The 217,367-nt window shown below is 40.6% G+C and overlaps 9 protein-coding genes and 1 long non-coding RNA gene across 14 annotated transcripts; 5 read left to right on the top strand and 5 right to left on the bottom strand.

The window, feature by feature from the left end:
• Nucleotides 1-14,667: 14,667 nt before the first annotated feature.
• On the bottom strand, nt 14,668-16,978 carry LOC101163808 (nuclear factor 7, brain-like). Its single transcript, XM_004069017.4, has 2 exons — nt 16,519-16,978; nt 14,668-16,436 (listed from the first exon to the last, which is right to left on the bottom strand). The coding sequence occupies exon 2, from the start codon at nt 16,419-16,421 to the stop codon at nt 15,027-15,029; it is 1,395 nt and encodes a 464-aa protein (XP_004069065.1). The 5' UTR covers nt 16,422-16,436; nt 16,519-16,978; the 3' UTR covers nt 14,668-15,026.
• Nucleotides 16,979-23,322: 6,344 nt separating this feature from the next.
• LOC105354112 (tripartite motif-containing protein 35-like) lies at nt 23,323-25,550 on the top strand. Its single transcript, XM_011475240.3, has 2 exons — nt 23,323-23,418; nt 23,795-25,550. The coding sequence occupies exon 2, from the start codon at nt 23,813-23,815 to the stop codon at nt 24,665-24,667; it is 855 nt and encodes a 284-aa protein (XP_011473542.1). The 5' UTR covers nt 23,323-23,418; nt 23,795-23,812; the 3' UTR covers nt 24,668-25,550.
• Nucleotides 25,551-42,534: 16,984 nt separating this feature from the next.
• On the top strand, nt 42,535-44,814 carry LOC111947426 (golgin subfamily A member 6-like protein 22). The gene has a single exon (XM_023954668.1). The coding sequence runs from the start codon at nt 42,535-42,537 to the stop codon at nt 44,659-44,661; it is 2,127 nt and encodes a 708-aa protein (XP_023810436.1). The 3' UTR covers nt 44,662-44,814.
• A 5,189-nt stretch (nt 44,815-50,003) lies between these two features.
• Nucleotides 50,004-145,272, bottom strand: rnf123 (ring finger protein 123). Of its 3 annotated transcripts, XM_020703375.2 has the most exons (41): nt 145,079-145,272; nt 144,886-145,001; nt 143,514-143,625; nt 143,282-143,366; nt 140,503-140,582; nt 139,620-139,717; nt 139,484-139,538; nt 138,175-138,260; nt 137,926-138,012; nt 137,777-137,844; nt 137,048-137,173; nt 136,528-136,642; nt 136,346-136,450; nt 135,397-135,522; nt 134,832-134,924; nt 134,690-134,763; nt 134,488-134,605; nt 133,426-133,525; nt 133,257-133,318; nt 133,035-133,106; nt 132,838-132,958; nt 132,187-132,288; nt 129,101-129,201; nt 126,760-126,952; nt 125,091-125,236; nt 123,869-123,952; nt 122,409-122,516; nt 122,151-122,328; nt 121,270-121,344; nt 119,585-119,672; nt 119,254-119,341; nt 117,898-117,982; nt 113,833-113,972; nt 108,417-108,473; nt 108,202-108,333; nt 107,626-107,701; nt 105,819-105,903; nt 76,355-76,560; nt 60,863-60,957; nt 53,111-53,196; nt 50,004-51,337 (listed from the first exon to the last, which is right to left on the bottom strand). In XM_020703375.2, the coding sequence occupies exons 3-41, from the start codon at nt 143,593-143,595 to the stop codon at nt 51,238-51,240; spliced, it is 3,978 nt and encodes a 1,325-aa protein (XP_020559034.1). In that variant the 5' UTR covers nt 143,596-143,625; nt 144,886-145,001; nt 145,079-145,272; the 3' UTR covers nt 50,004-51,237. The 3 variants fall into 3 exon arrangements, with proteins under 3 accessions (XP_020559034.1, XP_011473541.1, XP_023810858.1); XM_011475239.3 differs by lacking the exon at nt 144,886-145,001; XM_023955090.1 differs by lacking the exon at nt 144,886-145,001 and having other exon boundaries at nt 145,142-145,271.
• On the top strand, nt 86,154-97,501 carry amigo3 (adhesion molecule with Ig like domain 3). Its single transcript, XM_020703377.2, has 2 exons — nt 86,154-88,434; nt 96,848-97,501. Exons 1-2 carry the CDS (start codon nt 87,037-87,039, stop codon nt 96,917-96,919), a joined length of 1,470 nt encoding a protein of 489 aa, XP_020559036.1. The 5' UTR covers nt 86,154-87,036; the 3' UTR covers nt 96,920-97,501.
• Nucleotides 145,273-145,814: 542 nt separating the features above from the next.
• On the bottom strand, nt 145,815-153,663 carry aldh4a1 (aldehyde dehydrogenase 4 family member A1). Its single transcript, XM_020703376.2, has 15 exons — nt 153,521-153,663; nt 151,247-151,340; nt 151,085-151,177; nt 150,964-151,011; nt 150,702-150,857; nt 150,411-150,560; nt 149,674-149,748; nt 149,017-149,204; nt 148,870-148,943; nt 148,597-148,793; nt 148,403-148,450; nt 148,169-148,321; nt 147,551-147,672; nt 147,271-147,389; nt 145,815-146,525 (listed from the first exon to the last, which is right to left on the bottom strand). The coding sequence occupies exons 1-15, from the start codon at nt 153,559-153,561 to the stop codon at nt 146,413-146,415; spliced, it is 1,671 nt and encodes a 556-aa protein (XP_020559035.1). The 5' UTR covers nt 153,562-153,663; the 3' UTR covers nt 145,815-146,412.
• Nucleotides 153,664-159,757: 6,094 nt separating this feature from the next.
• Nucleotides 159,758-161,218, top strand: LOC101163317 (achaete-scute homolog 5). Its single transcript, XM_020702990.1, has one exon. It carries the CDS (start codon nt 160,052-160,054, stop codon nt 160,604-160,606), a length of 555 nt encoding a protein of 184 aa, XP_020558649.1. The 5' UTR covers nt 159,758-160,051; the 3' UTR covers nt 160,607-161,218.
• A 2,481-nt stretch (nt 161,219-163,699) lies between these two features.
• Nucleotides 163,700-170,716, bottom strand: LOC101163073 (protein phosphatase 1 regulatory subunit 15B). Its single transcript, XM_011475237.3, has 2 exons — nt 168,309-170,716; nt 163,700-164,728 (listed from the first exon to the last, which is right to left on the bottom strand). The coding sequence occupies exons 1-2, from the start codon at nt 170,064-170,066 to the stop codon at nt 164,528-164,530; spliced, it is 1,959 nt and encodes a 652-aa protein (XP_011473539.1). The 5' UTR covers nt 170,067-170,716; the 3' UTR covers nt 163,700-164,527.
• Nucleotides 170,717-172,803: 2,087 nt separating this feature from the next.
• On the bottom strand, nt 172,804-216,742 carry pik3c2b (phosphatidylinositol-4-phosphate 3-kinase catalytic subunit type 2 beta). Of its 3 annotated transcripts, none has more exons than XM_011475234.3 (33): nt 216,448-216,742; nt 210,296-211,195; nt 197,841-197,941; nt 197,602-197,762; nt 189,633-189,753; nt 187,626-187,737; nt 187,032-187,111; nt 186,872-186,935; nt 186,470-186,616; nt 186,358-186,391; nt 185,980-186,175; nt 185,507-185,629; nt 185,243-185,410; nt 184,357-184,471; nt 183,002-183,144; nt 182,657-182,845; nt 181,989-182,082; nt 181,349-181,443; nt 180,664-180,844; nt 180,439-180,546; nt 180,257-180,349; nt 180,055-180,184; nt 179,848-179,984; nt 179,464-179,633; nt 179,152-179,308; nt 177,958-178,067; nt 177,350-177,551; nt 177,137-177,258; nt 176,940-177,057; nt 175,401-175,476; nt 175,082-175,188; nt 173,959-174,087; nt 172,804-173,882 (listed from the first exon to the last, which is right to left on the bottom strand). In XM_011475234.3, the coding sequence occupies exons 2-33, from the start codon at nt 211,130-211,132 to the stop codon at nt 173,691-173,693; spliced, it is 4,812 nt and encodes a 1,603-aa protein (XP_011473536.1). In that variant the 5' UTR covers nt 211,133-211,195; nt 216,448-216,742; the 3' UTR covers nt 172,804-173,690. The 3 variants fall into 3 exon arrangements, with proteins under 3 accessions (XP_011473536.1, XP_011473537.1, XP_011473538.1); XM_011475235.3 differs by lacking the exon at nt 216,448-216,742 and adding an exon at nt 216,211-216,400; XM_011475236.3 differs by lacking the exon at nt 216,448-216,742 and adding an exon at nt 211,456-211,559.
• LOC111947455 lies at nt 203,498-203,966 on the top strand. Its single transcript, XR_002873297.1, has 3 exons — nt 203,498-203,537; nt 203,667-203,761; nt 203,919-203,966. It is a non-coding gene; the product is annotated as an uncharacterized LOC111947455 (long non-coding RNA).
• Nucleotides 216,743-217,367: the final 625 nt, after the last annotated feature.

The raw sequence follows: 217,367 nt of genomic DNA, 5'->3' as shown, positions 1-217,367 counted from the left end.
CGATCGATCGATCGATCGATCGATCGATCGATCGATCGATAGATGACTTTATTAATCCCACAATGGGGAAATTTCATTTATCTGTGGCAGCAGATGATGGGAAATAGATTCAAATATTCATGCACAGACGCAACAGTTGAAGAATGTACTTGTACAGCATAATTGTATAGTGTCAGAGCAAAGTTCACAGCAGTTTTGCCTAATGTGAACCAAACTGTTACATCCATGGGACAGGTGTGTGTTAAGAAAAGTCGATATTCCTAGCTGTTTATCTGCCTCAGACCTGAAGTGTTACAGTCCGACATCCCTCAGCTTCATACCCCGAATATGGACTAAGCACAGAGAAAGTGCAAAATGTGCATCATTCATTCAGAACATGTTAAAAAATCCTAAACCAAAACTGATTTTAAAAACACCAACTAAACAAAGTTATTGTGTTTGACCTTTTTCCAAACAGTACATGCCTCAGTTAATTAATTACATTAATAAAGCTTATTTATCTTAAAAAAAAAAAAAAGTTAAAAACATTTTAAAGTTGGTTCAAAGTTTTTTTTTTATTGCTTTTTAAAAATCATTAAACAGCCCATCCCTAAAATTATATTTTATGTGTCTATTTAATGAGCCTATTCTGACTTCCTTGGAAATTCAAACTCTTCTGCCAAATCACTTTGATGAAAAGGAAGCAAACAGATGAGAAAACGTACCAAACAGGTTGAACCTGTTGATAGTTTGAGCAACAAAATTGTGGTTAGTAAATCCTACCTTCTTTGACCCAAAATTTGACCTCTTTATCCCTTGTGCTATCCTAGGCACTTTAACGTTGGGAGTTGGGTCACCTAGACCCACTAGACAGTGTGTTGAACCTTTTCTCTTCAGTGATTTGTGATCTTCACTGGTGTCCATGAATTACATGAAATCTTTCCACTTTTATCCACCTTTGTCATGGAAGGAATAACACGTCAGTGTAAGGGTGGTGTCATCTAAGATAGCACAAGGGTTAAATCTGACCTAGATCTTTTCAATTTAGTTGAGTCAAGTTTGTACACAAACATGATAAACTGGTTTTAAGAACCTCATAACGTCCCTGAAGTTGTATCTGTTGCAGGATTACAAAAGGAAAAGAAATAGTAGGCATTTCACGGATGATTATTTGCATCCTGGTTGTTCTCATTGGTGTTAATGAATCACAAATTTGCTGTGAGCATGTTAGATTGACCAGTTCTTTACTGTGGAACATGAGGCGTCTTTCAGAGCTCAGCAGGAAACCTGGTGAGGAAAAGCTGACACCACAAGTGAGTACACGCTGCTAACAGGATGGATCCCACACAGTTGACTGGTGGATCCTGAGGACAATAAAAGCTGCACAGTCACGCAAAAAGACATTGTGTCCCTAAAAATAAAGACACTTTAGTTCATTCCAACATCTGAACATGCAGTACTTAAAAAAATATGAGTTGCACCTTCGACCTTACAAGCATCAGCATGTGGAAAAATGAAACCAATAGGCTTTGTTCTGAGTGAAAAGACATATACTGTATATTCTTTTCAAGAGGAAGCAAAAAGCTAAGATTTTCAACCTTGATGATGGAGGGCTGTTGATTTGGGCCTGATCTGTAGAGACAGGATGTACCTATACCTTTACCTCTGTAGTTCATATTCAAGTTTTCTATTTCACCCACAATTTGGAGCTTACACAATTCTCTTTCTTTGCTTTGTAACCTTTAACACTCGCCAAACCAAAAGGATTAGCAAATGTTAATTTCAAGCAGATGACTAGCATCCGTCATGACACTTGTGAACTCTGGGAAATATCTTAGTCCTTACGAAACTGAATGAATTGATTCTAGTTAGTCCACTTTTTTTTCCAAATTTCAGATCTGTAGGATTCTGTAGAGGGAAGAACTATTCATGGCTAATAGCAATGCAGCTTTTTTTTAAACTAAGATTTCCAAATATAGATATATATATATATAGAATAACCATTCTTGCTCTTGCTAATCCTGTTTTGTTTCATATTTTTTCTTCACTGCAAGGTAATTAATTTATAAACAGACCAACTACATGCTTCAATAAAAGCATATGGTGCCCGAAAAGTCTAAGATCACAAACTTTAAGTCTCCGAGCAATTACATTTACCCACAATCTTGATTCCTCTCTGCCCTCTCAGTCAGAAGCATGTGACCACAGACCATTCTCTTCCATCACCCTTTCCATGCTGCTCTTCCTAACATGAACAATCCCCCTCCCCTCCTTTTCTCATCGAGGTGCATCCATCCCTGCCAGACCACCACCTTCTTCATCCCCCTACCCCCCTACTGCACACATCATCTGTTTCAGGCTGCAGGGCGATACATCAGTGTGGCGAGGCAGAGAAAAGCTCTTTAAGCTGCATAAACACAACGTCGCACAGGCAGCCACCGGCGACTGTGATGGATGGGGGCCGCACACGGAACAGAGGGGGGATTCTTCCAAGAGCAGATGACCGCGCAGCGTCAGAACAAATCATCACTTCTGCTCAGCAAAAACCAAGGAGAAGATCATTCTGTAAGTTTATTCTGCAGACACACACCTGCAGCTTTTTGTTTTTTCTTTCAGTGTTATGAAGACATCTAAACTGAAACAAACACTGGAAAAGTTTCATTTTTCTTATGATACAGACAGGAAAGTCATTCAAGTTCTGCTCATCTTAAAAAGACTAAAGTTTAGACTGTGTTTTTCAATTATATTTATCTCAATTAGTTTACGTACAGTCACACTAATACGCACAATAAGTTAGGGATATGGTGAAAAAATCAGAGGATTTTGTGCCAACAATTAAAAAAAATAAAAACCTTTTGAAAATCCCAACATTCTTTTGGTATAAAAAGCCGATACTGCCAGTAAGTCAATCCAAGTTTATCATTCACATGGTCACAAATACACAATATCACTTAACAGATGAGCGGCACCGCCTGGTCATAGTGTGGGTTGGTAGTAGGCAGTCAGATGTTGCAAGTGAACTTGGTTTGTCTCAAAGTGTCATCAGCAGACGTGCATTAACCCTTGTGCTATCTTAGATGGCCCCACCCTTACATTGACGTGTTCTCCCTACCATGACAAAGGTGGATAAAGGTGGAAAGATTTCATGTAATCCATGGACACCAGATAAGATCACAAATCATTGAAGAAAAAAGGTTCAGAGCACTGTCTAGTGGGTCTAGATGACCCAACTCCCAATGTTAAAGTGCCTAGGATAGCACAAGGGTTAAGACACAGAACTACTGTCAGAGTTTGTGAAAGACCCAGCATTGAAGCTTTGCAAGTGATAGACAGCAACCATGACCAGTACCCAAGGACCAATGCACTGAGACAATGTTTAGCAAATGCTAACATAGCTGCAGGCCCCTCTACCAGATGTGAGGGAAACTAGGGTTTCTAGGCAAACCATTTACAACCAACTCCAACACTTTCACTTGAATGCCAGATGAGCGTTGCAGGTGACTCCAGTGACATCACGATACCACCATAAACGTTTGCAGTGGACACGAGACAGTGGACATGCAGCAGTGGTCAACTGCACTGTTCACTAATGAGTGTCGGGTCACCAAAAATAATGGTCATCAGCATTGGTGGAGAAGGATAGGTGAGCAATGTGCTAAGGGAAACGTGGTTCCCTGGGTTCACTTTGGTGGAGGGGGTGCAACAGTCTAGGCAGGTATGACCAGTCAGTGCAAAACCGATTTGGTTAGTGTACGTGGTCCAGTCAATGCACTTTGTTACCTCAGAGACATGGAACCCATCATCATCCCCCAATTCCACCAGCATTCCCCCAACTTTTAGTTCATGGATGATAATGCTCCACCACATCCTGCCAGAATTCTCACAGCTCAACTTCAGGAAGTGGGAGTGGCTCATATGGTACGGCCAGCACTGACCCCTGACCTAAACCACATAAAGCACGTCTGGGACCAGCTGAAGCAGGGACTGGTTGATGTTAACCCACCTGAAAGAGACCCCGCAGAACTGCATGCAGCACTTGTGGAAGAGTGGAAAGTATTGCTTTAGAACAATAGATTGAGACTAGTGAGAAGCACAAGACGTTGTCAAACTGTCCTTTCTGGAAATACCCACTTTTGACATGGTCAATTGTTGGTCATGGTCTTTATTATTGTCTTAATTTTTTTGGTAACAAATATCAAACTAATGAAAATTGTGTTTCTTTTCATCCATTTTTAATAATATCAAAGGGAACTTTTATGTATTTTAAGAAAATTCTGACCAAAAAGGAGAAACACTCACATAAATAACAGTAACCCATATTATGAGTAGAGTTAATGTGTAAATTGTGAGGTTAATTTCACATACATTCTTATGTGTTTGGTGTAAAACTGAGGTGTTTCTTGTTAAGTTGGAATGTTAACAAACATAACACATAAATCCCACAGATACAATATTTTTAACAAACTCCACTCAGGAGTCATATAGAGTTTAAACATGACCAAAGATTTTTCACACAAACCAACAAACAAGAGTTTTTTTTTGCTTGTCCCTCACACAAATAACTGTTGTATTTTGTAATAATTTCCATCTTTTTTTGCAACATTGCTACTAGAACTCACCTTTCATCTTTGCCCAGGAATGTTAATTTAATGAATCATGAAATTAATGAATGAGCACAGCCTTGAATAATCTTTTACACTTTTTTTAATCTTTTCCACTATTAAGGTTGTATTAGGTTAAATTTTTACTGAATGCTTTTTGTATTGAAACCAACAAAAATTGAGTCAGTGAAGTTAAATAGGCTTTAAATGAAGGACTTTTAATTTTCAGAGCTCTTTTTTCCACAACCTAAAGAAGAGTAATTGGATTTTAACAACAACATTCATGTTCAACACTAGATGACAAAAATGTCACATTCTTTTGAATAAAAACTATTACAGTCATTACACCAAAAGTATTCCCCATCTCTGTAGCTTATACTGGAATTGACCTAAGAGACCTAAAATACGGCTTGATATGATTCTATAAACCAGTGGTCCTTCTGGGATGAAATGGGTTCCTTTTCCTCCCTTTTCACCGCTTCCCATATATGTGTAACGTAGAAAGGCGTTGGGATCCATTGGCAACAGTGTTTGGTAGCTAACACACAAGGCACGAGAGGATGCTCAAGGAGCAAAATGGGCCTGTTGGCAGGATATACAGGACAAGAGTGGGGCAAAACATAATCAATCAGGCAGAGGTCAAAACATATGAAAGAGGGTAAAGAATACACTGCTATGACTATTGACAAGGACACAAAAAAGACATTGCAAAGAGCAAGGCTCAATTCCAGATTAAATACATTTATTTTGATTAATAAATGAGGCTCAGCTGGTGGAAAGTCCAGGCACCATGAGCGGTAGCTGATTGGAGATGTAGTGTGGGAAACAAAAATCTGATGAATGTTAATACTAAGGAGACTGCTTCCTCTGGTAGTCGGAAGGGGAGACAGAGACTTGATCCCTGACAAGATGCATTTGACTGTGCTGTTGTTTCTTATCGAGCAGCAGATGTTTTGTTTTTGGCTCTTACCTGTTCAGGGCAAACCTTCATCAAATCTTTTTCTCCTTGAAACTTTTATTCTGTTTGAGAAGTATTTATGTGCTGGAAAATTCTGCATAATCAATTAGAATCCTGCCCAGCAGAATATTTACTTTTAGTACGTGAGAAAACAAATGACGAGAGAAGCAATAAAACATGACGGAGTTTAAGGGCCACCCAAAAAAAATTTTTTTAAGTCGTAGATTTATGAGAAAAGAAATTCGTAATTTACGAGAAAAAAATCTCTTTGTTTTTTAAATCTATCCGGGAATAAAGCTTCACAAAATATTTTCAAGCTAGGTTCCGATAAACGGACGACGTTGGTATTTTTTCCTCGTTAATCTATTCCTTTTTTTCTCGTAAATTTGCGAGATAAAAACTCATAAATTTACAAGATAAAATGAGAAAATTAACGACTTAAAATCTCGTAATTTAACATTTATGACTTTTTTTCTCGTAAATTTACGACTTAATTGTCGTAATTCTAAAAGAAATTTATGTTTTTTAAACTGGCCCTAAAACTCCGTCGTAATAAAAAATATTAAAATATTTAACCCTTGTGCTATCCTAGGCACTTTAACATTGGGAGTTGGGTCATCTAGACCCACTAGACAGTGCGCTGAACCTTTTTTCTTTAATGATTTGTGATCTTCACTGGTGTCCATGGATCACATGAAATCTTTCCACCTCTATCTACCTTTGGGTTGGGTGGGGTGGGGTCATCTAAGATAGCACAAGGGTTAAAAAAAATGAAGCTGCTTTTGTGAAATTTCAGCTCAGCAGTATGAGCCAGGTACCGCAGATTTTTTCACCTGCAGCTGGTCTGCTTTGTTTGAACAGAGGAGGCTTACTTAGAGGAAAAATAACTGAGTCACACACACCTGTTATTTTATCACGTTGGCATCTAAGTGGAATTTTAGATGTGAAAGAGTTTCATTTTCAGTATACCCCTTTGGGGCATAGAATCTTTGTTTTTGCTTCTTGAGAAGGGCACTTCTGTAATTGTTCTGCCTTCTGACTTTTCATTGGAAGTGTTCTGAAGAAAAGATTATCTTAAGCAAGAAATCTATATGTGTATTACATCTGAAGTGCAGATTTATAGTGTTTTATTTTAGCCTAAAGTTGGTTTAAACATTTAAAGGGTTTTGTGTTGCATGGAAAAGTCTGACGTGAAGCTGTGGGGAGTCACTACACAACTTTTGTGCTCTTTTGTACACATATTTTAAATCTAATTCTGTTTACTTTCCAAAAAAGTTGTAACCGCTCATGTGACTGGGAGTTGCAGTGTGAGTTTCAGTTTGGGGCTGCAATGGAAAGCGTGCAGCCGTGCTCCTCTCTGCCTCTCGAGGACTGACACCTCGAGGACACGACCCCTCTTCTGAACACTTTGTGCCTCCGTTCTGTCTGCATGGCTCGTTTCTCTGCACTCAAAGTGGATTCAGAGCATTTAGCAATAATGCTTTACTGTAATTCGCCTCCAGCTTGAATGAGGCGAAACATCAGGGTCTGTCAGGCTTTTAGCTACTGACAGGAAGCACAGATTCAGATTTGAACTGTGAAAGCACATGCTGAATCTTTTTGGAAATAATCACAAGAACTGTTCTAACAAATACTATGGTTTTTTGTTTGCCTGTTTTAGAAAAATGGTTTTCCTTATCGGCTGTTCACCTGCTCGTCTAAAGTTACGTGTCTTCATGTGTGTCAGTGTTACATGAGGGCTGAATTGCAATTGAGTAATAACAGTCTTCCTCAGAAAAACGTCTCCAACAAAAGCAACTGCAAATCACAGCTAACATGAAAAGATATAAAACTATTTTCAAAGATCTTTAATATTTGGTGGAACGCAGCTGCAAAGACTCATGGCGAGGTTGTGATGTGGCAACCAAGCTAAGACAGCTGGATTTATTGTTTAACATTTCCATAACTTTAGAGGCTTGAATAAAAAAAAGGTAAAATAAGATTACATAAATCCAAGTCCTAGATCGGTCAAAGTTTGACCTGGATTAACTTTCAATGTGCGTACAAAGGCAGTGCCTAAAAACTGTCTTAAAAATGCACGTAGCTAAGTGTGAACGCAAGATTTGAACCAGGAAGCCCGATTGCGCATAAATGTGTGTTTACATAGACTTTTTATCCAAAATGGCCGCTTGAACAAGCATTGCAGAGGGTGGACTTCAGAGTTGTCAGGAATGGAAGACTTGGTTGGCTCAGTGGACTCACAAAATGCTGTAAATGTGCATAAACTGACCCTTAAGGGGAGACACTAAAGCCAGTAGACATGGGTTAGCAGCTGAAGAAAATAAGCTTAATTAGTCAGGAGGAGGAAATGGAGAAACACGAGGGACAAAGAAGGGTTAGTGAATGCTGCTTGGTGAAAGGACGATGACAAATTGGAATAAAACTACACTGATAGTCTCAGTCAGACCCAAGCCATGACTTGGAGGGTAAAACAGAAATCTAACGTGTTATATCACTCATCTTTCTTCTATTGAAAGACTTAAAAACTGGTTACGTTTTCTGTAAGATCCTTTAAATTATATTTTAAAGAATTAAATTTAAAGATTTAAAAAGAAACTTTTGGGTTCTTTTGACTCATGTCTAACACCAATAAAACTGTTTCAGTCTCTTTGAAGAGCCACATCTTTTCAAAAGCAAGACTTCTGTTAATTTCCATCCATGCAATAGAGAAGCCTTTACCTTACACAACCCAGAAAATGAAAGTGTACACAAGAACAAGTTCTTTGTATAATTAATTAGAGTGGGTCCACAACACTGTTAGCTGGGAGGCTGCTGAAGGCAATGGATAAATGAGTAACTGTGTTAGGGGTTAGAAAGAGGTCAACGGGTTTGCTGGCGTATGATGTTCCAGTCAACAACAGTCAGGTAAAAAGTGACCCAAAAAACATGTTGTGACAGAGAGCAGAAAAGCATGTTAGAAAAAGAGGACAGTAAGATAAAAAAAAGATAAAATAACAAAAGATCAATAACCAAAATTTGCTAAAGGATGTTCATAACTTTACAAATAAACAACATGTTCAGATAACTGAATTGAGTTTGCTGATTGAGTCATGGAAATATTAAATGAGATATTACAATTAATTTATGTTAGCATAAATATACATTTAACGTTGAAAATGACATCCATGTTGAGCATCAACTCTTGATAAAAAGTTTCTAAACGAATTCCTTCCTAGCATTTTTGCAATAAGAATTCAGTTAACAAAGATTTGAGGCAGTCATTCAGACAGAGCACACCACCGGTGCAACAAAAACGGCTTGCAATTTTAAAGCTATCCAGCTGTATAGTTTGCCAGATATTCGCTGAGACCAGGAAAACAAAGATGTACATGGGTCTAGTCGTACACAAGTAGATGCAATCGAATGGAGCGGAGCAGGGAGCTCGTGGCCTGCTTCTACGTCATAAATACGCTTTTCTCATACTGCATTTTTTTCGTCTACTCGAGATTCACAATGATTTAAATGAAAAATTCCTCAGAAATGCAATTTTCTTTATGATGTCCTCCATCATCAGAAAAAATGTAACTAGAAGATGTTAAACATGCAAAAAAAAGGATTTTCATCTGAGAGGGTCTTTTAGAGGTTTTTGCATCGGCCTTTCTCAGTTTACATAAGATTTTACAGACAATCTGTTTACATTTGAGTTTATATTTTAGGAAAATAAAAGTCATTGTGACAAAGTTTTTGATTTAAAAAAAGGCCTAAGCATGTCTTATTTGCTCCACCCTTAAAGAGCTCTTTGCAAATACACATGTATGATCAGCATTTACTCTTGTCTAGAACCTCTCTTCTGAGGCATTTTTTTCAGGCTAAATGCTATCAAATGTCTGTGTCTCTTCTCTTTGCAACAACATAATGGAAAACATCTGATTATTAAAAAAAGATTCCAATCAAAGATAGTCTTTGTACGGTGGTGAGAATGGAACAACTGTGGCTTTTTTTGCCTTTCAGGTACCACTAATCTTTGTGAAATGAAAACTGAACTACCAGCCAGTCGGTGAATAAGCAGGCTTTGAGTAATGGCCTCAAGTCTACCAGCTAAGATCAGCGGCAGCAGCAGCAGCAGAAATATCTGAAAAAACTTGAGGAAAACTCTGCGTTGTGTACTCACCCCCAGGACTCCACTAACAAAAGCTGCTGACACACAATTCTGCTCTTTTAAGACAACAATACAGAACATAAATGAGTTTACCGGGTCGGGCCTCTTCCCGACACTTTCCATTTCTTTCACAAACAGAGCCTATCTCCTGCTGGTAATAAAAGACCTCCATCAGATTTTTCCTTTTTCCCATTTTCACCAGAAGGCTGAGTCTGACACAAAGATGATGAAACTCAGGAGAAGAGAAAAAAAAAAACCTTGAGACTCACTTTAAAGCAGAAGGATGATGAAGAAGAGAGAGATTCATTTACAGGAGGTCACTTCAGTTGTAGTCATCACTGCAAGAAAAAGTGAAAAACGATTGAAGACACGACAAACCCGCCGCTAAATCAAGCCTCCTTCGCCCGAACACAAAGTCCTTCACAAACAGACTGTCAGATAAGCATCCAGATGACCTCAGTCCCACACAGATGCTCTTCAGGAACTGCGAGCCAAACAAACTCCTTCTTTAGTAAGAGTGATCCGAGCTGAAGTATCATCCTGGCTGCTGGTCTGAGCATCTGAGAGGATGAATTCACATCTACAATAACGAAGACTGACTAAGACATGAACATTTTGCAGATACAAAGCACAAGAATCTAGATCCAGATTAAATGAAAGTCAACACATAGAAGCTGATAACGGATGAGGAAGCAGGGCCAGCCTGAGGGGATTGACGCCACAGTAGAAGAGAGGAGGGCCACTTTCAATAAAAGGCTATGTTAATGCGTGCATGCGTGTTTCAGGTTTCTGCGTTCAAAACTCTGCTATTCACGTGTCGCCACACATTTTTAAGACTGTTTACGGGGACTGTAAGCGGCGCCATGGAACACACGGAACCATGTCAAACTCTGACCAATCAGGGACTCAAATTTGGTAGTGACGTATGGATGGCATCCCTTTTAATCCACGGAAGTGACAACCGTTTCAAAATTTACTATGAAAGAGGAATTAATAAATGTGGTTTGTGCCCAGCCAGAGTTATGTAACACCAAATCTTTCATTTATGAATGTGTCACATGCCTGGTGTGTTTGTAGCTCCTCATCTTTCCTCCTTGACCATGTGTGTGATCAACGTGACACTAAGAAAAGCGGCTTTCCGTAAAAACTTTGCACTGATATGCAACACATTACAAACCTAAAGTGTCGCATATCAGAGCAAGGGTGCTATTGTGGTAGTGTAAGCAATAGAGCTAAAGATCTGCTGTTTAAGGGTTGAATCTGCAAACAAAGGTTTGTGTTGTTTTCCAACACATTCTCATCCCAACCCATGATATGAAAAACGAGTTGGGCTCACCCAAAGTGACAATATGTGACGTGGAAGAGGGTCCCTACCCATGCAATTATATATGACAAAATGGGGTGAGAACGTGTTGGATTTTTTTGATCAGGCTAATAGAGTATCCATCAAATGATTGCATGTATCTAATTTAGTGCATTAAATGGAAACATTTATTTTCAAAGCTGTTTGGTCTTAGCATTAATAATACATTTTTAGCAGTTAACAAGATGATAATTGAACTTTGAGAATCCTGCTTATTGGGTCTAGATGACCCAACTCCCAATGTTAAAGTGCCTAAGATAGCACAAGGGGTAAAAAAAGAAGTTTTCAAATTTTTCCCCCAACTTCTAAAATTAAATGTATTCAAGTTTAATTACTGGAAAAAAAAAAAAAACATTAAAGATAAAATATTTAACCTGTTATTCCTTCATTACATGAAAAACGACATGTTTATTTATGAAAGTAACACTCATCATTATACCATTAATCACTTTGCTGCTTTGTGCCTCAGAGCGTGATGGAACGATCATATTAGCTGCAGCAGGGCATCGGCTTATGAATAATAACAGTTATTATATTATTCCAGCGGAGATAATGTCTGTTTGCTCGCAAGTCATTCATTACCGAAACTGCCAAATGATGTAATGGAATGGCAGCCGTTCACCCACATGATAGGGTTACCATGGTTACGGTCACTAATGTACAGTTATGGAAGATTTAGAATGATTAAAGCTTTTTACAATCATTTCCTTTTGTAGAAGTTGTAGAAAGCATGAATGTGGGTATGCATCCATGTTTCTGAGCTTGGAGGACTTCAGCTGCGAAGGTGCTGATGTTCCAACGGATCCAGTTTACTGATAAATGTGACTGATAAAATTTTCATTTTCTACTTTTTTTATTTGATTAATCTATTTTTATTCAGATTCAGAGGTCGAAAAGTAAGACTTTCACCTTTTTTACTGTAACAGAGTAGCATCAGTTCATGTTTGAAGGCTCTAAAGTGAAAATCACAGTTACATTAAAAAAAAGTAAATGACTTCTTCATCTTTTTTCTTCTCCCAAGTGCCATTGTGAGCATTAGTTTTAGTCCATTCACTTTTTATAAAGGCAGAAAATTAAAATTAAAATTAACCTCAGTTAACCCAAGTCCTTGAAAATTACTTTAATGACAAAAATTATTAAAATATTAAAAAAAATATATATACATCGTAAAAATCTGAGAAGATTACAAATAAGACATAAAAATGCTTTTAAATTTTGACCAATTGTACAAGATAAAACTCAAAAGATAATAAAGCACAAAAAATTATATTATCTTAGAATATTAGGCCTGCAAGTAATAAGAGCTAAATCTTCTATTGGTTTTTAAAAGGTTGTATTGCACAGATGTAATGTCTGAACATGAAAGATATTCTTGTGTCTCATTAACAAAGTGCTAAATTGTTTTTAAATATCAGACAACTATTCAACTTTGGTTGTTTAAACTAGTTTTTGGCTCAAAAAAGTAACAGAAAGGTTTTCCCATCATCTCAACATGAACAGGATGGAGTTCACGGTTCACCCGTCTTTCTCAGCGGGACAGCAGCTGCTAAAACCTCAGAGTTATTTTGAAGAACAGCCTCAGGTCAGAAAGTCTGGGTTGCAGTCACGATGTTTTCCCATCTTTAAAAATGGGACAGTTCCTTTTCAGAAATTGCTTCACAACAGTTTAATCTGCATCTGTCCGAACGACTGAACCTCCCTCTGGCTCTCATAAAAGAATAATAAGAACCAGTATTATCTTAAAATGACATTTTAGTACCACAATATTAATTTAAAGGAAATGAAAATCTTTTTTTTTTCTTTGAATAAACGGAAAAGTTGTGAGTTCTCCGACTTTGAGGACTGCCTGCTTTCTTTCTATTAAAATATTCCTCCCCAAATGTGTTCTCACTTAACTTATTAATGTTTTTCCAGATGGTCTCTTGTTTGTTGTAGTGTTTTCAGTCAATTGACTGGAAGGCTTGGGACATGACTGGGTCTCTGTTGAGCTGCTGACTCAGCTTCGAGGCTGTCAGTCTTACCTACCCATCATTTTGACAGTTCAGGCTGAAGTTGCAGGAACTTGTTTTTCTCTTACATTTGAGAAGTGTCTAAATATAGGTGTCAGAGTTTCCATGGAGTCACCTAAACTGACAAATCTTATTTCAAAGCTCAAATTTCTGTTAGAACGGCGGTTTTGTTCAGAGCCACAGCTACAAGACACTTTGAAGTTTCTAGACCCTCCCGTTAGTCTTTGATAGCTCACTTTTTCTGCACATTCAGCAATGATTATTTAATTTCTGCTGTATTCAAGTTGTTTGTATGTGCATGTCTTTATATGTGTCTTTGTATGTGTGTGTCTTTTTGTGCTAAAAAGAGTTCTTTCTTGTCTTTTACATATTTTTGTTGCCAATTTGTTCTTAACTTGGACTTGATATGTTAAGTGCGCCAGTTGTCTTTTTTTCCACTTCTCATTGTCTAAAAGTAGATTTTTTTTTTAAAATTACATCAACAAATCTACAAATTTTACTTTAACTGCATTTTTAAAAGAGTAAGCATTCGTCTTGCTAATAGACAATCTTTGTGTCATAACTGCTATATTTTTCTTTATGACAATGATCTTTTTCTTATTTTAGGAGGTTATTGTCTGTTGTTTTTAAACACTCTGCTGCCGTCTGTTGTGATTTTACCAGTGAGAGTAGCTTCATAACACCTAACAGCACAGTGAACAGTAAGGTGAACTACATTACATTGATTTGAATAAATAAAAAAAGTTTGTTTTAGTTAGCAAACAGACTTTGCATCTGTTTTTATTGCAAACTCTTCATTTATTTGAAATCTATTGTCCTCAATGTCATTTACTGAGGGGATCCATATTTGCACCATTTCAAAACCAACATGTTAAAATCCTATTTCTCCTTTACCATGACTTCATTGTAGTATAAAACATGCAATCTTTAATGTTCATATCTGATTTGAGGGAATAGTGGTTATGACTATTATTTCTGCTGTTAATTGTCAGATTAAATTCAATTCCATTGTTGACAAATCAGTTTATTATTTCTTGCCTTTTTTTCAACTTTTCACACAAATGCATGACTTGTGATGATCCTGGATGTTTAAATGTTTTGTGCCATTTTTTTTCTTCCAAATTGTGCACAAAAGCTTATGAAATCAAGAAATTAAACGTTTGTAAAAAAGAAACGTAATAAAAAGAACTGAGGCACGACGTCTTACTAGCTCATCATTGTAAATGAGAATTTGTTCTCAACTGATTCTCCTGGTAAAATAAAAGTTAAAATAAAAGTTAAAAAAAGATTTAAAAGCATGGTTTCAAAAATGTGTGTAAAACTTTTGTTCTGTTTTTTTTTACAAGTGCAGATGTGTTAAAGAGTGTTAAAGAAAACAAGTTTTTTTTTTAAAGCCTTTGCTTCAAATGCCAGAAAAATTATATATTTTCTACCTAGGCTATATATTTACTTCTTCACACCTGTACTTTTAATCGTTTTTACATAGTGTTTTACCTATGCACACATGTTTGGTACTCTTGTTGTAATCGCCTCATGGTAATCTGAGCATTTGATTAAATTCTGCAGAGTTAATAAAAACTAGATATCTGTAAGAACATTGAATAAAAATCACTTCAACATGTTTTCCATTCATTCTTTAATGTCTTTCAGAGAGAATGTCCAAAAGCAGTGTTAACCGCTTAACTGAAGAAACTGAAGGACAGCAAACATCAAAGGGTTCACTGGTTTCCTTACAGCAGAAATAAAATCAGAGGAAATAGAAATACATATGTAGGCAATGTAAACACATTGTCATCTGTTTCCATCTGATGAAGAAGTGCTAGAGTAGATGTGTCTCATGGTGTTCTATTTTGGCTCAATTGTCTGCTGCAACAAACTCCCAAATTACATAAATTATAATTTCTTTCACTGCAAAAAAAACCGACTGCATAAATAAAATGAATCACATTGAAAGGGTTCAAATGAGCTGTTTTTGAAATTACAAGTACACTCCCGGCTGTTTTACAGAGGCTGAGACGCTCCATGGTAACACCTCCAGTTTTCCGTCGACGTTGAAACATGGAAACAACTTTTCCGTGAAGGTGTGTGTAAAGGTGTGAATGTGTGTGTTGGTGTTAGGGTCAAAGAATGACACCTTCCCACTGTCCCAGTCCAGTGTCACCCTGATCCTCTGCAGCTTCTTTTGCACCTCCAAGTTGAAGTGGAGAGCAGCTGGTGACCATGCAGAGTACTTATTCTCATAGGATCCCAGAATCCACAGCCCAGACTGGACGTTCCCCTTCCTGCAATCGGATTCTGCCAAAACGCCCAGTTCCCAGTCAGAATCCTCTTTGACAAGGACGTCCCAGCTGTGAACGCCTGAGCTGAAGCCCTCAGAACTCAGGACGTAGCTGAAGTAGTCAAATCTCTCCGGGTTGTTGGGGAGCTGCTTCCCTCCGTCTCTCACGCTGGTCAGGTCTTCTGACAGGATGAGAGCCGGATGAGCTGTGTTTGGATCCAGAATGACAGGACAGTAAGAGACGATTTTCTTCATGCTGCTCCAGATGCTGAAGGCCAGGTTGCCTAGATGTTTGGCCTGGTCGATCAGAGCTCCAGAGTGCAGCTGAGGATCCTCCAGCAGGGGGCATCGCTGCACTCTCTCCACTGTACCCTTGTAGTTGTTCAGGAATGAGACATCTTCATCCTTCAGCTGCTCCTCTGCAACTCTGACAGTTTCTGACAGACTTTCTATCTGTTTGTTCAGAGCCTTCATCTTCTCCTTCATCCTACCACTTTTCTGCTCTTCCTCCTCCCTCAGAGCTGTCAGCCTGGTCTCCTCTTCCTCCTCCAGAAACTGGTGAAGTTTCTTGAACTGTTTCTTGATTTCCATCTCTGTGCGTTTGGACTGGACTTTTATGTGTTTTGCTGTTTCATCAAAATTCTCTTTAATTTTCTTCTTGAGCTCCAGTTTTTCCTTCAGAGGCTTTAGACTTCTCTGTAGGTTCTCTCTGTGTTCCTGCGCAGCTTCATTAATAGGAATAAAGCTGTGGTCCACGTGTTTTCCTGAGTCTCTGTAGATGATGCTCAACGGCTGCTGATGATCCAAACAAAAGAGCTTGAGTTTCTCAGAGAGCAGACTGCAGAGAGCCTCTGAAGCTCGCTGGTCCTGGTCTTGCAGGAAGGACTCACACAGGTTCTTCAGAGCCAGGTTAGAAGGTGGATTATCATTCTGAGAGATCGTTTTGCAGAGTGGACACATGAGGTTTGGTTTCTGTGTCCACCAGGTCCTCATGCAGTCCCTGCAGAAGCTGTGGCTGCAGGACAGAAGAACGGGGTCTTTGAAGATGTCCCGACACACAGGACAGCACAAATCTTCCTCAAATCTGGAAGCCATCTAGTCTGAGTAAAGCTGAAAACACAGCAGACACAATTTAATCAGACATGACTGAATTCCTTCACATCATCAGACAGCTTCTTCGCGTAAAACTCACCGTCAGGTCTGAAGCAGCTCCAGGCTCGTAGGTTTCTGCTCGTGTGTTCTAAGTCAAAATACAGCTGTGTTAATATAGGAGTGAGCAGGAATAATTCTTGCTAATTTCAGGTGAGTGAGCAGGGAGGCGGAGCTCCACCACACCTGCTAGAATAGCCGCAGTGTCCCCAGTTTATTCAACAGAGGCTTCAGTTCCAAGAAATGTATCAGTTTTTTAAAAACCGGTTCTGCAGTCAACAGATGACTGTGGCTGCTTTTCTTCTGAGGAACTATGAGCTCAGCGTTAAAACAAAAGTAAAGATAGCTATTATTACACCATGGCTCTAAAGACACCTCCACCACCTACCAGGGCAGATGGACACGTCACTTGCTTAGAGGAAATATCTGATAACAAAACAAGGAAATGTCTTGATAAAAAGTCATTGTGACTGATAAGAGGAAACTCAAGTAATGAGAAAACGATATGACTTTGAATGGGAGGGCACTTAAGAGGTAGAGTTTAACGTGTCTGCGTTTGTGGAAGAATTTACAATCAGGCAAGAAAAGCTCCAAGAGTTTGATCTACTGATCCAAAAAAATATATTTTTTTCAATAAAGTCTGATAACCATCATCTCTAACTGCAATTTTTTAGCATACAAGTCCCCGCCCCCATCACACACACACACACACACACACACACACTATTGAGGAAGAGAAGGTACCAAATGGAAAATCCAGAGAAGACTGAGTTGGGACACGCAGGTTTGTTGTATTTAATGAGAAAGTTTCCATGTGGGTTAAAGTTAACATCACCAACTGCTTTTTCCACTCAGTTTCCCAGCAGAAAGTCCAAAAAATCCAGTGCCCTGCAAATCTCCCATGAGTGTCTGTAAAAAAAAAAACCTGTGTTCATTACTGGTCACTGGATTGGCAAATATGTACCACAATGCATTGCGTTATAAGAATTTTTCATTCGAAAAAAATTTTTTTTAATTTATTTTTTTATGTATTTTCCCAAATGTAATCTTTAGGAAACAGTGGATTCATAAATACTATTCATAAAATGTTTGTATTTATTAGGTTTTACTTCAGGAAATCTGTGATGTCATGTTTGACATTAAAAAAAAAAATATATATATATATAATAGTGAGAATGATGTCTGAATTGCTGTTGAAATCTAGGGCACTAGATGATCCTGCACTACATAGTTTTTCAGTAGTGAGGAGTAGGAAAGGAATTCAGACATGGCCACTGAAGTTCCTCTGAAGGTTTATTCCTCTTCTCCTTCCTTTATGCAGGGACTTTCCTCCCCACTGCGACCCATTGCTTTCTCATTATTGCTATCAAGGAAGTAAATTAACACCTTAACCCTTGTGCTATTCTATGACCCCACCCTCACATTGACGTGTTATTCTTACCATGAAAAAGGTGGAAAAAGGTGGAGAGGATTTCATGTAATCCATGGACACCAGTGAAGATCACAAATCATTGAAGAAAAAAGGTTCTGCGCACTGTCAGGTGGGTCTAGATGACCCAACTCCCAATGTCAAAGTACCTAGGATAGCAAAAGGGTGAAAAGTGTGTTTAATGTAAGGTGATTATCTGCTATTATCTGTACATAAATAAAATGCATTTGTATTAGACAGGTCTGTATGTAAACTCTCAGGAAATGATGTGCTTTTTTTTCTGTTTTAGCACCATCGCCATCATTTTTTATTTTTAATTAGTACTCCAATGAAACACTTTCTGGGACTACCAGGTGCCGTAAGTTATTACAACCACACGGGGGCACTCTTCACTGTTTTGATGCACTTGTCCCAAGTCCGGCTAAAGGTTGAGGGTTGGATCAGGAAGGCCATGACTGAAACCAAAGGGGAATCATAGGTTGTTTTGCTAAAGTATGTTTTGGTGTCCATCGTGGCTTTTTTGTGACACTGATTAACCTCATAGATCTACTTCAAACAAATGACACAATAGATTGAAGAAGCAGAGGGAAAGAGTTGTTGTTCCTTCTTAAGGAAGTTGTAAAATTAGTAGACGAAAACTCAATTGTCTGAAATACTGTACCTAGTCGGCAAAATCAGAAAAAATACTGATTTGATGCAGAATGTGTCACAAAATATGTCCAGATTAACAAATAAAAATAGCAGGTTTCCAAAGAAATGCAGAAGAATATGCTATTTTAGATATACTATCTTTCCTAAAGAATCACGCTAAAGCAGCAGCTGTGCTGAGGAAGAAAACTCTTCTGGAGAGCAAAAGATTACAAGAACCAGAGCCAATGTGAAATAAATGGAAAACAACAAAAATAGGAACTTAACCCTTGTGCTGTCCTAGGCACTTTAACATTGGGAGTTGGGTCATCTAGACCCACTAGACAGTGCGCTGAACCATTTTTCTTCAATGATTTGTGATCTTCACTGGTGTCCATGGATTACATGAAATCTTTCCACCTTTATCCACCTTTGCCAGGGTAGGAATAACACGTCAATGTAAGGGTGGGGTCTTCTAAGATAGCACAAGAGTTAATTAAAACAAACAAATACACTTAAAAAAAGAAATATGCTAATAATATGAAAACAACACGAATTCTAAGAAAAAAAATCACTAAAAGCCAAAGGAGGAAGCCAAAGTCCCTGGAGAAAATCCACACATGCACGGAAACAACATTATCCACATTTACTTCCAAAACAAGGAGAATGACCGCCAGTCTAACTGATCAACATTTGTTGAACTTTAAAATGACTAAAAAACATTTCAGTCAGACAACTCATGCAGTATAGAATGATTTATTTTCCATATTTCTTTTAGTTTGGCATAAGGCTCCGTTCAGATGCAATAAAACTAGATCTCCATAGAAAACTTTGGATATAAAACTACCCCTAATGGGGCTCACAGGGGGAAGCCGGGGGGGAGGGTGGGGCGACAAACTCGGCGCTCGCGGAAATGGATGAAGAGGGCATAGAGCGCATACCTGGTTCTTAAGGTGAGTTAATTGGGGTTGTTTTTTTTGTCTTAAATCATGTTTTTCTACTGTCAATGCATGGAGTATGGAGTAGAAGGATTTTGATTCATTTTAATATAATAATCTCCTTGAAACAAAAAAGTCTTGACTGTACTGATTCTGACAAACGTTTGGAAAGGGCAAAGAGCAAAGAGAAGTTAAACCAATTTAAAACCTGTTCAAATAACTTAAATGTCTAAAAGCAATGCTTTAAATCTTTGCAACAATCAAACAGTTTGCAATGCAGTTTTACCAAAAAAAATAAGTCCCAAACAAATATAATTTTTGCCAGACAGAGAAATATTTTATCCAAAATACATTTGTATTAGTCATTTTCCTAAGATTTAAGATTTCAACACAGTTATTGTCAGAGTTCCTCTGCTCCAGGAAGGGAAATCTTTGTCACATTTTGAGCCAATTGTATTATTATCTGTAAAACATGACACAATGTTTGATTTTATGAGCTACAGTAAATTATATTAACGCTGTAATATGTCCCCAGACATCAGGTCTGCAGTGCTCCTACGTCCTCACAGAACCACTTCCAGATTAAATCCGGGTTTAGTCTTTTTTTTTCCTAATGACACTGAGCACCTGTGAGCTTTCAGAGTTTATCTGTTCCTATTATGCTAGTCCTCATAAAAGTAAATACATTTTAGATGTTTTTGCTTTTAACCCTGTTAATCTGCTTTCCAGAAAAAACAACTTTGTTGAAGTAAAACTGAGTGGAAATTTTTTTTTTACTTTTTTTGTTGGGCCTTAAAAAACTCCTCAGCTTTTCAGAAAAACTCCCAAGCTGGGTTTTTATTCCAACCTCAGCTTAGAAACTTCCAGCTGATAAGACATACTGAAGAAACTTGAACATTTGTTGAATGAAAAAAACTTTCAGGCTTTTCTAGGACTTAGAGGGGATTTTCTAAAGTTAGAAAGGAACCAAATCTGCAGTTTCTTTACTTTTTTTAAAAAAAAAAATCTTTTTTTTACCTAAGCAGAACAACACACACAGCTTTAGTTTCACTGATTAAATCGCAGGATAAAATCCCAGATGTGTCCAGACTAAATTTGGGCTCAATCTAAAAAAAAAAAACATGGTTGAACCACAGATGTTCAATCCCAACTCAGAAAAGGCTTTGTTTTTGCAAGCATGCATAGTGTTACATTGTGATTCCAGCTAATCCTGTAAATCTGCACTGACATGTTTTCTCCTCTGGGATCAGATTAATCACCTTTTATGAGTTTTCTGCAGTTCAACCCCGACCGACAAATTTCTGTAAGATTTTGAAGCAAGCAGTAAGCAGAGCTTTTCCAGCAGGGTTTTTTTGAATATAGACTTTGGTATATCTGTAGACTTATTGCAACCCTGATAAAGACAAGACAAAGCTGTTAAACTTTAAATCAATAAATCAAAATTTCATTTTGTGGCCCAAAAGACTAGCAAGCATTTAGGAAAGGATCATTAAGCTCAACTCACAAGACTATATGGATGAAAATATATTGGTTGGTACTGAGTTGATCAGCCCACATGGTTATCTTCAATTTGTGAGCTTATAACAGTAGGTCTGATAGGTTTGCCTTGCAAAAACTGAACCATTATAAAAAAATGTTTTATGAGTCAGTGCCATCTTGTTTGCTGTGATGCACTGTGCAACCCACAGTCTGCCACCCCAGCATAAACTGATCTCCAAGGCCATCACTGACCTTAGAAAAGAATGCTTAAAAAACTGCTAACCATCCTGGATAACTCCATCCATCCCCTCTACCTGGACCAATACAGGAGCACATGGACAGCAAGACTAAGAGCCCCATTAAATAGAACTGAGCACCACAGAAGGTCTTTCCTCCCTGTGGCAATAAAATTGTATAACTAAGAAAACCTGTAAACTTCACAAAACCACCGGACAGCATTTAGTATTCATTTTACAAACTGCTAATATGCACTGAACTATATTTGTATCATAACTTTGTCTTTGTTTGTTGCATGTTAAAATGTGTTGGTAGGAGCTCTATCTTACTCTCTGTCTTGCAATAAATATAATCTTATGAAGAACATTTTTCAATAGAAAAATAAACTTTGAGGAATCTTGTCTAAGGGTGTATTCAGACTTGACATATATGGTTCATGTAACCCTTGTGCTATCTTAGATGACCCCACCCTTACATTGACGTGTTCTCCTTACCATGACAAAGGTGGATAAAGGTAGAAAGATTTCATGGACACCAGTGAGGTTCACAAATCATTGAAGAAAAAATGGTTCAGCGCACTGTGTGGTGGGGTCTAGATGACCCAACTCCCAATGGTCTAGTGCCTAGGATAGCACAAGGGTTGAAGTAAAGCAGAATTTGTTTCCCCTCGATAATCCACTGCAAATTTTCAGTCTGAATGCAGCGGACCCTGGTCCAGGAACAGGAACCGCTCTCTTACCCAGCTTTCAAGGTGGTCTTGGTTTGTTTCCAATTGGACTGTGTTTCTGTTCGCTCCGAGTTTCCTCCGTCTGAATAGGCTCCGTGCTCAGAGCAGAACAACTGGACCAAAGCGGCCACCGTAATCAGTGTTTACGGGATGTAAAAAGAGAGCCACGGACAAACGCAAAGCAACGATGCAACAGCAACTCATTCAAATATAGTCGGAAGAATGCAGGCTCATTAAAACAATTTTTAACGAGATGCAGGTTACAAGATGACATGGATTGTTTTCCCAACAATCTATAAGTGATAAACAATTATGAGCATACCTTCCTAGCTATCATCTCCTTAGTAACCGCCTAGCAGCACGCCTCTGCCGGACCAAAGTAGCAAATAAAAAGTGTTGTACCTGACATTAGTACAGATTTTCCAAAACTGGTCAGCGAAATATAAAGTTTGGATAAGTGAATAATCCCAACAAGGATTGCAAATTGCAGGACTTCCATTTCTCTTCCTCTCATTGCTTTGGCCTGCCTGTGTAATTCTGGCCAATGACTAAAGAGAACTTCAGTCATCTTCAGTCTTCAAACTTCAGACTTTCTTAGGGAAAGTTGATTGAAGACAGTCAGAATACAGACCAAATGCAAAGTTCAGGACCCGATCTGGACCAAATTAAGCAGACTTGGTCTGTGCAGGCAGACTTTTCGAGTCAGAATTCACCCCTGGTGACTAAAACTTATTTTGTAACTAAAGAATTTTTGGTAAGACTATTTTTCTTACCCCACTGGCTGCATTTCTTTATGAAAATCGGCCAATGGGATGAGAATCTTTAACTTATTTCTACGGGCCTGTTTTTGTATGAAGGACTCCTTTTACGTTTTAACAGTGTAGTGTCTTGATAGAATGTATTGGTACGTTCTTTTCTGTCACAGACTGTTGACTGCTCTAAAAAATGTCAAAAACAACAAAATCTAGCAAAAGGGCAGAAGAGAATGAAAAGGGATTTTTTTTTCGAATTAAGAGGAATTCCAAGCCTTTCTTTGGATATGTGGCCACCTCGAGTACGGGTAGGGGAAACGCAATATCCAGAATGTTATAGTATTGCAGGTCATGCACAATCTGAGCAGACAACAAATGTGCTTTAACACAGATTAGGTGAAAACCTCTTCAAACCAAAGGTGACTTCATAAAATACATTTATGTAACTCAAACCTGAAACCGGACCTCTTTTACATAACAACTATAGGTTTCTTGCTGTGTATCAGTAGCGTTCATGTCATTTGCAAAACTATTTTAAGGTTGAACAGTTCAGAGGTTAACAGAAATATTTGATCAGGCTCCACCCCTTATGAGGCTTACCTGACTAAACTTCCTTCTTCCTTATTTCTACAGAAACTCACAGATGAAAAGGTAATTTTGCACCAAACCTCTTCATTCTGGAGACCTTTTTTCTGATCCAAACGCAGACTTCAGTCTTCATCCCAGAGCAGTCCTTCAAACAGCTCTGCCACACGTGAGTCACGCTTCTGCTGTTTGATCAATAGAAGAGTGGAATTTTCCTTTCATCTCATGTTTTTTCCCAACCAAGCCGCACTTTTGATTAATAAAATATTAAGATTGACTAAACTGCAGAGTTCATCAGTTATAATACTAAGTTCGAATAAGAGCTTAATAGGTGATTTATGACAAAAAGCTCAACTCTAAACCGCTCAGATTAGGTCCAGCTATTCTTTCAGTTCAGTTTTTTGGGGTTTCTGAGTAGAATTTTAGAACAAAATGAAGTTATGCGATCAAATATTATTTTCAAGTTTTAAATTCTCTTCACGTCTCTTTAAAGAACAGGTTATTCACCATTCATCTGCTGCTCTGTGCTCCGACTGCTCTTTCAGTTTCACTCAGAGAAGAAAATGGCCTCCAGTTCAAAGGATTACTGCTGTTCGGTCTGCTACGACGTCTTCAAAGACCCTGTTCTTCTGTCCTGCAGCCACAGCTTCTGCCGACTCTGCCTGACCACCTGGTGGACACAGAAACCAAATGAGTGTCCACTGTGTAAAACAATCTCACAGAACAATAATCCACCTTCTAATCTGGCTCTGAAGAACCTGTGTGAGTCCTTTCTGCAAGACCAGGACCAGCGCGCTTCAGAGGTCGTTTGCAATCCACACTCCAAGAAACTTGAGCTCTTCTGTTTGGATCATAAGCAGCCAGTGTGCATCATCTGCAGAGACTCAAGAAATCATGTGGGCCACAGCTTTATTCCCATTGATGAAGCTGCACAGGAACACAGAGAGAAGCTGCAAAAGAGCCTGGACAGCTTGAGAGATAATGTGAATAAGGATAATGATTTAATAGAGACAATTGAATGCGTATTAATAGGTAATCAATTATCTCTGAGTGAAGGAGAGGAAAAGATCAAGAGGCATTTTAAAGAGCTACACCAACTTCTAAATGATGAAGAGGAGGCTGGCCTAGCAGCTCTGAGAGAGGAGGAGGACCTTAAGAGACAAGTACTAAACGCTAAAATGACAGATCTAAACAATGACATAGAAACTCTTAAAGATATCGTGGAGGAAACAGAGAACGCACTGAGAGCCGACGATGTCTCATTCCTGAACACCTACAAAGCTGCAGAGGACAGATTGCAGTTCTGCCTCCTGCTGGAAGATCATCAGCTTCCAGAAGAACTAGTAGTAGACTTGAGCAAACATCTGGACAACCTGCCTTTAACGAGTGTGAGCAGCAGGTTAAATATAACGTCATAAGGAAATCAAGCAAATATGACCAACAATTGTTTTATTTGTACGAAAGAAAAAAAAACACTGTCTTCATTTTGCAATGCTACGTTCACACCAGGCGCAGAAATGTGTGTTCTAGACACTACTTCTAATATAGAGTCTATGAAGACGCTGGTGTGCGCCATTCGGGCATCTCCTTTCAAAAATGTCACAATTACACATCACTATATACATTTTTATAACAGTTTTAGGCTCTAAGTGCAAAACACACAACCTTTGAATGCAGGCTAAAAGTTCCACCTGTTGAACTTTGACATATCAGGGACTCGGATTTGGTAGTGACGTATGGATGTTTTTATCTGTGTTTTTTTTAAATTGATCATGATCATGGAGGAGAAATTAATCATTCTGGTTTGTGCCCGATAGTCCATAGTCTTGCACTGGCATCACATGCCTGGTGTGTACGTAGCATAATGCTACATTTGTCAAAATCGTTCAACATCTGTTATTTTTTTTTTTTTTTGTGTTTATATGAGTTTACTTACACAACTATAGTTTCTTAATAACTGAAATTAGGGTTTTTGTATGTCTCTGTATTTTTCTGTTCTGTATTTTAATGGTTTTGTAGAATTTGTTTATCTCATCACTGTTGGACTTTTCCTGTGCTTGTGGTGGGTTTTTTAACCCCAAAAATGAGCATTCACTGTTTGACTTGGAGAATCTTCCATTTGTTTTACCAATGTGTGTGTTCATCTTCTGTGTTCGTGGATCATCTGAATCTTTTAGAAACACTGCAACACTGTAATTTATGATGGGGGGGGGGATAGAATAAAACTAAAAGCTAAAAAAAATTAACTAACTTGTGTTTTTCTTCTGTAAATTATAAAGTCAAACATGGATCGGGATACTCATTCTGAGTTTTGAAGAGATAATTAACCCGTGTTAAGGCCCGTACACACCGGGACGAATATTCGCCAGGCGTTATTCGCCACGTTTTTTGTGTTCTCACCCAGACGATTTTCACTGACGATGAGCCGAGCGAACATGCAATTTCATTCCCTGACATTAGATGGCGCTTAATGTAAACAGAAATACTCCTGTACACAAGGTGGCGCTGCGCAACTTTACGCTTCTTAAAGTCGCTTTTCCCTCAGAAGAAGAGAGCAAGTATTTACGCGCTTGTCAGAATCATACAAAGAAAACATGAATATTTCAAGCACCAGTTGCTCCAACTGGTGCTTGGTTCGGGGATATTTTAGAATGTCCCTCATTATTTCTTCGCTGCTGTGTAGACGCTACTCGGCGTCCATCTTCTTCGCTGGTATGTGTGTTCAGCAAGGCAGTTTTGTGTTTGAGCGCCCCCAAGTTGTGTTTTACTGTAACTTCAGAAGCTCCAGACACGTGTGCAAAAGCGCCATTCTCATTGGTCGAATAGATTTCGACGCGACGCGTCGAAAAAAAAAAACGAACCCGAGGCGTTTTTTTTTTTGGACGCTTTGACGCGTGGCGTTTTTTCGCGTCGGTGTGCACACTCTCATTGGTGCCCTTTGTTTAGTCACGAGGCGTTAAACTTCGCCGGCGAAATTCGTCCCGGTGTGAACGGGCCTTTATGGTGTTGACAATTTGTCAGAGAGATAAAACAAGTGTTCATGCAACATAGAGTTTTGTGTCTGAAATGCCTCAGTCACAACAGCCCTTAAGGCTGGATGCGGGCTGTCTTCGGGTGAAAAATGGGCAAATCTGTACAGGGCACACAGGTGGCTTGTACAAAACTCTAAGATACAAAACAAAAATAATCATGCGCATGTTTTTCTACAGCGATGCTGTGGGTGACAGGTTGTGGCAAACACTTGAACAACACGTGGTGAATTAGATGAGAAGTGGGCGTATCATGCAGATTTTTCACTTTTTTTAACCTTCCCCGAAATCTATGCGGGTGTGCATACTAGCTCCTTACTAACTGCATGCAAGTGCTGAACGCACAGGGTGTGTATGAGATACATAGGTGCACATAGAATGCCCACACAAATCTCTTGAAGTCCCTGCCTCTGTTCCTGTGGGTTTCTCTTGCTCCACCCCTTTCTCAGCTGGAGCCACTTCCCTCATCTGGACAACTGCATAAAACCCAGTTTTCCCAGCCACTCTGTGCCAAACTGTTGTTTCTGCCTTCCTGCCTACCTGCCTTTCTGCCCTCCTGCCCTCCTGCCCTCCTGCCCTCCTGCCCTCCTGCCCTCCTGCCTGCCGGCCTAGCTCTCCTCCTGACTCCAAGCTCTCAAGAAATTGTCATCCACCAATCTGCTGTCTATTTTTTGATCCATCCAGCCTGCTCCTTAAAAAACAATTCACTTTGTCAAATTTCCAAATGTCTCCAACTGTCAGGCACAAGCACTTATCACTTGAACAACACTAATGACAAGAGTGCAGCTTTAGGGCACCGTACAAAAGGATTAACATATGTTATAAGTCTCTGCAGTCCAGGCAGTATGGAGCATGGGCAGTTGCACCCTTGCTACCTCATCGATTAGGATGTGGTGAGGCTGTTTTTAAGGGTGTATTCATACTGGAAAAATATTTTTTTTCTGGAGTGAGTTGGCTTCCTTTGTTTCTGATCGAGTCCCGAACCTTTAGTTTGGTCTGTATTCAGACTGTCATCAAGCGGCCCGTTCTGTTACAGACCAAAGCTTGTGAACAAAACCCTGTTACTGAGCATCTCTGCAGTCATTGGCCAGGAACTATGAGGGTGGGGAAAAACAACAAGAGAAGGACGAGCTGCACTTTACAATTCTTATCTGGACAATTAACCCTTGTGCTAGCCTAGGCACTTTATAACTGGGAGTTGGGTCATCTAGACCCACTAGACAGTGCGCTGAACCTTTTTTCTTCAATGATTTGTTATCTTCACTGGTGTCCATGGATTACATGAAATCCTCTTCACCTTTATCCACCTTTGTCATTTTAGGAATAACACGTCAATGTAAGGGTGGGGTCACAGGATAGCACAAAGGTTAACGTATTAAAACTTTATATTTCGGTTATCGGTTTTGAACGTCTGGAACACTTTACTTCTTACTTTGTTACGGTGGAGACATGTTGCAAGGCGGTTACTGGCAAGGAGACGTGCCGTGTGTGCTTTTACTCAGAGGATGGTAGCAACTGCAGTGCTGAGGAGACAATGGGTGAAGGTACGCTGCTGAGTACTCATGACATATAGATTGTTAGGAAAACACGTAACAAGAGACAGAAAAGCATGTAAGAAGCATTTTCAGCTTGGTTAAAGTCAACGCCCTAACAAATAAAAGGTTGGACTCTTTTTTTTTCTGTTTGATAACACAGCAGTTGTTGCTTTACATTTGTTCACGGCTCATCGGTTCCTTCATTCCTGCTCTGTTTATGTCACCTCAAAAGATGGGTCTGAGAGCGGTACCCCGTCCCAGACCAGGGTCCGCTTGAGTGCGTTCAGACTGAAATGTTGTTCTGGATTATCGGGGGAAATGAACTCTGATTCATTTTAACCCTTGTGCTATCTTAGATGACACCAGCCTTGCATTGACGTGTTCTCCCTACCATGACAAAGGTGGATAAAGGTGGAAAGATTTCCTGTAATCCACGGACACCAGTGAAGATCACAAATCATTGAAGAAAAAAGGTTCAGCGCACTGTCTAGTGGGTCTAGATGACCCAACTCCCAATGTTAAAGTGCCTAGGATAGCACAAGATTTACAACATGCTTTTGCATGTTGGGGGCAATGTCTCTGGACTCACATGACAAGGTGGTGACCCCACTGTTCAAGAAAATGGTTCTTTCAACTTTAGGGGGATTCACACTTAGCAGCTTTCCCAGGACAGTCTAGCGGGGCAGAGGACAGGACTTTTTTTCCAGAACCTTTTTCTAAATCAAGAGGAGCGGTGTAGTTTTTGTCCCAATTGTGGAACAGTTGATCAACTTGGATAGGCTCCAGCAACCTTGCACAACCTAAACAGGTTTGGGGGGTAGATCAAAAAAGCACACATAAAAAAAGAAAAGTATGAGATCTGCTGGGGGTTTTTTTTCCAACTAAACTGAAGTCAAAACTTTTACATTTGACAAAAGCTAACACAATGCTGAAAGTGCTTTCTTCTGAGAATCTCTGCTAGAAGAGTTCAATCTCTGCTAGTGTTTTCTTCCAGCTTGGTGGGTGAAGATGAAGCACCGAATAAAATCTACCCTCACACTCGCTCTGATTGCCGCCAAGGCTGTTTCCCTTTATCCTCCTCTTCTTCACAGACAGGCTTTTTCTTCCATAATGAACTGTGTTTGTGTGTGTGTGTGTGTGTGTGTGTGTGTGTGTGTGTGTGTGTGTGTGTGTGTGTGTGTGTGTGTGTGTGTGTGTGTGTGTGTGTGTGTGTGTGTGTGTGTGTGTGTAAGTATGGGAGAAGGTGAGATGAGTTGTTTGCACCATCCTCCTTTAAATCAAAAGTAGAGGGTAAGGCTGCACTTTAATCACGTTTCACACCGACCTCACTCATCTTCCTCTGCTCTTGTTTAAGGTCCATCCGTGCAGATCCATCAGCCTCCAGCAGACTGCTCCATGCCAGGTCTGAGGGCGCACACACGTTATGTAAAGTGACAAACAGAAGAGGTAGGAGCTCCTGTGGAGCTGAACATGTTTCTATCGCCGCTCGCACACACCACAGCTCTGGACGTTGGATCCAAAGATCTAAAGAACGACTCAGTCGTTGATTTAAATCACAGCTGAAGTCAATTTAGTCTCAACTTTAGATTTAATAAACCTGTGTTGCAAGTCCTTCTCCTTGGTAAGCAACATTAGGATTTATGTTTGTCCCGCCCATTTAAATAAAAATTCAAAAAGATAAAAGCCTTTTTAAGCAGAGCCGGCAGCTCGGGAGTTCACCTCAGTTTTCTCTGGAGCTGTGTGAAAACATTTGAAGTGGTGCAGCACAGATTACAACAGAGCAACAAAGAACATTTATTTTTAAATAAAGGCTTGTCATTATTTAAAAGTTCTTGGTAGAAGAAGTCCTGCAGAATTAAATTCTTTGATGTTTGAGATTTAGTTCTCCTTAAGTCTAGACCCTTTAGATAGACATACATTATTGTCTGTTTAATAAACATAAAATTCATCTGTCAACACAGCAGAACATATTCAAATTGGATTAAATGAACAAAATTATTAAAATGTAAATAACTTGAAAATATAATAAATACATAATATTTATTATTACACATCAAAGACTGCACTGCAGAGTTTTTGCGCTCCTAGCTTGTGATGCGCGTTTACCTCATTTTCAGTTCTAAGGAGGGATACATTATTTGTTTTTTGAAACCAACAATTTAGAATAACCTTTTCCTGTTTGCTGTCAGTGTCCAACACGAATTCAAGTCAAATCTGAACTAATTATGTCAGATTGCAGATCATTGTGCAGATATACACCCAGGTCTGGAGAATGGAGATCAAACTCACCTCATCAACACTCCACCACTCTGCCTTATGGCTGAAATCAGACTGAAATTTCTCTGTTTCAGTCTGAAGTCATCATATATTCAAAAAAAACGTTACTACAACAATCAGGATGATTTGTGTCTTAAAATAAAAATTTTAGGTAAAACAAATAGAATTTTTGACTTTTTTATGGGGCACCTGTTTTTGAAAAGTGAATAGTAAATGATTAGTTTAGTAGTAGTTTAGTAGAGCATATCTTAGGTTTTCTGAGATCAGTGTTTACTGGCCATCCCACGTAGCTATTGCACGTTTTGGGATGAGACTGGGTTGCTCTAACATTAAAGAAAAAAATACCAGAAAGGCCTATAAATGAGGAGAATTTGAACCTTTTTTCTGGTGTTATTAATCTAAAAGTTCAAGATAAAACAAATTTATTGCCGAAAACAACAGGTTTTTTCCCCCCTAATCTGAGTTTAGAAATGTTTGACCAGCATCAGCTTTAGTCACACACTCCCCTGCATTTTACTGGTTTGCTGATGAAGCCTCTCTGTTCTTCCTCCGGTTTCACTTCCTTCCTCTTCTAATTCCTCTTCCTTCTTTTCCACAAACACAGATGAGTCCCGGGGCGCGGGCAGTCCATCACAGTGCTGCACCTGCGCTGCTCCACCATCTTGTCTTTATGACTTATTGAGCAGGCCGGTCAGCTGTATTTCCTTTGTTGCTGGTAACGGCAGTGGAAGCCATTTGTCACTACAGCGTCACCTTGGCTGGAGGAGAAAGCTGCGGAAAAGAGGATGTCAGAAAATAAATGATTGCCACCTTGATCCCAGCTGCCCACCAATCTTCCCCTCACCTCTTTCAGAAAAGCGGCGGGGCCGTACGCCCTGGAATTCCATACATTTCAAATGAAACACTCATTGTTCCCTAAAATTAATACATCCTGCTTGTAGTAATACAGGAGAGCTTGATGTACCTGTCAGAAAAATAAACGACAGAGAAAAGAAACACAAGTTTGGGAATTATCTTTGAGTGCAGACGACCTGCAGGAGAATTAATGCTCGTATGTGCACGTCTGTGCTGTTCACTCTGAGAAATTCAAACACCATTTCTCTGATAAGGACGCTTTCGTTCAGCAGTGGAGGCAGCAAACACTGCCTCATATCAACAGCTGCACATGCAAATTACAAATCAAGCCCTTAACCAAACTCATCAGCAGAGCAGCTAATCTGTTTTAGGTGTTTGTTCTGTTTTTTTCCTTCCGTCTGTCTCATTTTTTCATGAAGCAACAGAAGATTTTAAAATGCTTCATTTTTAGACCATCTCTGTTGTGTGTTTTCATTTTAAACTTCATTTTCAAACTATTTATCCTTGATGATCACCTGAATGTTCACGAGCAAAGATTCCTCATTCAGCGAAAAGGGTGGTGAAAGAAGAGCTGAACAGGATTGCAGATGAAGAGAAGGAAGTGATGCTCAAAGGGAGGTCTGTCTTCTTGTGATGAACATTTATGAACATGAACATGTTTGAAAATCTTTACTGAAAGTCTTCAATTTGTCTTCACTGGGATGCAAACTAAAACATGTCTGCTGTACTTTCTGACATAGAGAAAAAAAAAACTTTTTTTACAGGTAAAAGTTCAGGGGTTATGTTTAGTCTAAGTAAACTCGTAATAAAATCAATAATTTTTAATAAATGGAATCAACATTCCCTAAAACAAACACAGCTCCGTTAACTTATTGAATCATCATCTCGAGGTACAGCAAAAGACAGAAGTTTCTGGATCAGGATGATTGTGTATTTTGCCGCTCTGCATAGCTCAGGTCTTTAAAGTGCACTTTAATTACTCCTTATCCCATAATCTGTATGGAGATTAACTTGTTGGCAGAAACTCAAAACCTGTAATAAATTATGTCTCAGATGTAAAAAAAAACTAATCAATAAAAAAATGTGAAATAAGAGGATGGGAAAACAGATTTTAGCAAATGGAACTCAAACTAGACTCTTTTCTAACACTGAGAGTTGAGAGAAAAAAAGAAAGAAGCTGTAATGATTAAAAACTGACACCTGGTGCGATGTTGCAGGGGTACAAAAAAAACACAAAAAAAGGAAAATAACAGAGAATTAAACATGACAAAAAGGAAGAAAAGAATCTAAAAAGGCTTTAACCCTCAAATAGGATTCAGGCTGAAATGTCAAATTTCAGAAATGACATATTTTGTCTGTTTTGTATGAAACACTGTATCTGCAAAATGACTTCAAATGGATCAAACAAATGAAATCTGTCTTTTATATTGACAAAAAAGTGCATTCAAATTACAGAAACAGAAGTGAAACAAACAGCTGCGCCAACATTTTGAAAAAAAGAGTCAATCACTCCTAAAGAGGTCTTCCTCAGTGAAGAAGTTAGGAGAGAAAAAGTGTGGGACAGCTCCATCTGTGACCAGAATGACAGATTCTTCACTGAGAGGAAATAGGCAGATGTTGAATTTCAAGGCTATCCTGAGGGGAAGAGGAAGAACAGTTGTGTCTGATCTGGTTTTTCCACACAGGAACAGCCATGTTTTTATGATAGGTAATCTGTTCAGTTCTTTGTGGATACTCTGGAGTTGGAACCACAGACTTTCATCCTCGTGCATTTGGAGCTGGCCTCATTTGTTGTGTAGTTAACTCTGATTATGCGGGTCCGCCTCCTCTTCCTCTGCAGAACAACCCACAGCTCTAAGCCTCGTCTTTGTTCTTCCTCTGAAGTCGAGGAGAAGTGGGCGACTCTGACGTCTTCTTTATTCCAACTAAAACCTCCTCATTCCCAGCGAAGATCTCTGCAAGGATAAATTCCATGCAGCTTCTGTGCAGGAACTGATTTCATGGTGCCTGCTGATGCTCAAAGGCCAAAAGCAGAACTGTCAGACTGGAAAGAAAGGAAAAGAGAGCCGGGTTTGCTCTGGGCGGATTCATCAGATCTGTGATGCCGTTTATCTGAGTGTTTCAGTGGGCTGTGATCTGAGGCCCACACTGACAACTCACAGACATTTCGACAAAACAAGGAGTTTGGTTCCAAACACAAGCAACCATGAATCAAAGTTAAGACTGAAAAAAGGTCACCCGAGTCTTTAACTTAAAACTGAGTCAAGTCAAAGTTAGCCATTCCAACCACAGATTTGTTATTTACCAAATATTTTTCAGAGTATGAGTCATGTTGGGTCATGAGGACCCAACATGGATAGAAACCAGCACCTTCTTTCTGTGAGGCAAGAGCTCTAACCACTGCACCACCATGCAGGAGATTTCGTCATAGTTGGTAAAAAAAAAAAAAAAAAGCAGTTCTTTGGACTTAGTTTTACTTTAGAAGCAGTTTCACCTTATCAGCTAAACTATCTCGTCTCTAAAATACAGCAGAAAGAGAGCTGGATTTTAATGCTTCAAGGAAAAAGTAAGTCATGGCCCATATTTCTATAGGTTATAGGAGAACAACAGATTGAGTTCAAGTCTGAGAGGTTTTAGGATGTTGAAAATCATTTGTACTTGTTTATTTAGCCACTAAAAACCCCATCCAGAAATATATACTTTCCTCCCTAAATGTGTCCTGGCAACAAAAACATAAACGAGTCTATTATGAGGAAATTACAGAAAAAGGCATAAAATACACAATATAAGATGAAGGTTTAGTCAGTTAAAGCTTCAAAGTCATGTGCAGTCATATTCTTGAAATCAGAAGACAGCAGCTCCCTGATCCTCCATCTGCCTGTTTGTTTCAAGCAGCAAATTTGAAAGCTTTTCTGGAAGTTATGTGTGCATCAAAACAAATTCCACTTGTCTTTATTCTGCAAATCCGATTATCTTTATGAAAAATAATAATAAGCTTCAGCAGTACAAAAAGTTCTAAAGACATAAAATGTGTAACAATCCAGGACAGCAAGTCTATATTTTACCTTAAGAGGAGCAGGTTGGTCTGGTTGGACACTCACATGCAACAAAGGAAAATATGTTAACGACAAGGTTATTGTGCTCCAACATGTCTGACATCCTTTTACAGCTCTTCCCTTACTTGGAACCTTCTTCAGAAAATTTCAGATTGGTTATGTGCTGCTTATCTAATACAGAAAGTAATCTAGTTTGACCTGTCAATAAAAGCTTGAATTGTTCACATTTCAGAGTTTAGAGGCTGAAAAAGTGAAGAAAAAATCAACTTTTCTCATCATGATGAAGAATAGACTGAAAAACCTTCCAAAACATCCAAAATTGATTGATATAGAGCATCCCTGTCATAAAGTTGAACTTTAAGTTCATGTGTTTGACGACAACACAAGTACAGTTTGGACTTTCAGCAAAGCAGCCAACAACTGTGTCAACAGTCAACAGCTGTCTTTTTCAAAGATGCAAATCTAGACTGAACAAAGGGGCGGGGCCTCCTATTTAATGCACTTTTGGACAGCCGTGGATTCACCAGATTGTGTGTAATCTTTGTTGGTTTTGCAACATTCCTCATAAAATGCAGAATGGTGAGTGTTTAAAAAGTGTAAGCCACAAAAAGTGGTTACAACATGCACGTTCATCGTGCACGTTTGCCTGCAGGAGGCCTGAGGTTGTGAGGCTCACAGACCTTAAAGGCAGGACTCTGCAACCCCCTCCCTCCCTCGCTGTGGATCAGGACCAGCAGGTAACGGTAACACCTGAGGTTGTTCTGTCAGGCAGAAAACGTGCACGTAGACAAAAATGATCAAACATTCACTATGTGATCAATGAGAAGAGAAGCAATTAAAAACCAAAAGTTAGATCTTTCTATTTCAAAGGATTAATGATGCATTGACTTCAAAGGTTGACAGTTGTCCAATAAACCAAAATCAAACAGTTGTTACCCTTGTGCTATCCTAGGCACTTTACCATTGGGAGTTGGGTCATCTAGACCCACTAGACAGTGCTCTGAACCTTTTTTCTTCAATGATTTGTGATCTTCACTGGTGTCCATGGATTACATGAAATCTTTCCACCTTTATCCACCTTTGTCATGGTAGGGAGAACACGTCAATGCAAGGGTGGGGTTATCTAAGATAGCTCAAGGGTTACGAAGGAGATCTGGACCTTCGTTTGGTTTCTGCTCTCTTTCATAATGGAGTTATGTTTTTGTTTGTTTGTTTTTTTCCTCTTACATGTCACATTTTCTTCTTCTATGTGGATGTTTTCCCAGGTTCAGTTTCAAGACTTTTAGGACTGGGATGACGGAGTGGTAGCGAGGGTGGGTAGCCTATCTGGGCCATACAACAACACTCGCAGCTTTACTTTCTGGAATATATCCACGTACACATACAGATTGTTTAGACTCATAAAATCTGCCTCGTCTCTCCTGATGTGGTTTTTATTGAAACATTTTTTAAAGCACGGAAAGCTGCTGCAGCATCTGTTCTCTGAGAAATGAGCAATCTGGAGCTGAAAGAACGATGTCATGATGAAGGCTTAGCAGCCTATGACAGCTACCGGGCAGCATGAAAAATAAAAAAAAATAAAAGGATGGACCAATGAAGCATTTTGAAAGAGATTCTGAACTTTTCTCCACGCCTACACACAGTGATTATTAAAGAGGCTGTGGGAGAAATCTGCTGACCGGAGCAGATGGGATCTTCCTGAAATCATTCAGCACTTTAGGAGACAAATCAGAAACAGAGTTTGAGCTGCTCACTCAGTAAAAATGGTAACAGCTTTAGGAGAAGGCAAGAAACCCAAACTCTAATAATCAATCAGTTCTTGAACTTAATAGAGTGATTAAAAAAGTGTGACCTTATTTGGTTGTAATCAGTTTTCTTCAGTGAGAATGAAGCATAAGAGGTTTTCTGGAAAACATGCCCACATCACCCATCCTCCACCACCATGCTTTGGTTGAGATGACTTGATGACCCAAATCTGGGGCGGTGCATCGTAGCATCTCTGATCGGTTCTCATCAGTCTTCTAAGCTGTCATGGACCTCAACATTAAACATGCTAAATGAGGCTGATGGCATCTGCTGAAAAATGAAGCTTTTTCTCCAGTAGAAGGAAGCATTCTCAGCATCTGGTGTGGTCTCAGAACATGTATCAAGTCAGAAATCTGAGCTAAGAAAACATTTTAAGACCAATAAAATAAATTTGAGCCATTTCCCGCAGAGGGAACCGAAAAATACAACGATCTCCTTTCAGAAGGTCTTGAAACATGTGGAGGTTGTGTGTGACATGAAGGCACTTTGTGGCTGTGACTGATCAGCTGCAGCTCCTCTCAGCCTCATGATGAGTCCCCGTCTGCGATCGATGCTCACACTCTCGAGCCTGAGAAGAAGCTCCGCAGGGGAACAGCTCCATTCGAGGAAACCGATCAATGAATCCATCAGTTCCAGTTTGGGACTCAGCAGCAGACGTTTAACTCTTTGTTCATTCACACCAAATTAACTGTTAATCTGAGAACAGTTAAAGCATGTTACAATAAAAGATAAGAAGTGACTGTTGATCATAGATCCCAGTGCAAGGGATGGATGGATGGATGGATGGATGGATGGATGGATGGATGGATGGATGGATGGATGGATGGATGGATGGATGGATGGATGGATGGATGGATGGATGGATGGATGGATGGATGGATGGATGGATGGATGGATGGTCAGAGAAACTTGTCGTTTTACAAAGACGGAAATGCCAACGACCATCTCTATGATGATCATCTCTAGATCCATGTGAAATGAGGACTTGGCACCTCCCTCCTTAACGAGATCATCTTCTCACCTTCTTCATTTTAAGGTGAAACTTCTCTGAGGGTTCACTTGTTTCTGTGTCTGCACTGTTTCTGTCTGACCAGAAGCAGCTTGTTTTTGTACATCAGACTGCACCAAGTTTTCTCATCACCCTGTTTCACTCAACAGACGCAAACTCGTAGACGAGTCCTTCGGGATCGTGTCTTTAGGAAAAGCCTGCAGCAGATTCATAAATGACTCAATCCTTTAGTGATTTATTGATCCTTCATCAGATAATGATCTGACTGTTATCTTAATCAGCTGTGTCTTACGTGAAAGGCGCTGTTTTTCTCACGTCTCTTTAATTTGCCAAATTTATTTAATGTCAACTCAGTTTTCTCTGCGTTCTGCTCTGCTTGTGATGCTTTTGTAACACATTTGTAACACATCTGTAACACATGCACACAAACAGACTGCACACTGTGACTCGTGTGCAGAAAACAGACTCTTTGTTGATGAGTTCCCAGACAGCCAGCCAATCGTTTTGCAACAGGCTTTCATGCATCTCTGTCTCCCTCGTTACCTTTACAGGCTTCGTGCTCGTGGTCATAATAAAGCAGACAGATGCACAAACTCACAGAGTATAAGGGCTTTTTTGCAATACGGCCGAAACGAGTCGTCAATGTATGGTTTTAGGAAGCTCAGAGGAGAATAGCGAGGGACACAGAGGACATAAAGCTCACACACGCTTGCAGGCACTCGTGTACATACATGCAAATGAGGGCAGCTCAGGATCTGCAGATTGAACTTTGCTTTATGTCTACACATGCATTCTTGGCATGCTGAGGTATGCACAGACACACAGATGAATCATTTCTACTCAAACAAAAGCTGCTTCAGTGAAGTTCAACACTCCCACCTGCTGGCAACACTGCAGAACAGTAGAAACAAACAGGACACGTTATGAACCCATTAGTACAGCAGTGAAAGGGTTCAGCGTTTGACCTCTGCGATTTTATACGGGTGTTAGTTTTGGGAGGAGTAAACTGTTTGTAAACCTGAAGGCACTTTTGTATTCAATCCTCTCAGGGGAAACATCCCACTCTGGGTATCTGACTTTTACCTAAATACTACATTCTAAAAATCCTCCACCGCAAATTCCACCTCACACAAATCACACACATGGCTTGTTTATTACTCTGTAACATCTCATATTTAAACATTGGACAAGCCATCCATCCACCTTTTGAAGCCACTGTATCTCTTGCAGGGCAATGGGGTAGCTGGAGCCTATCCAAGCAACTAGTTGGCGAAGGTGAGGCACAAATTTGACAAATCACCAGTATATCGCTGCAAAAAATATAAATGTGTAGATGTTTGTGCTGTGTGTGTGGAGTTTCTGCATTTGTTGAGATAAATTGAATTGTGTTTCCTCTTTCTACTTTTCCAATTCATCGGTTTTTAACCCATCAAACCGGTTCTTGCAGGTTGGATGGCTATATCTTTGCTCTTCCACTATACATGTATATTTTAACAATCTCTGACTATTAAAAAGTGGAGACCCTCAAGACCTGCTCAAAGTTATGATATGGACATTTTACTTCATAAGGTTGCTTTTTTATAGATTTCAGGTTTTACAGATGAAGATTCTGTTACTTTTTTGAAATTGAAATCATGTTTAACCAAATTTATACTAAATAATATATAGTTATAACAATTTGTCTTCTATTATTAATTTCTTTCTTGCCTTTTATTGTATCATTTCATGAAGATGATGAGCTGTTTATTTAGAGAGAAATGCTGCTGAACTGACTCTTTGTGGAAGGAAGAAAGAAAACACATTGTTGACTTATACAACTACTTACAAAACTATTTGAACTATAAAGTGAAACATTAAAAAGTCTTAGCGGGTCTGTCCCACAGACACAGACCTTCACAGGTAAATTAACTGCCTTGTCTTCAGTTCTGATGAAGAGGAACATCAAGTTAGTGAAGGTATGCGTGCGTAAAGGTGTGGAGGAGTGTCCACACCAAAAAATGACATGTTAAGGTCTAGGTTCTGCCCTTGCTGGAGAAAATTATAGACTCTTGAGAACATGCTGAGTATGTGTTGACTGTTTGACTTGGTTTTAAAAGAGTGCCAACATTCTCTGTTCACACACAGTCCTGTCTCTGACCTGGATGTTCCAGCTGTGAACACCTGAGCTGAAGCTCTCAAAACCCAGGATGCAGATGAAATGTTCAAACCTCTCCTCGTTTTTGGGAAGCTGCTTTCCTTCCTTTCTCGCTGGTCAGATCTGGACAGGATGAGGACAGGATGATCCATTTGGATCCGGAATGATGGGTCTGTAGGAGGTCATCTTCTTCATGCTGCTCCAGATGCTGAGAATCATCCAGCAGGGGGCGTTCCTGCTCTCTCTCTACTGCATTCTTGTAGTTGTTCAGGAATGAGACATATTTGTCTTTCAGCGGCTCCTCTGCAGCTCTGACGGTGTTTGACAGAGTTTTGTTCCGTTTGCTTTGATAAATCTTACCATCTTCCTCTAGCAGTAGCAGAATAAACAGATTTGAACTGCACCCTATTTAACTTAAAACAATGTGAGCCATGGGGCAGAGAATTAATGTACCTGACATTCTTCCTAAAGGATACAAACGTTGATCCATCAAGCTTCACTGAGAGATAAAATTAGAGTTTTGCCTCCACAAAACCAGAAAATGTAAATGTTCTTTCTTTTGGATCACTCACTTTTATCTTGCACCTGATTGCCTATAATTAAACGCAGTCAGATATGTTGGGGGAAGTTTCAACCAAACTTTTCATCTGTTATTGTTACAGCCAAACTAAAACTTGAGCTGCACTGGCAACTTTTTAGAAATGATTGAAATTTATTACAATAAAAGTTCAACATATTTTCCTGACAAACTATGTTCAGGTGATGCTGGCAGCTGTAAATCACACTCACCCCTTTTTATTATAAAATCTGCATTAAAAACATGTTTTTATTTAAACCCTCCAATGTTTTCCTTACTGTTAGATCTTTCTAATACACTAAAACCACCTAAGTGGACGTTTTTGTTTTTAATTTCTTCTCCAACACCCATTTTAGGAAGGGTGTCATAATATTGTTTTCATTGCGTCTTGCTTTCTTGTTCGCTACTCCACTTTAGTTGAGTGATTCTGAAAAAAACCTGCAGGCGTGGTCTTGTCAGCAGGAGCTTTGCACGCTTTCTGAAAGCGAGCATGCTTCAGTTCATATTTCCATATCTGTTACACTTTTTCTTGAAGAAGAAAAAAGTTCAGAGGTTTGTTTTTGGCTTTTAACCTCACCAGCTCACAAGTAAGAATGCTTCAAATCTCTTTTAACCCTTGTGCTATCCTAAGCACTTTGGGAGTTGGGTCATGTAGACCCACTAGACAGTGCTCTGAACCTTTTTTCTTCAATGATTTGTGATCTTCACTGGTGTCCATGGATTACATGAAATCTTTCCACCTTTATCCACCTTTGTCATGGTAGGGAGAACTCGTCAATGTAAGGGTGGGGTCATCTAAGACAGCACAAGGGTTAAAAAAAAGTAGAAATATCAAATGCTATTCTAAGTACGACTGTTGTTGACCAGTTCATATAAAACTCGAAACTCTCCAAGTGAAAGATTAGGAAGAATCCTGCAACAGAACCAATTTCAGTAAGGACAACTCTAATTTGGCTGGTTGGGATCATAACGGACAGGAAAGAAAATGATTAGCAAGTAACTACAGCAAGAAGAAGCAGAAAGACACAGACAGAATCTCTGGAACATCTTTTCTACAAACAAAAGAAACAAGTTAGGTGCTGGTATGGGATGTTCATGATATCACTAAACATCAGTAACAAAACAAGAAACCTATGTGGGGAACTGTAACAAAGACAAGCAGGATCTAGACAAACCCCTGAAACACTGGAACATATGTGAGAAGACTGCAAAAAAGATAAGTTCATGAGAAAACAGTGACAAGGTTAAAGGAAAGGTCTCCAGCAATAAGAGTGTGAAAAATGCCCCACACCTCCTACAATTATCCCTGCAGTCTTGTCTTTAGCAGCATAACTAACCACATAGCAAAGATGCAAATTTTTAATCTTGATGTGTTTGTGCCCCATTCCAACACCAGAGGGAAACAGAGGTTCACTCAAAAATGATCTGTTTGGTTTACCATTGTAATGTGCAGAAGAAATTATGACACCGGTGTTTGTCATGTTTTTCATTTGAAAGTTGGAAGCATCTGCCTTGACTACATTTGTTTATCTATAAAAAGTTTAACAGAAATAACTTAAAGGAAACAACGAATGAAAATTTTATCATGATTATTCTTTTATCAAACTCAAAATTCCTGCTTTTGTAAGTGTTTACATTAAAAAGTCAAAATAATTCAAGCCAGAAAAAGTAATTGACAAATTTAGTTCAAAATAAAATGCTTCTTTTTTTTTTGCTTCACCTTGATTAAGTAAATGAAATGTATAGTGTGATTGTCCTGCAGCACGTAAAAAGAAACATGTAAAAAAGAGGAAAAATGTAAATGTATCCCACTGAAATGTCATATTCCTCAGTTTCAAAAATCGTTTTTCATTGTTTTAAATTGTATTTGAAACAGAAATTCTAGTAGTTCATATTTTTTCTCTTACAGTGAGTGAACATGCCATTTGTACTGCATGTTCTGCTCCAAGCTTTAAACCAGGGGTGTCAAACTCATTTTGGTTCGGGGGCCATATTCAACCCGTCTGTTCTCAAGTGGGCCGGACCACAAACATAAAAGCAGAATAAAGCAGCTTTGTTTTTGTTTTTTTTACACAGTTGAAAAAAATGCCTCAACCAACATGGAAGCCTTATAACTAGTTATTAAACATTCATTCAAAGAGACCAATGGATTTCAAATAAAATGTATTTCACTTTTTAAAAAAATTGTTGGTTTGTTCAATTTTATGCAGAATGAATATTTTACATCTGACACTGAAGCAATCCCGATAGTAAACTCAAGAGGAGGCTACAGAAAAAAATGAAACACCCTGCCTAAAATGTAAATGTGCAAATCAATGAAAACTTAAACTAAATTAAACTTGAAATATTTGTGAACATAACAAGAATTTGGAGTTAACCTCCCTTTCTCTCCTGAAACTTCACCTGGCCAGGATTTAGATCCATTTTAGGTTGATTGTGTAGTTTGCAAAGGTGTGTTTTTGTGTGTCTGCGTGTGCTTCTTTACCCCTAAAAATTGATTTTTGGTAAAAACAACAACTACCCCCCCCCCCCCCCCCCCCAATAAAAAAACTCCCCCATTTCAGAGCTGATTGCATCACTAAGCATCACACCACCAATGACGTAATTGATACATCAGTTTAAAACATTTGATGTCATGTGATGTCATATGACTTCAAATGAAAACATTTGATATCAAATGATGTCATATGATGTAACATAATCTGTGTTAAAAGTTTATAAATAGGAGCAAAAACTTTAGATTGTGATCCATTGTTGCACGCAGGTTTGGTTATCGCAAAGAACAGAGTTTAAGTTTAAGAAGTAACTTCGTTTACAAAGAACCTTTGCTGTCAAACTGTTAGTAGAAACCTCAATAAATCATACCATGGAAACATCAAGGCGCCGTCCTTTTCCTGTCCGAAAAACCCAAAAGAATTTTCAACTCAGCAATTTGGAATTTGTGGAGAATGAGTCCACTTTTGAATTTTGGTTTGATTCTACCAGTCCTAAAAAACTAGACACTTTCATGGACTGGGATGACATTGACGAAGACAATGATTACTCTCCCCCTTCTGATGATGAGGAGGAATTTCCTGAGACTCCAGAAACTCCTCACTATGATTATTCTCCCCTTTATAAAAGTGAGGATGAAGAATTTCCTGAGATGCTAGAAACTCCAGAACCAAAAAGACATCAGGATTGGGAAAACGCCAAGCCTAAAACCTGCCCGCAAAACCAAACTTTAGGGTTAAAACCCTTAAGTTTTGCTCCACCCGTCTCCTTTCGCCCAGCTGCATTCTTTCCTGTGAAGCCGGTGTCTGTCCCTGAAAAAACTCAGCCTAAAGAAATCAAACCTTTGGGAAAGGGAAAACAAAGCGCAACTGCTTTGGATGAGCCGACTTCAACCTCTGAGTCGACCTCAGTGGAGAACGCAGAAGAACTTCAAGTAGAGAACACTATGAAAAGTGAAGTAGAGCGTCTGAAGGAGCTTCTCCAGCAGAAAGATCAGAAGCTGGCGGACGCTGCACTGAAAGCTGATCACTTTAAAGAACAGATGAGCCACAAGACAGAACTTTTAGCAAAAGCTGAAACCTCTTTGAGCCACCTGACAGAAACACAAAATCAGCTGGCTAAAGAAAGAGAAGAAAACACCTCCCTCAAGCAAGAAATGGCTGAACTAAGGAAAGCTCATGAGGAGGATAAGGCCGCAACTGAAAAGAACTTTTTGGAATCGCTCTCCAATAATGAGAAGACCATGGAACAGTTAAGAGAAACCATCACAGAGAAAGAGACCATCATGAGCAAATTTGAAAAGGTCTCCAGGACAAGGATTGTAAAACTACTAGGTCAGATTGACGACCTAAAAATGGAGCAACGGAAGAAAGATTACATGCTGGCGGAAGCTGCTGGGAAAGCTGAACACCTTGAAGAACAGAAGAACCAAGAAAGACAGCAATGGCAGGAAGAAAAGTCCTCTGTCTTACAAGAAATCACTCAGCTAAAGACAGCTCTGAAGGACAAGGAGACTGAGGTGACCAAATCTAAAAAAGTCTCCAAGAAAAAGAATGTCCAACTACTCCGTCAGATGCACAACCTAAAAGTGCAGCATGAGCAGGAACACTTGGACTTCACCAGCAAATTGGAAATGGAGAAAAAGCATCTTCTAAAGGACCATCAGCTGGCATTAACAAAAGTACAAAATCAGCTGGCTGAAGAAAGAGAACGCTGGCTGGGTGAATACGTCTCCCTCAAGCAAGAAATGTTTGAATTAAGAATAACTCATGAGGAGGAAAAGGCCGCAATAAAAAAATCGAATGCGGACTCAAGCGGTGAGATCTTCAAGCTACAATATCACATTGAGGACCTAAAACGGAGGCACGAGGAGAAATTTAAGATCATTATGGACAATTTTGAAAAGGAGAGAATGCATCTTAAAGAAGACCATAATATGAGGTTGAGTTCACAAATGGAGATGACGAACGAAGAAATACAAAGATGTGAGGACGAAAAAGACTCCCTGCTGAAAGAAATGGATAAATTGGAAAGAAATTGTGAGAAGCATAAGGCAGCATGTTACCGAGCTCAAAAGAAAATTTCGGAATTGCTTTCCACTGGCGAGATGGAAAAATTAAAAAGAACCATCAGAGAAAAAGATGCGATCACAGACATTTTGAAGAAAAAGCTGGAGAAAAGTGACCAACGGCTTGAGACAATAACGGAGGCCGCTTTCAGGATTGAAACCAACCTCGACAGGGAAATACAGCTGTTGAAAGAAAAGATTGAACAAGAGAGGATCAAAACCAATCAAGCCAAACTCAGCTTTGACCTGGAGGTAAAGGAGTCAACCAAGTTAAGAGCTGCTTTGGTCCAGAAAGAACTGGAAGGACAGCAGCAGCTGGAAGAAGAAAGACAACAGCTGGAAGAAGAAAGACAACAGCTGGAAGAAGAAAAGTCCACCCTTTCACAACAAATCGCTCACCTAAAGAAAGTTGTCAAGAAGAAAAAGTCCATCATCAGAAAAACTCAGGAGGATTTCCAGGTCCAAATTCATCAACTACAGCAGCAGGTGGATGAGCTGAAAGAGAAGACTCCAAAGAAAAGTGTTGGTCGGAGGTTCCTGAACCTGTTTAGAAGGTCTAGAAAAAAAGACTAAGTGGACCCCCGACCACAGTCCTGCACCCCCCCCCCCCAAAACAACAACCCTGGGGCGGCTGTGGTGCAGGGGGAGGGCGGTCAAACCCTGATCGTAAAATTGCAGGTTCAATTCCCGCCCTGAATGCCCTTGTGTCAAAGTGTCCTTGGGCAAGACACTAAACTCCACCTTGCCTCTGGTGGAAGGTTGGCGCCAGTGTTCAGCAGTGGAGCTGCCACCAGTGTGTGAATGTGTGTGTGTGGATGTGTGTGTGTGAATGGGTCAGTGACTGTAAAGCGCTTTGGGCCTTCGAAAAGGTACAAAAGCGCTTTATACGTATACGCCATTGACCTCACACACACCAAGCCCTCACACACACCAAGCCCCCCCACATGCCAAGCCACCCCCCAACACCCACACACATTTAGGCTTTAATTCTTTAACAGATTAGATGGAGTTATGACCGTCCAAGAACGGCCAAACTGTAGGAAAAGCTCCAGTGTTAAAGAGTTAAACATTTAAGTATTATTGTGTGGGTAAAAACTACTGTGGCTTTTTCTCTTTTTCTATTCTAAATGTGTATCATGTAAATGTGTATCTTCTAGTCTATTTTTTATTTTATTGTTTTAAAAGTAACTTTCCACGACACCCCTTTTACGTCTTAGCTAGGTTTTCTTTAACTACTTTGTTTTTTTTAAACTTTTTATCTGAGTTTTCTATTTTGTTTGATTATAAAAAAAAATGTATTTTAGTGACAGAACAGTTATATTTTTCTCATAGGTTAGGCAATTGTGCTCCCCCCCCTGCCCCCTTCAATCTAAACAGGGTTTTCTCCAGGTGCTCTGGTTTCTCCCTCTGTCCAAAAAAAACCCCCCAAACTCTAGTCCCCTAATGCTTAGGATAAAGAAATACATAAAATGAAATAAAATAAATAGCAAATAAAAACGTCTTTTAACTACAGGGTTTTCTCCAGGTGCTCTGGTTTCTCCCTCTGTCCAACCCCCCCCCCCCAAACTCTAGTCCCCTAATGCTTAGGATAAAGAAATACATAAAATAAAATAAAATAAATAGCAAATAAAAGTGTATTTTAACTACAGGGTTTTCTCCAGGTGATCTGGTTTCTCCCTCTGTCCAACCCCCCCCCCCCCCCCCCCCCCCCCCAGACTCTAGTCCCCTAATGCTTAGGATAAAGAAATACATAAAATAAAATAAAATAAATAGCAAATAAAAGCGTATTTTAACTACAGGGTTTTCTCCAGGTGCTCTGGTTTCTCCCTCTCTCCAACCCCCCCCCCCCCCCCCCCAAGCTCTAGTCCCCTAAAGCTTAGAATAAAGAAAATGAAAGCCAAAAGTAGCTAAAGTGTTATGTATCTTAAAAGTAAAATTACAAAGTAATAAAACAAACCAAAAAAATCCCCCCTCCTTGAATTGCCACCTTATCGCGGTGGAGGGGTTTGCGTGCCCCAGAAAATCCCCATTTGATAGCCCCTGCCGGGGCCTATTGATGCCAGGGGATGGGCCAGACTAAGAGCAATTCACACAAAAAAAGAACAATGAAGTGAGTCATTATCAAGGTTGAAGTTTACTCTGTCTAAAGAGTTCCCAAAGCCTTACTCTAAAACAGGGGTGGGCAATTCTGGTCCTCAAGGGCCGCTGTCCTGCAGGTTTTAGAGATAAACTTGAAGATATATTAAATCACTTTTCAGCTGATTTAATAAAGAAACTGCATTCATTTTATGTCTGATAATTTTAAGCAGCACAGCTTCACCCACCCTGCACCCACATAAAATCTCTGAATGCTTAAACTTTGTTAAATTTTAATAATGAACTGCAGTCTTCTGTTATCTATAAGTTGGTGTTCTCTGTCATATGTTTCTGTGTTTTAGTGGCTGAAGCTGGCTCACTTTAGAACGACAAACACATCTGCTTGATGACTAACTGAGGGTTTCATGGTTTATGCCCGTTTTAAATCATTCATACGATGTCGGCTAAGAGAACTTGCCAATCACAGGCTGTTTGTTTGTTTATCAACCCAAATATAGACGTAAAATGGGAAAGATTTCTGCTGGACAGTAGTCCCAAAAATCTATTAATCTGAGCCCCGTCAGTCTGAACTGAAGTACATTTTTAAGATCTCAGTCTTCTTAAGTGGAGATGTTTAAAGAACGTTTAATGGGAACTAAAAGTCCCACTCTAATAAGTTTTTGATGTTCCCCTTTCTGCATATCCCTTCAGGGGTCACCACAGTGAATCAGCTTTTATTGGTGTAGATTTTTGCACCAGATGCCATTCATAACACAACTCTGTATATTATCCAGGGTGGGGAATGGCACAGGGAGACCCCTTTGTAGCTACATAGTGAGAGGTCTTACCCACTGGATGAAGCTCATTGCACCCCCTGGGAATCAAACTCTGATTTCCCATGTGCCATTCCTGCACTTAACTAACGGAGCTATCCAGCCACTGGATGTCCAAACTAAATCCGGCCATTGAAATCGCTTCAGCCAGCGTGTCAACTAATGCAAACCCAAAAGACGACGAGCTCAAAAGAAAACCTTACAGCACCTCAGAGGTCTGCAAACCTCTTTTGGACAGATGAGGCCAAAGTTAAGAGCCTTGCTTTCATTGAACAGCAGTCAACAAAATTACTTAACATTAACAGTTACGATGGTGGACCTATGATTGTCAGGGCTTGTTTGTTTGAACATTTATTTGTTATTTTTAAAGCAACTATTCATCTTGTAAAGTTCCTTAGTTAAATTTGGAAATTTAATTTTATGTTTTCTTGTAAGCTTTAAAAATAAGTAAAAGTGTTTTTGTACTAAAACCATTATTTTAAAATACAGGTCGCACATCATCTACAATGAAGTTATCTAAAAAAATCTACTTGGGTTTGACATTTTTAGATTTTGAAGGGGTCCTGTTGGTCTGTCTGTCCTCTGCACAGCTATGCAGACATAAACTCAAGCCTCATTTTTCTTTCACACCTCTCCATTAGTTCACTCCATCATCTCAATACACATCACTGCTCGGCTTGCGCTCCCATTGGCTGCATTGCCTCCAAAATAACCCAGATCACCGGGATGGGGGAGCAGAGGCTTCACAATGCAGACAATTTAAACTGTCGACAACTAAAACTTTTCCCCGTTTGTCATTGACCCACTTATTTAGTGTTGCACACACACTCAGACACGCACACACACACAAACTTGGGGCAGGCTTCCATTTGTGGATGGGTCGTGAACTGCTTTCTTCATCGATCAGGGAAAAAGGAAGGCTTCTGTTCCTCTATAAATACGCTCTGTGGCAACAGCGTCCTTGTGCTGTCCTCCTCCTCTTCATCTCCATATCTCTCAGGAGGAACTATTTCTGTCTTGATCTATAAAGCGGGTCCACTCGGCTTGGTGTCAGGTAGCCGGATGGATCAGCGCACACAGAGGAGGCACAGATGAAGTTCTCTCGTCCCTCCTGGGATCTTCAGTCTGTTTTATCACTGGGACCAGTTTGGACCTCCACATCTGCTCCAGTTCTTCTCCACCTCTCATCTTCCTCTCTATGTTACTGTTTGCCAGATCTGTCACACTTACCGCCTCCTCTATACATGCACACACTGTGTGTGTGCAACACAAAACCAAGAAAGGTCTAAAGGATTTTACCCCCTAAATGTCTGTTATTCCACTGATTCTGAATTAGTGAACACACCAGAACCAGCAGCAAACTGGGCAGGGATAAAGAAGTTAGAACCTGAGGACTGGGCCCTCCATCCTGATCTAAAGCAAACCTCTCAACACCAAGCTACAAAAGCTCCAGCTAAAGAGAAGAAATCTGCGATGCCACCTAGTATTTTCTGCTGTTATGACATAGAAATGAAAAACAAATAAATCTCAATGTTTCTCAAATCTATTGTTCTTTTGTCATCACTCATTTTCAGGATTTCTTTCAGGACCAGATTTTAAAATGATGTCCACATGTTGATTCCACACAAACATTAACTTAGCACGACCAACTAAATGTGATTTATTCACCGATTGTCTGTTTAACCCAGTGGTTGGTTCTGGGTTTGACTCTGTTAGGTTTCTATTTCTTGCTAGAATATGGCACAAAAGGTTTTTACCATGAGGATGGTGGTGAATTACTTGGGATTCAGAATGACAAAGATCATCAGCCTGAAACCCTAAAAGTGAAGCTTGGCGCATCAGATGAAGCGTCTGACTCCATGGGGCAGGTCATCTGTGGGTTCCATGACAACAAGGGCAACATCAAAGAGGGGATAGGCTTAATCAAGACTGCCCAACCATGGCCCTCTACCACAATTCCTGTTTTCCAGGTCTCCCTGCATTTGTTGCTTCTGAATTTCTGGATCAGGTGTGTTCATTAAACCTTTAAAACATTAAACCACAAATTGAAAAGGAAGGGAAGCAAACTTTTCAACAGTGTATGGAAAGACTTCTAAACTGTAATACAGGGATGCCCAAATCCAGGCCTCAAGGGCCAGTCTTCAAGGGCCAGTCTTCTGCTAGTTTTCCAAAAACCCTGCTTTATCTGATGCGGATTAACTGGGTCAGGTGTGTTTAGCCAATAAGGAACTTCAATGGCAGGATGGTTGAAAAACATGTAGGACACCGGCCCTCCAGGCCAGGATTTGGGCACCCCTGCTGTAATACATCACTGTTCAACTGTTACTACTGGTTAGCAGTGTATACTTATATAGAGCTTTACTAGCTGCTTAGAAGACCCAAAGCACTTTACAGTCACAGTCCTATTCACCCATGCAAAGACATTTTCACACACTGATGGCCAAACATTGGCACCAACCAATAACCACCAAGAGCTTTCATTTGATCTGAATTTGACCCCATACAATCCAGTCTGTTCAAAGTTTGGTTGATATAAAGTGATTTTTAGACAATATGTACAAGTGACTTCAGACTATTTCTTTTAGAAATGGCTGTATATTAAGACTTTTACAAAATGCAGCCTTTTCCTTTGTGTAATAAAGTTCAATTTAGCAACAGTACAGATGATTTCTAAAAGACTAATGATTTCTAAAAATGATTTTGTAAGTCCCTACCCTGCTTTGTTTTATATTTTAACGAAAAATTAGATCTAAAATCAAGCACTTTATTTTATATAGGTGATGCTCGTCTGTCCTTTTATCTATGCAGTCGTGCTTCAGATCTGGTCTATCCTGAAACGTGAAGGTTCTTACCCAACCTTCAGCTCAGGTTTGGCTTTGCTTTATTCTTCATTTCGGCTCAAACATATGCTTCTCCTAATGCAGGATCTTGTTCTGGACTGCTTCATCCAGACTTACAGAGTCAGGTCCTTCAGAGAAGATCAGGTCCATCAGAGAAGATCAGGAGTTTCAGTGACTGTCAGTGATTTTATTTCAGCGTTCATGAAGGATCAGATCATTCCAGTGTTGCGCTAAAGTGAATCAGAGTATCATCACTGAATAAACTCAGACAAACCTTGTTAGGCTGAATGTGTGTTCTGACTTGACAAGGTTACATGCATAACCTATGCAGAAATACAGAGGTCTGGATGATTGTGTCAATCAGTGCCAGCGCTAAAACAAAAATAAAAACCTGCAGCAGCACATAAAACAGTGAGACAGACAGAAACTGTGAAACAAAAAAAGCCTCAAAAGGTCTAAACAAATAATTTAATGCAGTTTCATGTGGACATGTTTGTGTCTCATGAAAGAAACCTGTAAACCTGCAGTCCTCACTTCCAGTGCAGATCACACAAACACAGTCAGAGAAGGCCAGCAGTGGAGCAGCTTCAGCGGTAACATTCCTGCACTGGCCCAGGATCAGCAGTGACGCAGAAATCCTGAAACTGAGCAGAATCTCTGGATCTGAGCCGATGACACGGACCTGTCCTCCCGTTGGATTCAGAAAGGGACATTTTCCTCCAGCGGACCTGATGTTCGAGAGCCAACTGTCCCTGAAACTGCTGGAGGAATGCTTCTCTTCGTGTTTTGTCTGAGAGAAAAGTTCTTACACATCAACACAAAGTCCCAGCGTTGCACAAACCCGGTTCAGAAAATCAAAAGTGTTTCCAAAGTGTTTGTGAGTGTCCAGCACTTTGTGATGAATAGGTTGTTTTGTTTTTTTCCCAGGAGCCCCTGTTTCTGCAGCCTCTGTATTCAGGCATGCATGTATGTACGTATGTGTGCATGTGTCTACGTGATGTTTATTTACTTGTAAAAACTGGTTTCTTTCTTGGATCAGAACACCAAACCAGATCCTCTCAATTATCTACATCTAGAGTTTCACAACAAAAACACACAACAGACTCACACAAGCGCAAGTCTGATTAGCTTCCTGTCACGGAACTGCACGTTTCCTCGTCACACGGCAGTCTGGAGGACAGTTGTGCGTCGTGTGGTTCAGGTGTTGCTGTGATGAGCACTCGCACACAACCTTCTGTGTGTGCGCTTCATAAAAAAAAAGGTGCGTGTTACAGGGAGCTTTATTGACAAAACGCATAACACAAATAAAGAATAAAAGTCAAACGTAACTCATCTTTGGATTGACTGATGTGAGAAGTGTTGTCATTGCTTCTCTGCCTAATGTTTGTGTGTCTGTTGTGTTAGGAGGAGGCTGGCTTGTTATAGTCTTCCACCCCAGTGATGGTGGCTTTGCAGAAGAAGCAGTCCTTCTTGTTCATCAGATGCTGGTTGATACAGGCTCTGCAGAGGACAGAAGGATGACGGACATTTGATCACATCTACATCTGAACTTTCTAAGTGATCTAACCTAGTTATATAAGTTTAAACTATCTGTGTGGTTTCTAGTTCTTCTTAGGTGGTTCCAAGTTGTTTCCTTTTTTATAAACCTACATAAGGATCGTTTTAACCAAACCGATTAAAATGAACTTTTAACTACTGAACTGAAACTGGGACAAGCTGCAGTAAATCAAGGGAAAACCTCATTCAGATGAATATTTTAAAAAAGATTTTACATTTAAACTGATCTCATTCAACAGGATTCAGTAATGACTCAAAGATTGGTTCCTCTTTCATGTTATTTCTTTTGTTTCTGAAGAATAACGTTTTGGTTCAGTTTTATTGCAAGAATTAACTTTGTTAATGACGCAAGTTCAACCTTTGCTGAGTTTGAAATGCTGATAAAAAATGAAAACCCTCTTTCATAACGAAACAAACTCAGAAATTTAAACAATAAATCAGTTTGAAGTGTAGCATTGTAAGTTTGAAGCAAATTGGTTCAGAGTTTTATCAGCTCTGGCCCAGACTGTAGTTCTAAAGCATGAGGATCCCTTTTTGTTCATGCATACATAATCACTAAAGATTATGCTTTTATGTGTCACCAATGACTTCATTTAATTCCTCTTTATATAATATTAGTGGCTGGTTTTATGTCCTTTGACGGAAAGTCTGCATTTAAGAATTTGTTTTTCAAAAAAGAGGTAATTTCTTTAGTTTTAATTGAAGCAGATGGACAGATTTGAGGACTGCTACGCCTCCTGAGTTTTTGGTGTTTTTCGTGTCTGAGTGCGGAGCTTCCCTCTGCTTCACTTCAGGATGCAAACACCCTCTCACCATCTGAAGTTAATAGTAAAACAGCCACTCCAATCCTCTTTTGAAGCGTTCTCAGTGGTTGGTTAATTAGGATTATGGTGTTTTTAGTGGAAATAAAAAACTGTCTTTTTCTAGGACATTCAGCAGAGCAGTTGGTCATTAAAATTTGCATCTGAGTTGTGGATGGGACCATAGGCATGGATCAACCCCTCGCCTCCTTACCCTCGATGAGAGCATTTTGTTTATACGCATTCATGCTAACACACAGCCCCTCAAACCCCCAACCGAACAATACTGGTGCACCAAAATTGTGGTGCAATATTGGAGCTATCTAACCATACAGCTTTGAGCCAGATGAGGAAAACATAAATGGATCTATTTGCCTCCTAATGGATGGATAAGAACAGAGCGGAGCTGAGATTCCACGTCACAAGTATAAGCTTTTTCCAACTGCATTTTGTCGTCTTCTCCTGATTCACAACAATTTGAATAAAGAAATATTCAAAGATGCATATTTTAATCCTAATTTAATTTTTATTAACCTGGTTGGTTGGGGGTTGCAGACCATTATTCTGTTCCATTCATGTAGGTGTTTTCATCCCCCAACAGGCAGACGAGTCTGATTCTATTTCATGTTCTTTTTCCTATTAGAAGAGTTTTTCTTTTACATTTTCCTAATTTCACTTACAGTTCAGGCTATAACACCAAAAAATATTCTTTAAAATTGATTGGTCACTTTTTATTGCCATTTGTAAAAAGTAATAAAGATCATGTGATTTTTTTCTAAGGATTTAGACTAAACATAACCACAACAGAAAAGGTGAAGCTTTTTTTTTGTGCCTGCTTTGCATCTTTTCTTTCATTTTTAGAGATAACTGTTTTTGAATTGGTGCTTTGGCAGAGAACAGGAATGGAAAGACTCACTTGCAGGACTTGTGCGAGCACGGCTTGAAGATGGCAGAGATGGAGTGGGCGTAGCAGATGGGGCAGAGGTCCTCCTCGCTGGTCGGCTGCAGACAGAAAGGCGTTTTCAGAGCCGGCAGCAGCAGAAGAGCTCAGGTGTAACATTCAATTCAAATTCATTTGATTTCTATAGCCAAATATTCCAACAATAGTCGTCTCAATGGGCTTCATACTGGTAATGTGTAATAAACATTAAACCATAAAGAACATGAAGTTATAAAACTTAATATGTAATGGCTAAACTAAACAGACTAGGCTAAACTGGGCATCCTTGACCTTTGACCCTCCTTCTAGGTAAGGAGAAACTCCTAAAAAAAAGAAGAAAAAAAGAAACCCTTCCGGTCAAACTTCATCAGCACGAGCAATCAGTGTCTTCACCCCGCCCTAACACACACACACACACACGTTTCTGATTTATATTTGAGTGACAGCTGAACATGTCTGAAAATGAAGCTGCTGAAGCTCCTCTGATGTTTAGACCAAAGCGGATCATGCATCCTTCACTAAAAGTTCATAAGCTAGATCAGATGGTCACTTTCTCCATTCCTTGGTAGAAGATCAAACATGACCTTTCTTCTCCTTCTTCTGTCCCGGCCGCACACATCACGAAATGTCAAATCTATCAACACCTGGACCACCCTCCCCCCCAACCTGGTCTGTCATGTCTCCCTTATGTCCTCCTCCACGCAGCTCCCGTTCCTCCCGTCACTTCTCACCTCCCACAGGGATGCCGATTCCTGTGCATGTCTGAGCTGAAAGCCTCGCTCTGTTTTTTTCAGGGAAAAGCAGGTGAAACTGCTAATTTACACAAATGTGCTAAATGTAAATACACGCTTTAATGGAGAAAGAAAAAAGAAAAAACACCGGGAGAGGGGGAGACAACTAACGTCTGTAAGCAAGTGGGCTGCCCCAAGAAAAACTGAGAAATGTGTCAGAACGACAGAAACTGGGGGACAATGAGGGCAATCATGAGCTGCTGTCTGCCAGCCCGCACCTGACGATACTTAACCGGTGGGTGGGGGTTCCAGCTCAACGATTATGGTTAAAAAAAAAAAAGCAGTAAGAACATTGTTGCGGATAAAAGGACAAAGTTCCTACTTCAAGATCAGGCATCTCTTTTTTTTATGTAAAGCAGCAAATCAGTGTAGAAAAAAGGGAATAAATCCGCTCAATTCGAATCTGCTGGAAAAAAAAAGACAGATGAGCCCCAGTAGAGGTTAAACTCCATGTTCACATTCCTGTGAAAGATGTAAGCAGGTTATATGATGGGATTTGGTTCCAGGGTTGTTGTGACTGCTGAAGCTCAGAGCAGATTCTAAATTCTTTAAAGACCTATTTTAATCATCTTTTGATTTATTTTCAAAGTGCTCCCAGTGGTCTATTAATAATGATTGTGCCACTTTTAGGCAAAATAAAAAGAAACCTGTTGTTTCCAGAAGAGAGTTTCTGCAGAGCGGCAGTAGTTCATGATGTTAATAATATGGCCAATAACAATTCTTCTCAATGAATGATTACCTGTACTTTCTTATAAAGTCTGTGTTGTAGCATAACTATGATGATGAATTTTTAAGACTAGCTTATATCTATGGAACCAACTTTTTTATTTAGGTATTTGAGAGATTACGGATTTTATTAATTTTACGGATCGCTTTTCCCGGAGCTTCCACTCTGTAGATGGTCTCTATAAGCCGTCTCATGACCGTCTCTCTGTTGGGGGCATGGAGAGAGCCGTTTTCATTAAAAAGAAACAAAAACCCTATCTTTTTTTATTAAATGCTTTACTAGGTAATTGTTTCAAGAGAGAATGCACAAGAGACTTGCTGTCAGTTTTAAACGTTTGTTAACAGAGTTTTTAAGCCCAGAAGTCTGACTTTTTAATTGTCTCAGCAACTTTACTGCACTATTTGTGATATACAGCGCTGTTCATAATAATGAGCATAAAATAAATATCTGGTCCCTGATTGGGATAAAACATCCAATTCCAATCTACTGCACGATCAGGCTGGACATTAAATCACGTGATCGGATCAGAACATCTCTTCGGCAGCCAGTGACAGATCTTCAGCTGGTCAGAGTAAATAGAGCAGGGGTGTCCAAATCCAGGCCCTCGAGGTCTGGATTTCGACACCCCTGAAATAGAGCATGGCTGAGTGTGGCTGTTTTTCTCTAAACCGAAGGGACTAAAACCCCCTTTTCTTCTATCTCTCATATCAGTTGGTGCTCGCCATCTTCTTGTCAGGTAATTCATCTTCTGCGCTGCTGCTGGTATTCACTCTCATTCCAGCATCTGCTGCGGTTTTGATAACTCCATGTGGAAAAAAAAAGGATCAGCGTTCTCCTTCCTTTGAAGACTTTTTACTTCTCCTTGCTCTGGTCTTAAAGCTCATTTTTCTGTCACATCATCCCTATTATTTTTTTTCTTTACAGTTCATCTTCATGCACTGCCTTTCCTTCGTCTCAGGTATGGATGCGTCCACCAGGAAAGGATTGCTCTGAAAAGCTGTGTCACATGCAAACTTTTAAACTCCAAATACCCATTTAAGGCAGATTCTAATCTTTGGTTGAATTTCCCATAGAACAAGTCCAATCAAACCATGCAGATAAGAGAAGATCCAGACCTCCATTGTTTTTCAAATGGCAGAAAGTTTTAATTTAGCCATAAAGCCTGGTGATATTACTGTGATATTGTCAAATTTTGAAGAAGAAAAATAAATAAATCACATTTTGATATAAAGAACTACTAATTGAGCTTGTTTTTCAAAATAAAAGTATGCCTGATTACTGAGAAAAGACATTTCCTGTTGGCCTGAGGAACTGAACTAACACTTTGGTCAAGTAACTACCAGTTCCTTCCAGGACATCACAGCAGGAACTCTGTGTGCTGAGCTGATCATCCTCACGCTTACGTATTTATGTTTGACAGGATCCACACTGTGAACTTTTCTGCAGACAATAAAGTTGCTCCTCCTTTTCTTTTGTCTGAGAGTTGAGTCAGATCCTGAAAGTGAGTTTTTTTGGATGTGTAAAAGTTAAATCTGGAAAGACAGAGTGAGCTGCGTTCACGCCTGCAGCAGCCTAATTTAAAAAATCGGAGTGCGCACCCAGATGATGATGAGTCCCCATTAATGCAGATTGGAGAGGAGCTGATAGTCATGTGATGAAGGAATGAATGCTAATGAAACACTTAAACTGCACTCTAAAGTCAGATGTTAAGGAAAAGTGGGGTTCATCCCAGTGGGAAAAGTAAGGAGCCATCATGTCTTTAGTTATATTGATCGCAAGTCTCTTCTGCCCAAAAAAAAAAAACATGATGTCGACCACGGAGTGCTGAAGTTGAGGATTCAGCACTCCGTGGAGCAGTGGCTCGTGTCGTGGCGGTTACATCCATCTTTGGGAGATGCTGACTGTGCATGAACTCTGCGTCTTCACTTCAGCCTTGTAGTTTCCAGTGAATGCGTACAGAGTCACAAACCTTCGATGCCACGACCCCAAGCTGCCAAAGACCTAATCGGACGTCTGTCAGAAGAATGAGGTCTTTACATGTTTAGCCCCTGCTGGGATACCGTATCTTCCGGACTATAAGTCGCCCTTTTTTTCATAGTTTGGCAAGGGGTGAGACTTATACTCCGCAGCGACTTATATTAGAAATAAATTGAAATAAATACATTGTTAACCCTCCTGTTATGTTCATTTGTGAGGAACAGAGATGATGTTCCTGGGTCAATTTGATGTATGAGGTATGTTAAGTGACTCAGAGAATCAGCAAACTTTTTTTACAGTAAGATCTTGAAGGCTAACAACATAATATTCTATTTTCCAATGATATCATAGATTCAGAAATGCAATAAAAATGACAACTGTTTCTACAAATACAGGATGAAAACAGAGTATTAGTTGGCCAATGATGCTTCATGAAAGGAATAAATAAATAAGTATGAGACAGAATTACGGTGAAATTATGAGATAAACAATCTGCTATGATTGTGTCATATGAGGTCGTGGACCTTAGTTCTTGGTCTCAGATTTTGTCAAATAAATTTCCCGTCAAAATGCGACTTATAGTCCAGTGCAACTTATCTGTGTTTTTTTCTACTTTATAATGCATTTTTGGGCCGGTGCGACTCATACTCCGGAGCGACTTATAGTCCGGAAAATACGGTTGTAGTTGTTGATCAGGAGTTGTCCCTTCTTTTAGTGTGAAATAAATAAATTGCTTCGTCACATCTTCTTGAAGAGCAAAACACTCACACAAAGGTAGTCAGAAACCTAAAAGTTCAAAAGCAGAAAATAAAAGCCTTGTGAAAAAACTGACTGAAACTGGTAGAATAGTATCCTAATCCACTGAAGATCTTGTGCTGTCCAACCATGAGCTGAAAGGACATTACTGGAGAAGAAAATAATTCATTCAAAACTTTTATAAAAGCCAGCCTACAGTTTGGAAATGGAGATGAGACCAAAAGAATAACCTCTGGAAACGTCCTGCCCTCCGACAAAACTGAAATTGAACTATTCAGCTGTAATGATAAACGGAAAAGGGCGAAGCCTTACAGTTCCAGAGAAACGGTCCCCAACTTTTTTCAGGCCACGGACTGGTTTAGTGTCAGACAATACTTTCATGGACTGCTATTTTATTATATATATACTTTTTTAGCCTTTAGTGTCCCTTAACCTTTAAAGTTAAAGTTTGTCTTCATTCTCTGTAAAATATCTGCACCTGGTTTAAATGTTATTTGTACAGTAGATTTCACAAAGAGACCATTAAAATGTGATCTAGATTTTCCCTTAAACCATAATTGTTGAATTGGAAGCTAGGTATTGTGGCCATCACAAAGCTCTCATCTTAGTCTAAAAAGTATATTTCTGAATAGGTAAGTACAAGAAAGGAGGTGTGGACACCCGACCTATCAATGTCTGAGCCGCTTTTAAGAAGAGCAGGTCAAAATTCCGGGAGACCGTGTTGCAGAAAACCTGTGGAAAGCTGACCAAGATGCCTGACCCAAAACTGCTTCTCTGTAAGTCTAACGAATGACAACTGAAAACATAGGTTCATATTAAGATCAGAAGTTTGCTGTGGATTCATCTATGTTTCTGTAAGTGGTGATCAATTCCTGAAGCAAAAACTTGGTTAAGGAAACTGGGAAATAGTGTTAAGATCTTAAATGTCGTAAAATTAATCGTTTAGGTGTCTTCAGAAAGTAAACAAATTTAATGCTTCAGACCTAAAAATCCGCAAAGAGGCAGAGGTGTGGAAAGACATTGTGACGTTAATGGAGCCTAAACACTTTAAATGTTTGAGTTTCTCTGAATGCAAAGAAAACTAAGACGGTTTCCTGCGTTTCTGCAGGGATGCTCGTCTGATAAAGCAAGAAGGTTGGTATCGGCGGCAGAGGCCTGTCAGCTCCTGATAAGTAACCTTTGTGTGAGTCTGAGCCTGTGGGAATGTCTAATTTGAAAGTGTGCGTGTTTGTGCATGCGGCCGTGTTGTGAGGCCATAAATCTGCTCACAGTCTCACTGAGCAGACCGGGCCTCTGGGAAGAAGGAAGGCAAGAACTCATTATGTAAATCATCTGACGTTCTTTCTACACACAGTATGTATGCGAGTCAACAAATGTTTCTTCTAAAGGGATGGAAATGAGGAGGAGGAGGTAGACAAGTGCAGGATGGACCGACTGTGGACCAGTATGGTGTCCAGCGTGGAGCTAAAAACCTTGGAAGTTGTTTAAATAGATTTTTACAAATATGACTATTATATAACATCGACACACAATCATGTTTAAATAAAATAATTTTTACCAATAAAAGACAAATATTAACAAATTAACCTAATTTATATGTGATGCTGCTGCAAGTTGACGTTTAGGCCGCATTTACACTGCATGGTTCAAGAGACCCAATTCTGATTTTTTCCTCTCATGTGGCACAGATCGGATATGACCGGTGAACGTGTAAGCAGGAAAAAAAATGCATGGATTCCCTTTTTCTCAGATCGGATTCAGGCCTCACTCATATGTGGAAATAAATCGGATATGAATCGGATAAGAATCATTTGCGTGTGCCATGTAAGCAGACAAATCGGATATTCCCCAGTAAATGCAATTCGTACATCAGTGCCGTCAACTCAGGTGGACACCACCAACTGAGATCACATGACTTATTAAGGTGCTTTTGTGCGCTGATTTTGCTGTTGGAGGACAGCTGGAGCCCCATCAGCGTGTTACCTTTCAGCCTCAGGCTTCAGACCGTAGTCGGAAACCGCTGTTATTTCCGTCCGGTCCCGGTCGGGACGCAAACGGTAACTAACGAAGCGGGACACTGTTGCTCTGGAACAGGCTAATAGCCGTTTATTCCTTTGCTTGGAGGATCAAACTGTTAGGACAGCACAACGTCTGCAAACACTTCCTCATTCAAAACTCAGCGAGAGCACATAAGCCGGCCGAGCAGCCATCCTTTTTCCTCTCCCGTGCATGATCCCCTCAGGAGCGCCCAAGGCAACGCCTCCTTCTATCGCTGCGTTGCCTCCATGACAACCGCAGTCAAAAACAAAAGTCCAAAGGAGGTCCACGGAAGGCGAAAAAGCTGCTACATAGTCCTCAGAACGTCTACGTTTGATAGTTTCAGCATTGTTTAGTGTAAATGCAAAAATCGGATACGGGTCACTTTTGAAAGATGATGTAAGCGGGCAGTCAAAAAAAATCGAATATAGTCAGAAAATCGGATTTGGGCATCAAGACCTGCGGTGTAAATGCAGCCTTTGATTCAATATCGGAATGTGTGACGACTACCTGTGTTGATTCTTTAAGAGTGTCATCATCTTTATCTCATTCTATCCCAGCTACTGTTGGGTGAAGACGGGGTCCACCCTGAATAGGTGGCCAGTGTGTTGCAGGGGCACACACTCACAAACACACATTTTCACACACACACCTAGAGACGTCTTCTGCAAGAAGTAGTTTGCCTAAGTTTACCACAAGTTAAATATACTTGGTCTATACTAAAAATGAGGCAGTACACTTGAAGTTTACTTTTTACACTCTATTTATTGTAAACTTCAAATGTTCCAATTTAGTCTGAAGAATTCAGTTAATGTACTTCCTTCCTACACTATGCATAAATGGTTTATAGTAAACCTGCCATATTAAAACTCAAGTATATTTTATAGAATAAAATTTAGTTTACTTTTTGCTAAGGGCATTCTTACTGTAAAGCGAGGCAGACCTGTGGATATATTAATCTTTTTTTTTTTTAAACAACAAAAACAGTTGTTTGTTTAAAAGAGAGCGAATGTTTAAAAAAAGAAAAAAAAGGTAACAACCATGCACTACTGTTGTTTTTTTTCCTCATAACAAATAATTTTCTAAGGGAATGGAAACAGTTGACGTGTTGTTATGCATCCTCCACCCATAATCAATAATACACCCTTCTTTTGGGGCAGAGTCCACTCTGAAGCTTCAGGAAAGCCAGGATCGGGTTTCCTCTTTGAGAGAAGAAGCATTGAAGAAGTCTGTCCTGACCACACCCAACAATTAGCCTGTGATGAGTCAGGACTTTACTCTTCAGGGTCAATGTCTGACCCAATTATGGGGGGGTTCTGACCTACTTCAGAGTACAGCCTGTTCTGGCTAGAAAGAAATCACTTCACTTCAGAAACTGACTAAACAGCTGCAACATGGACATTGCTGGGGAGCTGTGGTGTGTGAGTGTGGGGCACCTACAGCAGTGGAAGCTGCCGCCTGCTTGGACTCCTCGGTGAGAAACGTCAGCATGTGCTCCACCTTCTGCCGTTCCTCCTCACTGATGTAGTCTGTGTCTGTCGGCAGGAAAACAAGAGGTTCAGAAGATCGGATCTAAAGTTTAGACCTTTTCCTGAACACAAAACATATATCATGATCGTTGGTGTGACCGTTTCATCTTTGCAAACATACAACCTGAACATTTCCTGTTTGACAAGTGTTCATTATCCGATGTTCCTCTGTTTTTTTTTTTACTTTTTTTTTCTAAGAAGAAAACTATTTTCCATGTTAGTTGGAAAAGCTAATAGATGCTGATTTTTTTTCTATTCCTCTTAGTTGAAAAAAACAAATGCTTAGAAGGAAAGTTTACCAGAAGGAAATCCCTCTGATGGACAATTACAGAGGCGCTCAAACCTCAGAGTGGTTCTGCTAAATGGATCCACAACAATCAGGCTACGTCTCGGTGATGAGTTCAGATATCAACCTCAGACTGAAGTAAAAGGCCTAGCTTGTGTCCACAACAGCAGTGGACGAATAGTATACACTTCAATGCTGTGATAAGATGCTTAGAATTGCGCATGATATCAGACCTCAGCAGTTTTAAATGTCAACTAAAAACGTACCGTTTCAGAATGGCTTTTAATACTCAGTAGTTGGTGGTGGCATTTTTATTTTCTTTTATTTTTTTAATGCATTCTTATTTGCCTTTCATGTATTTTATTGCTTTTTGTAGTTTTATGCTGTTTTTGACCTTTTGTTCTTAATTTTTCTAGCTATCTTTTGTCGTTCTTTTACTGCAAAGCACTTTGGTACCCTAAAGAAGATGTTAAGCGCTACATATATAAAGTTTCATTCATTCAAGCTCGGAAATCTGACAACAAAAAAACGACTGGATCTAGTCAACTGGACAGTTTATGAATCACTGAGAGATAAAAAAATCAATCTGGGTGTAGATCTGCTTCTTTACAGAAACGCCCCCCTTCAGATCATCTGCAGAGCAACTGTTTCGATGGAAATGTTCAGTGAAAAGCCACAAAAGCATTTAATCTAAAAAAAGATGAACTCATATTCAGAAACCGATTCTGAAAACAATGTTAGTCTCAATAACATAATTTGTGTGAACAATGTGGCATGTTTAGATAGTGTCGTTCTTCTTTTACAATACAGATTCTCTGTAAATCTTTATCCAAATTCTCCTGAACAGAAAGAAAAGGTTTTAGGAGGAGGTTAATACCAGCCTGAAGCATGTTGGAGTCCGTTCAGTTTTTATTAACTAAACAGTTTCAGAGTGTGTTGCTAAATCATTTTTTTCCTCTTTTATCGCCAAAGTCATTCACAAAGTGTTGCATGGGGTCAAATCAGGATCGTTTTAAAATGAAAGAATAGGAAGATTGTAAAGTTGAAAAAAAGAACACTGCAAATTAAAAGAAAATTTTGAAAATTTGAAATCAGATCTAAACTTAAAGCTACACATTTTAAACTTGAAGGAAATATTGAAAATAAAAAAAAATAAAAACCTCTTTACCTAAATACATTTAGTTTTTAATTTTCATTGGCAAGTTTTAAAATTTACAGTCTGGTTTTTCATTCACTTTAATCTGATTTGACTGAGCTCATAGTGTTTCACTTTCCTTATACTAAAAGTAAAATGTATTCCATAAGACTTTATTATTAAGCTCTGTGGCTGCAATTATAGTTTCAAAGAATCCATAGTAGGTTGTGATGCTGTTTTAAGACATGTTGTTGTATACTATATTTTTCATTTTTCTGTATTGTGTTATTGACAGAATACTATTTAAAACATGGGACTCACTAAATATCAGTTTCTGTCCATTAGGAGCTTTTTTTGGAGAGAGAAAGTCACCTGTCCTTGTTCCCCCTGTTTACAGGAATACTGAGCGGTCACCCTCTAAACAGAGAGTCTGAGAATCGTTTCCATGGTAGCAAGGTAAAACTTCCTCTCTGCTGAGACCTTGAAACCTTGAGATAAAACTGTGTTGATGCAGCAATCCTCGAATTAGGCCTTTGTGTACCAGACGTTTTTTTATCTGACATAAAAAATACAAACATCAAATCAAGCTAACCAAGAAAAGAACCACAGAAAATGAGAAGATGAAGGCAAGAAGGGAGATAAAAATTCTTATCAACATCTGATTCACTTTTCTAAAGCTTTTTCTGATGGTCTTTGACCTCCCTTGGGCCCTCCCCTTTGTCCCTCCTCATCCTTGACTTTAGTGGCAGCAGTGAGGAATGATCAGATTGAATCGTCGGGCATCCTGACATTCTCCTGTGTGTGCTCTCCTTTGGAGCAAGATGACAGATGAAGAGCAGGATGTGAGTAAGCACAGCTGCTGCGTGAGCTGACTGTGATCCAGCAGCAGTTTGATCCCTTTGATGGAGTCCAGCATGATGCAAAGCTCCTGCAACCAGCCTTCAGCTCAGACACTCATTTCCACAGCTTCTATAGTCTGTAAACTTCTCTGTTTGTTGTGGGTCCAACACTTCATTTGAAACTGATTGATGCTTTGATTAAAAAACAAACATCAGACTGAATGGGGGTGATAAGGTTTTACAGAAGAAGTCTTATCAGTCCAGATACCGATGCAAATCCTGGTTTGTACTAATCAGCAGCCTAAATTGTTGTCTCAGCCTCTGAAAGAACCTGCTGAGATCTAACACACAGAATGGAAAAATGGAAAACTGTCCATACCCACCCCCCAACACAGACTACATTTACACTTTGTTACTCCAATTACAGACATGTTTTAGTCTTTCTACAAGTGAAGGCATCGAGCATTTTATCGGAATAGTTATGTCGGAATCTCCAGAACTCAAAATAACATACAGAGAAGACAATTTTGGTCATAGGCTGTCAGCTGATGGACAGAAACCTACAGATAAACAGGAGACTAATCATCTCCCTCCTTATAGCTAGTTCATATAAAGTGTATGCTTAAAAATGTCTTTAATGTGGAGTTCAGTTGACCTTCCTGCTGGCATTATTATAAAAAAGAATGATTGTAAGTGGGAGGAAGAAGAAGATTTGATAAACGTACCAAACAGAAATTGTAATAATCAGCCTTGAGTTACAATATTCATTTAAGTCCTATAAAAAATGCTCCATCCACACATCCATGTTCTTGAGCTCATCTGGGAATGGGTTAGCAGTGTAAGCAAAGATGCCCATTTTCTTCTCCCGGGCAACTAACTCCAGTTTCTTTTAGGTAGAGGGAAAGTCTTCTCTGAGGTCTCCGTCTAGTAGGTCATGCCCTGAACCCCTCTTGTGGCATCTGTCCAGGAGGCATTCGGAGCATATGCCCGGACCACCTCAACTGACCCCTCTGGATGAGGAGGAGCAGCAGCTCTATGACTGCTAAGGGAGTGCCCAGCCACCGTGTGTGTGTGTGTGGGATGCTCATACTCTCCTTTCACAACCCAGAATTTATGACCACAGGCAAGTATTGGAAAAACATATCAGCCAGTAAATTCAGAACATGGCCAAAATAGAACAATTCTACAAACTTCTACACTGCCTATGATTCTGTAAACCATGGGCAGTGCAACACGACAATATTACTCCTGGAGATCATGTTGTTGCCAGTGTTTGACAGTGGAGCCAGCATCAGTGTGTGAATAGGACTGTAAAGCCCTTTGGGTCTTGAAAGAAGGTAGTAAAGTGCTAGTAAAGTATATACCATTTAAGTAAGTATATGCCACCCAATCAATTTTCTTCTCCCTTATTTCCATCAAAGTCCATCCACCCTTCAGGGACTATACAAATCCTCCTCCTTTGCATTCTGCCCATGGGAGGCACCATGACCATCACTGACGACTAGACTTGGGGCGCCATGACCATCACTGGTCTTGGGGATATCTTCACCTAATGCAAGGGTGTCCAAATCCAGGCCTCGAGGGCCGTCCTCCTGCTGGTTTTCCAGAAATCCTGCCTTATCTGCTGCTGATTACCTGGATCAGGTGTGTTTAGCCAATAAAGAGCTCCAATGGCAGGTTGGTTGGAAAACATGTGGGACACCAGCCCTTGTGGCCTAGAATTGGACACCCCTGACTAATGGTTCTGTGCCCAAACCCCAAGCATGCCAGATTGTGTTCTAGAATCAAATCTCAAAAAGGTTCAGAATATAATTACAGTTTAAATTCCATTTTTCAAAACTATTGGACATGTTTAACATCTCAATGAACATATCAAATCAGTGTCTTTAGTGTTTGCCATTATTTATGATTTGCGCATTGTTCGTCCAAAAGATCTTTCTCTTTGAAAAGCTGGGTAGCTCGTTTGGTAAGGATTTAAGGGTTCGATTCCCGGATGGGAATAAACAATGGTACTGGGGGCAATTACCATATCAGTGGCATCACACAGTCACTCAGTGGGGGCCCTTGGGCAAGACCTTTAACGCTACTGCCTACCAGCATGAATGTGCATGAATGATCCCGGTGATGGTCAGAGGGACCATAGGTGTGCCACGCCTCTACCATCACCAAGTATGAATGAAGAGTGAATGAGTAATGGACACAATGGAAGCGCTTTGAGTGTCTGGAACAGCGCAGATAGATCCAATCCATTGTTATTATCATTACTGTTATTATTAGTCAATAAAAACGCAGAGAGAAAATAAAATTTGTTCAAAAATAAATGATAAAAGAAAGCGGCGTGGCCACTTTTTTACTTTCAGACAGATTTCAGGAGCTCCTCCTCCGCTGGTTAGGAAACTCTTCTCCACCTCGTGATTAAAAATATCCGCCATTGACCTCCCCAGACACAGAACAGGTATTTCAATGATGTCATATCTGCCTGAGACGGCCTTTGCGTAAATGAGTCTGTAGCCCTGAAGCTCGCACGAGGCTCCCCAGGAGAAATAACCACGAGTGGCTTTGCTGAATATCCTCTGCAGAGGGAGGCTGTGTGTCTGGTGTAAATGGTTCAGCATAAAGGTTTGAGAGGACGTCTGTTGGGAAATTCCTCACTACATCAATGTTTGAATTTTAATTTCAGAACGCTGCATTACCAACATGTTTTTCAGCAAACATGCTGTCACTATTACTTTACCCCCTCCCCTCTTCTCATTCTCCAAACATTCACTTTACCTCTTTATGGCTTTCGATTTATCTTTCCCCCCCCCCCCCCCCCCCCCCCCGTGCAATCAGCCGATCCTGTTTCCACTGAGCGGCGGCAGCGCCCGCTCTGAGCTGAGATATTGACTCGTTGGATTGCTGCCATGGTGGTGCGCAGTTAGGAGATGAGGATCTCTTCACGAGCCTGGACAAGTGGAGGGGGGCAGACAGGCCGATGTGCCGGTGCATAAAAACAGACGATTGATGCGGTTAAACGGAAAGGTTCTGCAGCAAAAAACCTGACTGAATAAGAGATCCATTGACAAAAAACTAAGACTTGCTATCATCCCTGTAATCCTCCACCTATCCATCACCTATTCATCCATTACTTATCCATTCATCCCCCCATCTATTACCCATTCATGTATAAAACCAATCATTTCTGTTATCCATCCATCCATCCATCCATCAAATCAACCTATATGCAATCCATCAACATTTTCATCAATACATAATTTTTTATCCGTTCATACTACTTTCATCCATCCATCCATCCATTAACTCTCCAACAGTGTTACTTATACAACTCTGGAAACTTGTAATTCAAATTCTGCTTTTTTTCCACACCAATAGATTTGGCTTTGTCACTTCTTCCTGCCTGCTCTGCTGGAATTGGAGCTCGTCAAGGAGCATGTAAACATGTTAGAGAATAAAAGCCAAAAGTCTAAAGCAGAGCGTGGACATCCAATCACAAAAAAAAAAAACGAAATCAACTGCAAAACGACTTCTTTGAAAAACTGTCCACAATTGTGCCAACAGCTTTACAAACTTAGTATGAATGGTGCAGGTTTGGACATTTCTCAAAAAATATATAGATCTTGCTAAATGCATTTCTCTCATTCAGGTTTAGTGGTCTAATAAAGTCATTTAAAATCATATAATTGAATTTCCTCCTTTTTAAATGACAAGGTGAAGCACCCAAAAGGTGCCGAACAAAAGAACACACACTCCAGACGGTTTGGCCCGACCACATGGGGTTTAAGATTAATGAGAGTCATGGCCCGTCTCTGGCATTCGCCGTCATATTGAACCTCAATTCAGTTTAAAAAGTGGCTCACTCCAAACAATAGTCCAACAATAGGCGCTTCATCACACAAAACCTGTTGAAATCATTCTTACATGTTAACTCTTGGCGCCAACATCTACTGTCCCTTGTAATGGGGTCCAATATGATGCAAAGAGTTGAGGTCAAGAATCCTCCTTAAAGTAAAAACGTTTTAACTTTTAAAGTTAAAGTTTCTATGCCTAAATATTATTAGAAAATATTAAAACAGGCTAACTGTAAGCAGCTAGTAGTCTAATAAACTGTGACCGAAGAGTCAGTGGAGAAAAACAAAACAAACATCTTAGCAATCATTTAACATTTATCTGAAAATAACTGACTATAAACTTCCACTTGCAGCAGCTTTGATATTAAGAGCACATGTTTTCTTTTTTATTAATCTCTGTTGAGTGACCATGAAAGTAAGCTGATCACCATAACATGGGGGCAATCAGTCCATAAACATTTATCTATTTAGCACTTAGCACATATGGAAATAGGCCAAAGTGCTTCACACTTAAAAGAATCTGTGAAACATAAAAACTGCAAGAACACTAAGACAACAGTTGACTAAAATGAAAAAAATGAAGACAAAATAAAACCAATATTTACAACAAGCACAGGAAATGTGTCAGCTACTTGGAAGTAAAAAGCCCTGAAGTCCTGGAAGGAGCAAAGTGTTTGCATCTGGACCATGGCAATTAAAATGAGAGGTGGAAGAGGATATAAGCGCTCTACCAGAGTTATGAGGAGGCAAAGTTAATTTACTTATGATGAGGTATTACCAAGGAGAATTTTAAAAACAAACATTAATTATTTAGAAATCCAACTTATAGTGCACTGACAGCTAGTGGAGAGTGCAGAAGATGGAAGTTATGGGTTGATGGAAGTTATGCGTTGATGCATTGAGGTGCTGGTCAGTAGGAGATTCTGAACAAAAGTGATGGGCAGGACAAAGAGGACTGCTTCACATGGATGTAAAGTTCATCCTAATAATCTTAATTAGAACTAAAAAAAAAAAGGCATAAATCCATTTCTCATTTGTTGAGGAACATTTTTTAAGGTTGAACTAACGCCAAAGGGTCAGATCTAAACAAGCAGTTAAGACAACAGAGTAAATCTGTTTCTTGAACTGTTCCTGTCAATTGTCTCGGCAAGGTTTTTGACAACTGCTTTAACCCTTGTGCTATCTTAGATGACCCCACCCTTACATTGACGTGTTCTCCCTACCATGACAAAGGTGGATAAAGGTGAAAAGGATTTCATGTAATCCATGGACACCAGTGAAGATCACAAACCATTGAAGAAAAAAGGTTCAGCGCACTGTCTAGTGGGTCTAGATGACCCAACTGCACACGTTAAAGTTGGGTTGTTAGTATTTTAGACTTTAGCGACAGATGCATATGTAGACCATCTGCATAACAAGTAAGTGTTTGACTGCTCAACTATTCACCTCAGTGAAAGCAGGTATAGCTTAAACAGAAAAAAACAAAGAAAAGAACCCTTGTGGTACCGTACGGGTTAGATACACATTGGAAGTTGATAGCTGACCAATTATGGGAGCGAAGCCTTTTCTAGTCAAATACAAATTAAAACAACCTTTGGCCTTATTAATGTCATGGGTTGGTCTCTGAATGACTCAGTGTCTACATCAGGGGTGTCGAACTCCAAGGCCTGTAGAGTCGCCACCCTGCTGGATGTTCAATAACTTGGCCCTGCTTGCTGTTGATTACCTGGATTAGGTGGGTTTTGGCAATGAGAAGCTACAGTGGCAGGTTAGTTGGAAAAAATGTAGGACACCTGCCCCTCACGGCCTGGAGTTTGACACCGGTGGCCTACATGCTGCTTTGAAATTACATACAAAAGCTATACAGATGACTCAGTGGTTTCAACAAATGTTTTTGTTTTCCTAGAAACAATTGGCTGCAAAAGAAGATCTTCGGATGAAGATTGAAGGAATCACATCTAAGACAAGAATGTTAGTGTCCAACTCGATTTCCAAGCTATCGGGACAAAGCCTAACGTTAAAATTGATACTGTTTCACCGGAGGGAGATATACAGTGACTTTTGGCAGCTGCAATACGTCAGATACCTAATCTGATGTTTTCATGTCTCAAACATATACAAGCCAGATAGCTTATATCCAAGGTGAGAAGGTCTTTGCTGTCAGTCTCCAACAGTTTACTGTTAGAGCCTTTAGATCCTCCAACTAACTTGTATCAGGAAAACCAACTCCTTCCTGTTAAGATATCTTCCCAGCTAAGAACTACCGGTTACAAGGAGACCTTAGAGAGTTCCTGATAGTTTATTAAAAACTTTAGAGTTGTTCACATGTTGACTTTATTCTTTCACTTTAAAATCAAAGCTCCTTTGGGCCCTTCATGCCTCTGCGATTGGAATATGCTATAGAAATTCAGATCCTTCATCGCGCACTTGTTTGGAAACAGAACGTGTGCATACAGCCGAGAAGCAGCTGGTTATTATCCGCTGACGATGTGTCATCATGGATGTTTTATGACCAAGGCCGTAGATTCCTCACAGACTGCGTTGTGTCTTTGGGGCTGAGTTTGTGACAATGTGCAGGCAGATGGTGAGGTTTAATAACACTCTCAAACAACATAATTTGCTCTGTGAGAGTCGGATCAGACACGCAGGGATCATCCTCAGTAAATCCACCTTTGAAAGTGGAATTGAAACCGTGAAAGAATTATTGCTGCAGAACAGGAGCGGGACATTAATGAGCTGCTGGAGAGGATTGTGCTTCAATAAAGGAGGCCTTTGCAAAGCGTGAGTGTGTTCCAGCTTGGTCACTGATATGACTGCCTTCAAATTTCTGCCAGAAAACACTGGTGCACACGCCCCAAAGGATTTCGAACTGTCAAGTGAAGTTAATCTAAATAGCATTTGTTTTTTAACAGCGTAAATCCAATATGTCTTCACCAGTTGGTAAGTTTGGTTTAAATATTCTTCAAATTAAGAAAATGGAGGGTTAAAACAGTGAAAACAACAGAAACTGTGTCATTCATGTTCGCATGCCTAGATAGAGATTCTCTGTGGGAAAATAATGGGCAAACCTGTACAAGGTGGCCAGCACAAAACAGCAAGGTCATAAAACGCAAGGTGAGCCCTTATTACAGAAGTGTTCAAACACCATTTTCTATGGACATGCTGCAAGCAACAGGTCAAAGCAAACACTGGGTGAGAAGGTTTGTCATACGAACTTTTCTTTTTTTTTTTCTTTTTTACTTCCCCAAATCCTGCGGACTGTGCAAGAGGTCTGTTAGTGCTGTTCAAGTGATAAGTGTGTGCTCATTGCGTACCCACGTGAAGGTTGATTAATGCTTTACAAATAACTATGGCGTAAGAACACCGTACAACAGCGTCATCTTCAACTGTACGTTTCATTTTCAATGAGCGTCAAAGGAACTGCAAGTCACACCTGCGTTCCTCTTAAGATGCACCTTGAACTGCTCCCTCCTCTCTATGACCCTCCGTGGGCCCAGACACCCAAAAACCAGCAGAATTCATACAAGTCAACACCTTAAGAAGAGCGTGAAACTATACCTTAAAGCAGGGGTGTCAAACCCCAAGCCTCAACAGCCAGCCTCCTTCAGGTTTTCCGGAAATACTGTCTCATCTGGTGCCGATTACCTGGATCAGGTGTTTCTTGCCCACCTCATTATCTTCTTTTATGAAGTGCAGGGAATGTAGACTTGACTCCAATTTATACCGAATTTCAGAAGACAACCGCAATGATGGAAAAACTCAACTCAAACTCTTACCAAGTTTGTTTATTGGTGAGATCCATCGCTTCACTGGTTTGAAGATTGCATTTCACTGTTTCGATGCTCTGCTTTTAGCCAGCTAACCTTCCTCCCAGTATTTACTGAACACACAAGATGTGGTTCTTCACTCTGGCAATCTAACCCTTTGTTAAAAGACCAAAAGGAGATTCATAAGACATGAGTTCACACCAAAACATCTTCTACCATGAAGAAAAAAGAAACAAAAAAAGATTGCACCACCTCCACTGGGCTACAGTAACGTGAGGGGCATTGAAGATTACTTAAGCTGCCATTTGTAGCTTTGTGATTTTCCAACTATATAACAAAACCAGGTTACACTTGAAGGCTGTGATTACAGTGCGGTTTGCCAGCTTTCTTCTGAAAGGCATTTTCCAACAGTGTAAATGAACTTCCCTGTGCACGTTTGCTGCCAGGGGCTTCACTCTGAAGGGCCAATAAAGTGCTCTAAATTGAACCGAACATTATTTTACACAGAGCTTATTAAACCCCTGCAGCAGCTGCTTGAGGCAGGCGGCCACACAGGTAACAGCATCAGAGGACAGGAGCAGAGCCTTGCTGGTGCTGCTGCTTATTAACAGCAGCGTACAGCATGTTCTGCTCTTCAGTAAAAGGTCTGTAACCTGCAGATTCACTTGGTGATGAATCCTTGCTTCCTCCGAAGGAAGCAGCAGGAGCCGCGGGATGATAATGAGACACATACGTCAGGGCTCATCCATAAAACATCCAGCACGGAGGATGTGGCAGCCTCCAACAACACACACTGCAGTCCTGATGCACAACAGAAACACACTAAGTGCTTTCTGCTGGACTCCATGGAGCTGACAGGAATCAGGTATGAGACTAACATTCTAGATGCTGTTTTTACATGTTTTTGTGAGGGACGGACGCTGTTTCAACACAAGAATTCACCGCAACATTTAACAGTGACTCATAACTGATCAGAGCCTGCTTCGATCAAAAGGAGGAAAGAGAATCTCAAGCTATCACGGCACACAGTCAAAGGATTTAGACTGTTAGCTTCATTTTTATTAATTCAACTCAAACACAACTGGATGGAAAAGAGGAGCCAGACTGAAACAAAAGAATCAACTCTGGACTTTCAGAAAAGCTTACCAGAAAGTGAGAAGAACTTTCATTGAAATTTTTTTTTAAAATGAAATTAAACGTGATTAAAAAAAAAAAAAAAAGCTAAAAAACAACACAAATGAGTTAGCAAAACTTTGAAAGTTGTTCAAGTTGTTCGACGTTAAACCGGCATGAAAGCTAAACTAAATAAAAGGTTTAAAGTTTGCTTGAATGACACTTAGAAACTAGAGTTTAGCCCGTTTCCGATGCACTGTCTGTGGTCTTAAAGTCATTCAATTTCGGCTGCAGCGATTGGGCTCAGGGTTCAGGCAAAGACTAACTTTACTGAAAATAAATCATCACTAAAGCAGTAACTCTCAGCCTTTTTGACCCACCAAAAAGTACATGGCTACAGGTCAAGACCCCATTATCCTACTGTAGCTAAAGAGAACTGCTGTTTTTTTTGTTAGTTTTTTCTTTCATTAAATTGATTTGCCAGCAGTTTCACCCAAACTTCCAATTAATTGAACCATTTTTTCCCCATGTTTCACTGCTTTTTTTGTACTCCTTGTGCAGCACGCTGAGACATCTTCAGATCTTAATGCTTTAAAAAGATTAACTGACCTGAATAAAACTTGTGAAATGTGCTGTATTTCGCTGCTTAGAGTGTCCGTCACATCTTTAGGACTAAAATTAGAGCAGAGAAGAAGAAAACGAAGAGGCAGCTGCTCTTGGGACAACAAAAGAAAAGGACAAAGACCAAGAGAAGAAGCAGAGGACTGGTGCCTGAGGGATGACAAATGGCCTCAACAGAACAAATAGACCCAGAAGCCAAACTTTTGCAGTCTCACCAGAAACTGCAGCCAAAAAGGCAAGATGTTTCACAGGAGGCTCAGCTGCAGAACTGAGAGCGACGCCTGCAGATGGAGATCTTACACTCTATAAATATACCAGTGTCAGACAATACAATGTGACGCCCTTCTCTATTTTCACTGCAACTTTTTCATCAAAGTCGTCTGAAAACAGGAATAAAAACCTTTGTTTTGGAGAGTATTTTGGAATTTTAGAAAGTTGAGTGTCTCACACTTGTCAGCATAACGTCCAGAGTGACCTGAGGGTGATCCTGTTTCTGAGGTAAATTCAAGAGAAATGTAGCAAGATGCATGAGAGCAAACCGTTCCTTTCAGGTTCTGACTGAACTACAGATGGAGACGATGAGGAAGAGGGGATCTCTACTTATTCTTTTTAACAAAAGTACCACAAGGCTCTGGGCCAAGACCTGTTCCTTTTCTATGGAGCTTTGGACTACCAAACTATAAACTGTAAACTATAAGGACAAATATACTGTTTGCATCAGAGCAGAAAATGTGTCCATCTATAAATTAAAATTTGCAAGTGCACATTTTTTTGGGTCTTTTTTACAGCACCAATTTGTACTTGTGTTAAAAAGAGGAATTGTGGCAGCTGAAAACATATGTTCTTCTGTAAAAAGATAATTGAAAACTGTAGAAGATTGCACACTAGCACACAAAAACAATTTTTGTCTTCAGATTTAACTTTCAGATCCTCAAGCAAGCAAGCACAGGTAAAGGCATTCTTAGGTAGGTGAGGGACTTCCAACAAGCTCACTCTTGATTGGTGAGAGTGGTTGCCATAGAAATGCTGACTCCGACTGACTCAGATCAGTCACTGCAGCGTCTGTGTTGTAAAAAACAATGGCTTCTGAACTGACTTCATTTCGTTGGAAACTGAAGAAAGTCCTTTTTTTATGAGCGACTTCTCCCTCGTTCGGTCCAGTTCTCATTTTCAGTCAATTTAAAAACAAAACGACCTGCATGTGATTTACTAGCCCCTTTGAGTCTTTCAAATGGACAAAGCAATATGTTCCAAGTGGTCCATTTTCCACATTTGTCTTTGATGGATAAGAAATATGAGTTTCTGACAGAATGCCATAAAAGTAGGAGTAGATAAAACAGATGAAAGGGGCACAGGCTGAAAGATTCATTGACCATGAAGCAGAATATTGGCAGTTGTGCATCTACAGCTCTATGCAAAGAGGGATAGGGAGCCCTCACTCCTTAGTGATCCTTTAGTGGGCTATATGTGACAACCTTGGTTGTGCACTAAATATAAAAAAAGAAAAACTGAACTGGCTCTGATAACAACAAATCCTTCTGGTCTCCAGAGAACATCTCTGGGTTTTCCTTCATACCAACTAGTGTGTAGCAATGTGACACTACATGTAACTATTCCTGTAGTGTTTCTGCTTTTCCCTGACATTCATATGAATGAAGCGTCTCGCTCGCCTCATGGCTCTCAATAATTTTCCAGGTGACGGCACCAGAAGCTCTTGTGTTTCCATGGCAACAGAGCTGAATGTCAATTTTAAGGCACTACTACTTCACACGACAAACCCATGCAGCTGATTAACACCTGTGTCAGCTGATGCTCCGCCTCTCTCCACCGGGCGTCAGGGCGTCAGGCAAAAAGAGGGCGAATCACCGTGGAGTCATTTTAGAATGAAAGCTGCTTTTAAAAACCGAGGCGGCGGAAAGGACAGATGCCTTCTCACGACTGAAAGACACAAAGCAGACAGTCATATGTGAGCGCAGACAGACGGCTGACCCGAGGTCAAAAGAAAGAATGACAAAAACCCACAGAGCAGAAGCTGCAGCAGACTCGGAGGCAAACAGAAGAGGCTGAACAAAGAGCGAGGCAGGAACAAAGACGAAGGATTGGACCTTCCTGACAAACACACGACCACCTGAGGCACCAAAAGTGAGGCCAAGCTCAAACTCTGAGAAACAACTGAGCTCCAGATTTCAACGGCACACACCTCCAACCTGTCACACAAACCCCTTTGGCGCCGCATCCAACACACAACCCCGCAGGTGTTTTAATACCTGATTCCAACACAATCCAATCCTGACTGTGGAAAGGCAACAATGGTGATGACGCAGGAAGCTAAACCGATAAAGAGCTTGTGTGTGACTGAAAACACTAACAGGAATGAGAGCAGCAGGAACACAATTTGCATTCCGTCTGTTCATTTCTTTTCAAAACAATAACATAGACATGGACCTGCTGGGTGTAACTGTGATTTTCTTAATGACAGAAAACCCAGCTCCTGCTGTTTTGCATTGCGTCTGAAAAAAGCTCAGATGTTTTTCATTGCGAGCCTCCAGAGGAACGGTATTGAGAGCTTTTACTGCACATTTGTTCAAATAATGTTCTCTTAAAATTCAGCCAGACAAGGCGTTTATCTGCCCTCAGGCATGTGCACAAAAGTGTGCATGTGAGTGTTTCAATTCCTTCTCAGGTCACAGTGATCTCTGTTAGGCCAGCAGCCTCAGTTAAGACGATTTCACTGTTTTTTTTTTCTTTCTTTAAGCGTGGTCGTGTCTGCACAGAGATGTGAAGTCGCTGTGATCTCTCACAAAGGGTACTCCCTGTTCTAAGCCTCGTGCATGCCACATGCACGCCACACGCACGCCACACGCGCGGCAACAGCCCCCAACTACGACAACGTAGAAGATCAGAACAGTGTGTTTATGGACCACGCTGGTGTCTGAACGGGTCCGACATGAAACCAAGCTGAAGGTCAAACAGAAACCAGGAGGTCCAGAAGCAACACATACATATTCATTTTTTGAGATTATGTTTATTACAGTTTGTAATTTGTTTTTGCGGCAAGTAGAATCCCCCCCAACACCTGCTGTTTTTCTCAAAAAGGATAAAAATGATGTGTATTTGAAAAAATGTCCTTGTAGCAGAATTTTAGATGGGAATGTACAATATTAAAAGACAAAAAAGCTGTTATTCACATATGCCTGATGGAAACATAGAGACCCACCCCACTCATATTTTTTTAATCTATTTTAGAAGCTCTTTTGCTAATGGCTTTTTTTTGTCTGCTCCTGCTTTACAATGATATGAATACAAAAATGCTTGTAAATGCAATTTTAAGCTTAATGTTCTTTATGTATGTCCCCCATCATCAGAAAAACGCTACAAAAAAATGCTAAAAAAAAAAAGTGTTTCCTCTTGATTTTTTACGTTTCTGGAATTGTCATATTTGTTGTTTCGTAAACCAAGAACTTTGGTTTTCATGTGCATGAAACAACGGTCGAGAACTTATAAAATTCCATATCTTTGATCCTCCTGTGAGGATCCATGAAGTTATTGTTACATTTCATTAGTTTGACCTAAAAAACTAACCGTCCTCCTGATGACCAATCAGCAGCTGTTGAATGAATTAAGTCATTTAGATGTTCCAGTTCATTATTATGATTTTAATACCTGGTAAAAATACATTTCTAAGGTGGAAAAACTATCACAACACAGTTGCAGTTTCTTTGAGACACAGCCCTACCCACAATGCACTAGGACTTGACGGATTAAAGCTGTTGCGGAACAGCTCTGATACTCACATGCATGCAGGGTGAAGTGTTTGCGTTCCGAGGGCCCGGAGCTTCCAGCGGCTGAGGGAGGGGCCACAGAGGAGCCCAAGGCAGTCAGGGTGGGGGCAGCCCCTGTTGATGAGGTGGAGGACTCTCCTGCTTCTCCCAGGAGGTGCTGGATGGAGTGCAGCTGGAAGCAGGGGTCAGCGAGGAGAACAGAGGCGGCTCGGGATGTCCTGGAAACGGAGGAGGAGAGAAAGGAAAGGAAATCTCATTGGGTTTAGCAGGAAAGGACAGAATCAAACATGAGGAAAACAGATCTGAAGTTACACTCACACACAGACAGAATTTTTAACGTTCCAGCCTGGGAGAGGAGCACAGCACCCCTAACAGGAACACTAACCCAGAGAAGATGAGCTCAGTGTCACATTCTGTCAGCAGCAGCATGCCTTGTCTTGTTCTGCTGAGCTCCCACCACCCACCTGAGGTCACAGCTAACACCTCTGCAGAGCAGCAGAGTAACCCCCCACACACACTCAGTGTAAAAGCTGTTCAGCCAGGCTCAAAGCCTCCGCTGCCTAAATGTTCCCTTCTATGAAACGTCTCTGACGTGATTTGGACAAATCCCACACAGAGGCCATAACAATTTACAGGAGAGGGGAGAGGAGACGGCTGCTGCTGTCAAGCTGATGAAAGCCACGTCTGGATCCCTGTTCTACCATAGCATGAGGATGCTGGGAGGGAGAGGAACCGCAAAGGAACCAGCTCTTTTGGGGACTCAATTGCTGGGTTTTTTTTTCCCAGCGGAACAATTAAAAGAAGCCAAACAGATCATTTCTTGAGCCGCACATCCACACACATCCATGTATAAAATAATCATTGTGCCTCTTCCCTCCAAACTCCTCTAATATGAAACTTGCTACATGACAAGATCATTGCCACAGCAAGGTTACTTCCCTTGACACCCCTGTCTGAAGCAATGCTTGGACCATAACTCTATTCTGACAGGAATTAATTTTGAGTCTCGGTCCAGAACCAGCCCACATCAAAAACCTCCACCACTGTGCTTTGCATTTAGTGCTTTTTTTTCTGAAGGTTTTTTTCTTGGTTTTCCTACTTTTTTTTGCTTGCAAGCCTCAACCTTTGGTCTAAACAATAATAATTGGCAAATAAAATCTGCCAATAAATCAACAAATGAAAAGAGAATCTATGTATGCACAATATTTATACCAAAAAAAGTCTAAAGTTATAGTCCCTGCAAATCTTTGTCATCAAGTGTTAAAAATACAGATCGTATTGATATTTTTTAGTGAATATTTTCTGAAATGCTTTTATTACCAACATTAAGAGGATTTTTCTCTAATTGTGTGAACATATCGTTGGATCTTGAGGTTTTTTTTTTCTCTTTAGAATCCAAGAGATTTGGGTTTCTGATAACATTTAAGATGAGGATTTATCATGAACCCATGGTTGACAGAGCTCCAGATTAACTGGACTTTCTAAATCTGTCTCATCAATCTTGTGTCAGGTCTGCAGTCTCCCTTGAAAACCTTTCTGTTTGGTCAATCCGTCTTTCCAGATGACCATCCAGTAAATGAGATGTGGGACGCATAAAGGAGATCTGCTCTTGATCGCTGCTCCTCCCTCTAATGACCTCTATTCCCTTCCTCCTCCCTCCAGTCTTAGTTCTCAAACCATCACTCAGTTATCATGTCATCATCTATCTTTCCCAGAGAGGCTTTCACGGCCGCCTCCTAAAGCAATTGGCTCAAACTTATTCTCATTCCTGGATTAAATCTACCCTACTCAACTCCCCACTCAAATAACGGAACAAACACTCAATGATTTATTTGAATTCTTTTGCTTGTCTCACTCTTATCTGTGTTTTTGGATTTGTATTTCAGACTCAGATGAAAATAGGGTTTTTGGTGCTGCTCAGCACCAACGGTTCCGTCTACAACTAAGAGGCAAATTTCCAATGAACTACTGCAGCTCTACAGAAATTATGTCCTAGAAAAGGATACAGGTTTTTTTTTAATTTGCCTGAAAACAACATAATCATGATTTAAAAAAATAAAAATAAAACTACTGGAAACGCTTTGAAAATAAATCAAAAGATCATCGCAGTGGGACTTTAATGTATTTAGGGAGTGTGAAACTGAGCAGGTGATGGTTTCACATAAGGGGAATCCCACTACAGCAAAATGTACTTTAGACTCATTTAAAGTCACTGCAAAGCAGAATGGGAATAAGATTTGGAATAATGTTGATCCGTTTAAAGCATAATATCAGGAAGTCAAAAGAACATCTTAGTCTTAACTAAGAGGAAGCGCGTTCAATGAGAACCAAGTTTCTTTTTACGTGACAAAAAGAAAAGCATTTCATTAGAGACTTAAAAAAAATGTCTAAATATAAGCATGCTCCGTGACTCTGGAGCAGAGTCCAGGCGTGGAGATGTGGCGGGGTCGCCTGATAGGTCAGCTGCATTCTGCAGAAATTAACTCTGAGCAAGACAAACAATGACCTTTCCTGCTGAATCCGCTCTGACATTCAAGCGGCCCAACAGCTCACACAGAGCGACCTTCAGCTGCTCTGCTCTGTTAGACAACCCAGGAGGCAAAAAAACCCACTATCCTGACACCATAATCATGCTGGTTCTGTGGATAAATTCAGGTTTTCTCATCTGATCCTCTAGAAATTAACAAATATGTAAATTCTATCTAAAAATGAACTCATTTTTTTTTTAACTACATCGTTTGACAAAATAACACAAAAACTCTATGATTGCAATGACTTCGGGAGAATATAAATAAAACGTTGCTATTGTCATTGATTACATTTGTCTCAGACGTTTTTGCAGAATTTGCTTGGACCATAAATGCTTCAGCAGCCCAGAAACAAGTTACAGGTGACAGACAACAAATCTGCTTCTTGTTCAAGATTAAAGAGATTCTTTGTCATCATAAAAAATGATTACATGTTTTTTAAAAGGTCTTCAGTTTAGGTTCATTTAAAATATATAAAACGAATAAACAAACAGGCTAGAGGGACATGTTAGTCGATAGAATATTTAAAATTATGTCTCAATTTGAAAATTGTAAAGAAAACAAAGGTATAAATGTCAAATATCTGTAACAGACATCAGCCAACATGTGATGGGAGCTTTCTGCAAACACTTAAACTTGTGCATCCTGGACAAAAACTAAAAGCCATCCTTTAATTTGAAACAAACAAAACATGAAAAATATGTGTTATAATTTGCATTTAAATTGCTTTTTGCTGCATAATCGTGTTGGGATAATATAAAAACATTTCCAGCATTAACATCATTTGTCATTGTTAGCAGATGTGCAGTAAATTTCAGGAAGGTTAGAGCTTTACTCTGACTTTTTTTGTTTATTATAGACAACATAAGCAAAAAAACAACAAGTTTTTGTTGTCTTTCTGCAGACTCAGCAACTAAGTGACCTGCTTGCTGCTCATGTTTAGAAAAATCCTTTGATAAAGGGAGGAAGTTTTCTTCCACAGTTCACACACAACTCTCCTAAATTGAGTTTGTTTTGTGTGTGTTTCCTTTCATGTTCGGAAATTGTTAGCATTTGAAAAGCATTTTCTCTGAGCAGACAGCAGTTGTCTGCCTCAGATGCAGCGGAGATGAGGAGGAGGAGGAGGATGAAGAGAAAATGGAAACGCCTGAAGTGAGTCACATCACTCCGTTTGGAAAATGTCACCGCCTGTGCTCCACATCAACACACCAGTGCATTGTGTTTCCTTTAATTACAAACCAACAGAAGTGCAGACTGACAGGGCTAATTACACAAAGACCACACGAGTTCCAGCGAGCGCACAACTGCTGATCCGCGTACTCACAATACAATCACAAAAGAGAAACCGCCTGCTGCTCCTTTATGGTTTCATTTTCTATTCTGAATCCAAAAGAGCGTCCTATGTTTATCTCTTTTTGTATTAGGTTTAGAAACAAATAATGTAGAGATGAGAAAAACATTTCAGACAATTGTTCATTAACGTTCTCAGAAATCTCAAAACAAAACAATTCACTATCTTGGATTCTGGTTTGAATTTCTAGAAGTATAGATTCTCCACTTCATCTGTACCTCATCTGTTAAAAGAACCTGCAGGGTTCTGTGACATCACAGACCCAGATCAAAATCATTCGATCTCTCTTAGATTCCATCACGCTGCATTTCCATGACCCGGAGGTCTAGAAGTCAAACCTATTTGGGTTTTACTTCAGCAGCAAATTCACAGCACAAGATTTAAAATAATTCAAGCACCTTGAATTATTTTGTGTACGAATTGTGCTATACAAATAAACTTGTCTTGCCTTAAAAATAACCCTACTAAAGTTTTATCTTAAAATCCGTATTCCAAATTGTTTTCTTTTTTTCTCCATTTTGAAGGTAAGAGTCAGGATTAGATGGATGGAGGTGGGGGTCACGTCATGTTTCTGGACTGCAGTCAATTTGTGCCTTTGTGACATGCACCCATATGAAGGGTTGACCCTCATGGGTTTTTAGGTTGTCCAGGCCCGTGGAGGGTTGCAGAGAGTAGCAGCCTTGGGTTCTGTCCAAATTCCATCACTACTCACTACATAGTGCACTATATATCGCACCACTCAAAATCGAGTGCCCTACAAATTTCCCCAGAGGTCTCTGCAAAAAACCAGTGTGCACCGATGCTCACTAGATTAGCGAATATAGACCACAATGCATTGCGTTTAAAGATTTTTTGTGAAAAAATGTATTTTACTCAATTTTTTTCAAAAGAACTTAGTGGATTCATAAATAGTATTCATAAAATGTTTATATGTAATAGGTTTTTACTTCAAGAAATCAGTGACCTCACATTTGCCATAAAAAAAAAGTAGTGAGTACGGTTTCCAAACTACTTTTAAAATACGAGGCACTAGATAGTCTGGCACTATATAGTTTTTTTAGTAGTTTGGTAGTAAGGAGGGAAATCGGACATATCCTTGTAGATGTCATAAAAATGGAACGTACCATTGTCGTGGTAAGTGTAACGTGAAGTATTTGTAAGGATAATTAATATAAGTTACACACACTTGTGACATATGGGTGATGCTGTCATATGGTGCCCTAACGCTGTGCTCTAGTCTAGTCCCAAATGCTGAACGCATGAGGTGTGTGTATGTATTGCTTGAATATCACAAGCAAGCCCCTTGTGGGCCTCTTGCGCAGTGCACAGGGTTTGCCTGTGTCTGCATCCCTTACTTCACCCTTCTGTGTTGTTTTAGTGTTCACTATGGCCTGTCACTCACAGCATCCCTGTAGAAAAAAATGTACACGAAGATTTTTACTCTAAAGTCTCACCGAGCGTTCTGCAAACTTGATGTTTCATGCTGACTACCTGCGAGCCCCACACAGGTATGCATATTGTGACCCGCAGTATCCACCCGTATGGGCAGTTGAGACTAAGGCATTAGGCAGTTGTCAAAAGGATTGAACGTCCAGATAAAAAAAAAAAACAAAAAAAACGTTCGCTTCCTCACACTTCATCGAACAGCAATTGTCAGTTAATTAACGTGATATTCAGTAAAAGTTCCCTTTTTTTTATTTTAAATATGAGGGAACTGTTGACAAAACCTGTGTGCAAAACCTTCCAACAAACCCTAATTTAGTATCACTTTGGTCAATTTCAGTGACCATTGTGGGTTTTTCCTCTATTGTAACAGAGAAGTCTTAACAATTTTTCTTCGCATCTGTATACCACATAATTTTTTTTTCAACAGAAACACTAGAAGTTGTTTGTCATAGAAAGTCTGTGCACACAAAACATTAGTAAACAGCGATAAAAAAAATACTGACTTCTTATAGGTTAAACAGACTTCAAAACTAACTTTTAGGATCTCCTTTTGGGCGCTTGTGCATCAGGCTCTGCTCTTTTTTTACTTCTAATAACTAAAAGCTTCACTGTCAGACGCATAGCTCCATGTGTGTGCATGTTTTTGTGTGATCTTAATCCTCTGTGACAGAAGCTCAGCATTAACCAATACACAAGCGTGTGCTGCTATCCCAACGGGGACACTGCTGACGTGCACTAAAGCCCAACTAACCTGCACAAGCAAATCACGCCGCTCTTTCATTGATTATTTAGAGCTGTGTGTACAGTTAACTACATCTTGATCCGTACATATGTCTTTGAAAAAAGGGGGGGAAAAAGGGAAAAGAAATGAAAAATCTTATATTAATACAGTGGGTCAGACATTACTGAAGGGTTTGTCTATGAGCTATGCAAGTTTGAAGTTGTCCTGTCAGGTTACTTCAGCACCGTGTGTGCAGCTTTAAAATCGAACACCAGCAACACCGTCGCTCCGACTTGTTTCAAAGGCGAGACATTCGTCACAAACCAACGTGTCGTACTATAAATATTCTGGAATGTAACAGATAAGTGAAGCTGCAGCCGCAGCAATAGCCTGTAATCACTTGGCTGGCCAGCATCATTAACATGATAAATGAGATATCTGTGAGTGCGGCAGAGCTTGGCCACAGACTCTGTTCCAGGTATAACCACACATCGGGGGAGGGGGTCTACAGGGGGGGGGGAAAGCACTCACAACAGCTCACCAAAAACCCCTACAGGACACACTGCCCTGATTTGTAATTGGTCAAGTTCATTAACCCACAGTACCGTGCAAGGGGCAAACACAGCTCAAAGATGTCTGACTATGGCAGTCACGCCGAACTAACTGCAGAAAGATTCTGAACATTTAGGACTCGTTAGCACCAGCAGTTTAAGTCTTTGTTTCCTGTGGTTCAGGTGCTTGTTAATAAATAATTGTCAGAGGACTAGTCAAACTAGCCAGTAGGAAAGCCTTAGTCACATGCACCCAAACGGGGATTGACCCGTACAGGTGTTGTTGGGTTACTTGGACCCGTAGAGGGTCGTAGACAGGAACAGCCGCATCTTAAGGGAAGCTTAGGTGCGTCTTGCAGTTCCCTTAAGGCCCATAAGTTCACCTCAAGGGATGCCATGGTAGTGGACCATACGATTGTCATCCTGGAAGTTGCACGCATCGCCGTACGGTGCTCTTACGCTGCACTCTATTCATTAATAAGGAAATTGCCACTTACTGTCTGCATGCATTGGTGCATGCACAGGGTGTCCATATAATACACAAGTGCCCGTAAAACACCCACACAAACTACTGATCCGGCTGCACGCAAGGAGCACGCACTTGTGACTTGAACAGCAGTTATGGGCTCCTTGTGCAGTGCGTAGGCCTTGGGGGGTGGGGTTGAAAAAATGAAAAATCTGTACATGCCTGCGCCTCACCGACTTCACCTTTACTTACTTCAAGTGTTAGCTATGCATGTCTGTAGAAAAAATGTGCACTAACATTTTTTCAGTCAACGGACTCACTATGAACTTTATTGCATTAATACGAGAAAGTTTCGGACAACTATGCTTAAGAGAGCTTCGCCAGCTGGAAAAATTGCAGCTGAAACGGGCTAGTCAGAGAAACCATCTGCGATTCAACCACTGCTGCCGGGATGAGGGGATTATCCCAACTAGCCTCAACATGAAAAACCCGATCAGAGCCAACAACTCAGAACCTATGATTAAAAGATTGTGGAGGGCTTCTCAAAGGGTTGAAGACAAATTCCTTTTTTTTTCTCTGATAACAAAAGAACCAAGAAGGCAGACTCACTGAGTCGTCTACAACCTTGACAGTTCGTGCCTGCCACCTGCGACTCTCGTACAGGTTTACCCATTTTACACCTATAGACAGGCCGCATCCATCGTAAGGGAGGTTGTGACTAAGGCTTATGCTCACCAAAATAATTAAACAGTGAAACAAACTTTCTGATCATTTTAGGGAGCCCAATTTTCACGCCTGACCACGGATTTGGGTGCATGCGCCTTCTACGTGGAAGTACCTACATCTCCGCCTCATTTTCTGAGGATCCTGCATGAAGATTTTGAGTGGCGTGGTGGGGTCATGCACATTTGAAGTTAAGTTAATGTCTTCTATGAAGACGATATTTATAATCCTGTATATAATAATGTAAATTGTCAGTAATAAACTGTTAGCATTAGATACAAATAACTACGTAAAGTGAAACTGAACCGACATTAATGCTCCAATTTATATCCGAGTTGTGTTACTAAGATTAAATTCAAAAAGCTGCTTGGAATAGTCAGTCTATGGTTCATTTCTGTACATTTGTGTTTGATCGTCTGCCTGCTTGTTTCAAAGGCTCTTGGTAAATTTTTCTTTAAAGGCTATTCTGGGAACGCTTCCACTCTAGCTATGCTTTTTTATTACCCGAGGGAGCTAAGGCCACTCTGCCCTCCATTCTTCTAACCCCTTCCCTCTTTCCCCTGCCAGAAATGAAGAAAAAAAAGTAGTTAAATTAACAGACTCTGTGATGTGTTGAAGAAACTAGATGGTCTTAAAGCAGCTTTGAAGAACTTAGGAAACTACATTTTAATGTCCTCCTGCTTGCAAGCAAGCTGCTCAGTTACAATTTTTATGTGTTTAATAATTACTTGCCACATGTGTTTTATGGCTTAAAATGTTAAAAGGATTTTGGATCCTCTTGAACATTTCCTTTGTAAATCAATGGATGGAAAATAACTTGACAGGTCCAGGGGAAAAGATTTCAGATTTAAAGGGAAAGCTCTTGAGCTGCACTCTGTTGAAAGAAAAACAAAAGTTTTTTTATTTTCAAGGTTACAAGAAGACTGCAAGAAAGACTCAAAATGAGGAAAAGAATGATGAGGGCGAGGATAGTGGGAGTAATGAAGAATCACGCAAAGGGAGCAGGTGTCACATCAGCCGATGTTTGCTTCGGGATCAGATTTCAGCTGCCGTCATCAGGTCAGCGGGATTTTATTACCCGTACAACCGGCTCACTTCAGCCACAGGGACAAAGTCCACCCCTTACCTCCAGTCTTCAGGTTGCATTGTGTCAACCCTAAATAATAAAAAAGAACCGTCTATTTCCTCCCAGGTACGTCTACATTGAAGCAGGATCAGTGTGTCCACAGACCTGTGGCTTAAGGTTCAACACTTCTGTACCAGGAAGCTCTCGCTTCTAACTGAAGTGTGTCACCCTGGCAACTGAAGCTACCATGAGAGATGAAAACAACAAGTCCCGCCTCCTGAATATTCAGCTCTCTCAGAGCGATCCAGTAACGAGACATGAGGATGGTCGGAGTTTCCTCTGAGGGTTATGCCAGACTTGGATCAGAAATACCACGGTCCACATGAACTGCGAGGATTTCCTCCACAGATGGATGGAGCTCCTAGAACCCAGAATCACTCATTTCAGTCTGCTCTGGGAGACAGCTCCATCCATTTTAAGGGAACAAGTACAGATCCAGAAAACACGGTTAATTCTTCTGGTTACTTAGCCAGATGAATTTTGATACTGTCAAAATAAAGCACACACGTGTTTTAATTAGTTCCAGCTTTTCAAACAAAAATGAACTAACAATAGAAGCCATATAGTATGTTTTTTTTTTTTTGTCTGAAAGATGCTCATAGATGCCAGATTTCTTTATAGCAGTTGTATAAATGACTCAGTAACATGTCAGATCAGATATGTACTGTCACACGGTGTGCAGAACAACCAGTCTAAGTCCAGTCCACAAGTGAGCTGAGGAGGAGGAGGTGGACAGAGGAAAATCTGCCCCACAGATCTTCTTCTGTGGCGACATAAGCCATCAGAGAGGAAGAAAACTAGTGGGAAGGAAACCGAATTAGACAGAAAGTGAGCAGAGCAGTAAAAAAAAAAAAAGAAAAGAAGAGAGGAGGAGGGTCTGAGGGAGGGGGGAAGCCACGGGGAGGTGGGTTAAAGCCAAACGGAGGAGAGGAAGAGGAGAGGTGGAGCTGGGAAAGCACCAGAAGCGGCAGACGGAGCGTACAAACGTGCTGCGAATAGACGGAGGCAGAATCGACAGCAAGCAGCTTCAACACACACAGACGTTCATGGGCATTCACTCCAGTACACATTCCTGACATCTAGGCTGGACTAAGAACAAGTTTGCATTCTGCCTTGTCGAGGGTTAGAGGAGACGATGAAGAGCAGGGGAGACGGCGCTCGCCAGCGTGCCTTCTGTTAGGGATTTCACTCAGAAGAACGCCCTCACCCCGCTGCTGCGCAGAGAGGTGCGGCGGGAGCAGCAAAGCGTGGAACCACTGAGTGAATCAAGCCAAGTGGACAGGATGATCCTGATACTCTGTGTGGAAAAAGGGGTGATGCTCAAACTCAGAGGAGGAGGGGAGAGTCTGCAGATGGGACAATAAGAACCTCTTGGGATGAAGAAGGTGAGAGGAATTCTGTTTCCATAACCAGGAAAATAATCAGGGGAAGATGCTGGAATATTGTAACGGACCTGAACATCCTCTTCGCAAACTTCTGCCAGGACTTCTGTAGCAACTCTGAACTGAACGTGTCTGCTGGATAACTGTGATTCTTTCATTTCTTCTTCTTGTTTGCTGCACCTGGGCTGCCCCCATCCAAACAAGTAAAGGGGCAGGTCTCACAGTTCGGGCTGAAAATAGAAAATGAAAAAGCTGCGGTGTTTTGTGTTTGTGGGAGGGGGGGTGCTATCTTTGTGTCTTCATGAAATGAATCGTTAAACCCAGAGGATGTGACAGGAAGAACTGCAGCAGCTCCTCAGAAGTAACAGACCTTCACTGGAGATCGGGTGCTGGCGGCGCCATGCTGCACGTTGATGGTCACGCAGGGTTTCTTCAGGAGGTGCAGGCACCGTCATGGTGGTCCACTGCTTTGCTGATGGTTTGTCTGCAGCTGCCCTGCCTGAACCTTGTACGGGCTGACGCTAACCTGTCTCAAGGAGGATGTCTGAGAGCCTCGGACATCCTGAGCTGCACCGCTTTGGGTCTGAACCAGGTTCCCTTGGAGCTACCGGTCTCAACCGTCACTCTGGATCTGAGTCACAATAAGATAGAGGAGCTGAAAAGTGGTGACTTTGAGGGACTCCTTCAGTTAGAGACCTTACGTTTAGCGCACAACCAGCTGACTACCATCCAGCCATGGGCATTCAGGAACTCCTCTGGGGCTCTGCTCCAACACCTGGACCTATCGTCCAATCAGCTTCGTGTTTTGGAGCAGCACTTTTTTCAGGAGCTCTCTGGACTTCGGGAACTTCTGCTTTTCAACAATCGGATGGTGCGCGTGGAGACTGCAGCCCTGGATGGACTCAGAAATCTCCACAAGGCCTACCTCAGCCATAACCGCCTCACGGACTTCCCCTTCTTCACTATTCAAAAGCACAGCCACCCTCACCTGTCCATGTTGGACTTGTCCTCCAATCGGCTCTTCAAACTGCCGCTGGAGGACATAAAGAACCTGCCAGAGCTGGTCCAGAAGGGACTATACCTGCACAACAACTCGCTGCTGTGCGAGTGCTCTATGTTCACACTGATGAGGTTTTATGAGCAGAGGGGCTTTGCCTCTATTAAACATTTCCGGGAGGAATACATCTGTATGATCAACGGGATCCAGAGGGGCATTCTGCGCTTCCTCCTGCACAGTCACTACTTTGACAAATGCAACCTGACAGTGAAGATCCCGGCGCTGATGGAGCAGGAGAGCAATGTCTTGGTGAAAGAAGGGGCGGCCCTGCTGCTTCATTGCATAACCACCCTGTCCAGCCACAGCATCACCTTCTTCTGGGTCACACCAAACTTAGAATATGTGGCCCTACCAGGAAACAATGGGTCTTTAAAAATGTTCCCTAATGGCAGTCTGGAGATCGTGGAGGCACGGGAAAGGGACTCTGGCATTTTCTTGTGTGTGGCTCAGGACCGGCAGCAGAACGAAACCTGGGAGGTCAACGTGACCGTGGTGGGGCACCATGGCGAGGACCATGAGCCATTCAACACAGGCTTCACCACCCTACTGGGCTGCGTGGTGAGCCTGGTTCTGGTACTCATGTACCTTTATCTGACACCCTGCCGCTGTCCACCATGCTGCAGGGCCCGCCCAGCAACCACCGCCACTCCAAGTCAGGCCAACGAAGGTGTGGCTGGAAGTGCTCAGTCCTCTATTCTTACCCCAACCCCACCAACCACTACCGAGGGCCCAGGTCGAAAGGTTAGTAATAACAAGCATGTGGTTTTTTTGGAGCCAATCAAAGAGCAGCAGAACGGCAGACTGAGGGCGGGGCTGGGTTTGCTGCTGGGCATGGATCAGCCAAAGCAGAGGGGCGGGGAGACAGACTCCTTTATGTGCGTCTTCTCAGACAAGTCATGCTGCCACAGGGACACGACCTGCTGAGAGGCACACTGGATGGCACTTTACCCTTTCCTCCTTCACCTTCCCATTACCCCCCACCCATCCACACAAAAAAACACCCCCAACCCCTTGCAACCAACAGACCCGAGCATGAGAGTACTCCTTTAAGACTGAAAGCAGTACCGCCTGCTGTTTGAGCCGTCTAAATCATCCAAGTGCAATTTCTAGAGATCTGACACTGTTACCCAAACGTTAGCGCTGCCCTGAGTCGGCCTGCCAAGCCCAAAGACAGAACCACGTTGAAGGGCTAAGGCAGGGGAACCCTCCATGACAGCAGAAAGAGGTGGCTGTACCAAGCCGTAACCAAAGAAAGAGAGCGGGGAGGGGTTGTCAGAACCGACCGAGGAGAGGATGCGCCACCATGAGCATGACCTGCTGCTAGAAAACATCCCTTTAAGCACGGCTTGTACCTTTAAGAAATATTTGCTACAGATGCCTTCTTTACTAAAACAGCGGAGGGGAAAACGAATAACTTTTCCGTTTTGTGTGATCAGAGGAACAAACCCCAGCGTACGGCTCCATCACAGCACCAGACGAGAAGAGGAGCTTTTAGCAGCTAAAGTTAGAAAGCCTTTTTGACAGCATCTTGCCGTCTCAATTCCTGTCACTAAGAATCAGACACGAACAGGAAATGAATAAATGAAAGATCAGCTGTCATCTACCATAAGGGATTTTTTTTTAAGCTGTATTAATGTGTGTTCTTCTTTTTTAAGCTTGTTTAAGTCAAATTATGTCAAACTGTGGTGGGTTAGTGGGGTATTTCTATTAGACTGTTGTTTTTGCACTGACCGCCCCACCCCCCACTCATCTGTCGTCCTGTTTGTCTGTTAATAAACCTGCCTGTCTGCTTGTCCACCTTGAGTCTTGCTCATTGATTCAGCCATATGTGAATGTGCACAGCCACAACGTCCGACAGAAAACCATGCAGCAACCTCAGTGCCCCGGCTCAGAGGGAGAGGAGTTGTAAGTAAGGTTGAGACAACTGGAGTGAAGATAAAAGCAGTCAAATCACAAGAAATCAGATCAACTTAATCTTAATGTTGGGTTTTGACAGAAGAGTTGATCCCAATCTTCTGTGATGAATTTACACTGCTGCTCATTAAGACTGTTTACGTGACCATGCAAACCTGATGTCTGGAATTACTCAGATGATTGTAATAATCACAATTGACTCATGAATGTGCACTTCAGAAAATCTGACCATTTAAAAGCCTGGTTAACAGGCTCCAGAGCAATATTTATATATTATTTTAGTTTGTATACGTAGAAATTTGGATCAGAATTTCCGTTTTGTTTATGAATTCTGGTCTCAGAACTACAGCTTATAGATCTGCAAAATAGGCACCAACCTTCTGCTGCCCTTCAGGTACGCCACCACTGTCAAAGAAGTCAGATCATTGGCAACAAATTTATGTCTATACTAAAGATTTCGCAACATAGTCGCTCATGTTGAACAATTGTTTTTATTTTTTTGTATTTTGTCTTAAGTTTCGATTGCTCAACACACCCAACGGGGTGCTACATAATTGAGGTCACAGCTTTGGAGGATCTCAGCCCGTCAAATTTAGCAATAACACCTGATCGATGCCACACCAGAATCTACTGAGCTGTGCTCTGAAATGTTTCTGCAAGTCGACCTCGGCATTGCTCACCTAATTGTGTTTAAGCAGGAATTGAGCAGATAACAGAAGCAAAAACCAATCAGACCCAGGGGGATTCAAACACACTCAAATACCTGTAGACCATTAAGGTTTGTATCCCTCTGGTTATTGATTTATGCTTAAATCCATGTTTGACAACTGACAAACCAAAAACGAAGAAAAAACTTTAGTGCAAAACATTGATGTTCTGATACAGCAAAGTACTTTGCTTTTTAAAACTAGTATTTAAAAGTTTAGTAAATTCCTGTTTTGATATTAAAAACTAGATCACATAGAAATAACTAATTGATTTGGCTGTTTATTTAAATGAAGATTTAAAGAATGTCCCATCCATCCAACACTTAGCAGCAGTTTCTGCATTTTATCAGGTGTGGTGGCCTTTCACAACTGCCTTCATGCATAAATATAACATAAAACAAGACAAATAGTTAAAGCTTTGTTTCAAAAGCAGTCGTAGAGGCAGCTAAACCAGATCTTAACGTCAGAGCTGCAAGTTTGGAATAAAAACAGGATTCTCTATGTGAACACCTCTGTTAAAGTAAACCAGTAATCGATCTAAAGATTCTTCAGTGCACATTCTGCTGATAAAATCTATTTAATAGATACCAAACAAAATACCTACACTGAGCAAAGACCTCCAGCCAGAAACAAGCTGAAAGTTGCAGGCAGATTATAGTCTCTGCTCACATGACATCAGCTCTTCTTATGCCCCTGAAATAAACAGCTTCTTCAGAACAGATCCTTCTCAGGTTCTGTTTATTGGAAAGACCGATTTGGAGGAAAATTTTGAAAACAATATATGGCTTCTATTGTTGGTTCAACAATTGTCCTTTAGCTGTGCAGAAAACATGCAATCGTGTGAAAACTTTAAAGATACCTAAGATTCTCTCTAGATAGTATTTTTTGCTTTCCCCAGTTGTCTCTGAAACACCTCCTCAAATCACCATCCAGCCTCAAACCTATCCTCCTTTTTGGTCTTAATCCAAAAACTGTGTTTTCTTAAGACTCTACAGCCCGTTAACAAAGCATTTAAACTTATAAAAGCTCTTCTTTCTTCAAACTGTTCACACACATTTAAATTACAGCCTGAGAGAACAAGCATCTTTGTAGCTCACCCAGATGGGCAGAGCGTTTATATCAAAGTGGACTTTAGGAGATTAAAATAACACTGAGAACCTGCACAGTTCCTTTCTGTGTCTTACTTACAGCTCATGTTTTAGACTTGGATCCAACTCTGATGAACAGGACTGTCAATCACAGCCTTGTTTCTGCCTCCTCAGCAGATTCTTAAAGCCTGACATAGAGAGTTGCAGAGGAGGAGGAGTGTTGGCAGGAAGAAGGAACAAACACATGAGGGGAGGCTGATGAAAGGATGGAGAAAATGAGGCAAGATAATAATGATGAGGAGAGTGGAATGCTGTAGAGTTCAGATCCATCTGTGTGATTTCCTATGTCCTGTTGAGTCGCATTACACAAACATTCGGTAGCACCGTGATGGCCATCATCATCATCCTAGTGCTGCTGAGTACCTAGAAGGAAGTGGGAGCAGATTCATGGGCAGAGTCACATCCATCACCTCACTCTAACAGCCCCTCAGAGGTCAGATGGATTTACCGCCTGCAGCTTCAGCACCAGGTTGAGTTGGCGTCAAGAGAAATGCGATCCACGGATTTTATCGATCTATACCTACACTAGCAGGTTAAAATACATTGATAAAATTGGCGTCTGTAAGGCCTATGTCACATGCGCCCCACGGGGGGGACGACAACAACTACAGGTGCTGCAGGTTTTTGTGGTCTGGGCCTGTGGGGTTTTTTTAAGAGAGAGGAGCGGCTGTATCTTAGGGGAGCACAGGAGCGTCTTCCAGGTGTTAGCTTAGGTGTTAGCTCCTCCCACATGGGTCTGGAGCATCAAATTTATTAACATATTAACACATTTTTGGACATGCATCGAGCAGCAAATTTGATGCGTGTTGAAATACAGGCATCCAACGTGAATTTGATGCACAAATCGCATTTGGTCTGATCGCAGCATAGTTGTTAATAAGATGTGCGTACTAGCCTGTACTGACTGCACATGAACGCCGCATGCAGGGGGTATGGACGTGATACGTAAGTGACTGTAGGACGCCTGTATAAAAACGATGCTCTAATGGTCTACTTTCCTACTTATCACTTGAACGGCATTAATGGGCCCCTTTTGCAGTGTTCAGGTTTTGGGGTAGAAACTAACTTCACACGTACATGGTATGTAAGTGTTTTCTAAGACCTGTCACCCACAGCATATCCATAGAAAGAAATATGCCTAAAAGATTTTTGCTTGGCATTATTCATCCTATAGGAAATTGTATTATACATTAACATCAAGCTAGCGGACTTTGGCTTTACTGTTTTTATGTATTAATTAGGTTAACAGAAAAGGAAAGGCATAAAAGATCTATCTATACTCTTATGGATCGATTATTGATTTATTAAACTTGAATTGATTCATTTCGATTAATAGATTTCATCAACCAAGCCCTAAAGTCAAACTTTAAATGTTCAGGTATAGCATTTTTCTGCCTATGACCGGCATTTTGCAAATGTTTCTCTTCATTGCAGTCACACATCTTGATTGTAAGTTTGTAGATTAAGACTCTAAACACAAAACACTTCACACTAAAGCTCTCTATTAACTCATGTAATTAGTTCTACAAGAATTTGTTCCATTTTCAGTTCTAATGTTGGGTTTCCGCCAATGCCAGTTTAATAGAAATACCTTGAGTTTTCAGAGACAAACCAGAGGTCCAAAAGATGTTCAAGCTCTCAAGCTGAGATCATCAGCACCTGCAGACATTAAGGTCTCTGCAGGGGGGGAGGGGAGATATAAAGTTCTGCTGGAAATAATTTTGATAGAGGAATCAGCAGCGTCACTGGGAAGTTATGAGCCAGTGGCAGCAGTCCAGGATTCATCTTGCTAATCTGACAATTCACAGACAGCAAAGGTTCTCCAAAGCAGAACACAGAAACTGCTGTGAGCACCGTCATCGGCTCTTCTCAAACACGGATTCTCCTGGATTCCCTCCTAAAATGCTGGCAGAACAGCCACGTTGTCATGGCAACTCATCTGGGTCAACTTCAACGCAGACAGATTGGCATGCAGAGTTTAAAAAGCCTGTTCTCAGGAAATCCATCAAGTAAATGTAGTTATGGAGTCATAGAGGGGGTTCAGGCGTCTGCTCGGGACGGATCTATGTTCCATGAGGGCTAAAGATCGATGCCAATGACTGCCTGTTGGATCTCTGAGAAAGGCTGCTGGCAGGGGCCTTGTGAGAGCAGTGTGGGGTCCACCTGTCAGGAGGCCCGACACAGCTCTGTCTGTTTATTCTAAGGCCATGTTTGCTTCAGATAAAGCGCATAAACCCAGTTTGAGGAGGAGTCGCGTCATGGTTAAACCGCATGAGGAGCGCTTCCTGCTCCTCCTCACATGAACAGGTGCTTGTTCTAAGCTGTGTAAACAGTTATTGTTGGTTGAAAGCTGAAGTCAAACAGCAGTTGGATTAAGCACAGAGATGAAGAACACGACAGCTCAAAGGAGATGAAGAACACGACAGCTCAAAGGAGATGAAGAACACGAAAGCGACAAAGGGTCTGTGATGGCAGACTTCTGCTTCAAATCTTTGAATCACATCTTTTTTTTTTTAAACCCTTATGTCAAGCGGGCAGAAATAAAGTAAAAAAATTAAAATAGCAATCAATTGAACTCAGTTATGGGCCACAAGATGATCTGACAAATCTTTCTTGATCCCATTTTGCATCAAATCAAATTGTAGATGAATATGTTCATGACCTTTAAAGTCTAAATCAAACTAAAAGAGGTTTGTGATGACGCCCAATGCAGCATTCCTCTGGATTTACAGCATCTGAGGATCAATCCAACTCCTCCTCCTCCTCGATCTAAGAACCAAGACTAAGATCTTTCAAAGTCTTCCTCCTCCCCAAACTCTGCTTAGCTAAACCGCCATTCTGGCTTGTTTCAGACTCCTCAAACACACTCCGTTCATCCACCTGTAACTCTACTATTATTATTACTCTACTATTCTGTTAAACTAAGTGCATAGAAGACCAGATTTTTTAAAGAAACTTGATGATTGCGTTAAAAAAAGGTTCCTTTAAGGATTTAAGTGTAATTGAGTTCTTTGTCACAGTCAGCTGCCAATCTACGTTTGTTTTTTTAATTCTGGTTTTTGACTCTTCTGACAGACTGTAGTCTTATAGAGAATGAATGAAAGTGCATAATGAGCTGCACAGACGTATTTATTCAGGGGATTGAGTCCATCTACTGACTGTTAGTAATGAGTTCAGCTAAAGAAATCATATCAAATTAACCACCTTCTTTTTAAGATGATAAAAGAAGTGCACTAAAGAGTTTTAATGATGCCGTTTTACAGCATTGGATCCATTTGTAATAAAACATTGCATCTACACTAATAAATATTTTACTTTCACCTCAGAATTTAAACTTTACCTTTAAATGTTTTTATTAAACTAAAAACATGTGAAGCAGAGGAAGTAAAGTAATAAGCCCACCAGTTATTCTTTATTTAATTGAATTTGCTGTCTTTTCAGCACGTACAAGTTCAATGAAACCTTTCCTTAGAAGGTAAAGGTGGAACAAAAACAAAAAAAAACATCATACATTTGCACAATGCTCAATCCTCCACTGAGGTATCTACATCCATCCATCTATCTATTCAAGCTATGGCTTCTTTTTTCCAAAATAAAGTCATCCTTTCTTTCATTAACTCAGTAGGCCATTATCTTTTTCCTCTTTTCATCCATCCATCAATTTATTAATCCAGTGCTCCATTTATCCATCTATCAGTACACCATCCACTTTTTTATCTACACACTCACATTTTCTGATGAGTGCTAAGCTGTATGGGTTCGTCCACAGAGCGTCCCCACGTGTCTAAGTGTGTTTATGTTTTGCTGGGGGTCGCGCCTGAATGAACATGAGTAAACTCTCTTCTCATCCATCAGGAAGGAATCCCCATTTGAAGCTGGTCTCGCTGCAGCGCTCCACTAAAAGACTATGAATCAAACATTCATGAGCGCAGAGAGAAAATGAAAGTCAATGCAGAAGAAGAAGCCATCACTATGCTGTCCTCCATGAATCATTAATTGTCCTAAAAGATAGGAATTCTACAGAAGAGAGAAAAAAAATGTTTACAAGCATGAACTAGGACATCACTTGGGTTAAAGCAGGAACACAAGTTTCAACATCAGTTATAAAAACCATCTGAGGCCTTGTTTCCTTGGTGATACAATAATAGTAATGATGGTTAAGGTCAATCCTCATTCATCCAGCTATTTTATTAGAAGTTATACAGCAAAGCTGAGTAGTCTTAGCTTGGGGGGACTCGAGACTCACCTCATTCAAAACTGAAAATGTGTATTTTCTGCACAAATAATTGATGACAACACACGCTTTTTCCTGTATGTGCAGTCAAGCGGCTGTATGGGAAATGACAGTGTCTAAGTTCACTAGTAACCAACAATGTGCGTGGGCGGGTGTGGTACAGAAGTCCAGCAGTAGATCAGAAGGTTGCAGGTTCAGTTCCTGCCGCTCGTGTGTAAAAGTGTTCTTAGGCAAGACAAAAGGTTAAAGGTTGGCACTGTGTATGGCAGCCATCAGTGTGTGAATGTGAGTGTACATGGCTGAATGGGGATGTGTAGTGCTTTGGAACTTAACCCTTTAACACGGAGCTTCAGGTCTGGTGTTTACATTCTTTTAGCCACCTTAACTCTTGAATTGCTTTTGCAATTTATGGAATTTCTAATGAATTCTGTCCCACAGAAAAGCGATTTTGCGCCAAATGTTATGAAACACTTTATGTTAGGAGCACTTTAAGTCATTTGTTTACATTAGTAATGTGTTGCATATTGGTGCAAAGCCGAAAGGAAAAGCCACTGCATAAAAAGTAGAAATGTTGGGGTAAGTCACAGAGGTACAGTATTTCTAAGAGTGTGTGTTATTTGGGAGGCACTAGCAACATCTGGGTGTCAAAGGGTTAATAAAAGCATTTTTAAGAATACGCCATTTACAATAAGTGCTAAAAATGCTTTGATAAGTGATCCAATTGCCAAACAGATTTTGTTTTAAAAGTCTAATACGATAAATAAACTAAACTCATTAAATGCATAAATACAGTTACTAAGAAAATGGCCTTAAAATACTTTGAAAATGAGAAAATGGTGAGATAGAAGCCACTAAATGCACCAAAAATGTGCGTTTTTTTTTAAATCATTCCTAAATTTTGTAAGCCTGAATGATTCTTTCAGATTAAAAAGGGGCTAAAGTTCTAAACACTCAAAATACATTTGTTTTACAGGAGTAGATCTATTATCAAGACAGGGATGGTTGATTGTAAAATGTCTCTTTTTTGAGAGAAACACTAATTAGTGACTGTTCACTGACTGGTTATTATTCCTGACAGTCAACCTTCTTTTGTGTTTTTCTTTTTCATGCCTCTTCCCCCCCCCCGACCCTGCCTGCCTCCTCTTCCTCAGGTCTATTCCTCAAATCTCTACTCTGTTCTTCCACCTTACATCTCTCCTCCATCTGAATCTCTATCCCTGTAACGTCTCTCTGTCTTGAGCCTTGCCCAGCCTCTTTTCCTGAACGCCTGCATCGTCTCCACAGCGACGGACAGCCAGGAGCAGGACAGGCAGACCGGCCCACCTGTGTGCCGGCATCTTCTCACATGAACACAGACTCACTTTGCATCTTTTGAGAAACATGTTACTTCACACATACAACCATCACAAAGCAGTGCATGCTGGGAAATGTAATCCTGACTGATCAGGACTCATTTTTATGAACAACATTGTGAAGAGAAGGAGCTGAGGAGCAGCCCTAGTGGTCCTGTGATGATGAGGACTTTCAGTAAACCTTATAAAAGCATGCGTCTGTACTCAAGCCTCTAAGTCACAAATCACAAAACATCTGAACATTCCTCATAGTCTGCAAAAACATTGTTGCTGTCCAGTAGGATGGCATCATTCTGCCATAACCAAGTGCATAAATACATGTTAGGATAAGCAACCCCTCAGAAACAGCAGCTGGGTCACCACAGTGAAGGTTACACATGTCTCACAGGATTCTGTTCTGGTTCTGATTAGTTTTTTTTCCCCCGTTTATTTTAATAAAAAGGATAAAAGCCATTTCCTCCAACAGAACTTTAAAGAATAAAGGTAATATTTGGTCCACCATCCGCTGCGCCTTTTTAATGCTTTTTAATTAAGGTTCTTGTATAAAACGCAGCAGGACCGTGACAGACGTCAGCCTGGTGGGGGAGGGGGGTTCGATGCTGCAGCCTTCGAGATAAAACATCTAATTAGTGCTGCACCTCTGCTTTTTGTTAATTAATCTGTCTAAAAATGAAAAGGGCAAGCAGCTTGATTCACAAAAGACACTGATGAGCCGAGCAACATTTGTTCTCCCTTGATGAGCAAAACTCATCAAAGAATGTTAAACCACCACCTGATGGCGCTGTGATGAGTTCTGATTGGTGACTAGCCGACTGACTAAACTCACACCTGCACAGAAAAATCTCCAACTTCCCTTTTAGTTAAACAGAAAATATTAATATTTCAGTACTAAATAACAATAAATTAATATGTTCTGGACAAATATCTCTCTGCAAACGGTATCAATTTCTCATGGCCACAAATATAAGACTATATGAGAACTGGACTGAGGGACTCCCCCCCCCCCTCATGTATTGAACTGAGACACCTGCTGGTTCCAAGATACAATATTCTCACAGACTTTTGAAAAATAAACTCAGTCATTCTATTTGTCAGAATTACCATTCTTGCCCTGCTATCTTTTTTTAAAGGGCCTATATAATCTTTTTTGAGCTTTTAAGTGTATTATAATGTTAAGTCCTCACGTAAACGATCCCCAAGCAGTATTTTAATCCATTAATGTTTCTCTGAGTATTCCTCTGAAAAACATGCGATCTGAGTATCAGCCCCTCCCAATCCAGGAAAACGGGTGGGTGTGACGTAGATAAGTGGGGAAGAGCCCCTTCCAAGAAGAGTCTGCTCTGCCAGCACCGCCCCCAGGCTAACACACGCACACTTGTTGCAGTGTTTGTCAAATACGCTTTCATTTTATATGCAGAATATGTACATCAATCCTTGAAAATGCTTAATCCTGAGCAAAAATATTACGTACAATTTGTAAAAATAAATTTAAAAAGAGTAAATCTAAAGTCAAATTTTAAAAAAGTTATGATTTTCTGTAAAGATTGACACACATATTTGAATCATACTAAAATGTGAAAACAGTTACTGAACATCAAATCAGAACCTTAAAGTTAAAAAGATGTTTCAACAACTTCTTTCTTCTGAAAAAAAATAAATAACTAAATAAAAAACCTGCTGGTGAAACATCACTAAAGACAAATGTTTCTCAAAATTTCACATCAAAGTCAAAGAGTCAGCCAGGAAATCCTCCCGTGACCCCTCCCAGCCTCAGCGGGACATGGCTACATCCTGAAACACAATCCCTTCATTCAGCTGATGGGCGGAGGAGGCAGTGAGTCCACGCGGCAATAAAACCTCCAACGGACTGAGAGGGTGGAAAAAGTCTAATGCTTCGGTGCTGCTGAGCCAATTATCCGCGCTCTCAATCTAATCTGTGGAAGGCTGCGAGCTGCCTCGCTGTCTTTGAGCCCAGATAATGGACCGTAATTAGTGGCATCAATCCCTTCACCATGGAGGAGGGGCGTGGAGAGCTGATGGACAGATGAAAGCTCAGAGTGAACGTCCGAGGAGGAGCAGGAATGAAGGCTGTCAGAGAAGTGATGAAGGAGGAAGAAGAGTAAGCCGCAACTGGAGATTTTCATGATTTAAATAATCGACACAGATAGCAAATCTCTAAATCTGATCAGAGGAAGGCGAGAGCGGGACGAGGAGGAGAGGGAAGAGTGTCAGGTTCACCGTTGATCTACCGAAGAGGAGTAAGAAACTTCCTCTCACTGAAACTCCAGAGGAAGACGTTCTGATGTTAGAAGCGAACAGCATTAATCTGTCAGATTACATCCTCGCTTAGACACACAGTTAAACTTCTTTGACCATTTCAATGTTTTGATGATTATTTTCAGGTCTCCACTCTGAAAGTCCCAAAGCAAAATCAAATTAAACCCCTTAACGTCTGAATTCCTTTCCACCTGTAAAAAATATTTCACTTATCTTTTTGCTTTCGAATAGAAGCTACATTCGGTATATTTGGATCAGAATTGATTAGATGCATATTTGCATCAAAAGGGGTCAAAGGGTTAAGATAAATAAGAAAAGGAGGAAAAGAAACCCAAAACACTTTGTCTTCTGGTTTAAGCAAATGACCTCTGCCAAACTGTATAGAACAATTTAACTATAATCGCAGAAAGAAACTTTCCAACGCAGAAACACGTTTCCAACCAGAGACTCTCAATTGCTGCTAGACAGAATACATATGATATCAAAGAAAAATGGGAATTAGAACCCAACTGTAGAATAGATGACGAAGAATGGGATAATTGTGTGAGGACAGCCATAAAGGAATTAAAAGCCAACTATGGAAAGAATTTGAGTGGAAAATCAAAATGAGATTCTTTCTCACCCCTCTGTCGATCTCTAATTCTATCAGGGGTTCAAGTACAGCCATATGCTGGAGGCAATGTGGAAAGCTGTTCAAAAAAAATAAAAAAAAATATCTGTTCGAATTGTTCATGGAGTGGACTATGGGTCACATACAAACGCTCTATTTTTTAAGTCGGGTTTATTGAAAATATGAGATCTAGTGAAACTGAAAACAGCTCTCGTCATGTACAAAGCCAGATACAACTTACTTCCAATAAACTTACAGCAAATGTTCAAAGACAGAGACAGGAGTTACAATCTAAAAAAAAAACTGAATTTCAAAAAGCAGTGCATTCGAACAACAAAAAAGAAAATGTGTCTATCTACTCGTGATGTAGATTTATTGAATGGATTGGATGAAGGTTTAAAACAAATCAAAAGTTTACATGTATTCAAAAAAACCTACAAGAAGTCACCAATAGTACCGTATAAGGCCTGAAACGATTAATTAAACAAAAAATGTCACTTTAGCACAGTTGCCATGCAGAATTGTACCGTGAATGTTTTGTACACATCTGTAAATAGCAATACGCGTATTGAATACGCACATCATCAGGTTTTGTAAAAAGGGGTGGGAGCAGACAAGATTTTCTCTTCAAGCCACTCCTTTTCCAGCACACTGTATTGTTTTATGTCTTTTAAACCACTGTGTTGATTTTTCATTTGTTTTGTGTTTGAAATAAAAAACTAAACTGAAACTGAATATTTTCTTTGACTGCTATTAATGAATTTTGGAAAAATATTAAGAGGGAGATTGAAACGATGGTAAAACATGACATTCCTTTGAGTGCCCTGTCGTGTTTGCTTGGTGTCTTCCCAGGAGACTTTGGTTCTGATCATAAACTTTTTATTTTATATATATAAATGATATTTGTGATATTTCTAAGTTGTTACAGTTTGTTTTATTTGTTGATGATACTAACTTTTTCTCTTCTGGGGATAATCTGAAAACCTTAGCTAAAAGTGTTGAAATGGAAATGATAAAACTCAAAATGTGGTTTGACTACAATAAACATTGAATATAACAAAAACCAAGTTTATGGCGTTTGGTAATAAAGAAAAAACAGAAGTGACTTTGTCCATTGACAACAGAAACATAGAACAGGTGTCTGAATTTAAATTTTTAGGGATTATGTTGGATGACAAATTAACATGGAAATCTCATATATTTTATGTAAAAAATAAAGTAGCCAAGAGCCTTTTTGTTATGAACAAATCCAAATATATTTTACCATGTGATATTATGCATCTGTTATATTGCTCTTTGGTTTTACCTTATTTTACATATTGTATTGAAGTGTGGGGAAATACATATGAAACTAATATAAGGCCCTTAATTCTATTACAGAAGAGAGCTATTCGAATTATTCATAAAGCAAATTTTAGAAATCACACAAATGAACTTTTCATTAAGTCAGGTTTATTAAAACTTAAAAATGTAATTGAATTGCAGACCTTATTAGTTATGTTTAGAGCCAGAAAGAGATTTACCTGCAGACATAAAAAAGCTTTTTATTTTTACCTCAGGAGATGAAAATCATAGGAGAAAATTTGATTTCAAACAACAGATTGCTCGAACAACACTAAAGCAAAAGTGTTTGTCTATAGCAGGGGTAAAAATGTGGAATTCCCCGGAAAATCAGTTAAAAAGTTGTCAAAATATTATTCAATTTAAACGGATGTATAAAACTAAACAAATTAGTTTGTACAAACTTGACTGTTGAATGGAATTTTTGGATTGCATGTACTAAATGAATGGAATGTATTTACTGTTTATTTGAACTGCATGTGGTGAAATCTGAGCACAGGTGATGGTGTGAGAAATGTAAATATGATGCAATGTTTAAAAGGGAGCAGACAATTATAAGAATTGTATTCTTCAATTCTGCTCCCTTCCAATCATGAAAATGTTTAATAGGTAAAACAAACATGTAAACATTTGGGCATAAATAATTTTCATGAAAGGAGTAAATAAATAAATGAATGAAAAATAATAAGAAGAAAAGAAATTGGTTTCTCTTGTTCTTAAACTCAAAATCTACCTGTAGTGACTAAAATGTTCCTGCAGGGGTTCCATAATAACGTACAATTTTTCTGTGTTTCTTTTGTAGAATATTTAAAAAAAAAAGAAAAAAACATTCATTTTTCAAGGGTTAGATTTCTGCTTCAATTAATTAATACATAAATGTCTCTGCATCCATGAGGCTGTCAATGAACATTTGTGGAGTTTGAAGTTGTTGTTTTTTTACTAAATTAAAAATCATGCTGTGTCATGGAGCAGCTGGGTTCACGATAGCGACTGCAGATTCATTAAAGGGGAGAAACTGCAGCTCAGCACAGACCAGCATCTGTAGCCCGTAGAACCCGTACAGCACCAGCTTCAGCTTATTCTAGGATTTATTTAAAGCTAAAGGAGCTCATTTATGTTTCATCTCCTGACATTCAGGGTTTCTTTGGCAAAATGCTACCTCAAATTGAAGGAAACAGATCTGTGAATCAGTCTATGTCAGTGTTTTGGCCTCCAGATGTGGGGAAACTGTCCAACAGGAGCATATAAGAGCACGAGCTTTCAGGTTGGTGATGAGCCTCATGATGGGTGTGAAGCAAAAGCCTCTTTTCTACTAAATTCTAGGTCTTTTTAGGAGCTGCCGGCATTCACCAGACTGAAATGATGACTGAGGTCATTTTCGGATGAAAATAGCTGAAAGAACCAGAATAAAACCTGCATGTCTACTTAGTAGAGTTCTACCTGCAGTTGATTACAAAATATATTTGAAAAGAGGCAGAAAATAAATACCGTATATCTTTTATTCAGGCCTCTGGAAATAGAATAAAAGACGAAGAAAAAATATTTGATTAAAAATTTCAACAGATGTTTCTTGATAAAATATGACTAAGAAACCACCGAAACAAAATCAATGCGAAACAGAGAATACATTCAAAAAAATGATGAAGGGATTTATTCAATTCATTAAATTGTTCAAGTTGCCATAAGATTATTTTAGCACATTAAAAGTTTACCATTTATTGCGATTTTCGTTGATTTTTGCGATATGGATAATGCACAGCTTGAAATCAGGATAACGATAAATTCGCGATTAATCGTGCAGGCCTAAAATAAACATATATATATATACTTAAACACACACACAAACATATATATATATATACTTAAACACACACACACACACATATATATATATATATATATATATATATATATATATATATATATATATATATATATATATATATATATATATATATATATATATATATATATATATATATATATATATATATATATATCTTTTTAATGGAGAATTTAAGTTACGAATTTAGAAAGAGTGAGAGCTTTTAGGTCAGATGGAATCCAAGAGAAACTGCACCACAGCAAGCAAGATGATTACTCTTATGATTGCTCTTGTAGCTGCATCTATGTCTGATGAAGAGACAGAGGTTCTGTCAGGGATCTGTAGAACCAGGAGCTGCTGAGCTGTACGTAAACCAGACTATCAATCAGCTCGCAGCAGCCACAGAGTCCCCTCAGGAATATTAAAGAGTCAGCAGAACCAAACCATGTTGTTGTCACAATAACAGTTTGTTAGGAACAGAACTGTGGCCAGCTGGCTGCAGGATCGCATCAGCTCTGCGATGCCTTCACTGAACGCCAGAAAAAATACAAAGAGCTTAAGTCAGGTTTTTTTTCTTTAAGAATTAGGTTTTAAAAAAACGCTACAAACAACAATACCCTCTCAATAAAACAAAAATGCAGAGATATATCTAGAATTTTTCTGTCACACCCACACAATTATTTCCAATGCTAAGACAACACACATCCAAAAGTTAAGAGGCATTGCCCTTAGGCGCTTAAGTGAAGATTTCAAACAGCAAAATCATAAAATACAAAAACAACAGATCAGAAACTGGATTCTTCTATCTGAAGGATAAATAAAAACTTTAATTTCAGACCGTTTTCAATTATTATATTGTTGCTTGTTTTAATTCATACAAGAAGGCTTCTAAAAAAAAAATGCAATTTCTGTTAAATGCAGAAGAGTTTATCCTGATATAAAGTGCATAAAAGTCTCAAGCAGGTCTCTTTTCTCTTCATTGGATGCTTAATGAACGAAGAAGCTTTAGACTGTTTCGGTGAAAGGAGGAGAAAATCTGTTTTCTTAAGAATCAGCAGAACTGTGCGTAGTGATGTTAAGAGATGGCCTTTCTCAGTTAATCTCTCTGAAATAACAAAAAAATCATTTATTCCTTGCCTCCACCTGTCCATCTGTCCGTTTATTGATTCTCGTTTCCTTCCCTTCCTGTGTCTGTGCGGTCTGTTTTCCTCTCATCCATCAATTTATCCGGGCATGGATTAATGCCTGGCTACTCCCGCCTGAGCACTCTGATCAGCTCGTTCTCTCCAATTCTGTTTGTTCCTGTTTTTCTGTCCGTGTTCAAGTGAAGTGCGAGTTCATGAGAGGACGCCTCGTCATCCTCGTCCCGTCAACAAATTGAAAACAGTAGAACCAAAGATGGATGCCTGCTTTGGAGTCCTACAAGTTTATGACATAATCATTTACTGTATATATGAGAAATGGTCCCATAAAATTTTATATTTGCCCTCAAAATAAAAAAATATATAAAAATGGAAAAGAGTCTAAAATGGGACGCGAGTTTGCTCCGCCCACCTCCACAATGAGCCTGGAAAGAGTAAAAAAACACCTGTCGAGTCCACCCACCTTCCAATCATTATAAAAACCCACACTTTGCTAAAAATGCCCAACTTGAGCTTTACTAAAATGATTATAGCTTATTCAAAGAAGTTGTACCCCCTAATGGTTTTCCCAAATTCAAAATAAAGAAACAAACATTAAAAAAAGTGTTTACTGTTTTTGTGAAGTTTTTACATGAGAGTTAATGAAAAGCAGCTCCTTTTTACAACCTGCCTATGAGAAACTGCAACATTAATTAACAAAGGGTTCATTAAGGTTCAATTAGGCAATGATGAAGAGACTGCATGAGTCACTTTCAAACAGATCAGCCTGTCAGATCTGCAACTGAAACCTGCAGATCTTAATGAGCTGAGGTCAGATCTAGAGATGCAAACATTCAGGACCAACAACACCACAGAGCTGCCGCTCATCATCTGAAACAATTCAAAGTCAGAAAGGAAGTGAGCTCGAGGAGGATCAGATCCTGACCTAAAACTCCAACGTGTCCTCAAGCCCAAACCCAAGCACAGCAACTCTGTCAGCTAGAATATTTCAGAAAATCAGAACGAATCAAAGAAGAACTGGTTTTAGTGCAGCATCCAAACTTCAGATAGAAACCCAGCAGACAAAGCGTCTCCTCATCATTTCTGTGAGCTTGAAAGTTTGATCCTTCTCCTTCGAGACTGCAGCTGTAAAAGTCCACAGCTGAATCAGAAGTTAAAACTTCAGACGCAGCATAAGCTTTGTTCACAACAACATTATGTATCCATTTAGATTAAAAAGTTGCTTTGTGGCTTAATTTACTCATCTTTTTGTGTGATTTTTTTTTAAAGACGCTGCAGTTACTGAAAGAAACTACTAATATTTTTACAGCAGCGACATTTAAAAGCTGCAGCCTGTGGCTGACTAAGACAATCTTCCTTTATTTAGAAATTTAAAATCAATTTTATTTTGAAAATGTGGTGGCATCCAAAATGTTGCAGCACAAATGAAAGCTCTGTATCATGGCCTATTTTCAATTATGTTTTCCCATCATTTATGTCTAAACAGAAAAAGAAAGAGCGGTTTTCTGTTGGTCAAAGTTCTTAATATATCTCACGCGGCCTGGGAACAAGAATTAAAGAGAAGACTCATCTTACCCCTGCCGATTTCCATCCACCAGAATCCGGACAAGGATGCCTGTAACAGCCACCAGGATGGGGTAGTGGTCCACACTCTCCAGACCTGTAAACGGATACAGAAGAATGAGGCTCTCCTGCTGCTCCTCTGCCAACATCCCAAAATCTCTAGGAGAATTCATCAACATCTGAACTAGGGGTGTAAGAAAAAAATCGATTTGGCAAAATATTACGAGTTCATTATATTAATATTACCGGTAGTTCATTTGGCAATACTTGTATCGATTCTTACTTGTATACTTGTATCGAGGACGATATTTATTTAATTATTTATAAGCATCCTTCAGCGTCTGACTCTTGTTTTCCACTTCACCCTCCGACCACTAGTTGGCAGCAGAGCACACGGAGCCTTTTTGAGCAGCTCTACACCACACAAGACAACAGGAAGACCGCAGCCATAGGCAACTTGTTTCGTTGTTATGAGACATGAACTACTTAGTTTTTACTTAGGATGGGTATCAAACAGAAACTTTGTGCCATGTTGCTGCCAGTAACACACAAATATGCGGATTGTGGTGCTTTCTAGCGGCTCAGATAAAAACCAGTGAGGCACAGCAGCCTCAGCGGCTAATAGGCTAATTCACTTAGCATCGGCTAAAATGCTATCGGCAAAGCGGGCCAAAGTTCTGCAGAACCTCCTAGCAATAGATTCTTGCTTAGTGGCCCGATCAATCAGAGGGATGTGTACAACGCTCTGAAAAAAGGCCGACATCGTGGCGATCAGCGTTACTAGTTTACTGAAAGAGAAAGCGTGTGAGAAAGCTGAAGTGCAGACTGATATGTAAAAACTCTTTGTCACATTAAAGCAACTTTCCTTCATTCTGTCATGCTACCTCATCATCACACTTTATTGTTTCTGGAAAGAATCAGTGCCCCCCCCCCCTCCCCCTTTATTTTTTAAGCACCATTCAGGCTCCTGAACTGTTTAAAAGGACTGGAGAAGCTACATTTAGCAATGTTGAAAATAAACTTAATTTTATTTCCCCAATACAAACTTATTGGTAAGGCACATTCATTTTTTGTTTTGTTTTTTTCTTTTACTGAAAAACATTTTTGTTGTGGAAATTAGACAATGTTGACTGTTCCCTTTCTATAGTTATAGTTAACAAAATAAAAGCACTATGAATTTGCTTTGGTAAAAGCAACTTATTTATGAGATACAGTTGCAGTGCTTAACATTGTGATCATTAAATAAACTGAATTTGACCATTTTATTACAATGGAAGACATATTGAAATTAAGGTCGTTTTTTCAAAGTCATATTTTTTTTTTAAAAAGAAAGAAAATATGTTTCGGTAAAATATCAGGATACGTATCGTATCGCCAGCCTCTTGCCAATACACACCCCTAGTTGGGACTACAATCATTCCAGTTTATAATAGTTCTACATAAAAACTTTTGATTAACCTAACAATCTAGTTTTGAATAGTTTTTATATCTAAAATATGAATGTGTTCAATAACTAAATCTATAATTTAAACAAAGATTGTATTCATTAGATTAAGGTAAAATATATGTACAAAAAATGTATTTTTTTAACAAATATTATCAGGTGATGTCCCACTGTTGATGTCAGTAAAATATCGGGATACGTATCGTATCGCGGGGTGCGTATCGGGATACGTATCGTATCGCCAGCCTCTTGCCAATACACACCCCTAATCTGGATCACAGATGTGAGAAATGGTGTCCAGCAGAACCACAAGAGAAGTGAAGCTGGAGCTGGAGTTCAGACAGAACGACTGGGAGTGGGTGGATGAATTCTTACCTGGCAGTCTGAGGTTCACGACTCGGTCGAACAAGTTCTTCTCAGCCGTCACTCTGTTCAGCACCTGGTTCAGCAGCTGCACAGAAGAAGAGCACATGAGTCAAGTCTGTGACATGACAGAAGGTTTTATTTTTTAACAACTTTCAAGATTTTACTCTTCTTTCTTTAGATTTGTCCAGTTATTCATTTCTATTTGCTTGTTTCCCCTTTTAATCCTTTCATCAACTTTACCTAAAATAACAGAAACTCTTTCTAGTTAGTCAGAATTTGGTTAGTAGCTCACTGTTAACTTCTACTCAGTCGTGGACAGGAGAGTCCTAACCTCTTAAACTAAATCTTACAGATTTCTTTTCACTTTAACTTTCTTATAAAATGCAGTTTGAAAAAAGAAACAATAAAAATATGTGTCAGATCACAGATTTTAACTTGTAATACAAATTAGCTACTGCAAATAAAAAGTGCATTTCAAGGGAAAATTCAACAAATGTAAAATGTTCTAAAGACTCAATTCATTGCATTTCGAGTAAATGTAAACTGTTATGCCACCCTAGCCTCCTCCAGGTAGGAGAGTCTCACCTGAGCTAGTCGCCGTAGCAGTAGCTCTGCAGAAGGACGCGACCAGTCCAGAAATATCTCTGGGACCAGCGTGACAGTCATCTCCAGAACCCGCAGCAGGCTGACAGACAGGTCAAAGCAGGTTGCACACACCTGCATCCAGGGTGTATTTCCTGTTAGTGCACTGATAGTTGCAGAGTGGGGATTAACAAGCTTCCACAGAGTGATTAAGTTACCTTCAGCTGGCGAGTGTCGACAAAGTTCCTCTCTGGACGTTCTGCTGCCTGCTGGATCTTAGACAGAAGAGGAGGAGGATGGCAAAATGAGGGGGATGTCACATCGACAAGTCTCCAAAGAGTTTTAATTATTTTTTTATTTTGTTTTTGTGTTTTTGAAAAACGAAAACAGATCGGTATTACAATTTCTTTTTTAAACAAACTTTTAAATGCAAAACCATCAATGACCACTGGAGGGCTTCCTAAAAGTTATTTTCTGAAAATCTCGTTTTAAGGACAAACTTGTTTCATTTAATGTTGGTTTGAGAACCAGGCTGTTAGTTATATTGGTAACGCTTCCTTTTACAGTACAGTACTTACAGTGTACTTAAGTGGTATTTACATGGTACTTATAGTGTAACTACTGGGTACTTTCAGGGTACTTACATGGTACCTTTTTATGGAATTTACTGGGTACTTACAGTGTGTTTACATGGTACTTTCTATGGGACTTTACTAGGTACTTACATGGTACTTTTTGTGTCTACTCTGTACTTACATGGTACATACTGTGTATTTATATGGTACTATTTGGTTCATACCTATGTGGTACATACTGGGTATTTATAATATTCTTACTGGGTATTTACATGTTGTGCAAAGGTGTCTTTTATGGTACTTACCACATGTAAGAACAAGGTAAGTACAAATAAAGTACTTTGACCTTTAGGTCTGCACTCGCTGCATGTTTCATGGTATTTACCATGAATTTACCACAGAAACTACCCCTTAAGTACACTGAAACTGTAACTGTAAAAGAAAGTCAGCCCTATTTCCACTCAGCTACATGGTACTTTCATTACTAAATACCGGGTATGTTCACTTGAATATTACTTGGTACTTACCCCTTAAGTACACTGAAACTGTAACTGTAAAAGAAAGTCAGCCCTATTTCCACTCAACTACATGGTACTTTCAGTAGTAAGTGCTGGGTATGTTCACTTGAATATTACTTGGTACTTACCCCTTAAGTACAATGAAACTGTAACTGTAAAAGAAAGTCAGCCCTATTTCCACTCTATTACATGGTACTTTCAGTAGTAAATGCTGGGTATGTTCACTTGAATATTACTTGGTACTTACCCCTTAAGTACAATGAAACTGTAACTGTAAAAGAAAGTCAGCCCTATTTCCACTCTATTACATGGTACTTTCAGTAGTAAATGCTGGGTATGTTCACTTGAATATTACTTGGTACTTACCCCTTAAGTACAATGAAACTGTAACTGTAAAAGAAAGTCAGCCCTATTTCCACTCTATTACATGGTACTTTCAGTAGTAAATGCTGGGTATGTACACGTATTACCTTCCCGTACAGTGTACATACACACTTGGTCTTCTGACCTCACCACATGAGACAATGCTAACCTGTTGGTAAGGGTAAAGTAACTACATTGTAAAAACATATTCTGGCCTGATTACTTCTTGTAACATGAGGCAAGTTTAAAGAGAAACAAGACAGCAGTGAAAACAACAATCTTTAATATGATACATGTCTGCAGCATACAAAGTGTCATCACAATAAAATAGGTTTTAAGTACAAAACAGTGCAAAGGAGAATTCTAAAAAAACACATTATTGGCCTGAGGGTCGTGCTTTTTGTCCATCAAAATTCTTTCAGCAGAGTTTGGTAACGGTGCAGGACTTCTTCAGGGTTTGTAACTGCAAGAAAATTCACAATATGAGCTCAAGTGAACATAAAAAGCAGAACGACTTTGATGAAGTACAAAATATATTTTACTTATTTAATCATTTCTGTAATGAGTTTGATAAATCTCTATGATTTTTTTATCGCTTTGACTGTAATGCTTGAAATTAATCAATTATCCTCATTTAAAAACATGATAATAAATTATTCAAAACTTAACTTTTTTTAAATATTGTTCTAAAAATGAACTTGTTTTAATATATATTATATAATGTCAGGAAAATATGTAAAACAACAAGGCTAAATATTTACTTTTAATACTAAAAACACCCCGAGTGTGTGTTTTTGTTAACTAGGTCGGGGCAAGTAACGTTGCAAATTCCCAGCGCACTTGAATGCAGCACAACTACCCCCAAAGTGAACGTGCAGATTAATCCGGAGAGCCTCGAGGCGCGCGCAACAGTTTGAATTTCTCTTCATCTGGCAGGTAAGCCAGTGTTTTTGTTTTTTTAAAATATTGGATAAATTACATGTAAATATTTAAACTGATCAAACTTTATAAAGAAGCTAACCTCGTGATTTCAAGCCACTATCTCTGTGTTTGAAACGTGACGTAAGAGCATGTCTACCTTACTCCAATAATTTCAGTTATTTCATGTATACATTTTCAAAGTTTGTAATGAAAATCTACAAACATTGTTGTTACTTACCAGGAGAGAGGCACCTGTAAAACAAGCACGTAGCCTAAATGATAAAGTCTGTTGTTCTGTGCTCGTTGACTGAGCGCACGTCTTTCTGGGAAAATCAAAGAAAGGCGTTTATTTAAAATAATGATGACGTACTTCCGTCTTTTTACCGCTTTAGATCAGCTGTGGTGAAGAAGACATTCCAGACGAATCCACAGGAGAGTAAGCTAAAGTAAGTTAAATCCACCAAGTGGACATATTATTTACATTAATGAAGAGTTTAACTGCATTTTCCCCATTTTCTTTTCTTTCGCCGTTTTTATTTTATTTTTATTTATTTATTTTCAAATATGATAGAGACAACAATACCACCCAACACAGTGAATGTAACTGTTTGAAAATTAAAACATATTTTTGTGAATAACTGTGTTGAATTTGAAATTGCCTATTTATTTCTTTTTTCCTTTTCTTTTACACTGCAATGTTTTTCATGCTAATGCAAATTGTAGGTGCGAATAATATTTATAAAGAATAAATACACACAGCAATTGGCAATTAAAACATTGCTTTTGTCATTCTTTGTCTAAACAAATTAGATTTTTTTATGGCAATTTTGATTTTTTTTCTTTAATTTCTAATTTGTTGTTCTTGTTTATGTAACTAAAATATAAAGTTGTGAATAATTTATTGTCATGTTCATAAATGAGGATAATTGATTAATTTCAAGCATTACAGTCAAAGCGAAAAATAATTCACAGAAATTTATCAAACTCATTACAGAAATGATTAAATAAGTAAAATATATTTTGTACTTCATCAAAGTCGTTCTGCTTTTTATGTTCACTTCAGCTCATATTGTGAATTTTCTTGCAGTTACAAACCCTGAAGAAGTCCTGCACCGTTACCAAACTCTGCTGAAAGAATTTTGATGGACAAAAAGCACGACCCTCAGGCCAATAATGTGTTTTTTAGAATTCTCCTTTGCACTGTTTTGTACTTAAAACCTATTTTATTGTGATGACACTTTGTATGCTGCAGACATGTATCATATTAAAGATTGTTGTTTTCACTGCTGTCTTGTTTCTCTTTAAACTTGCCTCATGTAACAAGAAGTAATCAGGCCAGAATATGTTTTTACAATGTAGTTACTTTACCCTTACCAACAGGTTAGCATTGTCTCATGTGGTGAGGTCAGAAGACCAAGTGTGTATGTACACTGTACGGGATGGTAATACGTGTACATACCCAGCATTTACTACTGAAAGTACCATGTAATAGAGTGGAAATAGGGCTGACTTTCTTTTACAGTTACAGTTTCATTGTACTTAAGGGGTATGTACCAAGTAATATTCAAGTGAACATACCCAGTATTTACTACTGAAAGTACCATGTAATAGAGTGGAAATAGGGCTGACTTTCTTTTACAGTTACAGTTTCATTGTACTTAAGGGGTAAGTACCAAGTAATATTCAAGTGAACATACCCAGTATTTAGGAATGAAAGTACCATGTAGTTGAGTGGAAATAGGGCTGACTTTCTTTTACAGTTACAGTTTCAGTGTACTTAAGGGGTAGTTTCTGTGGTAAATTCATGGTAAATACCATGAAACATGCAGCGAGTGCAGACCTAAAGGTCAAAGTACTTTATTTGTACTTACCTTCTTCTTACATGTGGTAAGTACCATAAAAGACACCTTTGCACAACATGTAAATACCCAGTAAGAATATTATAAATACCCAGTATGTACCACATAGGTATGAACCAAATTGTACCATATAAATACACAGTAAGTACCATGTAAGTACAGAGTAGACACAAAAAGTACCATGTAAGTACCCAGTAAAGTCCCATAGAAAGTACCATGTAAACACACTGTAAGTACCCAGTAAATTCCATAAAAAGTACCATGTAAGTACCCTGAAAGTACCCAGTAGTTACACTATAAGTACCATGTAAATACCACTTAAGTACACTGTAAGTACTGTACTGTAAAAGGAAGCGTTACCGTTATATTCACTTCAGAGCCTTGAACAACTTTGTGAAGCTAATTATTTCAGTTGGGCTGCACGATATGAGGAATTTAATTAACAATATTGAAATGACAATAATAAGTTGCTTTACATGAACAAATAGCAGAACAACCAAAAACATCATTTCCATTTCACTGCAACAGTTTAATTTAAATAAAAACAAAAATACCTTAAATTACACTCCAAATGACCCTAGTCTACATAGGAGACGAGCATCTAACATAAAAGGGGTCCATCCGATTGGTCAACAACATGAAGGGTTCTATCCGAATGCATAGATTGTTTCACACATTTAAAGTTACTATTCATCGCAATTTACACCGTCTTTTGCGATATGCATATTGCATAGCTTGAGATCCCGATTACATTTGCAATTTATTGTGAAAGCCTAATTTCAGTGGATAAACGTTGTGCTTCAGGTTTGCAGATTTTTGTTCAAGTTTCCTGTTGCAGGTGTGAACCTTATCTGCAGGCAGATTACACTCAAGATGTCAAAGCAGATGAAAGAAAATCTGTGTGTCTCAGTCTCTTTTTTATTCCCTTTTTTATCCCAACTAGGGGTGTGTATTGGCAAAAGGCTGGCGTTACGATACGTATCCTGATACGCACCCCGCAATACGATACGTATCCCGATATTTTACCGAAACATATTTTCTTTCTTTTTTTTTTTTAAATATGACTTTGAAAAAACTACCTTCATTTCAATATGTCTTCCATTGTTATAAAATGGTCAAATTCAGTTTATTTAATGATCACAAATGTTAAGCACTGCAACTGTATCTCATAAATAAGTTGCTTTTACCAAAGCAAATTCATAGTGCTTTTATTTTGTTAACTAAAACTATAGAAAGGGAACAGTCAACTTTTCCAGCTTTAAAGCTTTTCCAGTTTTGTTGGCTTTGAAAAAAGCTTCTAACAGGAAGTAAAAGTCCAGATTGGTTAAAGGGAATTTTAAATTAAAACCAAGAGGTTTTATATGGTGTTGGTTAGTCCAGGGCGCTGCAGCCTCTTACCTCTTGGATCATCCCAATGAACTCTGAGAAGGCCCAGTTCAACTGGTTCAAGACACTGTTGAGAAACGAGGCAGCCATATCTTTGTCCAGACTCAGCAGCTCCGCCATGTGTCTTTGGAGCAGCAACGACGGACATGGCTCTGAAAAAAAGAAAAATCAGACAGCAGGACAGGTCATGAGAGATAAGGATATGCATCACACCTCTGCCTGCCTTAGCTGAATCTCAGGAGAATTACAATTAAATTAGTCATACTCTGTGCTAGGCTTAAACACAACCTGTGATTAAATAAAAAACTAAAATCAACACTTAAATCCTATCAATCACTTAAAATTCTGCTACAAACTCACATCAAGGATCACAACCGTTTTTGTTCATATTATATCATCAGAGGCTTTCTGTGTGAAGCTGCCTCCCAACCAGAGCTCTTAAAGGAGGGAAAAACCAGAAACGCCACAAGGAATCCCGATGCTCTCCGGCTCGGTCGACTTCAATCGGGGTTTTGGCTCTGTTTAACTTTGAGGAACCACAAAAATCCAAACAGATTTCTGAACCCAAAGAACTAAACACAGGAGAGGTCTGCTTTCATTGTCATTGCCTCCGTCCTGTTGTCTTCTATACCCATGAGTGGAGTTGGGGAGGATGAAGGTGGTGAAGCTTCATCCTTTTCTGACCCATACACAGATCTGGCAATTAAGAGGGTGCCTAACAAACTTCAGAGGCCGTTTGAGTGCCATGTGCTGGGGTCGTGTTGTGTTAAATGTGAATCGGACTGGCTGCGGCAGGTCAGCGTGAATTGACGATGACATTATTGATCACCGATTCCCTGACCTGAGCTCTCAAGAGGACTCTGAAAGTGCACGACAAGCACAAATCACTGGGGAGCGAGGGGGAAGGAATTTACTACTGATGGCACAAGTTCAATAAAACCAGGGGACAGGAGGAAGGTGAGAGGTGGAGAACACAACTTACTTTGGAAACTAGCAATGGACAGATCTCCTGTATGGCATGCCAATGAGAAGCACACAGATGAAGGTCAGTCAGCATGCAGGAGAGCAGAAACTCAAAAAAGGAAGCAGAAAAAAGCTGGAAGCACACAACAATGCCACGCAAACAAATCAAATCAGAAAATTTACATGAGCTTTTTTTGAGTCAATGACCAACTTTTCTCATGCAGGAAGGCAAACTAAAAAGAATACAAGAAAAAAACAAACAGAAATAAAAATGTTAATCGGAAAACATGTAAATCATGCAAGTGGAAATAGGGAAAAGACTGAAACGGAAAGAAACTGGCTGCTGTGTGGTGGATCCGGCCATTGGAATGGCTTAATTTTATTTTAAAGGTCTGGATGACCTCAGCTTTCCACAAGTCTGTCACTTTAAAAGCTTCAAATGAATATTTAATACCTTTACCCACATTTTAAAACAAACATTAAAGGGTCTTTAGGCAAGCAACAGTGTTCTCAAGCATCTGATGAGTCAGTCTCACTAGATTTCAGAGCAAAGCAGGAGTGAAGCCTTCAGCTGCTCAAAGAAAACAAATACACAACTATATATTAGCTGCACAAAGTTCTATAGTGCATCTAAAATCTAAAAAATGCTGAAGTAAGCCAAAAGAAGAATTTACACGATCAAATATCATGTAAGTGTCATATCTGCAAACTCTGCACGTCAACGAGGATTCTTATTCATGAATAAAGATGTTTTGAAGTTGAGTCAAAGGATTTGGACTATTTGTCTTTTGGTGCAAAATAAAAAAGTTTGGTGAAATGCTAACTAAACGCTAAAACATAAAATAGTATACTAAACTTTTTCAAACTTGTTATTAATGCTGAGTAACTAAAAATGCAAGATAATGAAAAGAAGTGTGAAGCTAATGCTTAAATGCTAAAGTTGCTCTAATGAACGCAAATAAAAAATGGCTCCGGCATCCCTCAAAACCAGAATAAGTGGGAATAGAAAATGGATGCAAGGATGGATAATCCCCTGTCAACTTTCCCCCAACAGAGAGCACAATTTAACAAATACAATTTATTTAATTACAGTGCCATATTTAACTTGCATGAATTTTGATATTCCAACAAAAACATTTCAGTTTATTTGTAGGACAGATGGAGTGCACTCGCATTCACTCTTTGGAAATTCAGACATGGTAAGCACGGTGCAGGATTTAAAAGATAGGAATAGGGGATTCCAACACAGTCATTAACTACTGTTTAGGCTGAAATTCACACAAACTAGGCAATGCTAGCCCAGTTGCCTGCGTGTAGGACTGGCGCATGGGAATCCAGGGTTTGTTTCCCAAGGAGAGCAAAGAGCTTCATCCAGTGTGCAGTGTGCTGTCCAGTCTTCCTGTGCCGGTCCCCAGCCCGGATAAAATACAGGGTTGTGTAAGGAAGGAAGGAAGGGCAACCAGTGTAAAAACTCTGCATAACCAACTGTGCAAATCAGTGATTCGCTGTGGTGACCCCTGAGGGGATATGCTGAAAGATGAACGACAACCAATGCCAGCTCATAATTTGAATTTTAAGATCATCATCATAATAATTTTAAACTCAATGCTAAAGAAAGAAATGATCAGTAATGTCATGTTATACATTTTTTAGAACAATTAGTGACCTGCAATTCTGTAATCTATTTTACTCTAGCCAAATATTTGCTGTGATAAACCTCAATTTGAGGTATTTAAATGTGCGACATTGTGGTAAAGTTTACTTTTGTTGATGTAGCGATTGAGGCAGAAAATAAAAGTTTTTTTCTTTTCTACTTTTTTTTATTTATTAACTGTTATAAATTTATTTTGTTTTGTATTAATGTTATGTATCATTTTTAAATGAAATAAATGTAAAAACAAAAAACAACTCAAAAAGTGGATTTCAGAAGTTTTTCTAACAGACTTCCACCCTTCAGTTTTACACCACCAAAAGTTTGTTTTTTTTCCAATCTTGAACGATAAAGGAAAAAATAAAACAGAAGCAAAACATCCAGGCCAGGATGCTTTAATTTAACACATCAAGAAACAGATGGAATGCTTTCTGGGCAACCCACAGATTATACATAAAAAAGAAATTTGTAAGTGTTGAAAAAGCATCAAACCCTTTGTTTTAGTAGGGAACGGATAATAATGTGATGTAATTTGTCTAATTAATTATTTAGGATTAACATTTTTGTTTGACACCCCTAAAAAGATCTGCTAAAATTAATCAAATGCATAGTAAAATAGATATGAGCTGCAACACTTCAGGGAAAGAAATTGCTAACACTGATGATGGATTTGCCTTTATTAAAAATGAAAAATGTTGAAACTATGTTTACCTTTGGGTAAACATATGGGTGACTGAAACACAGTTTCAATCTAAGAATCTTCAATGATAAACTGAGCTTATTGAGAAATAACTTTTTTAACTCATCCTGATTTTACAACATTTAATTGTATGTGCTGATTTGACAATGCTCTCAATTTATTATTTATCAATTTATTTATTGCTTTTAACTTGTAACCAAGAACAAAAAGTATATTCTTCTAACTGAATCCTTTTCTCTGGTTTGATTCCTTATAGCCTGATTTTGGGATATATATTTCTTTAAACATCTATTTTCTCACTTTAACCAATCATCTCCAGAACTTTAACAGATATTTGGGCAGTAGACTAAAACTGCTCAGGTTTGAATGTATGGTTTATGTTTTTAGACGACAGATTGTCAGCAGCCCCAGAACATCTGCAGTCGCCGCTCAGATCTGAACAGAATCCTGAAATAACACTTTTCTTTGACTCTACAATTAGCAGAAATATCCACAACTTCACAGACTCTTATTTTCCATGGCAAAGGCGCACCACACATGCTCATATACACACACGCATAAATTCACACACACAGATTCACACGGAGCGCAGTAAAAATAAACCTGCAGCAGACAGGCGTCACACTTCTAAAGCTGCGACTCCGAAACAAACAGCAGGAGAAGCAGGCGGGCGGACACACAGCGTGAACGCAACAACAGCACACAGGCTCACACTGACAGAGCACCCACACAGGCTGGCACAGGAAACACTGACAGCACGTACTCTGCAGGCTGGGCAGGTTGGCGTCCTCAGGTTTGGTCTTCAGCAGGTGAGGCAGGCGCGTGTATCTGTAGCCGAACCCACAGCCCTGACAGACAGGAGGACAGGCAGATGTTAGAGGAGGAGGAGGAGGAAGAGAGTCGAGTGTCATCTTAAGAATGTTGAGCTTTATTTTCTGTTATGTTTCGGTGAATAGATGGACGTTATTGGCCGGAAGTCACAGAAATTACCATATTTTCAACCACAGATTTGGATGTTGGTATAGTGGAGAACATAGACAATCTGTCTGAGTTTTCAAAAAAGAAAAAAAAAAATGTCCAACTTGTTTTCTTTCACTTATTTCTTGACCCTTTTTAAAAATGTCTTGTTGAGAAGATGAGCAAGTGAAAAAGAAGAAAAGATGGAAAGAATTTAACATTTTTCTCATCTCATAATAGTACAATCGGAGTCTTAAACTGAAAGCATGCGGGGAAAAAATAATATCTGTTATATAAATGAAGTATAAAAAATGTGTTTTCAACTTGTCACAAAGAGAACGGCTGCTTGCGCGACCATCAATATTTTAATTTACCTGCAGCAATAAGGTTTTACTTTTTTTCCTGTAATATTTTTCGTTTTTGGTTTAAACCCTCAAGACAAAGCCTAGTATATTAAAATGAAAGAAGAAAAGAAAAAGAAAAAAAGAACATGCCGGTCTCCTGTAATACAAACAAGAAGAATGTCTGACAGAAAACTCATAAATAGTTTGGATCAATAGTTAGACATAATAAATCAACCTTGCAAAAATCCTATTTTGTTTTTTTGTTTAGTGCTGTGATGCAGCACTTTGCTTTGTTTTATTGTGGGGGACAAACCACCAGCTGATCAATATGAGGTTTTTATACTAAATAATCAAAACTAGTTTTATCTGTTCAAGTAAATTACAAGCAAATCTTTGATTTTCACATTTGTTCGCAGGATTATTTGTCTCTGTTATCTCAGGAAAACAGCAGCTCCTTAACAACAAACTATTGATGGATGTGTCTCCCAACAGCCTTGCCTGCAAAGAATTGTGGGATCGGACTATCTTTCGTCTTTTACAGAGGGTACTCCGTGTCCCGGAGGGGTTGATGAGGAATCATCTGACATCATTTCCTTTGTAATTTGCACAACACTCAAGGGTCATTATAAGGATCCTTCCTTTAAAGCAATCACAGACATTTGCTCTGATTTCACATTTTTTAAAGCAATTGTCCTAGAAAAGCTAAAAAAAAATGGCACAATCATAATTAAAAGACCATTGGGAATGCTTTTAAAATAGTTCAAAAGATGATTGGAGTGGATTATATTTCTTATAAGTCTGTGTCCTTTATTGCTTACCCTCCACAGTCGGACCAGGATCCAGTTAGTCTGAGCCCAGGGTCTCTGTTCATATGGAGCCAGCAGGTTCCTCATCATGGCGACCCTCCTGAGAGCGGCATTACAGAGTCAACCACAACCAGAAACTCAAATCTCTTCAGGTTTCATTATCTTCATCCCTTAATGTGTTTTTAAAGCAGCGTTCTCAGACACTTTTGAGCTGAAAAAAAGGTTCATATGTTAAAAGGAATGATGTCTCAGTGGCTTGGTGACCCAGCTTTGACTCCAGGGATGGATAAAAAGGTATTTAGGACTTTCTGAACCATCACAGGAAAAAAGGATGAAGACTTACTGCTCCTCTGGGATTCTCTCCACTGCTCTGAGGGATTGTGGGTAGCAGACATAGCTGGCCAGGGCCTGCATCAGCGAGTCTTTGATATCTGAAAGAGTAAAGAGTGGCAGTGAGATGAAAGGCAAAGGAGGAAAGAGGAAACTGCGTTTAAAAGAGAAACACAAAGAGATCTGCAAGATACACTACTTTAAATTGACCTGCAAAGACACAAAACTGAAAAAAAAGCACACTGTAAGCATTTTCCTCTATCAATGAGGTTCAAGTACTTGATCCTAAAAGACCATAAATCAAAACAGTAACTATGTTGTGGGTACAGATTGTGGTTGTTCTGGTCTGCTTCTTTATAAATAATCCCCTCAATTTATGTAAAAGAATTGCTCAACTCGTCTGGCATATTTCAATATGAATATTTAAAATTTCAAAATAAAACAAATTCATTTTTAAAGGCTCTAAATTTAGCACATAACTCTCAGTAGATGCAATTAGTACTGTCATCACTGTCATTTGAATAAAATAATGTGATGGCTGTGACCCACTTTTTCTTTAAGTGTAGTCATAACAACAGTCCAGGTTTTCTTGCAATACAAAAAAAAAAACCTTTTTACCACGACTCATGGAGGGGGGCTGCATTTGTTAAGAACTCCCTCTGACTAAATCAATCTGGGTTCAGAATCAGGACAGTGTTGTGTGTGTTGGATTTTGTCAGGCATTTGTCATAGTTGTGTACAGATTGGGTTGGAATATGTGTAGGAGTGGCAGGACCCCCTGTAAAATAGATGCAACGTCTCACATGTCTTAACTACACAAAAACACAAAACAAATAGACAAATGATGACTATTTTGGCATACACGTATTATATCATCTAATAGGTATGCTGCAATCTTTTCATTTTTACAAGCAGTTCAAAACGTATTTTGTAGGGGGGTTTTCTGTTACATGTCCTTTATTTTGTGTTTAAAACTTGGATTTTCACTTCATCCAGTCGGGCTGAAAAACGAGCACACGAGGCCTAAAGAGCAGATGGGAAAAGTGCAATTTGGAGAAAAAACCAAAAACTGTGTCTGGTCATCAATCTGTGCTCAGGTGCAGAACAATATGAACATAAAGTTTTTAGCTGCACTCATCCTTCCAGCAGGCAGCCTTTCTGATGCATGCGACATCTTGATGTAAGTCCTAAATTAGTGCCGGGTTTATTGAGCAAACTGAAGTTTTCTGTCGCATTTAAAGTAAATCGACCTGCATGTCTGCTGGATAATCAAAATGGAGAACAAATAAAAACTGTCTAATTTTTTGCCAATTGTGAAGAGAAAAAACTTCATTTCTGCTTCAGTCAGGAATCAGCAGCAGGAAGAGAAACTGACAACAATTAAACACACAGGATGTGATGAAAGAGCAGCAGCAGGCTGTGGACACGGATATAAACAGAACGTAGAACACAATCAAACTAAAAAAAAAACTAAGAAATTACTTCAGACACCTAAGGAAGATGAGCATGCATGATCTGGATATTTTTTTTTTCCTTTTTAAATATTTGGATTTAATAAAAAAAACCTGGTTGCAGATTGTTAAATCTAAATCATGTAAACTCCAACAGCGCCTTGAAGGAATGAGGGGTAATTTGAGGTTGTTGAGAGAATACACAGCATGCAGATGCACATTCACATGCTTTAATAACGTGTGTTACCTGTTCCAACGATGCGTGGATCTGCAAAGTGCTTAGCAAGGATAGCAGCGAGGTGAGTCAGAGTTTCTTCATAGCCTGGGAAGGAGACAAGCACAGGCGTGAGGGATCAGCTGACTGAACTCTGCTCATCACTCGTCATTTCATCACAGCTCCTATGAATGTTTGCCGTCTTATTCTAAACGCTAGTTGAACTTTGACTCTTCCGCAAAAAAAAAAAAAAAAAAAAAAAAAAGTCAAGGAAATATCACCATAACACAAGTTAAAAAGTACCAAATAAAACCATTACAGTGATTAATCAATTCATTTTTAGGTATTTGTTTTTATCATTTTGTTGGTAATTTAATGAAAATGTACACACATGTTGTCTTTTTTAAGCTCTCCTACCTTTGTCTGCATTTTTAACTCTGGTCAGCAATACTTTGATTGTTTACACTCATTTTAGACTTTGGCCTTTTGATATAAGTTTAAATTCATTTGAATGAAAAGGTGTGTCCAAACTTTTGGTCCGTACTGTATGTTTGCAATTTTTATTTTTACTTAATTATCACTGTTAGCATTAGCCCTCCATTTTCTTTTATGTATCTTGATTTGAATTTTAATTTAGTATGTATAGATCTACTTAAACCAAGTATTTTACTTATATTTTTCAAATTTAATATCAATGTTGTGATTTTTCTTTTTTTTTGCTTTACTAGCATCCTGACCATTTTCCCCCAACTCTTTTTTAAATTTATGTCGGAGTTAACTTAAGCTTACTTTGACGCATTTTAGCATTCATTTTCATTTACCTTAATTTTTAAATTGGTGTTTTTTGTTTACAAGTAATTGTGCTTTTTTTGTCGATTTTTGTTGTTTGCTGTCACACTGTTGTTGGGTGTTACCTGGCAGCTCCTCCATGCTGTTGGCGGGGCTGAAGTAGTTCTTCAGGGCGCTGTATGCATTCATCGCCACGTTGAGGTAGAACTCAGGTGTGAAGGCAAACAAAGAACCGGTGTTGTCGGCGTGCTCGATGGTGCGAATGCACACACAGAGCAGCCAGTACACGTCCAGCATTTTCTCCTGCAGTCACAAATATCCCAGTTTCAGATGTAGAACAGCAAACCAAGGGGGCAGTCTGAACAACAGCGTCGGTGGATCACCTTAGAGTATATGGTGGCATTGATCCAGGCCAGACGGCGGCTCAGGTGGTTCAACTTCTCTGCGAAAACTTTCTGACTTTTCTGGAGCTCATCCATGATGTCGGCACGCTGCAAGAACCAAGACAGACTTTCCTTCTCTCACATATTTTAAATAGGAAACACCAACACAATGTTTAAAATTTTTCCCATTAGCTGTATCTGCTGGGAAAGGTTAGGACAGCAAGGCGGTGAAAAATCTGGTACCTAGTAGATTTGTCTGACCAAACTCTACAGAAATGGTGCATTAAGACTCCTGCAAGTCCAGACAAGTCTACCTTCCTACCATTCTGTTCCTGCTATATAATAGTCTTACATTGTTGGGCATCTCCTTATTTCTCAAAGAAATAATCCATCCTGTTGTATGTTCAGCCCAGTTTTAGGGGCCTAACATAAACTGGGGGCTTTTCCGGGATGCTCTAAACTTTTAGTTGAGATATAAAAAAGGTTTGTCCTTTTGGCTGCTGAAATTTGTGTTTGTTTATTTTATCATCTTTATACAAGAGAAACAAACCGCCTCACTCATTGCTTTAGACTTTTATGTCGATCTTCAGGTACATTAGATTTATGTAAACTGCAGCTTATCTGCATGAATGAGGTCAATGCACTTGGTTTTAGCAATTTTTCTTTTCTTCCATTAAAAAAAAATACTTGATTTATTCTCAAAAGGGAATATTCAAATACATACCGGTAAGTCATTTATATGTTTATTTTTGTGTGGCTTTATAATATTTGCACTTTTTTTTCCATTCCCCATACAATCTCAAAGCTTTTTTTGACTTCAAAATATGAATTATATGCCTCAGTCTCCCTGTGTGTGAGCAAAACTGACTGTTTTCTTTCTATGTTGTCTCAGAATCGTATTGCAGAGGTAAAGTTCATGAAAACAGACAGATTCTGAGGTCTGGCACCATGCAGTCCACGCCCAGACTCTGCAGGAGACCTCACACAACATCACGCAACCTCAGCTGGTGTTCTGCCACACTGTCGGCATCACAGCAACCCCTAGGGTGAGGTGGGACTCCAAAGCTTGGTGATCAAGCTCTGCTTCCTATCAGTACATGAAGACAAACGTTTTCCTTTCTAGCTCATTATGATCAGTTCTACTTTTTTCGTTGTTGTGATGCTTTCAGGTGACACTTGTGTCTGGAACTAATGAGAGGACCTAATGCCAGAAAGTCCAGAGCAAATTCGCCTAAACAACCCTCACAGTCAGACTTCAGTGATGTGCTTATCAGCTCTACAGCAAACCCGGACTTTCTATGCGTCAGATGATTGTTGCAATGATTGTCGCAAAGAAATGTAAACAGTTTGGCTTTGGAGAGCTCAAGCTTTCCCTTCTGAAAAGTTTTGTGGAACAAATTCAAAAAAGAAACATAAATGGAGAGATAGAAGAAATCAAAGTAAATGATGTGAGGGCTCACTCTGGGAGGGCACCGAGCGATCTTCTCCTCCGTGTCCTTCAGAGCCACGGCGTACTCGTGCACGTCATCTGCCACCACCACCATCTGCAGGAAACAAAACAGATATCCAGCTGAGCTCATCAGAAGAACATCAGGTCACGTGCAGCATCGCTCTGGAGGAAAAATGTCAAGACTGGATCTGTACTGCTGATCTGTGGTGGACAGTAAAAACAGCAAAACAAAGTAAACAGATTGTTTCTGCAGCTTTGGGAGAGCATGAAGATGACAGCCGCTCTGATCTCCCTAATGCGTTCAAAATGATAAAAAGGGAGGAAGCAATGATGGAGAGGTCACAGGACGACCCTGATCACTCCAAAACAGAGCCGCGGGGTCCCAGACAATGCCATCAGCTGTCTGTGGTGCTCCATCATCCAAACAAAGCTTCCTCATTTCAATTTCAAAAACTCATTTCACCTAGACGTGGCTGCTGACAGTTTCTAATCACTAACAGAAACTCCTGAAGAAATCCGCCAGCAGACTTGTGTTACGTTTGTGCTGCTGTCAGACACACAACTGAAAATTCTCTTGGGAAGGGTTTACAGCATGATTAGGGAGCCTGCTGCCTTAGAAAAAGCAGCGCTTAAGGCCAAAACAAATGGTGGTTCAGTCCAAATCTGTCAAGGCAAAAGCCTAAACATAATTTAAGAAAACAAGAACGCTGCTTTCAATCTGATGACAGCAATAATTAAGGTTGCTGGAGATTTACTTTTCTAAATTAAAAAGGTGTGTGAAAAAAGCTAAAAGTAATTATTTTTTTAAATCTTTTAATCTGACATTTTGGTCAAAACAGAACCACATATATAATACTATAATATAATAATATAAGACTGACTTTGGAATCCATTTGAGAACAATGTTCTTAAAACTGTAGACTTTGAACATCTTATCATCTAAAATCACAATGTTAACCAAAGATTAAGAGAAGCTGAAGGAATCCCTGTGTGTCAGGAACAGGGTGGAACATCAGCGTTCATGGTTGATCCTTGAGCCTTTAAGCAGCTCTGCGTTTAAAACATAAAAGGATGTTGTCCAGCAGAGCACCATCATGAACCTGCATGCACCATCCATGTTCTGCTATGAAAGAGGTTTTTTCCATCTTGTTTTTATGAATCAGTTGGTTAAACCAACTGGGAGTAGGGTGGGGTGGGGAGGTAACTCTGACAGAGTAGCTGACTAGGTTTACCTTTCCAAGCTGCTGATGGACACTCAGATTGTACATCATCACGATCCCATCAGTGATCTCAAGCAGGGATTTGTCAGACATTGGCTGATCAGGCTCCTCCTGCGGTCGCCCCAGCAACAGGCCATCGTTACCATGACTTCCCTCAACTGCAGGAGGGAGAGGCAGAAACAGGAAGGAAGAATGGTAAGTGTGATGTCAGGTGTGAAACATACCATAGAAGAAAAATGTATATGAATGCTTTCCTTCGTTTTATCAATGACTGACATTTAAATTTAGACCTGGCATGAACTGTAACATTGTTTATTTGTTTAATCCACTATTTACTGCAAAAATCTAACTAAAAACTTATTTTTTTAACAAAGATAAACTATATTCTCTAAATTTAAAAGATCAGTTTAATCTCCCTTTTTTTGTCTTTGTTTTTTCAAAAATAAAAGTGTAACCTTTGAGTCAAATATTTTCAGATTAAGGGTTTCTCCTAAAGTTTAAAGAATTTTTTGTGTTAGATTGTATACATTATTCACAGCATTACGATGCTGGAAAAGCTCAGACAAAGATTTGTATTTGCAGAATTTCTGTCGCCCTTTTGATGCACACGTTTTTTACCCAGCCACCCCACAGGAAGCTCATTTCTAAAACACTTAACAGTAAATGTAACTGTTCATTCATAATCCAAAGTAACTAGTCAGAATCTTGCCTTTTGCGGTAGATCAATTGTGTGTGGTTGCAGTGGTAGTTGTGTAACTTATATTGTGCACAGTTTCAATGATTGTTGTGTTGTGCATGGTTGCAGTGGTTGCTGTGTTACGTTTATTGTGTGTGGTTACAGTGGTTGCTGTGTGACATTTTGTGCATGGTTACAGTGGTGGTTGTGTCACATTGTGTGTGTGGTTGCAGTGGTAGTTGTGTCACATTGTGTGTGTGGTTGCAGTGGTAGTTGTGTTACATTGTGTGTGTGGTTGCAGTGGTAGTTGTGTTACATTGTGTGTGTGGTTGCAGTGGTAGTTGTGTTACATTGTGTGTGTGGTTGCAGTTGTAGTTGTGTTACATTGTGTGTGTGGTTGCAGTGGTAGTTGTGTTACATTGTGTGTGGTTGCAGTGGTAGTTGTGTTACATTGTGTGTGTGTGGTTGCAGTGGTAGTTGTGTTACATTGTGTGTGTGGTTGCAGTGGTAGTTGTGTTACATTGTGTGTGCGGTTGCAGTGGTAGTTGTGTTACATTGTGTGTGTGGTTGCAGTGGTAGTTGTGTTACATTGTGTGTGGTTGCAGTGGTAGTTGTGTTACATTGTGTGTGGTTGCAGTGGTAGTTGTGTGACATTTTGTGCGTGGTTGCAGTGGTAGTTGTGTCACATTGTGTGTGTGTGGTTGCAGTGGTAGTTGTGTCACATTGTGTGTGGTTGCAGTGGTAGTTGTGTTACATTGTGTGTGTGTGGTTGCAGTGGTAGTTGTGTTACATTGTGTGTGTGGTTGCAGTGGTAGTTGTGTTACATTGTGTGTGTGGTTGCAGTGGTAGTTGTGTTACATTGTGTGTGGTTGCAGTGGTAGTTGTGTTACATTGTGTGTGTGGTTGCAGTGGTAGATATGTTACATTGTGTGTGTGGTTGCAGTGGTAGTTGTGTTACATTGTGTGTGAGTGTGGTTGCAGTAGTTGTCGGGCTGCTTCACTCACTGTCTTCCTCAGTGCGCTGCTCCACCGGCAGGCTTCGCACTTTGACCTTCTCTGGTTGGGCCAGCGGCCGTCGGGGCATCATCAGGCTGACGGCCGCGGTGCTCAGAAACCGATTGGCCCGGCCTGGAGTGGGAGAACTCAGCCAGCTGGGCCTCACCAGAGTGCTCCCCATACCTGCTGCACCAAAAGGCCTCTGTTGGAGAAAACAGATCATCAAGCTCAACTGAGGCACAACTGAATGAACTTTATTAGTACATGACAATCTCTGTCAAAGTTCTTTTACTAGGCAAAGATTAAAATTTAGAGAGAAAAAAAACACGTAGGGGATGTGTGATTTGTGGCCCTGCGACAGATTGGCAACCTGCCCAGGGTGTCCCCTGCCTTTGCCCCCAGTGACAAGGATAGGCTCCAGCAGCCCAGTGATCCAAAAGGGACAAAAATGTGTTTAGGACAGGAGTTGGGAACATATGGCTCGGGAGCCATATCTGGCTCTTTTGATGGCCACATCTGGCTTGCAGACAAATCTTTAATTATAAAAAAACAAGTTTAATTAGACCAGTCCTTCTCAGGCGCGATGCGATACGCAGTAGTAGCGGTAATTGGAGAAAAAAAATCTGCGCCACTATCGGTTTACTATTATCTGTTATATCACAGAGTTTGTACCAGCCGTAAACCTGCGAATTGCCGTCCCTGCAGCTGCGTTCCTGTCTCTGACAAGGAGCTGCAAATGTGCGAGAAGGGAAAGGGGAGGGATAGTGGGCTCAGGCAGCAAGGTGAAACGGCGCACTGATTGTCAAAACTTAGAACACCCTGTCCGTCTCATACCACACTGCAGCGTGTGAGTATTGCTGTACTGACAATGTTTGGCTCCACGTCTGCATGTGAGCAGTCTGTCTCACATCTAAAGACCATTCTGACCAACCTACGATCACGTTTAACGGATGGAAGTCTCAACGTTTAACGGATGGAAGTCTCAAGGTTTAACGGATAGAAGTCTCGTTTTACGGATGGAAGTCTCAACGTTTAACGGATGGAAGTCTCGTTTTACGGATGGAAGTCTCAACGTTTAACGGATGGAAGTCTCGTTTTACGGATGGAAGTCTCAACGTTTAACGGATGGAAGTCTCGTTTTACGGATGGAAGTCTCAACGTTTAACGGATGGAAGTCTCGTTTTACGGATGGAAGTCTCAACGTTTAACGGATGGAAGTCTCGTTTTACGGATGGAAGTCTCAACGTTTAACGGATGGAAGTCTCGTTTTACGGATGGAAGTCTCAACGTTTAACGGATAGAAGTCTCGTTTTACGGATGGAAGTCTCAACGTTTAACGGATGGAAGTCTCGTTTTACGGATGGAAGTCTCAACGTTTAACGGATGGAAGTCTCGTTTTACGGATGGAAGTCTCAACGTTTAACGGAGGGAAGTCTCAACGCCTGCATGAAGCTTAAACTCATCACGTATCAACCAGACAAGACCATCAGCAAAACCATGCAGCACCAGAAGTCGCATTAATGCTAAGAAATCATCATTTATTAGCAACAGCATAATGAAGCGTCCCTTTCCCACACTGAGGCACAGAGACTTAACCTCTTTTTTTTAGGTTCTTTATTCTGGTTACTGTAGGCCGTAACCAACGCCGTACAACTTATTCAGCAACTCCTGAATCTCTCCCGTCTGGAACACTCCCCCCAACGTTTTATTCCCCCGCTCCCGCACCAGCCCTCCTATTTTACTTATTCTGCCCATAGCTGAACCCTATTGGTCCAAACTCCCCAACGACAGGCTGAGCGACAGAACTGAGGGCCAATCAGCATCTCTGCTTGATGTGTTCAATGAAGTCCGGAACTTAGAACGCAACCCAACAGCCGCCCAATTCAACTCAGTCCGCTACAATAACAATGGTATTAAAAAGAATCCACAGACTTATTGATGATGAATGAATGAATGAATGAATGAATGAATGAATGAATGAATAAAAACTGTTAGAACAAGAAAAAATAAATAAAAACCCACTGTTATTATAAAAAGCCTATTGAAAATAATAGACTAAGATTTGATTAAAAATGGTAAGGTTAAAGCAGATTTGGGATAAAACGTAAGGCCCAGGTCCTCAGTGTTCTCGTTTGACCTGAAAACAACAGCAGAAGATGCTTTGAAGATCTTCAAACTTCAAAGCATCTAATGAAACACAATCTGCCTAAAACGACAGCTGCTGCCTCAAAACTTCAACAATTTTACTGCAACTTTATTGGATTTTACACAAAGCACTGAAGCACAGGTGATGCTGCATCAGTCATCCAATCATGAACTTTCCACCACAGTTTTCCTGACTCCTGCTCACCTGGGCTGCTCCGCTCTCCTCGTCCTCGTCCAGATCGTCCATGGATGCAGCCTGGATCTCTGCAGGGTCGATGAGGATGTTGGCCTTACTGGCCAAATCATCTGGTTGACAAAAAGGAGAAACATAATCACACATCTGTGACACTATGAGGAACACGTGGAGATTATTTCAACCAAAACACCACAACCTTTAATTTGTTGTTTTATTCTCTGTGATTATGTTCATCTCAAAGGTCAAACAAATGTCTTTGCTTTCTTAATCACCTTCTAGCATCTTCTCAGTTCATCATGACTCTTTATTTTGTCTTTCTGTCATTTAGCGCAAAAAGTTCCGAACTGGACTTTAGCGTGGAGCTAAAATAAAGCGTCTGTTCTGACCCTTCAAATTTCCATTTCAAATATTTGATATGCTTGATTACAGAACGAGTTTTCACATATTTAGTGATTCAAGCTGAAGGAAGACTGACATCAGTGCATTAAACGTATTGCTATTTTGATAAATTAACAAAAAAGTCAATTTCTCCCTCAAAATGAAGGGAAAATACAAAATATATGTTAATTTTATGAATCAATTACAGATTTTTAAAATAAATACTCATAAGAATTCATAGAATTGATGTTTTGAGATCCGGTCTAAAAGCCATCAGTAATCACAGAGCATCTGTTGGTTCTCCATGTTTGGAGATATCTGCCCTTTCTGTGTTTTTAATGAGTATTTCTGAGAAAATAAAGGCGTGTGGGTGATTGATCTGCATAACCATTAATCCCACCTCCCCATCTAAAGATAACATAAGCCCCGCCTCAATAGCTTTAAATAGTCTGTCTTTTTCTAGTATTTATCATCTGCTAATGACTTTCAGCAGTTCCTTCACTCAAAGTCTGAGAAACGGACAGATTTGTACGCTTCTTTAAATAAACACAAGGCAATGCTGAACTGATTATGAGTTCCAGTTAGAGTCCCACTCCAATCCTCTTCTGATCTATTTTCAAAGCATTCCCAGTGGTCTTTTAATTATGATTTTGCTGTTTTTAGGCATAATCAAAAAACCTGTATTGTTTTTTAGATGATTTTTCTTTATACATGTCCATCATCAGAAAAACGCCACAAATCATATGAAAAAAAAAAAAAAACTTTTTCATCAGAGTGGGTGTTTATGTTCAGATAGAAATTTGCTTCTCTGCCCCCACTTTTTGATCTGCCCAGCTGTATCTGGGCAGAATCAAAAAGATGACAGACAGAAACAAGGCGGGGAATTCTTTACAGCTTCCGCGTGTTCATGATCAGGTGTTTGACAGGTTTAACAGACGTTAATTCTGCTGACTGTTGGATCTGAAGAGCTTACTTCCTGGTTCTTTTCTGCATTTAACAGAATTCAGAACAGATCCAAGTCTGGATTAAAAAAAAACTCTGCAAGTCTTGAGCAGAGGATTCAAGGACATTCAAGTAGATGTTAGAATAAACACATTAACCATGCGGAAGCTTTCAAACATGGAGTTCCTCTCCTAGATTTATCAGAGAAACAGCCTTAATTTTTAAGGAAAGTCACGTCTGTTATCTATTTCAGAGCATGTTGAAAGCAGGAAAAGCAGCAGTGCCCTCTGTTGGACTCTGTGCAGATTCTTTTTCTAACATTTAGCACAGATGTTACAGAGGTTTAGAAAGGGCTTAGAAAAAAATCATCAGATGTTTTGGGCTGTTTCATGGTTCTGTCCTCTAAAAAGTCCTCTATATTCCAAATTATTGCAGTTGGTGGTATAGCATCCTGTTTCTCCTAAGATAGCATCTTCTGAGCCAGTGCCCAATTACAAGCCAGAGAAGATATCACATGTTAAATAAAGAAAGGAATTATTGGGATGAACCTTTACCGAAAGAAGTGTCAGCCCATAAATTGGATTATGTGGATTTATAGATTTTGTTTCTTCGAATATTTTATTGTGAACATATTCCCAATCTACCACTGAATTCCTTTTTGGTTGTTCTTTGGCTGTAGGATCAGTCAGTTTTCCTTGCAGAGAGGTTATTCTTACGCAAATTTACCTTGTTAACATGCAGCGGTCTCATTCATAAAACTCCACTTTCAATCTAAAATATGGGATACAGCCAAATTTTAAAAATATTCAAACACTACCAAATATTCTAATTAATAAAAATGTAGCGCAGAGATGTGTAGCACAGTTTGTTGATGTGAGTCATCTCTGATTTATGAATAGAAAATTTGAATCGCAAATTTATCGTCATCAGAATTTCAGCCTGCGTGATACACGTATCGCAAAAAAGGCCGGAAACTGCGATAAATAGGGTTACTTTAAACTTTTACACCCATGCTAAAACAATCTCATGACAGCTAGGAGCATTTAAAGAATCAAATAGAGTTCTTCACGCAAAAGATCAATTGGATGGACCCCGTTCACGTCGTTGACCAATCGAACGAAGCCCTTTATGTTAGATGATCGCCTCCTATGTAGACGAGGGAGATTTGAAGTCAAATTTAAGCTATGTTGACTTTTGTTTAAATAAAACTGTTTCCAGGAAATGGATATGATCTATTTGTTGTTTTAATTTTTGCCATTTGTTCATGTATGCCAAGTCATATTGGGTCATTTTCTGCAAGTATTGATGGTGCAGCAGCTTTTATGAATGAGGTGTGTTTTATAATATTTCTGAGATTTTCTGTCTTTTGTGGTTTGTTTATCCCTTTGACTTTTTAGTTAAGTTTAACCCTCAGAACAAAACAGCTTTGCACCGATATGCAAAACTTTACAGTTGTAAAGTTTAGTGTTACTTACTGCTGAATGAATGTTACACAATCAGCTTAAATGTGCTCATTCTGACATTAGAAAGAGCGGCTTTGTGCTGTTATGCAACACTTTACGTTCAATAAGTGTTGCATTTTGGTGCAAAGGTGAAGAGAAAACCTGCTTTTCTCTGCGTCCAATCGGCTGATTCATGCTGATCGTTGAATGGTCACAAAGTTAGGATAGGTCAAGGAGGTGTCGCCACGACAACTCTAGTGTTAAAAGGTTAATGATTCTGGTTTTAACTAAATGCTAAAATCACAATAGAATTAAAAAACTTCTACTGCAAACCTTTGAGAGTCTTCTTCAGGTGGGACAGAAGTCCTCCAAGTCTCTGGAGGTCAAAGTAGTCCACCTTTCCATTGTAGAAGAGCTGAGGAGGGACGTAAGCATCTGCAGAGGAAGAGAAGAAAAAAGATTATCAGAAACATCACAAAGTTCATTCATTCAGACGGCTGTGTCACAAGCTCTTAGTAATAAATATGGAATGTTGTTTTGAGAATGCCTCAGGAGTCATACACTTACCGAATGATCAGACTTCAAATTTAATTACAGCAGTTCCCTTCTGTATTAAGAAAAACCACTAGCCAGGAATAATTAAAAACTGCGTGTCTAACTCAACAAAGGGAATAGTCTGCAGTGTCTTTGAAATCCAACAGAGAAGTGAGGCAGAGAAACACTTCAGATCAACAATTTGAGTCTTGTGTGGGTCATTCTGAATCGCAATAACCTAATCGTGCATCGTGAGCGGCGACAGCAGCAGAACCAAGCAGAGATGCTCTGACTCAGCAGTCTCTTTCTTCTCCAGCTCCCCAGGAAGATGCTGCATTTTTTCTTTCATTTCCTCGGTTGTGCCTCAAGATCTTTCTGTTTGTTTCTCGATGATACTGGAGCAGCAGAAAGTAGCAGCGACGGAGAAAAACCCCAACAGCAGAAGCTTACCTTCACTGCTCAGGCTGCTCGGAGACTTCCTGCAGGCTTCGTTCCAGCAGGATCTCACCGCCGTGATGAGGCGATGCAGGAAACACACCATGTACTCGGGGGGACACAGCGCAGTGGGGTGCTGCTCACACACAAACGCACAAGCTCAGGATTGCGCTCTAAGGTTGTCTGAGCCACAAACTGCAGCTCGTCCTTACCCCTCTGTTGCTGGCGTTCTCCTGGAGAAACTTCCTGAACTTGTTGAGGAAAATGTACCGGGAAGCCTCCCCCTGCAGAATGAAGTAAAGTAAAGGATTGTGGGTATGTAAAGGATTTTAAAAGGTTCAGGAAGATGCCAACTGTGCAGCTGAAGCAGGACTGAACCTGCATGAATGAACATTTGCCCCTAAAGAATATGCAGACACAAATAGTGTTTGTACCGTGGTTTTGTCCTTGTTGTTGAGCAGCAGCCTCAAAATCTGAATCTGCAGCTCCTCCACCACTGACAGAGAACAGAGGAGGGATGAGACCAGCAGCAGAAGAAGAAGCTTCAGAGTAAAGAGCTGAGCCTGCAGTCTGACAGTGTGAAGCAAAAGATTGAGATCGCACCTTCGATCCTCTTCTTCAGCCTCTGGCAGCCTCTCTCATAAGCTCGCCGCCTCAGCCGCTCGTCTGCGCTCTCATCTTTGGGTTCGCGCTCGTCTTTACCCTGAAAAGCAGAACACATCACGCTATAAGAAATACATATTTTATAATCCAACCAAGCAGCATATTGAGGACTGAAAAGCAGAGAAAAGTCATTTTAGTTGTGAAAACCCTCTTCTGATCCTTTTGAACAGTTTTATCACAATAAAATGTTTATTTTCAAATTTTCAACCTTCTAGAAAACAGCACCTTTAGAGGGGTTCTGCTTGTACTTGTGACTTTTCCTCCTTTGATGTTTTCTTTAAATAAAGCTTTTTTTATGACAAGTGTTTCAGAGGCTTCAGTAAAGAGCTTCAGCCTTGACTGTATAAGAGAACTGGACTGTATGACTCCTCCCCCTCCTGTTCCAAACAGGAAGTACCTGCTGGCTCCAAGCCAAAATCCCATAAGGTTCTATTGAGAAATAAACCATTTTTCTTCTTGATCTGCTATATTTTTTAACATGTTCATACTAATCCTTATTTTTGTCATGAAATTGTTCTTTCTTGCAAGTTATTGAAGTTATGAACTGACCAATCAGATGCATCAATTAAAGTATATGGTCTCACGTTGAATGTTCGAAACACAGAAACACAGATTCACACACTTTTAAATAGTAGGGGAATAGACTTTCAACAGGCTCACTCCTGATTGGCTAGAGTGGTTGTGAAGCATTGACTAAGATCGACTCGAACCAATCACTGCTTACTGACATCGTCTGGCTCCAACATTGGTGGCGACCTTATTGCGAAAAGATGGCGATTTCATTGACTTCATTTGGTTGGAGCAGGAAGTGAGCCATTTTCTATGGGTGACATCACACTCACTCGGTCCAGTTCTCATATAGTCAATGGTTTCAGCCCTCTGCCTGTGAATGAAGGTAACCTCGAGGCAGCAGCTTCAGTCTGCTGATAAGTAGTCTTTTATCTGACAACAGGAGAGGTGGCTTCACTAATGTCTGCTGTCAGGGTTGTTTCTCTGCCTCACCTCTTTGTCAAAATGCGTGGGCCACCAGGTGGTGGGGATGAGCTCCTCGAGCCCCGCCTCCTTCACTCTGAGAGGGGTCTTGATATAGAAGAAGACGACGGACCGCAGCACGTCAAACGTAGCAGTAGGTTAAGGGGACAACAGTGAGTTTTACAGGCTCAGGCTGAGTGTCAGTTGAGGCAGAGCAGCAGCTAAAGGATATAAGACATTGTTGAGCAGATACTTCCTAGACTTCTCGTGCCGAAGGATGGCCGTGGTCAAACGCAGGTAGTGGATCTGAAACAGATGAGTCGTTATCAGCCTGTGAGTGCCAAATTATGAGCGGGACAGATGGTGAGTCTCACCTGGAAACCCAGGTCCGGGATGATCGGGGAGAAGCGGTACGCGCGCAGCAGAGACATCATCAGCTGCTTCAGACATTCGTTCACCTCGTGGTCCTACAGAGAAGAAATGACACACGATGAGCTTCAACCTGAGGAAGAAGCATCAACAGAGCCTGCTTTGTGTAGACCTACAGTTGTGAGAAAATGCTTTTTGCACTTTTATCTCTTGTAAACTACAAGTGCCATCTATTGTCCAATTTTTATATAACAGCGCGACCTTGCTTGAAACTAAATGGTGAAACCCATTGGGTTAGAGGGGCTCCAAATAAGGTAAAAACTTACTCCAGTAAAGTTGCTTATTTGAGTTTGAATAGGGAGCAAAAAAGGGTTTTTAAAGAAAATCTAAGATGGCATCATTCTGAAGTGCAACAAATGTTTCAGGGGCTTCAAATGCCAGGTAAAAAAAAATTGATTTGAAAATGAATCCAAATGACAGGTGTTATGTGATTAAATCATCTTGACTTGGCTGCTGGGCTTTTAAAATGCAAAGCTTTGGACTTTGTGGTGTAATGAATTGTCAGTTCACCTCCATCAGCAGCCAGAAGAGGTCGAGCAGCTGCTGGATGAGCGGGTGTTCGTCCACAGAGCCGCCCCCCTCCAGGATCCCCAACAGGAAGTTCATCAGGACGTCCTCCACGAGGTAGACTTTACACTGCAGATCCACAAACGCAACATGTCCCACAGCTAGTTCAAAGAAAGGGTTCCCATGCTGACTTAATCTGCACCAGAGCAACAGCGACCCCTGCTGTGGGAGGAATGTTTCTAAAATGGATAATCATCTGCTCTGATTGGAGATTTATTTTAAACAAAACAAACAAGAAATGCAGGAAAATATGTTTTAAAACAAACAAAAATTTGTTTGAAACATAAACAACATAAACTTTCAAGACTCTTCAAAATGGAAAATCTTCTAAGGAATATGAATTTGTGCTTTTTTTAAATTTGTTTTATGTGACTACATAACGTTTAAGCAATAAATCAGAAATGTTAATTTGCTTACTAAGTACTTTTAACTAGCAGTGTCAATCACAATTTGAACTTTCATTCAATCAAAAATTATATTTCGTAAACAGAAAATTAGCTGCAAGGACTTGAATGTAGAAAAAACAGAAGCTGATACCAGAAGGAATCGAGATAAACACATCTAACAAAGAGGCTCACATCTGACTGACTGATGATGGAGACTTTTTATTATCCCTTGTGCTATCCTAGGCACTATAACATTGGAAGTTGGGTCATCTAGACCCACTAGACAGTGCGCTGAACCTTTTTTCTTCAATGATTTGTGATATTTACTGGTGTCCATGGATTACATGAAATATTTCCACCTTTATCCACCATTGTCATGGTAGGGAGAACAGGTTAATGGTCATCTTGACCCCATAGGATAACACAAGGGTTAACTTTTCAGATTTATAAATCTAGAGCCCATGCCCTTAGTTCTTATGAAAACAGACTAGGTGGATTCTTCTCACCATGAGAGGAGCAAAGTGGTTGAAGATGTGAGCCAGGGTGACCAGCACGGTGGGTTCCCCGTGGAGCTTCCACATGGCGCAGCCCTTCTCCAGCAGCTTCTCCTCCTGCAGCCGAGACCCCTCTTATAAATAGAGAACCTGGAACAGGTGCTAATGACTCGCTTTGCCGCCTCGGCTCTTACCTGGGTGTCGATGGAGGTGGACAGGACGTTCTTGATGAAGCCCAGAAGTTTGTGTGCCTTGGTCAGGTCAGCAGTGGGGGGATCCTGCAAGGGCAAGTAACCTTCTACGGGGTACGTGGGTCACGAGCAGGTTAAAGAAAAACTCTTTCTGGTTCCTGGAGACGTGTTCAGATTTGATCGGGTCACAAAGCAGCTGAACCTTTCTTCTCCTACGATCACACAAATTTCACTAAATCCATGAATCTGCCTTTCATATAATGTTGTCATGGTTACCAGTGACCAATTTCCGCCAATGGAGCTGCAGAAAAATATAAGGTGGTCCTCGCCTGAATACAAATATGTGCGATTAGCTTTTACCATGGCAACATAAATGCCTGGTAAGCATAACATTCTAAAATGTACTATCCTGTACACATTTATCATCAATTTTGCGCTGCGAGCAGCTCCAGTTGCATTAAGAAACAAATACGTGTTATGGAGTTGTAAAGATGGCAGCTAAATCTCAGAATTAAGAGGATATCTGAGCGGCCTGCTGCCAAAGTTAAAGGCCACCGACTCTTTGAAGGAGAGGCTGATGGCGGGGAAGTAAGCAATGCCAGGACCCATCTTGATGTTGGTGAAGGCCGTCCCCAAAGACTGCCCATTCCTGAAGACACAGAGAAAGAACAAGTTAAAGGGCATTCCTGAAGGACAGAGGAACCAAGACTTTGTTAGAAAACGAATTCAATCGATCAAAACAAACTTTAATTAGCTATTGCTAAATCATTCTTTAAGTTCACTGATAAAAAAAAATCAATGAACTGGAAAACTACATGTCCCACCATGTTAGCTTCAGATGCAGCACCTTCCTTATGTTTATTTGTAGAAGCCGATAAATCTTGTTTTCCAGTAAATCAGGGACTGAAACAGTTCACTGAAGTAGACAATGTAGTAGAGACAAGTAGTAGTTTAAGACATTTCATCTGATACAGAAAAGAACCTCCTTAGCTTCCTGTCTCAGTGTACAAACATGTTGTGTGTGTGTGTGTGTGTGTGTGTGTGTGTGTGTGTGTGTGTGTGTGTGTGTCTGTGTCTGTGTCTGTGTCTGTGTCTGTGTGTGTGTGTGAACCCGTGACCTGTTTTAATGGGTTCACTGCCTTTACCCCAAAACAGCCGGAGTAAACCTACTCAGGATGTAATTGATGAAGCTCCGCCCACTGTCCTGTCAGAGACATGTTCTGCTTTAAAGTCACCATGAGCTGGAACTTACAGGCAGAACGTGATGGTTCCTTCATCCAGGTCGATGAGACAGTTGACGATGTCTCCGGCTGCCCATGACTGCGCACACACAAACACACACAAACCCAGAGTCAGCATTTGCTGGATCCTCAGCTGCACGCAGCTCAGGAGTCCGTTCACCTTCCCGTAGTTGGTGGTTGTCACGTTCCACTTCCTCACTCTGTTTCCATCGTAGGCGTATGAGTCTGGAGTGTCGCCCACACCCTCCTGAAAAAACACACAATCCTTTGCATAGGCTCTGGTTCTTGCTAAATTATCTTCATCAGACCTGTAATTTTCATTCTCAAGAACAGTGCTTCATGCTTGAATGTAAATCCATATTTTGCATCCGAAGAGAACGTCATTAGTTATGTGCATGCATGTGTTTACCTCCTGATTGAAGCGACAGTTCAAAGTACACCAGCCGATCTGCATCAGACCCTGAGAGGAGATCAGAACCTCGTAGGCCCATTTCCCTGCAAGCAGACACACAGAACCCGTTGAGCCTAAAGGTCCCGTTCAGTCACAAGAGACAAACAGCTGATGTCGATGCTCAGCATTTCGTGAAACCAAACTGAGCTGTGCAGTCTCTACAAGCAGCTTCGATTTTTAACGTTCTTCTTTGAGACTCTGCAGATGCTCAGAGGCCGGCCGTGTGAACGCATAAGAAAGATGCATGTGCGCCACGTTTCATGCACACAGTAGAGTACAAATATGCCTAGATTAGCGCACGCTACAAAGTAATCTCAAAAAGCTATGTTACCAAGAACATAACATAAAGCCTTACATTTGCCATTTCGAAATAAAAACAAAACTAAACTCACCTTTAATCTTACATTGGGTTGTTTTGAATTCTCTAAAGTCAAGATGAAGTTGAAACAAAACATAAGAGACTCCTACACAAACTTTTTTATCAGACTTTTTCTGCATATTTTGAAACTACAGCACTTTCTTTGTTTAAAACCATAAAGACATTAAAACATTACTGAGTTCTAAGGTGGGAGGAGCACAGGTATGAAAATGAAACCTGACAAACTGAAAGTTTCAATCAAAGTAATGAAGCGGACCCTGAGCCTGCTGCAGGTTCTGAGGAGAAAGCAGCTGTTAGGAGGAGACAAGGAGACATTTGGGTTTGTTTGTCATTTAAATGATGTTTCATTCTGACTTATAGAATGCGAGAATGCAGCTGCAGATGTGTTTTTTCTTTTCTTTTTGTATGTAGAAAGTCACATGTAAAGTGAGTTTTCTGGACACATAAGTCATCCAGATGTTCTCAGAAAACATTTGCAAAGATGAGTCATTTCTCTCCTCATTCTAGCTCCTGCCTGCTGGGATCTCTTCCCCAAAGGCCCACTCCAATCACATTTTGATCTATTTTGGAAAGATTCCAAGTGGTCTTTTAATTACTATTATGCCGTTTAAAGTCAAAATCTAAAAAACTGGTTTTTTGTGTTGTTTTCTAAAGAAATTCTCAGACGCAGTTAGAGCCGCTACACTCATTTTCCAACACATGGAGATGAAGGAAAAGAGCGTCTTCATCACAACAATTGCTTGTACGCACGTTTGGTTTGTTTCCGCATGAAAGCTGCATGATTCTTCGTACATGAGGCCCCTGAGCCTTTCAGCAAACACTTGGGGTTCTACAGCTTGTCCTCGCAGAGATCATGGTGTTCCAGAACTGCATCTACATCAAACTCACCCTTGTAGACACACGTAGTCGCCCTGATGGAGCTGAAGTTGCTGTGGCCGATCACCTGAAGAACCAGAACATTTTCACTCAGAAGTGTGACCCAGGCGCATGCAGGAGTCTGTGCCAATCGTACAATAAGTCTCACCCCTAGCAAGTCGTCGTCCACAAACAGAAGGCCTTCAAAGCCGCTGGTGTGATCCAGAACCACAGGCTGAGGGCCCACACGCCCGTCCACCTGCTGATCTGCACACAAAGATGCGTTCAGACACCACCGGAACTCCACAATGTCTACGCTTGACGTGCACGTCTTAACGTCGAAATTAGATTTTCTCATTTGCAAAATCTCATTAAGGAAACTGACCACATGAACGGAGACTCTTTCTTTGAGAGTTTTACCGAAAATGTTCACCCTATGTCAGATATGCATCCCGTCTTCCCGCTTTAATTGGTTCACAAATCCAAACAAACAAAAAAAAACATAACATTCATGTTGTTTTTAGTGAAAGCTAATGCGTAACATAACTTTGATTTGTTGGTTTTGAATCCATCTGCGGAAAATGAACAAAAGCATGACTTTTTTTCCCCTATCATCAGACCAACTCAAGCTTATGAGACAAAGGGGAGCTGTTTACTGAAACATACATGTTGAAAAAATACGTCTGAGTATGGATTCAGATGCTTTCAAAATGTCTAGGACTTGACTTACAATTTTCAAATAGAGACTGTTTAAAGATCTGTTTGTTCAAAACGCCACTTGGCTCGTGCCCTTTTCATTAAATAAGCCGGGAATCACCATAGCAACCAGAGTTTCAATGGTTTCATCCTCTAAAAGACAACTAATATTCAAACTGGTGGAGAAGAAAACCTTAATATTTTTATTTTTCATGGATGGATAACAAACAACAATAGGAAAATATTTCAGAATTTTATGTTGAAAGCTGTCATTTTTACTGTATATTCAGAGTGACACTCAGTTAAATTGAGAGTTGCAGCTCTTGGTTTTCTGGGTTAAGCTGCTGAGTTTTTACCTGTGCCGTCTTCTGCAGGCTCTTCTTCCGACAGCAGCCGGTCCAGGTGAGCACCAAGATCCTGGAAACCCAGAGGCTTCCTGCAAGTTCAACAGACACAGAGAAACCACAAAGTAGGATGGATCTCATGTGATTTTAATGTTCACATGATCAGATGAAAGTATTAATAAGGCATATTGCATCACTGGAACACTGAAGTACAATCACCAAAGGCACACTACAGTGATGTGAACTGGCAGAACCAAAGTTCTGTCAGCTGTCACTACACCTCAGTAAGAGGAGAAAAAAAAAATAAACTGCTTTAAGACACAGACGCCAGCTAACTATACTATACAATGAACCCAAATTAAAGGAAAAATCTGTAACTGGTCCCTGAAGGCACTAAAGCTTGATTAGGAAAAAAAGGATATGCTCAAATCAATTTAAAAAACAGTTGCCAAGTTCAATGCTTAAGCTAAAAAAAACAGAATAACAGTGAAGAGCGACAGAAATGGTTCAATACCTGTTAAAACTGATTAAAACAGACAGAAAGTGTTCTTTATTATGAAGTGTTTAAGAAATATTTGAATCTTAAGGAAAATCATAAAGTCAAATTATATTTTGGCCACAATTCAAAACAAATATATTCAATTTTACTGATACATAAAAAATGCCTTCAATAACAAGCCTGGAAAGGAAATCTTCCTAAAATCATAAAACAAATCAAAGGTAACAAAAGGGAAACCAAAGCAAATGAAAACTTAAAAGATGTTGAAATAATGAAAAACCAAAGTTAAGTGTACAGGTTAAAACAGCAGGGATTTTTTGGCTGATGAAACTCATAAAAAGTTCAGCTCTGTGGCTTTAAAGCAGAGAGACATTCTTAACAAAACCTGCAGTCTGCAAGAAGAACTGCGGCTCAGTATCACTGTCTGACTAAAGAATCCATTTCATGCTAATGCACCGTTTGATTTCTTTAATTCCAATCCAAGAAAAAAACAGCGGATGTTTTGTCAGTGTGGATGCTTGTTCACACAGACACTTCACAGAGAGCGCAGCTGCTGGGATGAAGATGAGAAGACAGGACTGAGCTGCTGCTTCAGCTGCTTCTGTCAGCTGGACTTAGAGAAGTGAAGATCTAAAACCAGACTGATCTGGATGGAGGACAGGAAACCAGAGACCTGTTTTGAAAACTGCCTCGACTGGAAACTAAAGACGTCGAGCCTTTTCTTTTTAGCGTGTCAAAGGCTTACCCCACACCTCTTTCACGTTCTGACTCCACTTCTCGCCGTTGGCGAGACGTTTCTGAAAGTTTGTCTGTTTTTTGTTTTGTTTGCTTCTCTGTGAAATCCCTGCTGACAGAACTGCATAGTGGGTCTAAGTATAGAGCTGGTGAGGGAAATGTGACCCTGCTAGGCTTAGAGATTGGAGATGGAAACAGAAATCCAGTCAAAACACACACTCACACACACAAACACTTGGAGGCAACCCTAGACTTCCATTAGGAGCTCAGAACTGAACCCAAGAGAACAAGATTTACTGTACTTTCCTCTAATTAATCATCTTTGATTTAAACAAATTCATGCCATGTCATCAATGCTGACATGATAAAATGTCTGAAAGGTCATTGGCCCGTAACTTTTCTTTAGGCCATGGACCAGTGACAATACTTTCCCCAACAGGCATGTACGACCCTGAAGTGGGCGTGCCATTTTTCTTTTTTGCTTCCAGTTTCCCTTCACTTTAAACCTTTGAGTGTAAAGTTTATCTTAATCCTCTGTGAAATATCTGCAGTTTGTTTTAAACTTTATTTGTTCTCTAGATTTCCATTAAAATGTGATAAAGACTTTCTTTTAACCCATAACTGTGAAAGAAGAAGCTAAAAATCAGACGCCAAATTCAGACTCATCTGAAGCCTCATATTTTTTAAACATATTCATAAATGTAAATCCATGTTTTGCCGTTTGTAAAGCTGCAGTCAAATGTTATAAGTATTTAAAATAAATATTTAGGAGAGATCTATAAATATTTAATTATAAAAATAAAATTCACTTTAAAGTAAATATTTAGCTTGCTAACTAAATATTTAGTTAGTAAATGTAACATTTATCAATACGTGAATTAAATGGTGAAAATATGCATTTGAAAAATGAAACCCGTGTTGCTGTTTTTTCCTAAAATGCTGTTAATGTTTAACTCAGCAGCTTTACAAACAGCACCCCAAATAAATCCACCATTTGAAGAACTATTAGCAGCGTCCTCGACAGCGACAACTGTCACAATAATTCAATATTTGGAATAAAGACACCTGGTTTTGTTCAATGTTAACTTTCTTTTATTTTGAAATCAAAGACTCTTCTTCTGTTTCCTCGTTGGCTCTTTTCTGCAAAAAGAAACTTTTCGAATATATTTGTTTTTTGTTAACTTTGCTAGCTTGGGGGTTTTCACTTTAGCAGTCAGCGCAGACACTTTAAGAAAGCAGTGGATGCATTTTTAACACGTGACCGAGCGACTTGACATGCCTCGATAATGAGTTGGATGTGGTGAAGAGAATTCAGTAGATTTCCAAAATAAATCTTTGTTTAGAGACAGACCGGTAACTGGTACGCAGCCCGGGGGTTGGGGACCACTTTGACAGGGGATGCACTAAGTTTTGCTAAAAAATGAGATTCTGATATAAGGCGATACCAGTGTTTGAATTTTAAACTTTTAATTTCCTAAAAATGAAGATCTGGCAGAGACTTTCTCCTTAAGAGTAAAAGATACTCTAGAAATGCTGATGAAAAGCAGGTATGGGTACCTGAGCGTGGCTGGAGCAGCTCCAGGTTTGGCAGAAGGAAAGACGTGATGCAGATAATCGCTGAGCAGCTTCTCGTTCACGATACCTACAGGAAGGAAGGAAGACCTGAACACACAGTTGTACATCTGAGATTGTGCATGTATGAAGATGATGAGAGAGCAGGAATTTGAAAAATGATCTAATCCCTGTTGCCTTGATGCTACCACTCCCCGCCCACTTGCTGCTGGCGTACCGGTGGTTCTGGGTTTGTCCGTGTCCGAAGCCAGCCGGTAGTTCCGGCGCGTCAGAGCGGTTCCTCCCCCCCTCGTGGTCATTCTGTCAGTTGGGGTCCACTGACCTGTTCACTGGTGACAGAAAAGAACTGCTTGGACTTAAAAAATCTTTAGAAAGTAAAATACTCCTTCAAAAGGACAGGAAAGAAAGAAACTGCAAGAACAGGAACCTTTTTAAAGTTGAAAACACAGAGATACATTTGACAGCAACTGAGTTTTGATGCATTATAACATATTTAATAGTTTGAAGAGCTTTTAAAAAATCATTTTGCTGTCTTTCTTTAAGTCCTTTTGTGCATGACTTCCTCAGAGATGCTGACATCCATGTCCTGAGATGGATAAGTCCTTTATTATAACCTTATAGACCAACGCCATTCATCTTTTCATCACAGAGGTCTTTTAATTATTGTCCCCATATTGAACCAAAATTAAAAAAAACCTGTGTCAGCCAGATACCAGCTCAGACGAGGAAAATGAGGACATCTACAAGAACATGCATCAGAATGGAGCGGAGCAGGGAGCCTGTGGTCTGCCCATCATACTTCTTACGTCACAAATGTGATCTTTTTCAAAGGGCAATATTTCGTCCGCTCCTGATTCGCTCACACCGATTTGAATAAAGAAGTACTCAGAAATGCAATCTAAAACTTAATTTTCTTTACAAGTGTCCTCCATCGTGACAAAAACGCCACAAAAACAAGTTAGAAACATCAAAAACACAAATGTCATCGGAGTAGGTGTTTAACATTAACATCCACAATGTCAGAACCTTACTGTTAACATGCAGCAGTGACATGTTAACAAAATGTATTCTATTGATTTGGATTGATTTGAGTTTTGCTTTTAAAAGAATAAATCGATTTATGTAATCTATAGATGAATCCTCTTTACTTTTTTTTCTCTTTCAGTTAATCTGGTTTGTCATTTTTGGAAGAAGAACAAGCATGAAGCTTGTTTTCGTCCTGCAGCTTTGGGTGAGCATCTCTCACTGATGGAAGAGACATGGGATGTTTTAGGAGAAAAGATTGTAGAAAATGGATCTGAAAGCCTAGATTTGAATGTCAAGGCTTATGATTCATTGACGTGTGGGGAAAGTTACACCTATGACGTGTTTATCTCCCACATCTGATGGACCGTGAAGATGACAGGCAGCTAAAAACATTGGCAGATGTTCGGGTTGTTTTTTTGACATACAGGTGGTAAGCAGACTGTCAAACATGCTGCTGAGACTAAAATCAGAGTAATCGAGTAGTATATTTCTAAAATGTTGTCACGTGACGTAGCCATTGACAACAATGACCCGTCCCGGTTGCTAACACTGCAACTACTAGCCCTTGGCGGAGCACAGCCACCGGTCTTATGTCCACAGCTCACCACGGAGCTCAGATGGATGACATTCACGTCACGTCACAGCCCAGCCAAACCCGGCCCGGTCTGGTCAGGTTTAGCTGCGAACGAGCAGCCGGTTACAGCGGTGTAACTAAACAAGCAGGCTAACAGCTGCGGGTGACCGCTGCTAACTTACAGCGGCCCACAAACGGCGCGCCCCGCCGTCCGAACACAGAGCTGTGCTGCTGCCGCCGCTCACCGCCGCCCTGTCCGTGAATCAGGCAAATGAAGATGAGAGCAGCCGTGGTTCGGAGCAGAAGGTCCAATAACACTCCAAGCAGTCAACGCCTCACATCTACGGGGAGCTGCGAGGGTCAAACCCCCAACATTAAAATCTCGTCAGAGAAAACAACGCGAGAATAGAGAAAGTGTTATTAGAAACACACACAAAATTGGAAAACTGTTAAAGACGTTTCCAACCTATTTTAATCAAATTAAGTGTGTTTACGGTACACATTTGCTGACCCTTGGCTCATGAAAGTGCTAAACTACAGTTAAAAACAAATCAATAAACAAAAATACAGAAACTGTCACTAAAGTGGTCTACTTGATTAGGCAATAAAGCTGACCAGGTTATGGATTTTCAGTCAGCATTTTCTTCAAAAAGTTAAAAAAGTTGGTTTATTTTTATTTATTTTATGCCTATGGTAAATCAATTTCCCTTGTCGTAGGGTCAATAAAAGCTTCATCTATTTGTGGCCTCATGGTCTATTATTTTAGATCTTAGTGGTGCATTTAAGTCAATTGATCTTTTTATTACATAGACAAAAAACATTCATTGAAACAGAAATTATTTTTAATAAAGTATGAGCATCCAGGCATGTCTCTCAACCAAAACCTTCCTGAAAGGATCAAAGAAACTGAGAATAAAGCACAGCTTGTAAGAATAGTAATTTATTGCTAAAAATGATCTTAAAGGCTGATGTAGGCACACTCAGCTGCAGACATTCAAGTACAAGTGTTTTTGAGAACAGGCTGGTCTTAACACCAAATATCTGCAGGACAAACACAGACCCTCGTAACACCGGATCCAACATCAACTATAGTTTAATGAGCCCTCTTCTTTTTTCTCTCACAGCTCTGGTAATATATTGAAGATCTTCGATCTAAGGCTCTGTTTTCACACACTCAGTTAATGTCGGTTTTTATTTATTTGTTATTTCTACAATTCTATAAGTAGATCGACTTTGTTTTCACAGAGAACAAATCAAACAGAAGACGGGTGTTCTGGAAGTTTCAGCTGAATGAGCTCCAGTGGATTTCATCCAGAGATCAGGCTATCTGATCAGCTGAAGAAAAAGGAACATGGATGGCGCCTTCCAAGTCAGGACGGGGGGAGGATTTGAACTTGGAGTTTAACGACAAATAGGATGGAAGTTGAGCTCCAGGAGGACGGTAATGTCACAGTCAGTGCAGAGAGGGACCCACTGGGAAGGAGGAAGAGGATGGATGGATGGATTGACAGAGACCTCAGCCCATGTAGGGGTACTTCCAGTCTCTGAGGGGGACGTGCGTCTGCTTCACCACCTGAGGAGACGTCCACCTTAGGACGTAATGAGGACCTCCAGGTTTGTCGTTGGTGCCTAGAAGAAAAAATATCAATGAACCAGTTTGCTGCCATCAGCCTCAGATTGGATTAGCATTTTCAGGACAGTTCTGCACCAACCACAGTCTCCCTTTAAAGATCTGTCCAGTCAACTACATTAATCAGGAAATATTTATACACTCGTCTTTTTTTTTTCATATTCATGCTGGGACAATAACAGCTGATTTCCCAAATCACTTTCAAGCCCTTTCAAGCGGAATTCATGCTTTTTCACAATGCCACTGCAGTTTATAAAATTACATTCTTTCTAATTCTCTACCAGGTTATTTGTGTTTCCATCAAATACCCGAAATATATTATAGTGTTTTATCTAAAGCATTTTTTTTAAAACCTAAGTTGTTAACCGGTTCCCTATTTTTAGATAGAGTTTTCAGCTCCTGCAATAAAACCGCAATCATCACCGTCTTATTAACAAACTATAAAATGTATTGAACCCCAATGATGAGACTTGTTAAGATAAACGGAGAACAACTCCTCAAATTTTAGCTCAAAACAAACAGTGGATTGACGGTAAATGATTTATTAATGTGAAGTTGTAATCAGAAATGTCAAGAAAATGCTAGAAAAGCTGTTTGTTCCTTAAGTCAGATGAACTGCCAACATTATCATCAGTTACTTTTACGATTCTGTCTAGCTGAAGAAACTGCTGCAGACATGGAGCGATGAATGTGAGATGAGGTACTCTGAGATCTAAGGAGATCCTGAAGCAAAGGCGCTCTCACCTGAAGCTCTGGCGCCTCCAAACGGCTGCTGAGCCACGACGGAGCCGGTGGATTTGTCGTTCACATAGTAGTTTCCTGCAGCGTTTCTCAAAACTTTGGCCGCCTCATCAATCACCTTCCTGTAGAAAGGCCAAAAATAGACATTTGTAAAAACAGAATAAGCAGTCAAACACAGTAAAACAGCATTAGGAGGAGTCAGACCTCAGAGGAATCAATGTTCATTTGGCTCTCGACCCTTTTGAACATGAATGGAAACACCCTTTTCACATTAAAGACTCACTTATCATGGGCGAAAACGGCGCCCGTCAGCGCGTACGGCGATGTGCGGTCAATTAGCTGCAGCACCTCCTGGTACTTCTTATCAGGATAGACATAAACCGAAAGGACGGGGCCGAAGATCTCCTGCAAACGCAACCAGCACCATCATCATCATCAGGAGAGGATGAAGACAAAGAGGAGGAGCTACAAACTGTGGGTATGATCACAAGCATTATAAACCTTTAATCTTCATATCTGGCAGTTTGAAAACTGCCTTAAAAATCCCAGAAAAATTTTATATAAAACTGAATATTCTTATTTTTAGGAAAATCATATAATCAATAAAAAATGTTTGAAAAAAACCTGAGATAAACAAAAACAATTTCCTTAAAAGAGGTATGAAGAAAATGAATTAAAAGATTATTAATATGATTCAGTGTAAATATTAAAGAGATATTTTATGTTTAATCGTGAGAGAAGCCATGAAGCTCGTTAGCTCAACATTCAGATCGAGAACTTCCCATAGAGTTTAGATTAAAGTTCATAAATGTAGGTTTGATTTCCGGCATGATGATTCCATCTGCACTAAAGTTCTAGTTAAATAAACTTCATCTGGACTCAGAAGTGGACCGGTCCAGACCTCACTCATGATGGGGTCTTGGGGATCTTTGGTTTCAACAATTGTCGGCTCTACAAAGTAACCCTTCCGGTCATCACAGTTTCCGCCTGCAATGATGCTCAGGTTTGGGGAGGTCTTGGCGTGGTTGAGCCATCGGCTGATTCGAGCGAAGGACTGGAAGAGGACGGCAAGGTCAGAGAAACGTTGATACACACCAAGGGGGAGGATGGGCTTTCATCAGGACGAGAGGCTTACCTTATCATCGATCACAGCAGAGAAGAAGGTGCTGAAGTCCTCCACTGGCTGAGGAACAGAAAACATCATCGGTTTCACAGAAAACTAAACAAACGTCTCCACCCAGAAGGCAGAAATGACAGTCCAGCTGCAAATGAACACAGGTAGCCTGGTAGGTGGATGCTGTGCCACATATATGCTCCTCATGGACTCACATCTCCCACTTTGATGCTCTTGTGGACATCCAGCAGCTGCTGCCGGATCTGTGGCCACAAGCTGTCGGGGACGTACATCCTGGAGCACGCCGAACACTTCTGGCCTCCGTACTCGAAAGCTGAGCGGATCGTCCCCATCACCACGCTCTGGACGTCCGCAGATGTGTGCACGAAGTGGAAGTTCTTCCCACCGCACTCTGACCACACAGACAATGTGCTGCGCATCACACACAACAGACGGAGGACGAATGAAGATGCCGAGGCTGTGCTCACCTCCGGCGAGCCGAGGGAACGTCCTGTAGATGTCCAGGTTCTGCGCCACCTGCTTCCACAGACGCTTGAATGTCCTGCAGGATGAAAAGGAACATCAGCGGCGTTTCAGAGGACGCAGACCCAAAAAAAAGCAGGATAGGTCCTTACGGTACGCTGCCGGTAAAGTTGATCCCCGCCAGGTGCTCTGATGAGGTGACAGCATCCCCGAACACGGGACCGTCAGCAGGAAGGAACTGGATGATGTGGGGGGGCAGGCCGCACTCCCGCAAAACTTTGTAGACGGCGTAACTCGCAGACACAGCGGTGTCACTGGGTTTCCACAGAACCACGTTCCCCTAAGAGCAGAGGAACACAAATATCGCATATTTAACTGTTTTTATTCGCACCTTTTAATGATGGTTTTGTGGTTATGTTTGTCAATAGTGTCTCTATTCAATTAAAATCATTTAACATCCTGCATTTAATGTGGGATTTTGGGATGTATTTTTGGGGAATTTTTGTTTATGTGTTGACCCTGCGACAGACTGGCGACCTGTCCAGGGTGTCCCCTGCCTTCGCCCATAAGTGGCCGGGATAGGCTCCAGCAGCCCCGTGACCCCGAAAGGGAACAAACGGATGAAGATGAATCATGAATGAATGTTTATTTGTTTTTTAGTAATACATTTTCCTGATTCTATTCTGATGACCATTTGCTCCAAAAGAATGCAGTTTCTTCTAGGAATGTCAACATGTGCAAATAGTTCCAAATGGGAAACTCAAGAAAACAACTGCAGAACACACAGTGAGGAAAAAAAAGGCACTCACCATCATGGCCGGGGTACCTGCCAAGTTTCCACCGATGGCTGTGAAGTTAAAAGGCGCCACGGCTGCAACGAAGCCCTGCAGAAAAAAAGAACATTTTCAGAATGAAGCATCCATGTCTATTGTTAAACACTTTGCTCAACATGTCCTGATTCATAGGGATACATGTGGACATTTCTGCCTCCTGCTGCTTCAAAGCAAGCTGAAGTCTAAAGCTACGTTCATACTGGGCATGTGACGAGCGTTTTACTGCAAGTTCTAGAAGACACGTTTAGCCCTTGACGTTCATACTGGACAAGCGGTGAGGAACTGCTTCTTCTTCTACTGTTTACTAGCGCATGTCTACAGTTAGCTTGATGCAAAATGTCAAAGCAGTGCAAATCCTGTGAATCTTTCTCCAGGCTTTTCCTTTCCCAGCTCTATTCCAATATATGAAAGACTAGGTGTCATGTACTTCCAGCCGGGCACAAAACGCATTTATTATTTTCTCCTTCATGATCAATTTTCAAACAGTTGGGACTTTAAAGGGGAAGCCATCCATTCGTCACTACCAAATCCAAGACCAGGTTTAACTTTAAACCTGGCCCAAAAGCGGCCGTAGAAACCTGCATAGTTACGTGTGGACACGAGACTTTTAACCTAATTTTTATTGAAAGTGGTTGCTTGAATGCACGTTGCCAATGGCGATGTGAAAGTAGCTTTAGATTCCAGCCAGTGGGCGGGGCTCAGGTGCACTTCACCTCCAGGCCGCGGTACAGCATGGTGTTGGTGCTACCGTCTGCGTCCAGGGGCTGCTGCTTCTCCAGCTCGATGGCGTGTTTAGCATTGAACCGAAAGAAGTCGATGAGCTCTGCTGCGGCGTCGATCTCCGCCTGCACCACCGTCTTTCCCTGAACACAAATAGAGGCGGCAGGCTGTTAGGGCGGGAGTTCTGCTCGCGCTCAGATGTCCGGAACCTTCAGCTCTCGCTCAGACTGCTGTCATGGTGCTGGACTGACAGAGCCGACCCTGCAGTTCAAAAGAGCACGTACCTGTCCGATCATGGTGTTGGCCAGGATCTCCGCCCGTTTGGGTCCACTGATGACGTCGGCAGCCTTGAAGAAGACCTGGGCTCGGTCCTGAACTGGCTTCAGGTCCCACTCTTTCCTGGCTGCCACAGACGCGAGGATGGCCTTGTTGATTAGCTCCTGAAGTACAAGGAGGACAGATGTTTGAGAAGTTTCCCGTCTGAATGGGGGCAGAGATCCCAGCACGGCCAGGAGAGCTGCCTCACAAGCTTCAGGAGGAACTCACCTTGTCGGCGTAGCAGAACTTGGCCACCTTGTGTGAATGGTTGAAAGGCTTTGAAGAGAAACAGAGAACTGGTTGATTCACAGAGCTTCTCCACCATCATGTCTGAGTAGATTTCACTCACAGATAGCTGATATCTGATGTCTGCGGTCCACACATGTTCATCTCCAACCACACACGGAACCTCCTGCGTCCTCTCCTTCAGGCTGTCTAGGGCCTGCAAACACAAGGTCAGTTAGAGCCAGAATATGGAGGAAATATTCTGCATGGTTCTGGGAGTCAGGACCTTCAGCAGATCACTTCTCTCGGGACTCCCCTCCTTGAAGCCCAGGATGGGCTCGTTCTTCACCTCCACAGCTGCACAAGGGAATGTCTGGAACCTGTAGACACAAAGTGGTCACTTCCCTCCTCACCTCCTGGTGCTGTCAGCCCTCATCTGCCTGCGACACTAAAATCTGACCGTGTCAGATGACATCATGTGTAGCTTAACCAGTTTACCTAAAGGAGGTCACCTGTTATCTATACTTCCAGTCAAAGCAAACAAAAGTTTTCTCACTCTTTGAACGGCTCCCAGCCTCACACAAGTCATAGCTAAAAGTTCATTATAGTTACATTATTATGGGATGGCCACAGGACCTACGGTTTGGCAGCCATTTGGTGGCAAAGTGTGAAATTTGGCAAGTTTCATATTTTTGCACTCGTAGGAAAAGAACCGTTTTGTTCAAGCGATCTTGACTGAATTTCCCTCACGTCACCAGGTTAAGTCTACAACTGTAACTGGAGTTTCACTGACTGAATTCAGAAAAAGGCCGTCATCTTGAATTAAAAGACAAAAATCACTTTTGGGACCTTCTACAAACATAAAATCCTCTTAAAGTTTTCAATCTATCACTTCCTAACTCATCCATCATCATTGGGAAGCGACTTGGGACAAAATGTTGGAATTAGAAGTTTGTTGATTATGAACAGCTTTCGACTTTTGCCTCTTACTCGTTTACTTTTTATCCGCAGTATTGTGAAAAAGTGATGCATGAATCGATAGTTTGAGCTGAACGAAATGATATAAAACACAATGCAAACATATTAGAAATGTGGGCGTGGTTAACAAATACCCTCCGTTGCCAAGGAAATGCAAAAATGAATTTTTGCCAATTCCACTAAAAATCACATAGACATGTTCTCCTCTGCCACCCAATAATAAAATGGTTGCTATGGAGATAAAACTAACAGCAAAGCCATCTTTTTTTTTTTTAAAGTAATTTGTTACATGCAACTCTGACTAGGCTGGCAGGGGGAGAGGGGGCTGTAGTACAGTGAGGTTGGGTCATAAGGGGGCTGGTAGCGCCCGAGGGCCATACAACGCAACTCTTTAATTTTGTTTTTAAATTTCCTCAGATAGAACTTTATTAATGATATACATCCAAATTTTAACTTTACAAATATTGGTTTGATTTAGAAAAATAAACAAATTATAAATCTTATGACATATTTTAATTAAAAATAATTAAACCTTAAAAATAATGAAAAACCATTAAAAATAATTTCGTTTTTAGTTGTTAAAAATGTCCAAAGACCTAATGATGAATAAATGCTCAGTGCAGACAGCACATAAGCTTTAACACAAATCCAACATTCAGGATTATGGGTGGTTTTGATCTGTCGATTCCCACGGGACTGCAAACTGAGTCAGATCCTCCCAGTACATCCTCCTGACCCTCCTGCAGCTCACCCAAACGTTTCATCGCTCGTGAATGTTTAACTACAACAGTACGGACTGCATGAACCCAGGCTTGCAGCTGTGGTTGGACAGACCCAACTGCCTCTGGCCGACCCAAGCCTGTCTGCATGCTGAGTTAAGGCAGCAAAGCAAACAGATCAGAGCAGCAACAGTCAGACTCCAAGGTCTGAAGCAGCCAGTCAGGAAACCCAAGCTTTTAATCAATAACAATTGATCAGTCCTTCTTTAACCCAAACAAAGATCGGAAATTTACATGAACTCGTTTAACCTATCAGTATTTCAATTGGAATCTTCTTTAAAAATGTAAATAAATGTTTTATCTTTAAAATAATACTTGATTGCCTGCTAATCATTGGAGCTCTAGAATAATGATGTTGGTTGGTTCTGACCCAGATGTCAGAGCAGAGAGATCACCGGCTTATTAAAACATCTGAATTATTGCTGACAACTAGTGACAGCTAAGAGTTTAGTCTATGACAACCTAGAACCTGGTCCTTGTTTAGGTTCTGCAACAGAACCTACAGACACGTGAGGCTCATGTAAGCATGAGTATGTGTATGCTGTATGTGTACTATGAGAGCTGATTAACACAATTGTTGCTCTTCTTCATCTTTCAGTTGATCAAGTGTCATTATATAACACGTGTGGTGTTTACGCATGCGCACTTCGACACACTGGTTCTTGAAGACAGGCTGGCTAATAAATGTGATCTATGCTAAAGTTCACTGTCGGCCAGACAGAGGATTTTGTTAAAGACATGCGGAAGTCACTGAGCAGGTGATGGAGTCTCGTGACCGCTCAGGTCCGGTTCGGCTCTCTTACCCTCTCCATGACCGGAACACAGCCGACCTTACCCGGAGCATCTTCCCACCACAAACCACTGACACAAACGAAAGGCGAAACCTGTCAGCGCGAGCCTCGATGAGCCTCGAACACAGGTCAGAACCAGAACCAGACTAAGGACCGCCGGGGGAAGTGCCGAAGAGACTGACTCACTATGGGGAGGAACACTGACTTTTTATTTGGTGGTTTAATTTATGTGCTGTTAAATTTTATCCACTTTTATTTATTAAGGGCAATTCTAGGGATAGTAATAATAAATGTATCAGAACAAGGTTAGTAGTACTACTGTAATGCAATACAGCACTACTTTGGTGAAGCTGTGACCCCCATCAATGGAATGGAACCTTCCGAAGGCGGCACTGCAATTGAGCAATCAGCGAGCAGGATATGCTAGTTAGCCAATCAGAGCTTGCCATCGTTTTTTCCCCCCTGTTTTTATTATTATTATCATTATCATTATTATAGTTGTTTTCATTATTATTATTATTATTATTATTATTATTATTATTATTGTTGTTGTTGTTGTTGTTATTATTATCATGTTGTTGTTGTTGTAATAAAAATGTATTAAAATATCTTTCTATTAAGAAGCTAAAGATTTGTTTTGGACATTTAGTACAAACATATTTAGAGTCCGATAATCTAATTATGTTAGGCTGGTTCAGCTATCTACTCTTTATAAATAAAGAGAATAATATTATTTCCTCTGTTTTACTCATTAACCCTTGTGCTATCCTACGACCCCACCCTTACTTTGACGTGTTATTCCTACCATGATAAAGGTTGAAAGATTTCATATAATCCATGGACACCAGCGAAGATCACAAATCATTGAAGAAAAAAGGTTCAGCGCACTGTCGGGTCTAGATGACCCAAATCCCAATGTTAAAGTGCCTAGGATAGCACAAGGGTTAATAGGTTTTGTACTGCAGATAAGGAAATGTGATGTCACTATGATAGCTATACAGATCAATAACCACAAGTTAAACATCTCTGATCCTGACAAGATCTGTTGTTTGATAGGTTTCTAAAAGTTTCTGATATTTTTACAAAAAAGAATAAGAAAGTCTGCAGTGAAAATCTAAGAGGGAACTTATGTATATCTGAATGCCATACTGCAGATTTCAATTTGGTCTGTTTTCTTGAAGGCCACACAGGTAAATGATGGACCTAAAGATCAATATCAATTGTTTAAAATGACATGGAAACAGCTATTTCAGAGGAGAGTTTTAAGCCAAACTGTTCCTACACTACTGTGCCTTAGTTGTTGCCAAGTGGACCTTTTATAATGTTTTTCAATTTTTATTTAATTGTTTTAATTATTTTTTATGTTTTATCATTGTATGATTTATTGGTTTGACCTTATGTACAGCATTTTGGGCCTCCCTGGACAGTGGTGGAGAGTGCCCTAGAAATGAATGAATGAATCAATCAATCAATCAATGGCTGAACGGGATCCATTTTCATGTCCCTCAGCCCTGAAATGGTAGTAAAAAGTAAAACAAAATCTTTTGAGATCTGGAGCATCAGTATCACTCTTTTACAGAACACAGAGGCTCTGCAGCCGCTATTAGATTAGATTAGATTAGATTAGAGGCGTCAATACAGCAAACACAGCTGCGACACCAATCCACCTATATTTACCTCACAGTCCTTTAATGTGTCCCTGCTGCGTCTCCAGTCATGGGGTTTATCCATAAAACTCACCCACAGATCCTATCTATTTTTTATGTGTCTGTGTAGGGTTCTTATTCCTGATCTGTAAAGTGTTTCTTCCTTTAAATGCGATTTTTGAGTTTGTAAGAAGTCAAACTTAGAGGAATTTTAGATTCTGTGCTGAGTGACACCTGACACCAGCAACCTTGTTTGATGAAAACAGTCCCTTGTTCTATCTTAGATGACCCCACCCTTACATTGACGTGTTCTCCCTACCATGACAAAGGTGGATAAAGGTGGAAAGTTTTCATGTAATCCATGGACACCAGTGAAGATCACAAATCATTGAAGAAAAAAGGTTCAGAGCACTGTCTAGTGGGTCTAGATGACCCAACTCCCAATGTTAAAGTGCCTAGGATAGCACAAGGGTTACACTGCTGCAATGCAACACAAAAAAAGAATACGTCAGGGTTTGTTCGTTCTATCATGCCCTCATTGGATTTAAAACTGCAAAACTCCCAGAATATACAGTTAATGTTCAGGTTCAGGGGAGCAAGGCTGGATGTGACACTCCTCTTTATCACGAAATAATCTGATATTCATTTCCATGGTAGCAGTCTGATAGGCCTGTCAGGTGAGGCTTATTTCAGGTTTATCAGTTTTAGATTTAGCGAGAAGACCAAAAACCCGATAGAAGCGTTGCATGATCCCCCTTTATAGGCTCAATTGTCTGTTGGTGGCGCTCTGCAGAGTCAGACAATCTCAGCAATGAAGGGGGATTTTTTCTTCACGTTGATATCATAATACCTGTTGACATCTGCTGTTTGTTAGATTTAAATTAATTTTTTAGAGACCCTTTTAACCCTTTAATGCCTATGGATGCAAACTCACATCAAACTCACCTCAAATTTAGCTAAACGTATCTATCTATCTATCTATCTATCTATCTATCTATCTATCTATCTATCTATCTATCTATCTATCTATCTATCTATCTATCTATCTATCTATCTATCTATCTATCTATCTATCTATCTACATACACATACGTTTTTTCTCTAAATAAAGATAATGAATACCAATCTATAGATTTTAAACATTTACTGAACTTTAAAACAATTTTGTTGAAATTGAACCAAAATTCACAGCGTAATTTTTTTTTTTTGAGAATTAAATCAAGTTTTTCCACTTTCAGTATATGGAATAAGGAAGGATTTTGGCTCATTATAATAATAATTTCCTTAACTCTAGATTCTAGCTATTAATTAAAAAAAAAGGAAAAAAGGAATTCTGATTTTTAGAAAAACTTGGAAAAGTACAGAACAAGAGTAGATCAAAACAATTAAAAACCTGGTAAAATATCTTTGAGTGTCTCAAAACAAGGTTTTAAGTCTTTGCGAGGATAAAATAGTTTACAGTATAAAAAGCTTTTATGTGTTTTCTGCGCTTTTATGTTTGAACAGGACAGCTCATCTGTGTAAGATGTTAACAATCTGAAGGTGGAATGTCACATTGTTGCCTCATTTTTATTACATTTTTATTTATCCTTCAGTCTGCACTTCTCCATATTTGGTTGTGATGATCACATAGGAATCTTCTGATGGAAACAAACTGGAACAGCAGTTTCCTCTTGAACTCAGATCAGAGCGCTTCCTGAGAAACAAAGCAGAAGCCCTTAAGGCCGTGGGGAGCTGGAGCGTCGGCCTGCACAGCGGCCCCATCACAGGTGCGTCTCAGGTTGCAGGTGTGAGTGTGTAAACAGTGATCAGCGTGTGCGGTGCGATGAGACGTGTGATGAGAGGCTGACAGGAAGGGTGTGTGTCGCTCACGTCTTTTATCTGGAAGTACAGGATTTAGGAAGAGGAAACTGCAAACACTCATTTCTCTCCATCAGCGCTCTTTGATGTGAACACGTCTGCACACATATCAGCGCCTGTCCTGCACCGGGAGCACCGGGAGTTCTGGGCACAGTTAAGGTGGAGGCTGGTTTTCACACAGATCCAGATGGAGAAGCATCAGAGCCGCAAACTTTCCATCATTAGACGCAGGAGAGTCTCCTGCTTTGGATCCTGGATTCCTACCTGATGAGCTGTCAAACATCTGTGTGGGTAGAATCTGAGCAGCCACGAGCAAGTAAAACCGGAACTTTTCATTCTTTATCACGGTTCCTGGGAAACCAAAGAAAATAAGAAAGGCTGCAGCTGCTTTTTCCAGGTGAGCAAAGACTGGATGGTTTTCATGTATGCAGGATCTACCGCTGTTGTATTTCTGCAGGTCTTTGAAATCCTAGATTTCTTTACCTTATTTATTCACCTGATCATTGAACCTGAACTGGAAACCTGTGTCTTCCAGTTCAGAGCTGGATCCTCATGTGTCTGCCTATATGACAGTTAGTTTATTGGAGTTAAAGTCCAAATTCCTGTCCAGGGTGTCCCCTGCCTTCGCCCACAAGTGGCAGGGATAGGCTCCGGCAGCCCTGAGACCCCGAAAGGGAAAAAGCCGGCTTGGAAGATGAATGAATGATAAAGTCCAATTTCTGCCGTTTTTATTTTAGCCTTCAGCCAAATATATCCAAAATATGCTATGATGACTGAGGGATGTTGCTTAAGTCTTACACTTGTCTCTGACAAAAGCAAATGCTGATGGAAAACAAGGATCGGCTTCAATAGTTCATTTAAAAATATATATGTGACACTAACCGGATTATTCAACATTTGCATTTGAGTCTTTAAAAATATTGAGGTCAATAAAATGTGTTTATAATGACATAAGCATAATCATCTTTAAATTTCCTTTGTTGCAAAAAATTCAGGTTATTTACTGTAACAAGGTCACAAAAGATGTTTGCTAAAGCTCCCAAGACGCAGGAAACAACTGAAACATTGGAAAAATATTTTTCAACCAAAAAAAAGGGCAGAGATGCACAATGACAGCACAATCTTGGTTTTAGCAGATAATTGTGGTGGTCCACTGCAAAAAAGATTTCCCGTGGGCAAAATTTCTTAAATTAGAAAAATTTGATAACAAATATCAGCCAATGGAGTAACAAAATGGCTGTATAAAGAATTCTCATTTTGAGAAAACAATTCTAGTCACTAAGACATATAAGATCATTTTGCTATTGAAAACTTTCTTGATCAGATTTTTCTTCATGCAAGATGGAAAATGAGTCAAAGTTTCTTGAAACAATGGTTGATTTACTGTATAAAGATTCAGGTGTAAAAATAAAAAAAAGCAGCAGAGCTTAGATTTCTTTGGGTAACACTGGATGAAAATCTGTTTTGAACACCTCATATATCATTTGTTACACCTAAAGTGTCCAAAAATAAAATGGGTTGAATAATGTTCCGTGTTTTTTATCTGGTAAAACAATGAAAATGTTGTATTGTTCACTTATTCTGCCTTATCTGAGTTGTGTAGAACTATTGTAATGCCATTATGTTTATTGAAGAAACGAATTATTCGAATAATAAATAAAGTTGGGTGTGGAGAAAGTACAACTGTATTATTCATTTAAGACATAATAAACTTTGTTAAACACTAAAATTTAAAAGAGAGCGATGCCAGAGAGTTTTCAAAAGTTGTTTGAAAAGATGTTCACATATTGTTCAGTGTAAAAAACAAAAAAACAAATTTGAGAATTGAAGGTCATCACTGTTCAATGTATATACATCTTTCTTTTTACCTTACTGGATTATGGAGGAAAGAAGTCAAGGACAGCCCATCATGCCAGGAGTTCTCTACAGTCATCAGCTTCAGATGAACATCACTTTTGGTATCTTTAACCCTTCTCCCTACCATGACAAAGGTGGATAAAGGTGGAAAGATTTCATGTAATCCATGGACACCAGTGAAGATCACAAATCATTGAAGAAAAAAGGTTCACAGCACTGTCTAGTGGGTCTAGATGACCCAACTCCCAGTGTTAAAGTGCCTAGGATAGCACAATGGTTAAAAGATGCTCACAATTACTGGTGGGAGATGGGACCAACAAAACAGCTGCTCATCAGCTGTAAAGTGCCAATTGGTGATATTTTTATGATGTTTTGTCATTTAGTCTTTGGGTGGTGTTACTTTAAACATTTAATTTGTAAAACTGAAGTTTATGCTCAATGTTACACTAAGATGATCCACATCAGAACTGGTTTCCTCTGATAGTCCTTTGTGGCAAGGTTAAGATACTCATCTGAACTCTGGTTTATTCATTTTTACCCTCCTGGTAGGACCCTCAACGAGTTGATGCTGCTGACAACTAGTGCAGCCAAATGGTGGCTTTCCTACCTGCAGGGACCAAAATATTTCTTTGTTTGGGTTATTATTATCTTCTTCCTGTTGTATCCACAGCTTCAGATGAGCTGCTATTAGTAAAACAATCTCGTCACAACAAGATTGGAGGGTTTGGCGTAACCCTTGTGCTATCCTAGGCACTTTAACATTGGGAGCTGGGTCATCTAGACCCACTAGACAGTGCGTTAAAACTTTTTTCTTCTGTGATTTGTGATCTTCACTGGTGTCCATGGATTACATGAAATCTTTCCACCTTCATCCACCTTTGTCATGGTAGTGAGAACACGTCAAAGTAAGGGTGGGGTCATCTAAGATAGGACAAGGGTTAAAGCACCCTCTGACGGGTTCTACAGGTTTTAAGGAATGAAACATAGGTTGAACACCTGCAGAGTGGTGATTGTTGGGGCATTAGAAGTACAGATTCATCCTCTTGGTTTTGAACAGCCTGTTAAAAACTACACATGTCCTGTTTTTTGTGTTTCCACAGGTGAGAAGTATTGCTGCTACAAAATGAGTCGACTCTGATCCAACAAGGTGTCCTCTTCTGTTATTGGGCTGTCAGATCGCATGATGAGCTCCACGTTCTCTCATTCGCTCCTCAATCGCTTTGGTGTGCCTTCCTCTGCGGGATTCTGTGAGGACCCCAGCATCTCCCAGAACTCAGACTCTCTGTCCAGCTCCGTCCCCTTTCTTTTTTACCCTCCTGCCATGGACGCCGCTAGCCTGAGCCTCTACAAAGCCCCTCTGAGGAATTCAGGTGGCACCGGGCTCCTTCCATACCTGAACCCGTTCCACCACCACGGACACTTTAGCGTCTATGAGTGTCCCTTTGAACCCGCATTCATCCAGAAGAGGAACGAGCGTGAGCGTCAGAGGGTGAAGTGTGTGAACCAGGGTTACGCCAAGCTGCGAGACCACCTGCCGGGTCAGAGTGCCAACAAGCGACTCAGCAAGGTGGAGACGCTGCGGGCCGCCATCAGGTACATCAAATACCTGCAAGGCCTGGTGGAGCTGGAGGACGGCAGGCAGAGTGGGACGGAGTCACCCCAAAGTTCCACACCCGGTCCAGACTGTGGTGCAGAATCTGAGATGTTCGAGCGACAAACCAGCAATAAAGTTTAAACTCAAATCAGAGCTCAAACAAACACTTACTGATCAGGTGGTTGGGGCGGTGGGAGAAAGGTGAACTGGATCCATCCAAGACAAAAGGATGTCTGTGTTGGACAGCTAGATGTGGGAATGTAGAGAGATGCGCCATGTGAGTCGGATTGTCTACTGACAGTCGTCTGATCTTTGGCCTTTGGGTCAATTATAAATCCTCCCAAAGACTTTAGGGTCTTCCAGCTACTGTTGGTTCTCTGTCTGTCAAACGATACATTAGTAATGTGTTGGATAACAACACAAAGCCATTTTTCACATCAACAGAATTAGCTGATTTATGTTCATTGCGTAAGCACTTTCCTTCTGTAAAAGTTGCATGTCAACACAAAGTTGCTTTTCTCTGTCATTCATCGGAATCATGTTAATTGCCTAAACAACTGCTCCAGTGTAAAAAAAAGTTCAAGTGTTAAAGGGTTAAATGAGTCATAAGTACCTTTTTAATTTGTGATCATTCAAATTTTCAATGAGCCTTAACAGAGATGACCTCCTCCTGTGCTTAACCCTTGTGCTATCTTAGATGACCTCACCCTTGCATTGACGTGTTATTCCTATCATGACAAAGGTGGATAAAGGTGGAAAGATTTCATGTAATCCATGGACACCAGTGAGGTTCATTGAAGAAAAAAGGTTCAGCGCACTGTCCAGTGGGTCTAGATGACCCAACTCCCAATGTCAAAGTGCCTATGATAGCACAAGGGTTACATGTTTGCAATTTGATGCAATGACTTTACCCAACATTAGATGGGAGCATTTGTTGTAGCTGGTACTAACACAACAGGCTAATGCTAAGATCTGTCGGTCCTAAATGTAAAGCTTTGTTTACACTGGGCATGTGATGTGCGTTCAAGAATGGGCTAAAATCCACCTGCAGTTGGAAGAGGCTTGGTGCGAAATGTGGAACCAGTGCAAATCTTGCTCCAGGTTTTTTCACAAGGTTTTCCGCTCTATTCCCATGTATGAGACTTGGTGTCCTTTAATTCCAGCCGGGCACAAACTGCAATAATTACTTTGTCCTTCAGGATCAATTTTTAAACAGTTGGCACTTTCGTGAATCCACATGTCACCACCAAATCCAAGTATCTGATTGGTCAAAGTTCCACTCGTTTTACTTTTAATGCTCAATCAGTGGATGCGCGTTTTGTACATAGAGCCTGAAAATGGACCTAGAAACTTGCGCAGCGACGTGTGAACGCGAAGATTTTGACCGCAGAAGCCTGAAACGCATTTCCTTGGAAGTAGTCGCTTGAAAGCAGGGTTGAGTCCGCAGAGGGTGTTGTAAACATAGCTCAGCCACCTGGATCAAAGGAGAAGAGACACACAAGATTAAATAGGAAGTTGAAAAAAGAGATCTGTGCATTTGAACCCTCAACCTTTCCTAAAGCTACTTTAACAATAGAACAGCTCATAGATATGATGTCAATGCAAAGCTGAACTCCCGATAGAGAAAGATATGCTTAAAAAAATAAGCTCATGTTCAACTGTGTCATGCAAAACATGAAATCATATGATCCTGCAACACATACATGTGTGTCTTTACATCACCACGAAGTTCAAATCACACTTAAAATATCTAAGGTCAGATCAAGTTCAGTTTTGCGTTTTGTACAGTTAATCTACAATAGCTGCCAGGTGAAGAAGACCGGCGATTTCAAATTCAAACTTAGACATTTACAAGTATCTTACTGTGAACTATCATAATTGCATCACTTTCAATATTGTGCCTGCAAAGAATCATGGGACTGGATTATCACTTCTACTTCTACAGTAGTAAGGATAACCCGGTGTTTCCTTTGCTAAAAAAGATAATAAAGGAATCACTAAAACTCCTTGGTTTTCAGCTTGCTGAATTCAAACTTTTTTTTCCAAAAGAGACACTGAATGATGATCCCTTCCATAAATAAAGGGCTGTCTGACACAGACTTTTATATGAGTAGGTATTTCCCTGAAGCTTGAGATAGCATGACTTTGAGTGTTCTTTTTAAATGTTTTGAGAAAAGAACAAAAACTCAAAACCCCTACCCAAACAGATTTTCCTGCAGTTTGGCCGTTCTTGGACGGTCATAACTCCATCTAAGGTGTTAAAGGGTTAAAGCCTAAATGTGTGTGGGTGTTGGGGGGGGGCTTGGTGTGTGTGAGGTAAATGGTGTATACTTATAAAGCGCTTTACAGTCACTAACCCATAAATACACACATTCACACACTGGCACCAAACTTCCACCAGGGGCAAAGAGGTGTTCAGTGTCTTGCCCAAGGACAATTTGACACAAGGGCGTGCAGGGCGGGAATTGAACCTGCAATCTTACGATCAGGGTTTGACCGCCCTACAGCTGCACCACGGCCGCCCCAGGGTTGTTGTGTTGCGTTAGTCAATTTTTTCATTGATTTGCACATTTACGTTTTAGGCAGGTGTTTCATTTTTTTCTGTAGCCTCCTCTTGAGTTTACTATCAGGATTGCTTCAGTGTCAGATGTAAAATATTCTGTCTGCATAAAATTGAACAAACCGACTTATTTTAAAAGTGAAATACATTTTATTTGAGATCCATTGGCCTCTGTGAATGAATATGTAATAATAAGTGATAAGGCTACCATGTTGGTTGAGGCATTTTTTCAACTGAGTAAAACAAAAAAACAAAGCTGCTTTATTTTGCTTTTATGTTGCTGGTCCGGCCCACTTGAGATCAGACGGGTTGAATGTGGCCCCCCGAACCAAAATGAGTTTGACACCCTTGTTGTAGAATGCTGCGACTGTTTTTAAAGTCAGAAACAAAGCAGTCCCGAGGTTTTCAAAAGGCTTACTGTAATGTGGAGTTTATGCCACTAGTTGGTGCTACAACCCCAATGTTAACCCTTGGTGTACTCCTTCAACGAAACCACATCATTAGCACTATCAACAGTCCTCCAATCTGAAGATCAAACTGAGGAAAACAGAATTTATAATCTTTTTCATACTTTCATACATATTTATTTATACTTCATTCTTTGACTGACACTCAATTGATTCCCCTGAATGTAGCATCATTTTTCAACCGGAGTGAAGACACCGATTTCAGAGTCAAGTCATCAGATACTGATTTTATTAAATTATAGAAGTGTGAGGAGGTGAGCAAGCAGGACGAACGACAACAAACCGAATGATACAAAAATAAAAAGCTCCCTTTGAACCGAATTCTGAGATTGAGAAATGCCACTGCAGCTCTCCTCCCACAAGATCTAATCTGCAAACAAATTGGCCTTCATTGTTAGAGTCACACAGCTGTTATCAAAGGAGTCACTCACTTTGGTTTTTAATAAAAATCATAACACAGATCACGTTCATTTATCAAACACGGCAGACTAATCGGGCTGCATCCGAACACGTCTGGATCAACGAGAGCACGGTCATGTCTGATAAATACTGAAGCACCTGAGCTCACCACAAATACTTCATTTTTCAGTCGAACTGCCCCACAGGTAAATTCAGGTACTGACACGTCCTTCTGAAACTGCTGACTTTCTGGGTTGTAGCTTTAGGGTGGAGTCAGAGCGCCCCCTCCTGAACATCCACCTCATGGACCCCCACAGATGACAGCGACACAAACACTTGAAACAGTTCATCTGCACAACACAAACACAGAGTCCAGATTCCTTTACCGTCGTCGCTCGTTCCTGCGGCTATCTGACAGGAAGTGTCTGCGGGAACATTTGAACTCTTAGAGAAAAATATTTGAGTTGATCTGTTTTTCTGAAAAAAGGATGGATAAAAACAGCAGCTGTGAGAGACAGGTGAGTGCACACCTGGGCGACATCTTCACTGCCATAAGGTAAGTCGTTGTGAGTCTAAATCAAAACAAAGCTCAGCAGAGGGTCCGAGAAAGGGGGAGCGCCCCCTGCATGGCGTCTCTCAGCTGTCCTTCAGGCGCTGGTAAACCCGGAGTCGGTGCTGTGGCTGCAGGCAGTACGCGATCTGTTGCTCCACCTCCTGGCAGCGCCGCAGAAAGCGACAGCGGTCCCGGGCCATCTGCTCCCACGGACCCTGCCGGTCCTCCTCCCCCTCCTCCTCACAGCTGGCGAAGAACTCCTCTACAGTGTCACAGAACCGGACCTAACGGAACACACAGGATCAGTCAATGTGTTGAACTTCAGACTGTCGTGGTTATGATTAACGGCTATGTGACCACAAAGTAAACAACACCACCGCTACACGTGGTCACAACCAGCTGACCAACAGCAAACGCTCAGTCACATGACACTGTCCCTGACAGCAACACAGCCTGTGCTTACAAAAAAAGACTAAATCTTTCTATACCCTTGTTAAAAAATACTGAAATGCCTAGATATTATTATAACTAGACAGAATACTTGTTACATAGAGTCTTTCAAAAGAATTTATGGATTAACTGCATTAAAGCTAGCAGAGGGGCTGTTATATGCAAACATGAACTGTAATTAACATAAATATTAAACATTTAAAAGATTAATCAAATACATGAATATTTCTCATATACAAAAAGCTTATTGCAGCAGTTTCATCTAAATATAATGTATGGATATTTATTTATCTATTTTCTACATCTTAATGCCAGCAAAAAAAATGAAGTCAACCAGTGATTCTCTGCAAGTTCATCATCAATACACTGAGAGGTTGTCTCAAATGTTTCCTGTTTCAGCAGCTTGTAAGATTTGCATTTACTCATTGCTTTTTCTGCAACATATGCTGAGCTTCAGTTACTAGAATGTACATATCCAAGGAATCACAGTCAATAATCATAAAGGGATTTTCTCCTTTGGACAAACTGCAGATTTTAATTCCTAAAAACTAATGGAGTCATTTCTAATCCTTCTAACACCCATGTTCTATTAAAGCCAAGACATTTGATTAGCTTTGGCCTTTTTCCGTTAACTTTTCTGAGCTGAAACCATCAATAAACTGTTGGTAATAAAGAAATAAAAGACTCGAAACAATTGGAGAGATCTTGAGTTAACTGCTTGGGTCTGAATCTTATTGGAATTTAAGGACTAGATTTGGTTCTAAACATGTGTGTTGTGTAACCCTGCAGCTGTGTGCATGGCCTCCTGTCAGCATGAGGTCACGTGACAAACTGCAGTAATGTGAGCCGCTTCACATGGACCTGCATGTTCAAGACTCACAAACATGAGCCGACAGAAAAATTCTAAAGATTCTTCTGCAGGACATCAGCAGCATCAGGAGTTTAAAATATATCTTGTGGATCAACATGTTTTTCCTCTGTGGTCAACACAGACAAAAATATGAAAATACAAGGATATCAGTACATTATCGGCAGATATTTCTATGATTAATTAATAATTCAATCTCATTTATCTGCAGTTATAACACTATTGTTAATGAGCTGTATAGTTTTGTTTAGGCTATAATGACAGTGAAGGCAAAACAATGACAATAAAAAAATTTTAGACACCAGGTTGAACATGACTTGTGACTTTTAGACAGGGGAGTCAATAGACTCCTTTCTCAAAGCAGCCTCCAGTGGTCTCTGGAGGAACTGCAACATTTAGAGTATCCATGTTTGTGAATGGAAGGTGGGGCTTGTTCTGAAGATCTGTCAGTCAATCCCATAGACCAGGGGTCGGGAACCTATGGCTCGCGAGCCATATATGGCTCTTTTGATGGTCACATGTGGCTCGCAGACAAATCTTTAATTATACTTTTTTTGTTTTTTTCATTAGACCAGTCCTCGGCGCGATGCGATGCCAGAGGCGCGCAGTAGTAGCGGTGCTTAGAGAGAGAAATCTGCGCCAGCACTTTCAGTTTACTATTATCTATTATTTCACAGAGTTTGTGCCAGCTGAAAACCTGTGAATTGCCGTGGCTAAAACTGCGCGCTCCCGTCTCTGAGGAAGAGCGCGCAGTTGCGGAGACGGGATGTGTGAGGAAGAAAGCAGAGGGTGGGGGTTGTGGGGACCGGCAGCAGGTGAATCGCGCAGGGATTGTAAAAACGTAAAACCCGCTGCCTGTCACTCACTGTGGCGTGTGAGTGTGTGTCTGGCTCCCTGTCTGCATGTGAGCAGTCTTTGTCACATCTAAATAACATTCAGACCAACCTACGATCACGTTTAACGTCTCAACGCCTGCATGAAGCAGAAACCCACCACGTATCAACCAGACTAGACAATCAGCAAAACTATCACGAGAAATACTCATCATTTCCTAGCAACAGCATAACAATGTTATTGAAAAGAATCCACAGACTTATTGTACTTTTAAAATGTTGAAATTACATCAAATGCACACATTCACTTGTATATTTAGTTTTAAACATATTGTCGCGGACTGAGTTTAACTTGGCTGTTAGGCCGCGTTTTAAGTTCTGGAGTTCTGGAACGCATCAAGCAGAGATCTGATTGGCTCTCAGTTCTGTCGCTCAGCCTGTTGTTAGGTAATTTGGACCAATGGGGTTCAGCTATGGGCCAAATAAGGGAAATGGGAGGGCTGGAGCGCGAGCAGGTGAATACAAAGTTGGGAGAAGCGCTCTCATCTCGCTGGAGAGATTCAGAAGTTGCTGAATTAATTGTACGGCGTTTGTTGTGGTCTACAGTAACCAGAATAAAGAACCTTAAGAGAGGTTATGTCTCCGTGCCTCAGTGTGGGAAAGGGACACTACATTATTGTATGGCTCTTTCGAAATTACATTTAAAAATATGTGGCGTTTATGGCTCTCTCGGCAAAAAAGGTTCCCGACCCATGACATAGACTGTACATGAGAACTGGACTGAGTGAGTGTGATGTCACCTATAGAAAATGACTTGCATCCAGCTCCAACCAATGAAAGTCAATTCAGTCAAACTTTTTTCGCGATGTCGCCATGTTGGAACCAGACATCGTCGGTAGCAGTGATTGGTCTGAGTCAATGTTTCACTGGCCAACCACTCTCGCCAATCAGGAGTGAGCTTGCTGGAAGGCCACACCTTAAGACTTGAAAGTGGGAGAAGTTGCCGATCAAATGTTTAGAATTCTTGCTGCAAGACCACACACTGTTATTAAGCCATATAATTGGCCAGTTTACACCTCAGATTTCAGTCAACAACGCGAAGGCGTCCATCCGATTGGTGAAATGCATATATGGATTTATTTGATTCGTTAAATACTTCAAGCTGCCATAAGATTGTTTCAGTACATTTAAGGTAACCATTTATTGCAATATTTGCCAACTTTTGGGATATGAGTATTGGACAGCTTGATATTGCGATAACGATAAATTTGCGATTTATTGTGCAGTCACAATAGCGATAAAGTTTTTCTGTAGTACCAGCATTAGCAAAAACTCTAAGCTAGTAAACGGCCAGGGGAAAAAGGTTTTAAGTCACAGAGATGGACCTTATGTCTGATTCTGAACCAGACTTTCACTAGTTACAGAGCACCAAAACCCAGAATGGATTCAGATGTGTGATGAACTGAATTGTCAAACAGTAAAAAGCTCAGGTAGAGAGAATGTTGACCTTTCTGAACGGCTTCCTTTAAAATCCAAACTAAGGAGGAATCTGACCTCTGTGTTAGTTCAGTTTTTAACGCTCTTGTACTTTTCTTAGTGGTGATTTGGGTTTGGTAGATAACATGTCTTATATATCTGGCCATTATGTGTTTGAAAATATAAAGATTGGCAAAAACCCAATCTGGTGCATCCCTACAAGAAATGCAGACAAACCTTCTTGGAGCTCCTGCAGCTTGGAGACTTGGAGGAGCCAGATCGCTCGGAGAAGCCGCTGTCCATCCTCTCCTCTGCCTCCTCCTTGTTGTACTCAGGTGGAGATGCTGGAGTGAAGGGATCTGGATGGGGCTTGGACTCAGAGGGTTTCTTGGCTTTGACTTTGTGGGGGGCCCCAGTGGGCCTTCGAGTCCTGAGCGGGGCCTGGAAGTTCAAAAGGCTGAAAGGGTCTGAAGAGCAGCTAAAGGAGCCGAGCAGGCGTAGGCTCTCAGCTTCATCCACTTCACTCGCTGATGTAGACTCGTCCCACGAGTCCAGGTTGGAGGGCGGGACAAGGGTAGTGAGGTCAGGGGAAGGTTCAGGGCTGGACTGGGTGGAGGAGGGGGGTGTGGGTGTATGGATGGGCTGAGGCTGGCTTCTGCCTGTGTGCAGGCAAGCGGTGAAGTTCCGGGGGTTATAGGGGTCAGCAATTTGGCACATGGAGGTCCACAGTTGCTCGGAATCTGAATCAGGCTCGCTATCAGAGTCTTCGTCCTCACCCTCCTCTTCTTCATCATCAGAGGAGTTGGAGACGTCAGACGAGCCCTCACTGTCAAAGCCATCATCGTCTTCATCGCTGGACTCGTCTGATTGGCTGCTGTCATCGTCGCTGCAGGGGCAGCCCATGATGAAGGCAATGGCTTTGTTCTGGCACTGGGGGGCAGAGGGTTCTGTCGTCCCTCCAGACTGCTCCTCTTCAGAGCACACTTGTTTTTCCTCCTTATCCTCTGCTGAGGAGGACTCCTCCATCTCAGTGACAGCTGTAGCACTCTCAGGGGTGTCAACCAGAGGCTGCTCCTCAGCTGTATCCTCGGACACCCTGACCAGGTATTGGGGGGGGCTTTGGGAGTATTCCTCCTCCAAACTGGAGCAGCCATTAACTCTGTTGGGGAAGGGCTTGATGCAGCGCTGCCAGCCTGCTGCAGACCCCTCTGGGTTCTGGACTATACAAAAGCCTCCATTATGGGTTAGCTCTTCTTTGTGGTAGGGGGGTCCAGTGTTTTCTCCCAGCATCCACTCTCTGCAGCTGTAGTGGTCAAACAGGTGGGGCTTTGTCTCAGCTGATGGGGAAAGACAAAGCTGGCTGGCCTCTGCCCCCTCCTCATGCCAGGACTTCTCTGACCATAGCCCCCCATGGGACTTTTCCTCATCCTGAAGAAGACTGTCCCACCATGGCCTACTCCTCAAAGCGGGGCTTACCGGCTCTGATGGACCCTCCATGCCCCCACCGGGCCTCAGTTCCTGAGAGGTCAACAGAACCTGGTTTAGAAAAGTTCTGACAGAAGAGAGGACTGTCTGAGACTGTCTGTCCCCCCCGGGACGATCAGGTTCCAACAGAGATTCGGGGGTGAACCAATGAGGACCCATAGCGCCCCCACGCTCCACCAGACCGGGCCCGTCATGATGACACTGGAGGTATGACAGGTGAGGAGGCGCGTGCTGCGCGAGCGGCATCAGGTCAGTCAATTTTCTTAAAAACTCGTTTTCTTCCGGAACAACAAAGCTTCTGGACTCCCCACCGAACCAGCCGGAACCAGACTCAACCAGAGCAGAGGACCGGAGCCGAACCGGAACGAGTTTCTGAAGAAGGGACAGCGCAGGCCGGGACAGCTGGCCGATCCACGAGCTTTCCTGGCTGTCCAGTACCATCGAGGAGAGCCCGGGCCCGGCGGGGGAGGCAGAGCTCTGCGGCCCGTCAGGGTTCAGGCTCCGGAACATGTTCGGTCCGGAGGTAAAGAGGGACTCCAAGGAGCCGCCGTGAGGGTTGACACACAGCTGTCACACCGAAGCGCCCAGTCCAAATGCCTGACACATACTCTCTAAACTGACAGACGCCAGAACCGGCCACCAGAAGCACACGGAATCCAGGAAATGTCTCTCATAACTCCGGCACAGCTGGCGTTTCGTTGGGAGTGGTGGTTAGACTTCTGTCGTGTGGAGCCGGAGCCTGGACCTTCTTCTGACGGGGAGCCAACAACGGAGCCGTGAAACGAGTACAAATTCCGTTCCGGGGAGGCGATACGAGCCATTCTTCCGCGTTTTATCCTCCGTTAGGATCCTGCGGCGGCGGAGAGCCCACCGGGAACTGCAGCTTCGTTAGGCGCGTTAGCTTTAGCACGGCCAGCTAACTGACAGGCGGTTGCTTACTCAGGGAGAGGATACGTCAAATATCTGAGTCTACACCAGCGAAAAGCGGCTCCTTCTTCGGACGTCGGTAGATTTTTGGTGCTCCCGCCGGTAATACTGCTCTGTGTGTCCGTACAGCCGCTGTGCCGCTCCGTGAGTACGTCTGTCGCTCCGGTGGCCGATTTCATCAGAAACTCCGCTTCGTGATCACGCATGCGCGTTTTCTTTCCAGCCAGTGGCAGAAAGAAAGCGGTGACGCGCAGGCGGCGCGGTGACGCGCGCCCACAGCTCAGCCACGGCTCAACATGTGAAGTTACATAATAAAGACTGACAGGGGCAACTGGAGGAAAAAGATAGAAAAATAACAAATTCATTCAAAAGAAACAATACATATGATTAAACTATTTCGCAAGTCATGAACTTATGACTAAATATTTGACAATTATTGTTACAAAGCATGTTCTACCAGGGGTGAGACCAGCGGAGACAAACAATAATTCATTTAGAACTTTCTTAAAGACCCACTCTAATGAATATTGTTTTTTGGGGATTTTTAACATGATCTTGTGGCATTTCTTTTACCTCATGAAAATTAATCTTGAAGTTGCATTTCTGCATATTTCTTTATTCAAACTGTTGTGAATCAGGCGCAGACGAAATGTTAGGAAAATAGTGTATTTGTTATCTAGAAAATACGCTGGGCAGGCAACAAGCTCCTGCTTCATTCTGATGCATCTACTTGTACGTCTTTGTTTGAGCTGAGCTTGTCTGAGCTGACATCTGGCTTAAAACCGTACGCCTGGATAGCTCCAATATTGCTCGCCATTTTTGTTGGAACTTGGGGTTGTGAGAGGCTGTAAGGTAGTGGGAGAGTGCATAAACAGATGGGTGATGGGAAGTGGGGGACAGGGTTAATCTACCCCAACAAATCGGAGGCAAATTTCTAATAAACTGCTCTGGCGCTCTGCAGAAGCTATGTCTTAGAAAAATGACAGTTATATTTTTTGGAACATTTTACAGTAGATCAAAGGAGGATCAAAGTGAGTCAGGATGAGGAACAGTAGATATATGAAAAAATAGTACTTTCAATAAATGTTTTGCTGAACCATTTTTCTTTAAATACATTTGTAATTACAAATTGTAATGACATTCTTCTGGTAATTTTAAAAAAAAATTTGGCTGCTAACATGTAAAATTGTAAATGTCATATAGTGACAATATTGGAGGTTTGCAGTTCAAAATATACACCTTCTTGCAAAGTCAAACTTATTAAAAGTGAAAAGTTAGTCATGAATTGTTTAAAGCTTTCTTTTTCAACATTCCATGTTTGCTATGGTTGGTTTTGAATAAAATGTTGACTTTACAAACCACCTTGTTTAGCTTTAGTGCCACTTTTTAAAAAATCTTAAAATTTTCAATTAAAAAAATGGGTCAAACTGTGACCTTCTCTGGGGTCCTCCTTCAATATTAGCTGTTTTATGTTTTTGTAATAGAAAGTGTTGGCCTTGAAGGCGTGGACAGCTTTCTGTAGAGATTTTGGGGTAACAAAAACATTTAAACCTCCTGTAACCGTAGGGTTATCCTGGGCACTTTAACATTGGGAGTTGGGTCATCTAGACCCACTAGACAGTGCTCTGAACCTTTTTTCTTCAATGATTTGTGATCTTCACTGGTGTCCATGGATTACATGAAATCTTTCCAACTTTATCCACCTTTGTCATGGTAGGGAGAACATGTCAATGCAAGGGTGGGGTCATCTAAGATAGCACAAGGGCTAAAGTCAATTTTATTTATTTTATTGGACTCGTGGAGCTGTTTTTTGTTAATATAATTTAAGGAATGAAGAGTTCTCAGGAGAAAACTGGCGTGAAGCAGGTGTTTGGACTGAACACAACTCAATACTTTCCCATAGAAATGAAAAATGACTGAACTCTTTGTTTCTTTATTCTCTTCCAGAGTTTTAAATCATTAATACGTCCAGACCTTAAATTCATTTTTCATTCAAGCATTTTGTTATCGCTATTCCTTTTTTTTAACCTGCTCATTGATAGAAAAGAAGGAAAAGATTAAGCAGGTGAAATTCTGTTGTAAAGGTTCCAGCGGTTTCTGCAATAGTGAAGTTACTGATTAACCAGCAAAGAATCGAAAGCCAACAAACCCAACCTGGACAAAAGACTAGGAAAAAATTCATGTCAGAATTTTTCACAGACGAGAGGAGGAGTGTTCCAATTCTGGTTCTGACTGATTCTGTCTGAACGCTGTTTCAATGATCACCCCGTAAAATGGAAAAACACAAATGGATTGGACGCAAGAGATGAGAACAAAAAGATTTCTGTTCTTCACTTCAAGTTTATTCTTTAGTGCAAAAGTTCAGTGAGTAAAGAAAAACTCGTCACATTTTCATCCAGTAATGCAGAAAGGGTCAGAGGTCAAAGATGGCTGCAGGATTAAAAATGCTGTGGGTGGGCGAGGCTTCTGAGGCTCCCTCTTTATCTTAATGCCAGTTTGGAACAGTTTAGAAATGATCACATTGCAGATCAGGCGGTGACGCTGACTAAAGTGTTTTGAGTTTTGCGCCTGCTGTGATCTCTGACCCGAAAGGCGCAACAAACCCGCTTCGGTTCATCGTCTATTGCAGCCTGGACCCCCACCGGGGCAGACAAACATACGGACGACTTCCCAAAATGCACAACATAAGAGCTGAACGTTCTTCTTGCAGCTCATGGAGCCAATCAGCTGCTTGAATGCTGCAGGAAAAAAAAATTCAGTTTATTTTGTTGTGCTTTTCTTCCTCATCCCTTTTGTTCCTCTGAGCAGCAGCTCCTTCGGCTCCTACGCCCCCTGCTGGCATCTGAGTGACATTACAGCACATAAATGCTTTCCTTTGCTCCTCAATCACGGAGCGTGACGTAAAACACGCCATCGCCTAAAGAGGGCTCGTCTTATTGAATTTATGTTGACTCAAGTTCAGATTAGATAAGGTTAATTCGATTTAACTAATCTCAGGTTAAAGCAGTGGTCAGACTGAAAGGATGAACCAGGTCCATCAAACATTCTTGCTGTTTTAAATGCAACAAACAAACATCAAAAGCGACGTATCAGGGCCATTGTGGTCTGGTAAAACCCTCACTGTGAGGGCTGACAGCCATTCGGCTATTACTTTGAAAGGACTTCCTTTTACTGAGGCGTCCTCCAGAGTTGAACCTGCTCTGCCTGTCATTGGGCGGAGTCTGATCCTGCTCCGCCTAGCCGATGCCAGTCCACCCAGTGTTGGCCTGGGACCACCCTGTTCAAGGGGATGAAGGTCTCCCCTAACAGCGTGTTCTCCCAGAAGGCGCCATCGCTCAGAACCCGCAGGTGGATCGTGCGCTGCTCCAAGTCTCCCCGGGGGATTCTATCATACACCAGCTGAGGAGCACAGCAGACACGTGGGGATGAGAGCTGTCAGAAGATACCAGGGCAAGTCAGTGGAAACGCTACACACCATCTCGTTGTAGGTGGGGTTACAGGTGCGGCGCGCCGCCTTCGTCTTCCTCTTGCTCGTCTTCTGAGGGTCAGGAAGCAGGTAGAGCTTCACGTAGGGGTCTGGGTCCGTGCCGTCCTGCAGGGGCTGCTGCTCACACAAACACAGAACTGTAGGTTAGGAAGTTCATCTCTTGGCAGACAGGAAGTTGTTTTTCAGAGGAATCAGAAAATTTTGCCTAAAAACAGCACAATAATAATTAAAAGACCACTGGAAACGCTTTTACAGCAGATCAAAAGATGATTGAAGTGGGACTTTAATGGCTGTAGATCAGGTCTTTTTTTTACAATTAACCGCAAAACATTGTTAGATCGGTTCTGAAAGTAACCTGTCAACTGAATTTCTGGGACATTTTTTTGTCTTCTCATAGAACTGAAAGAACTGTCTGATCTTTTGTCTTTTGTTTAAGGGAGTTCCTCAGGGCTCCGTTTTAGCTCCTCTTTCCCTTTTGATTCACCTAAGCACGCTTTCTCGACTTATTCACCAAAAATATGTTGCATGACTTCTTTGCACATTACATTCAGCTGTGCTGTCCAGTTTTGACTCAGAATTCTTTCCTGTAATGAGAGTTTCACTGTTTGACTTGTTGAACTACATAACCCATGTTCCAAACTAGTTAGTGTAGATAATCTGGCCCTGAACATAAAACCAAACTTATTCAACAAGATGATGGTTTGTGGTTACTTTTATTTTTAATTGTGACTCGTGACAAACATTTCAAGTGTTCGAGGTGGGGGCCGACAGGCACCACATTCTATTATTTACTGATCTATAGATTCTTTTCATGCAAAAGATTTAGGAGGAACATGTTATAAAAAAGTAGCAGATAGTTATTCTGATTAATAGAATTAGTGAATAATAGTTTATTTATCAAAAAAGTCTATGAAATTTTGGCTCATCGAGGCCAGCAGGTACTTCCGATATTGGAATGCGAGGGGTCACTCTGTTCACATATACAGTCAATGATCTGCACTTTGTTCAAAGGCCTCTGTGAAAAGAGCTCTATAAATAAAGGTTATTGAACGACTTACAATTAGTCACACAAATGTTTATGTCTGCAACATAGACACATGCTCAGACTGACCAGTCTTCGGATGTGCATCACCATGATGAAGAGTTTCTCGTTCTTGAAGGAGATGGAGAGTTTGACTTCACCAAGCTCTTTCCCTGAAGCTGGAGACCATATTATCTCTGCAAAACACAGACGCACAAGATCAGGAGACACAACACAGACACACACACACGTCACTTCACTTTATCTGTAAACTGAGGTAGTGGTGCAGCTGATATTTCATCCCTGTGGCATTGCTTGGACAGGTGGAGCTAAGACTACAAGAGTAAGTGGGACTATGGTTGCCATGGTGACTGCTGGGCAACATTTGACATGCTGATAAGGCTCTCACCTGCAGGCTTGCTGCTGGTCGTTCCTGCTCGCTCGTCCCGGGGCAGCGGGTGGAAGAAGGTGTAGACCAGGTCACACTGAAACACAACTCATCAGTTGGATGCACAAAACACATGTTTTCAAAGGTTTGAAATTCCAACTCTTCCTTCCTGTGCTAGCATTATATTGTAACTACACAACATCTGGTTCCAGATGTTTCTAAAACCCAGAACTTCTCTAAACAACAGGAAGTTATAACAGCATTTCTGAGTTCTGATTGTGCAGAGAGGCTACATTCCTGTCATCATGGAGCTGTGGCGCTCTGATACCGCGTCCACACCCTCCCTGAGCGCAAGTGTGAGCGCTGATACAGCTGCTCACACAGAGACACTCCAGAGAGTCAGAAAGGGAAAATGAAAGTGACCACGAACAACAACTGAAACGACAACACCTGCTCACCAAACGCATTTCTCCATCATGAACCTCAACTACAAACTGAATCACATTTATTTTTTGGAGTTCAGACAAAATGTCTGAAGCCTAATTTTCCCCCAGTGATGAGTAGAATTGGCTGCAGCGTTTTTAAAACTTGCAATCTTACAAGTTTTGACTTCTGTGCAGCTGTGAATCTTGCAGCCACCTTAAAACCAGAGGAGGTCTCTGTATAAAGCTGTTCAACTTTTAAAATCCTTCTTTTCATTTAGTGGACTAAAAACCCACGAAATCAACAATGGCATAATTCTGATGATAGAGGACAAATATAAAGAAAATTAAAAACAAAAGTGGGATTTCTGAGAATTTTATTTATTCAAGTCGTTGGGAATCAGGAGCAGATGATAAACTACCGTTTGAAAAAAAGAAGATTTGTGACGTAGAAAACATGCTGGGCAGGCTGCAGGTTCCCTGCTCGGTGCCAACAGTCCAGCCCACAACTCAGAGGCAAACTTGAAAGACCACTGGGAACGCTTAAATAATAGCTCCAAAGATGATCGGAGTGGGTCGTCACGTCTTATATTAAAAAAAATCATTATAATTTTTCTGTTTTACTTTGGTGGGTGACAAAACCACAGAGGAAACAAATGCTGAAAAAATAACATAAGATAAATAGTTGGGGCAAAACAAGAACAAAAAAAACAAAAAAAAGGCACAGCAAGGTGGTGATTGGCTGTTCCAAATGTCAGTCACAAATCCTCACTCTTGATTGGAAGATGAGTATTACAGGCAAAGAAAAAAAACGTATTTAGTAGGTGTTTTTATTCATGTGTTACATACAATTTATCATTTTGTCCTTAATATTATCTATTGAAATGACTTTTTCTGTGATACCAATTAAAATGGACTTTCCACTTATCCACTCCCTCCGGGCTTTGCTTGATGCTTCAGCTCAAACGTCCAGCAGAAGCTTTGCAATCTTTGCCATGATCTAAAGTTTGTGTGAAGCTTGGCTAAACTTGTTTTCAGGCTTTCTACACATGCAGCCCGTGCAAAATATAAATCTATACGCAAAGCGGATTTGTTTATGTCACTGCAGGGGCGGAGTCAGGTGACAAAAACAACTCACCTGTGCCACCTCTGGTGCGGCGTGGATCAGGTGCCACACATAACCATTCAGTTCGTCCTTCCTCCTGTCAGCTGTTGCTTCACTACGGGAGCGTCCAATTACAAAACGGCTGGGGAAGCTGTGGGCGGGGCAGAAAGGTGGGTCAGACTGGGGTTTCTTTCTCATCTCTGTGGTTCTTGCAACAGGTCCTGGTGTACCTGGGCAGCTTGGATGAGGGGAAGACCAGCCTAAGCTTGCAGTGAAGCTCATAAAACTCCTCAAACGTCCTCTGGACCAGCTGCACCTCCTGACCGTCACGCTCCACCTTCACAACATATGCCTGACACACACAGACACCGTCATCTGTAAACACAAGCTCTTGATCTCCGCTGCTGGGTCTGCAGCCCAGCGGGGGTCAGAGGTGGACTCACGTAGCCTTTGCTGGTGTTGGAGGTGCGGATGTGACTGCAGATGTACAGGCCCCTGATGACGCCGTCGCTCTTCGCCGTGTGAACTCTGGGAGCAAACGACAGCGTGGGACACTCCTCCGACGAGGCAAACTTCATCTGGGACAGGTTGTGAATGAAGAAGTTGAGTTTGGTGGCAACGCTGCCCAGACTGGACTCAATCAGCCTGTAGGAGAACAAACAGAGGAGGGTGAGGGCGGTTCTGCAGTCAGGGAACATCCTCTAAAGCTTACCAGATACATTTCTGTTCCAGTCATGTTTGGATGTTTAGAAAATATTATTGACTTTGTTTTTGGAGACTCTATCTTGTCTTTACCAATCAGGAGTACAACATTTCATTTGGTAAATTCTAAAAATATTTGTCATTTTCCCCCCATTTTTTGAGTTTTTAGTGTATTTTCTAAAAAACAAACCATTCTAACTTGGTCAAGTGTTATCTCATGTTGAGTGTAATCATCTGGGAGTAGAAGTCAGACATTGATCACCGTCTTAGCGGTTCAAAAAGTTTGTTTTCATCAGAATAAAAAAGCATCAGAGAAGAGCCATAGAGGGAGTCGGGGGAGAACGAGTACCTGGTGAAGTACATGGTGGCGTCAGCCTCGGACTCGTGAGGCCTCAGGGCGTCATAGACGTACTTCAGATCATCCAGATCAGACAGTTCAGGAATCCCACAGGACAACATCTGTGCAAACAAACACAAGTTTAAGCAGCTGCTTGTTTCAGGATCCAAACGGAGCTTTGTGTGTTTGTGGACTCTTCTCTGGCTGCGTGTTTGTGTGTAGCAAACAACATACTGACACTCATTTCAGATTCACTGAATCAGCACATTATGATTAAATGTGTGCGCATACTTTTAATTTGGTAATGAAAAGAGTTTTCTCAATGACTCAACAAAGGTGACACTCTTTTAAAATTTTTATCTCTATAATAATATAAAATAACTTTAAAAGAAAATCTATACAAGAATTGTATTGATCAATATTTTATCATAGATCTATGTTTAGAGAAACAAAATAAAGGTTTTCAACCTATTGATGAGTACCGTATTTCTTTTTATGTGAATGTATGTTTTCTGAGTTTTTGTGTGTTTCTATGTGATAATGCAAGTATGTTATTTTATTATTAGTTTGTGTGTTATCAGTGTGTATTCATGCCAGTTTTGTGTGTTAATGCATGTCATCTGGGTGTGTGTTTTCACGCGTTTTTCTTTATGTTGTCATCTGTGTTTCTGTGTCTGCTTGTTTGTGTTAATACAAGTTTTTGGTCAGTGTTTTTGTGTACAATTGGTGTGTGTCTGTTAATGTGTGCTATGTGTTTTTGTATTTTAAAGCAAGTTTTTTTGGTGTGTATTTTCTGTATGTTATACTGTGTGTGTGTGTGTGTGTGTAAATGCAAATTTTTCATGTGTGCTTTTGTGTGTTTGTTTATCTGTGTTAACTGTGTGTGTGTTTGTGTTAATCCAAGCTTTATTGTGTGTTATTTGTGTGTGTTAATGCAAGTCTTTTTTAAGGGTTTTTGTGTGTGCTTTGTGTGTGTTGGTCAATGTCAGTTACACATGTTTGTATGAAAATGCAAGTATTCTTGTGGATCATCAGTGTGTGTTTAATGCAAGTTTTTTTGTGCTTGTTCTTGTGTGTTTGTTCATGTGAGGTATGTTTGTTTTTATGACTGTTAATGCAAGTTTTCATGTGTCTTTGTGTGTGTTAATGTGATTTTTTGTTCATGAGAGTAATCTGTGTGTGTGTGTGTGTGTCTGTTGGACACACCAGGCCCAGCAGGTTGAGGAACAGGTGTGCGTGTTTGCGGATCAGGTTGTACGCCTCGCAGCAAAGATCCACAAAGTCGTGGAAGCGGCTGGACGGTTTGTCTCCTCCGTTGATGACGAACGCCATGTCAGAGGTGAAAACAAAAGGAGCGCGGTCTCTGCAGAAGAGACATGACAGGGTGGTTACACGTAAAAGAGGAAGCGCATACGGCAGTGAAAAAAGAGGCCACGCCTCCTCTCAGGTTTGAAGCAGGCAGAGAGGGTTGCAGCCTGGAGTTTTCTGGTTATCAGGAACACAGCTGGCAGCTCTCACCGCTTGATGTTTCCAAACATCTGCGCGTGTCCCAGGAACTTTCCAAAGTCGATGTGGAACATGTGACCGCTGGTCTTCAGCATGATGTTGTCATTGTGGCGGTCGCAGATTCCCAGGATGTAGGTGGCCACGCAGCAGCCGGCACACGAGTAGATGAAGTTCTCCACAGCCTGACAGGTGCAACAGCACAGATAAGTGAGGGGGAGGGACTTCCTAGAGATTTAGTACCTGCTTCCTGCCTACAGCATCAGAGTAGCTATAACTTCATTTACAAAAAAATCCCCAGAATCTTCACTTTTACATAAGTTGCAAGTCACTCAACGATAAAAACTTAAAACTGTACTGGAAACATCACAGGTGTGCCTCTCTGCACAGGTGTGTTACCTTGTCATACTGCTCCTCAGTGGGGTTGTGTTTCTGTAGCCAGTCGGCGAGCGTTCGGTCTTTAAACGATCCTGTAACTCCGTGCTCCACCTGGATCTTCCTCAGAGTGTCCGCCTGGGGAATCATCTCCACCATACCTGACAGACGCAAAACACACCTGTCATTGTGAGCAAAGAACACGCATCTGTGGCACACCCGCATCCTTACCTCGTCCTCGGCCCGTGGAAAAACACTTGAAGATGACCATTTTCATGTCCAGACCCTCCTGGATCCAGATCTTGTTCATAATGCGGATGATCTGCAGGGTCAGCATGTCCTGACGCAGATCGTCTCCTGACTGAACCAAGGGCGAGACGTCAGCTCTCATAGGGGAACCAGGTGTTGCTGCGCCTGGTGAGTCAGGGCTTACCTTAAAGATGACATTAACGTTGTCTCCATGAGGATCCAGGTTCTGGAAGGAGAGCTTTAGGGGGACGGCGTTGGAGTTGTAGAACGAACACGACTGAAAAATAGCAACAAAAACTCCTTGTTCTACTTTCATGTGTCTGTAGGTGTGTCTATGAGCATCTCTACAAGTGTGTGTGTTTTTACCTGGATCTTGATTCCAGTAGCAACCATTGCTGGGTTCAGAGGAAGTCTACAGCTGCTGTTCAGGAGGAAGAACTTCTTTACCTCCTCCAGTGCCTCTCTGAGGACACCCTGAACACACACACACACACACACACACACCCATGGTCATGTACTACTGCCTGTGCTGGTAAGCTCAGAAAAACTTCTTAAACAAATCTTTTTATGTCTGCTCTATCAGCTCCTCACCTGTCTGCTGGACGCTGTGGCGTCGCGGACCTTCTGAGCGACTTTGGTGAGGATGGAGACGAGCCAGCACTGGCGATCGAACTGTTCCCTCAGACTTCGGCCCACGCAGCACAGCAGGGCAGCCAGCAGGTGCTGGTAGCGAGCGCTGAACTGACTGTCCTGCAGGTTGTCTTTCAGGAGCCTGGCACATACACACACACACACACATACACACACACACACACGATTTACAGTTCAAAACAGCAACACCAGATCTCAGCTGTTGGTAAACACCAAACTCCGGCAGAAAAAGAGTCTTAGCTCCACTGTTTACATACTTCTGACTACCATGACTCTTGAACCGATGACGCATTTTACATAATTCCAGCAGATTCTGAAGCTGAGAAAAGCTGCCTTGGTCTAATATGAAACACTTTACAACAGTGACGTTCTTAAGCAATAACCTAAATCAGCTGTCAGAATCAGCTGATTTACGTTGATCATGTCAACGGTCGAAAAAGTACGATATGTCAAAGGGTGTGTGTTCTTTAGATGTCATTGGTGGCAGCTCTGGTGTTAAAGGTTTCAAATAAAGAGGTGCCCTTCTGCCCTGACACTTTGATTATGTGTCTTCAGATTCCACAGATCTGAATCTTCTGGGGCCATCTGCCTGAGTAAACAGTAATTGAAGAGAGTATCGCTTTACCAGAAGAGGTAGTGAGCGATGCGAACGTCGCCGATCGCTCTGCGAAGGAGGAATCGAACCAGAGAGCTGTCCAGGTAGCACTCGTACTTCACCGCCTGGGATGATGGAACAGACCAAAGGGACAGATGAGCAGATATTTTCCTGCATTACTGAGACCGTATTCTCTACTAAGGAGCAGCAGTGATTCTGCAAATATAATCCTTACTTTAGCATACATATGGATGCACCAGCCTGCCAGAACAAATCTTTCAACAGCATGTACAACAAAGACATTTTAAACCGTGCACTCCGTCCTTTAACTCAGCCAAAAACAATAAGTGCAGAAATGCAGAAACAAGGTGAAAGTTTTAACAGAATCTGATGGATCTTTTTACTTATTTTCTAAAAGCAGAATTTAGCTATTTTTTCTTCCTGAGTTATGAACTGTGCATGATTTCTAAAGATGATCTGCTTACTTATGAGTTTCTTCTGAAATGCATCAAAACATCTCAAATTGAGATGATCCAGAACAGCGCTCGGCTGGTTTAACTGAATTTCCTACTCCATCAAATTCACATTCAAACTAAACTTAGGAAGTAAACCTGACTGCTCATGGATTGCTTTTTCCTTAGAAGAATCCAGCCCCATCTGCTCTGCTTACCTGCACCAGCTGAGGCAGGAAGTCCAGCAGCTCTGGGTCTGAGATGGAGTCCATCCACTGGACCGCCGTCCTCCTCAGCTCCTGGTCCGGGAATCTGCGCCGTGCAGGAAAAGATAGCTATGAACAAACCCTTTTCTAAGCAACAAAGTCAAAGTAAACTTTATTGTCAATATCTATGTTTTCACATACATAGAAATTGAAATTCTGTTTCTCTCAAGCTCCAGTCTGAACAGGGAATCTAACTTCAAGTTTTACAAAATAAAATACAATAAGATGAAAAAAATAAAGTGACTATAAAAAACAATATATAAAAAAAAATTAAGTGACTGTAAAAATAAGAAAAAATAAAGTGACTGTAGTATAGTTCTTCATTTTTTTATAACACCAGTGGACTTGTGGAAGGTGCAGTTCAGTGCTGATGGGGTAGAATGATGTGTGGGTCAGAAAGGAACTGTCATTGTGGTAGAATGACAGTTCTACCACATGACGTGTGCGTCTTTCTACCTCAAGAGCTGGAGCTACAGCAGCCTGCAGAAACAGCAGCTTTAACCTGTCGATTTAACAACCTATGTGACCCTGATTAACTATGAGATGCACACCTGAGCTGTCACTTCAGAAGCACCCCGACCTTGCCTACATTTTTTGTGTGTGACCTGTGCAACACGTACGAGGCGTGAAGCAGTCCCAGAGCGTCCATGTGGCTCAGGCATGCCCACTGCCGCAGAAGCGCATATATCTCCGGAAGACACGCCCACTGCCAGCAGGGGGCGCTAGCTAGGATCAGGGGCAGCGCTGCGCTCTCCTGCTGACAGAAGGCCTTCTTCTCCCAAAGCAGGCGCTTGTTGTCTGTTGTCAGCCTTCGAATACAACAACACAAGCTGAATACAACCATCACCATTTCCGAGTCTGTCTAAATGATCATCGCAACGGTTAAACAAAGAGAGTTCTTAGAGAAACTAAAATAGTTACATTAGATGCACATTTAACTATGCACAAATGTGTGTGTTTCTAACCAGAAGAAAGCCTTCTTGTGCAGAACGTCCTGCAGCTGCATCTGACTGATGGTGTCCAGTTTCTTGAACTCATACTGAGGACAGAAATCTGCAGGAGCTGGGGTGCTGAAGCAGACCTCAAAGGAGGAGGTGGGGAAATCCACCTGATGGACAAATGCATAAACACGTTAAAGGAGAGCGGACAGTTCAGAGGTCATTCTGGAGCTCACTGCTCTTCTCTCATTTATTTATAATTATTATACATCTACAAAAAAAACCCAGATATAATTTACAAGGTTGATCTAGTCACAAGCTGGGCACTGAACATAAAGAAATAAAAAAATGAAGAAACAGACTGATCAAAGAACAAAATACAGAACAGATAAAAACCACAGCAATATCTAACAATAAGAGCAGCTTTAATTATTTTGTTAAGATTGAACAACTGAAAAACAATTTGGTTTGTAAAACAGCAACTAAAAAAAAAAAAAAGATAAGTAACATAAATTACCACGAGTTGGAAAATGAAATAGGTTCTGAAACCATGCCCTGTGGTACACCAAAAAACTTGATGAAGAAGAAAGTGGAAGCAGCGATTTGTACAAGTGTTTAACTAACTTAACAGTTAGCTTATGGAACACCAGTCTTGGGTAAAACCTGATATATGGTAGAAGAAAGTAAAAAAACACAGCATTTTTAAATCTAGTTACTGGAAAATCACTAAAAACCTTCATAGCAGAGGTCACAGGTAAGAAAATGCTTCCTAAATATTATTAGTATTATAAGATTCCCATAATTTTAGGAAAATACCCCTTAAAGCTAGAAAACTTTTGATGTTTACCAACAAGCTTCTGAAAAAATCCTGCCAAGACAAATTTAGGAAAAATTGAAAGCACAAATGTCTGATTCCATTTTTAAGTTCAGTTTTCATTCAGTCTCATATCAGCCTGAGGCCTGACACAAACAGAATGAAAGCACAGTATGCTTGTGTTGTCCATCAGCCCAACCCGGTGTGAGGCATACCGAAGTTAAAGAGGATGATGCCCCCCATGCTTTCAAAAGTTTGTGTCATTTGAGCAACTGTGGATCTCCCTAGCACTTGAAAAACTCCAGAGCAGCTGAGAATCACCAGAGCAGCTGTGAATAATCAGAGCAGATGTTGATATCCAGAACAGCTGGGCATCACTAGAGCAGCTGGTGGATCCCCAAAGAAGCTGTATATCACTAGAGCAGCTGTTGGTCACCCGAGCAGCTGTGGATCCCAAGAGCAGCTGAGGATCACCAGAGCACCTTTAGATCTCCACAGCAGCTGTGGATCCCAAGAGTAGCTGAAGATCTTGCAGCTATGCATCGCTTGAGCAGCTGAGGTCTCTCACCTGCAGTATCACGCTGTCCGGTTGGCTGAAGTTGGGAGAACTGGTTCGGGCGTTACCGCTTCTGCCCGGTGTAGAAGGCCACAAACCCAGCAACTTCCTGCCGCATGTTAAGACACTGTGCACACACACAAAAACACTACCATTTGTACACGTGTCATTTTAAGTCATCAAAAAAGGAACTACCAGTTCATATCTTCGGGGGCTTAAACTTGGGAGGCAAGCACATAAAAGTTTAGTTTTGAAAAGTTTAACAATAGCATTGTATTAACTGTTTTTTTTAAAGGTTTTCAAAATTCATATCCATTATTGACATACTACTTTTAAACTTTCTGAAAAAAGTCCAGAAAGTGAACAAGCAGAAACCTGGGCCCCTTGTATGGTTTTACTCTATGGGTTTCTCACAAATCTAAAAATATCAGCATTTCCTATGGACGAAGCCAAAAAGCTCACTGGGACTTACACACTCACAGCTTTAAATTACCTATAAAAGGTTTTTGATGAAACTTTTCTACATTATGTTTATGGACCCCGTAACCCTTGTGCTATCCTAGGCATTGGGAGTTGGGTCATCTAGACCCACTAGACAGTGCGCTGAACCTTTTTTCTTCAATGATTTGTGATCTTCACTGGTGTCCATGGATTACATGAAATCTTTCCACCTTTATCCACCTTTGTCATGGTAGGGAGAACACGTCAATGTAAGGGTGGAGTCATATAAGATAGCACAAGGGTTAAATGTGAACACTCTGAGCTTCCCATCATTATCATCTGATGGGAAGCAGACACTTTTTTTTAATCTTGTAAAATCTGTTTTTTATGTCTTTGTCTCAATTTTTGGAATCCTGAGAAACTGGTTTCTGTTTCATGGTGGTGTGCTGTGGCTTACTGTCTAAAGTTAAAGAGCGGCATGGTGACCCAGCCAAGAGCTTCGATGCTGCGCCGCTGCTTCCCCTTCTCCTCGGCTCCTCCAGGTGGCGGCAGTGGGGTGGCATACAGCGTCACGGTCAGTTGAGACTCCCGGGGCAGCTGGTTAATCTGAACGGGAAAGCACACCCTGTTTGGGGGGGCAGGGGGAGGGGCAGGAGTCCAGTGTTAGGGTGCGGCTGATGTGACATCACAACTCTCTCGCAGATGAGGCCCAGCTACACACCTCTGGTCCCACACCACTAGATGGAACAGATATTTGCTGACAGCCTGTTTGCTGGTGTTTTGCGGTGCGCACAGCTCCGCCCCTCCATGAGTCAGAGAGCAGGACAGGAAGAAGCCTTCGTAGCTAACCAATCAGAGAACAGAACAGGAAAACAATGTCATGAAAATCCAGAGAAAACCATTTCTGACGAGCAGATGAACGCCTGTGTGATTACATTTTTCTAAAATTTACTGATGGGGCTGTTTGTATTCATCTGTTCCGATCTGATTCATTACCAGGTTTCCGTTTCCAGCCTCTAATGGTTAATTAAAGCCCAAATTCAGTTTCAATCTTTTTTACTGACATTAAAGTGAGAGGCTAGTGCTGATCTTTCCTATCTTTCCTGACAAGAGTAAACTTTTTCTGGTCTGAAGTTGTTTCTTGCTGCAAGAAGCTGGTTTCCACGACGATCTAACATTCCTGTGTGGCTGTACCTGGCAGCCCAGGTGATGGGGATGCGGTGGGCAGCGTACACGTTGAAGGACAGCACGTTGGTGACAAGGCCGGCCTCCTGTACCGGCGCCGTGCAGCCGCGGCTCTGCGCCGTTGTGTGAAAGTTGGCATTAAACGTGCTGCAGTAAAGCTCCACCAGATCCAAGATGGTTGCTGTCAGCTTCTCCACCACTTTTTCTGAAAATGAACAAAATCCGTTTGAAGCTCCTCACAAATAAGTCAATAGTAGATTTTCTTTGAAAGAAAAAGGAAAGAATCGGATTGATAGCAGCTGTTTCAAAACGTTTTCTGTGAGAAAGCCTGTGGCGTTTGCAGTCATGAACATGTTCATGTAGAAGTACGCCCATGATAGATCATACCTCTGTTCTGCCTTACAGCCAGCACTGAGGCATCCTGAGGGCAGACGGAGAAGAAACATAAGCAAGATGGCGAAACATGAAAAATGCAAAGTTTTCAGTGTTTCAGCCCCACCTTCAGTACTTTGGGCTGCAGGCGACAAGGGCATGCTGGGAGCTGGTTGAGGGCCGCCGTCACCTCAGGTGTCTCCACTGCTGCCAGTGAGCTGCAGAGCGCCTTCACAGATTGGACGAGACGCTCCACGTGAAGAGGCAGCTCCCCCTTCAGAGAAAAGCAAGTCTATTTTTATTTTTAAGTTTGTTTTTTTTACTTTCAGTAGGAAATGTAGGAAAATATGAAAGAAAACTTTATATTGGTAAACTTCTTTTAAGTATTATTTTGAAAAAAAAAAATTAATTTTACAATTTTACAAGTGCATGTGTTCTTAATTTATGTGTCTGTACATTGGCATGTGTTTCCGTGCGATTGCATGGATGTATGTCTAGTTGCACATGTGTGTTGCATGTGTGATTGCACCTCTGACAGCAAGAAGGTCTCAGCTTCATTTTGGAACGTGTCAAGCAGAAGTGTCAGAGCCTCCCTGTTCGAGCAAAATTCATAAATAAGATCAAGCAAAAAAAATTATGATAATAATTAAAAAAAAACATAAAGCAACTCTCCAGGCTCCGCCCCCCACCTGGTGACAGTCTGTTTGATTGGCCGCTCCTGCAGCAGGATGCTGTGGTTCATGGTCGATGCTGTGTCATCATCTTCCTTCTGTCAATCAAAAAAACAAGCTCAGAGGTGACTGGTCCTCCCTTCTTTTTCTGGAGACACCAGAAACTGAACTGACTTCTCCTAAACACAGATCCTACTCTAACCTCCTGATTACCAGGGAAGAAATATTTGTCCAATCATGATGGGAGAAGCCGAAAGTGAAAGAAGAAGATTTTTCTGAAAATCCACCAAAGACCATAATTCCCATTGCTTCACATTTGGTATAACTGAAAAGCCCCAAAAGTGCTCTGTAGATACCAAAAGGAGTTATTTCTGTAGTACGCAGTGGTTGGGAGATGAGCTGCACCAAAATGGTGGCGCATCAGCTGATCCAAACAGAATCATGGAGAGAAACATCATCTGCAGCTGAAGATTTACACTAACTTTGTTGAAACCCCAAACCTTTAGGGGGCAGCGCAGAGCAGTTTTTAAAGCGTCTTTATTTAGGTTGTGGTTAAAGTTAGACTTTTAGCAGAAATCAGTTCAATCTCTTTAAATGATCTGGTGTTCGGACCGTGCGAGCCAGCTCTGTGTTGACACCAGATCTCTTGGTGAGGAACAGTCGGATGTCCCAGTCGAACTTCAGACACTGCTGGACAATCTCCAGACCGGCCAGACTCTGAGAGCTGCAGCAAAAAACAAAAACAAAACAAAAAGTTAGCCGAATGGAGATTAGTGACACAAAGAGCAATTAAAGTTTTATTCTGAAATGCCAAAAAAGAAACTATAGCCTCACAATAATATCAGTGTTGACTGGTACCATATTCTTTAGACCATGAAAGACATTCAAAACTCTTTCACCTTATGTGCCTATATGGACCATTTATTCTGAATTAATTCCTATTATGTCTCATATTCCGTTGCAACTTACTGTCCCAATAATAGGTTTATTGGAATTAAGATCCTTTTCAGAGTAAATTGATGTAAAAAGTGTGTGTTAGGACGGAGAATGCTTTAGTTGAGAACTTAAAACAGGTAAAATTTCCAAAATATATAATTTTTTAAACAAGTCAGAAAATATCTTTAACCAAATCCATCCAGTCTGCAAAAATTCATCCCTGCAGGATATTTTTCCTTGGGGTTATGTGGTGATCAGTGACTGTTTATGATAACTGGAACGAGTGACCCCTCCCTTATTGCGCTCCAAACAGGAAGTACCCGCTGACTTCAAGAAGCCAAAATCCCATAGACGTTTATTGAGAAATAAATAGCCATTATACTCAGTTAATAATTCATTATATTTGGCAGAATGACACTTCTTGCTCTGCTACTTTTGTTTTCAAACATATTCTTTTAAATCCTATTTGTTTTATTTTTTGTGCAGTGCAAGTTATTCAGGTCAGATTCCTCAATAAAAGGATTAGGTCTTGGGTTGAACATTGGAAACGTTTGATTGACAGATTTCAAGCAGCCCACTTTCAAGAGCTAGGGGTATGGACTTCCAAAAGGCTTGGTCCAGCTCTCATATACAGTCAGTGGTGGTGATATCAGTCTGAGGATTATTACATTTACAGTTTCTAATGAACTTGAGAAATGTCAAAAATAGCATGAAAACATCCAGAATTCTGCTTCCAACCCATTAAAGCTCGACAGAATCTGCCTGTCATCTGCTTCTCCTTCCTCACACCCTGGATCTTTCCTTTTCAAGCTGACAGGTTTAAAAGTCATGTCCTTCCACAATCATCAGTGTCCCTCGCAGTTCTCATGGAAGTGACAACTTCCATCTCTCCGCCTGCTTCCCGCACAAGAAATTTGGTCCACTTTGTCACCAGTTTCAAACTCCAAGGGAAGTTTCTGCTTCAACGCTGCACTTTTTGATCACCCTACAAAGACTTTAATGCAATAAAACAAACATTCTTTCTTCTTTCTGGCCCCGTCTCTCTTGGTTTCATTTATTTTTGTCCTTCAAAACAAACTTTTCCCTGTTCCACAACAATCTAAACGGACACAGGACGGACATGGACTGGTCCAGGTCCAGAAGAACAGGTATTGTTTCAGAGCAGGAAGTTCAACCGGCCTCACAGCTGCAGCTTATCGCACAGACACACTTCCACCGACGCACGACACGGCTGCACTGCAGCTCCTGTGTCAGGAGGCAGACGGCAGCGCAGCAGCTGCTTCCCGTCTGCAGATTTGTGCTGCAGAGTTTTGGGCAAAAATGCCCTCAGAGAAGCAGCTGCAGCGGTGGAGATCCTCACCGCTGCAAGAAGCAGAAAGAGGAGAAACTTCCGGAGATATGACATGTAAAATGTAGGAAGACTTGGGGTTTTGACGATCCTAACCCCGACTTTCGTTTTTCAGATTCAGCTGGAGACTAAGGACATGAAGCTGCATTGGTTGATCTGAGATCAGTTTACTTTTTTGTCTGAGTCATGCCAAAGCCAGACAGACACGTGCTGCTCAGCGTGAGAACATCTTAAACCAACAAACTTGCTTCTGCTTTCTCTTTGCTCCAAATCCTAACGGAGTGAAATTCAAGAGGAAAGCTCTGAAGCTCGTGGCCTAGAGCTGTAAAGCTTACTTAGGGAGGAACTCCTCTTGTCCACAAACTTTCAGCAGGTAATCATCCACATTCAGGTGGTCCAGGTCGTCCTGAGCGTAACAGAGAGTCTGGTAGATGAGCAGGTCCACTGTTGTTGAACCTGACAAACACACACACACACACACACACACATTAGGCTTTGAAATTGTGCTATTTATTAAAGATGCCCACACAAACCTTTTAAGGGTCTATTTTTATTTAGCTGCATTTATTTTAAAGAATCATTCCTTTTGGGAAGATGGTTTTAGATGAAGACGGCTCTAAGTAATTTGGATGACATGAATGATGTTTGGTCTCATAAGTACAGTCCCTGACAAAAGTCTTGTCGCTTATCCATTTTGTAGAAACAAAAGCGTATAACCTCACTTTTAATGATTCCATTGGTTTTAGAAATGTCTCATATGAAAGCTAAAACCCTCCCAAATTGTGTTCAATATACTAAAATAAAATTGCTTCACTGAAGAAAGATTGATCATTTAATGAACACAGGTCACATTTTGGCAAGACAAAAGTTTTGTCGCCTACAGAGAGTAATGTGAAAATTCAACAATTAATTTACTTCAAAAACAAAAATATGTTGCATAACATCAGTGAATTAAGTAGTGCTACTATGAGATCCATATTTAATATCTTGTATGACTTCCATGAGCTTGAAGGACAGCATCCATGCGGTTTGACAATGATTCATACAATTTATCGATGAAGTCATCAGGAATAGCAAAGAAAGCAGTCTTACATGCCTCCCAGAGTTCATAAAGATTCTTTGGTTTCGTCTTCCATGCTTCCTCTTTCATTCTACCCCAGACATGCTCAATGATGTTCATGTCTGGTGACTGGGCTGGCCAGTCCTGGAGCACCTTGATCTTCTTCGCCTTGAGGAACTTTGATGTAGAGATGGAAGTATGCGATGGAGCACCATCCTGCTGCAGAATTTGACCCCTTTTATGGTTGGGAATGTAAGAGGTAGCTAATACTTCTTGATATTTTAGGCTATTGATATTGCCTTCCATCCTGCAAATGTTTTGCACACCCCCATAGTGGATGTGACCCCAGACCATGATTTTTGCGCCACCAAACTTTACTGTTTTCTGGGTGAATCTTGGGTCCATGCCGGCTCCAGTTGGTCTCCTGCAATATTTGCGGCGGCTGTGATGTAATTCAACTGAAGACTCATCTGAGAAATCCACCTTCTGCCACTTTTCCTAACTTAATTTTACAAAACAAAAATGATCCTAGAGTTCTTTTTAAAACAATAGACAGTTTAACTAAAAGAGACTCTCAAAGGTCCTCCATAGCAGCCTAAGATGCTGTATGTGAGAGTTTTGCAGACCACTTCAGGAGTAAAATCAATGCTATTAGATCTACTCTTTTAATTCAAAAAGGTGTTGCTTTTAATGAATCTATAGCATTGTATTTATCAGAGGAAACACTGGAAAGTTTTGTCCTGGTTGATGCTGTGGGACTTGGTCAGGTTTTCTCCCAGTTAAAGCCAACCACCTGCCTTTTAGACCCAATCCCCACATCGTTGTTGAAAACATTTTATGACTTCTTTGAGTTTGAGCTTTTAAATATAGTAAATTACTGTCTTCAGACAGGTGTCTTCCCTGCTGCCTTTAAAACGGCAGTGGTGAGGCCTCTTCTGAAGAAGAGTAATTTAGATCCAAACAACTATAACAATTATCGTCCAGTATCCAACTTACCATTTTTAAGTAAAATGATTGAAAAAACTGTTTTAATCCAATTTAATGAGTTTTTAAATAGAAAATAACATATTTGAAAAATATCAATCTGGTTTTAGGACGAACCACAGCACAGAGACGGCCCTTGTTAAAATAGTAAATGATATTAGATGTAACCTGGATTGTCAGAAACTCTCAGTTCTGGTACTACTGGATCTTAGTGCTGCTTTCGACACTGTAGATCACAGTATTTTACTCAACAGACTGAGAGGTTTGGGCATCTCTGGTACTGTACTAAAGTGGTTTTATTCCTATCTCACAGATCGAAGTTTTTACGTAAGTATGGATACTTGCTCCTCAAGGGTCTTCGACATCAACTGTGGGGTCCCCCAAGGTTCAATTTTAGGCCCACTACTTTTTAATCTATATATGTTGCCACTGGGGGACGTCATCAGGAGGCATGGCGTTTGTTTCCACAGCTATGCTGATGACACTCAACTCTACATCGCTGTGTCTCCTGATGATGAAGAGTCGGTCAACACACTCTTAAAATGCATTTTAGACATTGAGTCATGGATGGCGGAGAACTTTCTACAGCTAAACCAGGACAAAACAGAGGTTTTAGTGATCGGTTCTGAAGACAAGAGAGACATAGTTTTATCTAAACTAAAGAATTACAAAACTTCTCAGTGTGTGAGAAACCTGGGTGTCATTTTTGACTCTGAGTTGAATTTTATCCCACAAATTAAAAACATCACAAAAACAGGATTTTATCATCTAAAAAATATATCCAGAGTCCGCCCATTTCTCTCTCTTGCCAGTACAGAGGTGCTAATGCATGCTTTTATTACCAGCAGATTGGATTATTGTAATGCCCTGCTCTCTGGTCTTCCCAGAACAAGAATAGCAAATCTTCAACTGCTGCAAAATTCAGCAGCACGCGTTCTGACGAGGACCAGGGGGCGGGAACACATTACACCGATTTTAAGATCGCTGCATTGGCTCCCTGTGCAATTCTGGATTGATTTTAAAGTTCTTTTATTGGTTTACAAATGTTTTTATGGTCTTGGGCCTTCATATTTATCTGACATGATTTTAAAGTATGAGCCCTCGCGGACCCTGAGGTCCTCTGATACAGGCCTTTTGGTTATCCCAAAAGTTAGAACAAAAACGTACGGCGAGGCCTCATTCAGTTTTTACGGACCTCGACTGTGGGACAGCCTCCCAGAGAGCCTCAGGGCTGCAGAGACAGTTCATGTTTTTAAAGGAAGGCTTAAGACCTACCTTTTTAATTTAGCTTTTAGTTGAATTTTAGGATTTTTTATTTTTTATTTTATTTTATTTATTTATTTTATTATTATTATTATTATTTTTAATTTATTATTATTATTATTTTTAAATATTTTAATTAATTTATTTTTCTTTTAACTAGTTTTATATGTGTATATAAATACATTTATTTATTTATTCTATTAATTTTTAAGACGCTCTTACTATTTCATATGCCTATTGAGGTTTATGTAATTATTTGTTTTTTGTCCATGTTTTATATATATTTTAATTTTATTCCTTTTACATTTTATTACACTCCAGTGTTTCCCTCTGAGGGATCCTCCACATCAGTGACTGACCCTTCTCAGTGAGCGGGGTCGCTACAGTGGGATCTCCTGGGTCTGACTCTTTTGATCGGATCTGGGGGGTTCTGTGGTGGTGTACTCCGTGAACTTGGGTTGGGGGGTCGCTGGTGTGGACATGTCCCCAAACTATCGTTTTCCCACCTCAGGACAAAGCCAGGTCTCTACATTCTATCATTCTATCACTTTTTTATTTATTTATTGATGTGTGTGTGTGTGGGTGTGTGTGTGTTTTTGGGGGGGGGGGGGGGGGGGGGGGGGGGGGGTTGTCGCACGGTTTGTCTTGTCATCTTGTTTTTAAATTTTATTGTATTTTATGCACAGCACTTTGAGTGACATCTGTTGTCGAAAAAGTGCTATATAAATAAAGGTTGATTTGATTTGATTTGATTTTCCAGCATCCATCCTTTTAGCAGGCTGTGGGCCTTGGCAAATGCCACACGTTTTTTCAATTGCCTTTTGTTTAGTGCTGGTTTCTGGGCACTGATTCGACCATGGAGGCCATTTTGAGACAGAATTCTACAAACTGTTCTGGTTGACACAGGGACTTGAGGTGACCAGGCCTGGTGGAGCTCTGCTGCAGTGGAAAAGGGGCTGGCCTTGGATTTTCCAACCAACAAACGGTCCTCCTGAGCAGTTGTCTAGCGGGGTCTGCCGGACCTGGGCTTGTCAAAAACATCTCCAGTCTCTTCAAATCTTTTTCTTATTCTTTGTACTTGACGCTGAGACACATTGAAGGTGTCAGCCACCTCAGCAGTGGATCTGGTCTTCAGCCTCTTGATAATCAACGCTTTGGTCTCAGGGTGAATCTTAGGCATGTTGTCAGAGGTCAAGTTGCAGATGATGTGAAGGCCTGGTGTGCTGGGGTTCTTTTTATACACACCCACTAATTGATTGATCAGTAATTGATCACAGGTGAGGCTGTAATATAGGATTGGGTGCATCATATGACAAGGCGACAAAACTTTTGTCTTGCCAAAATGTGACCTTTCTGTGTTCATTAAATGATCAATCTTTCTTCAGTGAAGCAATTTTATTTTAGTATATTGAACACAATTTGGGAGGGTTTTAGCTTTCATATGAGACATTTCTAAAACCAATGGAATCATTAAAAGTGAGGTTATACGCTTTTGTTTCTACAAAATGGATAAGCGACAAGACTTTTGTCAGGGACTGTATGTCTTTACTCCAAACGCAGCAGCTGGACTGTACAGAAAGAAAAGAGCAGTATCGGTCTAAAAGATTCCAGCTTTTAAACTTCTTGGGTCGGTTTTGAATTTTAAACAGTCTCACTCCTTTTTTATCCATGTGAACTTTTAAACCCAGTAGAGCTCTGATGAGGGTTTTGTGTAGAAGGTGAATAACAACCCAACTTTCCTGCTGAGATAGTTTGTTTTAAGATACTGTTACCTTTCTAGTAGGCAAGTCTTTGTCTTTTGAAGACCCACTTCAATCATCTTTTGATCTATTGTAAAAGCGTTCCCAGTGGTCTTTCATTATGATTATATTGTTTTTAGCCTAAATCAAAATCCCCAGTTGTTTTCTAGGACATAGTTCCTGCAGAGCAGCAGAAGTTCATTAGAAATTCACCTCTGAGTTGAGAGCGGTACTATTGGAGTGGAGCTACCCGGGCCCCCCTTCAGCTCTCTGTTTACGTGCTCTCCTGTTAGATTACACCCTCTTACACCCGCAACCTAACTTTACTGGTTAAACAGAAATAAAAAGCTCTGTTAAGAAAAATAAAGATGTAGTGGTCTACCTAGTGTATTTTCTATGTCACAAATATCGTAATTTTCAGAGTATAATTTGCGTTTTTTGGATAGTTTGGCTGGTGGTGCGACTAGTACTCATATGGGACTTATATATGTGATTTACAAAAAAAGCAAAATAAATAGCAATAACTACTACGGGGCACTTTAGGTGTGCATCACAGGGCTCCAGACTAACTTTTTTCACTAGGAGCACAGTGGCCCCTAACTGATAATTTTAGGGGCACAACCAGAAAATTTAGGGGCGCATACCGTAAATCAACATTCTAACCAAATCTACTAATTTCCACTGTATTACTAATAAATACTTTAATAATAGATGCAGAAATTACAATGTGCTGTTTCAAATTCAGTGTCACATTTTATTCTGCACTTTTGAAGATGCAACAAGAAGGTAAACTGACGAAAGCATCGCTGTCATGACAGTACAAATAGTAAAGAAAACGGATGGAAATTTATCTTTGTGACACCAAATAAGTGCAGCCAAGATGCACAATAAGCGTGTTTGAGATCACCCAGGTGAACTCAACGCTGCGCAGATCACCTGGTGTGTGACATATATTTTTGTTTTTGCTCCAACATCAACTGTCAATCATCACAAAAATATCGCGAAAAAGGGGTGGGAGCAAGGGGCAAACCTACCCGGACACAGCTGGAAACTGAACTGACTGAAAGCTGCCCTACAGACTACAAAACAATGCATTATGGGACATGTGTCCTGATGGTTTTTGTAGTGGAGTGATTAATTAAAATAATTTAAAATACCAATTCATTAAAAAAGGCTACATACATCACAAAACATTAAAATTATCATAACATATATAATAACACAGATCATACTAAGGGGGAGAAGAATATTAAAACTAAATTGAATGTTAAGGACAACTCCAACTGTTGTCCTTCAGTCTTGCTGCAGATTCGCTTTCATCTAACAGCCCCCCCGCCTGGTGTCCCCATCGATCCAGGCGAGGTGCTGGTTCATCTCAAACACGTCCATCTTTGCATTTTCTCCACGTATTTTCAGTGAGTCTAAAACTAATGTTGTTGTCTCTCACACGTGTTTAAAGTTCAAGCCCCGTTAGCTGTCACGCATGTAGGTATGGGACATTTATTCTCCTCAGCTGACCCGACTCCCACGGGAGCGGTGTGCTGCCGTAACTGCCGTGCATAAACCGTTTGTGGTCGGGGGTGACACGCCGCCGCGCGCTTGACCAAAACCCTAAACCTTCCTCCGGTTCTGTGCGGCCCAGAGAGAAGTTCAGCACGGACTACATGTATTTAGAAAATTACGAGCGAATAAATACGTTCTAAAGGAAAGTAAGGAACTCCTTAATGTGGTCCGGGGAGGGGGCTGTCCGGTTTCCTGCTTTCAAACCCTGTCATTGTCACATTGTCACTACCCCAAGAGTCATATACCCCACTGTGATTGGTTGGTCAGCTTCTCACACGACAATGAAAAAGTGTCATTCATACAAACTGGCGGCCTGCAGTAACATTAAACCTTCATATTAAGGCGGGGACCGCAAAATATCATCTTGGGGGCCGCAAATAGCCTGCGGGCCGCGAGTTTGAGACCCCCGCTGTAGACTCTGGCACTGGTACACTAGCCGCAGGTCGGAAGAACGAGTCAATAGTTCGCTTGCTCATAGCTCAGACGCACATATCAGGTTGTGAGGATACGCGCGCTCGATCATCTCAAGGCCCCTCCCCCTACACGCATTTTAGCCATTTAAAGTGGCTTTCCCCATTCTTCTCACACGCAGTGGCCGCCTCACACACAGAAATCACGCGAGAGTGTACGTGCTCGCGTTTCATGAGTATGTGCGCGAGTGTATGTGTCTGCCTGCGTGCGTGTGCGCTCGCGTCTCATTGATTATTTCATTGATCATTGACGTGCCCCTTCCACGTTTAATGTATAAAAAAATATGGAGGGTGGGGGAGGCAAATTTACTGGTCGCACATGTGCGACTGGATGTAAAATTCAGTCGCACACTCTCAAATTTTGGTCGCAAAATGCGACCAATTGCTCGCAGTCTGGAGCCCTGCATCAGTACTTGCTACAGTCAGCAATGCAGAAGAAGAAGCGCCTACAGTCAGCAATGCAGAAGAAGAAGCGCCGCTAAGTCAAATCTCACGTCACAACCAAACCCGAGTCCCTGATGGGTTGCAGTCCAGCATTGTGGCGCTTTAGCAACCAAGAAGTTCAACTGCTTGAACGTCCAGTGTGCGATCAATGAATGCCCGTTCTATAAGGAGAACGGGGAAGTTTGGGTAGACGTGTGACCTTTCCTTAAAATTAACTGCTTGAACACAATTTGTCGGTGTGTAGGTACCATTACACTGAAGCTGTATGCTCCCGCTGCATGAATGTCATTTGGTGTGAGCGTAGCTGTAGGCCGGACTTGGCGGAATTGTTCCAAAATAATACAGATGATAAAAATTACAATGGATTTAATGATTTGAAATAAAATTAAGAGTTTAGTTGAGTTGTTCTTCATGCTATGGTTATCTTAATATTGTTCATATGTTGCGCTAATATACTTGATTTCTCCTCTGCTTTATGAAGCTAAATTAGCATCAATGTGTTACGGTAGTGAAGCCTGCATAAAGTGTTTCCTCCACCATGAGAAAAATGCCACAAGAACATATTAAAAAAAACTAAAAACACAAATTTCATCAGAGTGGGTCTTATTTGTTAGTAATATATAGGACAATGATATATTTATATATTATTGTCTTTTATACCAAGCAGCTGTGACTGTTTCAAAAGCTCTTTTAAAATACAGGTGTATTTTGATTCCACTCCTGCCGCTCTTATCAGCGCTAATGTTTTAAAACTGTGATCCATATGAAGAAAGGGTCTGACCATCGCAGGTAAAGGTGAGTGGCTCCCTGAAGTGCTCGCTGATGATCGTCACTTTCACGCTCACCCCGAGGGCCTGGTGCAGCTCGTCGTGCCCCACAGATGGCGACCACACAAAGCCAGCGTTTTTAGAGCGGTCACTGTGCGGGTACGCCGACCGCAGCCTGAAAAACAAAAATAAAGAGCCGGTTGCGATCCTGCAGCTCAAGGTCGCGCACGAGCACCTCTCCATTAACACTCACACGTCCAGCATGTGGCAGAAGGCGGCCACCTCTTCATCCCTTTCCTCCGACACCTGAAACAGCTCGTAGCTGAACCCACTCGCCCTGGAACCCATGGATACCTGTCAATCACACACAGAGGGCCAATCAGAGCACAGTCCCTGCAAAATTGACGGGAAGTTTTCCAAGTTATTATTAAAATAAAGATAAAATATAACAAATAATAAGTAATCACAATCATGATTGCTGATCTGTTAATGAGCTGACAGAACAAATCATATCATGAATCTGGTTTTTAAACTTTTTAAAATCAACTTCCAACTTTTTTGAGTCTTTCTATGCCTTTCCTTTCAAACAGTGAATTACATATTTATTTGGATCAACTCTTAAAAAAAAGGATATCCTAAAGCAGTGTTTTTCAACCTTTTCTGAGCCACGGCACACTTTAACCTTAAAAAAAATCCCGCGGCACACCAGCATCCAAAAATTAAAAAAAAAGGAGAAACTCATAGTCTGTATTGATCTACAGCCCCTCCACAATCTCACATGCATTTTTGAGATAATTGTGACAGAAAAAGCTGGAAGCTGCAGCTGTTTTTTTCTAAAAGATGCAATAAAAGTTAAGTTAGAAGATTTAAAAACAGTTTGTGTGTTCGTTAGTTTCAAGACGTTTAACAACAGATCTCCTTTTGCGCTGTCACTCTCACAACCCAATGCATCATGGGAAATGTAGTGCATAAAACGGCCGAAGATCGGTTTTCGGAGCTTCACTGTTTTGTTAACTTGTTCCACGGTCTGATACCGGATTCTGTGGAAAGCTACACCGCTAAAGACGAGCTTTAGCTGGTATTTCTGTTAGAACTGAGCGACTTTACGAGCTAAATCGGGACAAGGAAGTGAAGACTTTAAGCACTTCTGATTGGTCAGACCGATGACATGTGATTAACCCCCCCAACACGGGACTTTTCCAAAATACAGCCGAAGGTGCAGCTGAATCGCGGTACGTCATTCTTATCAAAATGTCTTTAATAAAATAAAATAAACGCAAAGAAAAGGTATTTTACGATCTTTTATATTCCTAACTCCTCAGTGTTTTATCAGGGCCTGTTTGGATGAACAGAGAGCTAAAATCCTGGAGATGGGAAATGTTTTTAGATCAGTTAATGAGGGCAATTTCCCACGGCACACTTGACCATCTCCCACGGCACACTAGTGTGCCGCGGCACACTGGTTGAAAAACACTGTCCTAAAGGTTTGTCCACCACTAAATTCATAGCTCTCCTTTGAATGGAATTCAATACATTTAAAAGTGTCAGGAAAATCCCGTTTAGCTCAAATGAAGACAAAGTTTGAAAGCAAACAAATATTTTCCATCCATATCCGGAACAATTAATATTTGCATAGATTTACACATCTTGGAGAAAAATATTAGGATAAAGTCTTATTTTTTATTTCAAAAGCCAAATATATACAACTATAAGAACTCATGCATTTGTCCACATATTTGATGCAAACAAACCCTCCAGGAAGCCTGCTAGATGGTTTGTTTCTGGATCAGAGTCAACTCAGACCAGGTGTGGAGAAGAAAAGACATTGCATTAACATAAACTTGAAAAGCTTGTGCTTGAATTGTGCTTTTCTTGTTTAGAAGGGATCATCCTCTGCTTCAGAAACGGCGTGTGGGGTCGTCTCAGCAGTTCATGTCTGCAGCTCGGCAGTTACAAAGTGAGATTTGGGGAGAATACCAGCAGCCTACAGGCTGACATCCGGTCTCAGTCGACTCGTCAAAAAGAACACTGGCAGAGCCAAGAGCATCCACCCAGTATGATCTAACAAAAATAATACAGGCCTGAACATCCATCTTCTCTCACTTATTCAGAGTTCCATTGTGGGGGCAGCCGTCTCAGAAACTTCTTACCATTCTGGTGGGGGAGCGAGTCCTGGGTCTTCTCGGGACCTCCTCCCCAGTGGGAAAAAGGTTGGACACATCCCAAGGAAGACATTCAAGAGACAGTCTGAGTCACCTGAACTGACCCTATCTCATGTGGAGGAGCAGCAGCTCTACTCCGAGCTCCACCCGGGTGACTAAACTCCTCGCCCCATCTCTAAGGGAGGGTCCAGCAACTCCTTTGTCTGCAGCACCTTTATCATTCGGTCATGACCAAAGGTGAGGGTAGGTGAGGCCTAGACAAAACAGGCTTTGCAACAGTCAACAAATCTAGTTCCTTACTTTTTGATGCTGTTTTTTTTTTTTTACATGTCATTTTCACCAAAACAAGAACTTCTACATTGATACTGGATGTGTCACTGCAAAAAAAAGTTAGATTTAATTTTTAAAAACGTGTCTGAGTTTATAAAGCATTGAGTGTCTGCATGCAGCTGCACACCAACTTTCATGGAGCAGAGCAGCTCAGCCCGTATCCGTTTTGACATTGTGTCTGAAAAATTTCTCAGGCTGAATTCACAAGCTACAGAGTTTCCTGCCATTTATGATACAATTAGCCTTTTCACAATGTTGTTTTCTCTACAGATGAGTCCTGAACTACAAATGCAAACAAATATTTTTTTCTGAAAAGTACAAAAAAAAAAAACAAGAAATTTAAATAATGTTTTTCGAAAATGAGGAATTGTTCTGCTTTTTGATGCCGTGCAGAGCTTTTGTTAAAGACCCATTCCAAGGAAAATGCTGTTTTTGGTATTTTTAACATGTAGCTTCTTTCTCATGAATTTAAGAGGAAAATAGCATTTCTAACTAGTTCTTGATTAAATTGAGGCAAATCAGGAGCAGAAGAAAAAGGAAGTTTGAAAAAGCTCTATTTTATGAGTCAGGCAGAGAATTGAAAGTAAGTGGGATAGCTCTAACATTGCTGGCCACTTATGATGCACCACTAATGTTAGCTCGGAGTTGTAAGGGGGTGTAAGCTAGCAGCAGTGAGTACAAATAAAGACATGATGGGCCTGCCCACAACCCTGAGGTGAATTTTTAATGAACTCTTGTTGTGCTTTTTCCTAGAAAGCAACACGTTTTTTTTTTGTGCCTAAAAATGGCATAACCATAATTAAAAGACAACTGGGAACACTTTTACAATAGACAGAAATGGGATTGGAGTGAGACTTTAAAGCATGGTGTTCTGATGCGGTACATGTTACCAATAATGACGAAATCTAAAATAAATAATAGTGTTTTTAGACTGAAAAATTCCATTGGTCTGGACCAAGTTAGCTAAATTTGGTCCGGATCGAGTCCTGAACCTTGCATTTGTATGTATTCAGACTGCCACCAAGGGTACTTTCCTGTTCCAGACTAAAGCTAAAGATCTCTTCACTCATTGATCAGGAATCAGGAGTGCGGGGCAAAGTAACTAGAGACAGAAATGACGGAAGTCCACCACTTTTAGTTCATTCAACTTAGATTTCGTCCACAAGATTTGAACGTCTGTATGACAGGAACAGCACTTTTCACTCGCTTTTTCAATCCAGTGAAGGCATGCCGCAGGGTGGTTACTGGCAAGAAGACAGCTAATAAGGTACGCTGATAAGTGTTTACGACATATAGATAGAAAACAGTGAGAAGCAATGTGTATCAAATTAAAAATTCTTTTGATAAGTCTGAATCCATCCGATTACATTTCAATACGTTTCTGTGTCTCATCGGTATGGTGTTATGGCATTATTTTTAAGAGATTTCTGTTACGGCTACTACAAGGTAGCTTTTAGAATGAAGTCACAGCAGTGCCAGGCGTGCCGCTCATCACACGCATGCCGCATAATAAATGTTCTTACAAATGAACAGTTGGACTCTTATTTCTGTTTGATAACACGACAATCATTTCTTTACATTTGTCCAGCGGCTCAGCCGTCTCTACAACCTACTCTGTTGACATCACGTGACCACTTGCTACGGTGGCCATTTGCGTTCAGTTGCTCTGCTCCAAGAACAGACTATATTCAGACCCAAGAATGCCAGAGTGAACAGGTACAAAGTCAGATTGGAAAAGAACCGAGACAACCTAGAAAGAACTGAGAGCAGTGTCTGGTCTCGAACCAGGGTCCGCTTGGGGGTTTTCAGACTGAACATTTGTTCTGGATTATCAGGAGAAACTATATCTTACTTTAAGGGGACCAAATGTCTCCAGTCTGAATACAACCTAAGTTTCGGCTGTTACTTTTTAATCTCCAATAAGGAGGGAAATCTTTCATGAAGTTTATGAGTTTTTGGTCTTCAGTTTTCCTTTGGTTGGTGACACAAGTGAGTGTCTTTGTTCTTTCTTTAAACTTTACTCAATTCACACAGAATCAGGATGCAGGATTGTATTTGCAAATAATAGTCCATATAATAAATATTCATATTTTTTTAATACTGGCGCATTGGATATCAGTAATTCTGAAAAACCAGCAGTATTTCCCGTGGCAGGATCCTGGACAGGATGCTCCACGCTGTCTGACAGTTGTTGCTGTCACTCCACTCAGACTATCAAACCCCACAGTGTTTTCACCCCGCTGCCGGTTGGACTGGTCTGACTGCTGACATTTATCACAGTTGAGTTGCAGGCGGGCAACTGTGAACAAGTTCAACAGGAAACAGTCGCGGCTGCTGACTGATAAAGGCGGTGGGCTCCAGCGTTTACGATCAAGATCTTTTATCCATTTTAACTCACAATGGAGCTGAAATGAGGTTAAGTGGATCTGTGTGGGTTTGTCCATCAATCATATGTCATGTCAGTGAAGGATACTTACATTAACCAAGCAATAGACCTTTTTCGCAAAAACCGGAAGTACGTCATCAACGTGTAAACCTAGTTCCGGTTTGTGCTTCGCTGGCGGAGGAATGGCAGAGCCTAGAGTGTTTTCGAAGAGCCTGAGTTGTGTTCCGAAGTTCACCAGCACCGATGTGATGAAGAGTGTGAAGATGCAATCGTCCACTAAAGGAAACAAATTGGACATGGGATATAAATTCGTCCACGAAGAGTTTATCCACCATTACCAAGGTAAGCTTCAGCTAGCTTTAGCCATAGCCGCATCACCGGTAACTCTGTGTGTTTACGTCAACTGTAAATCCTGGTGTTATTAATTTGTAATATAAGGCATCGCAGTGAATATGTTGTGTGTATGTTTAAGTGAAAAGGCATGAGATTAACATAACACCCAAAAATTTGGTGAAGCTGTAAATAAGAAATGTTAAGTTGCCCGTATGCGTGTTCATTTTGCTGCGGTTGCGGCACTTTCTTCACTTACTAGTATTATTTTTCTGAAAGTATGGTGAGCAGAAGTCCTCTTTTCCTGGACATGTCCTCTCTTTTGATACTTATATAATAAAATAACATTGAACATAGATGAAATGTAATTATATTTGCTTCATGTATGCAGCTCTGAACACCAATTACTCTCGATGAAATATCTCACAAACTCACTTCACTCCTCTTTTTTACAAACTCAAATCTGGTCACCCTATTGACAGTTATAGTTTCATGTCATTCTGAACATTGATGTAGCAACATAAGTATGTCCTAATTTTAACCTATATAATTTATTGTGTCTAGATATCACTGGACGCAGAAAGTGCCAACCTGAAAGCTTTCGTCTGCAGTTGTGTGGCTGCTAAAGGATTTTGCAATCACATAGTTGCCATCCTGTTCCAGACCGCACATTATTCACAGCTGGGTCTGCAGGCTGCTCCACCCCCCTGGCCTGCACGAGTGGCTTGCAAAGATGGCACAGGTGGGTTTGTGATCATATTGTCATTATTTTTTAAGAACGTATGTGTATCCATAACAACTCTAAATTATTATAAAAACACCCCAAGTAGTTACTACAGACTTTAATTGCTTTCTGCCTTTTACTTATAAGGGAATCCATCCTGAACCGGTTAGTGAGCTGGTGGTGCAAAAACCCAAAACAGTTGGCAGGGACGGTCAGAGGTCCACACTGTAAAAGGCATACAGGTGATTAACTTTTTGTTGCTTTGTGAGCAAGTTAAGTTTTTTTTTTTTTTAATCTTATGACTAACCAAATTATGGTTACAGCAGATATAATGAATTAAATTGAAATGTAGTTATGCACTTATGTCTAACTTTTGTGTGTTGTGTTTCTCTTGTGTAGGACCACAGCCAGATCCATATGATGGCATCTGGAAGCAGATTATGCCAGGTGCAGCCCCAACCTCTCATGGTTGTGTTGGATGGGTTTCTGAGATGGAATGAAAGAGAACTTGGATATATATTGTGGCAAATGCATGAATGCATACCTTAAATTACACTTATCTTGTCTTTAACAATCAGTTCAGCCTTCTGTCTTACTGTTGATCTGTAATGTTATTTTTTATTGTAAATGTTTGATGTTATTTGCATACCAAAAAATTAAACGAGGCACAATTTTGACCAAAATTGTTTTATTTGTTCATCTAATTTTTTTGTGTAGTCAGTCACATTTCAACAGAAAAACATTACGAATATAACAATTATATTTAATTAGATTTTAAGAATATGTGGAAACACTAAATTTTTCCATACTATTTGCACATTATACATTATTTACATACCAAACATTAATTCACTCTTCAAAACAAAAAAGTCCATGATAATTTGCCAAAACACGGCGGTTAAGCCAGATCTGATTCACACTGCCCATCAGTGTGAGCGGCACAGAGAGTTCCTGATGTGAAAGGACTTTATCCTACTGATCACTCTTTCCACCATAATTCTGAGGCGGGCCATGGCTGCGGTTTGTTCTGTTTCCTCCTTGCTGAATTGAGTTGAAAGCTTAAAAGGTGGAATGATGATCTTAGATCCAATGTCAGTTAGGAGGTCTTGAACGAGGAACTTTTGTCCGCCATGACATCGTCTCCTGGCTCCAGCAAAGGAACTTGGCTTCTAAGTCATGGATGTAATCCAAAGCCTCATCCAGAGCACCTGTGAAGATAAAGAAATTAAAAATCAGTCTTAATATATTAATGCTACCTTTCAACACAACACAGTAATCATGTTTTGAAAAGTATGTTAAGTATTTAATTACAAATACATTTCATTTATTTTTGTTAAGGAAATTACAAAATGACAAAATGCTCAAAAGTGATTAAATACATGTAATTAAAATAGGTGAGAGCATGAACATCTTTTATTATAAATATTAATTTGTTCAGGTAGAAATGCATGTATCCAATAACGGTACACATAGTTGACTAACGTTAACCAAACACATTATGAACAACCTTACCTGCAGGTGGGTGTGTCACGTAGTCGTGATCCATCTTTACTGTCTTAGCTTAGCCACCATGTCGCTAGTATCTTCACAGCTTAGCTGCATAGCCTGACGTTTGAGGTTCTGTCATATTCTGACTCCCTTCTCAAAGGATCAGTAAAGTTGTTCCAAGGGAAAATACTCGGGGCAACACCACTCTTCAGGCGACGAACGACGCAGCCGCACCACAATCCCGGAGCGAAGTTAGTAAGTGCCGGCAGCAGAGGGTGCTACCTGTGTTTACATTAAAACTATGCCCTTCATCTCTTCGGATCGCCTATATCCATTTGGGTTTCAGGTTTGGATCCACAGGAAAATAATGAAATGAAAGGTAAGGCTGTTTTTGGTTGGAAGACGAACAGCCTGGAACGCAACAGAGACTGCAACTCTTCGACTCTGCCATTCTTCATATCTGCTGCTACGCTAACAGGAAGTTGTTTTACACGTCATTGACGTATTTCCGGTCGAAAAATGCGGAAGTGTGAAAAAGGTCTATTAAGGCAACTTGTGTCATGCATGTTTTTAAAAGAAATTATTAACATTGTTCAAGTCAAGTTCATAGGCCCAAAAAAAAATTCTGAACACATTATTTATACATAACAGGGGTTGACATAGCCCAGAAATTTGCACTGGCCCACAGGGCCAGTAGTTTTTGAAACTTACTGGCCCTGCCTGAAAGTTACTGGCCCGACACCGCGCATAGCGGGACCCGCCGCTCCGCAGGTGCTTGCAACTTTAGGGGGGTCTGGGGGCATGCCCCCCCGGAAACTTTTAATATGGTACAATTTGGTGCATTCTGGTGACATCACTTATTTCTACACTTTTCAATGACTGAAAATAGACCATATCAAACTTAAATCTGCTCTAGTCTGTTTCAGATGTTTTGAAGAGAGCACTGCAGTGTAGTAGGTAACACTAGTTCAGAAGTTTTCATGGTGCTTCTAACGGCAAATATCGCAATAAATCATAAACCTTAAATGTGTTAAAACAATCTAATGGCAGCTTGAACCATTTAACGAATCAAATAAATCCCTTAATGCATTTGACCAATCGGATGGACGCCTTCACATTGTTGACCAATCAGATGGAGCCCTGTTATGTTAGATGTTTGTAACCTATGTCAACGTGGGTCATTTGGAGTATAATTTTTAAACTGGGAATGGTTATTTGGTTATTTTGCTGTTTGTTTATATACCGCAAATTATATCGTTATCGCAATTTTAATCTCTGATATCGCATATCGCGAGTTTTCCTCATATTGTGCAGGTCTAACTGAGATCATTCAGCTAACTAGAAATACTTACTGCTTACAGTGTTGTAAAGAAAAACAAAATTAAGTAGTTTAACATTCTACTGCATTTGAGTCTGAGATTCAGGTATTTGGAGTTGCCTTTGATTCTTTGACATTCAGCTTAAAGCTTAGTGGATACAGTTTCATCTTCAATGCATTCATTAAATATCTTGCTGTCCATACTACTAATTATACCCACTACTCCATCCAACATATTCCTATCTATTCCTGCCATGTCTTCGACATCTCTGACATGCTTCAGTCTCTCTTCAGTGACGGTGTCGGATTTATAATCAAATATAATAATAACCCACTGGCTTGTGCCTTCGTTGTTGCTGTTTAACATTGTTTTGTATTGAATTGTTACATTCAATAAAGTTTGAAAAAAAAAAGTAGTGAGCGCGTGCCGCGTGGTGCTCGGCAGTGAAAGCCGAGTGCGCGCAGGCGGGAGAGAAGGAGAAGTGATCAAAGGTTTCCCATAGAAACCCTTGAAGTCTGAACACAGGACTAGCAGAAAAACTAAATTATGAAGACGAGGTAAATCTACACGTTTTCGCAAAATTTACTTTATTGAAAAAGGTGAAGAATATATAAACCGTTAAATATTTTAGTGGCCCGAGCGGACAAGTGAAAAGTAAAGTCTTGTGGTCCGCACTGCTCGAAAAACAGGACCGGGCCAGCGGACAAATGGCTATGTCGAGCCCTGCATAAAACTGTTTAGAAGACATTTTTTGTCAAATGTAAAACTACCATTTTTTTGGGAGCATGGCCGAGGATGCAACTTATGCTCACGTGTGACTTATATGTCATTTTATCAAAATAAATAGGCTCACATGTTCGTTATTTTCCCACCAAGAACCACTAAAGGGCCCTATAAGTGTTTGTATCAGTATTTGCTACTGACAGCGATGAGTTGTTCAAAAACAACATAGACGATGAGAATTCAATGGATTTAGTGATTTAAAATTATTTAAATAGTTTAGTTGATTTGTTAGCATGTTCTTCATGCTATGCTTATTTAAACAATTGTTCATATGTTGTGCTGATATACTAGACACTTATTTGGTTCCTTCTTTGTTTCATGATGCTTAATATGGTTACGGTAGTGAAGCGTGCAAATATTTGTTTATTATTGGTATCTATTCCGTTTTTTTGATTTGCCTTTCAAGGTGAAATGCCCGTTCTTGTTCCCAAATGTTGTTAAATAAACTTTTACCAAAAGTACGACTTAGACTCCAGTGTAGGCCTGCACAATGTACCGCAAATTTATCGTTATCGCGACATCAAGCTGTGCAATATGCATACCGCAAAAGACGGTGAAAATCGCAATAAATGGTTACCTTGACCCTTGTTCTATCCTAGGCACTTGAACATTGGGAGTGGGGTCATTTGGACCAACTAGACAGTACTCTGAACCTTTTTTCTTCAATGATTTGTGATCTTCACTGGTGTCCATGGATTACATGAAATCTTTCCACCTTTATCCACCTTTGTCATGGTAGGGAGAACACCTCAATGGAAGGGGGGGGGGGGGGGGGGTCATCTAAAACAAACTCACGGCAGCTTGAAATATTGAACAAATGAAATAAATCCCTTCATGCATTTAACCAATCGGAAGGACCCGTTTACGCTGTTGATCAATCAGATGAGCCCTTTTATGTTTGATGTTTGCCTCCTATGTCGACAAGGGTCATTTGGAGTATAACTTTTAAACTGTTGCAGTGAAATGGAAATGATGTTTTTGGTTGGTTAGATATTTGTTTATATACCGCAAATTATATCGTTATCGCAATATTAATCACCAATATCGCATACCGCGAGTTTTCCTCATATCGTGCAGCCCTACTCCAGTGCAACTTATCGAACACTTTTTCTTCCCTATTTTGTTCTAACCCAAGGCACAATAACGTTGGGAGTGTCATCTGGAACCCACAAGACAAAATGCGGAATTTTTCCCCCCAGTGATCTTTGATCTTCACTGGTGTCCATGGCAGACATGAAATCCTGTCAACCTTTGTCATGGGAGGGTTAACCCGTTATTGTTAGGTAGGGGTCAAATAACCCCACAAGATGGCACAAAGGCTATGCATTTTTTTCCGCCTGCGACTCATACTCCAGAGTGACTTATAGTACAAAAAATACAGTATTGTGAATGATTTTTTTATGGAAAAAGTTCAAAATGCTCTTTATGATTTTATTTATTTCATAGCACACCTGAAAAAACATCCAAAACCTGTTCTTTCTTTAACTCCAGGTAGCAGGATTCAAGTTCATTTTGCTGAAAACTTTTTTAGCTGGACCATATACCCTGATGGCCTACTTGAATAAGAAGAAAATTTAACAACAATAGCAAAATTTCATTTGTTTTGGTTTGCTTTCACACACAGCGTTCTAAGGTGAAATCTAAAGACCAAACTGGCTAAAAAAAATATCATGCAGTTCCAAAAGCTGTTCACCCTCGCTCTCAAGCAGACCAGAGTCCACTTGTATGGTCCACACAAGCATTCAGGTGACCTTTAAGCAGGTGAGTTCAGAAAACAAACCCTAAAGCAAAACAAACCTGCCAGTGTTTATGCAAACTTCTTTTTCAAGGAAGTGTGTCACAAGATCTACTGCCGTTTCAAAAGATCCTGGTCCTCAAGTGTCTCCTAAAGTAAAGATATCTTGTCATAGCACAAGAACAGAAGGATAATCTTCTGAATAAGCAAGAAAATCCAGCCAAGACTCCTAGAAAGACATGAGCCAGCATGCTTAAGAAATACCTGCAAATGCAAAGGCGCCACTACTTTGTTTACAGACACAAGAGTAATAGTTGGCTTTAATTCTCTTCTTCAAGCCAGTGCATCAATAAGAAATATCCTTATGATGTGTATTATTATTATTATAACTATATGTCATAAGATCTTTGAACTTTCAAAACCAAATAAACTTCAAATCTTTTAAGTACCGTAATTTCCGGACTACAAGCCGCTACTTTTTTCCTGCGCTTACAGCCTTGCGGCTTATTCAGTGGCGCGGCTAATTTATGGATTTAATTGGCGGCCGCCATGTACGTACTTTCGACCTCAGTGAATAGTTTGAATTCTCTATCTAACACCAAGCACGAGGCATTTTAATTCAACACACCTCTTAGCAGCCAAACAGCATGGACTTGACTTCAGGTCTTAGACACTTCAGTCATGGTTCAACAAAACGAAACACGCATGCCCGGCCGCATCCCAGAATCCTTTGGGGCCATTAGACCCAACGTGCTAAAGGCGGGGCCAACGCCCGGCGAGCCGGGCGTTGGCCCCACCTTTAGCCCCTAAGACTCATGGGAAATGTGGAATCGCGGATGTAAATTTCCTCATTATAACTGAGGGATGTAATGTTGATTATATGGTTACTGTTTGTAATTTTATGTTAGATACCTAGATTGTCAATAAGTAAAAAAAAATGAAATAAAAACACCATAACTGAGGGACTTGTGAACAGAATATAGGTCCATGCTGTTTGACAGATATCGATACACTCAAATACGTGACCCAGAGGCAAAACTGGCACCACCCACAATGTGCTAATAAATTGCACTCACTCTGGGATGCTGGGCGTGTTCTGTCAGGATGACAATATCGGCTAACACATGCGCGGCTTGTACTCTGACGTGGCTTGTGTATGTATAAAAGCAGTCAAACACGTGAATATGGGTGGGTGCGGCTTGTAATCGGGGGCGCTTTGTAGTCCGGAATTTACGGTACATGTTGTTTCCAGGGACATCTAAAGGATATTTTTCAATTTGATAGAAAAAAACAACATTGACCTTAACTTTATGAAAATGACTAGTATATTTGGGTCATATTTATCTTATGATCTATCATTAAGGACCCGTTTCCTAGTTGGGTGGAGGTGACCCTGAGGCCACATCTTTATCCAATAAGCACCCCAATAAAACCAAGCCTCATTTTCTTACCGGTTCTGCAGAAACCCGCCGTTGGTTCTTGTCACTCACATATGTCCTAGGTGGGACCTGTGGAGGGAGGGTTTGACTCCGAGCCACAGGCTTTCCAAATTGGCCCCTGATATTCCTGTGGGCCCGAAGTCCTGGCCGGGTCTCGTTGAGTCTGGACAGCGAGTCGTTGGTGAGGTCAAAGCGCAGGTCCTCTGAGGTCACCTTGGGCTGGTCCACATCAGGCATGAACAGGTTCACATCTCGGGGGGAGGTAGACCTTCGAGGGGGCAGGAAGGGGTTGCCTGACCCTGATGAAGGAGGAATGGGATTTCTTGGTGGAATGGCGGGAGGAATATCATCAGGGGGGGCAACAAAGCCTTTGGAAAGAAACCCAGATCCCACAAAGTCTCTGTAGCTGCAGCCTGAGAGGTCACTGGACTTGCTTATCTCAGGATTCAAAATGTATGGAGAGTCTTTATCGAAGCCTCCCGAAATAGGGGACACCATTGATGGAAAATATTGGGGAGACTGGGACCCTCCTGGCTGGTTCAGGGAGGTGTTTGATCCGGAGAGCTCTCTTGGTAGACTCCCTCCTGCTGGATCAAGAACAGGCTGGCTTGGGGAGGGTTGGGGGTACTCTATAAAGGGATTTGGGGTTTTGGAGAGGGTCTGGCTAGGAGATGGAGAACCACTTTGATCTGTGCTGGATCCACTTTTGTCCTGTTTGAGTCTGGATAGGGCATCGTACTCCATCTGCAGGGCTTCGGCCAAGACCAGCTCTCTCTGGCTGAGACCCAGTGCCTCCAGACCCCCCCAGCCCATTTCATTGCTCTCCTTCTGTGTCTGAGCTGCTGACATGGTGAACTGAGACGAGGAGAACCTCAGAACCACATCTAGATCACGAGGCGAAGACGCATGGAGCTAAAACACAAAAAAAGAAAACACAATGATTTTGAAACTGACACAAAAACCAAATGTTCCGAAATCTGTCCAGCATTTTTTTAAAGAAAAAGTTTTTATCTTTATATCATTTTAAATTAAATAAAATAAACATTTTAGCTAACTGTGAAAGTGTTAATAAAGTATCTTGTTGCTGTTACACCAATAATTATAGCTAAACTATAATGCAAACAGCTTGTGTTGATGGAAAACTTCAGAAAACAAGAAGTCTGATATATTACCTGTAACCTATTTCTCCTCAGGAGTCTGACCAGGAATCTACATCACCAACAAACACATGCATTGATCTGTTCTCATAACTCTAGTCAATGCATACATGCAGAAAGATGTGCACCTCTGGATTGAGAAATGTTTTCTTCTTCTCTTCACTGCTGAAAAGAAAAGAGCTCTCAGCATAATAAAACCAAGGAAAAATTTGTTTTATACTGACCGACTGGTGTCTTTATGCCAAAAAAAGCCACCTGAACCAAAGGTTTTCTGATTGTTTAGATCAGTGTTCTCAATCTTTTTTGAGCCACGGCACATTTTAACCTTGACAAAATTCCCGCGGCACGCCAGCATCCAAAAATTAAAAAAAAAAGGAGAAAATCATAGTCTGTATTGATCTAAAGCCCCTCCGCAATCTCACATGCATTTTTGTGATAATTGTGACAGAAAAAGCTGGAAGCTGCAGCTGTTTTTTCTAAAAGATGTAATAAAAGTTAAGTTAGAAGATTTAAAAATTGTTTGATTTGTGTTCGTTGTGGTTTCAAGACGTTTAACAAGAAAAACTCATTGTGCGCCGAGGCGCTGTCACTTTATCCCAATGCATCATGGGAGATGTAGTGCAAAAATCCACCGAACGCCAGACAGACTAGCGTCTCTGAGCTTCATTGTTTTGCTCAATTGTTCCACGGTCTGACACCGGATTCTGTGGAAAGCTACACCGCTAAAGGCGATCTTTAGCTGGTATTTTTGTTGGAACTGAGCGACATTATGAGCAGAATCAGAACAAGGAAGTGAAGACTTTAACCACTTCTGATTGGTCAGACTGATGACGTGATTAAGACTCCAAGAATGCTTGGCGGAGACAGTTAAATGGGCAGGACTTTTCAGAAAACGGCTTTAGTTGCCGCTAAATCGCGGTATTTCTTATCATTTCTTGTCATTCTTATCGAAATGTCTTTAATAGAATCAAATAAACACAAAGAAAAAAGTTTTTTATGATCTTTTATATTCCTAACTACTCAGTGTTTTATAAGAGCCTGTTTGGAGGAACAAAGAGCTGATATCCTCGAGATGCTAAATGTCTTTAGATCAGTGAATGAAGGCAATTTCCCACGGCACACTTGACCATCTCCCACGGCACACTACACTGGTTGAAAAACACTGGTTTAGATGACATTGTAAAAACGAAAGAATCCTGGAGACCCCTTTTTTCTGAATTTTATATATGTATATAATATATATACATATATATATAAATATATACATATATATATAAATATATATATATATATATATAAATATATACATATATATATATATATATATATATATATATATATATATATATATATATATATATATATATATATATATATATACCGTAATTTCCGGACTACAAGCCGCTACTTTTTTCCTGCGCTTACAGCCCTGCGGCTTTTTCAGTGACGCGGCTAATTTATGGATTTAATTGGCGGCCTAATTTATGGATTTCATTGGCGGCCGCCATGTTCGTATTTTCGAACTCAGTGAATAGTTTGTATTCTCTATCTAACACCAAGCACGAGGCATTTTTATTCAACACACCTCTTAGCAGCCAAACAGCATGGACTTGACTTCAGGTCTTAGACACTTCAGTCATGGTTCAACAAAACGAAACACGCATGCCCGGCCGCATCCCAGAATCCTTTGGGGCCATTAGACCCAACGTGCACGTGATCGCCGCTACAATATGATGAAGCTTTCAAGTTAAAAGCAATCGTTAAAAGCAGCGTAAAAAAGTCCACCGTCACCAACGGGTTTGGAAAAGCCGGTTTGCTGCGTGACGGAGAGAACAGCGCATGGAGTGAATGTACACTCCATTTACGGTTTCTAAGGAAACCGTAAAAGCGGAATTTTGCTTTGAAAAACTCACAGCCTCCGTGTGAGCTGGAGACATCTTCTCCTGCTGATTGAGCTGCGGGGCCGATGGCAGTCTGAAGGCTCCCACACGTAACAACGCATCCGCCCCTCATACACAAAACGTACAATTTTAAGTCCGATTGCTCTGCACAGAAACGATTTGCTCCATCCACCGGCGCAACGGGGATGAAGTGCTCCTCCTTGAAGTCGCCCTGGCCAGAGGTGTCGGAGTAAATAGGAAGGGGAGACAAGGAGCGCGCAGGGCGGGAGCGGAGCGCAGAGGCGTCCGCGGAGTGCAGAGGCTTCTGAATTCTGACGCACGCGCCGCACTGAGGCGCGCGTATCGCGGTGAGGCGCGCGCTTTTCAGTCGCCGCTGCTGTATTTTACCGTTGTGTTTTCTAACCAGTCCTGTTACTCCCATAACGCTGCTGCGACACAAGCGGAAGGAGAGCTTTTCCCGTTCACCCCTCCATGCACTGCTGCTAATTCTTAAACACGTACAACAGAATGGCGAGCCGGGCGTTGGCCCCGCCTTTAGCCCCTAAGACTCATGGGAAATGTGGAATCGCGGATGTAAATTTCCTCATTATAACTGAGGGATGTAATGTTGATTATATGGTTACTGTTTGTAATTTTATGTTAGATACCTAGATTGTCAATAAGTAAAAAAAAAAAAATGAAATAAAAACACCATAACTGAGGGACTTGTGAACAGAATATAGGTCCATGCTGTTTGACAGATATCGATACACTCAAATACGTGACCCAGAGGCAAAACTGGCACCACCCACAATGTGCTAATGAATTGCACACACTCTGGGACGCTGGGCGTGATCTGTCAGGATGACAATATCGGCTATCACATGCGCGGCTTGTACTCTGACGCGGCTTGTATATTTATAAAAGCAGTCAAACACGTGAATATGGGTGGGTGCGGCTTGTAATCGGGTGCGCTTTGTAGTCCGGAATTTACGGTACATATATATATATATATATATATATATATATATATATATATATATATATATATATATATATATATATATATATACATACACACAAAATGGTCATTACTAACATTTCTGAATGCTCTGCCAGGCCTTTACTGCAGCCACTTTCAGTTGCTGTTTGTTTGTGGGCTTTTCTGTCTGAAGTTTATTCTTCAACAAGTGAAATGCTCAATTGGGTTAAGATCAGGTGACTGACTTGGCCATTCAAGAATATTCCACTTCTTTATTTATAATAATAATAATAATAAACTCCTGAGTTGCTTTGGCTGTATGTTTTGGGTAGTTGTCCATCTGTATTATGAAACGCCCCCCAATCAGTTTGGCTGCATTCACCTGGATCTGTGCAGAAAGAATATTTGGACCAACACGCATCTTCTAAATGTGCTTTTATGACTGTTATGATTATTATTAAGGGCCTGCTCGCACATAGTTTTTTAAATGCGTGCGGTCAGTGCTCAGGTCCACGGAAGGAGGAAATGCTGCTACATTACGTAGTCCTCAGAACGTCTACGTTTGATAGTTTCAGCATTTTATAGTGTAAATGCAAAAATCGGATACGGGTCACTTTTAAAAGATGATGTAAGCGGGTCGTCAAAAAAAATCGAATATAGTCAGAAAATCGGATTTGGGCATCAAGACCTGCAGTTTAAATGCAGCCTAAGGCACCAAGCAGCCTGAATGCTAACTCAAACAACATACTGTACGTGAACAGGGCCTTTTATTATTAACCGCTGTTCTCAATAACAACACATAAACACACGATTGTTTATTAATGGAAGTCGAAACAAGTTTAAAGAACAGGTGCACAACTTTTAGGAAGAATAACCTTCTCTATGTGTACAACCTCTGTCTTAGCGTCAGGTGTTTCACTTCCAAAAAGAAGTTTCAAACAAGGATAACCATTGTTGTTTACCCCAACATAACTTCTGCTCCACCACCAAACAGCAGGTTTACTGTCTGCCTCTGAGATTTCAGGATACGCCACTTGGCCAACGCCTCAAGCTTTGATGCAGGAGCGCTGAAGTGTTCATCGTTATTATGATTCAGTATCACAAAACCAAGATGTGAGACTCATAAACAAAAAGTCACATTTTTAGCTCATATTTTAAATGTTTTTGTGCAACACAAATAAAATCAATCGGCTTTTTTTTTACATTCTGTAAACCATTTTTCATCAAATGTTACATTCAACTATTTTTTGCACCTTCTGGTTAAAGCAAAAGTCCCACTCCAATCATCTTTTGATTTATTTTCAGTGTTCCCACTGGTCTTTTAATTACAATGATGCCATTTTAGCCACAAAAAAAAAAAACCTGTGTCAGACAGTTTCTGAAGAACAGCAGTACTTGGTGCAGAGAAAGTCCACCCCTATTTCCCGTCATCCAATTGTTGTCCTCCATCATGAGAAAAAACTCGAGTAAGTCATGTTTTTGTAAGAAATAACATAAACAATGCGATTTTTTCCTTTATAATAAGTTACATTTCATTTATGTTTATCTTAAATTTAAAACTTTTTGCCCTAGTACTGGATTTTTTTTTTTTAAATAAGCTATTACATTACTTGATTTCAGTTTTTAAATCCCTCCACACACCTGTGTCACGTGACATAGTCAGCTGGTGACAGGTGCGACCAGAATCAAAAAACATCTGTCCGAACTCGGTCTGGTCTCGGTTCTGGGTCTGATCCCGGATTTAAATCTCGTCTTTATCTGCCGCATCATCTGGACTTTTTTTCTGAGCCTGGATTTGGGGGTCTGTGTTTTTCCACTCCTTCAGCCAGTGAGGGCGTCCGCACCAAGCAGAACCTCCTTCCGAACAACAACCCGCACAAATGGGGTTCACTTATGCGCCGAACTTACTCGAGCACCTTACACCCCGGTTCCAGAGTCCCAGCCGTGTCCTGGCCGGACGCTACGTGAGGGAATAGCGGCGGAACCCCATCCGACTGTGGAATCTGTGAATGAAGTTCTGCGGAACACAGCGGCGCACCCCGGGAGCGAGTGACCGACCGGACGGGATGCGTCACGGCCCGTTTATGAGTCCACAGACTGGTTCGCCGCTTCCACGCAGCCTCTGGCAGCAGGTGAGTCCCTTACCTGAACCTCCGTCTACGGAGCTCGGGAGCGGCCGCTGTTTTGGTTGCCATCTTGCGGTTCACTTTGCTACCACAAATCACACCGATCCTCCTCCGCGGGTAGCCGGGGGGAGGATCCCAAACGAAGCGTCTCCTTCCGCCGCTGCTGCTCGCATTTACTCATAAAGACGGAGCTCCGGTTCGGCGGGATTCAACCGCCCGGTCCTTGATTTTAGGTAAACAATGCCGCACGTCGCGCAGAGCTCCGCCGCTTCTCCGCCCGGTCAGAGGCGAACATCGCGGCGTGACGTCATCCGCTGCTGGGCAGCTGCGGGCATGCGCAGTTAACTCCCGGGACGAGCATTGTATTTTTAAAATTGGCTTATCATACTCACAAAACTACAATCCTACGTAGAATTCAATCAACATGTATGTGAAAAACAGAAGTATGAAAGGTAGAAGGAGTAGTACCATATAGAAATCAACAAAGTGAATTCAAACACTGGGCCAAACAATCAATACAATATTATATCATCAATATATATTGCTATAAAACTGCTTTTATCTTATTTGATTACTGAGACAGTGATTTATTTTCATTTATAACAATTGCTGAAATATTTTTTTTCTATAAAGATAATAACCTTGTTGAACATTTCCACAACTAGGGGGTAACAATCAGTCAGTTTAATCAATGAATCGATTTATATTCCTACAATCCAATTAAGGTGTTAATTAAATTGACCTATACCGTAAAAAAAATGTTTCAAAATAAAAGAAATCGATTATAATCCATAAAGGAAAATACCCTTTGGATTGAGGTGTGGTAGGTTTATTTTACTATAACGTAAAAACGACCAAGTGCTTTGACAGCGGACAACACACGTGATGACCAAATGTTCTCATAACATTTTGTTTGTATTATTTTGATTTGGAAAAACA

This window comes from Oryzias latipes, chromosome 5 (assembly GCF_002234675.1).
Source record: "Oryzias latipes chromosome 5, ASM223467v1".
Lineage (NCBI taxonomy): Eukaryota > Metazoa > Chordata > Actinopteri > Beloniformes > Adrianichthyidae > Oryzias > Oryzias latipes.
The sequence above is the reverse complement of the archived record's forward strand: the minus strand, read 5'-3'. Positions and strand labels throughout refer to the sequence as shown.

Excerpts from the sequence above, each read along its gene's own strand:
- LOC101163073 (XM_011475237.3), bottom strand. The coding sequence starts at position 170,066 with ATGTTCCGGAGCCTGAACCCTGACGGGCCGCAGAGCTCTGCCTCCCCC. Across the intron at positions 164,729-168,308 it reads GCTGCAGGAGCTCCAAGAAG|GTCCGGTTCTGTGACACTGT; the intron begins GTTTGTCTGCAT and ends GTGTTCCGTTAG.
- pik3c2b (XM_011475234.3), bottom strand. The coding sequence starts at position 211,132 with ATGTCAGCAGCTCAGACACAGAAGGAGAGCAATGAAATGGGCTGGGGG. Across the intron at positions 186,617-186,871 it reads AGACCTTCTTGCTGTCAGAG|GGGGAGCTGCCTCTTCACGT; the intron begins GTGCAATCACAC and ends TTTTCTCTGAAG. Across the intron at positions 180,845-181,348 it reads ATCGCTCACTACCTCTTCTG|GCTCCTGAAAGACAACCTGC; the intron begins GTAAAGCGATAC and ends TGTATGTGCCAG.
- LOC101163808 (XM_004069017.4), bottom strand. The coding sequence starts at position 16,421 with ATGGCTTCCAGATTTGAGGAAGATTTGTGCTGTCCTGTGTGTCGGGAC.
- amigo3 (XM_020703377.2), top strand. The coding sequence starts at position 87,037 with ATGCTGCACGTTGATGGTCACGCAGGGTTTCTTCAGGAGGTGCAGGCA. Across the intron at positions 88,435-96,847 it reads CCGAGGGCCCAGGTCGAAAG|GTCTATTCCTCAAATCTCTA; the intron begins GTTAGTAATAAC and ends CCTCTTCCTCAG.
- LOC105354112 (XM_011475240.3), top strand. The coding sequence starts at position 23,813 with ATGGCCTCCAGTTCAAAGGATTACTGCTGTTCGGTCTGCTACGACGTC.
- rnf123 (XM_020703375.2), bottom strand. The coding sequence starts at position 143,595 with ATGACCACGAGGGGGGGAGGAACCGCTCTGACGCGCCGGAACTACCGG. Across the intron at positions 129,202-132,186 it reads CCTGAAGAAGACTCTCAAAG|ATGATTTGGCCAGTAAGGCC; the intron begins GTTTGCAGTAGA and ends TTTGTCAACCAG. Across the intron at positions 105,904-107,625 it reads CGTGAACCTCAGACTGCCAG|GTCTGGAGAGTGTGGACCAC; the intron begins GTAAGAATTCAT and ends ATCCGTTTACAG.
- LOC111947426 (XM_023954668.1), top strand. The coding sequence starts at position 42,535 with ATGGACTGGGATGACATTGACGAAGACAATGATTACTCTCCCCCTTCT.
- aldh4a1 (XM_020703376.2), bottom strand. The coding sequence starts at position 153,561 with ATGCTCCGGGTAAGGTCGGCTGTGTTCCGGTCATGGAGAGG. Across the intron at positions 149,749-150,410 it reads TGCTGTACCGCGGCCTGGAG|GGCTTCGTTGCAGCCGTGGC; the intron begins GTGAAGTGCACC and ends TTTTTTCTGCAG. Across the intron at positions 147,673-148,168 it reads AAGACCCCATCATGAGTGAG|GAGATCTTCGGCCCCGTCCT; the intron begins GTCTGGACCGGT and ends TTGCGTTTGCAG.
- LOC101163317 (XM_020702990.1), top strand. The coding sequence starts at position 160,052 with ATGATGAGCTCCACGTTCTCTCATTCGCTCCTCAATCGCTTTGGTGTG.